Source organism: Bicyclus anynana, chromosome 22 (assembly GCF_947172395.1).
Source record: "Bicyclus anynana chromosome 22, ilBicAnyn1.1, whole genome shotgun sequence".
Lineage (NCBI taxonomy): Eukaryota > Metazoa > Arthropoda > Insecta > Lepidoptera > Nymphalidae > Bicyclus > Bicyclus anynana.
This window is the reverse complement of record NC_069104.1, coordinates 9,390,004-9,667,406: the sequence shown is the minus strand read 5'-3', so window position 1 is coordinate 9,667,406 and position 277,403 is coordinate 9,390,004. Positions and strand designations below refer to the sequence as shown.

The window sequence follows — 277,403 nt, the reverse complement described above, 5'->3', positions numbered from 1 at the left end:
GATATTCTTTTTAGCTCTCTCACTTTTCTTCTCTCTTCTTTTCGTCTTGGCTCAGAGCATATGAACGTACTTTTGTCACTCTTTATAGCTCGAAGATTCAGTTCTAGTCACTAAAGCCAGATCATCCGCAAAACCCACTGATTTTATGATGACAAGATGTTCTAGAGAGTAGGGCTTAAGAGAGAGCCATCTAATCAGTTAGTTAATGAAAAAAATTGCATTTTTTTATATTTTCATTTTAGACAACAGTTGTCTAGATGTTTGTGATAAAAATAATATTATATTTCAAAAACAATCCAAAAGTTTATAACGTTATTAGATAGATTTAATATGGGGTGTAGCCATGTGGCAGGTCGATTCTCTCTCTACAATCGCAAACACTTCGAAAATAAAAACTGTGAAAAGCGCCGCAAAGTGTACCTCGAAAAGTAGTTAGTGTAGTTAGACTGTTTCTTCTACTAATTTCTCATATTACTAGTATACTTCCATAGCTGGGCATTAACTCGTTAATCCGTTAATCGTTAATTAACGAAGTTAACATTTTGATTAACGGATTAACTTTTAAGTTAACTTTTAAAAATGTTAACGGATCCGTTAACTTCCGTTAATATGCAGAAGTCCGTTAATCGTTAATCCAATGCCTACTATTTACCGCGCGACGTGATTAACAGGTTTAGACAAGTTTATTTTTTACCTCACCTTTATTTTTTCAATGGTAAATTTCCAATCTCACACAATGATATAAAAATGCAATATTAACCAGTCATATTAACGGATTAACGATGTATGTAACGCTTTATCGTCTAACGAAGCTAACTTTTTTTGTAGCGGATTAACGATTAACGAAGTTAACTATTTGATTAACGGTGCCCAGCTATGTATACTTCTAATGTATGCATTAAAATAAATGTGGCAACCCTTAGGAGAGGGGAATTATGTAAAAAAATAGAATGGAATAATTGGCAGTGCCATCTATTTAAGAGCCCAAAAAAATAACAGCTCAATGTTTATGAAGATTGACAGAGATGTCGCTGAAACAAGACCGAGATCTTTGACACCTATATTCTATGTATCTAAGACCGAGATAAACCAAACCTACTTTATCTAGATCCCAGAATAATGAGTGATCTAGGTAAAAGCATTTTCAAAAGGGAATATTTTGCATACCCAGGAAATGTTTTGTTTAGTTTGACTAATGAAAGTAGAGACTGAAATCGCCCGCCAAATTTCAAAAAAATCGGAGTCAATTCTCAAAATAATTGTGCAAATATTGGTATAGCTGAGTTTAATACTAATACTTATAAATAATAATGTATTCACAAAGAAAAAAAATAATTTAAACAAATTATACGCATGTTTTTTTAATTTGTTCAAATGATTTTTAAAGGCAAGCGATTTCAGTCTCTACTTTCCTTAGCCATACACTATCAAGTCCGTAGTCCGTACTCCGTCATTAGATTTTCTAAAAAATAAAATGACAATACTTTGATTTGACATGTCATAAACAATTTATGAAATCATCATACTAAATCTATGGAAATTGTTTACTTTATAATACATTTCTTGCATTTTTAACTATCTATTTTTATATTGTTTTAAATTTTTTTACATCCTAAGTATGGCAAACACAAAGTCTGCAAAAAGCCTGCCACGTTCCTTTGTATCCGTGCAATCCATTAGATCGGAGAAAGCGCTGCCAGGCAAATCCCTGCTCTCGGGGAGAGACGACGGACACAACTTCGAGAAGATGCTGACCATGGCATGCGAGAGGTTTCAATGTCCTTTCACAGTAAATGTGGTGAAAGAAACTAAACAAGGTTGGTTTTTTATGGACTAAGCTCTACATTACTGCTCATAAATTAAATTATTATAAAATAAGGCTATAACTCACGTGATATAACGTCGGAGTATGCTCGACTAACTTAATCCATAGCCCTTAATCATGAGCTGGTTCATGCAACGCGGCGTAAGCCAAACGATTCGAAACTGCATTCAACCAAATACGGATTGGCAGACTTTACACACGTAGAAAATTAAGAAAATTCTCATGTATGCAGGTTTCCTCACCATGTTTTTCCTTCGCCGTTCGAGACACGTGATATTTAATTTGTTAAAGGTTGAAAGTAAAAAAAGCAAAATAAAAGTTCGTCAACTTTCAACATTCTTAAAATGAGGTATGTCTAGCTGTGACATGCTCTCGTTGTGTAGTGTGCTGCCACAATAGAATGGGAATAAAAGTGTCTGATTGTGATTTCATGGTATCTGTGTTTTCTCAAGTGCTTATACTTATTTACACATTACTAAACTACAATAAACCTTTTTAATTTTTGTCTGTCTCTCTGTTTGTCCGGGCTAATCTTTGAAAAGGCTGAACCGATTTAAACGAGTCTTTTACTGGTAGATAGAGAAGGTTGTTGAGAAAATATATAAGCAATTTTTTTTCCGGAAAAATCCGTGGTTCTCGAGGGATATAAAAAAAGTAAAAACTGATTATCACGCTAATGAAGTTGCGATCGTCCGCTAGTTTTCCCATAAAATGCTGGTTAAGCTGGCTGGACCAACGATTTTTTTTTTAAATCATGAAATGTAGGAACTTTATTTATTTTATTTATTTTTTTATTTGTAGATTATCTCAAGATTTTCAAACAAGCAATTCTTAAAAGTAAAAGAGTAAGCTTATTACCGGCAGTCAATGTTGAAATAAATGCTAAACAGTCTCCTTCAACAGCTTCATCTTCTTCAGAAACTTCGCTCACTGATCGTGTCCCCACTATTGAAGTAACCACAATATGTGATAATTATAATACTTTAACAGAAATTCTTCTAACAAAGTTGAAAGAAGTACCACGAACGTTGATGAAAATACTCAGTCTTATAGCACCGTACTACCCGAATTTAGCACGGATAACAATTAGTAAATGCGCTATAAATATGTACACTATATATGAGTTGAGCAAAATAATTGAAACCTCCACCATTACAGAGGTATGCCTAGATGGTTCACCAGTTGCCGGAGCCGATTACACACTAATATTAGACACTACAAAGATCAGTTATCTCTCGTTATGCAGATGTAACATTCAAGACGACGCGTGCAAATTGTTAGCTGCAAAGTTACACTACAAAGGTACTGCTCAAAATTTATTGCTTTTAAATCTATCTTCGAACCGCATAACTGATGAAGGAGCGAAACACATAGGTATCGCTTTGAGAAGTAATAGACGGTTGCGGTATTTAAATCTAACCGATAACCACATTACAGACTGTGGTGCCGGTCAAATTTTAGACGCGTTAATAGAATTCCCTTTGACTTGTGAAGAAATAACGAGTTCGCGGCGCGGTCTTTTGGAATATTTGAAACTCAGAAATGATTTGTATGAAAAATATTTACACCAACTCCATAACACATCGTTTGATGACTTTAGTATGGTCAGTCGTAAATCTGCTTCACCCAGAAGGAAGAAAACATCACTGACTAATTTTAGAAACAAAGCTGCTAAAGGACATTCGAAAAGGGTGCTAATATTGCTGATGATTATCTTAAAACAAAAACTGAGATGCTGACTGCAGAAGTTTTGGGTCCGTTTGAAGATCCATTTCATCATGACTCTGTAAAACGTATTAAGGGACACGTTTACAGTATCGGAAATATGTCTCTGGCATATTTAAATTTAACTTACAATAATTTGACGTATATGAGCGTAAAAAAACTAGACAATGTAATTAAATATCAAAGTAATTACAAAACTAAAAGTGGTTTGATAAATATTGTAATTGAAGGCAACAATTTGCCTATTTCCTGCCCAGAGTTTACTACAGTAGATAAGTTACTTGCAATGAAGTCGGTTAAAAAGTAGAGGATATAGTCAACCAATATTTGATGAAAATAAATTGTATAGTAGAATATAAGGTACTAAATTAAAAATAAATAATCGTAGTTGCTGAAAAAGTATGGTATTTATTTTAGCAAAAGCTTTATTTACAAAATCAAATGCTTTGTTTCGTAAACTTAATTTCTAAGTTATCCTTATTGATGAAACTACTTAATTTTATGAACACTTATTTTGGTAACTTTCGTTGTTTTATCGTGATATTTTTCGTTTTTGTTTACGACATATATATAATCAGGATAGATTTTTATGATACAAAAGAAAACAATTTTTATTAATTTACTACTTAAGTCTAAAATAAATTCGAATCCTATACATTAGAATCTAACCAAAAAACAATAATATTAAGCACCAACAATTTCATTTGTCAACATATTTTGCGTTGCTTTAGACGCATGCAGGTACAGCATAGTATGAATAATTATTATAATAGTAGTTCCTGGCAGCTTAAAACTTAAATCTATGTTTTGAATTATTGGAATCTGATCAATTAGGTGGGAGGTATTCTCTGTTAGGCGGTGAGGGATAGCCACTGTCTCCTGACCCTTGAGGACGCGTCGTGCTTGATGGAAAACCAGGTCCGGAAGGTTTTCCAGACGGTGGGTAGCCTGTTCCTGGTTGCGTACCAGGAAATCCTGTAGTACCCTGCGAACTCGGGTAGTTAGAACCAGGACCACTTTGTCCAGAAATACCAGGGTAAGCCTCTGTGGAGCCTTGTGGACCAGGGCTACCTGGGTAGGAATCTGTTGGTGTTTGCTGAGTAGGGCTGCCGGGATATGATGGCGTTGGTCTTTGTTGTGCAGGTCGACCGGGATAAGGTCCACTAGGTCCTGTGCCTTGAGGTCCGGTGCTACCAGGATAACTAGGTTTTGTGCCTTGAGGACCAGCGCCAGGGTAACCAGTTGGTCCTTGGGGACCCGCACCCGGGTAACCAGCTGGACGTTGCGGACCAGTACCAGGATAGCCCGCTGGGCCTTGCGAACCAGTGCCAGGGAAGCCAGTTGGGCCTTGTGGACGAGCACCAGGATAGCCAGCTGGGCCTTGCAGACCAGTGCCAGGGAAACCAGTTGGGCCTTGTGGACGAGCACCAGGATAACCACCAGGGCCTTGTGGACCAGCACCAGGGTATCCAGCAGGGCCTTGTAGACCAGCACCAGGATAACCAGCAGGTCCTTGCGGGCCAACACCAGGGTAGCCAGCAGGGCCTTGTGGACCAGCACCAGGATAACCAGCAGGTCCTTGCGGGCCAGCACCAGGGTAGCCAGCAGGGCCTTGTGGACCAGCACCAGGATAACCAGCAGGTCCTTGCGGACCAGCACCAGGGTAGCCAGCAGGGCCTTGTAGACCAGCACCAGGGTAACCAGCAGGGCCTTGCGGACCAGCACCAGGGAAGCCAGTTGGGCCTTGTGGACCAGCGCCAGGGTAACCAGCAGGGCCTTGTGGACCAAAACCAGGAAAACCTGGACGTTGAGGTCCAGCGCCTGGACCTTGAGGCCCTATACCTGGGAAACCGCCTGGACGTTGAGGGCCAGTAATAGGATAATTAGGTCCTTGTGGGCCTGAACCGGGATAAGATGGTCCCTGTGGACCAGTACCAGGGAATCCTGCACCAGGCAGTTGCGAACCAATGATGGAATAATCATAAAGGTTTGCATTAAGTTCGAAAAAGTTTGGTGCGGAGTTGCAGTCAAACTGGTTCCACCAAACACAAACGAAGAATTCCTGAGAAAATATTGTTCCATTGGGGCATAAGAAATCGTATGTTTTGTTATTGGCACATACATGAAAAGCTTGGCACCGCGTTTCAACGTCAGCATAGTAACCAGGGTAAGGTTGGGCATCACATCTGAATGATGTTTCTGGGACAAAAGATAGTACCGGATAATCTATGTCTGGTTCACCGGGAATTGCCGAGTAGTCGCCACCATCATAGCTACCATCATCAAAACCACCGTTTCCTGGTCCAGAGCCTGGTGAGCCAGGGCCGAATCCTGGTGCACCAGGTCCAAAACCAGGACCGCCTGGAGATTCACCTGGGTAGTTTCCCCCTTGTCCTGGATAGTTTCCACCTTGTCCTGGGTAATTTCCACCATGTCCTGGGTAATTTCCGCCTTGTCCTGGGTAGTTTCCACTTTGTCCTGGGTATTTTCCACCTTGCCCAGGGTAATTTCCTCCTTGACCTGGATAGTTTCCACTTGAACCTGGATAACCTGGACCCGCAGGTCCACTAGGTGTTTGACCTGGGAATCCTGGACCTGCTGGTCCGCTTGGCGTCTGACCTGGGAATCCTGGACCTGCCGGTCCACTTGGCGTCTGGCCGGGATATCCAGTTTGAGGACGATTGAATCCCTGTGTATTTGAAGCTCCAGATGGGTAGCTAGGCGTAGAACTAGGCCCAGTTCCTGGGTATCCCTGTGAGGCTGGCGATGTAGGATAACCACTTGTAGGACTTGGTTGGTAACCGGGCCGGGATGATGGCGTTGTTGGACCGAACGGTTTTCCTGGTTTGTCATACTCGTACCCATTTTGCGCTACTGCTATGGCCAGCAACACTGAAACAGAGAAGGACAATTTTAGTCACTCGGTCTTATTTAGTATCAGTCAAACAGTATGTTTTTGCAGTTCAAAATAGGACGTGTTTGTCATTTGGGAGGTCATTTGTGATAGAAACACAGTGGCTACGAATCATAATGCTCATTATAGTTCTAAGAAATCTTAAAACCTTTAAAACCTAGTAAGGTTTTAAGGTAACGCAAGCAGATTATAATTATCTGCTATTAATAATGACCTAGTTGCTTGGCTAACTTTACTTGCTCTCTGAAGAATGGGCATTAGAGTCCGGGCAGTTAAAGAGAAATTCTCTACGCAAAACCTCCTTTCTAAGAAAGGAGGTTTTGCGTAGATTGTGTGATTCTTCAACTTCAAGTGACAGTGTTTTCTGCCAAATATGGTCAATGCACTTTGAATAGTAATTCTCTAGGCACAGGCAAGCGCACCCCAAATTAGATTATTGCTCTACATCAAGAATGATGTACGCTATATTATATTATTATTTTAGCTCATCTAGGTAGGCAAATGCAAAGTCTAGATTTTTTAGGGTGTTGTGTACTAATCTTTGGAAGTCCTGGGCTGCGTTCCTTAATCCGTAATTACAGCGGGTGAACTCGAAGAGTCCAAAAGGAGTGAGGATTGCTGATTTAGGTATATCCTCTGGAGCCATAGGTATGTTATGATAGGCCTTACGTAAATCGATTTTTGAAAAAATTGTTTTACCTTTTAAAATGTAAGTAAAGTCGAGTAATCTAGGTAAAGGATATCGATCGGGTATAGTTTGTGCATTTAAGCGACGATAATCGCCACATGCTCGTATTTCACCATTTTTTTTGGTAACGCACACAAGTGGGTTAGCCCACGGGCTGTTCGAAGGTCTACAAATGCCTAGTTGAGTCATTCTTTCGAATTCCGCTTTGGCTAATTTGTATTTCTCGGGGTTAAGTGGGCGAACTTTTTCATGCACCGGGGGACCAGTGGTGTGAATGTGATGTTGTACGTTATGCTTTGGGTTTGATGAAAAATTTTCTAATTTAGTAATATCGGGAAATTTTTGTAATATTTGATGGTATTCGTCGTTAATATCTATTGAACGAATACTTGGTTCGGTAGACGTTGAGGTGTTAGTGGGACGAGATAAAAGTGTAATTTTGTCCACTAACCTTTTACCATGTAAATCCACCATTAATTTATTGGCCGCGAGAAAATCGGCACCTATAATTGATTTTTGTACGTCCGCTAAAATAAAATCCCATTTAAAAGGACGACGTAAACCTAAATTGACGGTAATGGTTTTTTGACCGTATGTGTTAATTTTGGAACCATTAGCCGCATATAAAATGTAATCGGACGTGCGTCTGTTTTGCCTTTGTGTGGCCAAAACAGAGATGTCCGCGCCCGTATCTATTAAAAAATGTGTTCCGCTTATGGAGTCTGTTACACATAAGCGGTATGAATTACTTTGATTTCCGACACCGGCTAAGTTGTTTGATATGCAAGCCGGTGTCGGAATTAGTTTTCCGACTGTTTATTACAGTTACGGATGTCACCACATTTATATGCTTTCGGGCCGTAAATAAAATGATAAAAACACTTATATCCTAATTCGCCTGGATTAGCAGTTTGTTTATTAAAAATTTGTCTATTTCTAAAACTTACACTATTGTCACGGCTTTTAGAGCGCGCCCTAGACGGACCCGGGAAATCGCGAAGTTGGGTACGCGACGCGCGGTTGTTGCCGTTATTATTATTAATTTGTGTTGTTAACGCTGCGATTTGTTGTTTTAAAGCGTTAATTTCTAATATTAAATGGTTTGTATCGGCTTTAGAATCAGACCTGGATATTGGCGATAGTTCTGATGCCCTAGTATTTTCTAAAATTCTGTCGGCTATTGTAGCTAAACTATCTAATTTAACCTCCCCTGTGTCGCATGCTGTGAGGACCGCTCTTATTGAGTGTGGGAGACGACCGGTCCAAAGTAGTTTTAGAGTTTCCTCGGGGATACAATTTTTGCCGAGGTCACGCATGCGTCTTAATAATTGCCGACGATATAGAGGTCTCAAGCCCAGGGAACAAAAAAACAGAACCCAATATCTCCATTACGCCGAGCCAGCCGCTAACACTTAAAACCAGATCTGGTCGCACGGTTAAGCGAACCGTGAAATTCGACATATGAGACACACTTGACATTCCAACAGAACTCAAAAGGCCGAGCAAAAAAACTAGAAGCCCATCGATTAGCTACGAGTCCCTTCACTCATCGCACGCTACAGTTACACCCTGCACTTTGTACCTGCAAAAAACAATGAACAAAAAAAAACAATTTACGAAGCAAGTGCCAAGCAACATGAGACAATAGAAACTCTCTCAAGACTCCATCAGTAGAGGCTACCGTCAGCGCATTGTAACGCTGACCAATACATTATCATCTGGCGTTACTACAGACATCGCATCACAGCTGCAAACAACGCGCTACGAGCGGTCTCGTCGCTACGGTGCCCGCATGTGACAATTTAGCTTAGAACAATACAATAACAAAAAATGTGAACAAACAGTGTCGTGCCACCCGAACAATGTACCTAGTTTATAAGTAGTTTTAATTTTAAGTACAGTTTCGGGGTTGATAATTTTATGTTATAGTAGTCTGATCTAAAGGGGGAGGTATATGTAGCGTTATTCATAAAAATATTATTATATTATTATTTTAGCTCATCTACATTAATATTTAGTTAGTAGATTATCCATAAGTTTATAACGTACCAAAATGTATCCCGACATATGGCCTGCACCATACTACTCTATGGCCTGCACAATGCACATGTGGCGTACACATGTGCAGACCACACTAAAATATGTTCCTTGTTACTAACCCAATGTATTTAGATATAATAACTCAGTTGAACAGTAAACGGCGATCGATAAACACGCTTTTCTTTGCCACCTTACCTTCTTTACCACACACGGCAAACCGGTGTCATACATAATGTGCGCAAGATTAAAAGTCGATTATCTTTCTACAAACGCTATCGCTTCGAAAACAAAAAAAAATAGACAGACAGTGACAGATCCGATTGATAACTTGATCACGTGACCTGTCGATAAAAAATGTCATTCCCATACATTTTTTTATTTTCGAAGCGGACGAAGGATATTGTGTTTTTAAGTTTAATAAGGATGTGAACTGCCATTTATTTTGTGCAGTTTTTAATGGGAAAATGATAATGCCTACCAACGACGTCAAGGTCAGAAGCAAGGCACTTGCAAAGCTGTTCAAAAACACTTAAAAAGCAGTTACAAAATCAAATGGCTCGGAATTTATTAGCGTTTTTCATCTCATTTCCTCCCCCTAGTACAATGGGCTGTAGATGACATCGCGTGGGAGCGGCGAGCGGTGCCGTTTGCACAACCACACATAAATGGTGAAATTATTGTAATCGCAGTCTTTCGGCTCAGACCAATTATAGAAGGACCTGTATCGCACTCATAGTCACGAACAAAATTGTCTGTCATTTTCTGAGGAAAACGAGCTTAGATTTGGTATATATCTCATACTGAACTAGAAGTTTTTGCCCGTTTTTTACACAATTCAATTCCACAAAAAGGTATTTTTACGGAGCTCTTTAACCGACGAACACGATTACAACTATCTAACGTCGATTCTATAGACAGTTTTTATAATCGCATTAGATCGTTGATCATATACTTTGACAGAAAAGTAACGTCTAGCGAGGCAGGTCCTATACAATAATTGGTCTGAGGTCTTTCGGAGACCGCCCATAATTCAATGCTTTATCAGTTCTCATAAAGTATTCGAATGAGTTTTGAAAATGTTTTTTTTAGCACTTGACTGCATAGATCGTTAAGTGACGATGCAGTTTCGTTGCTGTTTTCAAATATATCAATCAAATCTGATACTAGCGCTTGGATGCAGTCATGTTTTTTTTTTTATTCTTTACAAGTTAGCCCATGACTACAATCTCACCTGGTGGTAAGTGATGATGCAGTCTAAGATGAAAGCGGGCTAACTTGTTAGGAGGAGGATGAAAATCCACACACCTTTCGATTGATGGTAAGCAATGATGCAGCCTATGCTGGAATGCGCTTGCATAGAAGGTGCGATTCACTTTGGACTTGAAGACACCCATTTATAGGTGGTAGGGAAAACAGAAGGACAGTGCAAATCAAGATCGTAAGCCTAAACGCGTCGTACTTGTCCCAAGGCCTAAAGGGCATCAACTATGAGAGGATGCAGATTACTGCGATGCCTGTTAATTTTATTGTGGAGGAGTGAAAGGAGGAGGAGTGAAGTGAAACTAGGGCATTAGCCAAATGGCACGTAAATTCTTTCTACAAACGTTAACGCTTCGAAAACTAACAAAATGTATGGGGACGACAGATCCGATCGACAACTTGATCACGTGACCTGTCCATAGTGATAGTCATTCACGTACATTTCTTAATTTTCGAAGCGTTGGCGTTTGTAGAAAGATAATCGACGTGCAATTTGGCTACAGATCCTGGATTAAAAAGTTTTGGGCGCACTCTCCGAAATCTTGTAAGAAATCACCAGACAGGCAACATTTCGGCGATGCTCCAACTTTTGAAATTAATTGGCAACACTGTAATTTAAATAGGGAAATGGGTAATCGTTCTCCACTCGGTCGACATTCGTGATGCGAACTCACGATACAGAACAATACACTAGGAAGCAAAGGAATGAATGACCAGCTCGAAGTTCTATATTCGTCTGCTTGAAACAAATTGTACCTCATTGCTGGTCGATAGGGTGGGAATTTGATCAAAACCATTCGGTCAAAACGCATGCCCACGACTTTGCGTTGATTGTGTTTTTTAACCGACTTCAAAGCTAACTGGTAAAGAATACAAAAAATTGTGGATTAAGTAAACTTCAACTTAGGGAACGTGGAAGTTTAATTAAAATCGGTTCAGTAATTTTAGAAGTTTTGCATTAAACTTTATTGCAAAGTTCTTAAGATACCTACTGACATTAATAAAATAATAAAGAAATACAAAGTGATTAAAAAAATAAACGTAAGTGATTAAAAACATACATAGGTACATCCGAACGTAGAACCTCCTCCTTTTTGGAAGTCGGTTAAAAATCTAAAGTAAATATACCAACTGTTTTATAATAGACTTGTACCTAATTCTTTGTCCCCTTGATGTGGTCTCACTAAAGATGTATTTAAGTCTAATACCAGACTAAAACATGATAATTAATGAATGATTAACTACCGTATTGAAGGTCATCGTAAGAAAATTAAGTTATTACATACTTACCTAACATAATAATATTATCTAATATCGATTATATGCAATTTTATAAGTATGTATTATGTTAATTACTTGATGTACTAGATATGTATATTGTCATAATGTATATGATATAGCACAAGGGTGAATATAATAACACAGTAGGCAAGCTTAGGTAAGGACGGCACAAAATTACAGGTAGCCTTAGTAAAAAACTTTTGAAGAACCAATCTGTCTTTTTGTACTCTACAAAACGACTCTACAAAACACGAAGCTGAGTAAGTAATTGTTGCTAATTCATAGAAAGTTTTGGAATGGTTTTGAAATAAAGTTTTCGACCCGTGGGCGACAGCCGACAGGTAGTCAAAAATATTTTTTAGATATTTTTATTTACTGAAAACTTAACGCTTGACAGTTGACACATATATGTATACGAGTTCTGACTATGACCAAGGTACAACATAGGTGGTCCACATTTGAAACTTTTTTTAGTTTATGTCGTCGTCGTCATCAACCCATATTCGGCTCACTGCTGAGCTCGAGTCTCCTCTCAGAATGAGAGGGGTTAGGCCAATAGTCCACCACGCTGGCCCAATGCGGATTGGCAGACTTCACACACGCAGAGAATTAAGATAATTCTCTGGTATGCAGGTTTCCTCACGATGTTTTCCTTCACCGATTGAGACACGTGATATTTAATTTCTTAAAATGCACACAACTGAAAAGTTGGAGGTGCATGCCCCGGACCGGATTCGAACCCACAACCTCCGGAATCGGAGGCAGAGGTCATATCCACTGGGCTATCACGGCTCACTATTTAGTTTATGTAAAACCTGTAAAAATGATGATCTATGCTTTTGTATAACTTATATTATGTACCACATTAGTTCGTCAAACATCTTAAATTTGTTTCATCGCAATAGCTATAACCGATTTTTTTAAAAAAATCGTTAACTGAAAAGTGACCAAGGTTCAACAGGTTCCCTTAAGTGTTTTGTTATCGAGTGTAAAACGTGATTATTCTTTAAAAATATTTACTTCCGAAGAATCAATTCTTTTACCAATATAATGCCACGTTATTTGTGAGCGTCATAGGCTATATTTTATTCCTGTATTCCCACGAGTACGGGAACTACTACCCGGTTGAACTACTACTACGAGCGTAAATACGCGAAACGCGCCAAAGACTTCGTTAAGATGAAAAGGATCAGAGTAATTTAGTAATTTTGACTGCCTCCGTGGCGCAGTGGTATGCGCGGTGGATTTACAAGACGGAGGTCCTGGGTTCGATCCCCGGCTGGGCAGATTGAGATTTTCTTAATTTGTCCAGGTCTGGCTGGTGGGAGGCTTCGGCCGTGGCTAGTTACCACCCTACCGGCAAAGACGTACCGCCAAGCGATTTAGCGTTCCGGTACGATGCTGTGTAGAAACCGAAAGGGGTGTGGATTTTCATCCTCCTCCTAACAAGTTAGCCCGCTTCCATCTAAGACTGCATCATCACTTACCATCAGGTGAGATTGTAGTCAAGGGCTAATTTGTAAATAAAAAAAAAAAAAAAAAAAAAAAAAATTAGTGTCAAAGCAGATTATGCTACTGGTTGTCGGTATTTGTACACAATTAGCTAATGTTCATTCATGTCCTGTGTTCGTTTTCAAAAAGCGTGAATGCCGCCGTTTCACAAAGCGTCTAAGTACCCTCAAAGTGCCGGCATTTGAGCTTAATATTGTACACATTCTTAGCGTTGTTTGCTTTATGTGTAATATACTTTTGTATGCGCCTTCTAAATGAACCAATAGTTCTGTATCAGTATCAGTTATTTTAGCGGCACTCTAAAGGGCTTTCCTGGGTCAGGCCAGGGAAGAGAGATATACCCAGTGGAGTAGCATGCCTTAGATATGCCCCTATGTAAAATTTAATTGGAAGCCTAAATAATTCTAACAAAAGAAATGAAAAGTTGATTATAAGGTTTGAGAAATTGAGCTCGGCTTACAATTTAAATATACTTTTCGATGTGCCGTAATAGGACAGTGGATATGACCTCTGTCTGCGATTCTGGAAGGTGTGCGTTTGAATTCGGTCCAGGGCAGGCACCTCCAACTTTTCAGTTGTGTGCATTTTAAGAAATTAAATATCACATGTCTCAAACGGTGAAGGAAAAACATCGCGAGGAAACCTGCATATCAGAGAATTTTCTTGATTCTTATTACAAAATCGTAGTATTCTATGTATGTTAGTATTTCTAATGCAAAAAAAATAAAAATTTAATTGTATATTTCAGAGCGTCTTTAAATATTATGTAAGTAAGTTAATCTAGACAATTATTACAAAAATAGTAGTTATTTAACTAAGATCGAGAGATTGCCGCTAACAAAAGCTCTAACGAACGTTGTTTTCTCCAAAATGTATAGAGATATTAAATTAGCCAAATTGAAATTCAGTTCAGGGTCGCGAGTTACATCTTTATGTGAGGCAACAACTGACAATGAACACTTAGATGAGGTGATTACCCATTTAGAAGATTTTAATGGCCGTGGACTTACTCGTACTTACTATGTAGTTAAAGGTATTATACCTGTTAGCGAATATTACGTCTTTGGCGTTAAATTACGTACTAATACAGAGTTCTCTGCCATATCTGTCTGTTCGGAATAAAATTTAAAAAATACTGAACGAATTGTCATCATTAGATAGTGATACATGAGGAAGGTTTAAGTATATATATTTTGTGTAAGAGTCAAAGTTTTGTGTAAATCGATTGAATTGTGTCGATAATTCTTGTAAGCGCGCGGTAATTGTCTAATCGCCTCAGAGCTTAGACCATTAATTTGCGGCGTTGCCACGGATCCCTGAAAATAGCCCCATACAAAATGGTACGAACTAATGACGTCGTAGGTACATAATGATCGTTAGATTTGTATGGGCGTTCAAACAAAATTATTACTTATATCTTTGTTATTTGTGCGTTTATGTTTATAGTTCATTTATTAAAAAATGGCACATTGAATGTAAGTTAAGAAAGCTAAAATGGTATGAATTTTCATCTAATTACGCTATAAGATTTTCAATAGATTTTGAAATTTTATCTTATTTATTTTGCAAATATCCAGTCAATCTTTGCTTTTTATGTATAAATTAGTTAACGTTGACTTTATTTACCCGAATGCATCATAAAAATCAATATATTCAAACCTAGTCATCATCCCCATTGGATATTACTGTTATCATAATTATATCTACAGTTTACTTTACCCATTCTATCTAAATTACAAGGCACGCGAAAATGTATTCAAGCGTATTTTTCTCACCACGACGTAAACTCCCAACACGATGTAAATTTTCAACACCTATTTCACACCTTTTATATTGATTTAATTTTCGCGACAAAATAGATTTTTTTTATGGCGATACGAGCATACCCTCAGGACCAACCACTGTAGCCAATTTATTTTTTTAAATAGGAATGACATTTGCTATCGACAGGTCACGTGATCAAGATCTGTCATTCCCATACATTTTTCTAGTTTTCGAAGCTTTAGCGATCGTAGAAAGAGAATCGACGTGCAATTTGGCTACTGGGGCTTGTTTTTCATAATTACCAATCTGAATATTTGTTTTAATACCACGTTCGACTAGTGGTTAATTGTTTTAATGTTAATTTAAAAATAAACTTCACTAATTTATTATTGTATTTGATTAATTAATACTCACTACAAAACGTCGACAAACGTAGCATGGCGTTGGTGCTTTTCATGTGCCTTAAACTAAACCTGTGAATAAAAAAAAATACATATGAATATCACAAATTACAGTATAAATACCTAATTTTAAATTTACCCTTACAAATAAATATGCTGACATACATAATGCCTACTTTGAAGTTTGATTCAATTTAAACAGAAAATTTATGAGAAATAATTATACTTTAATCACATCAACTTATTTATGTGTTCCGCGATCTTTGTGTTACATTTATTTTTTTCTGACGTTCAAGTCTTCAAAGGATTTAGATACAGTTTAATTACTAGATAAAAAGCCTAGTCTAACGGCACTAATCGATTGAATTATAGGGAATCACATATATAGACATTACATACTTAACAATGAATAATAATAATTAAAACTTATGGATGAGTAAGTTTCTTTCACAAGGCTTTTTAACTTTATTGAGCTTAAACAAGAGTTATAATTATTTGATTTTATTTCTTGCTTCAACATTAGACAGTTCAAATTTGGTTAAGTATCCTGAAATTTCCTGGATATTTATTCTTCCTCGTAAAACTAACACCTTAGGTGTATAATAAGTAAGTAGGTTGTGTAATAAATAAGTAGGGTGTGTAATAAGTAACTAAACTAAACAGAGAGGTAGAGAGAGAGAATAATTAAAAGAAAAACCTAATTATAAAGAAAATCTGATTGAATAATGTCGTGAAAATAGATTTACATTGTCACGTTACATTACAGTGTTTCTAAGTAAATTCGTGTCTTTCACAAAGCATAATGAACGGTTTTTGTCGCCCAATACATTATTTGTATGGTACTATTCTTAGTGAGGGAACTTTGCGGGAAAAACGCCTATATAACCATTAATTAACTGGTCACAAATTTACTTTGACTGTTGTTAGAGAAATATGTTTTCAGTATTTTTGGTTAATGAGCAAAACAAATCGAACCTTAAGTATAAAGAGCTTTAATACTTAAGAGTGTGCAATATGTAATTTGGTGGTTAAAAATGGTTCTGGATCTCAGATTCTGGAAAAGTTAGCAGCTTGATATTTGGGTAAATGATATTTCAAAGTGTTAGCTTCATTATGACGATACAAAATACACAATTTGTAAAACTTTTGTCGATAGTTTATTTTTTTGAAAATTACATGTTTTGCTCACATTTTGCTTCCAATCTCAGGAAAAGCAAACTTATTTTCTTAAATTTTTGTTTTGCATAGAAAATTAGGTATATTATTATTTTTTCGTTATGTTGTTTAATTTACTTGCAATTAGGTAAAAATGGTTTTGGCGCTCACGTCATAAAATTTGCGTTGCGCGTCAATCGCTCCGTGCTTTTCACTCACGTGAAAGTCATAATTCGGCGTCTCGTTTGCGCTTCAAATTTTATCCATATCTTACCGACGCGCTGCGCGCTCTTAAGGTTCGATGTTGGTTTTTTTTATCTATATCGGTGTTGATTTTTTTCTATAAAGGCCAAAATCAAGCATTCTTAGATAATTTCTAGATATATTTCAGTGTTTGATATTAACATGTACAAATATGATTAATATCATATTTACCAAATTTGAACATGTTAATATTGTGAGAACCTTTTTAGTCTAGTCTAGTCTTGTTTTTACCAGATATGTCCGAGATTTAATTTCCGAGCTTAGATTTAGAGGTGATGGCTAATTAGCACCACACTTACATAAAGTGTATGTATCTATAAACGGTCCATACTAACAAAAAAACTTAGGACGTTTACAGGCTCGTTTTCACCACGTCATATTATTTATCGATTATTATTAATATTCATCAAAATCTCTTTTTTTTTTTTTTTTTTAGTTTTAGTTTATTTAGGTTTACTAAAATCTTAATCAATATTTTTAGGTATTGAAATTGAGATTATTTTTGTTTGTTACGATAACTCAAAAACTACAAATTAACCGGAACGACAACTAAGCATGTGAAACCACGAGGTGTTTACCTACTAATTCAAAATAAACTAAAAGTTGTAGTATCAGGAAAATGCTATTTTTTTAAAACAATTAATAATTTAATTAAAATTTAGTATATTACATTTTTTTATTTTTATAATAGCTTTTTGTAGTCTATAAAAGTAGGTGAAGTATTAATATTATTTTACAATAAATATGAATCCTAAAAAAAAATTAATTAGCCATGTAAAACATTATAAATTTATATTTTCACTACCACTAGATACCGCTTATGGAAAAAATTGAAGTTAAAATTGGGCGGGCGGATTTTGAACCCCCTCTGAAAATCTTTGACCGCAGCGAAATTAACACATAGTTTAAAAGAATTATTTTAATAAATCCTTAGGTTTCGGAAAACTTCACTTCACGATAACACTTTTCTTATCATAATAAATTAATCACCAAACATTTGATCAGTTCGAATTTTCGAACGTTATTTCTAACTCACCGTTTACGTACGGAGCGCTAGCTAGTTGGCGCAAACTGTAAATGAATCTCTTCGGCGAAGCTATTTATGCTGCCTCCACACCATCCACCACCTCTCGAAGGGATGGATGGCACTCGAAATAACAAATGTAAGCGATTTTGCAAATAACTGGGTCAACCTAACGCTTTGTACGTGGCTCTGAACATAATTATTAACACGTTTGTCGAGATTTTCATTTGCTTTCATCAATGCAATGTTTCTTGGTAGTTTCTGTATTCGTTTTGTACTTTGTGATATACCGGGTGATGTTTATTTGGAGCATATCTTGATATCACAATAATTAAATAAAGCCACGCCAATAAAGAACTGGCTTCTTAATGGACGTAGAATACGATTTTAAAGCCAGAGCTCTGTGCGTCCAAAAAATTTTTTTTGGTTTAATATGCAAATAAAAATCTTTTTATACTACACCAAATTTTTTATTTGAAATAATTTCAATAATTTTTATATTTTACAGGGTGATTTACAAAATTACGAGAGACCTATAAAAATATTTGGAGGGCCGCAGCATTGGTCACGTAAAATTTCAATTAAAGCTGAAAATATAATTTCTATATATATTATTACTATATATATACTATTTATTATATATATAGATTAAGTTAATTTTGTTTCGACTATTATAAAATTTAAGCTCTTGTGTTTTTTTTTCATACTTGCAGTAATAAATTTTTATAGGTTTCAAATGCATTGATAAAATATTAATGTTTTAGTTAATGTATTAAGTATATACCTACCTGAACTAAAAATTAATTTTTATTTTAGGTTAGTTTTAATTTTTTTTATTTATTAATTAATTTTGTAAATGAGGGTTTAAATTGTTCTTTAAATAAACAGGTATTTTATTGGTCGTTGTTTAGGTTATGATAGCACCTAACTAATAATGAATTTATGTAGGAGATTGTGCAGGAAAAGTTTCAAAAATTAATACTTTTAAGAAGTAATTACGATATGCTACGATATTTGTCAATATAGTAAAATATCTATTATTCTAAAATAAAGAGAAATAACTAAAACCATTTGGCCTCATGGACTCCACGGTAGAGAAGCCGAACTTAAAATACAAAGGTCTTGGGATCCCTGACCGCTGTACTAATTCGGTGATGTAACATTCTTTTCGCATAGATGTGGTGGAGCCGTGATAGCCCAGTGGATACGACCTTTGCCTCCGATTCCGGAGGGTGTGGGTTCGAATCTGGTCCGTGGCATGCACCTCCAACTTTTCAGTTGTGTGCATTTTAAGAAATTAAATATCACGTGTCTCGATCGGTGAAGGAAAACATCATGAGGAAACATGCATACCAGAGAATTATCTTAATTCTCTGCGTGTGTGAAGTCTGCCAGTCCGCATTGGGCCAGCGTGGTGGACTATTGGCCTAACCCCTCTCATTGAGAGGAGACTCGAGCTCAGCAGTGAGCCGAATATGGGTTGATGACGACGAGATGTGGTGGTTGTGGTGAAAATATATTAAAGATGTGTTCTAAATAAATGTAACATCCTGTATATCTGTGAGCCGATGACAGATTATTGAGAGAGGATTACTAGTTTGCTTCAATGATAGTCTTTAGCTAGTACGGTTACGGTATTAATGGCCATAAATATCACTTAGAGAAAAGTAAAGGGTTCTACAATTTCACAACTAAACTCCATTACAGACTTCTTATCATTATAAGCCTATTGTAAATGTTAGTATCATCATCATCGAAAGTCGATAGACGTCCACTGCTGGACATGGCCTCTTGCATGAACTTCCAAACACCACGAATTCGTGCCGCCAACATCCAGCGGCTCCCTGCAACCCGCTTGATGACTTGGCTGTAAGGGGATTAAAATTTAAAACCAGAAACCAGAAAACCAGAAAATAGCTGCTTTTCATACGCTTTTCACGAGTGGATAAGTTAAGAGCGAGCTTTAGGAAACCAAAGGCACTTTTTGAGTGATTTGTTTCAATCACCCCTTTAATAAATGTTAATGAATTATCCCTTATTAAAATAATTAGGATACACAGGTATAGTACCCCTTTACAAATAATTATAATAGTAAAAGTTTAAAGAAATTCTTAAGATATAAAAATAAAGTTTTTAAACCTTTCTAATGTCAAGTACTATATATAGCCTAGACTAGTGTGACTTAGTTTGTTTGGGTTTCCATTCTCTATATAAATGTTATTGCACGTTAACCAAGCCTATGCTTGTTAAGCAGGAGCGTAGCTACCGCGCTATCAATGATACGGGGCCCCCGGACTACAGGCCCCTTACGACCAAACCAAAAATAGAAAAATCTACCATGTCACTGAATCTGGTGTTTCCCGAAAAAAAAAACCTATACTTATAAAAAGCTGTGTATAGAATTTAACTTAAGAATTACTAAAAAGCAATATCTTTTTTCCCCGGATATAAAGTGTGCGCCCAAAAGTTGGAAACATTCTATTTAAGTCGCTGTCATATTTATTTTAGACAAGCATTTTTCGTTTTTTTCGTGATAATTTTTTACCCTTTATTTGATACAGGGCTCCTCCAAGGCACGCTACGCCACTGTTGCTAAGCTATATGTTTCTCCAAGCTATGCTTAAGCTGCGTTAGAAGTTCCAGAGATAAGTGTGAACAGACAAACGAATTGTTTCTTTTGTTGTGTGTGCCATCTCCATTTTATTTAAAAATAGATTCTAGCCAAAGCACCGCGGTTTCTTCCGCGTACTTCCCGTTCTCGTGAGAGTACAACGATAAAATATAGCACATGACACTCACAAATAACGTGGCTTTTCAGTGCTAAAAGAATTTAGAAAATCGGTTCAGTAGATCCAGAGATGGTGTTGAAGGGGGTACCTACAACACCACAAACTTTACCTCTTTTTATAATAGTGTATGTAAATTATTGTAGATAATCCATGTTAAGATATGAATATTTATAATTTAATAACTCTAAAAGTTTCCAGAAACTGAAATACTGAAAAATGTATGCAAAAAACTGAGCTAGAGAGAATGAGTACAACAAATTTTCGGGTCCCATTTATCTTTATACTTACCAAAATTCATTAAACTCGGTTTATCTCTCAAAACGCAACAGACAGAAAGACTTACTTTAACATTTTTAACATTAGTGGATAGTAGATATAGAAGATAGAGACATGAAAACCCAAATCCGGGTGAAATGTCGGAAAAATTGTAGGCCAAAGCAGATAACAGCGCAGTTGATCATTCATTATTAATTGTTAACTCACGATTTGTTCAAAAAACCGATGAGTGAATTATCGATTGATTATATAAATCCAATCATGTTTCAGAAACGGTCGTCATTTCCGTTAGGTGCAGTACAATAGATACGTCGCCAATAAGTTTTGGGGTAGCGCAGACTTCAGACTTATTTCTTGCATGTTACATAAAGTTGCTTGCGCTTGAATACAATCTTACTTATTACCTGAAATATTGCAATGATGAGTTCTAATCTTCCTACTGATATTATAAACGCGAAAGTTTGTATGGGTGTTAGTTAATCTTTAATGCCGCAACTACAGAATCGATTTAGCTGAAATTTGGAGTGAAAATAGATTTTACTCTGGATAACCACATCTGCTACTTTTCATCCCAGAAAAATCCATGGTTCCCGAGGGATTTGTCACACTAAATTTCACGCAGACGAAGTCACGGGCGTCCACTTGTAGTCTATAAATTTATAGGCAGACAAGCAAATTAATAGTCTTTAAAGTTGTGTGTATTCAAATTATAGGTGGCAGGAAATAAATTCTCCTTGCTCTTGATTTACGGATAGAAATGAACAGACAAGAACTTTGGAGCGTGTCGCCTGGATATCGACCATGTAGTAGAACGACAGAGCCTGTTACATCCAGACTTCGCCATCTTATAAAAGCTGAAAGTTTGTTCGCTCATGTTCCTACCGTAGGTAAGTATGGTGGGCAAATATGAACCGTGGTAGCTTTGCGTGATAGCAGGAAATGATCTAGACCTTCAAGTATAAAATATAACGCATATTTTTTATATTTTCCTCGGCGTTAGTAGTCATGTCCCATGCGCTTAGATTCAAGGCTTCAAACCGTTTTGAAGATTAAAATTTTCAATGTCTCTAGCGCACGTTATGATGTATGTGTGTTTACATTATTTTACTGTATAGATACCCTAGGACCTCAGGATACTAACAAGTATTTCTTTTTTAATAAATTTAATAACTTAAAATTAGATTATAAACTGACTTTGTCGCACCACCTGTCGCATGTCTACAGTAACCCTAAGATGACTCTAAACAATTTGATCTTGTGCAAACTTAATAATAAGAATTTGATCGCCGCTCGAGATTCGGTAATTAAGATTTTGCAGACGACAACCCGAACTGTGGACCATTTTTGTGTACTTAAAGACTTTCCTTCTTCGTAATTTTAGAAGATCCACAGAGATAAGCGTTTGTAAACTAGATCACCGTTTCAATTTAATTACATTTTAAAAGTTTCCTAGAATTTTGCTTCACCTAAGTACTTCTTTGTTTCGAGTGCATTCATATTGCAAATATCAGCTTAGGTAGTTGTAGATTTGATAGAGTTCGTTAGTCTTGTTAAAGCTAGAAAACGGCTTGGTTGATTTAAAGGTATTTTTTTTTATTTAATTCTTTTTCTTCTTTGAGTGCTTCTCCGATTAGTGAAAATCGGTCAGCTAAGAATTTTTAAGGACGTAAAATAAGAATATTTTGCAAAGCGACAATATTTTGTTTTAATTCAGAAGTTTAGAAACAATAGCATAATATAAATAAACCATATAAAACAATATAAAAGTTTATGGTAGAGTTTCTACACATAATCAAATTGGCGTTCCGAACTCAGAATTTGTTCAATTTAATATAAAGAAAATGCAGTAGATATTTTCCCACGCATTCAAAACAATTTTAAAATTATTCTCTATCTTAGCAAATAAATAATAAATTTGAGGGTTTGATAGTTAATAATAGAAATTCTCAAGTAAATCCAATCCGTTCACAGAAACATAATCAATACAAATTTGATAAATTTTCGATTCAATAATGATGCTGGATGCTTTGGACCAGTCGTCAACTTAACGTCTGCATTCGTTAAGGATTCGTCATTCGCTGTATTGAGAAATAATTTCAATCAACATACCAAAATGTCACGATACACTACCATCTGAAGGTACACAAATTACATGAAACTACACAAAAGGATTCAAGATAGATTTTATTGTGACTCTTTTCTTAAATGGTAAACATCGTAAGTTTATTTTAATGGCTGTAAGATACATATTTATTACAAAACTATGCGAAAAGTAATGTTTGAAAAGCCAAAAGCAAAAGTTTTTCCTTTTTTCCCTTTTTTTATTTCAAGTTTAGGTAGTTAATTTAGTTCAATATTTATTTAGTTTTAGATTAGTTTAGTTTTAGATAATGTAAATAGCTCTATATGATTATTGTAAATTTTAAATAAATAAAAAAAAGCAATAGTTGATTAATTAACGTTTCGCTTTTGCGAGTGATTCTTTTTTACTGTGCGATTTTTTATTTTGTAAAAACGTATTCTTTCACAAAAAATTGTAAGTTGTAGCGCTATCTCGTAAAGTTTTGAAGTATCAGGTAAATGTGAACTTCAAAGGATTTAAAGAGTCGTTTTTTCAATCTTCCCTCTACGATCATTTATACCTTGTAACTGTTCCAAAATATCGTTACATCCTCTAGCCCGAATTAGTCTGTCAAAGCCGTTAATTATTATATTTATAGCTATACGTTATCAAAAATCGTGTATCACAAAACTGCACTTTAATGACATTATTGGATATAACCCTCAAGATACTATAGCTATAAAAAACCAAGATCTGTCGAAGTTCAATATTAAAAGATTATTGATTAGGATTTAGGGCTTAGGTCATGTCCCTTGTACATTATGAGCTCATCGCGAACTAGATAATCTATAACCTATAGTCTACATTTTTTCAAAAGTCAACACTGTTACATTTAATTTAAGGTGTATTTTACTTTGTATTTATGTCCATAGTTATAATGATCGTGGTAAGTAAATAGAGTCATCACGTATCTAAAGTAAATGATTGAGGTTCCGATGACAACATGAATAATTTTGCCACGAAGGCTTATAATCCGTCATATTGCTGATATTCAGACATTCTTGGCAGTTACTACATAGTATGTTGCATTATTAATTTAGTTACCTACCAGTGGCGAAGGTTGGAATATTTCCGAAGGTAACCCAAGTAAAAGGAAATGCTTTCTCATATACCCACTTCACACAATATTCATTACAATAATGAATATGTATGGATTTTAAACGGTACCCCAGTGGGAATCAGTTTGTGTGGACAATTCGCCACTAGTATCTACTAGCTTTAACCTAGGTTTCCTTTTTCAAAGCCACACAAACTTTATCGCAATCAATTATCTAATAAATTATTGCAATAAACTACATTTTTAGCAATTATGAAATCGGACGAGAATATTTTTTAAAGACTCATTTCTTTACATGATTAGCGGATGACTGCAACTTTGTCCATGTGCAATGCCCATTTGTCCACTGGCCTAGCCTATCTTCCATTGAAAGTTCCGTTTAAATCGGTTCAGCCGTTCCGCAGATTAGACCGGACACTCAGTCGGATGGCAATTCTAAAAAGTTCGTTCATGTTTTATAGTCCTGTAAATAACTATATAGATCATTTTAAATCATAGACATACAGTTCAGTTATTTATATGTAGTAGGTATATAATGGTAATTTGTTATTTATCTTTTTTGTCATATACGCAATAATGTTTCTTTAATTTGTTTAAAACGCAAAAGCTTTCAAAAATCTTGGAACGTTGCAAACATTTATAGAGCAGTATACATTTCAAAGAGATTAATAACAAATCTATGTGAAAATTACGTTATTGTTGATTGTTATATACATTACAAGTAGCAGCTCGCGGGTCATACAAACAAGGTATCTAGATTAGGTTACTTAATTAAATGCAGATGGTCATTGACGATTACATCAATGTTGTAAACTAGAACTTCATCTATGCAATACATCTATACTGATATTATAAAGCTGAAGTGTTTGTTTGTTTGAACGCGTTAATCTCAGGAACTACTGGTCCGATTCGAAAAATTCTTTCAGCGTTAGATAGCCTATTTGTCGAGGAAGGCTATAGGCTATATATTATTCCCGTATTCCTACGGGAACGGGAACCACGCGGGTAAAACTTCGCGGCGTCAGCTACTAAGTAGTATACCTAGTATGAATGAATTTATACTAATTATAAAGCTGAAGAGTTTGTTTGTTTGCGTTAAATTCAGTAGCTAATGGTGGGAATTGAAAATCCATTTATCGAGGAAGACTATATAACGCCATGCTATAAGCAATAGAAGCGGAGGATCAATGAAAAATATGGCAAAACGGAAAAAATTTGAGAGCGAAAACGGTTAAAAAGTTAACACAGAAATCACGTATGATGGAATTGTTTCTCTTTTAAAGTTCTTACTGTAGATACGAGTAAGTTATTAATTAATTAGATTGTTCTGAATCTAAGTCGTGAATTTCAAAATCACAGTGCCTTTATTTATTAAGTATCATATGTCGGATGCTCCAAATGAACGTGTATTTATATCTTCACTTTGTTTTACGATAGGGTGACCATACTTGTAACATTCATTACAACGATGAATGGTTCGATTCCCACAACTGGAAAATATTTGTGTGATGAGCATGGGTGTTTTCCAGTGCCTGTGTGTTTTTATACATTATATAAGTATTTATATGTAGTATATAATTGTATATTAATATTATAATGTCAACTATCTTAGCACCCATAACACAAGCTACTCTGTATGCTTACTTTGGGGCTAGATAGTGATGTGTATTGTTTAAGTAAATTTATTTATTTATTATTTATTCATTATTTTATTTAGTCATTTTTGTTATACAAACAAAGTTAACTGCCAGCGTCTTTATATGGAAAGACGGATCGATTTTGCCTTGCAAGACGCGAATCCACAAGCCAAATATGGACATCACTTAGCTCATATGGGTATGGTTTGACCTACGCAAGGAATCAATGCGCTTTTCTGCGCTTTCTACTGCCCTTATCTTTCTCTGGTAATTAGAGATTTTTTACAATCGTCTAAAACTAACGATTCACAGATATGTATAAGCTGCTGCACAAGAAAGTCGAAACTTAATGCATGAAGAATTTACTACCGGTTTAACCTTTTGTGATTATTCAGATTTGTGATCATAGAGATTTAAGAAATGCGAAAGGAGAGAGTAGTTTATTTTTTTATTTTTTTTTTGTTTATTTTCAAGCTTCTGAACGTGGACTTCACTACGTTAACATCGATGCTTGACGTTACGGATACAGTAAGATGACTTAAACGGACCAAATCATTTGATTTAGTGTTAAGTAACTAGTGATAGTGTAGTGTTAAGTGCTACATTGAAGATCGCGTAAACAAAGTAAGTTAAATTAATAGATAGTTAAAAACTCACAATTATTTATTGGACGTTATCTTAGTTTAATACTCGTAATACACGCATGTTTCATCGCCGTGGCTCGAATATTTTAATTTTGTATATCTCGTTAGTTATCTGGCAAGGTAAGCAAAATTACATACATTTTCAAAAACTTTAATAAACGCGAATCTTTTTCTTTACACTTAAAAATATAAAAACAATTCACGTAAACCTGTTGAAATTCACCCTGTAGTGTTAGGTGCTACATTGAAGATCACGTAAACAAAGTGACTTAAATTAATAGATAGTTAAAGACTCAGATTAATTTATTGGACGTTATCTATACATTATAAGTTTAGGTTAAAGATAAATTACTAATTAGTCAGATAGGTTTTTGGCTGGTGGGAGGCATCGGCCGTGGTTAGTTACCACCCTACCGGTAAAGACGTACCGCCATGCGATTTAGCGTTCCGGTACGATGCCGTGTAGAAACCAAAAGGGGTGTGGATTTTCATCCTCGTCCTAACAAGTTAGCCCGCTTCCATCTTAGAATGCATCATCACTTACCATCAGGTGAGAGTATAGTCAAGGGCTAACTTGTAAAGAATTAAAAAAAAAAAGGTAGGCTAGATCGTAATTTTATGAAGTACCAAACTAGAAACTGATAACAGGGAAAAAATATTCAGGACTATCCCACAAACAGTAATAAGATGGTCGCAGTACTTTCAGCTCACGTCGCGAATGTACGAATGTAGCTCGAGTGGGCATCACGTCGGTAACAAGGTTCGGATCACTTATTTACGGCGACGGTAACGAGTCGGGACCGACGCTTTGCAACACTCAACTTTGGCCTCACTCGTACTCGTAGGTACCGTGTCATCGTTGTAACGATTGCTAAATACCTAATCTAATTTGTTTTGTATATAAACTTTTAATTAAGAAATTTGCAACATATAGCTTTTTTAAAGGCGTGATAGCCCAGTGGATATGACCTCTGCCTCCGATTCCGGGGGGGTGTGGGTCCTAATCCGGTCCGGGGCATGCACCTCCAACTTTTCAGTTGTGTGCATTTTAAGAAATTAAATATCACGTGTCTCAAACGGTGAAGGAAAACATCGTGCGGAAACCAGCACACCAGAGAATTTCTTAATTCTCTGCGTGTGTGAAGTCTGCCAATGCGCATTGGGCCAGCGTGGTGGACTATTGGCCTAACACCTCTCATTCTGAGAGGAGACTCGAGCTCAGCAGTGAGCCGTATATGGGTTGATAACGACGAGTAGCTTTTAGAACAGCAGCACACAGGCCCTTCGTTGCGGCTGACAACTCTATATATTATAGCTTGTCCTAAAGCCCAGGAATTCTACGACTAAATGCTGTCACAACACGCAATGCGAGAGGTCTTGAGTTCAATTTCCATCCGTTAGATTTACTGCCGTGCACAAACCTGAGGTTTACTTTTCATTATAATCATCATATCAGCCCATGGACGACCACTGTAGGTCATAAGCCTTTTGTAGGGACTTCCAAATATCACGATCCTGAGCCTTGCCAGTACCTTAGGACTATTACTGTTACTTTACGCTTAGTAGGAATTCAGGAAATTTAAAAAAAGGTGTTTTAATTTTCATTGTATATACATAACGAAATTTATACATCAATGACCTTCTTATATAAGTTAATTCTTAGCCGGGGTTAAATGTACGAGGTGCGAACTCACGCCGGGCGCACAGTGTGAAGAAGATCTATGTAAACCGAGCAGATAATATCGCATGAGAAGCGGACTAATTAAACAATGAACCATCTCAACACCCACACACAGTGAAAGCTATAATAAAAAAATCTAGTTTTTTTTGTATTATTATTAGCGGACACCCGCTTGATATATTTGATTAAGCACCTAGTGCTAACATCTTATCATTAACAACCCATATTCGGCTCACTGTTGAGCACGAGTCTCCTCTCAGAATATGAGGGGTTAGGCCAACAGTCCGCCACGCTGGCCCAATGCGTATAAGCAGACTTCACACACATAGAGAATTAAGAAAATCCTTAGGTATGCAGGTTTCTATGATAATTAATTTCTTAAAATGCACACAACTGAAAAGTAGGGAGTGCATGCCTCGGACTGGATTCGAACGTTCGCCCTCCGAATCGAATGCAGATGTCATATCCACTAGGCTATCACGTCCTTACATCTACCTTTTTATAATGTTTTCTAAAAATCTAATTCAAGCTTACTACTTACTTTATCTAATAGACGAACATCAGTTTTTCATAAATATTGCGAGTATCATGATTTTTTTTGAGATTAAAGTACCAAGGGTAACTATGTGTTAATCGACTAGTGTCTCCATTTCGAGAAACTAAATTAGTTTAATAGCTGGGGCGTAAAAAAACAACAGACATACCCATTTATAGATTCATACATATGCAAAATTTCGAATTTATAATATTAGTGTATATTTTCAAAAGCATTATTAAAATTTTATTATTAAGTATTAATAAATAAACGAAAGAAATATCTGACTACATATATTATTGAATCTAAACTCTGCTTGGTATTAAATTGGGTATTGTAGGCTATAGCAGTATATTATAGCAAGCTGTATGCTCAGGGCTTAACTATATTACGATTTGACTGAGGTTGGTTAGAGGTCACGAAGTCGTGTCAAATGCATGTGAACGTTATCGACTAGTGTCGCTACAGGCTGTTGAATGGTCATTAGTTAGCGAACTTAGTTTTACAGTGATGCTAACATGCGACCAAAGACATCTCGTGAAGAGAACTAGACAAAATTTCTACCAATGGCTGTGTATTAGTCCATCTCTTTCCTCCCGACCTCACGAAAACATAGCGATATTTTCGGTAGCGCCGTAATTGATTGACTTTTATCTATTTCTCTACACGATTTTTTAATTTTCAACTTTACTTCTTTAAAAAGAAGCATATTTTTTTAAGTTTGATATCACGAAGCATGCGATCTTTTTGTTTGTAAGGGCGCTTTATTTCCGTAAAACTTGCATTAGAATTATTGTTTGTTAATTATTATTATAGAGAAGAAAATTACTGTTCTTTTAGCTGGCACATTTAACTACATCAGTAATTTCCGCTTTGCATTGATTTTTCAGTCAGATATTCTTTTATGATTAATATAATGATTTATTTAAGAAATACTTTCCTAATTTGTTCTGTCGGATATTGAACCCAGAACCTACTGCATAATAACACAATCGCTGTATTAGAAAGGTCGTCTGTCGTATGACATACATACATACATATAAAAATAAAAAATACAATATAAATTCCACAATATACGTTAACCTTGTCAAAGAAATGTGTCTCATTTATAATGCTGAATAGTATTATTTCATTGCAATATTTTCATAGTAGATATGCAAAATTCAAATTTGAAGTTTTTTTGGTTCAAGTAGCTTACAAGCTTGTTTGTTTGTTCGTTTGTTTGTAGTGATTCTACTACCGGTTCAAAGGCAAAATGGCAAAGCTTGTGCTTGACTACCATGCCATACGTAAGTAGACCATGAGGTCTAGCATTTTATTTACCCATCAGTCCCAGTCAACTTGACTTATTATAATGATGGTTACAGAATCAAACGCTATCCCTATAAACACATCAATATATTGGTGAGCCGTCAATTATTATTAAAATAGTAGTGTGCCCACAAATCTGTCCTGGAAAAGTACGAAATTTCAAAATATAGGAGAGATGTCTGTGTCCTACAATCAGGAGGCTAATAATGATAATTATTTTTATCTAAACCAGTGGATCTCACCCAGGAGATTAGGCTATATACACATATACATAGGCCATATTTAGGCATGTAAGAAATGTAATAAAAGCGACGGTATAGTCGTAGATGTCGTAGATTCAATGGAAACATGAGTTAACATACAAAAGACATCAACGAGCGCGCGGATGCAAATTCTCGCGATTAACTTCCAAGATTTACTTCCAAGTATTATATTATAGGTATTATATTATAGGTAGGTTCTATTTACTTAGTGTACAATTTGTTTTTGTGTATAATAATTCCTAACGAAGTGAAAATTTAAATGTTTGTCTCTCGTTGGACCCGAAGATTAGTCCCTAACCTTGTAGCCTCCTTAAACTCTACAATGTCATTGACGGACAGGCAAGATGTGACCTTGTTAGGCCTTTCTGTATTTATTCCTTTCAGATACCAAATCTAGATGTTCACCATAGTATCGTCGTCATCAACCCATATTCGGCTCACTGCTGAGCTCGAGTCTCCTCTCAGAATGAGAGGGGTTAGGCCAATAGTCCACCACGCTGGCCCAATGCGGATTGGCAGACTTCACACACGCAGAGAATGAAGATAATTCTCTGGTATGCAGGTTTCCTCACGATGTTTTTCCTTCACCGATTGAGACACGTGATATTTAATTTTTTAAAATGCACACATCTGAAAAGTTGGAGGTGCATGCCCCGGACAGGATTCGAACCCACACCCTCCGGAATCGGAGGCAGAGGTCATATCCACTGGGCTATCACTGCTCTTAGTATAGATTTTAATAAATAAATTTTATGCGAATAGTTTCAGTCGTATCTGTCTGATATACTTGGACATTCTAATATACAAACCTACGATTATCCTTCTAATTTATTATTTCCTATTAGGTATAATAGTATGTATGTACGCCAAAGTTTGTATGAAATGTGTTTGGATGTTTGTTAATCTTTAACGCCGCAACTGCTAATCCAATTTGGCTGAAATTTAAAACGAATGTAGATAATAACCTAGATTAAGACAAAGGTTACTTTTATCCCGAAAAAATACATGGTTTTTGCGAGATTGCGAAAACTGAATTCCACGCGAACGAAGTCGCGGGTGTCAGTTATAATGTTGGTAAAATTCAGATAGATAGATATATTCTTTATTGCACATAAAAAAATATATAAAACAATATTCATCAAGTAACAAAATTAGTAGGTAGAAATATGCACAAAGGCGGTCTTATCGCTAATAGCGATCTCCTCCAGACAACCCGCAATGTAAGAATCAAGTAATAGAAAACGGATAGTGCTATAATAAATAATAAATAAACTACATACTAATAATTCAGTTTGAAATTCAAGAAATATTTATTAAAGAAAGAAATTAAAGATAGGTATTCTAATGCAGTAGGAATGCGATAATATTTGATTACACACAAACATAATACATCCTCCGTAACTGTATATGCGTTATATTTTTCAAATCCACGCTATCTAATTACCGGCCTACATTACCAAGTGCAGGGAATATTTCGACACTGCGCTGTTCCACGTTTGTCTAAAATTGATACCCACATTGCCGAGTAATGAAAACAATTGAACAATAGCTCGATATCTGCCTCAATATCGACTTTTTTACTCGATTTCCGCTCGCACGGTTCACAATCGATTTGGCTGCCAATGGCATACAGTTTGTGCTTTTACAATGTTAGAACTTACTTTTATATGGTGTTATATAAACGTTTTATTGCTTTGACACTTCATGGGTGGGAAAATTAATAACGTTTTGTGCATCAATGTACTTTATTGTTTGTGTTTTTTAAAGCCTTTTAACTTTATTACCGTTTTATGACTTATTCATAAAAAACAAGTAGATACTTTAATAAGAATTTACGTTAATAAAGTTACATTTTCTTGATAGAAATCGTTTGGAATATCATTGCTTATCTTAAAACAAGCTTTGCTGTGTTACAGTCTTAAAGATATACCTAATGATCTTACAGGTCTTTGCTGGTAGGGTGGTAACTAGCCTCGGCCGAAGCCTCTCACCAGCCAGACCTGGACCAATTCGAAAACCTCAACCAACCCAGCCGGGAATCGGACCCAGGACCTCCGCCTTGTAAATCTATCATGCGCCACAGAGGCCGTCAAAAATGGTTAACAAACAGCTTTCAAAAAAAGTCAAATTCAAAGATCAATTATTTCAATTAGGCTTAGTTAACAAGCACTTTTGAAACGTCAGTTAATATTATTAGATAATGGTGATAATAATTAGTCGAAAATTAAAGTTACGAGGGTTTTCAACGGGCCTGGCTGAATTTGTTTAGCCAGGCCTTTAACTTTAATTTTCGATCTTCTCAGATAATCAGAAGAGCCCAAACAAATTCAGCCAGGGCTTTTATTTTTTAGTTTAGCACCATTTAATAAAATATATTTTTAAGTAGCCAGCCATAAAGTGCATTTCTTAAAACCTCTTAAGACTGGCTATCAGAGATCATCTATCTATCTCATTTATCTATATAATACAAAACATAAGTAAAATACATATCTTCAAATGATTTATGTTTTTAACAATGTTTCTAAAATACATAGTCTACTTAATAATTATTGTCCATTATTTTATATTTAGTGTTATAACTTATTTCATAGTTATCCATGCTTAGGTAAGGTATTTGTTGAAATGTTTTTTATTTATGTTTGAGTAATGTTGACAATTTTTTAATTCGTATTTCTTATTACTCGCATATAGCATAATCTATTTAATGGCATATCGTAGAATATTTTACGTTGTAATGACCGTTGAATTTTCGTAATTTGTACTTATGTCCGCAAATATAGTATATGTATATGCAGGGGCGTTGAAGGCAAATACTTTGTTTATTCTTTCACCGCTTTAGAAGGCCGATAATGTATATGTCACGCATGCATAGATTGTGATTTGTCATATTATAGGACTCAAAAGTGATTACAAATATAAGAAAAGTAATGTCGAACAAAGGTTATGATTCACAACACTTGTCAGGACAACCCAATTAACAAATCAAACTGTTACCAAAATAAAACCCTAGAATGGTAGATAATGACCTTGAGTGGAGTCACGCACTTGTGAATGATGTGTGTAGGGTTAAAGGATCCCTTGGCTGATAGATATCAAACACTCCCCTTCTCCACCCAAGTCACTCTCCCCGCCTATCCCAAGCAACCCATAAAGAATTACACAACAAGAGATGTGGACGGCTCGAACGCCACGAGCACATTGAAGCCAACACGAGATCAAGCGACGCCATATCCGTCACAGACTGCTATTTCCTACACTATTTATTAAAAACGCCAGCGCGGCGATAACAGTCATATAAGGGCCACCTGAGGAAGGTGCTGGAGTGGCGATCCCGCACCGGAATGCGCAGTGTTGGTCGACACGCACTAGGTGGACCGAGGACATCAAGCGCTGGATGCTGGCGGCTCGAGACCGTTGTGTTTGGAAGTCCATGCAAGAGGCTTATGTCCAGCAGTGGGCGTCCGTCAGCTGTTAATGGTGATAATGATTTTAATTTATTATTTAAAAGTAAGCCCTTGACTACAATCTTATCTGATGGTAAGTGATGATGCAATCTAAGATGGAAGCGGGGTAGGAGGAGGATGAAATTCACACCCCTTTCGGTTTCTACACGACGATGTCGTAACGCTAAATCACTTGACGGTACGTCTTTGCAGGTAGGGTGGTAACTAGCCACGGCCGAAGCCTCCCTTCAGCCAGTTTTAGACCAAATAAGAAAACCTCAATCAGCCCAGTCGGGGATCGAACCCATCACCTCCGTCTTGTAAATCCACCGCGCATACCACTGCGCCACGGAGGCCGTCAAAAATGATGATGAACTTATAGTTATGTATTCTAAGAAACAAATCTCCAAGCTGAAAGATCTTTAAAAATGATTATCGTGGCCCAATTGACTTTGAACATTGGCGTCGGTAGATTTTACAAAATTCCGTGATTAAAAAAAATCAAGCACACGCATTATTTTCAGTTTGGTTAACGTCACACAAACATACGAAATTATGTATTTATAATATTAGTAAGATTACACAGTGAACGCACAAATGATACTTTAATACGAGATTTCCTAGCAGCAGCGAGTCATAGGTGAGTCGCCTCGTGACGTGACTGCAGTTTTGAAACTCAGTTCCAGGTCACAGTCAGTCAGTCACTGATGAAATTTTTAGGTCTATAGATAGCTGGCATCCATGTGTAAGGAAGCTTATCAGATATCGCTTGCTTGTTTACGTTTAGTGAATGAGATAAACAGGTTATCACCAGTGATGTGCACAGGGTATTCAACTATGGTATGCACTTTAAATACAACTTGTACAAATTGAAAATTCCTTCTCCAATGCAGGTTCGTAATGACTCTCCGGGCTAGGCAGTGCATTTTTGCATTTATGAAGTGCACGCCTTTGGTTATCACATGACATTAATATATTAAGTATGTAAGTGTGTGTGATTGAAGTGGCGATGATTCGAAATAGGCAAGGCAAGTGGAGTCAGTGCCGGAACAAGGATCCTTGATACCGTAAGGCCTAAGCAATCTTCCTTATCTATAAGCGAACTGCAAAAATGTTAGATAATATATATAGAATTATATCAATCAAGGTCAACTTAAAATGCACGGATTTTTGACTTTTGTGTGCTTTGGTCATCTCTGGTGCCCCCTAGACGAGATGCTTTGCCATTGTTTAAATAGATTATAGGTTTATCCAGGACTGAGTGGAGTTTAACTGTTTCTGACTGGGTACACTTGAGATGGAAAACACAGCAAAGGACGGCAGCCGACAAGATGGGTAGATATAAAACTAATCAGGAAATCACTGGAGGAGGGTAGCAAGGGAGTGAACTAATTGGAAAGGACTGAAAAATGGTTGCTCTCCGATACAAATTATACAAATCAAAACCTTGAATAATACGCTAAACCTGTTATCGCCGTTTAGTGCTGGAAATAGTAGTCTGAGACGGATATGACGTCGCTCGATCTCGTGTTGGCTTCAGTGTGCTCGTGGCATTCGAGCCACATCTTTAGTTGTGTAATTCTTTATGGGTTACTTGGGATAGGCGGGGAGAGTGACTTGAGTGGAAAAGGGGAGTGTTTGTTAACAGTCAAAGGTACCTTTAACCCTACACACATCGTTCACAAGTACGTGACTTCACTCAAGGTCATTCTCTGCCATTCTAGGGTCTTATTTTGGTTACAGTTTGATTTGTTAATAAAATTGTACTGACAAGTGTTGTGAATCATAACCTTTGTTCGACATTAGTTTTCTTATATTTGTAATCATTTTTGAGTCCTATAATAAACCTATAAATAATGCTCAGGCCAATTACCATAGTACCTGCCTAGCTAGACGTTACTTCTCTGTCAAAGTTAATAATCATGATCTAACATATTTAAACAAACTGCGTTTATCAAATCGATGTTTCATTGTGTTAAAATTACACGTGTGTGCATTGGTTGTGTGTAGTATAAGGATACAGGAAATATTTATTGGTGTTAAATGTCGATGTAAGAATTTACCTTGTCCCTCTCAAAAACGACAGACAATTTTGTTGGTGAATTTAAGTGCGATACAGGTCCAAAGGTAATTGGTCTGAGAATTAATGCCATAGTTATAAATTGTACGTACCTGCCGCCTTATTATTGTTTCTATAGATTGGAAAATACATACGTACGCGAAATATGACTGGCAAATGGTGATTACAAAATAATACATCGTCCGCAAACATTCGCTGGAGGATTGATGGGAATTTCAAATTGTAATAACATAATACCTACCTACTAGGTATTAAAGATATACCTATATGCCTTTGTGTCTCGTAAATGCCTCATTGGGGCGGTGGATTTAGAAAACGGAGGTCCTGGGTTCGATACCCGGCTGGGCCTGAGGTTTCCTAATTGGTTCAGGTCTGGCTGATGGGAGTCTTCGGGCGTGGCAAGTTACCACCCTACTGACAAAGACGTACCAACAAGCGATTTAGCGTATCGGTACGATGTCGTGTAGAAACCGAAAGAGGTGTGGATTTTCATCCTCCTCCTAACAAGTTATTCCGCTTCCATCTTATTTTTTTTTGCTGTTGTTATAGATTTGATGTTAATTACTTATATAGTATTATTAGGTAGGTAACATACGTCAAAGTTAGTGAGTTAGCCGACTGGCCTTGTTAAAATCATTATCAAATGATGATGCCTTTGTAAGCAAATTATCATGATACTCAATCCAATGTAACATGTAGTACCTAATTATAATATCGCTCACTATAATGGCGTTTCCATCATATCGAATACCACACTTCTGTGAGTATTTCGTCAGAATGTATGTCTCCTAGGTCTCAGTTGGATTACCATAAACGCCTCGTAAATCATCATCGTGGATATCACAATTGTGACATGTCATGTTCTTAATGACAATTTTTACCTTGCAAAGGCCAAGAAATTAAAGGAAAGTTAAAATGTAAATCTATCTATAGGTCATCAACATCATCTTTAATAACCCATGTATGGCTCACTGTTGAGCACCCTTTGAGGGTGATAGGGGTTGGGCCAGTTAGGCTAAAAGTCCACCACGCTGCGCTGACTCAATGCAAATTGGCAGACTTCACATGCGAAGAAAATTGAGAAAATTCTGAGGCATGCAGGTTTCCTCACGATGTTTTTCCTTCACCGTTTAAAGCACGTGATATTTAATTTCTTAAAATGCATATAACTGAAATTTAGAGGTGCGTGCTCCGAACCGGATTCGAGCCTAGAGGTCATACCCACTGGGCTATCACGGCTTCTATATTATTATAAAATTAAACAAATTCGGCTTAGTTACACAATTTGAAATTCTAACAGGAACTGGAGGAAATTTGGCGTTAACCCTTCCCTTGCGTACACGCCTTCTTCAGGATTTTTACTTAACCACATAAAAGTTAGTATTTTTTTACTCCCCGTGGTTTTAACCAAGTAGTTGACGTAAGTTTAGGAATATGCCAATAAAATATAGCCTATGTGATGTGTGTGATTGACTGTAATAAGGTATAACTTAATGTTCATTAAAAAAATCAAAATGGCATCTTTCGAAATCCCACTTCTGACACCAATTGTTACGAACTAGGGTTGGAAGATTTGGAATGATACACCTGGTGACTTTATTCATTTATTTATTGACTGTATATCAAGAAGCACTTCCAAACGTAGACAATTCGTTTCCAATTGCAATTACAAATTCAAATTGTCCAAATCGTAGCCGAGTTCACTATTGTTCACTTGTATCGCTGGAATCACTTGATGTTATTTCGCTTCACTCCGAAAATTAATTAAGAATTCCCTCCATTTCAGAAGATTTCAAATTAACAGGCAAAGCGTGACATGTAACAAGTATGTTCCCAGTCAACACGATGTTAGTAAATCCGGCTTTAGTTATCGCATGATTAAAGTAACTCATCTTCGATTACCAACCACGTCTTCTAATCACGACACTCGTGAGATTTTATACTCATTATTGCTGGAATATATTTCGAATACTCTAGTGAAGAGGTGTGACCACATACGCGTTTGTATTTATCTCATCTACTGGAAAGTATTCAAAACGCCACAAAAATCGCTATAGTGAGACTTTTTAGAAATTTAAGGAGTCTCCACACATATTGCATTAAGTTAGGTTATCCATAAGGAAGTAGTACTCTAATATTGTCGGGGTAGAACAACTTTAAGCTAGCTTCCTTTTTATTAACCTTACTTACTTTAAACTTACCTATATAACCTTACCCTATTCTCAATAACGGCCTCCGTGGCGCAGTGTTGTGCGCGGTGGAATTACAAGACGGAGGTCCTGGGTTCGATATCTGGCTGGGCCGATTGAAGTTTTCTTAATTGATCTAGGCTGGTAGGTGGCTAGTTACCACCATACCAGCAAAGACTTACGGTGCGATGTCGTGTAGCAACCGAAATGGGTGTGGAATTTCATCCTACGCCTAACAAGTTAGCCCGCTTCCGTTTCCATCTTATATTACATCATAACCTGGTGAGATTGCAGTCAATGGCTAACTTGTAACGCATGAAATATATATATATATATAGTAAATATTATTGTCTGTGTGGAGGCAGCCTTATGTGATTCGTTAAATTGGAAAGAATTGAGAACAAGTAACAAACAACAGCTGGATGCTGCTCAAGATCGTTGATGTCGATCGACTGGTAGTGCTGATGATGTTTACTAAACAGGATTACCAAAATCAAATTGAATTAAAAGGTTTTTCTACATAACTTCAGAAAAATCCCAACGTAAAACCGTGTCAAACTAACAAAGTTACTAAAATCGCCTCTCCTTTATTTTGCTAGGTATATAGTTGAATAGAGTGAATCCAACAGTGCAGATGGCAATATGTTCACCGTATACGGCAGACGAGATGTTATCCAGTGGATATAGTCTCTGAATATTCTATTATGTTGTTGACGGATGGCTGTGGCAGCTAGGCTTATATTACACATACAAAACACTTACGTTAACAACACATAGTAATAGTAAGGGAGCCCGAGATGCTAAATTTGCAGTTACTGAAGCGTCATGGGGACCGATTGCATTTGGTAGATTAAATGATTGGATTAAAAAATGGATATATACTTTTTTCGATTTTAGCGGTGGAAAAAAAAAGCTACAGACTTTAAAAACAATTTTTATTACTTTGGCTTAATGAAATCGTCAGAAAACATAAGCGATTATTCAGGAGATTATTTCACTCATAATAAGTAAAAAATTAACCGCGCTCGTGGTTCGATAACAGAAATATAAGGGTTTTATTTTGTAACTTTGGAACCCTCCCATTCCATTACGTTACGCTCAAATCGTCAGGTTTTTGAAATGCACACCTTTTAGCTATCAACTCACCTACCTTATCTTAATCTGACGTGCTGGTTGAGTATTTCCGAAGTTAGTATTTTTTTGGTTGCCCTAAATGTACCCACCAATATTATGGGCTCATACTTGGTGGAGGTACTCAACAACGTGCAAGGTATAGTCCCTTATGTTTATCTGCCGCACTCGAGTAACTGCAAAAATCCCCTCTTCGGCTCCCCTACTATAAGTACATACTGAAGTAGGTTCCGTAAAAGTAAAGCTTTTTTATTTTATTTTAACTAGGAACCTAGATAGGCCTACAGTATACAGTAGATAGGATACAGTAGAGAGCCGTGATAGCCAAGTGGATATGACCTCTGCCTCCGATTTCGGAGGGTGTGGGTTCGAATCCGGTCCGGGGCATGCACCTCCAACTTTTCAGTTGTGTGCATTTTAATAAATTAAATATCACGTGTCTCTATCGGTGAAGGAAAACATCGTGAGGAAACCTGCATACCAGAGAATTTCTTAATTCTCTGAGTGTGTGAAGTCTGCCAATCCGCATTGGTCAGCGTGGTGGACTATTGGCCTAACCCCTCTCATTCTGAGAGGAGACTCGAGCTCAGCAGTGAGCCGTATATGGGTTGATAACGACGACGACCTAGATAGGGAGCAACCAAAAATATGTACATATAGTACCGGTGGAGTTGCCAATCGTACTACAATATACAGAAGGTACTATCGAACGCCTGCGACTTCGTGTGCCCTTAGGCTTAAGTTTATGTGTAAGTACCTATGTGTTTGTGTGGATACGGGAACCATGTATTTTTCATCTCAGGAAAATACATAGTTCCCGCGGGATTCGTGAAAAACTGAATTCCACACGGACGAAGTCACGGGCGTCCGCTAGTACATATAATATACTTTAATATTAAATTTAAAGTACGCGATAATACTAAATTTTCAACACTGAAATCTTACAAACAATATTTTAATTTTTAAACACTATGAACATTAGTTTTTTTTTATTCTCTGCAAGTTCGCCCTTGACTACAATCTCACCTGATGGTAGGTGCAATACGACGTAGTCTAAGATGGAAGCGGGCTAAGTTAAGAGGAGCATGAAAATCTACACCCCTTTCGGTTTCTACACGACATCGTACCGGAACGCTAAGGTGGTAACTAGCCATAGCCGAAGCCTCCCACCAGCCGCACCTGGACCAATCAAGAAAACCTCAGTCAGCCCAGCTGGGGATCGAACCCAGGACCACCGTCTTGTATACCCACTGCTTACACCACTGCGCACTGAGGTCATCATAAAACGTTTTCAACAGATACAATAGCGTCTAGCGTATCCGAACTTGTCTATATTATTGGGTTCCGAACTTTAAAAGACTATTTTGATTTTTAACTTCAAACAAAGAAGGTTTCTCAATTCGACCGTATAATTTTTTTTTTTAAAGTCTACCACTGGTTCGGAAGGTAGGTTCTTCTTTACAATAATATAATTGCATCATCATCATCATCATCATCATATCAGCCGATGGACGTCCACTGCAGGACATAGGCCTTTTGTAGGGACTTCCAAACATCACGATACTGAGCCATCTGCATCCAGCGAATCCCTGCGACTCGCTTGATGTCGTCAGTCCACCTGGTGGGGGGTCGGCCAACACTGCGCTTACTAGTGCGGGGTCTCCATTCCAGCACTTTGCATCAGTACATATAAATATCGATTGCGAAAGCTTTTTAGACCCCTTGTGTTCAACATATGAGGTAGGTACATTCGTTCATATGGTAGCTGCTAAGCGATTTTGACAGATTCGTTTTGTAACAGTGAATTCTTGTTTATATTTCGTCTGTGTCTTTATTGACCTGATTGTTCTGGAATCAATCCGCACTAATCACTCCATGTTAATTACTATAATCTTGTTGTTATATGGCTATCTATCTATTAGCTACCTACTATGATTAAACTGTAATGCGGCAAACAGTGTCTGTCTGTCTGGATATTATGAACGCGGAACTTACGATTAGAATAGCTTTTATGCAAACGTTATTTTTATTCGATAATGTTAAAAGTTACGGGTGGTGTATTCTACTAGATTGAAAAAAAGTATCATATTTTTCTGAGTCGTGATTTTTTGACATAATTTTAATTTTTAAATATTTATTTGACAAAACGAGCCTGTCGCCTGTCGAGAATCTACATTTCAACTGTTTCATGACGTCACAAATCCTATACAAACGTTTGACAAAAATATTAGGTAACTTTTAGTGCATCAAGTAACATTGTGACGTCACAAAATGTGTTTGACGTTTGGAAAATTGTAAAAAATACATGATTTTCAAAGTGAATTAAGTATAAGAAATCCTTTTTGCTTTCAATCTCAGGAAAAGCAAACGTATTTTCTTAAATTTTTGTTTTGTATAGAAAATTAGGTATATATCTTGAACATGACCGTTCTTGGTTCGTTATATTGTTTAATTTACTTGCAATTAGTTAAAATTTAGGTTTTGGCGCTCACGTTATAAAATTTGCGTCGCGCGTCAATCGCTCCGTGCTTTTCACTCACGTAAAAGTCATAATTCGGCGTCTCGTTTGCGCTTCGAATTTTATCCATATCGTACCGACGCGCTGCGCGCTCTTAAGTGAAACTTGGCACGATTAGAGATCGAAGAAGATTCTTTTTGACGCGATAATTAAATCACAAGGGGGTAAAATAGTACTTCAAAGTTTACATCAATTTCCACGCGGACGAAGTCGCAAGCGTTGGCTAGTCAGTAATAACAGAACAACGTAGTGTCCGCGTCGTTGGGCTTGCATAAAGCGAGTATGAGCGTCGTGTACGATTATCTCACACGTCCGCGCGCCGTTCGCACTCCACTGGCTGTCAGTGGCGCAACTGCCGACTATAGGTACGAGTACTACGCAATGGTGTTGACTTATCTGAATCATCATCATCCTATATTAACGACCCACTGCAGGGCTAGGAGATCCTTATAGGAGAGGTGATATGGAGCCAACCACCAGCTGCTATGGGCGTTGGCGAGCTTAGCTAATAATAGCTATTATTAGCTTTGTATGTGTATTCTGAATAAACTTTTATTTCTTTCTTGTTACTTTACAACAAAATAAAATATATAATCTATACCTACTTATAGTAAAATTTGTAGAGAGGTCAATTCTGTAGATGAAATATATTTCCAAAATAATCGATACTGATGCCAAAAATGCAAGTAATAAAATTTTTGTCTGTCTGTATGTTCTTTATAGAAATAAAAACTACTCGACAGATTTTAACGAAATTTGGTACAATTATTCTTCATACTCTTGGGCATAACCTGCCCAGTATAATTTTCATCACGCTACATCGGCATCTGCATACACTAGTTAAAAACCTTGTGCACGTCACTGCTACTTTATTTAAACACATAGACTGATATAAACCGCGGACGTACAGACGGATAGATGGACATCAAGAAAATATAATGTGCTCTACAATGCACCCAACCCAACGCTCGTTAACCGTAATTAATTCCTCATATCATTGCGAAAGCCAATTAGGGTTAAAGGTCGTATAACTGAGATATTCATAACTCCTTTCAGTTAGCGCTTTCCGTCTTACAGTGGAATTCATAAACGTTCCAGGGGCACCCACAGGGCACCATTCACCCGCTGAGTTTCGAATTTTCAAACGCATAGAGTTCAAATTCGAAACTCAGCGGATGAACTATACCCTGGGGGCGCCCCCACAACGTCTATGAATTCCACTGTTAACTTAATGGACAGGCTATCGTCTTTCCATCAAGGTTTTGGTCTAAAAATAATAAGGCAAGGTCAGACTAAAATGGAAAGATTGGCGGAGTTTTGGGAACTACAAAATTTGTAAAGTAAAGCGAGAAATTCATAATTATGCAGTTTATGAATATACTAGCGGACGCCCACAGCTTCGTCCGCGCATAATTCGATGTAAGCTTTCAATTTCACCCCCTTCTTTTTGTATTTTCGCATGATAAATATGTCTTATAGAGTCGTGCTCGTGACTTAAAGAGTCGTGATAGCCCAGCGGATATGACCTCTCCTCCGATTCTCCTCCTCCTCCTCTCATGCACCTCCAACTTTTCAGTTGTGTAAGTGTTAAGAAATTAAATATCACATGTCTCAAACGGTGAAGGAAAACATCGTGAGGAAACCTGCATACCTGAGAATTTTCATAATTCTCTGCGAGTGTGAAGTCTGCCAATCCGCATTGGGCCAGCGTGGTGGACTATTGGCCTAATCCCTCTCATTCTTAGAGGAAACTCGAGCTCAGCAGTGAGCCGAATATGGGTTGATAATGATGATAGCATTATCAGCATTACTCTATATGTTAATTATTATTAGTAGTTTTATTTTCTTTTTCATTCTTTACAAGTTAGCCCTTGACTATAATATCACGTGAAGGTAAGTGATGATGCATACTAAGATGGAAGCGGAAGCTTTTGTATATTCTGGGAGTCAGTTTAAATAAAACAAGTACGTTTTTATATATAAAATTTAATAATCGAGTCAAGGTAAAACCAGCGTATCACTAGTAACAATAAAATATACATACAGTGTCGTCCGCTTACGTACTTATATCTACGTATAACATAGGTATATGACTAAGCCGGTAAGGCCGAACTTATAAAATTAAAAGTAACATTACATTTTGCTTTTTTTCTCTATCAAAAAAAACAATAATAATGCAATAATCGATCACTTCAATTCCATTCTTATTAATCTACGGAAGCCAATTACAAAATATATTTTTAGTCTGTGCTTAAAACTCCGTCTAGAAACAATAAAATGTTCAAAGGTTAACTTAAAGGGTAATAAACATTAAATATATGAACATTATGGAACCTAAATTATTTATTAGTACTACATTACGGTAAGACAATTTTTTTAAGTCATTGAAACAATTGTTAGTATCATTTATTAGCATAAAATAATGACTCCATGTTGCTATTACGTTTGCACATTTTCTAAACTATCCATAAATGTCAACTCATTGCTGGCATCCTTTTCTACAATGAGGCTGATAAAAAGGATAGCATACCTTTTAAACTGAGAGATACATTTAGAAATTGTACAAGAAATTATCAGAGTTATTATGTAACTCGGTGTACCATTCTAGTAATCAGTCACTATAGATCGGTTTTCAATGATTTTCGTTTTTGCAATCATCTAAGTTCTAACTTTGTGTTTTCAACGAAATTACACAATTATCATAATTTTACGTAAAGTAACATTAGTATAGTAGTATATTTTAGCAGCAGTTAGTAAAGTTATTTTAACAAAAAACTGGTATATACGTAATTTCGGTGAAATAATTTCGTTAGATGATCGTAGAAACATTACCACTTAATGTAAAATTATGTAGTTAAGATTATTTCGTTGAAAACACAATGTTAAATGATTGCAAAAACGAAAATACGATGAAAAACGATGTAGTGACTGATTTCTTGAATGGTACACCAAATTACATAATAACCCTGCAGGAGTTTATCGATATGCATGATTCCTACATTATTTTTCAATAGTTATTACAATCTAGCACCACATACTTGCATTAATATAATGATCCTATTAAAATAAGGTGGGTGTTTTGAGAATATCAATCAAAAAATCCTTGGTTATTTTCTTCTATTAATAATAATATTCCGCGTCAATTTTTTTGACCGTTACACACTTCATTGTTGTGTAAAGTTATGAGCATCCAACGGCCATAGAATTTGACGGTAATAGGTATACGTAGGATTTACCTAATCGTAATGAAACATAGGTATAGTAAATTTAAGAAAATATAATTTTAATCTTGTAGTAACCTCAATACTACTAAGATGTAGGCGACGGAACCAACCAACCTATAACCAAAAAAACTTCTTCACTGGTATAAACTGGGAACAATGATAAATATTTATCTTTTTATAAACAATGCAATTACACCAAAATTGTAATCAAGAACGAGTCTCTGCATAAATTGTTTTTTTTTTTTTGTGATTCGTATTCTTTTGTCACAGTAATCAGGAAATTATAGCCTTTTTAGGTTTGTATCAATGCATTTAGTATTTTTCTTAGGTACTTTGGAGTAATTACGAAAAAGGATATATCCGTAAAATTTCTTTTTTTTATTCCATTTATATAACACATTATATTTTTGCCTTTACCTACGTACATTAGGTACACGTCTGTTAAAAAGAAAAATAAAATGCGATATAATCGCGACAACAAAAAATATTGGCTGGTTTAGCAGATATAATTTTTGGAATATTCATTTAATTCGTTATTACCCCCAAGCACAAGATGGATCCCTAATTAATTTTACATTTTTCGTTAATTTCATTAAATCATATTTGATAAATTCACAGGAATGTATTTTTTGACAATCAAAAATGGTCGACTTTCACTGCAACGGTGTTGAGTGTTGTAGTAGCGGGCAAGTGTATTTGATCCCAGTCAGTGCTAAGGTGTGCCTCGGTGTCCGTCGCCTTTATGGTCAGGCCTAGGGATGGGACGGCGTTGGCACAGTGCGGCAACCGAAGGGTGACCGGTTTGAGGAACACCAGACCCTGAGGACCGCACATCACTAGTGGGGACAGCATCGCTTCACCTGTTATTTGAAATTAATGTTATACCTTTTGTTGATAAAGCTAAAATAATCTTGTGCTCATTGAAAATTTTAACTACGTGTATTGCTTATAAATATACAAAAAAGTTTGGAAATATTGGTTAATCCATAACTTTTTCGTTTTTTTTTTATTTTTTTGAGATAGCTGACATGAGATGTGATGTTGAATGAATGGGTATTGAATAAATATTATAAAAAGTGATCTAAAAATAATACAGTAAGACATAAAGCACAATAGTTAACTTAAGGAAGTGAAAAATCAAAAAAATAGAGAGCAGTGAAAATAAAATCCAAATATAGTAAAGTGTAGAGAATTAATTAATAATGAAACAATAAAAAGGGAACAGAACACACAAACACAAATCGCAACACGTCAATGCACAATGTTAGGCAAGCAAAGCAACATGAAACAGACACCAAGCACCATAAAAATAACGTTTCTAACCTTTGAAATAGAACAAATTATGCAAAATGAAAAAAAAAATCATTAAAACCCCACAAAATTAGGAGAAATGTAAACAGTAAACACACTTTCAATCGACGCCAATTTTGCACAAAATATACAGTGCACAAACATTTGCAAATATTTGTTCAAACCTAAGATCACATTGTTGGATGGAGGTGGCACTGTCTTCTTCTCCTCTCTTCGACCTTTAAGTACGAGTGTATTGTTTGGTAGAAACTGCGCAAAAATAACCACAAGTTTTACCCAATGTTAGTTATGAATCAAATGGACGTTAAATAAATCAATTAAAAAATATATACAGCACGAATTTGCTTAAATGATTAGTGAGAAGTAACATATGAATCAGTGCATCGATTAATTGAGCAAAATGAAGTTAATATTAAAATATGTAGATGATTACTTATTGTGAGTTAATGGCTAGGTTAATCTCATAAAAGGACCGGACTAGTCTACGCGTAATATAATTATTTCATGCTAGTTACATGCATCATTATATCCATTTATAATATCCATATCTAAAAAACGTACAGTGTTTCACAAAAACATCTATAACATTTCCAATTTTATACCCGTTGATTCCCGAATTTTTAAAGAATTCCATTCCAGTCGCAAACGTTAATTGCCAATTAGTAAGTGCAGTCTACGATACTACATTCATCGCGTGCTTCATTACAAAAGCATTACCGTTATCCATATCGATGGGTGGTCCCCCCACTCGCTGGCTCAGTCGTGGATCGGACACGGTAAAATAGATTTTTTGCTTGATCCCCGGAGCTATAGCTTTTGGGGGAATGATAAGTGATACGCCCCAATGCCTGTCCTCTAACACGCCACCTTCACTGTCGAATATGCCCCAAGTTGTTTGAGGGCCATCTGGTTCAACTTCTGCCGTACTATTGGCGGTATTAATCACATCTGACGTCTCAGCATTGACAACAGTTTTGTCGTTACTTAATACAGTAGTTTCGTTCCTACTAGATGAAATGTTATCTGAATTTTCCTGACTATCTGGATTCTCTGGAATTTGTTCACAAAAAGTTACTGTACGATTAGTCTTAGAAGCACGTTCAAGTAAGTCTTGTGATGTGTATGGAGTACTTTGTGGTTTGTTCTCAAAATTCATACTACATTCTGAGGCATAATGAGTCTCCATAGATGTTGTAGATTCGTAAGGCACAGGTGATGAAGTAACTTTTAGTGCATTAGAAATATGTCCAATAGCTTTACCGTGTAATCTTGGAGCATATTGAGGTTCTCCTTTTAAAATTTTATTTTCTGTGTTTAATGATTTTTCTTTCTCCGCGTCAGTTTTAGATTCTGTCAACCTTAATTTGGAGAAATCTATCTCTTGGAAAGCATCAATTTCACCGTTTTGCGCCTCCACTTTTGTTTGATAGATTGGATCGCGTCGCACTAAATGATTAGCGTCACTTAACTCATACGGGCTATTTCTTGCACTGCTTTCATGGCTTACAGGTAATGGTACGTTTTTTGCCTCCTGGTGAGACTCATATATGACACTGTCTTTCAATTCTCTCTTAGAGACATACAAGGGTTCTCTACTTTTCATGGAATCGCTTTCATTTGCTTCAAGTCTAGTCTGATAAATCTTTTCTTTTTTAGCTTGATTTCTTTGTTTAATTAATTCTAATTTATCTTCCAATTTAGTTCCATAAATTAACTCTTTATTTGCCAATAATGCAGCTTTTTGCGATAAAATTTCTTGTTTTGAAACATATGTACATTCTGCTGAAGCAGGTCTTATATGTTGTGGAAAGTCAAATAAATCATTTCTAGTGCTATAATTATTGTCAGAACAGCTGGATTTCACTTCAGCTCGAGTAGAGTATGGTGATTCTGTTTGGTTTATTCTTCCAATCATTTCTAATCGAGTAGCATAGGGTGGTTCACTCATGCTTTTTGTCATAGGTGATATTCTCCCTGGATAATTCACTGGTGTCTGTAGCCTTCGATCTGGTCGAACTGCATAAGGATTTTCAGACCAAGACGTACTCGGTGGTGGTTCATAAGTTCGTTTACCGTAAATTGGTTCTTTGCAAGTAAATGTACCATCCATTCTTTGTTTAAGCATTTCTTCCTTTGTGTTATAAGGAGACTCTGAAAATCTTTGACGCAACATATCTTCTTTTGTTGCATAAGGACTTTCAGAAGTCATTCTTTGTCTTAACATTTGTTCTTTACTAGCGTAGGGTAGTTCACTATACAGAGGTTCGTTTTTTCTCGTTACGTCATGTTTCATAGTGTAAGGATTTTCCATTAATTCATTTTTTGTCGCATACGGGTCGTCCATTATGCATTCAGCTCTTGTTGCATATGGCGGATCTAATAATGGCATTGGTAACGTTTCTCGATTTCCGTATGGACTTTCAAAGCTCTGATTTGACATTTCTGATCTACTAGCATAAGGGTTCTCACTGGAGGTATCATAAAGAGAAGTGTAAGTTCTTCTCGGCTTAGGAATAGGATCATATACAATATGTTCTTTGCTTTGGTACATCGGTTCTGGAGGTAGTGGTTGAGTAGGATAAAAAGGTTCATGTTTTATTTGTTGCTGTCTTTGGTAGATGGGATCTATTTTGGTAATCATATTAAAGCTGGAGTTCTGGCCGTAAACTCCTCTCCTATTATATTCTATTAGAGAGTTCTGCCTACGGAGCAACGGGGTAACTTTAGGTTCTGTTTCTATTTCGCACATAGAGTTTTGTCTTCTTAAGTTTTTCATAACTGGCTTGGCGTCGTAATCTCTTATCGTACATATAGAGCCGTTCCTGTCGTCACAGAACGAACTCTGTCGTTTAAGGATAGGTTTCAAGACTGGTTTTTCGCATGAGGATGAGTTGCTGCGTTGCAACATTTGATTTCTTATTTGCGTATTCCTCATGTGCACGGTCAGATCCCCGAGGTCTGACTTCTCTCGTCTCAGCATCGGCGCTTGCTGATGGTATCTCTGTTGCAAGTCACTCTCGCACAGTGACTTCTGCCGAGATACTTTTTGTGAATTTTTCGATTTCGAACGGAACAAATCGAGGACGGCGTTTTTAATGAACGATGGTTTTTTGGATAGTTTCTTTTTAGTTTTTGGTGAGAACGTTTCGTCCGGCTCCACACTGGAGTTCATGGCATCGGAGGAGCTGCGGAAACCCACAACCAAAAACCCACTTAGTTACTCAATGATACTGGTATAATATGGACACCTCAGAGTATTCAATAGAAAAAATCTTAATATCAACTACAAAATATGACCATCTTCACAGATATTGAAACTGTATTGAAAAGTCTGAAATGTCCCGACGAATAATGATAAAATTTATATAAGTGATGAATATATGATTTTGCTAAAAGCATATTGAAATAAATGTCTTAGAAGAAATTAAAATAATCGAAAAATAAATACATCAATAAATATAAAAAAATAATCTATAAAAGAAAACATGGTGAAATAAATCTTAGCGATAAAATTTTTATAAGAGGTTGAGGAAAAAGAGAAAAGAGTTATGTTGTGAATTTGATTGCACACAATTTCTAAATAGATTGTGGTTGTGGGTAAGATCTATGATATAGTGCTTACTTATTTGAAAATGTTCCTTGTTCACAGAGATGGTTAGACAGATATACTGTTTATAATCTTATCAAGTTAATTTTCTAGGATGTATAGAATTAGTAAATAAAATAAGAGTAAGAATTTAGAGACAAGTTAGTTCAATATGCTTTAAAATAAATCAACAATTGCACTAAAATGCAGACACGCACTGCCAATAATTTTCATAAATGCAGACACTACTCGCAATTACATACGTTATTATATACGCCCCGACATAGAATATATGTTACAAATATATATTATTTATAGTTTTATAACCACATACGATACCATACTAATACTGTGGCCCGACAAGACATTGTTAGTCGTTGTGAAGCGATCGGTGTTTGCATGTTAGAGCAAATTGTACAGGGGCTTGAAGAGGAAGAGTAAGTTTTCCTTTGGATATATTCGGAAACATGCACTAAAAAATTGATTTAAACACGAAAAATAAAACATAGACAGTCCGGTCGTTGAAAAAATGCGTTCCTTGCAGATTGTAGTCAAATGTGGTGTAACTTTGAAAAGACGTTGTTGTGAAAATATTTTAAAATGTGTGACGCAGTGTACCTACACTATACACCTGCAAGTTAAGCACAGACTGCGCCACAACAGAAAATTTTAAATGCAGCTGTTGACGCAGAGTACGTCGGATGGCTAGATCACACTATTGCAATACTACAATAAGGATCAATAACACTATTAGTTAGCAGTGTGGTGACTTCAAGATTCGTCCTTCCCATTGAGTTACAAATACTATTATTGTATATTTGCCTTGACGATTTATTATAATTTAAGCTACCTATATACTAGCCTTATAAATACCTCTAATTCATGAATATAATAATTAATAGATAACTATAATTCAACCAACACTTTAAGAAGCTTTCGCTTAACTGTTGGATCAAAAGTCGGATACAGAAGGCAGTGATTCTTGAGACGGCGCGTATTGTGAGGAGGTTCCTAGCCCTATGTCAACTGATTAATGTGCTTTTGCATGATCAACTAATGACTGACTTAAGGAACGCATTTTCAACGGCCGCACTGTTTGATATTTTCGTGTTTTTGGGGACTAGACCTACAGAATTACGTGCCTATAATGTGTAAGGAATATTTTTGGTTACCTTAAGTTGTGCATGTGTTGTGGTTTTCTGTAAAGCTCGAATGCGGATCCTCGTTGTTCCCGGCTTCCTGCTAAATCTGTAATTTATTTTAATATTTTTTATTACACTGTATTGGTAAGGAGAAATAAATAAAATTGAGGAGAAAAAAGTTAGCTTGGTATTGACATGTATTGCGGTTGGATGAAAGTCATATTACTAGAAGAATTTTGAATTTGCAAGTGGGAGGAATTTGCCGATGGACGTTGGGGTCCCAAAGTGCTGGAATGGCGACCCCGCACTAGTAAGCGCAGTGTTGGCCGACCCCCCACCAGGTGGACTGACGACATCAAGCGAGTCGCAGGGATTCGCTGGATGAAGGCGGCTCAGTATCGTGATGTTTGGAAGTCCCTACAAAAGGCATATGTCTTGCAGTGGACGTCCATCGGCTGATATAATGAAGTGGAAGGACATAAGAGGAGAGGAAGGCCAAAGAAGAGATGGTTGGAGTATAATATGAAAAAGGACATGTGTGTAAAGGAAGATGAGATAACGAGTAATAGGAACGAATGGAGATGATTGACATATTTTACGACTCCACTTAGATTATCCCTTATTATTATAAGTTGATCGACCCCCCACTAGGTGGACCGAGGACATTAAGCGGGTTGCAGGGAGCCGCTGGATGCTCACGGCTCGAGACCGTTTTGTTTGGAAGTCCATGCAAGAGGCCTATGTCCTGCAGTGGACGTCCATCGGCTGTTAATGATGATGATGATGACTTAGATTATGAGATAAGGAAAAGGCTCAGAATATAGAATACACCAGAATTCTTACTCATCATCATCATCATCATCATCATCATCATCATCATATCAGCCGATGGACGTCCACTGCAGGACATAGACCTTTTGTAAGGACTTCCAAACATCACGATACTGAGCCACCTGCATCCAGCGAATCCCTGCGACTCGCTTGATGTCGTCAGTCCACCTGGTGGGGGGTCGGCCAACACTGCGCTTACTAGTGCGGGGTCGCCATTCCCCTTATATGGACAGAACAAACACAATTCTTACTCAAACTCTACAAACTCTAGTTACCGATAAGATGCGGGTTGTGCGGCAGGTTGATGGCGCGGTGCGAGGGCGGGCCGGCGTACGGAGGCGACTGCGTCACCATCTGAGCGCCCGCCGCGCCGTACATGCTTTGCTGAAAACAAATATGCGTGTTTATTATACTAGTCTAAGAGCCCGCGAACCCAGACCTTCGTCATTTTATAAAAGCTGAAAGTTGTAAGCTCATGCTTCTACCATAAGTAGGTATGGTAGCCAATTATGGAGTTTGGACTGTGGTAGCTTTTTGAGGTCGTAGATTTTAAGGTTCCAGCCCCTTAACCGCCTAAGTATAAAATTTTTTTATGTTTTTTTTTACATAATATGAGAAATTATATTCTCAGCCGCCAGTCGAAAAACACTATTTAATTTGAAACTTCAAGAGTCTCTAGCGAAGGGTTGCCATGAAGCCAAGTGTTTAGCGAATGGGCGATAGTAGGAGCATGAGCTTATGAACTTTCAGCATTTATAAAATGACGAAGGTTTGGCTGTCGCTGGCTCTCCGTCTATACGAGTTATTCAATTTTATATAAATAGTCTTCTATCATGAAGAAATGTCTTTAAAGATTCTTCGTGTCTAGGAAACTCATTGAATTTTTTCAGATATGTATTCTCCCTTTTCCACATCTGGGTAATCGGCTACACAGATTCCTGTTCTTTAACCTGATAGTAACCCTATTACAGTCGCAACTTTTCAGAAGCCACTTCAGCATTGCTGTTTGTTCAGTAGGAAGCCTCGCTGTGAGTGTACCTGATGGTAGACATGCGCGTGCGGCGGCGGGCGGTGCGGCTGCGAGTGCGAGTGCGCGTGCGAGTAGTGCACGCCCCCCGCGCCCGGCCCCACCCCGCCGGCGCCCGCGCCCGCCACTGCCTCCATGCTCTGTGGAAAACATGATCGTTCACAATTTTGAATTTAGAACGGTGACTTGGTCCGCCACATTGATTTTAGAACGATGTCATTGTCAGCCATAGCGAATTAGAACAACATTGTCTGTTACAGTTACCTACTTTAGAACGTCGACATTTAACGCCATATTAAATTTTAAACGTCGACATTGTCATTGTGAGCCATTCAAATAGGCTAGATGGCACTTTTTTCAAATTTTCTTTATTCTTTCTTTTTTTAAATGTTCATTATCTTTCTACAAGATTAAAAAAAATATATTTTTTCAAGACGTGATTATATGAAAATTTTAGTTTCTAAATATGTTTTTGACTATACTCCATGATCGGATGTATCGGCCATGACAGTATATATTTCAACTGTATTGTGACGTCACTAATCAAATCCCTTACAAACAGAGCGTTTGACAAAACTAGCATGTAAATAAATAATTTGTATTTTTTTTTTCAATTTTATATAACTAGCTAGACTATCCAATAAAAGAATTTTAAATTATATTAGTTAAAATAACTTCTTAGATTGGTTAATAAACTTATTATAAAGCTGGAGAGTTTGTTTGATTGAACGCGCTAGTCTTAGGAACTACTGGTCCAATTTGAAAAATTCTTTCAGTGTTAGATAGCCCATTTATCGAGGAAGGCTATAATAGGCTATATATTATTACCGTATTCCTACGGGAACGGGAACCACGCGGCGTCAGCTAGATGATAAATAAATGACAAAGTTTGAAGTAACAAACATAAGAATAAACCTCCTTAATTTGAAGTCGGTTAAAACAAGGCAAGTATCTACACATTACAAAAGGCAAGCGTGTACAGACCCCGTTCCTCGGATGCTGCTGGTGCGGGTGCTGCGGATGCTGCGGGTGTAGTGGCTGCGGCGGCGGTTGGTCGGGCGGCCGGTAGTGCTTAGGCTTGGGCGGCGGCACCGGCTTGTAGGGCGGCGCGCGCCCGCTGTAGTCCGCCTGCGACGCCGAGTTCGTTCGCGCACTGCACATCATCAATCATTATAGAACGAATTAAGTGTGCTGTAGACGGCGTTGCCAGACGTCCCGATTTTGGCAAGACGTCCCGATTTTTGGTGAGACGTTGTGATTTTGGTGAGACGTCCCGATTTCGGTGAGACGTCCTGATTTTGGTGAGACGTCCCTATTTTGGTAAGACAACCCGATGTTGGTGAGACGTCCCGATTTTGGCTAGCCGTCCCTATTTTTTGCTAGCCGTCCCGATTTTGGCAAGACGTCCCGACTTTGGCAAGCCGTCCCGATTTTGGCGAGACGTCCGGTTTTGGAGAGACGTCCCGATTATGGCGAGACGTCATGATTTTAGAAAGACGTCCCGATTTTTAAATCGAAATTATTTGTCCCACTTTTCGGAAATACCACGCCCGTGCGTGCTGAGAAAGCGCGAGCGGATGGTACACTCACTTGACAGACTATTGATGAAACGTTTATTTTTCTAATAAATAAGACTTTTTTATTTTTTTTTTATTCAGAAGACTAATAATATTCAACATTATAAAGATAGGGCAACAAATCTGATTTAGAATATCACATTTTTAATATAATACATTTTCTATGGATATTTTTACTATCTGCCAATTATCACGTAAACGTAATGCGAACTTAAATAAAAAAAAAATATGCAAAAACTTTTGATTAATATACGATGTTCCGCTTTCAACGATAGAATCCCGCTTTTTTATTTAAAAAGTTCCTAAATCACGATATTACAAAAAAAAAATCAGTACACACAATTGTTACCGTGAGGAGAAAGTTCCGAATTTTTTTAAGATTCTTTAAAAAAATATTCTTAACCTCGTCCTTTTCTTTAAGTTAAAAACAAAGCGTCCTCTGCATGAGCCTCAAGCATAACAACATCGCAACAGGTTCTTGAATAAAATGGAATTGTTTCAAAGTTATCTAAGAACGCCATCTACGGGTACTTTAAAACAACTAACACAGTATCACTACGCCTGAGTAGATGGCAGCACGCATCGTAGGATTAAGTTTTTGAACCAATTTCAGCTTCTGCTTTGTTCGTGGTCCAATCTTAGATTATTCTTTGTTTTTTACAAAGAACTACAGAAACTTACCTGTATTTAGCGTGGTCGTTAGTTGGAACGTTGGGTAACGAAGGACCTCTCGCGTGCATGGGCGTTGTGGGCACGTTGTGAGCGTTGTGAGCGTTGTGGGCGTTGTGAGCGTTGTGGGTGTTGAGCGCATTGTGGGCGTTATGGGCATTCTGCGCATGCGGACTATTACCGTTCATGGGCGGTGGCCGGGTTTGCGGAGTGCGGTAATTGTCTGTTGGTCTGGGGATTGAAAATACATAGTTAGATACATGATAGCACAGTAGATATGACCTCTACTTTCGATTCGGGCGTAGGTTCGAATCCGGTTCGGGGCATGTACCTCTATTTTTTCAGTTATGTGCATTTTAATGTGTCTCAAACGGTGCTAGGAAAACATCGTGAGTAAACCTGCATACCTGAGATTTTTTTTAATTTCAAGGTGTGTCAAGTCTGCCAATCTGTATTTTGCTAGAGGGGTGGACTATCAGCCTAAGCTTCTTATTCTGAGTGGAGACTCGAGCTCAACAGAGAGCCAAAAGATCGTGGTTCAATTCCTACCCGCTGGACTAATAATTGTCGTACCCACTTCTAATACTGTCTATTTGGACTAGTTTGAAGGTAATGGGAATATTGGTCATAAGTAAAAATAAAATATGGCAAATAATAAAAAAAAAATTATGTTTGCAGAAAAATTGGGTTCGATTTTTAACCATCCATTATTTGCACTTTATTCTCAGTTAATTTTTCTCAAGTATCTCTGTAACTAAAAAACCATGAACTATGATACTATCTATTATCATCAGAGATCAATCCCTTTCACTTACTTCTATTATTAGGCAACTCCACATGTAACGATACTATCGGATTGGGTTGAAACTGATATAATAAAAAACCACAATAATCATTGACTTTTTCTAAATTATGAGTACCTGTAATTATTCTCAGGGGTTCTGTTATAGTCGAGAGAGTTGTGTTCGTGAGAATTGGAGTTCCGCTGCGGACTCTGGCCAGGCATCGCTGCGGGGTTGGCAGGCGGGGGGAGATCCAACTTACTGCAACAAAGGGGTCATTGTCAGAATGAGGTACACAAATGACGAAACTTTAAAGTATTGCAAGTATATTTGTCACAGACAGCTTGAATTGGCCAGCGAAAAGAACGCCTAGGCCGTTCATTAAACCCCAGCATACAATTAAGATGATACGTGATACCCCAGTGGATATGACCTCTGTCTCCGATTCCGGAGGGTGGTGGGTTCGAATCCGGTCCGGGGCATGCACCTCCAACTTTTCAGTTGTGAGCATTAAGAAATTAAATATCACGTGTCTCAAACGGTGAATGAAAACATTGTAAGGAAACCTGCATATCAGAGAAATTTCTTAGTTTTTTGCGTGTGTGAAGTCTGCCAATCCGCATTGGGCCAGCGTGGTGGACTATTGGCCTAACCCCTTTCATTCTGAGAAGAGACTCGAGGCGAATATGGGTTGATAACGACGATACAATTAAGTGTTTAGGGAGTGTGAGTTTAATTAGAATTACTGAACGTTTAACAACTTGCGTTATCTAAAGTATGTTATGGGTAAATTTAGGACGTCAAATACTTTAATGTCGCTACGCCAGTCAGTGACTCGCTCTGCCCTTAATTCAGCTTTCCCTTGGCTTGCTTTATTCAGGAACTAATTCGCGAGCTTCTGGCTTTACATTTTACAAAATACTCTAGACGAAGGGCAGGCGTGATTACGTGGAGCCCAGATATAGAATTCCATTGATCTTAAATCCTATAATTGTGTCATAATTTGAAAACTCATGGCAAATCTTACCAAAGATGAAAATTCTTTGGGTGGATATAATATAGTGAAATTTAAAAAATTAGGCTTCCTATAACTAGTCTTAGACTTACATGGTGGGCGGAGCAACTTTGAGGTCGTCGGGTGCGTTGGGCGGCAGTCGGCACGAGCCCATGGAGTTGCTATTTGACGTGTTGCCGGTGTAATCGTAATTGGGCGCGCCGTCGTACGAGTTTTGCTGCAGACAACATTACAAAATTTAATAGAATATATAACAATTTATTTATTTTGCTATTATCCACAAAAAGCCGACGAACCCATGCGACAACGTCACCCAGGTCCGACAAAATACTCTCTACGTACGTTTCACCCGAAACCGGAGCATCCTCAGGAGATGTTGACTCTACGTGCAATTGTACTGTTTACGAATATTTTTTGGATGTCTATCGGTTGATGTACCTAGATGAATAAGATGATATCGACTCAACTGGACAAGTGCTGTGAAACTAAGTATCAAAACTTATTAAATCAGAGTTCGATTCCAGCTCAACGTAAACACATTTTTCAGTAATGAGGAATGTCCCATTCGATCTGTTGTTGCTTCATTTAAGACGCGGAGGGTTGCGCTGGGGTTTAGTGGGTATTCTGGTCCTGATCCCGCCGAGTCCCACATACCTTTGAGGGTGTCGCGGAAAAGTCTCTTTCGCGACATCTTCGGGAGGGATGCGTAAAATTATTTCCCAGCGAGAAAAAAAAACAAGTGATTATGATGACTTACCGGGTTGTTAGGATGTCGATGCCTGTCGAGCGAGTCCTGTCCTTGCACCGGGCGTGCGCTGTACGTCGCCGTCTCATCGCTGCCCTCCTTGGGCGGCCCGAACAGACGCTCCTGGGCACTTGGACGATTCTGTATAATGATTATTTCTTAATATTTTTTTTTTTATTGATCTCATCTAAAACTAGTAGAACCTGACGGTTTCAACCGCTTAGTTCCCTTTCCCGTTGGAATATGAAGATGAAATGTATTTTGATAATGGTTTTCTTTTGGTGCAAGCATTTTTTTATTTAAGGTTATTTGTTGCCAATGTGTTCCTAATTATTTGTAACATCTTGTAACTGCTTATCTATTCAGGGCTGTAGCCATGGGGTATTGGCCCGAAGAGTCAATTCATAACGATATACTGGAGAGTGGAGACGGAACGGTACAATTGGTCATATTTAAAAAATAAAGAAAATATTTATTTAAAGAAAAAGGGTGAGCTGTGATAGCCCACTGGATATGACCCCTACCTCCAATTCCGGAACATGCAATTCCAACTTTTCAGTTGTGTGCATTTTAAGAAATTAAATATCACGTATCTCAAACAGTGAAGGAAAAACATCGTGAGGAAACCTGCATACCAGAGAATTTTCTTAATTCTTTGCGAGTGTGAAGTCTGCCAATCCGCATTGGGCCAGCGTGGTGGACTATTGGCCTAACCCTTCTCATTCTGAGACGAGACTCGAGCTCAGCAGTGTGAATATGATTGAAGGTGATACACTTACCGAAGGGTTATGTCGGAGGCCGTGGTGCGGTCTAGCGGGCGGGGGCGCGGGGAGCAGCACCCCTCCCGCGGGGCGCGTCACCGCCGCCTGACTGCGCGGGGGCAGCTCTGGTACTGAGGGACGATGGCGTCTATTCATTGTATGTCATACCACTCCTTCACTCCTTCTTCCTCTATCTCTATCTCCTTTCTATCTTTCTCTATTTCGTTTTATTACTAAGCAACGATTTCAAACGGTAAAGACAACATTACAAAATGACTTGTACATTTACATAACACTCCTAATCTCTCCTTTCCTGTATATATCTGTTAGTTTTTTTTTTTATTCTTTACAAGTTAGCCCTTGACTACAATCTTACCTGATGGTAAGTGATGATGCAGTCTAAAATGGAAGCGGGCATCGTACCGGAACGCTAAATCGCTTGGCGGTACGTCTTTGTCGGTAGGGTGGTAACTAGCCACGGCCGAAGCCTCCCACCAGCCGAGTGAAGATCTGCTACTAATATAATTACTTATATTACTAAGCAGCGATCTCAAACGGTAAAGACACAATCACGAAACGTCAGCACTTCTTAGACATAAAGTCTATTCATTGTTGTTTCACTGCTAAATTATTAATTCCTCTTTCTCTATCTCGAAACTTCCTATCTTTCTCTGTTAATAGCAGAGAGCGATCTGCTACTAACGTAATTATTACTAATCAACGTACTCGAACGATAAACTACTACTATCACAAAACTATTTAACCTCGATACATCTACGATCACCTACATCCAGTTAGTATCACTGCATGTTTTTGTATCATTATATTATAAAAAGATTGTACAACAAATTCGTATTACACTGGTACACTTATGTAATTACGTTGAGGAACTAAGGACCTTCACTTGGAAAACTTGAAAGAGAAATGATTTCGGAGTTTACAGATTATTTTCAGAGTGGGGATAATCTTTACCTGGGATATGAAATCTTTTGTTTCTAGCATTTTATTGTTCCAGTTTAGTTAACTAGTCGTTGTTATTGTTTATCCTTTAGACACAGGTTTAGCTGCGTTTACCTCTTAGAAAGGATTAGGCTCTTAAGTTCTTTTCTAGGAATGTTGTGCATAATTGTTAACTGCGGGTTAGAAACAACTCGGGCGTAGAGATAAGAAGAGCGTTCTTTTGTTTACAATGTTCATTATTCGTTTGGCAGAATTTGAGTGAATACCTACTAATATTTTATCATTTCTAATCATTTCTAATGATTTAAAATTTAATATAAATTATAAATTTCAGATGTGAGAGAATGTGTAATTTAATTTGTAATTTCGCTTGGTTTAGTTTGATGCTAGATTAAGTCGTCGATTTTAGCCTATACCTTATGCTACTCTATCGTAATAAATATACCGCCAAATGGTTTAGCATTTTGGTACGATACATAAACTAGATACGCTTTTCAATTCAGCGTATTACCATCTTTATATACCTACTTAATACCGATCATACCTAAAATCAGAGATACTTATACGATTAAAAAAATGATACACTGGTGATATTGTGACATAGTATTAAATGTACCTGTACCCTCAGACCAATTATTGTATAGGACCTCGCTAGACGTTACTTTTCTGTCAAAGTTTATGATCAACGATCTAATGCGATTATGGAAACTGTCTCTATAGTATCGATGTTAAATAGTTGTAATCGTGTTCGTAGGTTAAAGAGCTTCGTATAAATACCTTTTTGTGTAATTGAATCGTGTAAAAAACGGGCAAAAACTTCTAGTTTAGTATAAGTACCAAATCTAAGCTCGTTTTCTTTAGAAAATGACAATTTTGTTCGTGGCTATGAGTGCGATACAGGTCCTTCTATAATTGATCTGAGACCTGTACCCAATGTATCAGTACCTGTTCCATATAGTGGTGAATTTGGGGGTGAATGCGTCATGGGGTTGCATTGGTACGGCGGTGCCTCGTTGCTGGCAATATTCTGGTTGTGGCTGGGACCATTGCTCTGCGTGCTGTTGCCATTCGCGAAGCCATATTTACTGTCGTAACCACCTTGCTGTTGTAGACAAAACCCAAGTTAACACCAATAATATTGTGTTGCCGACTGATGAGTATTAGTAGAACGAAAAGAAAAAAAAAAGAAAATTCTATCTTTAGTTTAGTAGATAGCTGAATGATATTTCAAAGACATCACTATGGTATCTTTAAAAACCAACCGTTGTAAGAGTAAATAGTAAGTAAATGACTAGATAAAATGAATTTCTTGGTGTTAATTAAAACTGAATTTTACTAAGAGTTGGATTTTGATTACAAATAAAAAGTTTTCGGCTACATACGAAAATGGGGATATTGGTAAATTTAGAAATATTTACTAAAGGAGCCAACATTTTTACTCTAGCAACTTTATTGTTTTGATACTTTTTATTAGTTTCTTGAATTATGCTAAGCGAAAAATATTTCGTCTTACCAAAAGTTAGATAGTTACATTTATTTTGATGGGTATTTTAATGTTGACGTCATTATATTTGCGCCTTGCATATTGTTGCCAGAACTAAAAATATTGGCTGAATTAGTAAATATTTACAAGTTACCCCCTTTTCTTGGATTACCCCGTTAGAAATACCCCCATTTTTTGAATGGAAATAGCTAGCTATAAGGGGCTATATTACCGAATACGGCGGAGGCACCGCGTCGGCCAAATGATTCATATCATCGTCGCGGTCCATGTTGTCTTGAGTGGTCGCTATCGAAGGATCTGACGACGACTTGACGAGGCGCGGCGCTGGCGGCGGACTCACTTCCAAGTCACTTTCAGGACTCGACGCGTAAGACAGTCTATTCTCCGAGGTCGATGACAGCGAGAATAAAAAGTCGTCTGACAGCGGCTCAGGCCTCTGTTACGCCGCCATTTTGTTTTCCAGCGTTCCGTTTCAGCGGCGTCGAGGGTGGGTTATGGAATGGGGTGATAAGACAAGACAAATGAATGATCGCTCAAAAAACTTTACAGAAACTAAAAACACGTTTAGCGTCTGTGAATGATTAATGCAAGGTTTCAAACGGAAACAACATTCAAAATAATTTAAGTAGATACTATATTAGAAAAGTTAAGAAAATTAATTATATTTTATAAATTGGAATTTGAAATTTTATATTTGAATGTTGTTTCGGTATTATTCAAACGTGGTTTGTGGATATTTTTATATAACACTTTGTACAAAATTATACACACATTTTAAAATTAGATACCTAATTTATTAAACTGTTTTAGAGGGTAAATTTGAACACGGGTATAAAAAATAACAGAAAAACATTAAGCAACAATTTTTTTTTTTGCAAATTAAGCGGAAATATATAATAAATACAAGCAAAAGCTGAAGCGGCATGCAATAGTCGTTAGGTTAAAAATAACTAATGATAGGTAAACGTCTTTGGCAAAATATATTTAATTTGTTTATGCAACTAAATATAACCTAAATGTTGTTCAGATATTGGTTTATTAGTTGAAGAAGCATCTCTCACGGCCTCGAGTTCTTCTTCTTTACCGATTTTGTCTAATTCCTCCAATTTGAGGGTCGGTAATGAGAGATTCTTTGACTTACTAAGAGATCTTGTAGACACAGTTGGCAAAGTTCGAGATTCGCTAAGCCTAGAACGGTTATTGACTGGTTTCTCGTTACATTTACAATTCGGAATTCGACAAATCTGTCGTAATGGTTTATCTAAAATAGGTTTAGGTATTTCCTTTTGGAGACGAGCTTTCCATTCAGGCACTTCGTTTGATTTTTCTTTGTCATCTTTGAAAAACACAGACGCCGGTCTGAACTGGTCTGATATGGGGACGACGGAAATTGGCCTTTGTAAATTTGGCATTGGAGACTTTGTGGATGTTTCTAGAACGCTGTAAGGTCTGAACGATGATGGCCCATTGCTTTTATTGAATATTTGAGAGAGCTCGGGACTGATGCTAGAATTCTGTAACCTGGGATTACCTTTTGATCTCTGGAGGAAATTTTGCCTTTCGTCGTAAGGATTAGTGAATCCATGTTTTCTATATGGGTTAGGCACGCTGTACATATTGTTAGGCATGCACGGTGTTAAGGTTTCCGAATAGTAGTATGGGATAACATGATTCCTGTTAGCGTCAAACAGTTGGTCGTGGCGTTTAGTAAGGTTAGTGTTAGTGTTTGATGGTGACATGTTTGGCGTGCGAGGCTTCTGCGGGGACTGCGGGTAGAAGTTCATGGGATAAGAGATGGGACTGAAGGCGGGGTATGGGGAGGGAGGAATGGGAAAGTATATGTCCGACACCATTTCAACGTGCTACACCGCCGCAAGACAGAACAGAAAGAAATTGGTTAATATGCTTTACGTATAAATAAATACATATAAAAATATGGTGGCGATCTCACAAAATACTCGATAAAATTACATAATATGAATTTGCAGCATTAAATCTTTTAGCAAAAGCGTATAGTCAGTCTATTTAGGGAAATCCATACGGCTTTATAAATATTGTAGTCGTAAGATATCAGATCTCAGGACATGTAGCTATGCGGAACGTCGATTCTCTTTCTACAAACGCTTTGAAAACTAAAAAAACGTATGGGAATGACAAGTCCGAACGATAATTTTGATCACGTGACCTGTCGATATCAAATGTCATTCCCATGCATGTTTAATTTGCGAAGCGTTTTCTATTGTAGAAAGAGAATCGACCTGCCACATGGCTGCTGTATCACTGTACACGCATGACAATGACATGACATGCCATGAAAGCTTCGTTTCATTCGCTGAGAAACGGCTTTAACCATTACCCATAATTTTTTTATGGGTTTTCAAATGTTAAAAACTGACAATTCCATAAAATTGGGCGTACCACTAATTGCATAGAGGTCTGTCATTTAAGTTTACAGTTTTATGAGAACCACAGAACAAAGAGCATGATGAGATCGCACCATATTATCAATGGGGTTACATTTAATTCCAATGACAATGTTTCCCGAATGCATCCCCAACCCAGCATCCCATCAAGCGTTATGATATTACCCATATATAGAAGTAAAGATTAAATGATGACTGATTTACTATTACTATATTGAACTACAAGTGAGTACATGGCTATGAATGGTAGTTGTAGAAAGATATTTTGTAGAAAATGTGTGGTTTTACAAGTAGCCAGACAAATAATAGATAATAGAAGAATGTATTAATCTACAAATATTCTTGCATTCAATAAGTAACAAATAAAAATCAAAATGGTACATTAAGTATAAGTTTTGTGAGCCATAACAGACCCATATCCGGGGGGAGACTCAATCCTTACCTAATGGACTATAGCTTAACCAAAAAGCAGGTAAGACCAATATTCTTTCTAATATTTGTAAGTTTCTTGTGCCAGATTAAAAAAAATCTATGTCTGTGTACGTAGGTACATTAAATTTAAATAACAGTAGAGTCCCGATTAATCAGAATAATATTGATAATTTGACTAATATTAGTAATTGAATGTATGAAATAAAAAGGCTTTTATTTTAATCATTTCATTACGGTTTCCTAGTTGGAATACTTACGGACGAGATTGTAAAGAGTTACTGGATTGACAGTTGACAATCCGAAAATTCGCGAATCCGTATAACTGGAGTCCTAGTAATCGAGTTTTTACTGTATATAATATGTATAAGACAGCGTAAAATTATAAATACCGTTAGTTTATAATTTATTTTGCGAGATTCTGAACTGTCGATAGAATAAAAAAATACCTACTCGTAATTTTTTTTTTTCTTTACAAGATGGTAAGTGATGACGCTGTCTAAGATGGAAGCGGGCTAACTTGTTAGGAGGAGGATGAAAATCCACACCCCTTTCGGTTTCTACACGACATCATGCAGGAACGCTAAATCGCTTGGCGGTACGTCTTTGCCGGTAGGGTGGTAACTAGCCACGGCCGAAGCCTCCCACCAGCCAGACCAAGAAAATCTCAATTGGCCCAGCCGGGGATCGAACCCAGGACCTCCGTTTGGTAAATCCAACGCGCATACCACTACGCCACGGAGGCCGTCAAATTTAACCTAGCCATTGGTTTCTAAGCCACTCAAATTCCGTTTCTTAAGAGTTTAAAATCTACGGACTCATCTATCAGTTCAGTGTCGCGAGATAGATTTTAAACTAACGGTATTTATATATATACGGTGACGTAAACGTATAATACAGATACGTAAGCATGTGTCACCTTAGTCTCGGACACCCACAGCTGCTGCTGCTGCGTGCGCTGGATGAGGTCGCCCAGTTTGCTGAACCACGTGCTCTGGTTGGCCTCGCTCAGGGTGATGGTGTGCGTGAACACGTGTCCCCACACGCGCTCCATGTGTTGGCACTGCTCTAGTAGCTTTTTGGACGATTTGTGGGCTGACCTTGGGAACAAGAAAAAATTGCTAACTGTACTTCTTAAACCAGACTTCTTGCGAGATTGTAGGTACCTTTTGTTTAAAAATCATTGTACAAAAGTCAAAGGTCAAGTACTTTTAGTCTGGCTAACCTCTGAAAGTTTAGCCAGACTTGGAAACAACAATTGATTATTATTAAAATGGAGAGAAAGAAATCAATGGAGATCAGGGATCTTTTCTTAGATTATGAACCCAAAGAATATACTTTAATTTATCATAATAACTTGTCCTTTAACATTTAACACAGTGCCAAAAATTTCACCACGGCTAGTTGCCTCGACTGGTGACAAAAGCTGGCTCATTTTTTACAAAGGATTTGCGTCGCTGTCCGAAATTAAGGTGCCGCCAGCATTCCTGCCAGTATAAGTTAGCTCAAGTTCCTTATTTAATCCTTACTCACGAGACATACAGTTTTATGTCAGTAACTGTAAGTAACAATAATAACGCTGCCTTACTTTGGTAAACCGCTTCTAAGTTGTTTGATGATGTGCTTATTATCCGCCTTCAGGAAGATGACGATGGGGTAGAACTGCGCGTAGTTGAGCCTGTCCACCGCGTTGGGCGTGATGTCCAGCAGCGCGTGCTTGCCGCGCTCCATGATGCTGCGGATGCTGGACAAGCGGATGATGCCGGTGGACTTGGACTTGCTGTCTTCGAGAGTGCTGTCCATTTCTGGGAACAATGGAACCAATGAGATATCGATTCTTTGGGAGAAGGTATTGTCAATTCTAGAAAATACAAGACCGATTAATTCTATGTGTCATTGAGGGTGCTGTCCATTTTTGGAAACGGTGGAATCAATCTCGTGTCAAAATATCATATAGACAAATTCAAGGACTCTTCCAGAGAGATCTGGAAAATATGGATGGAAATACAGAACAGATTAACTCTATGTGAAATTGAGGAAACCAGGAACCAGGGAACCTAAGTATCTTCGAAAGTGCTGTACTTTTTAAAGCTACAAAATACAGACCCAAATTATTAATTATATGAGTTTTGCAGGGTAGCGTCACAATCTAGAAAAAAATAAACCATTGCATTCTCGTGTCTTTAATAAAATTGTTTGGGGACATGATTGTTTTATTTTCCCAAAAAAGTATAAAAAACACGCTTTATGCTTAAAAATGTTAAAAACGACACTTACTGGGTGAGGAGAATTTGTCCGGACTCTCAGACAGAAGCCTCTCTCGCGCTATGTCGGCCACGGCGCCCAGCACGATGACGGGGCGGACGAACCCGGGCTGCTTCAGCACCACTCGCTCGTACGCCGGGAACTTGCTTATGCTGTCCGATAGCACGACTTCGTCCCAGTGTTCCTGGGAAGTCAAGAGAAATTAGATGAAAATTCGATTATGCACCATTGCAAAGCCGCTCTCAATGTTGCGCACCGTGAAAGAGATAGAGGAGCGTCAGAAATTGAGGAATGGCGACCATAAATCTTCCCACCACTTATAAAGTGACCACAACCACTCTGTCAAGTATAGGGATGAAAATGTAGTATACGAGCACTATTAGTACCTAAGTAAGTAGTCAGAAACTTTAAATTAAAGTTGTGAGGGTTTCAAACGTGCCTTTGTCCGATAAGAGTCCGCAACACACCACGCATGGCATGCAAGCAACACGTCGCTATAAAAGCCGCGCATAGAAGTTTCATGTACCTGCCATAACTTCGGTAACCAAGTCCTTCAGAGCGCAATACATAAATGCTGCTTGAAAGTGATAATAAGCATGGCGATAATACAGCAAGAAAGGAGAAAGAAAGAAAAGACCTTTATTTATCAGTTTTGCCACACATCACAATATTCTAAATGATATCTAACAGTTCCACAACCACTCGAGCAGTAGAAGCACCAGGTTATGATTACTCTAACACCCTGCAATGTTTGGCATAATCAAGAATGAGTTATAAGGTTATATTTTTCTAGGTTATAAGGAGGTTTTTCTAGGTTTCGAGGGAGGTGGTAGGGTTGTTCTAAATTTTATAAGGACTATGTAGACAGGCACTCCTTATAAAACAGTAGTAGGTACTTCCACAGCTCTAAAACAAATAAACAAGGGCTACCTTTCCAAGACTTTTGCTCCGTCGATGCGTAGACCGCCGCCGCCTGAAGAAGTTGTGCTTCACGTCGTTCCCTGACATCTCTTTTTTGGTAGCGTTGAACTGAGCCGTGGCGAGCTCCTCGGCCCGGGCTTTGTTTGGTATCGTGCCTTTTTGTACTTCCTGGTTGTTCCGACCTATAGATAATAAAGATTTTTTAGGCTCTGGAATCTAGTCGTCTAAGCCCAGAAACAATAAAGTTGTATCTTTTTACAATGTTTTAATATTCAAGGATTGTATCTTTAGATACAATCTGAAGTTGTATTTTCTTTTTGTTTTATAACCCCGTTGAGAAATACTTTTATACTTTGCACAGCCCTACACCTCGTGTTCAGAGCTGACTAGAAGTTTGACACATACCTACTATTATAGACTTGAAGTTTGAGATTCGCGTTTTGAGACGGAGTATCCTAAAATCTTGATTTTTGATGTGCAACTAAAGTTCATACTAATTGCTTTGTTTTGAAGTCGATAATTCTGAGATGAGGGACTCAAGATAATTCTGAAATAAGGGACTCTTAATGATGATGAGACTATAAATTGCTAACCTTATTTTTACAATTCCTGTAAATATATTTTGTAGGTCTGAAAATGCATAGTATTTTTCACACACACACCAATCGCGATTTTAGAAATTTATATGGCAGAGCATTCGCCGGATCAACTAGTACACATGCGAGTATAACATTTTGAGTTCTATACTCAATGATGGCTTTACCTATCCGGTAGACGTGCCAGGCGCCGACGGTACCGTTGTGCAGTGTGTCCATCACGTGGAACACGTCGCCGCAGCGGAACGACATCTCGCCCTCCGTCGGCTCCGTGTAGTGGAAGTGCGTCTTGATGTGGAACGAGTCTCCCGCTGGGGACAGACGGTATTGGTTCAAACAACTCTCCAAAGGTGCACCAATAGAGAGAAATATAGACAAAATTTCGTCCAATGGCGTCGGCGTCCCAGTCCTATCTCTTTCGTCCTATCAGCCAAAGTTACGGCACGGCACGGTATGTACGGCAACAACATCTCGTGATGAGAAAAAGGCATATTGTCGACCAATATCGGCGAGTCAAAAAAATATCGCTATCGCACAAAACCAATAGAAGAGGGAGCGATATTTTCGATGCCGCAGCTACTGTTATCTGTCTTTCTCTCGTCTCGAGCTCCAGGTATATTATGATGCATCTCTTCCTACAGGTCCACATCAGGTCTACATCCCACTATAATAAAAAGTTAGTGTTCTTTAGACCCCATGACTCAAGAGAAACTTCTTTAGCTTAACGTCTAAACGCGTTACGCGTACGTAATTTACCAGTTTACCCCCAAATCAAGCGTGCCTAAAGAAGTTTTACTTCAAAAAATAGTATTCATTTGATGTAAATTACGATGTTAATAAGGTACTAGAATATCAAGCCAGTCTCAGGGATTCGCTGGATGCAGGCGGCTCAGGAGCATGATGTTTGGAAGTCTCCACAAAAGGCCTATGTCCTGGACATCGGCTGATATAATGATGATTACATTAGGTAGTCATAGTCAAAGTACGCACGCATCTGTCCGCTGGCGACGGCGTTGTACTCGTCGGGCGAGTGCTGCACGATGAGGTCTATCCGCTCCTGCAGGCTCAGCAGGAACAGCACCGCCTCCTCGCGCGTCACGCCCTTCATCTCCATGTCGTTCACCTGGAATGGAGGATTTATGAACTATATAGGTAAAACACTTTTGGACAACCACAACTTCATGCATGTGTGATTTGGATTAGTTCTATTTTATCTCTTTTTACTTTGCCATTAAAACAGATCCTAAAGCCTGGTAAAAGCTGAGCTTACTCTTGTAAACTGCATAAAAATAGAATCAACAAAATATAGCCAAACAATTTTAGCGTCTGTATTATATTGGTAGGGTTTTCTATACACATTTTTCCAGAGAGGACATTTGACAACGTCAGACTGGTGATCAATCCTAAATAGGGACTATTCCTAACTTAATTCCCCATGACACAGGTTCATTGGTGTACCTATACCGTTCATCCCTAATACCTTCCTTTAGCCTTCGTGGACCTAACAATATATTCCATGGTCAGGTTCGTCAAGTCCAATTATATTTTCTGTATCCTTATCATAGTAACTCACATCCCCACCAGCGCGTACATGGAACAGTCGACAACTTTAGAGTGACATAGTCTCCTCCTCGCCACAACTTGACATGATGGATCTACTTTGATTTTCATAATATTGAGGTATCTATTGTTGTCATGCCTGCTACCAGTACTACATTGGTTCTGCTATGTAACATTTCTTTCGTTTTGTCGAATAACTTCAGAAACATTTTCAATTGCCTGCATTTTGTCGAGCTATTCCGTCATATATTATAGGTAAAAGGTATACTTCTGACTTACTTTAAGTATCTTGTCAGCAGGCTGCAGGCCCTGCAGCGCGGCGGGGCTGGTGGGCTGCACCCCGGACACGAACACCCCCGAGCGGTTGCCTCCACACAACCGCAGCCCTACCGAGCCTTCCTTTTGAAAACTTATTAACCGTGGTTCGCTCCTGAGGACATAGCAGATAAAATATTATTATTGTATCGTTTTATATTATTTTCAGGTTTTGAAAAGGAGTATTATGAGGAAAAGCTTGTTTGCCAATTAACAAAATGAGGAATGGCGGCAAGATTGTTGCCATGCCGCATGCCATGTCAGCCAGGTTGATCTTTTGCACAAAAAATTTGCTAGTTTTTCTGTCACCAATCGAGGCAACTAGTCACGGTGGCGACAGTATTCTCGAAATATGTTCCTTTTACAATTGTGTTGGGGATCTTGAAGTAAGATTGAAAAATACTTATCTCAGGACACTCTCTGTAACTACCATAGAGAATTACTAATTAATAATTTATGGAGATAATACCTCGAACGAAGCAAGGACAATTATCGCAAAAATAAAACTAAAAATTTTAATAAAAAAAATACAACCGACTTCAAAACCTAAAAACGTACCCACTAAACTAAAAAGTGAAAAATAACATCATAATATGTTCTACCTGCTGATCAGTATGAAGGCGGTGCTAAGCCATGTGAGAATATCTTATTGTTTAGATTTTGCAGACAGTGTTGTTTCATGTGGTCCTGTCAGAAATGGCTTAAATTAAGACAACACCGGCTAAGCACCGCCTTCATACTGATCAGCAGGTAGAACATATTATGATGTTATTTTTCACTTTTTAGTTTAGTGGGTACGTTTTTAGGTTTTGAAGTCGGTTGTATTTTTTTTGTTAAAATTTTTATTATTTTTCCATTTTTAGTGTAAAATTGCATCTCAAACGAATACATCAGACCCCTAATGACAGTCACAACCCATCTTGGTATAAAATTCTCAGCAATACAAATTAATTAAGCCCAAGCACAAGGTAGCTACCGTAAACCGTTAAAGGGTTCCTTTAATTGACCTTGGTCTTCGTCATCAGACCCCGAGTAACAGACACAACTCATCTAGGTAGAAAGTTCTCAGCAATACGAATTAATCAAGGCCAAACACAGGTAGTTACTGTAAACTGTTAAGGAGTTCCCTTAATTGTCCTTGGTCTTCATCACCAAACCCCTAAATGACAGTCACGACCTATCTATGTGGAAAGTTCTCAGCAATACTAATTAATCAAGGCCAAACACAGGTAGTTACTATAAAGAGTTCCCTTAATTGTCCTTGGTCTTCATCACCAAACCCCTAAATGACAGTCACGACCTATCTATGTGGAAAGTTCTCAGCAATACTAATTAATCAAGGCCAAACACAGGTAGTTACTATAAACTGTTAAGGAGTTCCCTTAATTGTCCTTGGTCTTCAACACCAAACCCCTAAATGACAGTCACAACCTATCTATATGGAAAGTTCTCATTAATACAAATTAATCAAGCCCAAACACAAGATAACTGCTGTAAATCGCCGAGGAGTTCCCTCGTCTGTTTTATGGCTCCATCATCAGATCGATTTTAAACCTTCATGAAATTGTAGTGCTTAAAAGTACTAAATGGAAAAGTTTACGAACACACTAGACACTCATATAATTTTCGAAAGTTCCCCTCAATTTCTCCAGGATTCCATCATCAGATCTTGACATGATGGCAATGGGACCAAATGGGGACTATACCGTTTCAAACAAAAAAAGAATTTTTGAAATCGGTCCAGGCGTCTTTGAGTAATCGGTGTACATACATAAAAAAAAAAATACCGACCGAATTGAGAACCTCCTCCTTTTTGAAGTCGGTTAAAAAGAAACATACAATTTTCATGGTTTCCATTTCTGAACAATTTCAATTACTTCCCAAATAGTAAAACATAATATCCGTGCTTATCTTTGTAGTTAAACCCATTGAAGTAAGATTTATGACGTTGTGGAAGCACTAATTAATACACTAATGTTATAACTATCAAGTCATCAAACCCAAAATAATAGTTAAAATTTAGAAAAGCATAAAGCGAGATCGGCATTAGCTGATAAATTTACTTACGGAGGCTTATTTCTTTGATTTGTCATTCCATCTTCTTCATATAGTTGCCTTCGACTGCTGTAGTAGTCTGCAAAATGAGATTCCATTGTCTTAATAATTTTCAGAGAGGCAAAGTTCCCAAAACCAATCATCTCTGGTATCTTTCTTCTAGTGAATAAATTTAAAAATAAAACTACGTTAAATCGATAGTCAAAATCAAAGGTTTGCTAATAATAATTTAGTTTAGTTTTGTGTATAATGTTACAAGTCGCTTCTCGCTGTATTGCCATAAAAACATTTAAAAATAAAAATTTATAATAGGTCTCGAAAATATATAATAAAGTTTTTTTTTTAATCTAGTTCAATGTTGAACAATTAAAGACCAATTAAAAAATATAAGGGTTCTGTTGTTGTACTACGTACGTTCGGAATCTTGAAAATTGTCATCATCATCCTCATCATCATCATATCAGCCGATAGACATCCACTGCAGGACATAGGCCTTTTGTAGGGACTTTCAAACATCACGAAACTGAGCCACCAGCATCCAGCGAATCCCTGCGACTCGCTTGATGTCGTCAGTCCACCTGGTGGGGGGTCAACCAACACTGCGCTTACTAGTCTTAGCGCTTAGTTGTCAACTAGTCTATTATCAGCACATACCATCATTCCTAGGCGGAGGGGGTCGGGGAGGGTGTTCTTCGTGTGAGGGAGGGCCTCGTCTGTTGTCAGCGCCTCTGACTGGTGCGGCGACGTAGAGGTTCTGTCCGCTGCTGGAGTAGGGGCTGGACATGGCTTCTCCGGTGTTGGGAAACGTTGTGTGAGGGGTTGCTTCTGTAAAGAGAAGGAAGTTCAATCAATTTTGTCAATAGTTGTTGTCAGAAGAAGGAGATTGCTCACCAGCCGGCCTATTCACTAATTTGGTCTTTAACAATCAATTAAAATAAACATCAAATCAACTGAGAAATGTCATATGCCTACTTTATGATATCCACGAAGGGTTGTCAGTAGGCACGTTGGTGCTGATCTTATTTTCACTACAAGGCGTCAGGCGTTCTCATAGGAGAGCGGATATGGACCGTAGACACAAAACTGTGGATCGGCGGGCTAGGGTATAAGGTTATAAATTCTTTAACGACCACTATCTTTTAGTTGTTAATGATATTGACTAAGACTGAGGGCTTTACGTGCTCTCTGATGCACGGGGGTATTACGCCTCTTATTTTAAATAGCCACAGCCAGTCAGCAGTGTCGAATTAAGGTAACTTGATGTCCTATCTTTATGTGAATTACCTATATACTACACAGAATATGTGTCAAACACGCGGATTTTGAAATTTTTCTCTTTCTTCTCCGGTGCCCCCTAGACTGGGTGCCAAAATTGCTTTAATAGCTTATATGCTAATCCAGGACTGGCCACAGCACGTAAATTGTTCAAAAAAAGCGGTCTAAATGGTACGCATTATTCATTCACATAATCAAACTCAAACAATGCACAGGTATATTTCCGCTTTTCAATGAAACGTAGAAAATCGATAACGCAGATAAAGTAATGGTAGGTAGGTTTTTTTTTTTATTCTTTACAAGTTAGCCCTTGACTACAATCTCACCTCATGGTAAGTGATGATGCAGTCTAAGATGGAAGCGGGCTAACTTGTTAGGAGGAGGAAGAAAATCCACACCCCTTTCGGTTTCTACACGGCATCGTACCGGAACTCTAAATCGCTTGGCGGTACATCTTTGCCGGTAGGGTGGTAACTAGCCACGGCCGAAGCCTCCCACCAGCCAGAGCTGGACAAATTAAGAAAATCTCAATCTGCCCAGCCGGGGTTCGAACCCAGGACCTCCGTCTTGTAAATCCACCGCTCATACCACTGCGCCACGGAGGCGTATTTCAAACTAATCTAAATTGACCGTCACCAAAAAAAAAGAGCAAAAAGTTAAATAACTTACCTAAACTACTATAATTATTCTGGTAATTTCCATTGGTGACAGTCTCCTCCCTGATCAGTTCCCTCGTTATCACCAAGTTGAGGCGATCCTTGCAGGACTCCACCAGCTTCCTCGCCTCCTTCAAGGTCATCGCGTCAGTGACCGCCGTGTTGTTTATCCTGGTGATGACGTCACCCTCGCAGAGACCCTGTCCCGCCTGGTTAAACTGTTCTCTCGCCCTCATTGTTAACTCTTTGACGTAGATTTTACAGCCTAGTACTATACCAAAGTCTGAAACAAGAAGTGTAATAATCTTATCAATATATATTTTAACTGGAGCTACCAATTAGATTTATTTACAAACTTAGCCTATTTCTACATACACAGAGCTTATGAAATAACAACTAATGAGATTCTTACAAATGAACTAATAATCACAAAGCCTAGATTATCAATTGTACAACTCAGAGGAATAAACATTTGAATAGACATTCTATAAAATTAATGTGAGTTTGGTTTGAGATTTTAGTGCTAGTTATTTAAGACCAGTTTTATTATAAGTAGGTATATATGTAATACTAAGACACAACAAAACTTTTTTTTAAATTTTGAATCTGTTAGTCCGGGGTAATTTTTGGAACTGCTGAATCGATGTTAATGAGAAAATTTATAGCTACTAGAAAATGGAAGAGGTTATGAACATATACTAGTAGGTAAATCCAAAAACTTAAATTCACGCGGAGGAAGCAGCTAGCTGGTTCGCTGGTATTTATTAAATAATCGTATGCATTGCTCGTTCCTCAGCCAATGCAGCTTTGGATCATGAGTTCCACTTTCTGTTGTTTATTAGACAGTTAAACTTAGGGCTATTCAGCACAAAAAAACTTCGAGTGGCTAACTGCTTAAAATAAAACGCCCTAAGGACGGCTATATTCTCGTATAAATGCAAACATTTTAAAGTATAGACTTACATTCCATTGCAAGAAGTTTTATAATGCAGAAAGGAATGCGCTTGCCTAGATGTTTATCAAGTTAGGCATCAAAATACTAGGTGTCCGGAAAGACTCAAGGTAAACCACTTCTTTGGCAGTAAAGGATTTCCTATATTCATTAACGCAACAATACTAAACCGGACCTTCTAATTGGATGAGATGGTAAATGAAATTATTAACATTATTTAGACCCAAATTTAACCATTCAAATTATGTAGAAATCACTAAGAGTTACTTTGTAGAAATAACTCTAATCTCTGCGTGATAGAATCAGAAATGAGGATATCCGAAGAAGAACTAAATTCACCGACATAGCTCACCGAGTCGCGATGTTGAAGTGGCTATTGGCAGGGAACATAGTTCGAAGAGCCGATGGACAAGGGGTCCTAAGGTGGGGTTCAGACCGACATATCGACACTGTTTGGCAGCAGAAATGGTAGGTTCTTCAAAAGAAAATATTGAGAACAACTATGCTTAAATTAAAAGCAGTTTCCAAATTATCATCGCCATCATATCAGCCCATTATACTCAACTCCTAGACATAAGCATTTTGTATTAACATCTAAACATCACGGTCCTTATGAGCCGCCTGCATCCAGCGGTTCTCAAAACGACTAATGTCGTCAATCCACATAAAGAGGGATAGTTCTTCATGAGCGCAAGTTTTAGAAGAACAGCTGGTTGTAATCCTAAATGTCAACCGTAACAAAATGGCACAGACATCACCTTCCTTCTTCCCGTTCTCCGTAAGCGAGTAAGATATGAAAGCTAGCGACAAACTAATGTCAACCGTATCACAATGTCATAGAGCTCACCTTCCTTCTTCCCGTTCCTCGTGAGCGCGAGTTTGATGGCCGTGGGCGCGGTGGGCGGCGGCGCTGGTGCTCGGCGTCGCACCACGAGCGAGACCGTGGCACCCGACTCGCGCAACACTTGCACGGCGCGCGCGTACTCCACATTCTCTAGCGGCACGCCGTTCACTGATACTATCCTGTCGTTCACTCTGAAAATAAACAGTCTTCTATGAATAGAAGCAGTAGTATAGCAAGATCGTGGAGTTCCTGCACTCTCCATAGTTTCCGACAGACAAGCAACATTGCGCCGATGCTGCACAGTTGCGAGTCATCTGCGTCATCGGTTCATTTAGCTTCTTTTAGCGCGGGCGATCTATCTACTCTAATGTCTAATGAAACAGCGCGTTCACCCCTATTCCTGCTACCAAGCAAACCAGTCTCACAGTCCCTGGATGAAGGCGACTCAGGATTGTTGTCTTTAGAAGATAAAAGGTCTGCGCCTTGCAATGGCTGTACATTGTACAACGTCTGATGTCATCATCTTCATCAGCTTCGCGACTCGCTGAGCTATGCCAGTGACTTTGGTTCGTCTGCGGATCTCCTCATTTCTGATACAATTACGCAGAGAAACTCCAAGCATAGCTCGCTCCTTCGCCCGCTGAGTGGCTTTGAGCTTTCTAATGAGGCTCTTACATAGTTAGCGACCATAGGTCCTCACTGACAACACGCACTGTTCGAAGACTTTCGCCTTCAGGCATTTGGGAATTTTGGACGTAAAGATGTCGCGGAGCTTCCCAAACACTGTCCAGCAAAGCTGATGTAAGGATGAGGAATTTCCAATGCCTAGGAAGTCAGGTGCTTCGCGCCGTTTTTGCATTAGTACGAATGCTGTCACGATTTTTGTCTGGACATAATCTTTAGAATACTCGTATTATAAAGGGGAAAGACTTGATTGTTTCTTTGCATTGAACTCTGGGAACTGGGCTCTGAACTACTGGACCGATTTCAAAAATTCTTTCACCCATGGAAAGCCACATTATCAGGGAATATCATAGGCTATATTTTATCCCATTATTCCCATAGGAACGGAAACTACGTGATAAATAAACATACTGCAGTTTATCCTCGGCGGGTCCTCCGCGCAGCACGTCCGACACGGCGATGGAGGGGTCCCCGCTGGCGAAGTGCGGGTTGTCCCTTCCACCCGACACGGCAATACCGAACCCGTAGCCCGGCACGCGGTTCAGCCGCACCCTGTGAGTCTCCCAGCCGGAGTTACGTTCTGTTGTCTGTAATAGAAGATATTAGATATATAAATATTGAGGAACTAGTAGACGCCGCGCGGTTTCATCCGCCTGGTTACCGTTGCCGTAGGAATACAGGGCTAAAATATATAATATATCCTTCTTCGATAAATGGGCTATCTAACACTGAAAGAATTTATCAAATCGGATCAGTAGTTCCTGAGATTAGCGAGTTCAAGCAAACAAACAAACTCTTCAGTTTTATAATATTAGTATAGATTAGTATAGATAATACAATTACGTTTACTTTTTTTTATTCTTTACACGTTAGCCCTTGACTTTAATCTCATCTGATGGGAAGTGATGATGCAATCGAAGATGGTAGCGGACTAACTTGGTAGGAGGAGGATTAAAACACCCCTTTTGGTTTATACACGACATCGTATCGGAACACTAAATTGTTTGTCGGTACGCCTTTGCCGGTAGGGTGGCAACTAGCCACGCCCGAAGCCTCCCACCAGTCCAGCCGGGGATCGTTAAACATACCACGTTATATGATACCTTGCAATTCTAAATAGAAAGAGAATATGCAACTATCCAGTTTTGTCATTTTATACAGAACAATTATCATGATAAAGAGAAAGCGCGCACACGCGCCAAAGGCTTTCTGGGACACGCCTAATATAAAAGGGCATTGTAATGAGATCTTCATTAAGGATAATTTCCACAATGCGGGTTTCGGTTACAAAGCGATGTCGTTATACCTGTTTTAGTTTTAATTCAAATCTAGGAAGCATTATGAACAGGAAGCATTGTCATATTAACACTGAATAATTTAGGTAATATATTTTGCTATCATATTGTAAGAGCCATAATAGCCCAGTGAATATGACCTCTGCCTCCAATTTTGGAGGGTGTGGGTGCGAATCTAGTCCAGGGCATGCACCTCCAACTTTTCAGTTGTGTGCATTTTAATAAATTAAATATCATTTGTCTCAAACGGTGAAGGAAAAACTTCGTGAGGAAACCTGCATACCAGAGATTTTTCTTAATTTTCTGAATGTTAGAACCCTCCCTCTCATTTTGAGAGGATACTCGAGCTCAGCAGTGAGCCGAATATCGAATGGTAATGATAAATTATGAAAATTTTGCTATCACCGAGGGTTTGGTTGACCGCAGAGCTCTGCCAGAATCAAGCCCTAAGGGTAGGGGTCGTTACTAAAAGCCTATCGAAGGGCGTCTACTGTTAAAGTCGGACCTCGGCATAGAAGTACGATGTTCAGCGAAGTCTTGACACCTCACCACCTTGGAATCCATGTGCGTGAATTAAAAAATCAGGGACTTTAGGGCACATTTATTATCTTTCTACAAACGCTAACGCTTCGAACAATAAAAATAATGTATGCGAAATGACAGATCCGATCGATAACTTTGGAAGCATTTGCGATTGTAGAAAGAGAACCGACATTCCACATGGATACAGGCCGTCTTAGCCGGCAAAGACGCTTTATCTCACTAATTAGGTATATCTATATTCATATTATAAAACAAAGTCCTCCACTTCTGTCTGCCTGTTTATATACGTCCACTAGTAATATCTATATATTTTTAAATTTTAATCTTTATAGAATGACTAAAAAGACAAACATTCAGTATTTAATCGGTCTGCAATGTTGTTCAACTGCTGACCTCGATATATTCGCACAAGATAAAGGCACGCGTTGCATAAAAAACCCTTTGTTAGCCATACCAGTACGATACCTTGCGACACGTCTTCTAATCTGGTTAGAGATCCTATTACATCGTCAACGATAATAGCTGGTTGTTCGTTGCTAATATATTGTCAATTCTATCTTCAATTTTCTTAAAAACTGCAAAAACTATGAAGATTATTTTGTCGTCAGAAAAGACTCTCTGAGATATTGATAGGGATTGTAAAATGTATGATTTGATTTAATTATTTTTCGACTCTGACTAGTCACAAACAGCTCTGTTAAGCTATATTAATACTACTAAGCTTTACTAAGTATACTTAAGATAAGATACGACTTAAGATACCCACATTGTAGATAGGAAAACGAAGCTTCATGTATTTTCACGGTAGAAACAATCGCGTCCGAAGAATCTCTACGATACCTCGCAGTCTTAGGTATGATATGAAGGTGAAGGAGATCAGTTCCTGAGCACACTCTAAAATAAATCTTGTAGAAATTGCACCTAGACATAACTGGTATCATCATCATTATCAACCAATATTCGGCTCACTGCTGAGCTCGAGTATACTCTCAGAACGAGAGGAGTTAGGCCAACAGTCCACCACGCTGGCCCAATGCAAATTCGCAGACTTCACACACGCAGAGAATTAAGAAAATTCACTGGTATGCAGGTTTCCTCACGATGTTTTTCGTTCGCCGTTTGAGACATTTATATTTAATTTCTTAAAAAGCACACAACTGAAAAGTCGAAGGTGCATGCCCCGGAGGGGATTCAAACCCACACCCTTCAGAATCGGAGGCAGAGGCCATATCCACTGGGCTATCACGACATTACTGGTACAAGTACACACAGTAATCCTAATAACATCATCATCATCATCATATCAGCCGATGGACGTCCACTGCAGGACATAGGCCTTTTGTAGGGACTTCCAAACATCACGATACTGAGCCAACTGCATCCAGCGAATCCCTGCGACTCGCTTGATGTCGTCAGTCCACCTGGTGGGGGGTCGGCCAACACTGCGCTTACTAGTGCGGGGTCGCCATTCCAGCACTTTGGGATCCCAACGTCCATCGGCTCTTCGCACTATGTGCCCCGCCCATTGCCACTTCAGCTTCGCAACTCGTTGAGCTATGTCGGTGACTTTGGTTCTTCTGCGGATCTCCTCATTTCTGATTCGATCACGAAGAGATACTCCTAACATAGCTCGTTCCATCGCCCGCTGTGTGACTCTGAGCCTTCCTATGAGGCCCATAGTCCTAATCCTAATAACCAAAGATCTTAATTAGCTAGAGCCGCCCTAATACTTTGAATAGCGAAAGGTTGCTTGAGTCATGGTTCTAGTAACACCGATAAGGAATCCATCAAAATTCCTAGCATCAATGAACCATTGTCGATGCGTGTGTAGTGAATATATGTTACTCACATTAACATACCGTTGCACATTAGTCTGATATTTAATACTTAATTTTAAATACCTTTTGGCTATTTCAATAGTATAGTATCTGCCGTGTCAATTTTACGGCGCCCCGGGACTACAGGGGGCCTTTAAGTGTGAAAGCAAAGATAAGTAAGATGTATTCCATAACTTCCCAAGCAAAAAAATCAAATAAACTGCGGGGTTTTTACTTAAGAAATAACAAAAGTAAAAAATACCAGTTTTCTTCCCCGATTAAGCGTGCGCCTAAAAGTTGGAAACATTCTATATATAGGCTACAAGCCCTTGAAACGAAATATACCTGTGAAATGAACCAACGTGAATGACGCTTAAAAGGCTGTTACTATATCAGAAAACAACTCTGAGCACTATGCCGTCACTTCTGAGCGGTACAGGTGAGTACGCGATTGAATGAAATTTCTCAGGTGCAAATGATGAATTACGACTAATTATTATTAAGAGTGTGCACTATTATGTAATTTGGTGGTTACAAATGGTTCTGGATCTCAGATTCTGGAAAAGTTAGGAGCCTGATTTGGGTAAATGATATTTCAAAGTGTTAGCTTCGTTATGACTATACAAAATACACGATATGTAAAACTTTTCTCGATAGTTTATTTTTTTGATAAATACATGTTTTGCTCACATTTTGCTTTCAATCTCAGGAAAAGCAAACTTAAATTTTTGTTTTGTATAGAAAATTAGGTATATATCTTTGCATCGCGCGTCAATCGCTCCGTGCTTTTCACTCCCGTGAAAGTCATAATTCGGCGTCTCGCTTGCGCTTCGAATTTTATCCATATCGTACCGACGTGCTGCGCGCTCTTAAGAGGAGGATGAAAATCCACACTCCTTTCGGTTTCTGCCCGACATCGTACCGGAACGCTAAATCGCTTGGCGGTACGTCTTCGTCGGTAGGGTAACTAACCACGGCCAAAGCCCAGCGATTTCCCCCTACAACGTTACCTCGTCGTAAAAACAGAATAGTGCGACTAACTCAGTCTGTTACGTTTGTACGTGAAAATTGTAACTTGGCTTAGTTAACACGGTGCACGTAACTCTGTTAGCTAATCGAATTTTCTCCGGGTTATCGCTCAGCTTGTGTTGTGTCCTTTCTCATACTAATCTGTGTAATCTGTGGAGCTCTGGGGCTTCTGTGACACATAACTCTTACAATCTAGGCCAGGTGTTCCCCGTTGTTGTTGTTTTTGTTGTTGTTGAGAGACCTAGGTCAAAAAATAACTTGAAATTATTTCTTGGGAGGGTATACTGCTTCGTAACGTAACGAGTTACGAAGTATTATTATTATTAGCATAATATAAAATTATTATTAGTATAATATTCTATCTACTAGGCTAGTGATTAAGTTGTGTTTGGAATCTAGCGACTTTTATTGGCATGTTTATTATTTAATTGGAGAATACTTTTATACTATAAAATCGTATTTAACCTAAGAATAATAAAACACTACTCAATGATTTCGTCTAAAAAATGAAATTAGTGAAATTAAAAGTAATTTTATTGAAATAACTTTTCGTCTCAGAAAGAAGTCATTCATTATGTCAGCCACTGACGATCAAGTAATCTCACCATGTCACGTTTATCGGACGTCAAACCGTTAGCGCTGCAAGCATGTGAGATTACTTGATCGTCAGTGTCTGACATTATGTAAGTTAAAAGCGAAAGTTTTTTATGGAAAAACTTCATTACATAAGAGGTATCATAATTAAATCACTCGAAGCAATCGGGTCAACAAATTATGTGTTCCCATAAATGCACTCCTACGCACTGATGAAAACATCTCATTTGCACAACCAGGCAAACCATGTTTGGATTTCATTTGGAATATATAAATACAAATTGAATAAGACATAGTAATACCATCGTTTATGTATACTTCTACTTCTATCTATACTAATAGTATAAAGAGGAAAGATTGGATTGTTTGTTTGTATGTTTTGATGGGCTCTAGACTACTGACCCGATTGAAAAATTCTATCACTGTTGAGAAGCTAGACTATCCCCGAGTGCTACAGGATTTTTTATATGTAGAAGAAGATGAGTGAGTAACAGTGGAATTCATAGACGTTGTAGGGCAATCCCCAGGGGATCATTCAGCCGCTGAGTGTCGATTTTAACCTTTAATTGTTTAAGGATTTGACACTCAGCGGGATCCCTCACTGTAAATGACATATATAAAACTAAATGAAATGAGGCCCATACATATCGACCAAGTCTTTTGGATATAACCTCTTGAAGGAAGTTTCTTGAATTGTAAATTACAATAACCACTTAAAACAAGGAATATAAATTAAAAAAAAGAAAAATAGATTATGTAATCTGTAGTAAGTAGAGCTAGACCAACGCGTGGGAAAACTCACTCGCCCATAACTCAGCGGAGAAGGTTTTTGTAACAAATGAACATCTATTATAATAAAGAATTAATTATGTGAAATAATTATTATTTCTTTTGAACAACCACTTGTTATTTATTAATGCGTTATTACCTTAATCGTGCGTAACTTAGTTGTTTTCTTTATAACGCAGTAACTAGGGATCTATTTAAAGTTTTATGTTTTCTTAAGGTCTGTATGGAAGCTTTATATCTGTAACTTAGCGATATATCCCCCCTCTCTCCTCCCTTCCACAGGGGGTGGGAGGGATGAGGGAGGGGGGATATGTCATGTAAGGTAAAATTTCCAAAATATTTGCTTAAAGCGCTGTTTCATTAGATATGTCACAGGAAGCTGTCCTTCCAACTTCCTTCGAATAGCTTTAGAAATTCAACTGAGCCAGTCAATTAATCAGTCAGTTAATTAACTCATTTTATAGATAAGTGGATAATTTCATCATTTAATCACCAATGTGTGCAATAGTGTGTGTAGGTAAGCCAAGACTTGAGAGCGAAGGTTCGCATATTATAATTATAAATCCTACACCTTCGCCTTATTGGAAAGGGCGCCAGGTCAATGTTTAGTTACAATAACTATAGATGAATGATAAAATACATACAGCAATTACAGCCAAATGATAATGCTTAACTCTTTAACAATCATCACTATGATTTTCTTTTCTAATAATAAAGAGGTAAAGTTTATGAAGTTGTAGTTGGAGGGGATCTACTAAACCGATTTTGAAAATTCTTTTACCACTAGAAAGCCACGTTATTTGTGAGTGATATAGGATATACTTTATCCCCGTATTCTCACTAGAACGGGAACTACACGGGTGAAACCGCGTGAAAATTGGGCCAGCGTGGTGGACTAAGGCCTAACCCCTCTCATTCTGAGAGGAGACTCGAGCTCAGCAGTGAGCCAAATATGGGTTGATAACGAACGAACGATGGATCTATGATACAAAAGTTTAGGTAGGTATTGAAGTCATCGAACGTCGAACAAGAGGTCAAAGGCAATGACTCATCGAGAAAAATGCATGTAATCTGGTTATGCGGCAACCGTGGCTTTGGATACTTTGTTACTTGAGGCTTTATGTGCAATCTAATTTTGTTAAGAACGTATTTAGTTATTTTCACTTAAGCCTAATAAAGCTTTCTGAAACCATTGTAAGTATTTGTTTTTATATTATGCATTTTTTATAATAAGTCTTGATAGCGTCTAAATCCAAAAGTCGTTTTCTAAAATTAACTATTCAAATAAGTAGACCGATAGTATACTGTAACTTTTGTGCTCTTTACCCGACTAGTTACGAGTACCCAAAATAAAGAGATGAAATTTCACCCTAAGCAATTCACCCGATTTTCATGAATTCTTTTGATTCGTTATTGGGGACCGGCTAACATTAGTCAACAATTAGAGGAGTTGATTATACCTTGTGAACCCTGATTTTAAAAGGCTTACTGATTTTTTTAAGATTTCATTATTGTTTACACTTTTAGGTATAATATAGTAGTATGAATAAAATAAGCTCTAAAAAATATAATAAAAGCAGCTCTAAAGCTCGACAGATAATTCGGAAGCAATGGTTTCTTACAATGTGTGACATTTAATATATTCTATTCTATTTATCCCTAGAAATCGAACCCGGGACCTTGCAATAAAACGACCATAGTGCACAACAAATGGCTAATTACAAATCTACGAGTACATGAAACCAGTCCAGATAGAAGTTTACTATTCAAGGTAAGTATAAGAACTCAAGTTACAGCTAAGCCATTTAAATACCTAGTGTACCTACCTAGTTATAGTTAGTACTAACAGAAGCTGTTTGCCTTCTTACAAAACACATTAACTTTTAGTATTTAACTTAACAACCTACCTTTGATTATAATTATTTTGTTTTGCCAGTGTTTTCGAAATATTTAAAATAAAAAAATCTGTTTTTAACAAAAAAAATTAACCGTCTTCAAAATCACACAAATAAACTAAACAGCAAAAAATAACATCGTATGTGCTACCTTCTGATCATTTTGATGGCGGTGCCAAGCCAGTGACGTATTAATTAAAGCCGTTTCTGAAATAACCACGTGAAAGAACCACGGTCTGTAGATCCTGAAAGTTTATGAATTAATCGGCTTTAGTTAATCACTGTACCGATTGCATGGAACCGATTTGCATGAAAATTAAATGGAATCTGGAAGTTTGAAACACGTGATATTTAATTACTTAAAATGCACACAACTGAAAAGTTGGAGGTGCATGCCCCGGACTGGATTCAAACCCACAACCTCCGGAATCGGAGGCAGAGGTCATATCCACTGGGCTATCACGGCTTCGTACTTCACTGTTAACTTTACTTTATTTTAATATTTGGACACTGTTTATGTATAGGTACTAATATTATAAAGAGGTAAAGTTTATAAGGTCGTAGGGGTATTATCCCTGGGTCGTAGGTCGTAGGGGTATTATTAGGATCTGCTGAACCTAATTTGAAAATTCCTTTACCAATAGAATGCCAGATTATTTTTTTTATTCTTTACAAGTTAGCCCTTGACTACAATCTCACCTGACGGTAAGTGATGATGCAATATAAGATGGAAGCGGCCTAACTTGTTAGGAGGAGGATGAAAATCCACACCCCTTTTCGGTTTCTACATGGCATCGGAACGCTAAATCACTTGACGATACGTCTTTGCCGGTAGAGGTAACTAGCCTCCCACAGCCAGACCGGGGCCAATTTAGAAAATCTCAAACGACCCAACCGAGGATCGAACGCAGGACCTCCGTCTTGTAAATCCACCGCGCATCCCACTGCGCCACGGAGGCCGTCACAATTTGTGGGTGTCATATCTCTTTAAAGCTATATTTTATATAGTGTAGTATAAAAGTTAAATGCTAGTAAGTATAAAATAATATTATGAGAAAAAGTATTGAAACCTGTAATTTTTCAAATCCAAAATTATCCAACTTCATCTCTGTACGCGGTTCATTCATAGAAACGTCAGTATCACATCTAAAACACTCGAATTCACAACACTATAGGTAGGTACATAGACAGTATTTACTTTAAACAAACACTCACTAATACCATAAAGGCATAAACAAATAACAAAAGAGTATCTAGTTGTTAACACCCACAAAAATCTCACTTAAAGCGTGCAAAAAGGTTTTAACGCGACGAAATACTGTTTAGGTTTTTTTTTTAATTTAATATTCCAATGGCACGCCGAAGGCTCTATTGTAGGCGTCCACCGATGACGCTACGTCGCGCCATATGAGATTACCGTACTGCCTTGTTTAAAGTTCGAAGGTATTATAACACCGAGTTCAAACAACTATGGGTGGCGTTAATTTCTCAAACAAGATCACGTTTTCCCAACTCGGTCGTATCATACCTATATGTCTTGTTTTTTTTAAGTCTACGAAATGCTATGCACCGTTTTGTTTGCACCGAAATTAGCGACGTAAAAATGTGCTACATTCTTAACTAATAATGTTATAAACTAGCGAGCGCCCGCGACTTTGTCCGCGTGAACCCGCACCCTACACCTACCCTAATATACCCCTACTCACTACACTATACCTACTAACTAGTAAAGAATAAAAAAAAACAAAAAATCTCAAACCTACTCCTACCCTACCCCTACGTATCCAATGTCCGTCTCCTGGTTCTACCTGAAAAATTAATGGAGAGGTAAGCTCCGCCAATTTTCAGCCAAATCGGTCCGGACATTTTTTAATTTTTTTGTTTTAGCTGGTGGGAGGCTTCGGCCGTGACTAGTTACCTACCGACAAAGACGTACCGCCAAGCGATTTAGCGTTCGAGTATGATGTCGTGTAGAAACCGAAAGGAGTGATTTCATCCTACTCGTAACAAGTTAGCCCGCTTCCATCTTAGATTGCATCATCACTTACCATCAGGTGAGATTGTAGTCAAGGGCTAATTTGTAGAGAATAATAAGAAAAGTTATAAATAGTGCAACTAACATGACTTTCTTTTTTATAGGTATGTGGAAGAAGATGGGTGAGTAAGTTTGTCTATCTGTTACCCTTTTATGGCTAAACGAATAGTGAAACTACAATGGTACAGTGATAAATACATGCTAAGTAGGTACTTTAATAGATGATCCTGCGGTATTTGTAAGAATAATTTCATAGAAACACAGATTGTCTCTCTCTCTCTCTCTGTCAAATTAAACACAATTTGAATAAAAACTAACAAAATTTATTATTATGCCTACCCTGTCCAAAAACACTGTGCACGCCACAGCTAGAAAATAAAGGTATCTATCTATAAAACAAAATCGCTTCCCGCGTTTGTATGCTTAGATTTTTTTACCACGCAATGGATTTTAATGTGGTTTTCCACAGTAGGTAAATTAGAGCGATTTGAAAATAAGCTTTTAGACGTGTATGAAATGTTATGGTTCAAGGTTTTCACACGAGCAAAATTGCAGGAATCCGCTAATCTATACTGATTTTAGAAAAAGTATGGTAAAGTTTATGAGTTTGTGAAGTTGTGTGGGTAATCTCTGGATCTACTGAACCGATTTTGATAATTCTTTTACCAATAGAAAGCCATGTTATTTGTGAACATCATATTATGTATTTTATCCCCATACTCCTACAGCAACGGGAACCACGCGAGTGAATCTGCAACGCGTCTGCTAGTGTAAGGTAATATAAACACGCGCCTATGTAATTAACTAATTACTTCATACTCCGCCGTCTTACCCGCGTAGTTCTAGTTCCCTTTCACTAATAACTTGACTTTATAAGTATATATTGATAAGTAAAAGAATTTTCAAAATTGGTCCAGAGATTACCCCTACAACACTACAAAACCGCTTTAAAATATTAGTATAGGTACCTAGAAGTATAGATTACCTAGTCAAAGACAAAGCTCTTACACAGTGTACAGCTATTTATTTACCTAAATCCCCACCTGTCGTTGTCACCCAATACCGCGAAAGCCTCAAACAAATCGAATTCCAACTATTTCACAAAGCTATCGCGTACGCAGTAAACATTATACGGCATCGCTATTCAACCTGCAATCCTATACGTATACACAATTTGCATACCCGGTTAGTTATTTAGGCCCTATTATAAGCAGATAAGGTGCTAATTGGCATGTAAGCCCAACCCACGCCCGCAAAACCATTTGTGGGTTACATTTAGGGTTGTCACCTGTCCTTGAAGTATCATGTACCTATTATTTAATTTTTTTTGGGGCGCACTTCTGTTTCATTATCTTCAGTTTTCATATTAAGCTACCACCAGTTGTTAATTATTTCAATCGCATTTGTTTCAACTTTATTCCACACTGTCAAACCTATAACCAAAAAAATCTAAGCTCTTACAGACAAACAGATAGGCAAAAATGTATTTTTTTACGTCATTTTATTTTTCTTATGTCTTAGAATCGCATTTTTTATAAATAGTACAAAGGAACGTCAAATGCCAATAGAAGACCAAAATAAACATACGATTCAAATAGATAAGTAATTAGGTAAGTAGGTACCTACATGAATTATCATGGAGATTATTCTTTTTAACGTACAAAGGGTTTGTGTCATAAAAAAACGCTACCTTTATCACACGTCAATCGAAAGAAGATAAGTATTTCACTGGCACTCATACCCTTCCGATCGGAATACAGCAATAATGATCGGCGGCAGAAATAAAATTAATGTTTATTTGTTTAATTTAATTAATTTAAATTAAATAATTAAGTTCCTTTACTGTTTGAGACAAGTGATATTTAAATTCTTATACTGAAAAGTTGGAGCTGTACGCCTCTGACCGGATTCTAACCCACACCCTCCGAATCGAAGACATAGATAATATCCACTGGGCTATAACGGCAATGAAAGAAATGAGCATACAACTACTAAAATTTTATTTTCAAAGATTTTAAAAGATGCTAATGCGGCAGCCCTAGCTACTTTACATACAATGGACATTCTATACCCAGTGATACTATTAAGTCAATTGTAAACCACAGCCATTTGTTCCTAATTCCATACGGGATAAGGCGAAAAATCCCATGCAGAGTGATTTAATATCCTAAAATTATGATGCGACACACCATGCTTGATGCTACAAGTCAAACATTGAATAAATAGCTTTTTGCTACAAAACTCCAGTATGCATATTAGGAACCGTGAATAAATACGTGATTAATTAGAATGGTAAGTAGAGACACACACTCACACATAACATTACCTCTTATATGTGAAAGTGTTTGTTTGTCTTTATTCACACAGCTATTGAGAAAATGGTTTATCTTATTAGTGACAGTACATCATTTCAATTCTTCAATTTGAATTATAGGATTTAAAACTTTGTAGGCTCTTCTCAGATAACAGCATTTTGGAAACCTCATAACTTTGATTTTAAGTTTTCAACTTTAATTATCACCATTAAATCATGACATAACTTGATGTTTCAAAAGCATTATCATCAACAACCCATATTCGGGTCACTGTTGAGCTCTCTCAGTCTCCTCTCATAATGAAACTAAGCCTAATTGAAATAAATGAATTTTTATTTGATTTGAACTATACTTGGTACAACCTCTCTGGCAAATACCACAATAGCAGATTGTGGTGAGGGGTAGGGTGCACTTCATAAATACAAAAACACCTGCTATTTACCCTGAGGACTCATTACAAACCTGTATTAAGAAAAAAATTCCATTATTTAGACATATCTTACCCTAGTCATAAGCCTTATCCACGCCATTGACGATGAGGTCTTAATTACATTTAAATATAATATCTATCACACTTATATAATAAAGAAGAAAGATTGTGTTAAGTGTGTATAATTCTGAACCAATTTCATGAAAAGTATGTATAATATTAAAATTCTATACCTTGAATTAACAATATTATTATATTAGTTGGTTTAGTCAAAAATTTGTCGATTTTTTTGCATTATAATTTAATTTATTATAAATTACTATCCCTTCCTTTAGCAGCAAATAAAATATATGGTATCAATAAAAGACTGTTGTTATTTTATATAATCAATATTGATTTATTATGAAAATATTAATAATACCTTCATGCACATACTCATAGTTATATGTTTACAACAAAATGTATATATTTTAAAATTATAGTAATCTTGTTAAGTCAAAAATAATGAGAATGAGTTCTTCTGAGATAAAATTTCATTTTTTCTTAAATAAAATGTTACCATTTCAATATCTATATTACTTCATAGATGCAAAAAATCACTGCCTACCCTAAGAACTCAATACAAACCTATGTTGGACCACAGAATACATAGTTGGTCAAGGAATTTTCCAATTTTTACTTACAGTGCATACCCTAGTTAAACACCTTATACACACCACTGAGTATATGTACTATTATATAAACTATGATAAGTGTTTAAGGCTTACCAATCAGTAAGGTGCATCTCCAGTGGGTTGTAGACAGTTGGCAATGGTGGTGTTATTGTTCAATAATACATTTAATTCCTTTTTGTTCAAATGCCAATTTCTTAAAACGAAAGATTTGATTGTTTGTATTGAATAGTATTTATAACTACTGGACCAATTTCAAAAATTCTTTCACCATAACCCTACATTAAACTGATAACACGGGCTATATATTCATGCAGGAATGGGAAGTGAGCGTGTGAAACCAACCAAAGTATCTGTACTAATATTATAGAGGAAAAGTTTGTGGTGTTGTGGAAAGCCACATTTTTTGTGAGTGTCATAAGCTATATTTTATCTATCTAGCTATCAATATCTCGCATCACCTAACAGTGCATCTATAAAGTATTCAACAATGTTCAAAATAACAATTCTATTTACACAAACTGTGAAAAGGAGATTTTCTTTAAACTAACCTGCAATTATAATTTATGCGCTCACAATATATTTGGCAATTTTATTTTATAAATAAATATTTCTTGAATATTGTGTTAATGTCTCAGAATACATATTATAAGGCAAGAAAATAACTTATTGACGAAAAAAATTACAACAAGGTTGGGAAACTCTTATTTATACTACAGCCTTTCTTAATGAGTACTGTTTACCAACAAAGAAATTAAGAATGAGGGTATAAATCGTCATTTCACACCTAATAATAATTATAATTAACTTGTACTTCAATTTATAAAAATAAATTTGATTAATAAGCTTAGAACGATTACATATGGTTAATATATTTTATATATCATTTTTACAAACAATGCATACATAATTTAAAACAAATAAGTTATGAAATGACATGCATTTTCTACCTCCATTTCTAATTTCTTTGTTGTTAAACAGTACTCCTCAAGAACGGCTGTAGTATAGATGAAAGTCCCTCACACAACAAAGAATCTTTTGCAGATTTCTTCACACTTTTCTAGAACTCTGAATAACATTTAGTCCATTTTAACAACCAATATATTTGTCATGCCGGTTTGATGGGATATCCAGGTATAGATGAAAAGTTAGTGCCTTTAAAATCTATTATTTCATCAGGGTTCACTTTTAATTTCTCTACTAAACTTTGTTTATCATACTTCATCATATTCGAGTTCTCCCATCTTAAATATTTCATTTTATTTATCACGTCCCGCCTCTGAGAAGCTGGTAATTTGTCTTTTAACATGTTTTCTAACTCTTGTATAGTATCAGGTAATTGCACAATCTCTGTTTCAGTCTCAATATTGGCAGGCTTTACAGGTAAACGATTTTTGTAGGTTGGTAACCTTTCTGCACATATATGGTGATTATTCCCTACAGCTTGGATTACTTCTCCGTCATCTGTATACACAACTTTTCTGTTTAGGGCACACCTACATACATTCTGAGAGTCAATTTCGTGTTCATCTTTTCGAAAAATAAACTCCTCTTCGTCCAAGTCCAGTAAATGACCATATTTGGATTCTATTTTCAACAATACAGATTTACATTTCTTGTATACCGACTTCAGTTCTTCTATATCACTTCTGGATATTTCATTTGAATCTCTGCTGGCCAATAAATCCTCGTCGGAGCTGGATTTTTCTTTCTTACGTTTTTTACCTTTACGCGAAGACTCTGTAACCTTCGGAGTCTGTCCTTGGTCATCGCTGTGGTTGGACTCTACCTCTGATATTTCCCGTACATGGTTCTTCACAACAAGATACTTTTTTGATTCCATAACTTGGTTAGATTCGGAATTCTCCGCACAACACGAAGCGTGCTCGTGTATAATCATTACAGAAGATATACAAAGCACTCAATATAGAAACTATCTTAAGGTATTTTAGATCACCATTTATTATTCACTTTTTATTAATTCGTATTTACTAAAATCCACGTGTGTAAAAATAATTAATTATGACAGTGACACTTGATGTCAAAATTCTTCAAAATAGTGAAGTCCATATATTTGTGGTTTAAGTTGTCGATACATGTTACGTGAAAATTATTCTTGCAAGTTTAGTTAGGAATTAAATTGATGGTTAAAAGTGTTTAATTTATTACAATTCCAATACATAATCAAAGTCAAAGAAGCTAATATGACAATATATTGCAAAAAAATATTAGATATCACGTCTTTTCAGTATTCAGTTTATCGAACACGCGGTGTCGTAAATGCTCACAGCCTCACAGCACGGGTCTATTTCTGTACACAACATGGCCGCCGGCCGTCAACGTCATTCGATGACGCAAACGTTCGGATACACGCTACCTCACAAGATTAAATATATTCTATAACATGTCGTGTGAATATTTTAAAATACAATATTTATTAGAATAGTTGAAAGTAACCATTAATAAATTCATACAGTCTATTGCTTTGTAATCTACGTGGTTTAAATAAAATATTACTTAAATAAATATTAAGTGTGTTTTAATGTGTTAATCTCAGTAACTACATTCATAGTATTAAATATTTTTGGCAAGGGTACTATAAAAGAAAAACAGTTTGACACAATTGGCAAACTGAGTACAAATAATAAGGTAGTTTTTCAGACAATAAATAAAAATACAAAAGATAAATATATGTTATCTAACTTTATTATCATAAATCTTTATTCTTTCTTTTCTTTTTTTTGCTTGGAAAGATATCTTCGATAGATATACCCTCATCATCATCTTCAACATGATTTATATTCTTCTTCAATTTTCTAGTTTCTCCACATGGCTCAATTTTATTTTCTACATATTCCTTTTGCTTTTTCTTTTTAGATTTTTTTACTTTAGTTTGTTCTATGTCTGTAACAATCTCTTGGAGTAATTCTTGTGAACCTTCAGTAGAATTACTCTTTTGTACCTTATCTAATGGGTGAATATCATCAATAACATAACCATTTTTCTTTTTAGATTTTTTTACTTTAGTTCTCTCTATGTCTGTAGCAATCTCTTGAGGTAATTCTTGTGTACTCTCTTCTACCTTACCTAATGGCTGAATATCATCAGTAACATTTTGACGATTTTTCTTTTTAGACTTTTTCAATTTGTTTTCTGTTACCTCGGTGCCTTCTGGTATAACATCCTGTTTCAATACAATATCACTGGAAATATCCTTTTGCTTAGATTTTTTCTTCTTTTTATTTTTACTTTCAATATCGGGATAACTCAGTTCAACATTTTGGCTTAAATTCTCATTCTGTGAACTATAAAAAGAAAATAAGTTACACCCATTTTGATTACTTTCAGATTCTTGGTTATCAGAGTTTGAAAATCCTTGAAATGCATAATCTGACTCTTCATTTTCTGTTGTGTTGTTACATAAGTTTGATTTTGATTTAAAAGCAGCCATTTTAGATTTAAAGTAATCATCCATATTTCCTTTCTCTGTGAAAATCTGCTCTGTAGTTTTGACTGTATCTTCTTTAATACACTCATCAGTTACTGATTCTTTGAAACTCTTTTTACCAAATATGTTAGCTAAGTCCTTCTCACTGTAACGGGATAGATCCTTGCCTCTTGTGAACTTATGGTAGTGTATGCGGGCCTTGCTTTTTTTTGACTTCTTTTCCAATGAGATCCCGCTATGTAAAGTTTCATTATTAGTATTTCCTGAAAACAAATTATAAATATATTATTGAGTCATATAAGGTCATGCTACCATAGGCTAAAAGAAATTAGGACAGCCGACATGCATTTGCATGTGGTGTATTATAATTAAACAAGACATGCATTTGCATGTGGTGTATTATAATAAAACACATCCATCAAATACTTCATTATTCGGCCTGTTTGAATGAAACTTTGGGCAAAGCTTAATACATATTTCATCACCCGACCCAGTACCTTATGGTCCAAACACACAGACTAACCAGTGGATCAATAAGAAGTTTATATAATTCAGCTAATTGCAGTTATATATTCAAATAATTACATATACACAAATAATCTACCAAACAAAATAAATTTATAAAACCTATAGGTTTAAAATGCTTAGGTTAATTTACTTGACAGCCCTTGAAAAAATGATAAGCAATCTTGATTACTGTATGTCTAACGAGTGTTTCATATCACGATAGAGTGCACAGTCTTTAAAACTTGCTTTGTGGATAGATAATAACTAAATAGCTATACTAGTATTTAATTTTATTTAGGTTATGCTTACCATTAGAAAGGTTAGCCAGCAATGTATTAAAGTCGTCCTCGTTTTTCGTCCACTGGTCGTTCCTGTCCTCAAACCCCAATCCTTTCTCATCGTTTTTGTATCTAGCCACTACGTGCTCCACAATTCCGTTTTCTTTTGCGCCCAATCCCTTGCCCGAACTCCAGCCCATTTTTTCCAGCATTCTTTGTCCGAACTTGTTGCTGTCGTTGCTCCACGCATTGTTCTTAGCACGTAAATTTATCACTTTTTGTTTGCGACGAGGTTCAGCTAACATAGACATTTTAAAATCGTTAAATACTTGAAAAATCTTTAATATTTTATTCACCACAACGTGTTCGCCGTGTTCATTTTGACATAATAAGAAATTGACAAGTGTCAACGTCAGTCGTCAAGTACAAAATGGCCGACGCGCGGCGCACAGATAAATAACCTCGAATCATGCCACACTGCCACAGTCAACAACCGCGCGCAAGTTGTTCCTCTGAGCTCGTTGTATGGCCGTTGTATAAATGGACAATGGGCACATATTTTGTGTACGGCTTATGCTTTCGATTTCATTTACAAGATTAGATACGGCAACTGCCTTGCATTTATTGTCTCTCGGTGTAGACGAATTGAACAAAATATTTAGTTTCAACCACATGATGTTCGATATTAGAGTTTGACTTATGAAAGTAGAGACTGAAATCGACCGGCAAATTTAAAACAAAATGGAGGGCGTTCCCAAAACAATAGTAAAATAAATATTTAATTATGTCAAGTTTGATAATAATTGCAATTTTTTAAATATGTACTTAATGTTCTCACACTTATACGTTTTTTTAAAAAAGATTATTAGATATTTTTTTTAATTTGCCGGGCGATTTCAGTCTCTACTTTCATTATCCAAAGTCTATTATCGAACATTGAAATAAAAAAGGTATTAAGACTCCTAATTAATAATTTCCTATAATATAACAATAATAATTAAACAAAAAAATATATTAACTCAATGTCTTTGAGGTTTAATGATTTCCGTTCGATGTAAATATCAGCTACATCATCAATGTCAAGGTAAGGAAGGACTCGGTGCCTGGTACGATAAAAGCACTTATCTATTACCTATTCTACCCTGCTAAAACCATGATTCTAAAGCTATTAACTCATATCAAGGTCAAATTTACGAAGTGGTACTGATTTAACTCGTGTAATTTGGTGGATAATACCTACATATTTCTACCTAAATAGGTGCTTCTTTTATTGAACGCGTACATAAAGATTTCGTTGTAGACCATAGATAGCTGTTCAGTTTACTATGTAAATGGTAATAAGAATATGCTAATCTATTAAAATTATTCTAATAACACCGATATGTGATACGTTTAATATCTGTTTGATAAAAAATGTCAAATGAACTAAACTGGTTCCGCCCACTAAAGTATACAATAACATCGATGATATAACATGAACTTTATATTTATAGGTACACCTATTAATAAGCTAAAGCTTATTTGGTTTTAAACTGGAACCTTACCTTTATCAATTCGAATTAAAAACAATAGAATGTAATTTAAAAAAAAAACAAGTGAGAACCAATTGCTTATTAAACATTTTATATCTATATCACAGAATAAAGTATCTCCAGAATGAGTCTTTACAAGTAGCGTGGTGAAGCTAGTGAAACCCATGAAAAAAAAGACGTCACGCGTCTCCTTGACATCCGCATAAACAAACTTTTTTCCTAATTTGTATTTCAAAATTTAACACTAACAACAATTACGTAAAAAATATAATAATCAATAATTACCAATAAAATACTCTTTTTTAGTTTTGTAAACAGTTTTTAAAATATTTAAAGATTTACCATTTTTCTTGAATAATATTGAAAATTACTGATGCGACGCTTCGTGTCGTACTGACTCGAGATGTTTTGGGTTAAAAAGGGGATGAGTTTTTTTTTTATATAAATCGTTCATGTTTTGAGTTATATTTTTGTAAAATTATTAGTGGAATATTTATGGTACTATATTAAACAGGCGAATATAGGCAATTATAGGGGTGAAATAGGGGTTGACAGTTTACATCGATTTTCATGATTTCGATTTACGAACGAAGTCGCTGGTGACCGTTACTAATATGTAAAAAGTAAGAGGAGAGAAAAATATTATGGAAAACATTATTACATAATAATTATACATGCCCATGGTGTTTTTAGAAATGAAATTCTCGGTAAACTTGCTAGGCTGACCGGTTCCCGAAAAGTAAAAGTGCGATTTAATTTTCTGTGTAACACACATTATGCAAAGATTGCAAAGCTTTCCACTGGCAACTTACGAGTTTATGGGCATCTCTATCGACGTGTTTATGGTTTTACAGCGGGAAACATTATATAGTTACAGAACTCATAGAACATTTGATTACTTATTATCATTTTCATGTAGACTATTACCTTCTACAAAATAATGTCGCATTTCATCGTAAAACTAAAATTAAGTTTGCTAGTAATTTTCAGAAATGTCCTAATTTAGTTTATGTGCAATAAAGAACTACACGAAGCGCATTAGTAATTTTCAAGAGTTTTCAATATTATTCAAGAAAAATTACGTGTTATGTTTTGAAATATTTTAAAAACTGTTCACAAAAACTAAAGAAGTAAGATGGATTTTTTTTTATTGGTAATTATTGATTATTATATTAATTTACGTAAATGTTGTTAGTGTTTTTGAAATACAAATTATGAAAAATGTTTGTATATCAAGTCAAGGAGACGCGTGACTTCTGTTTTTTTTATGGGTTTCACCGGCGTCATCACGCAGTTTGTGAAGACTCACTCTGGTTACTCTGTGTGAAGAGTATGATTAACATGGGAATAATTTGAATCTAATACTCATCGATCTAATCGAGAATCTATAGGTCTACATATAAATCCTCTGAGGTTCTAAGCATTATAGAAATTTCTTTTTTTCTTCATTCTTTCCTATGGGAAAAGGCAAAGGTATTACACCGTACAGCCATGTCTTCAGTTTATAGCATCATCTCTATCTTATTATCATATCTCAACAAGTAAAGTTGGTGACGTTGCCCCTTGTTTTGAAAAGAACCTTAGCCTCTCATCCTAATCCCGCCAACCTACATTAGGCTAATCTGAAAAACAATAATAATTCATCAACACCCTATCATTATGTGCGTGTAGATGACTGTCTCTAGTTTAAATAAATAGACTAGAGTCTGGCTAATAAAAGTAGACTGAAATCGCCCGCCAAATTAAAAAAAATATTTAAACAAATTAAAAAAATGCGTTTTCATAATTCGTTTAAATTATTTTTTTGTTTGTGTATACTCACTCAGTTATTCCAATATTTGCACTATAATTTTCAGAATTTACTCCGATTTTTTAACCGACTTCCAAAAAGGAGGAGTTCTACATTCGGCTGTATATATGTTTTTTTTTATTTCGCGCGCGATTAGTCTCTACTTTCATGAGCCAAACTCTAATAGGTATTTTAAAGAGACAAAATTTTTGGTATTATATGGTATTGTAGAAGGTAATCTCCGGATCTACTAAACCGATTTTGAAAATTCTTTTACCAATAGAAAGCCACGTCATTTGTGAGTATCATGGGTTATATTTTATCCCCATATTCCTACGAGAACGGGAACTAAACGCGGGTGAAACCGCGGGATGTCTGTTAGTTATTAATGAAACACGTGAATTGCATGTCGTTAGACCCATACAAGGCGTTACAGTCCATTAAGTACTCGTACATGTACTGAGTATATGCGAACGGACCGGTCGTCGAAGAAAGCCGTCGAGTTCCAGAGAAAACGCAAGCTCCTACCTGGTAAAGAGATTGTAGAATAATACCACAGAACAATGAAGTTTAATCATTTAAAATTCATTCAAAGTACTTATTCCCAGCTTGGAGACGTATTTAGAGTACTATCAGGGGTATCGCTATATGAGCTGTTTCAATGATACGGGGCTCGTAAAAAATCATATAAACACTGCCTATAGATTCCCTTGATTCCCGGTTTAAGCGTGCAGCCTAAAAATTTAAATATTCTTTATAGGTTGTCACTGTCGCATTTATTTTATGCTACGTTTAAGGTTTCTTTACTCTGCCCCCCCCCCCCCTGCCAATTTTCAAAATTGGCTCAGTAGGCTTAAGATGCACACCACGACATATTTCGAAAAATACCAATAGTACCAGTAGTAATACTTGTACATAATTATATTTTCTGTGCCAATAGCAATGCAATTAAAAATATCGCTCGTCTATCGTTGTGTTGGGACGAGAGTGACGGCGGTAGCATGAGCGATTGATCGACAATTTGACTTATTCTTTCACGATATAATATATATAAATGACATATTTTTTTAAATTACCAATTTTTCCTTTTTACTTAGAGGGTAAGTAAAAAGCCCATGCCAGAAATTGATGATACGACAATGGTCCACCCGGGTATCGAATCTTGTACTTTTGATACAAAGTCATCAAAACTTCATTCACCACATCACATTGAGAACACAAACACGTTGACACTATCGCTGTGATCTCTACTGCGAGTAGTCATACTGAATAGCTTGTAACAAATGCAGCTTTCTTTGAAAGTTTGCAAACAATCATACCAGTATTTAATATATTATGTATACAATATACACAGACCATGAGCCGTGATAGCCCAGTGGATATGAGCACTGCCTCCGATACTCGAGGGTGTGGAAACCTGCATACCAGAGAACTTTCTGAATTCTCTGCGTGTGTTGAAGTCTTCCAATCCGCATTGGGCTAGCGTGGTGGACTATTGGCCTAACTCCTCTCATTGTGGGAGGAGACTCAAGTTTAGCAGTGAGCCGAATATGGGTTGATGATGATGATGATACACAGACAGACTATCTATTTCTATAAAAATATAGCATATCCGGATGCATAGATAATTCGGAAGGGATCCGAATATGCGACGCGCTCGTCAGTCTACCTTGTGGGGCCGACCAACAATGCGCTTTCTTGTGCAGGGTCGTCATTCCAGCACCTTGGGACCCCAACGTCCATCGGCTCTTTGAACTATGTTGCCCATTGCCACCCATAGAGTAAATCCACCATTGGCTAGGCTAACCTTCGGACCAAAGAGGCAGAATTCTAGACGGAACAAAATATACACTTAGTACCAATATGTAACATCTAAGAACGGGCGCATATACTCGTTTTCTGTAATCGTTTTCCGAATCCGTTTTCCGTGTTCGGAAAATCAAATGCATGAAATCAAAATAAAATACTTTAAATGACGTAATATTTTTTCCGAATGGAACAAATTCCGCGCGTTCATATCGAATGCCTTTGAATCGAATCATCATCATCATCATCATTATCAACCCATATTCGGCTTACGGCTGAGCTCGAGTCTCCTCTCAGAATGAGAGGGGTTAGACCAATAATAGTCCACCAAGATGCCCCAATGCGGATTGGCAGCCTTCAGACACGTAGATAATTAAGAAAATTCTCTGGTATGCAAGTTTCCTCACGATGTTTTTCCTTTACCGTTTAAGACAAGTGATATTTAATATATTAAAATGCACACAACTGAAAAGATGGAGGTGCATGCTTCGGACCGGATTCGAACCCACACCCTCGGAATCGAAGGTAGACAATATTCCGACAATATACATTCCGACTGAAGAAAAACGTAAAGACTGCAGTAGCCTTACAGAATTCTAAATCGAAATTACACATTAGGAAAACGAATACGAAAAACGATGTATGCAGCCGGCCTAAATAGTGCATGTACTATATATAATATATATATCTATGCTAATATTATAAAGATGTAGAGTTTGTTTGTTTGCTTGATTGAACGCGCTAATCTCAGGAACTACTGGTCCGATTCGAAAAATTCTTTTAGTGTTAGATAGCCTATTTATTGAGGAAGGCTATAGGCTATATATTATCCCCACTTTCCTACGGAAACGGGAACTACGCGGGTGAAACCGCGCGGCGTCAGCTAGTACTATATAATACTGAATGAGTGGCAACTAGCAAGTGTGCGATCAAAGTTATTTTTGCAATATGCAACTGCAAGGAAGTGTAGGTAACGCGCCGTTGGCCTACATTAGCAATTTACGCTGAACTAGCCAACGCCCCGGCTTTACACGGGTCAAATGTAAATTACTGACAGTAAATTAATTATTTAATATTTTCAACTATTTTTATAGAAAGCCAGACTAATAAATAAAATATTTATTTAATATAAAATTAAACAAATAAAAAAACTCGACTGCATAATGTATAAAAAAACTGAAAAGAAAAAAAACAAGCTCAGTCCTGAAGTGTAGAAAGCAATTAGAAATTGAGAAAAACTAACGATATCCTAATTACGTAAATCCGTCAGTGGTTTGGAAGATATGAGGTAATAAAGAATATTACATACATACATACATACATACAAGATACGCGCGAAAACATAACCCTTCTTGCAGTCAAGTAAAAAGAAAGAAAATAGTTTTTAGTGACTTTACAAATAAGAATAGAGGCACTATTTATATGATACTAACAAATGCCACGCGGTTACACCCGCGTAGTTCCCGTTTCCGTAGGAAAACAGGGATAAAATATAGCCTATAGCACTCGGGGATAGTGTAGCTTCCTAGCGGTGAAAGAATTTTTCAAATCGGTTTAATAGTTTCGGAGCCTATTCATTACAAACAAACAAACAAATTTTTTCTCTTTAAAATATTAGTATAGATAATATACTATGAACGAGTACCGAAATTCATTTTCAAACTCAATCTCAACTCAATCTCAACTCAATCTCAACTCAATCGATTACTAACGGAAAAGACAAAAGTTTAGTGATTTCTCAAAGGTTTCAACTAGCTACTTATATAAGCGTTCTAAAACTATTCAAGACATCGACCTTTCTTGACTTTCTGTAAACATAATAACACGCGAGTTATTTGTAGACAAACTAAGTATCTCGAAGAAATTTCCTTAATTACAATAAAAAAAATTCTCTTACACTATAACATTTTAGCGAAAGTGAACAGACAAACGGAGATATCTCTGTACCTTTATTGTTTTATACTGTTTAGAGATTATAGGGAAGATATTCTAAAATAGATTTGTCTCCAGTCACTGGTATGAACTTCTACGAACACGATGTCTATGTTTTTTTACTAAATCTGTTTAGCCTAATAATATTTCTCGTATTTGTGTACTTTCTTGAAGATAACGTGTCCAGTTTTTCAAATTTGATGGAGACGACTGGCGTGCTCTGGTTTTGTGACTAGGGCAAGACCACGATCTGCATTGTCAATGTCGTTGATATCTGCATTCCTGTCTGGAACCATGTCTGCATGTATGAAGGTTGTTTAATAATAAAGAAATACAATAAATTCAATTTATCGCTAGACTAGTATACCCTTTAGAATAAAAAGGTCAGACGAAACAAATGTGTTTGCCAAATCGATATAAAATAAAACATAGTAACTTTATTGGCTCGTTTACCAAATCCAATTTATTCAAATTAATGAGCGAATCGGAAGGTTTTTTAACGTGGGAAGACAGATGACTCACTCGCTATGTCGGACAGGTATGCAATTTTGCACCATGACAAGAAAAGAACCTGCAGAATACATACTTCTTTGTCTTTGTCCTGTTTTTTTTTAAAGTCAAGCAATCAAGCCTATTCGATTTAAATCACATTCTTTGTTTTTCAACAGCTTTTTAAAATGGATTAGAACCAATGCTGTAAAACAAGGTGAAAAGAAAATTTAATACTTTAGTAGTTATTTTTTAAGACCAAGAAATAGTCAACATGTAACATTGACATAACGATACCGCGAAATTAATTCTTTTTCTACAAAGTATCCACCTAAGTACCTAAGGGCTAAGCACGACGCCTGAGGGCCTTCACGGCGCAGTGGCACGCGCGATGGATTTACAAGACGAAGGTCCTGGGTTCGATTGAGGTTTTCTTAATTGCTCTAGGTCTGGCTGGTGGAAGGCTACGGCCGTTGCTATTTACCACCCTACCGGCAAAGACATACCGCCAAGCGATGTAGCGTTCCGGTAGGATGTCGCGTAGAAAACAAAGGAGTGAGGATATTCATCGTCCTCTTCCATCTTAAATTGCATCATCACTTACCATCAGGTGAGATTGTAGTCAAGGGTGAACTTTTAAAAAATATAAATAAGCAAAGATCGGTGTCCATACAGCCTGTTTAGTCATATATTTTTTCTTCTTATTATACCTAAATAAGTAGTGGGATGGGACCTCTTTCATCTATACTGCAGCATAAATATACAGAGTAAGTAACAATAAAAGACTTCAGTGTATTTTGTGGTTTGAAAATCTCGTAAATGTTAAGAAAAAACAAGAGTCCATAATTAGAGAAGTTAACGGTGTATCTCGGAGGCTGTACGCCCGAGGTCGGTGCCGAGGAAAATAAAGAAAAAAAAACAAGGGTAAATTATTGGCGACCCAACCGCTTTGCCGTCGACAGCTGCGAATTGGCGCGAAACTGGTTTAGCCTGGAGCGGTGACGTCACGACATGTGCCTCCTCCGAATTTGAACGTTCTCCGCGCAAAAAATAAATCTTTTTCTCCTCGCGATGATCCATTCGATTTTACGGCTCTTTGTTGTTACACACGGCTTTGTCTGTACGTATTGTTGTTACACTGTCAGGTGCTATTGGGATATTTCTTTAGAATAAGTTTAAGAGTTCCTTAGATCGAATTGTATGAACGGATTGATGAGAATGGATAAAGCAACGGAGATTTTCTTGACGACCTCCGTGGCGCAGTGGTATGCGCGGTGGATTTACAAGACGAAGGTCCTGGGTTCGATGCCCGGCTGGGCCGATTGAGATTTTCTTAATTGGTTGGCTGGTGAAAGGCTTCGGTCGTGGCTAGTTACCACCCTACCGACAAAGACATACCGCCAAGCGATTTAGCGTTCCGGTACGATGTCGTGTAGAAACCAAAAAGGGGTGTGGATTTTCATCCTCCTCCTAACAAGTTAGCCCGCTTCCATCTTAGACAGCATCATCATTTACCATCAGGTGAGATTGTAGTTAAGGGCTAACTTTTAAAAAAGAAAAAAAAGAAAAGATGTGCAAAGGACCTGCAGGCCAATTCACTAACATTGACGTATGTCAGTGGCAACTAGTTAATGTTAGTAATTCTCAAGTCACGTGATTTCGTATTCAATATTTATTTAATGTTAACTGATCAAAATTTAAATTATAGGTAAAAAAACGTCATTCGGTGACTAAAACAACCCTTTGTGGATATCATAGAGGAGGTAGACGACATTGTCCAGTTGACATTGTGATTTTTGTTAAAAATGGGCTTTACGGAATACGAAAATTGCATTTGTTATTGATTTAATGTTAATTGTATTAGGTAGCCAATATTATGTCAACGTTAGTGAATAGGCCGGCTGATCTCTGGTAACGGTAATGAGGCGTGATGATACGTATGTTTGCAATATTAACTTCCACTCAAGACTAAGTGAAATAGACCAAGAGCTTGCGTGGTCAGACATTCTTCATTTTATAAAATCTGAAAGCCATCATACTCCTACCATAGGTAAGCAGAGCTCTATGGTAGCCGGTAGCCAACTGTAGACTTTGGCTTTGGCTGCTAGCAGAAAAAATTATCCATGAATTAAACGTATTTTTTTCGTTTTCCACTAGATATCATGAGAATTCATATCCCAAGTCCCCAGATTCTCAGCTTCGTGGCATCATTGATTGATTATCAAGTCCTATCACAGTCCGATACGCAGAACCCTTAACCCCCGTAATCCTTAAATTTCATTTCATTTTCAATTCATAGAATAAACGGGTTTACAACCATTTTCTATGTTACGTCCAACTACGTAATTTTATTAAGTTTAAATAAAATTAATCAAACGAAAAAAAGATCATTTAATTTTAGTAGATTACTAATAAAATATATTTCATTATAAAGAAAGATTATCTTTAACAGCATCTCCGGTTATTTGTAGTCGTCTTTCTACAAATAGGTACAAATACATCAAAGACATTTATTTTCAATTGAATCGAACGAACTAATAAACGTTAGTCGTAAACCCTTTCTAATGAAAAAACTCCATGAAAAAGCTCAGACTTTACTTAGTCACTGTCAATAAACTGTCTATCTATCGCTAGATAACTTTTCAGCAAAAGAAATGTTATAGAAAATAGATAGATAAAAATATTATGTCGGATTGGATCGAGAGAATGGGCTGGCCAGGCCTTCGCTAAAACTCAAAGTTTGCCAGCCTATGCTCCTACCAAAGATAAGTAGATAACTATGGAATTTGGATCATGGTGGCTCTACACTTTTAATACGTCTAGACTTGATTAAGTTTCTCAAAGTGGGGTTCGCACTTCGCCATTTGACGGTAGGTATGCGACAAGCGCAGTGTTGGTAGACCCCCCCCCCCTCCCTCCTCCCAGGTGGACTGACGACATCAAGCGAGTCGCAGGGATTCGCTGGATGCAGATGGCTCAGTATCGTGATGTTTGGAAGTCCCTACAAAAGGCCTATGTCCTGCAGTGGACGTCCATCGGCTGATATGATGATGATGATGATGATGGGACAAAATTTACTTAATGGTGGCTGAATAACTAGTCAAATGTCCGTTGATGAAACTCTTCAAGCTGACTGTAAAAGGATGTATTGATTATGTAAGAAATGTGTATGATTGATTATTTAAGAAATTACTTAAATCTCCCAAATGGTGTAGGGAAAAACATCGTAAGGAAACCTGCATGCCTGAGTACTTTCTTAATTCTCTTCGTGTGTGAAGTCTGCCAATCTACATTATGCTAGCGTGGTGGACTATTAGCTTAAATCATCTCATTCTGAGAGGAGACTCGTGCTCAACAGTCGTCGAATACGGGTTGTTAATGTTGATGATGAATAGTCATCATGCAAAGCGAAGAATTTTCTTTTACCTTATGTTACAACATACATATTAGAATGAGATTCACACTAAGTCATGGTTATAACGAAATAATATTAAAGGGATTTCAACTCGATGCGTCGAACGAACGAACTTACCCCTATATAAAAACATTTAAAATTTTGTCTACATACAAATTTACTCTTATTTTATCACGGGGGTTAGGTTGTTAAAGGTTCCCTATTAAACCTAAAAACTTTAGTGGGGGTAAGTGAAGTTTGAGAAACCCTGGTTTAGACCACATGAATCAGTGATCAAATCTCCGTTCACCAGAATCATGACAACCCTTTTAAAAACACCTTAAAAGACATTTTAAATTAGAGCAGTAAAATGCAGCGAATACATTGTCTCAAAGCTTTGATGTCTTATCACAGAGTGTAATAACAGTTATCAGCGTACATAGTTATGCATTGTAATCTTAGGAGCTATTGTGTAATGGTGGGAACTACTTGAATCATAAATCATGACATTTCACAGCATATCAAAATATCTGCCTTAGTAACACAAGTATAGAGCCTCGAGTGTAAATGTCATCATCATCATAAACAGCCGATGAACGTCCACTGCTGGACATAGGCCTTTTGTATGGACTTCCAAACAACACGGTTCTTAAGCCGCCAGCATCCAGCGGCTCAAGACCAGACCAGAAGAAATGGCAGCGGTGTAAATGTATTAAGGTGAAAACTTTAACATATTCAGTAGAGCTTTGTACAAATAAAGCTTTTTGATTGAAGAAAATCTTCTGATCTGCTACTGATCGGATTTTGAAAACTCGTATATCAATAGATACTAGTTAGGTATATTATGATCATCACCATCATCTTCACTATGACCATCATCATCATAATATCAGCCGATGGACGTCCACAGCTGGACATAGACCTGTTGTATGGACTTCCAAACATCACGATCCTGAGCCGCTTGCACCCAGCGAATAAAAATAATAAAGCTCAAATAGAATAATATTTTGTAACATCTAGAATAATAGTAAAGTTCAAATATTATGACAAATAAACCGTTAAACGATAAACAGGAATATTTGGGGAGTCATTGCACTTATTCGTAGAAAATAGGTTCAAAATCAATCAAAATTAAGCTCAAAATGATGTTAGATCTCATAAAGTTGATTAGGTTAATTCCGAAGTCAGTTGAAAAGTTCGCAAAACATTTACAATAATAGTAAAGTTAAAGTATTATGACAAATCAACCGTATTCGTAGGAAATAGCATGACAAATCAATTTAAATTAAGATAAAAATGATGTTAGATCTTATAAATTTGATTAGGTTAATGAAAAGTTTGCAATCTAAATAATAAAGCTCAAATAGAACAATGTTCTAAAACATCTAGAATAATAGCAAAGTTAAAATATTATGACAAATAACAGATAAACGGGAATAATTGGGGAGTCATTGCACTTATTCATAGGCAGGTATGCAACGGCAAACGTGTTTTGCCTCATCGATACCTACGACTTACCTGAGACTCACTCCGGACATGGTTCAAATTGTTCGCGGCCAGCCCGCTGTCTCCTATCGGATCCATCGTGTAATCATCATCCAATCACTGACCGATCTTTGTCACTGCACATTTAAAACTAATCTCCAGGATAAGTGAAACTACTAAACACAAATGTATCGTTATTCGTAACACAACACAGAACTACACTAAAAGTTGAGTTGATACACCCGTATTTATTGACACAAAACTATTGTTTTAATGAGTTGAAAAATTTAAAGTTTACCATGGCACGTCCGTCCGATCCTAACTAAGGACGCCAGGCGGCGAAAACTTAACCGTGCGTGATTTCTCGGGACTTTCAAAACCGAATGGTCATATACGCTATCAATCTTTGCATACCAGAGTCGTGCGGTGAAACGGAGTTCACCAAGGGTCTGGTGAGCGCACGAGAGCGAAAGGGACAACACAAAAGCAGGTACACCGCCCCGAAGTAGGCGAACAGTGTCTACAGGTTTTGCTCCCACTACAAGCCACGGACTCGGAGAGGCTCGGAGCTTGAAAGTTAAGTTGTAGTTGAAAAACATATAGCTCTGCGCAGCCGTCACTAGACAAGCAAGTTTTTACAACGGATACTATTTTAAAACCATCACGCTTTTCTCGTCGCATCCGACTTCAACATCCTTTACTTCTATATTAGTTGAATATCATTTATGACTTCAACTCCTAGATAAGATGATACTATAACCGAATTAGGGATGGTCGTTCATAAACACATTTGGTCAAATATAAACGATTGACCCAATCCATCAATCGAACCGGTCCAATGCAATGGTGAAGGCCGCATCGGAATGATCCTTCACGGAGACTAATGTCCCATCGAAAATTAAAAACGTTGCAATTCCAACTTTACTCCAAAGAAATAGAGTCCAAAGTTATAAAGTTAAGGGAATTTCACGGGACGAACCTTGTCCAATTTTAAAAGCTGCTCTACTAGTGAAACGCACACAAACAAAAACAACAAAGTATGCTAGGGATTCTACCTGGACTCTGCTTCTACTTAATTTTATTTTTTACTAGCCAATGCATGCGATTCCATCAAACCATCTCTATTCGTAATTGGACCCTTTGGATGACAAATATACGGTTCAATATTAAACGTCCACGTGTAATTAAAGTTCTAAAATTTTCAGCAAAATCTCATAGGTACAGAACTTCAAAAAATTTTCAAGAACTCATTAGACAATGGAATTTTCATTCAAATAAAGACCATATACTCAATTGTATCTCATTTTAATATTGCAAATTGTTCCTCCTTTTCTGTTAATCGTGAATCACTAGATATAAACAAAAACGTAGCGAATAAGATCGAGAAAAGTTTCGTAGATGGTTTGGGCACGTAAAGAGGATAAATAAAAGTAGAATTAAAATAAAATCAAAAACCTTTCTTTTTTTTCTTTTTTTTTTATTCTTTACAAGTTAGCCCTTGACTACAATCTCACCTGATGGTAAGTGATGATGCAGTCTAAGATGTAAGCGGGCTAATTTGTTAGGAGGAAAATCCACACCCCTTTCGGTTTCTACACGGCATCGTACCGGAACGCTAAATCGCTTTGGCGGTACGTCTTTGTAAAATTAATATCAAGAACCTCTCTTGAATGGTTTGGGCACGTAAAGAGGAGGTAATGGAAATGTTGGGAGGGGAATTATTCCTGAACCATATTCTCATTAAATACGAAATAGAAAGTACCTTAAAACCGACGAACAATGGAAGCAAGGAAGATAAGCAAGTAGCAAGTTTAAGTTGTCTCTGCCTACCCCTATTATCATCACCATCATCGTTATCAACCCATATTCGGCTCACTGCTGAGCTCGAGTCTCCTCTCAGAATTAGAGGGATTAGGCCAATAGTCCACCACGCTGGCCCAATGCGTATTGGCAGACTTTACACACGCAGAGAATTAAGAAAATTCTCTGGTATGCAGATTTCCTCATAATGTTTTCCCTTCACCGTTTGAGACACGTGATATTTAATTTCCTAAAATGCACGTAACTGAAAAGTTATAGGTGCCCGGACCTGATTCGAACCCACAATCCGGAATCGGAGGCAGAGGTCATATCCACTGGGCTATCACGGCTCAAATATATAATAGCAATTATTATTTGTAAAAGTTACATAATCAGCCGGTAGTTATGTTGATTAAATTGTTATTTTCTAAGAGTCATTATAATTACAGTCCCATAGCTAAAACGTATGCAGTCTACAAACCAGAATGTCGGAAATGCAAGTGAAAGTCGTTGCGCAACTCGTCTCTTATGCTTTCGGTGATAACTCCGTGATGTGATAATGATTCGACCTTCCTGGACTGTGGTTTTTAGACTTGCGGTCCCGGGTTTGGTGAATCTGGGTTTAGTTTCGTTTGGGTTATGTTTTTCCTTTGCTAAATATTACTTTTTATTTTTCCCACAGATGAAAGAATAATAGGCAGACAGAGCGCACTGAATACGACGGTGTCGTAGTCGTTCCAAATACAAAATTCAAAAGCTAATACATTCTCGAGTCAGTACGACTCAAAACGTCACATCAGTAATTTTCAATATTATTAAAGAAAAATAGCGTCTATGAATATTTGAAAAACTTTTCACAAAAACTAATAAAATAAGATAGAGTATTTTTTATTGGTTATTAGTTATTATTCATTGATTGATTATTATTTACTTATGTTATTAATTATTGATTAATATATTAATTTACGTAATTGCTGTTAGTGTTATATTTTGAAATATAAATTATGTAAAAGTTTCTGTATGCGGCTGTCAAGGAGACGCGTGAAGTTTTTTTTTTATACATTTCACCAGCTTCACCACGATGCTTGTAAAAACTCATTCTGGATCATTCTTTATTCTGTGATACTTTTTTAATGTAGAAAAAAGTTTGATTGTGAATAATTTAAAACACGTTTATGTTTATTGTCAAATAGCTGTCAAGATGTCAAGAAATTGGACAACAATGTTGACAGTAAAAAGGTAATGAGCCGACAAGAGCTGGTCTTCCTCATCACAGCATCCACAATAATTTCCTGCATTGCCACAGTTGTAGAAAAAACCAGCAGAGGCGATAGTCGACGTTGGCCATAATGGTAAATAAATCCTACTTTCTAGCATCACAATATTAGTAAGTAAAACGGTTGACCCTACAGGCCATATAACTTTCCGCTAATAATGAAAAGCATTCGAAATGTCACAAAGCGATATTTTTGGCTTCCAAAATAATAAAATAAAAGTTAAAATTTTTATGTAATTTATGAAACGTATTTCGGTTATTTTGATTTTAATACAAAATTACTAAACCAATTGAAAATTTTCATGAAAATGCTCAAAAAAAGAATTTTCAAAATTGGTTTATTAATGACGAAGTTATGAGGTAGCAAACATTAAAAAAAAATTATACGCGTCGCATTGAGAACCGCCTTTTTTCGAAGTCGGTTAAATAAATTTATGTAAAGGTATGCTTCACCATTGCAGGTTTCACAACACCAGGACATCCAAACCAAATCACAATCATGGCAATGATATCATAACCTACTAACTAATAACCTAAAATATCCTTTATCATTCAAAATTACAAACGTGTTACAAAATGCTGGATAAATTCAGAAGCATCAAACCAACTCACCTGTGGCATCTTACCAGTTTGAAAGCCTTTAGAGCGGCCATCAAAGATCGATACGAGGTCCGAAAGAACATGGATACATGGTTCTACAAGCCCGGGCAAAGTTTAGCATTTGCAGGTATGCGATAAACAAAATAGCTTTATTGTAGCCATAATACCTACGCGCGGTTTCACCCGCGTGGTGCCCGTTCCCGTAGGAATATGGGGATAAAGTATAATATACTTTCTAGCACTATACAGGGTGCTGGGGAGTACTTCCCATTACTCTAATTTCTTAATTAGACCAGGTCTGGCTGGTAAGAGGCTTCGGCCTGTGGCTAGTTACCACCCTACCGACAAAGACGTACCGCCAAGCGATTTAGAGTTCCGATACGATGTCGTGTAGAAACCGAAAGGGGTGTGGATTTTGATCCTACTCCTAACAAATTAGCCCGCTTCCATCTTAGATTACATCATCACTTACCATCAGGTGAGATTGTAGTCAATGGCTAACTTGTAAAGAATAAAAAAAAACTCTGGGGTTATATTCTTTACCGAAAATTAATTAAAATTGTTCAAGGAACATGTGTTCTAAAATTAATATGTTCGGGGTAAATAATGTTTCTTTTGTAAATAGATCTTAAAATGTGTCCCATAAACACATCCTCATAATTATGACTGAGGCAAGTTTTACGTATTTTAAAATGCAAGAATAGATAAAGGCGTATGTTAAATGAATAGCCGGAATTATTTGAATTACTTTGTATGAAATCATAAAAGTTTTATTTTTTGGTTAAAGAAATATTAGCTATGCAGTTCGGCTCCTTTAAGTGGACTCGTCAACACCTTTAAGTTATGGGAGTTACTACCGAGCACCCTGTATTGGTGCTTAGTCCTTGTGGACTACGGAATGTTACCCTAACATGCTCTTCCGCTTTCCTATATCAATACAGTAAAAGCTCTTTATTATTAGCGGAAAGTTATACTTTCCGCTAATAATGAAAAGCATTCGAAATGTCACAAAGCGATATTTTTGGCTTCCAAAATAATAAAATAAAAGTTAAAATTTTTATGTAATTTATGAAACGTATTTCGGTTATTTTGATTTTAATACAAAATTACTAAACCAATTGAAAATTTTCATGAAAATGCTCAAAAAAAGAATTTTCAAAATTGGTTTATTAATGACGAAGTTATGAGGTAGCAAACATTAAAAAAAAATTATACGCGTCGCATTGAGAACCGCCTTTTTTCGAAGTCGGTTAAATAAATTTATGTAAAGGTATGCTTCACCATTGCAGGTTTCACAACACCAGGACATCCAAACCAAATCACAATCATGGCAATGATATCATAACCTACTAACTAATAACCTAAAATATCCTTTATCATTCAAAATTACAAACGTGTTACAAAATGCTGGATAAATTCAGAAGCATCAAACCAACTCACCTGTGGCATCTTACCAGTTTGAAAGCCTTTAGAGCGGCCATCAAAGATCGATACGAGGTCCGAAAGAACATGGATACATGGTTCTACAAGCCCGGGCAAAGTTTAGCATTTGCAGGTATGCGATAAACAAAATAGCTTTATTGTAGCCATAATACCTACGCGCGGTTTCACCCGCGTGGTGCCCGTTCCCGTAGGAATATGGGGATAAAGTATAATATACTTTCTAGCACTATACAGGGTGCTGGGGAGTACTTCCCATTACTCTAATTTCTCAATTAGACCAGGTCTGGCTGGTAAGAGGCTTCGGCCTGTGGCTAGTTACCACCCTACCGACAAAGACGTACCGCCAAGCGATTTAGAGTTCCGATACGATGTCGTGTAGAAACCGAAAGGGGTGTGGATTTTGATCCTACTCCTAACAAATTAGCCCGCTTCCATCTTAGATTACATCATCACTTACCATCAGGTGAGATTGTAGTCAATGGCTAACTTGTAAAGAATAAAAAAAAACTCTGGGGTTATATTCTTTACCGAAAATTAATTAAAATTGTTCAAGGAACATGTGTTCTAAAATTAATATGTTCGGGGTAAATAATGTTTCTTTTGTAAATAGATCTTAAAATGTGTCCCATAAACACATCCTCATAATTATGACTGAGGCAAGTTTTACGTATTTTAAAATGCAAGAATAGATAAAGGCGTATGTTAAATGAATAGCCGGAATTATTTGAATTACTTTGTATGAAATCATAAAAGTTTTATTTTTTGGTTAAAGAAATATTAGCTATGCAGTTCGGCTCCTTTAAGTGGACTCGTCAACACCTTTAAGTTATGGGAGTTACTACCGAGCACCCTGTATTGGTGCTTAGTCCTTGTGGACTACGGAATGTTACCCTAACATGCTCTTCCGCTTTCCTATATCAATACAGTAAAAGCTCTTTATTCACGCTTCCTTTATTCACGTTTTCACTATTCGCGGCTAAATATTACGTTATTCGCGGATCTGACTGACGAAACTGACGTAAAATCTGCAAATTTAAACTTTAACTTGCAAATAGCTGTTGCCGAAATTACGAATGGATGGATAAAAGCTTTTAAAAAATGTCAAGCAAGAAAAAATTTCAAAATTCTTTCTCTCTTAAATTTGATTTTATTTTGTCACCCAAGAACGTATCCCTTATAATCCCATATAAAATAGAAGAAAGATCTTTATTTTTAAGTAATGCCACATTTCACATTAAATCTAAATTATATTAAGGCTTAACTGTCCACTCAAACAATGGAGCACTAAAGAATTCCCTGTAATATGTGGCATAACAAAATACAGATACAGAAAAAGGCCCTAGAACTAGAAAACCTAAAAAAATACCATTCCATATTCACGGTTTCATTTAGAGAACGTATCCCCCACGAACAATGAGCTTTTACTGTATTCATTCCTAGATACTTAAGTGAATTTATGAATGTTTTCAGGTTTCATCTGGCTTTCTACGCTAGCATTCTTTTACTCTATAGCAGCCATCAAGCCAGGAGAAACATTTAAACATTATCTACCATACGATTGTCAATCACCATCGGGACCTAATATGGATGATTGCAAGAAACAGCCTAAAACACCCCCATGTCCGCCAACTAAGAAAAAAGAATGCTAATATCAGAATATATTGATCTTAAGACTGAATACAAAGTTAAAATAAATAAATTAATTTGAAATTCATTAAATCTACTCGGTCAATACAATATACACTTTAACCGATTTTTTATTGTGTTTAATTGTTGTTTTGTTAATTTAATTAATAATAATATGTATTTAAGAAAATAAGACACTATTTTAGAGGCGAAAGTTTGTGTGTAAGTGTGTAGGTTACTGCGGCTACTGAAGCTACTGAAGCGATTTGACTAAAATGCGCTGCGGCTACTGAAGCGATTTGACTAAAATGTGGAATGGAAATAGACTTTACTCTGGATTAACACATAGGCTAATTTTCATCCCGAAAAATCTATGGTTTCCGCGGGATTTGTGTAAAAATTGAATTCCACGCAGACGCCGTCGCAGGCGTCCACTAGTCAGCAATATTGCTGATTACCGCGCTTTACGGAGTAGAGTCGCCATTCCCGCGTTTGGACCCCAACGTCTATCGGCTCTTCGAACTTTATGCACTGCCCATTGCCACTTCAGCTTCGCGACTCGTTGAGCTATGTCAGTGACTGGTTCGTCTGCGGATCTCCTCGTTTCTGATTCGATCACGCAGAGAAACTCTAAGCATAGCTCGTTCCATCGTCCGCTGAGTGAATTTGATAAATTTCTAATGTAATTTGAACGTTTCTAAAAGCGTGGCCTATTAGATTAAAATTTTCGAGCTTCCACGTGTCTGCAATTATAGAAGTATTTTATTCTGAAATGGAGCACATTATAAAATCTCTAATTATAACCGTAAGCGTTGTCGCCGCGTATCACTATTTTACAACTGCAAATAAGTAGTTAAAGTTTTGTTAAAGATATATTTTATTTTTCTTTTTTTTATTCCGCATACCAAATTTGAAACAGTATCAAAAGGTGAGCATTTATTTAATTTAATTAATTTATTTATACATGTAAACAAACAACATATGTAATGCAAAACATAGATATAAATTAAATTACGGTTAATTGAGTAATACGTTATAACATTACTTTTATAGTTAGTGCAATTAATAATAATTTATTAATTATGATAATTAATTGTAATAAGTTGCTTAGAACAATTTATTGGTATTACATTTAGTTTCTTGCATCGATATAGAAGTCTCTTCCAATTTGTTACTATAACAGATTTATTTTTTCTTTAAAAAAATCACTTTCTGTAATTATCATATTATGGTAATTATCATAGAATTGCACCGAATCGTAAATCTATGGTAATTATCGTATTTATCACTTGTACCGACTCGTAAACAATGATAATTTTATACAATAGATCGGTTACGTCCCTACAAAATCACCGCAAACAGTGATCCGAATATACAATACTGAACGTACACAAGCACAATTTTGTCTTTAATTCCATTATATATTTATGTATATCTCGTTTTTACACTTCCTGAACAGACAACTCGACATTGTAGACGATATTTAGGTATTATTTACAACAACAACACAACTGCCGTTTCAACCTATTCTGTATAAAAATGTTTTTTGCTCAATAAATCATTTATTCATTTATTCATTTTTTTTTTATTTGTTTAAATAACGTCCGTAGCAGATTACTATTAACATTGAGATGTGAACTTTTTCCTTTTTTGGACGCCTCATTTTTCCTGACCTAGTAACAAATCTAACAGTATTTAACATCATTGCTCGTAAATCTATGATTTATCATCTTTGTAAGTATTTATTATTATTTATTTCCTCTGAGGCTTTTATTAATCAAGTCATTACATTCGTCAGTAACTGCCATTTGGTTTGATTGTCATGTGAAAAGTCGAAAGAAGAAATCTCGTGTACCAAATTGTATCTCCTTTTAATTGGTGCAATTATATCTTGAATGAAATGGACCGCAAGGAGCAACTGAAGTTTTTCTGTATGGTACTATCCATGGCCACAATTATTGAGTACTCCTTCGGTATGTTCACATTCTGGGATTCTGACCCAGAGAAGAAACGAAAGTCTATAAATAAACTACAGAACTCAACAGACGTTGAGACTAAGGGGTCTGATATAACCGAACTTAACAAGGAGGATGTAAAGACTCTGGGACTAGAGACTAAAATGGCAGGTTCGGAAGTCAAAATGGCGGATAATAATCCGGAAGCAAAAACTACGGTGTTTTGTGCAGAATCAAAAATGGCAGAACATAGCCCGGGGGTATATAAGGAGGGACAATCGGTACAAGACTTGTTGAAACTAAAAAAAGGACTCAATGCTTCACAAGTTTTTGATCTTTTCAGCCAGTAATCCTATGCTTCCGCAATTCGGTTTGAAATTTTTGTTTGATTATAATAAAATGTTTTGAGTAGATTGCTTGCTAATTTGAATTATACCTAGGTACCTATCTACGTCTGTTACCACCGTTAAATATCATTATATATTATACACTAGCGGACGCCTGCGACTACGTCCACCCTTAGATCTCTTTAATCCAGCCAGTGGCGTAGCTTGCCTTGGAGGAGCCCCTCTATCAAAGTGAGTTGGGAGGCCCAATAGACGAGCGGCAAATCCCGAAAATCTTTTATGTTTTTCTTATCTCCGGGAAGCACCAAGTGAGTTTGTGGTTTAAATTTTACTGAATTTTTCTTTCACACTTAAGGGGCCCCTGTAGCCCTGGAGCTCTGTATCATTGATACGGCTTAAACGCGGTAGCTACGCCCCTGAATCCAGTCCATAAAGTAGTATCGCTGTAAAAATGGAGTAACTTCTCCCGTTTTCTCAACATTTCCCTTCACTGCTCTGCTCCTATTGATCGTAGCGTGATGAAAAGTATACTATAACCTGCCCAGGAGTATGAAGAACAATTGTACCAAGTTTCGTTATAATCCGTCGAGTACTTTTTGTTTCCGTATCGAACATATAAAGACAGACAAAAATTTTACTGATTGCATTTTTGGCCCCTGATAGTTATTTTGGAAATATATTTTATGCACAGAATTGACCTCTCTACAGATTTATTATAAGTATAGATAATAATATATTTTTTTTATTGTTTTACATGTTAGCCCTTGACTACAATCTCACCTGATGGTAAGTGATGATTAGTCTTAGATGGAAGCGGGCTAACTTGTAAGCAAGAGGATGAAAATCCACACCCCTTTCGGTTTCTATACGGCATCGTACCGGAACGCTAAATCGCTTGGCGGTACGTCAAATATACTGAAAACCTAATTTTAATTTCAAGCTCAGGCTTATTTGACTTGGCTGCCATATTTAAAGGCAATTGGGTGCTTGTATATTGATTTATATGTCTTATAATAATGTATATATCATTGTCGTACCTAAACATTACAACAAATGGCCCCGACAACCTGTAATATAAAATTCTAGGTCGCTCTATATTGTGATCTGCAAACTTTTGTGGGCGTATTTTTATAGGTTACTCATATGCTGCCTAGCTTACATATCATATAAATAAAATTGAACAAATCAAATCAAAATTCATTTATTTCAAGTAGGCTCAGTTTACAAGCACTTTTGACACGTCAGTTGACTATTTGTAAAGATTCTACCACCGGTTCGGAAGGCAGGTTCTGCTGAGAAGATACCGGCAAGAAACTCAACAGTTGCTCTTTTACTGAACTAAATATATGTCTGTGAATACCAACTGTTATTTTTTCAAGTGCTAAATACTTATACAGTAATTTACCCGTTACTAAAACACGAACTTCTTAAGATCTTTGTTTGTCCCGTCTACCAGTTAATAGTATCTCTGAAACGGTGGAACCGATTTTGATGGGACTTTTACTGGAAGATAGAGGTTTATTGTTCAAAATATAGTCTACCTTTTATGCTTCTTCACGTGGACGAAATCACGGACGGCCGTTAGTATAATGTAAAAAAAACCACTGAAATAAGTGATTTATACACCGAAGAAAATATTCAAAAATACGTTTTATATTTGAATGGTTGAGGGTTTGAAATCAGCTGGCCTATTTAATAATTTGGTCTCTATTGACAACCTATTAAAATAAACATCAAATCAACTGAGAAAAAATCTACCTACTGTATGATATCCAGGGTTACCAGTAACCACCGGATGACATTTGTTACATTAAATCTCAATTTCGTATATATGTTAGTGAATTGGCCAGCTGGACCTTTGAATCCTGTTACTTTCCAAAGCCACCACAAGCATTAAGTTGACATACTCACCTACCTACATAAAATTAAGTTTTACCTTCATAAAATGAGGTATGTGTGGCTATTGCAGGCTCTAGTTGTAGTACCGCATCGTGGTTCGTGATCGTGTTTAACAAACTAATGTCGTTATTCATTGAGAGATATCGAGTGAAACGCATAGACAGCGGGAAATATATTCATGAATATTCAATTAGTTATTTTTTTAGCGACTAGAGAGAGAACGTTTCCTATGCACACTGAAATTAAGAAAATAGCTAAATAGAACCTTGTTACTATTCGTCTAGTAGGTATCTAAATGAAGATGTTACTAAATTGAGTTATTGATTTAGTACATATTAGGGTACCTACCTCCATTCAAAGTTCAATTTAAATTTCTTCACCCTGAGACATGGGCGTATCTAGGATTATTTCCTAGGGTGGGCCTGGCTCCCGACATCAAGTCTACTATAGTATCATAATAGAATTCCATATCGGTAGCCCACAATCCTAGGGTGGGTACGACCCCCCCCCCCCCTCCCTATACGCCTATGCTATGAGAGTTAGTTAGTCTGTGTTCAACAATATAAAAATTATAATCAATGTAAAGGGCAGATGTTTCAGAATAAAGTAAATATGGAAAGCACAGTAGGTACGTCAGTAAGCATGGAATCAAAAACAAACGTAGCTACTGTAATTAAGTTTTCTATACATATTGAGACATTATTGTATCTATAATGTGCCTACAACTTAACACAAGTCAAAATAAACTTACCCTTTTACGCCTCTTTCTTCCAGGAAAAGTGTTTAATGACTGGGGCGGAGGCGGTACGTGGTAAAAGTATGGCGGAGTGAAAATAACATCCTCAACGCCGGCCGTTATGGTAGTACTTCTTGGCACCATGGACCTGACAGTTCCATATATATTCCTGTTACGCCGTATGCTTCCATACGTGTTCATCATCACACCAACACCAAGAGTTCAAAGCACAAAGCGAAATTAAAAAAAAAGTGTCACTAGAAAAATTCGCGCGTGTTTTTTACACAGATTACAATTACTTTTAAAAAAGAAATCGCGGTAAGTTGTAAGTAGAACTTATTTTTACACAATTAAAAAATAAGCTACTGATAAATTATGTTTAATTTTACGAGGTTTCTAAACGATAAATATGTTTCGGATAATATTTGAATCTATAGCACCCCGTTTTGTCTATGGCAATTTTGTTGTTTTTGGATGCGTGCGCGCGTCTAGTGTACCGAATATGGAATGCGTGGATGCAGATTTTTGTACACATTACATGTAATTATCATAGTTTATCTGTTTTTCCAATAGGGTACGTCGAGCGAGACGTATCTGAAATGGGAGAGAAACATGTGCACGCATTGGCGCGAGCCGATACACATGAATGGCTTTGAAAAGTTTGTCATCATCGCCTACTGAGCGTTTTGTGAAATACTGGGCGTACATGGCGTTAGATACAATAAAACATTTTTCGTTACAAACGAACAAACATTAGGTACAATATAATTCATATTTCTAAATATTATTTCTAACTTATTATGACGGATTAGACCCAACGGAATTAACGGATTAGACTGGAGCGGACTTGGCATCAACATCAATGGCGAGTACATCACTCAACTGCGGTTCGCGGATGATGTAGTCATCATGGCACAGACTCTGGATGACCTTAGTACCATGCTCAATGACCTCAGCAGCGTTTCTCAACAGGTGGGCCTGAAAATGAACATGGGCAAAACAAAAATAATGTGTAATGCTCATGTATCGCTCCACCCAGTTATAGTTGAGAACGCTGCACTCGAAATTGTAGACGAATACATATACCTAGGACATATGATCCAGTTAGGTAGGTCCAATTTCGAGAAAGAGGTGAACCGTCGAATCCAACTCGGCTGGGCTGCATTCGGGAAGCTTCGCGACATCTTTTCGTCCGAAATTCCTCAGTGCCTGAAGACAAAAGTCTTCGAACAGTGCGTGTTGCCAGTGATGACCTATGGTTCCGAGACTTGGTCGCTAACTATGGGCCTCATAAGAAGGCTTAGAGTCACACAGCGGGCGATGGAACGAGCTATGTTAGGAGTATCTCTGCGTGATCGAATCAGAAATGAGGAGATCCGCAGAAGAACCAAAGTCACCGACATAGCTCAACGAGTTGCGAAGCTGAAGTGGCAATGGGCGGGGCACATAGTTCGAAGAGCCGATGGACGTTGGGGTCCCAAAGTGCTGGAATGGCGACCCCGCACTAGTAAGCGCAGTGTTGGCCGACCCCCCACCAGGTGGACTGACGACATCAAGCGAGTCGCAGGGATTCGCTGGATGCAGGCGGCTCAGTATCGTGATGTTTGGAAGTCCCTACAAAAGGCCTATGTCCTGCAGTGGACGTCCATCGGCTGATATGATGATGATGATGATGACGGATTATAAAATAAAAAAAACATACATACAGCCCAACGTAGAACCTCCTCCTTTTTGGAAGTCGGATAAAAATAAATTGATTAGGAGTAATAAATACATCTGAGAGGCGTTAAAGTGGCTTTAAACTTTCAAAACGCATTAACATTATCAGCAAGCATTTATGTCAATTTAAAAATCTTCGTTATTCGAGTTGTGTATATAATATACCTACTCAGAGGCACATTTATCCGCCCACATATACTCGCGTCATATTAAAGTGGACTTATTGTGCCTCTGAGTATATACATAGTTTTATTTTATAATATTTAACTCAACACCAAACACTATGAGTGGTTCCTAATTTTAAATAAATTGCGGATCATCTAGATAAACGTATCAGATAATCACTTACCATCAGATATAATAAAAGTCTACAGTTGGCATAGTTTGAATTAGGAGAACTAAACCGTTTCTGTTACAACGCCATCTGTTGTGTTGTCATTAAACTACACGCTATTTGTAGTGCAGCAGGTACGAAGTGAATGGGTTACTCGCACCACACTTCTGTAACCAGTTTCCACAAGATAAATCCACCGTCCATGTATAGATGGCGCTGAACGCAACTTATAGACAACCGTTTTACATTCAAAAGTACTTAATAATTTACATTGACGTAATACATCAAAAAGGATAAAAATAAACAATACATTAAAAAGCAACAAAAATCTCTCTGGTCAACGTTCTGTCAAAATGGTCGCAGCGGAGAAAATATTACCTCGATAAAATGTTAAAAGCAGTACATCCACCCTGTTTCCAAATAACTAAATCACACCAACTATCATGGCCGCGGGGAATATAACCAAAGGATTTTTAGCTTTGATATTCACCAAGGTCTACTGTGGTCCCCTTACTGGCAAGGACAATGGGTTTGGAAACAAATATGTATGGGCCGGGTCTCTTGACTCTGGTCTGCAGATAGCGGGACACCATAATAAACCAGTAATGGTTATAATTCACAAGTCTTGGTGTTCTGCATGCAAGAAACTCAAACCAAAGTTCGCTGAATCGACCGAAATCCAAACATTGAGTCGACATTTCGTAATGGTTAACATTTTGGATGAAGATGAACCTAAGAGCAATAAATTTGCGCCCGATGGGACTTATATTCCAAGGTAAGTTAATGAACAACAAGTTACAAAAACGGAGGTCCTGGGTTCGATCCCCGGCTGAGACAATTGAGATTTTCTTAATTGGTCCAGGTCTGGCTGGTGGGAGGCTTTGGTCGTGGGTGTACCACCCTACCGACAAAGACGTACCCCCAAGCGATTTAGCGTTCCGGTACGATGACGTGTAGAAACCAAAAAGGGGTGTGGATTTTCATCTTCCTCCTAACAATTTAGCCCGCTGCCATCTTAGACTGCATCATCACTTACCATTAGGTGAGATTGTAGTCAAGGGCTAACTTGTAAATAATAAGAAAAAGTAAATAATAAAACAGCAACAAGCTGAAATGGCAATGGGCACGGCACATAGCTCGAAGAGCCGATGGACGTTGGGGTCCCAAAGTGCTGGATTGGCGACCCCGCACCGGAATGCGCAGAGTTGGTCGACCCCCCACTAGGTGGACCGATGACATCAAATGGGTTGCAGGAAGCCGCTGGATGCTGGCGACTCGCTAAGGTATTGTTTGGAAGTCCATGCAAGAGGCCTATGTCTAGCAGAGGACGTCCATTAGTTAATGATGATGATGATGAATAAAACGAATGCAACGAACCGAACGAACCAATACCGTAACACATATGAAACTTATAACTTTAAAACAGAAGGGAATAGGCATCTTTACCATCAAATGAGATGGACATGAAGAATCTTCTTCTTATCAATCTATATGCTTCCTTCCGTAAAGAAAGCAGCTAAGGTAAATAATTTATAATTATAAAAAAAAACAAGACACACCAACAAGTGATACAACAAGCGTTCTGGTACGTAAATGCTGGAGAAAATAACTTTCCAGGCAGTAGACGGTAAAATACTTACCAGCCTTCGATGAAAAACTATGAACTGTAAAACGAGCTCGGTGGCTTTAATTTACTCAAAACGACCAAATTAGCGAATACAGGTGCAGAATGTCGATGAGGGCGCTACTATATTATGGTTCTAGTTACGTATAAAGCCGTGATAGCCCAGTGGATATGATCTCTGCCTCCGATTCCGGAGGACGGGTCCAGGCATGCACCTCCAACTTTTCAGTTGTGTGCATTTTAAGAAATTTAATATCACGTGTCTCAAAAAACGGTGAAGGAAAACATCGTAAGGAAACCGGCATACCAGAGAATTTTCTTAATTCTCTGCGTGTGTGACGTCTGCCAATCTGCATTGGGCCAGCGTGATGGACTATTGGCCTAGCCCCCTCTCATTCTGAGAGGAGACTCAGGCTGAGCAGTGAGCCGAATATGGGTTGATAATGATGATGCATAAATGTCATCATCACTAAACATCGCAAAAAAACACGGAATTAAAAAGTTACGGTCTAGCACTGTGTGCACGATTATGTAATAAACGAAATGTTTTCCAACATTCCAGAATACTCTTCATGTCCCCAAAAGGTACGGTCGACATTGACATTTACAACGAGGAGGGGAGTAGCCAACACAAATACTTCTACAGCAGACCGGAACAAATCGCCAAAGCGATGAAGAAAGTGCTCGAGAAATACGAGGACCAAAAATACGATGTATGACGATATATTTCTTGTAAGTTTACACCCATATTATCACGGGAACGAGAACTATGCGATTTAATGCCATGCGTACATAATACCGACGTCATAACGAAATTGGGAGTATGTATTCTGATAATATCCTTTTTTTTTTTCAGAAATAATGTGCCTAGTTGCCGATTAACGTCTTAACATTCAGAACAAGAAGATAGTTGTTACAAGTTTTTCTTTATACTATATACGAGTACTAATAAAATCTGTCAAAAATAATTTACCCATTCATCAAGACCCTAAAGAATCTAGGCATCGTAAGATTGTTAAAGATTGGACTCTTTAAACTGCTCACTTTATTCTCATGATTACGTACTTAGTCTATAATACCAAAGACTCAATAGCTTCGTAAAATAAATCGTTCAATTAAAAATCCATATTTATTCATTAACAACCATATTCGGACTATTGTCACGACTCACGAGTCTTACTCAGGATGAGAGGGGCTAACCCCTCTCATTCTGAGAGGAGACTCTTGCTCAGCAGTAAGCCGAATATGGGTTGATAATGATGATCCGTACGTATGTTCATCATTATCACCGCCGATTTCGCGGAGAAACCGTCAGAGCAATTGGTAGAATAAACGTATGCCTCCACCAAGCTCGTCTGCTTGATCACTTACCCGTGACTGTGACATCGCAGTCAAGGGGTAAATTGCCATAAAATTAAAAAAAAAACTCACGTTTTCGACGACGGGCTCGACGTACATCTCCATGGTGTTGTTGAGCGGCGGCAGCGGCATGGGGGAGGCGGCCGCCGACGAGCGACGGGATATGCTGTTGCAGGAGCATTGCGACACGGAACGACGAGAGCGGGGAGATTCTCTGAAACCAAAAAGAGAATATCTTAGCGTGAGTCCATCGTGTGGACGAAACAGTTAAGGAGTTAAGAGTAAAGGCTGGAGCTCCTTGATGACACTTCCCTTCTGTTCGTGTTGTTTGCCTAAACGTAGTTGGTAAGATCTATAGCAGCGTAGAGATATTAGAACAGCTTTGGATACCCGTTCTAACATAGGACTTGTAATTCTAGTAAGCCTTTTGGCACGTCGATTCAAAAACATATGGGAATGACATTCACTATCGTCAGAGCATGTGATCAAGTTGTCGATTGGATCTGTCATTTCGATACATTTTGTTAGTTTTAGAAGCGTTAGCTTTTGTAGATAGAGAATCGACGTGCCATATGGCTAAGTTCCCAAGTCTTTCTAGTATCTGATCTGGAATATATTACTTTTACGGCATATACACTAATCATATAGCCATTTCTAGTTAGTTACAATCATACTTCAAATTAGGCTGGTTGACTTGGATTGCAAAAATCCAGTAGTACCTACAAAAGGTTCGTAAAAATGGCCTATGTTGATAGGCAATGTTGGACGTTGTATCATGACTGATGATGATCAGATTGTCTAAGCGCTTCCACGCTAGATCTGTACCGCTGTACTGTATTCGCTTTCTAGACATCGTTATAATCATAAATTAAGAAATGGGTCATTTTGATGAAGTCCAGCAATTGATTAAGGATATCTTAATCAATGGTTGGTTATCATGTTTTGTGTGTAGCAACCGACAGACAAGGTTTATATCGTCAATACATAATGCTGAGGTAGCAAAATTATACGTATATAAAATGCTTATCTTTATCAACTAATAACAATTTTTGGGTTATCAACGCACAATCGCAACAACAAGAAAGCTTGGCTTTGGCTTCAAAAATTTGGGTTCCTTTTGAAAATCCTAAACACCTTGTATCGCATGGACTGTTACATTCAATGTAAGTAAAGGCATCAGAACCAGTCAAGTTAATTGTGAATCATAATATAATCACTGGACTCAACGAATATTTGTGTAAGGAATTATTAAACAACGGTAAGGATTTAGGGGACACTCGTCGCATTTACACTACACAGGTAACTAGTAGTTTATGTACTGTAAATTTGTGAATTATTTCACATCTAAAACACTTTGGTTATTAAGATGAATCTAGCAATATCTTAAATACGTAAATCCGTACAGCGGTTTGGAAGATATGAGGTAATAAATAATATTACATAGTTACATATGAGATACGCACGAAAAATATTCTTGGAAATCGGGTAAAAACAGGAGAAAGTTTAAAAAGACAGGTAATAGAGTCTAGCACGAACACAGTGTCCAGACTTGTACAAAAATTTATATGGATAAAGCCCGAGTGTATGATAGAATCATAAATAGGCACAATAGCGAAAGAAAAGACACAAATGTCCTTTCCTTTCTCCTTGTTACCCAGTGGCGGATTTACTAGCCACAGTAGGCACTGGCCTATTGGCTTAGGGCAGCTAGATGTTAGATGTGATGTCAATGAATAGATAATAATAACCAAAATGTTCTAATGTTATCATTATTTTCACTTTCTTTTTTCTTAAAACCATTGTGAATGTTATATTTTAATGAGCCAACCCCTCGAATTTTGATTTTAAATAGTCTATGTAAAGATGGGTGCTAAAACAGGGGCTGCTGGTACTTTTCGGCCTAGGGCGGTCAAGACTACAAATCCACTGTTGTTACCCACTGGATGTCATGTTAGAAGACTTGTATACCCACCTTCTGCTTCTCCGACACACGTGTCGCGAGTTCCGATCGCATTTACACCTGACTGGCACGAAGTATCCCAACGTCAGCTGCGGCAACGGAGCGGGATCCGACGAGTCGCTGGAATCGCTCCACTCCGGTTGGCTGAACGGCTCGATGTCCAACGCCGATGGCATTGTTTCCAGTGGCCAGTGGCCAGTGACCAGCAGGTTTTCAAATAGCGTAGGCACTATACAAAATGGAAACTTCCTCCTCCAATGCAGGTTTGTAAATGAGTCCTCAGTTCAATTATACCTCAATACAATTTTAACTATTGTTCTTCATTTGTTGCCTATAGCATTTTAGTCGCGATCTTTCAAGCTGTTTTTTTATTGTTTTCCTATTGTTCTATGGCATTTATTTTTGCATAACTTCACACAGTTTTTGTGTCCATTTTATAGGTTTTTATCCATCACTTGAGTTTTTGTGTAAAGTCATTTTCAATTTGATTTGGTGTACACGTGTTTGTTTTGGTTTTGTTAAACTATTCTTTTGCTTTTGATCTTAAATGTTAAAATAAGGTAATTTTAAATATAAATGTTCTCTACATTATGTGGATACGAATTAAAAGAGTCTACAATCTTTGAACTGAGCATCTTGGTTTAAGTTGTACTTTATTATTTGAACTAATTATTCTCTTTGATAAAGCACAGGTCTTACGTATGTTGATTTATTTGTAAATACGAAATCACTATTGTTTGCCAAACTTTGTTTGCCTTAATCAATATTTAATCCTTCACATCAATCGTAAAGCACATTTTCAATTTCAACATCACGATTTCAACAAAAAACTCGATCTACGTTATTTAATGACCAATTTTTAACTGCGAATGTTTGCAGTCTCAAAACCATTAACCTATATGAAATATGATAGCGTGTAAACAAAGATATGGAATTAGATTTCGGGTGCGTACCAGCAATTAGATATAACTTCTTTGATAAGATATGAAGTTTATGAGTTGTAGAGTATTTTGGCACCGACTACCTTAGTATATTACCTACATTGAATTAGATATCATTATTTTTAGGGTTCCGTTTTCGTTTTTATCTCTTATTGGATTACTTTGTTGTCCGTCTTTTAGCGCTTTCAAGCAAAAAAACTCTTCAGCTTTATAATTTTAGTATAGGTTTGGACATTGTATTGGCCCAGCAATATACCTATGTAAAATAATCGGAATATATCGCATTTCTAATAGTTTTTCATAAAAGTTGTATCAAAATAAAGATGTGCGTCCAAACATAAAACCTAGGCCCTTTTTGGTTTGGTTGGGTTTACAAGTTAGCCCTTGACTACAATCTCACCTGATGGTAAGTGATGATGCAGTCTTAGATGGAAGCGGGCTAACTTGTTAGGAGGAGGATGCAAATCCACACCCCTTTTCGGTTTCTACACGACATCGTAGGGTGATAACTAGCCACGGCCAAAGCCTCCCACCAGCCAGACCTGGACCAATTAAGAAAATCTCAATCGGCCAATTAAGAAAATCAGGATCTCCGTCTTCTAAATCCACCGCGCATACCACTGCGCCACGGAGGTCGTCAAAAGGCACTGAATTTTGAACGCAAATCCCTAAAAAATTAAATCGAAAAGGGGCATAAAATGCCACGCCTGGCCACGACTGCCGGGACGTGAAAGCACGCGCATTCTTGAAGGATCCGTGACTCACCGTGCTATTGATACGGTTAGGGAGGTGGTTTTTAAAGGTAATCTAATACTCATTTAGCTCTTACCTGCTCTCTTTTCTTAACAAAAAAAGTCTAATTATAAAACGATTAAAGTTAGATTTAGAGTTTTAGAGAGTAGCTTTTTTGAGGTAATTGTCTTTATACAGGATGCCCCGTAAATATTAGGGCATACTTTACAAGATGGTAGCTGACATCAAGGCCTACTAAAATAACGCAATATACCTATGTTAGCCGAAACTTTACGGTTTTCAAGATTTTTGTAGGCACGCAGGTACTCGTATTACCCAGCTAATTATTAGAAGCATATAGCATTGAGCTTAATGGAAAGCTATGATGAGGTCTCATATAATGCGCGCTGGCCTTGCCTTTATGTCTATTCGCTCTTGCCTTGAAGGTGCTTAAATTGTACGTGTCAAGAAACACAGACGCCGGAAGGGCATTCCACATCTTAGCAGTTAGCAGTTCTTATTAGAAGCGTTTCGTGCGGGTCGACTGGACGTCGACAACAAAAGGATGCCATTTTTCACGGCGTCCCGCTGTTCTTTGGTAGAATGGGGATGGAAGAACTCGATTGTAAAGTTCCTGTGCACACACTCAGAAGTATATCCGGTAAAAGAGCGTTTGACAGGCGCCGTTGCGTCGGTGTTGTTAACATTACGATATACTAAAACCCTCAGAATACAGAAAACCACTGTATTCTGAGCTAAAACCCTTAGATACATAGATAATGTCAAAGCTAAAACCATGTAAATATATGTTTTTTTTTCTACTAAAAATAGTAGCATTAAAATACAAAACCAGGATAATTAATTATGTTTAGTTAGGTACCTACTTATTTAATTTATTAAATTAAAATTTAATAAAAAAGAAATTTAAAAAATTGTTATTTTAAAAAAATCAGTAATGCAGATCCAGAGAAAACCTCCTTCCTTATAACAACATAATCTCTCTGTACAGATAAGCTGAAAAGTTATGATGATGATGATGATGATGATGATGATGCCTCATAATATTCGACATACTGAAACTAAAGGAACGCAAACGCAAAACGCAAACTAAAGGAAACTATTGTCATGATTTTTATAAAAAAGTAGTCTTTGCTCTCTATATTTTTATTCTGTGGATAAAATCTGTAGTCTGTGAAATGAAAATGACAGGTCCGATGTGATTGGATGTTACAAAAGGCGCCATTTATTGTAAGACCAATAGGAACGTTTGGCGGCAAAACGAGAGATTGGAGAGGTTGGTGGCGTGAGCAGTGTAAGAAGGGAGAAAAAAGATGGATCATTCGGGGAGTGTGGTGTTGAGAGGTGGTTTTGGTGAAACAGTGGAACAGTATAGATATTATTATTTAATTTGTAAATTTGTAATTGTAAAAGGTGGAATAAAGTGTTGTAAGAAACTAGCGGAGTATAATTTTCATCACAATTCAGAAGTGACACGTAATCCACGCAGGCCCACAATTGAAGGTACGTAATCTATTTCTTGATCATTTTAGTTACTTGATGTGCATAGAGGTGTGATTATAAAGGATTTTAATCTTAATAGCGATAAAAAACTAAAAGCTTCGGGCTATGTATTATGGACAAACGGCTTAAAGTGTGAAAATGCCTAGCTTTGGCAATGAAACAGTTATAACGGCATTAAATTAATTTTTTTTTATTAGTTCTAGCCAAATTAGGCTAATCTATGATAACGTACAGCCAGTTTAGTTTTGTTAATTATATATGTGAATAATATTAATTGCTACCCTCAAATTATCAATATAGACATTGTTGCCAACAATTGTTTCGACGAAGTTATCGCTTTTATTAATTACTAGCGGACGCCCGCGACTTCGTCCGCGTAAATTTCGATGTCAACTTTACTACTATCCCTACCCTACCCCTACCCTACCCCTACCCTACCCCTACCCTACCCCTACCCTACCCTACTCCACACCTACCCCTACCCTACCCCTACCTTACCTACACCCTACCTCCATTCTACCCCTACCCTCCCCGAACCCTATCCCTTTCCTACCCCTATCCCACCCGTACCCCTATTTCACGCCTATCCTACCCCTACCCTCCCCGAACCCTATCCCTTTCCTACCCCTATCCCACCCGTACCCCTATTTCACGCCTATCCTACCCCTACCCTACCACTTCCCTATCCTACCCGTACCTCTACCCTACCACTACCCTACCTCTACCCCTACCCTACCACTACCCTAAACCCGGCCCTAAACCTACCCTACCCCTACACTACCCCTACGCTTCCCTACCCGTACCCTACCCTATCCTGTAACTTCTCTATCTTACCGAGTGGTAGTATGACCAAAAGAAATAGAGACTTCTATGCTAATAATATAAAGAGGTAAAGTTCGTGTGGTTGTAGGAGGTAATCTCTGGATCTACTGGACTGAATTGGAAAATTGTTTTACCAATAGAAAGCTACTTTATTTGCGAGAGTCATAGGCTATGTTTGATCCCCATATTCACACGGGAACGGGAACTACGTAAATGAAAGCGCCGGGCGTCATATAGCGGAATTTCTGCGTATTTTAGAAATTTTGTATTATCTCCGAATCTATTTAAGTAATTAACATACTGTAAAGAGCAAATCTTATCTCCATAATATCCTTGTGATTATTAAATAATTTATTTTAATAAGGATTAAAGTTTAGTTGTATAAATCATGAAGTAAACCTAAGTATATAAAATTAATAATTTTTTAAACACAAAAGGTACTATATCTGCTAATATATAGAAAATAGATATATGGTGTCGCGGACTTTTTTGTAGAACTTTTAAAGATACATAAAGTCTTCATACATTAATTTAAATTTTACACAATAGTTAAGGCAGCGCATGCGAATAAGTCTATTTAAGAGGATTTTCAGTCCGACCTGTATGACAAAAACTGTGATAACTCGGCTAATATATATGATACCAATATAAAATATAGCCTATAGCACTCCCCGATAATGTAGCATTCTACTGGTGAAAGAATTTTTAAAATCGGACCAGTAGTTCCGAAGATTACCCCATTTAAAAAATGTGACAAACTTACAAACTTACAAACTTTACCTCTTTATAATATTAGTATAGATCAAGATTTTGATTCACGTTTATTTGTACGATTTTATTAGTTATTAACTCGAGGTTGATACCGTACCTACCCTCAATTAACCAATATTATAGAAAAATTTCATTTGGTCAACTACTTTCCAGTAAATTAATTTAATATTTTTTTATTAAGAACCGTAATCATTGATAGTTGTAAATGGTTGAGTTGACGTTTGCTGTTAGTAATCTTTAGAGACTGTGTAAAAATATAATCAAGTTTCCATTTTAAAGAAGTCTATACCTAGTCACTCATATTATTAAGATTTAGTTTCAATGGCTATGTAAGCCACGTTTAATAATGCAGTTGTGTGTGGCGTATAAGTTTTGGTTAGGTGAACCACGGTTAATAATGCAGTTATGTGTGCTGCGGATAAGTTTTGATTTAGTGAATCACGTTTAAAAATGCAGTTATGTGTGCTGCGGATAAGTTTTGATTTAGTGAATCACGTTTAAAAATGCAGTTATGTGTGCTGCGGATAAGTGAGCAACGTTTAATAATGCAGTTATGTGTGCTGCGGATAAGCTTTTATTAGGTGAATCACGTTTAAAAATGCAGTTATGTGTGCTGCGGATAAGTGAGCAACGTTTAATAATGCAGTTATGTGTGCTGCGGATAAGTTTTGATTAGGTGAATCACGTTTAAAAATGCAGTTATGTGTGCTGCGGATAAGTGAGCAACGTTTAATAATGCAGTTATGTGTGCTGCGGATAAGTTTTGATTAGGTGAATCACGTTTAAAAATGCAGTTATGTGTGCTGCGGATAAGTGAGCAACGTTTAATAATGCAGTTATGTGTGCTGCGTATAAGTTTGGGTTAGGTGAAGCCACGTTTAATAACGCAGTTATGTGTGCTGCGGATAAGCTTTGGTTAGGTGAAGCCATGTTTAATTACGCAGTTATGAGTGCTGCGGATAAGCATTGGTTAGGTGAACCCTGTTTAATAACGCAGTTATGTGTGCTGCGGATAAGCTTTGGTTAGGTGATGCCATGTTTAATTACGCAGTTGTGTGCTGCGGATAAGCATTGGTTAGGTGAAGCCACGTTTAATAACGCAGTTATGTGTGCTGCGGATAAGCTTTGGTTAGGTGAAGCCACGTTTAATTACGCAGTTATGTGTGCTGCGGATAAGCATTGGTTAGGTGAAGCCACGTTTAATTACGCAGTTATGTGTGCTGCGGATAAGCTTTGGTTAGGTGAAGCCATGTTTAATTACGCAGTTATGAGTGCTGCGTATAAGCATTGGTTAGGTGAACCCTGTTTAATAACGCAGTTATGTGTGCTGCGGATAAGCTTTGGTTAGGTGATGCCATGTTTAATTACGCAGTTGTGTGCTGCGGATAAGCATTGGTTAGGTGAAGCCACGTTTAATAACGCAGTTATGTGTGCTGCGGATAAGCTTTGGTTAGGTGATGCCATGTTTAATTACGCAGTTGTGTGCTGCGGATAAGCATTGGTTAGGTGAAGCCACGTTTAATTACGCAGTTATGTGTGCTGCAGATGAGCTATTTTTAGGTGACGCCACGTTTGTGCAATAAAGGTGACAAAAACTGTGGTCATGTGTACCATAATTATTAATGCAGTGTTGTGTTTTGTGGTTATGTGAACCATGATTAGTTATTTTATTATACATTAAATGCGTGCAGTATCAAATCGGTACACTAATGAATCTGACAGGACTTTTAAGTATTGGTTACAATGAAATTATGTATCTGTATAATTAGTAAATTTTAAATCAAAAAAAAAAGAAAAGAAAAGACTTTACTGCGATTAGTTACGCTGATTCGTTTAGATAACTTGAATACAAACATATATGTATAACAACAAGTAACTGTCAATTATAGATACTTCATTGTCTCCGCGCCACACATTAAAAATTGTGCGGTCTATTAACATTGGTTTTTGTTTTTTGTTTTTATCGAGAACATTGAAGGCACCGGTCATGCGATAGTACGGCGCAGGACCAAACGCAAAGTAAAGCGTGCTTGCAAAGCGCGTAAAGAATTCCCGCAGGCGTAATGGGAAATCATCATCGATGAGGTGGAGCCTAGCCAGTCAGGGATCCCATTCAAGGTATCCGGGCCTGTAGAGTCACCGAGCTCATCGGCAATGCAGCCGGAGCAGCGCCCAACATCGGCATCCCACTTTACGACAGACGAGGTACTCAAATTTATTATGACCATGCAGAACAGCTCCAATAAGAACAGAATTTTACAGAACAAACACGTTAATGTAATTCGAGATTTCGACCTATGTAGTAGATTGCAAAGTGTAGGTAGATGGATAAAAAAAGGCCAACAAATGTTCTTATATTTATGATTGGAACCAAAAGCAAACCGTACATTTTGCACTCCAAAAGCTGGTAGGTCTTGCAAAAAAATGGTTTGAAGCTTTGCCTTCTGTCAATTATAGTTGGGATGAATGGCAAGAAAAGCTTCGCAAAGCTTTTCCAGTTTTTACAAAATTACGGTCGGCTTTTAGAGGAAATGAAATAAAAGATATTAAAAATAATTTCATTTTCAAGGACAATAAATTGTTTCAAAAGGTAAATGAATTTTGGTTATGTCTTGTGGTTCCATGTGATGCCCAGTTTCAAATATATAAGATTAACCATGATGACATAGGACATTTAGGAGAGACAAATACCATTGAAAAATTCAAAATTTGTATTGATTTCCTAAATTACGCAAATAAAAATTTATTTTATTCAGTGTTTGAGGTAGGTGTTTTAATTAAGATAACTAGAAATAACTACTATAACAAGGGCAATAGCAAAAAAAAAATAAGTTCATAGGTCCTTATAGAATTGATCAAGTCGTGGGTAACAATAAATATAAAATTAGCAATATTCTATAATAAAATAGAAGCTAACCGTTTCAGGCTATTGTTGCAGTAGATGTGATAAGGTTATGTTGGCATTTCAGAATCTTGAATAAACAATACTAGATGATAGCACACTAGCTTTATTGCAACATTAATCTCAAACGGTTATTAATTAGTTAAAACTAAAATTTTACCGATTACCAAAATGTCATTATTTTTTTTTCAAGTCAAAGTATTATTTATTTATTTTATTGAGTGTATAATAATAATATAATATCGTAGGATTTTTTTGCAAGATTATTACCTGTAGATAATATGTTCTGTGATTTACTCTTCTGTTACGTAATTAATTGTTTAAGGCAGGAATTATTTTATAACAAATTTAAGTAGATAAGTAGGATTTAAATGTAAAAAAAAAATGTATTCTATTTTATCTTACGAATGTCATGATTTATCAAGGTTTTAGTTATCTTATAATAGGTATAGATAACATATTCATTGTGCTTTGCGCTGCTGTACCGTTATTAGTTAAGTAAAATTACATAAGTAGAATTTCAAGTAGTAGCAATTAGCTTAAAATATATTCTATGATTCGCAATTTCTTAGTTATTACATTTCACAGATTAATAATATAGTTTCTACCTATTTTGTGCACCGGGAGGTTGCACAAAGGCGGATGGCCGAATGTCATGATTTTTATAAAAAAGTAGTCTTTGCTCTCTATATTTTTATTCTGTGGATAAAATCTGTAGTCTGTGAAATGAAAATGACAGGTCCGATGTGATTGGATGTTACAAAAGGCGCCATTTATTGTAAGACCAATAGGAACGTTTGGCGGCAAAACGAGAGATTGGAGGGGTTGGTGGCGTGAGCAGTGTAAGAAGGGAGAAAAAAGATGGATCATTCGGGGCAGGGGGAGGCAACTTTGTATGGAGTCACTGCAGACTTTTCATGGAAACATTTAAAATGAGACAAAGAGATTCTTTGTCTCATTCTTACTGTGACTACAGGCTTCAAAGGGCTAGAACCCAGAGCCGTAAATCCAGTTTTAAAAAAGTTTTTTTGTACTTTATACTTTATCACTGTACGTGGTATTTTTTTTTTACTGGTCACTGGTTTAAAAATAAGAAAGTTTTCTTCCCGAAGTTTTCATATTTTTAGTGGTTTTTCATGTGATTTAGTGATAAAGTGTTTCTATTTTTCTCTCCCTGTTAGCTTGAGGATACTCGCAGCAGTGTGATTGAGACTAATAGCAAATTGAAGACAGTGACTTTTGTTATTTTGAGTTTGTGACTCTTTTCTAGTTTGTTAGATATTTTAACATGTCTGACAAATATAGAAAGTGTGTTAAGTGCGGTGCATCAGCTTTTAAGGACCCAACGCTTACTTTCCATTCTTTTCCAAGAGCCGGAAAGGCATCTAGTTGTTCAAGGTAAATATGATCATGTCTCTCATTTTCGTCTCCCTTTTTTCCCTTAAAAAAATCAAAATATGTGAGCAAAGCTCAAATCTGTGATGAATTTTGGTTTATTTTAAAATATTGTGATTTTTCAGGCTTCGAATTTGGGCAGAATATTGTTTTGCAAATGTAACTGAGAAAGAGTTGAAAGGCTTGCACGGAAGCCACAAGTTATTGTGTAGTAAGCATTTTCATCGCAGTGCATATACAGATGATACAATGAAAAAGTTAAACCGTAATGCTGTACCAAATGTGTCAAGTTCACCAGTCGAAACATCCCAGCAACATTTCGTTTCAGAGGTATGAAATTTATTACTAGAAATTTATACTATCTTTATATTAAACAAAGCCATTACCTGTATGCCTCTTTTTTGGAATTAAATTTAAAAAGCTACTACAGAGCAAAGTTTTGGTATATAATTTTCAAGATTTTGTATAAATTGGTAGAAGTATGGCAATAATTGTTGGAAGAGTCAGTTCTGTTCTGTTTAAAATAAAACAATAACGTGCATGGTAGGTGCAAACTCTTCTATGATTCTACACCAAGTCTGTGATGGCATATATGAGTAGGTATCTTATAGCATCTGCAGATTTTGTACCTCAGAGCCATGTTAAGCCATCAGTACTGGTTATTATCATTAACATCTGATAGTCATTAATGGATTTAACATTATCACCTTATGCCTGTCAACTAGCATCAGAGCAGCATGGTGGGCTTAAGCTCCAAATCAACTCTCCTATAAGGAGGAAAGCTGGGCGTTGTAGTGGGATTTTAAAATAGGCTGATGATGATGAACATGTACATATTGTATTCCCATGGGTATGGAATCTATACAGGTGAAACAGCAGTGTTCTGCTAGTACGTTATTGTAAATAGAAAATAGGAAAAGGGGAATGCCTATCCCCTGCCCAGGCTTATCCTAACCACCCAGCAATTTACTTAAGTATATTAGCAGCTGATAATTTATTAATTACATTGGAATAGAGTAAAGAATAAAGCAATCATAGCTTGTCCCCGTTGTTGATTTTGAATGTTTTTCCTTATTTCAGGAATTGTCAGTGCCTCTACAACCCACTATACCAAATGTACCCATCTTGTCTCAGCCACCAGATACACCACATAAATATTTAAGTCAAGTGGTATGTAATAATATATAAATATGTTGAAATATTTCATGTAATTTTAAAAATAGTATGATTTTATGCTATAATAAAAATTGCCTTATTTCAGAATCCTTCTGTGCCTTCACAGTTATCTGTACTGGATGAGCCTATATTGGTTCTGCCAGATCCATCACCGCAAACTATAATTCTAAAGGTATGTAATGTAAGATGCAAAATATTATTTTCAAATATTAACTTAAGATAGTAATTTCACTGAACTAAATGTTTTAAATAATAATTATGACCTATGTGGCAAAAAAGTCAGAGCTGTGGTCTTATAAATGGAATGTCCTGGGTTTGATTCCTGCTAAGGAAATTCAAAACATTTATAACAAGTGGACGCCTGTGACTTTGTCCATGAAATGCAGTTTTTCACAAATACTGTGTGAATCATAGATTGTTTTGGGATAAAAAGTAGCCTTTATAACTTGCTTTCAGTTGTGTGCATTTTAAGTAATTAAATATAATATTAAATTTAAGTAATTAAATATATATGTTACATGGCCTTTGTGGCGCAGTGGTATGCACGGTGGATTTACAAAATGGAGGTCCTGGGTTCGATCCCCGGCAGGGCCGATTGAGATTTTCTTAATAGATCCACCTTACCGACAAAGACGTACCACCAAGCGATTTAGCATTCCGGTACAATGTCATGTAGAAACTGAAAATTAAGGGGTGTGGATTTTCATCCTCCTTCTAACAAGTTAGCCTGCTTCTATCTTAGACTGCACCATCACTTACCATCAGGTGAGATTGTAGTCAAGGGCTAACTTTTAAAGAATAAAAAAAAAATATATCATGTGTCTCAAACAAGGACATGAGACAGTGCGTGCATGAAGTTTGCCAATCCACATTGGACCAGTGTGGTGGACTGGAATTGGCCTATCCCCTCTCATTCTGAGAGGAGTCTCGAGCTCAGCAGTGAGCCAAACATGGGTTGATAACGACAACATTCAGATACATAGTAACCCAGTTGGTCTGGTGAGAGGCTTTATCTAGTTATTATCCTACTGACAGAATACAATCAATTTAGCAATCTGGTATTATACGGAGTTTTAACTGCCAGGTTAGGTGCTCCCATCTTAGACTGCTATCAAATACCCTCAAGTGATATTACAGTCAGGGGCTAATTTGTATCATTAATAGCATCTTTCTCTATAATTTATATTGATTACTAATAATGCACATTGCACTTTATTATTCCAGAGCCCTTCTGTGTCAAAATCTATACACCCAGAAAACCAACTTGGCAAGCAACAACTTAAAAAATGCAAAAAATATCTGAATAAAATATATAGGCTGAAAATGGCCTTGAAAAAAAAGAAAAATGTTAAAGGAAATAGAAAATGCTTTTTAGAAGCTCTGACAAAAACTGAATACTTAGAAAAATTTAATCAATACTTAAATCCAGCTTTTGGTGTGCTTCTACAGAGTCAAATGACAAATTCACGTAGGAAACTACAGGGCCGACGTTGGACTTTAAATGAAAAAATTTTAGCATTAGCTATTTATAAAAAATCTAGTGCCTGTTACAAATTGCTGCGAAGAATGATGTGCTTGCCAAACCCAGGTACATTAAAATGCCTTTTAAACAGAGTATATTTACCATGTGGAGTGAATAAAAAAGTTATGGCAAGTTTAAAAGAAATTTCACAAGGTGAAGAAAAAAAAGATAACTTATGGGTTTTATTATTTGATGAGATGTCAATACGAAAAAATTTGATTTATAACCCAAAAACGGATGCCATTGAGGGGTACCAAGACCATGGCTCTCAAGGTAGAAACCAGCAAATGGCTTCACATGCCTTAGTTTTCATGTTAGTGGGACTGAGAAAAAGGTGGAAGCAACCCATAGCCCACTTCTTCTCAGGAGACTCAGTGACGGCAGATAGACTTCAAGCCATTATTAAAGAGGTATTAACTTAAGCCATACTCAATGTTCACTGTTACCAATAAACAAATTAAAAGTGTGGGTATAAATCGCTAGTCATTACACACATAATAATAATTATACTTAACTTGTTCCAAAGTTAGTGAAAATAGATTAATAAGCTTAGAACAATTAGACATATTTAGTTATGAAATTATCAAATGACATGCATTCTCTACCTTTATTTCTAATACACTACATACTTAAGCCATACTCTATGTATAAGTAGGTAGATTATATATTTCTGTAATATAATATAATAATAGAGTAGTTGACTCATATCAATTTCAATTACTATATTAATTTTGTGTAGTACATGGAATAAAAGTCCGAAATATACTGATACTGAATAATAAAATTTAAGAATTTCTTGTAAAGCTTAATTCACATCACATTTTTTTTCAAATTTTCCTAATGGTAAAAATGCTGTAGTACAATTTGTAACGTGACAATTTTACTTGATATTGATCCTAATCTTATTATTGTTAACTAATATTTTTGTCAAATGTTCCGATTGGTATAGGATTTGTTAAAGTGACATCATGAAACATAAACCATCATGGCCAACAGTGTTTTGGCTCGTATTGTCAAAACAATATTTACAAATAAAGATTTTCAGGTACTTAATCACATCTTGAGAAAAAAATTTAATCTAGCAGAACAATAATGGACAATTTGAGACTGTTTTAAAAAAAGTGTCAACTAGCCTATTGCTCAATGTGTACTAAGACAACAATTTTTCTGTCTGATTTTTATAAATTGTGTATACTTGTTTTAAAGTTAATTTTTTTTAGGTATTGGCTGAGTGTTTCTCACATAACTTGGTTGTGGTTGCAACTGTTTGTGACATGGATGGAGTAAATATGAGGGCGTTAAATGCGTTAGGATCCACAGTTGATAGACCTTTTTTCATATATAATGAAAATGAAATTGTAACCATAATGGATCCTCCGCACCTATTAAAATGTTTTAGAAATAATTTTCTTAAACACAACATAAAGTGTCCAGATAATTTTGCAACCAATGCAGTATCAGGTACTGATATTTTTTTAGAATTAATAATTGACTTTATACTGGAAAAGATTGAAGTATTTGCAAGTCTGGCTAATTTATTTCTTTATTTACACTTTACAGGAATAGCAAAATGGGAGCACATTAAAGAGTTTTTTAAAAATGACAATAATAATCCGAATTTTGTTTTTGCACCTGCACTCACAGACCAACATATACATCCAAATGGGAAACAAAAAATGAAAGTAAAATTAGCAGCGCAAGTGTTAAGCCACTCAGTTGCAGCTGGGATTTTTGCAAAAGTAGCCAGAAGTAAGTCATCCTCATCAGCCTATTTTAACCCACTACAGGGGCAGGCCTCCCTCCTATAGAGAGGGACCCACCATGCTGCTCCAATGTGGGAGTATGCAGGATAAGAGTGATGTTGTTAATTTAACGGCCACTATCAGATGTTATTGATATTGCTCAAGACCAACAGGTATATCTGAGGTGCTCTCTGAAGTATGAGGCAGAGAGGTATAAACCACCAACTTTTCAACTAAATGATTAGGATTCTTAATGAATTTAGAAGATAGAATAGCTCAGTACTAGGTATGCCATTACCCAACCCAGGAGTCTAACCAAGGATGGACCTTGTGATTCAAAGGCAAATGGGTTTATCAATAACCATTGGATCAACGAGGGGAATAAAGTAATTTAAGTGTTTAAATTCAGTGATAGTAATTATAGTTCATACAAGATTATTCCATAAAATTAATTGCATATATTTTTTTTTTTCAGATGAAATTTCACCTGAAGCAGTTGTTACAGCCACCTTAATTAGTAAAATGGACAACATATTTGACTCACTGAATGCAGATACTCCAGATTTAAAAAGAGGAAAACGATATTTTACAAATATAACGAAAAAAAGTGAACATTTACAGTTGTTTCATGATATGAAAACACTGTTTCAAAATATTTGTTTCATTGGGGTTCGCTGCGCTCCTCCTTCTGTCAATGGTTGGATCCGTACCATTAGGGCTGTGGAAAGGCTTTGGCATAACTTGCAAAAACTCAACATTAATGCGTTAGCTACCCGACGACTAAATCAAGATCCTCTAGAAAATTTATTTGGTTGCATAAGAGGTCACTGCGGGTCTAACCCGAATCCAAATGTACCACAATTTATTGCAGGATTGAAAACAAGTATTGTCAATAATTTAAAATATAAAAGTAGCCTCAAAAATTGTGAAGAAGATGCAAACTCATTGATGACAAATATGACCACTTTCTTAAAAACAAACACATATACATTGTCCACAAATTCAAATACATTGTCAACATCTAATAATATTCCTGACGATAATACCATTATGCCAGACGCAGAGTCTGATGAAATGCAGGCATGCGCATATGTGTGTGGGTTTATTTTTAAAAAACTTAAAAACAATACTTGTAAGTTTTGTAAAAATATAATGATTACTAAAAATGTTGAACCCATACATATATTCACTACTTTTAAAGAATATAATGACAATAAAGAAAGTTTAAATTATATGAATATTGCATTTGTTGAATGTGTAGAAACATCTGCCATAATTATTAACGAATATTTAGTAAATCATTCACATACTTCAGAATTAAAAAAGAATATCAAAATAAAATTAAATGAGGTAATTACATTTAATTGGTTAGATGGATGTCTGAAGCATAAAATAGAGAATATTGATGACATTATTAATTGTGTGTCAGCAATATGCATCAAAAGATTCTGCACATTAAAAAATAGAATGTTTTCTGCAGAAGCATCCAAAAATGCGCTGCATCGGAAAATTAAAATTCTTAAACATGACTGATAAAATCAATTATTAACCTTCTTATCATGTGAGATTCGTGCTTAGTAGTGAGCCGAATATGAGTTGTCAATGTTAATGATGCAAAGATAATAATTAAGATTAACTATAATCTATATAGGTAACTCATTAATAGACCTATGGTGAATTTCTAGAGGATCTAGAATAAATTAACTTTTCACAACCCTCATGATGCATCCACTAATGATTAAATATCTTGAAAGAAGGGACAAGAGACCTTCCATTGGTACAGGGGGCAAGCAAATTCATGGTAGGCCAAAGGCTAATTGGAAGTGGCCCTTAAAAGCGTAGATGTAGGCTGCCAATCTGTCCTGGATTATGCTAAAGAATACAGCCTTTGGCTTAATTTAACCTGTTACTGTGATTTTTTTTATACATGCTGTGATTGCTGTGCTGATCATTATGACTATGTAATAAAACACTTAAAAAAAATAATTTTGTTTGCCTTTTGTCATTCATCTAATATCTTCAGAAAAATATAAGTTAAATGATTTAACTTTGTTAAAATCTTGCATGTTTAGTAACAATAATGCTGTATAATACAGGTTTATTTTGATGCAGCTTTGTTACTGGGCTGCTTTTCAATTGCAATATGATTTTGACTGAGAAATAAACTCTGTTAAAATTATTTTGCGATTGAAAAGCAGCCGTATGAGAAAAAAATTTCAAATTTTGTGGTTCGTAATTTCGCGCCAAAACTTAGTTAGATAATTCGTAATTTCGCGCCAAAATCTTAGATAGTTCGTAATTTCGCGCCAAAAGTATAGTTTAATGGAACCACTACTAGTTAGCGTGACAGCGCACAGTCTGCACCTATTTTATACGTAGTTGTGCTTCTTCTCCGTGAGTATTTGTATTCTATGATTCGGGGAGTGTGGTGTTGAGAGGTGGTTTTGGTGAAACAGTGGAACAGTATAGATATTATTATTTAATTTGTAAATTTGTAATTGTAAAAGGTGGAATAAAGTGTTGTAAGAAACTAGCGGAGTATAATTTTCATCACACTATGTTGCTCGGTTCCCTACCTACAGCATATTAACAAGCTATAGACTATTACTTTGCAACGATATTGAAACCATAAACAAAGCATTAGAAACCACTTCAAATGAACCTAAACGGCAAAGCGTTTTGTATTCTCAACTCATTCGAGTGCTAACTCCGTCAGGCATGTTTTGAATAAGTGACACCACGAGCATCTAAAGTGGATGAGTTTGTTCATTTCTATTACTATTAGTAAATGGTAACTGTCTGTTCATTCGAGCATTTGTTTTGAAACGCAAATACTAACGTAGTTTCAACAAAACGAATAGTTTATATTGATTTAATAACAATAGTTTTGATCTATAAGATCCGTAATCTATACTAATATTATAAAGCTAAAGAGTTTGTTTGTTTGTTTGTTTGATTGATTGAACGCGCTAATCTCAGGAACTACTGGTCCGATTTGAAAAATTCTTTCAGTGTTAGATAGCCCGTTTATCGAGGAAGGCTATAGGCTATTTTATCCCCGTTTTCCTACGGGAAAGGGAACCACGCGGGTGAAACCGCGCGACGTCAGCTAGTTAGTAATATACAACCCTCATCTGTTATTTATTAGTGATAAGAAACAAATGATAGATAATATTCACAGTGACACATTGCAAATAGGTTGCCTAGTGAAATTGCAGCTGGGTAGTATTGTATTAAATATTTTTTTTTTATTTATTTGATCTAGTTCCTTCTTTGTTTACAACGCCAGGCCTCCCTCCTCAGATGAGAGGGTAAATAGAGCTTAGACCTATCACGCTCCAATGCGAGTTTTTTTTTATAAAATTATATTTGCCATATGTCTTTTATATAGTTTTATTTACTAGTTGCAGGGTAATGGGAATTTTGGTGTATATGACCAAAATTCCCATTACCCTCCAACTAGGCGGGAAAGACTGTATTAGAAGTGGGTACGACAATAGACCAACGGGAGGGGATCGAACCACCACCCCTCGGTGATGAGTCCGACCGCTCTTACCGTTGAGCTATTGAGGCTCTAGTTGGCGAGCTTAGGGTACACCAAAGAGGTCGTCTACTATCGTTCGTCGTAAGGTCATCATCAAGCAACTTCATTTATTATGGTAGGAATATCGGATCATCAAACGGATAAAATCATCCGTACGATGCGGATCAGTGGACGCACTTGTATGACTTTCTATACAAACAATACTAAAATCCGTTTGATACGATGCGTCCGATACGTACGAGTACGATGCTGATCTGTGGATGCCTATGTTTATGGGTTGATTACAAACTTTGTGGTGAGGGGAGCATTTTTTTTAGTATAGCTGGAAGTTGGAACGCTATAACAAAAGAATCCTTTTGAACCACCGTAATACATACGTAATAGAGTGTAGTTTATGTTATTTAGAATGAAGAGACGTAGGGCCTACCAGGTGTAAAGCGAGGAGATGAATCAGCGAACATTGACTCCAGACGTAGACGGTTTGGCAATCGATACGCCATTCAGAATGTCGTTAGGCGTTTGATAAATGAGATCACATTTTGGCTAAGGCGTTGCGAGCATTACATTTACACACAGATAGACGGATAGTTTGTATACGTGCGTGTACGCGGCTACAAAACTTCGCCGATTTAGAAAAAAAATAAAATCAAAAATCACTTATTTCAAGTAGGCTCAGTATACAAGCACTTTTGACACGTCAGTTGACTATTTGTAAAGATTCTACCACCGAGTCGGAAGGCAGGTTCTGCTGAGAAGATACCGGCAAGAAACTCAACAGTTGCTCTTTTGAAATGAAAAAGTCATACAGTATTATAATTTACAATTGGTAACAATTACAATTTCTTATAGTTTTACTTCCTGTGTGAAGGTGGAAGCTGATCCAATTGAATAGCACATGTATACGCGGCTACAGAAGTACACTGTTTAAATTGGCACCAATCAAAACACGCACGTCAGTATGCGGCTATAGTAGTTTTAGCAGACTCAGAAGTGATTACAAAAATAAGGAACGAATGTCGGCGTAGGATATTATTCACTACATTTGTCAGGACAGCTTGATTAACAAATCAAACTGTAACCAAAATGAGACCCTAGAATGGCAGAGAATTAGTGAAGTCACGCACTTGTGAACGTTGTGTGTAGTGTTAAAGGATCCATTGACTGTTAACAAACACTCCCCTTTTCCACTCAAGTCACTCTCCCCGCCTATTCCAAGTAACCCATAAAGAATTACACAACAAGAGATGTGGACGGCTCGAACGCCACGAGCACACAGAAGCCGTCCGTACCACAAGTCGTTGCAACGCGGCGATAACAGTAGGTATAATATTCCGATTGACTGGTGGATAGCAAATGTATACGAAGCTACAAAGTTCAACATTTCGGTTGATGGCAGGCTTCCACAATTATCCGCCTCGTACCTGACGCATCGCATCAAACGGATCGTAGTATTCTTTGTATAGATAGTCATACAAGCTTGTACATAATTCTGTGATACAAGCGCATATGATCTGCATCCGGATCGCATGAATCTACAGTAAAATATTATAAAGCTGAAGAGTTTGTTTGTTTGTTTGATTGAACGCGCTAATCTCAGGAACTACTGGTCCGATTTGAAAAATTCTTTCAGTGTTAGATAGCCTATTTATCGAGGAAGGCTATCTAACACTGAAAGAATAATAATTATCTCCGTATTCCTACTGGAACGGGAACCACGCTGCAAAACCGCGCGGCGTCAGCTCGTGTACAGTAAAATTCAAAGTGATGTGGCTGTGTATGTATCTACGATTATAAGTAATTAAATATTTACGTATAGATTAAGAACAATCAATGTAGGAGTCGTGAGTGTAGCAAATATACATAACAATGTAATCTTTAATAGTCTGTCAATACACAGAGCAACAGACCGTGAGAACTTCGTAACATATTTACTGCCAAGAGTAAATAGACCAGTGTTAAGTGAGTTCAAAGCTACTTCAAATTAAACATTATTTATAAGAATACAGTAATTTACAAAAATAAAACAATGCAACCTTAAATATATTACATTATTTAAGACTTATTATATAAACACATTTTTTAGGCTGGCACGCCTTTTAAAAATATTTAAACGATGTATACAAACTAGATAATTATATAAATAATGAATAAGAATAGCTATTTATTCTACCACAAGCACAGAATTCATAATAGTACAGGTACACAAGTAAAATATCTAATAAAGTTCACATAAATGACATGAATTTATACTTCGTGAAACAAATAATCACTTATTGCGGGTAGGTCGCCGTTGGATCGGGCGGACAGAACGTCGCTTCGCCGTCGTCACCTATCGGTAAAGACATAGTGATGGGGAAACTTGTATCGACCATATTTATCGAGTCGTAATTTTTCGTGAGATTTACCTATCGATGAAATTAGTTTATTACGGCTAGTAGGATTTTTGATGACGTAAAACTTATGAGTCAGTTTTAGTACAAAGTCTTTGATCGATGGGAATTTAATTTGATAATGTAATTTTTTTAAGTTTGTTTTAAATGGAGTATTATAGGCAATTTTCAGGGCTTTGTTTTGGATTACTTGTAGATTTTTGTAATTAGTATTACAAGTACTACTCCAAATGGGAGCTGCATAAGTAATGCATGGACGTACGAGCGACGAATAAATTTTTATTTTAGTTGCCGGACTAAGGTTGCTTTTGCGATTTAGGATGGGGCTAAGCGCATTAAGTGCTTTAACTCCCTTTAGCTTAAAGGATTTAGTGTTTTCAGTCCAGTTAATTTTATGGTCCAGATGTAAGCCAAGGTACAAGGTACAAGTACAAGGTACTAAATTAAACATTGCCAGATATGTTAACTTTGCTACCAGGTTAAAAATAACTCGGTACGTTGAAATCTGCACCTTGTATAATCATGATCGTGCGTTTAAAGTTTTGGGTTCTTGTTGAAATCAATCTGCTTAAGTATAATACACTATTTTAGCAGACTCGGAAGTGATTAAAAAATGAGAAAAACAACCAACAAAACAAAGATTATGATTCACAACATTTGTCAGGACAACTTAATTAACAAATCAAAGTGTAACCAAAATAAGACCCTAGAATGGCAGAGAATGACCTTGAGTGAAGTCACGCACTTGTGAACGTTGTGTGTAGGGTTAAATGCGCCTTTGACTGTTAACAAACACTCCCCTTTTCCACTCAAGTCACTCTCTTCGCCTACCCCAAGTAAACCATAAAGAATTACACAACAAGAGATGTGGACGGCTCGAACGCCATGAGCACGCTGAAGCCGTTCGTACCGCAAGTCGTTGCAACGCGGCAATAACAACTAGCAGATCGCGGTTTCACCCATCTAGTCCCCAATCCCTTGAGTATGTTACTCCCTGATAGCGGGCGGGGCACATAGTTGGAAGAGGCGATGGACGTTGTGATGTATGTTTGGATGTTTGTTACTCTTCAACGCCGCCACTACTGAAGCGATTTGGCTAAAATTTGGATTGGAAATGGATTTTACTCTGGATTAACACATGGCTACTTTTTATCACGAAAAAATCCATGTTTTCCCGAGATTTGCGAAAACTGATGATTTTAATGATATGAATGTTTGTTACTCTTTTACGCCTCGACTACTAAACCGAATTAGCTGAAATTTGGTATTGAGATATATTATATCATGGACATAGGCTACTTTTTATCCCGGAAAAATCCATGGTTCCCGAGGGATTTGTGAAATTCCACGCGGACGAAGTCGCAGGCGTCCGCTATCTATACTTATAATAAATCTGTAGAGAGGTCAATTCTGTACATGAAATATATTTCCAAAATAACTATCAAGGGGTGATTAGTGATCGATACTGATGCCAAAAATGCAATCAGTAAAATTTTTGTCTGTCTGTCTGTCTGTCTGTCTGTCTGTATGTTCTTTATAGAAACAAAAACTACTGGACGGATTTTAACGAAACTTGGTACAATTATTCTACATACTCCTGGGCAGGTTATAGTATACTTTTCATTATGCTACGATCAATAGGAGCAGAGCAGTGAAGAGAAATGTTGAGAAAACGGGAGAAGTTACTCAATTTTTTAAGCTTCCTTCGCGTGTACAGCCTTAATGGTTAAAGCTACATAGAAATCATGTATGACGGAAATGTTCTCCTTAAAATTATCTATAAAAACGCAACAGCATATATATGTCTATCTATTATGGTTGACTCACAATAACACGTGTAACTCCCGATAGCTTAGCAGTTCGGAGCTTTCTAATTATATTTGTCTACTTTTATGTTTATAACACTCATCACTCAAGGAAAGTTAACATAAAAAAAGAACCATAAAAATAGAAAATAAAAAAAGAATCATAAAAATCGGTAAAGAAACACCAAAGTTATACAAGAAATACGCTGAGCCATCGCGCGTGAATACTAATTCATGCTAAATGGATTATTTTTGTGTAACGGTTGCCGCGCTCGACGCGACTCGCGGTGGGAGGAATAAATAAGGAAGTGCAGCTTTAATGAGTAGGGTAGGGGTAGGGTAATGGTAGTGTAGGGGTAGGGTTGGGATAGGGTAGGGTAGGGGTAGGGTAGAGGTAGGTTAGGGTAGGGTAGGATAGGGGTAGTTGAAAGTTTACAACGACTTTCACGCGGACGAAGTCGCGGGCGTCCGCTAGTTTTGAATAAATTGGAATTCTACAGAACCAAAGAATATTTAAACCACTGTTTATTCTATGTTGTGTACTGAAAGTCAAACTATTAACACCAAAGTCATTATCGGAGAACGATTTAGTCCACGAAGCGAAACAGTTCAGCTTTATAGCTATTGATTCGTCCCAACCAAAACTTTACTCGTTTTCCTTACTTAGCACGATTAATGTACCAACAATTTACAACTTACTATATCACCATTTGGTGTAGTATTTTCAGAGCAAGGGGCCGAAGCTTCAGTACAAAGACTTTTGGACATAGGAGATTGTGCATGTGTTGGTTGCGTAAATAAATTAGTCTCAGACTAAATAGGACTAGTATCGCACCCAAATTCAAGAACAAAATTTTTTGCCATTTTCTAAGGAAAACGAGCTTAGATTTCATACATATCTTATACTAAACTAGCCGTTTTTGTTCGTTTTTTACACCATTTAACTATACAAAAAGGTATTTTTACGGAGGTTTTTAACCGACGGACACGATTGTAAACTATGAAACATCGATTCTATACAGACAGTGTTCATAATCGCAAAGTATATGATCGTTGATCATATACTTTGACAGAAAAATAATGTCTTGCGAGGCAGGTCTTTATCTAATCAATCTGAGAAGTTAGTAGATATAGAAATTAGACAGTAAGCGTACATCAATTTCAACCAAGTTCTACATAGTCATTTGGTCTAGTAGTGTAACCAATGTATGTTAAAATAACCATGAGTTCGATCCCGGGCAACAATATTTTTATTTTTGTTTTTTTGCCAGAAAAGTAGAAGGTGCGCAACGGAGGAGCAACAGACCGCGGCGTGCGCGCTAGGTCGCACCTGCACGCATGTGCACTCTGTTGGCGGCAGCGCACGGTGAAATGTGCGCAGAATAGGTTGCGCAAGAAAACGTAACGCTGTCGTTCGTTCGTCAAATTTTACTGCCCATATTTTTTTCATACCGGGGGCTATGTATGAAAAATCAATTCATAAGATGTAAACTCCAATAAACTCGAAAAATTAAAAGCAAAAATCTCCATTTAAAATTGTCGCTGTTTTAGTTCTAAAATATTCCGTTTGCGGAAATAGTAGCGCTGCTATGTCCAACGTTTTTGTTTCAAGGATTTATAATGAATGATATACAAGGTCACATACTCATATTTTAAGACTGTATGCGTAGACCAAATATAGAAAATCATTTCTTTAACGTGAACAAATCCACCCCTTAATTGGGCATCTAGATAACGGGGACGCAATAATTAAAATAGATTGATTTATGATCGCATGCGGGCCGACTAATGCCCGACTGTCATGATATGCTTATAAAATTTGGTTCGTAGAGATTTGACGGGACTCAGCTCTCATTCGCACCAGAGTTTTTTTAACGGACCTTAAAAAAGCGTTCAAATATAATAAGAAGTTAATATAAGGTCTATTTCCAACGCTCAAAATTGAAAATGCAACACTGCTCGAAAACGTTGTCGTGTAAATATATACTTGGGAATGCATTTGTTGTATTTGAACGCTTTTTTAACGTCCGTTAAAAAAGCTCTCGTGCGAATGGGGGCTTACTTCGATATACATTGAATACCACTCTGAAGAGATTCAGAATAGTATGGAGGGAAGAGAAGGTAAAAGTATATGGAGATGATAGTATAATGTATGGATAAGGATCTGCTTAAATAGTTTACTTAATATAAGCAAGTTTCTTTTTTTCTGTAACCAACAAGCTTAACAAACAAGTAAACGAACAAACAAACCAATGATATTCGTAAGTCTTAAAAAATATCGTAATACTCCCAGGAATCAAACCCAATATCCTGTGATCCGAAACCACGTATACTAACCATTAGACCAACGAGGCAATTAAATAAGACTAATCAATATCTATATTTTAAAAAATCGCCTAATAATAAGGACTACCCTAAATTATCTTTACCTACTAATATTATAAAGAGGTAAAATTTATGAGTTTGTAGAAATAATTTCTGGATATACTAGACCGATTTTTAAAATTCTTTTATCAATAGAAAGCCACGTTACTTGCGAGTGTCATAGGCTATGTTTTATTCCTGTATCCCTACGGGAACGGGAACAACGCGAGTAAAACCGCGGGGCGTCTGTTAATCAGACTAATATTATAAAGAAGAAAGTTTGTGTGTAACTGTGTTAGTATTTTTGTTCTTCTTTTACGCTGCGGCTACTGAAGCGATTTGGCTGAAATTTGGAATGGAAATAGATTTTACTCTGGATTAACACATAGACTACGTTTCATCCCGGAAAAACCCATGGTTCCCGCGGGATTTGTGAGAAACTGAATTCCACGCGGACGAAGTCGCACGGGTCCGCTAGTAACCAAATACACAGCAAAAACATCCAACAAGGTGGTTTTTAGAAATGACTCGTTAGTTGTTGTCATAGGATATTTCTGGTGACAGCGACATAGAATAGTTTCCCCAAAAATGCTAACGGCCATTTTGAAGGAAACGGTTTGTTTATTATTCATTCGTGTTGAGAGACGAATCGTTTAATCTGTTTTTGAAGACGATGTTCTTGACGAATAGGGGAGAGTTTAAAATTCGAATTCCTTGCGATCAAGTTAATTGACCGTTTCGGAATTTTGATTTCATCGCTTTGTTTTGTTGGAAATAATTAGAATAACTCGATTACAACAACAACGAATTGTGTTTAGACTTTTTATACTGTATCTATCTAGGGGTACAGGTACATACTTCCTTAACTTCGATAGGACGCAAATCTTTAAATAATATAAAACAAAGTCACTTCCACCACAGTAGATATAACAAGCTTCCACCGTTAATACGCTTATTTTTAGTCTATAAAATAATAATAACAATAAGTTTACTGGGATAGAATGTCAGTTTGGTAATCCAATGTACCTATATGCATCGATATTCATTCTTTCAGGCAAATTAAAATATAAAAAAAATATATTTATTTATTTACTTATTTAAATTAGGCTTACTTTATAAGTACTTAAGATATGTCAGGCAATGTTATTAGATAATGGTGACAGTCCATTCAGTATTTTTTTTTGCATGGAAAAGTAACAAACATCCATACAATTTTTCGCGTATATGATACTAAGTAGTAAGTGGGATAACAATTTTAATTTTATTTTCATAAATCATTCATAATAAGTGTTTGCGACAGCCCTATCTAAATTTGACGTCACTTATTCAGCCGTATTGCTATTTACTCTCGGGAGCGCGGAGGTTGATTCCTTACACGCTTCGTGTTTGCATTAACGAATTATCAAACAAACTTTAATCTGCCTAATGGACTTTACTTACAACTTACAAGCTATGAAGCTATCCCTGCACCCAATTTGTTTATGGCGAGTAATAAGCTTTCATATTACTGTCTGGGGTGAGCCTTAAGGTATCTCTATTATCGGTGTTATGGTGCACGAAACAAGCTTTTTAACCGACTTCAAAAAGCAGGAGGTTCTCAAGTTGACGGTATTTACGAGTAGACATGTTCTGACGTTCGAAGTTTTTGACGAGACGTTTGGAGTTCGGAACTTGTGTATCTTTGATGACAGTGTATTAACATGGAGCAATGGAACTGGATAATGGATTCGGACAGTGGGCATCGAAACTTAAACAAAACAGGATATGTCCAGCAGATTTTGGCTATTAGTTTTGACGAACAGTGATATATCTACATGTTAAAGTAAAAATAGTTTCACCGATGTAGCAGCCCTATCTAAATTTGACGTCACTTTGTTAGCCGTCACCGTCGATGACAACGACGACTTTAGATTGACCTCAATTTATAATTATTCAAAATAAGTGCCAACCCTATATAAATTTGACGTCACTTATTCAGTCAATACTATTTGCCCTCGGGAACGCGAAGGTTGATTTCTCACACGCTCCGTGTTTGCATTAACGAATTATCAAACAAACTTTAATCTGCCTAATGGACTTTACTTACAACTTACAAGCTATGAAGCTATCCCTGCACCCAATTTGTTTATGGCGAGTCATAAGCTTTCATATTACTGTCTGGGGTGAGCCGTGAGGCGTCTCTATTATCGGTGTCTTGATGTAAAACGAACTTATTATTCAGAGACCATAGATTTAAGAGTAGATACAGAGATGGCTAAGTCATATAGGCCTAACATGCGTCAACGAAAAAAAATCGCCTCTATGCTTATGCATTATATCTCGAAAATTACTATTTTACAAAAAAATTTGTGCTCAAAATTTATGCGATTTACTAGTTTTTTTTTTTCAAAATAAAGTAAGTGGTAAAAGCTTCATCTTATTATTTTGAAGCTTTGTTTATTGGTCAATCTTTGTATATTGTGATGGCAAATAAGGATTGATTGATTTACATCGATGGATTCATTCCCTTCTCGTGGTTTATTTACATACTTACTTACTTCCTTCGGTTGCAACCCTTTGTGGATCTTGACCTCCTCTACCACTTTTCCCAATTCATTTCTTTTCTTCACGTTTTTTTTCCTTTTCCGTGCAGCAATTTTTTAAATTTTTTGCAAGTCTTCTTTAACACAATCTAGCCATCTTCTTTAGATATTCCTTTTAATCTTTTTAACTGTCGTGGTTTATTTACACACATTTTTATCTGTGCCACAGTTATTATGTTTTTGGTGTTAAATGATAATGCAATAATATCAACGATGCAATAATCAGCAATACATTTTACGAAATACATAAACACTCATCTGGCACGAAGAAAAGTTTAAAATAAAAACCGGGCAAGTGCGAATGGTCGGACTATAAGGAGGGTTCCAAATGAAAATTAGCGAAAACATGTATCTAACAAAATTTCTGGTAAAAACATAGTTGTAATTATTAAGATAACTTTCAAGACATGTAAGTAGTTAAATCTGGCGGAAAAATATTTCAGTATGTACGTTTTTTTTAATACGAGTAAGTAATAACTAACAGTCGTCGGATTGTTGGTTTTACTTTTTTATTTTTATTCATTACAAGTTAGCCCTTGATTACAATCTCACCTGATGGTATGTGATAATGCAATCTAAGACGGAAGCGGGCTAACTTGTACGGGTGACATCGTACCGGAACGCTATACTAAATCGCTTGGCGTAAGTCTTTGCTAGTCTTTTATTTTATGATATTGCTAAATGTCAAATAATGATTCAAGATGAACAAGAATGTCCAAATTCAGAGTTATTCGGCGAAAATCATTGATAGACATACAAACTGATCACAAAAGGGTTCAGTTTTCCTTTTTTTTATAAATAAATATACTTAAACAATACACATCACCATCTAGCCCCAAAGTAAGCATACAGAGCAGCTTGTATTATGGGTACTAAAATAGTTGATATTATAATATTCATATACATTTATATACTACATATAAATACTTATATAATGTATAAATACACACAGACACTGGAAAAAACCCATGTGCATCACACGAATATTTTCCAGTTGTGGGAATCGAACCCACGGCCGTGGATGCAGAAAGCAGGGTCACTACCCACTGCGCCACGCGGCCATCAAACCGTCGCCTTTACAGAACCCTAAAAAGAACCGAAATAAAGGTGTCGCAATCTCCCGTATTCTCGTACTCGTTTGTTGCGTGATAAACTTCGCGCGACAAAAAACACTTGCCCTGAAGTATTAATTTGTAGGGCAGACGATGAGACGAAGCAATCTATATCCGTACGCGGTGACGGGTTCCGTACGTACGTCTGGCAGACACCGGATACGTAGTAGATACACATAGACATAACACGGTTTAGAGTTTAAAATGTATCTTTTAGTTATGGTATGAACATTGGCGTATCTAGGATTTCCTAGGGTGCGCCTGGCGCCCGACATCAAGTCTTTATTAGAATCATAATAGAATTTCATTTCGGTAACCCAGAATCCTAGGGTAGGCACAGGTCCATTCTAGGGTTGGCATTTAGGTATACTAGCTGTCATCAACATATCAGCCTATGGACGTCCACTGCAGGACATAGGCCTTTTGTAGGGATTTCCAAACATCACGATACTGAGCCGCCTGCACCCAGCGAATCCCTGCGACTCGCTTGATGTCGTCAGTCCACCTGGTGGGGGGTCGGCCAACACTGCGCTTACTAGTGCGGGGTCGCCATTCCAGCACTTTGAGACCCCAACGTCTATCGGCTCTTCGAACTATGTGCTCCGCCCATTGCCACTTCAGCTTCACAACTCGTTGAGCTATGTCGGTAACTTTGGTTCTTCTGCGGATCTCCTCATTTCTGATTCGATCACGCAGAGATACTCATAACCCTAAGATTCGCCTACCCTGGTCAAAACCATAATAATGAATGAAGTAAACAAACCATCGAAGTACAGAAGTGAAAGTGATTAGGTCTCTAATTTTCACTCCGCTCCTCCAGGCCAGTAGTTTACTTTTAATTGACAGATTTATTGTAACTGTTCCGTTACACGCTGCGACTTAAATAAATTACAAACTTTGTTTACGATACGCGAGGATAGGCGCCGTAAAACACACTACTCACTGTATGATAATAATATTTATAAATTATGATTATGAGATAAATATTACGTGTTTTTATGATGCCCATTAGTGTTACTATTTTATCTAGGTTATCTACCTATTGTATCTAGGTTTTAAAATATTGCCGAAGCTGGATTGCAAAAAACCATCAGTCTGTTCCAATTTTGATGTGCCCCACTTTAATGGTCGACAATAAACCCTCATTTACACAAGAGTTTTTTTAACGGACGTTAAAAAAGCGTTCAAATAAGTATAGTATGATTATGAAGTTAAAATTAAGGTCTATTTCCAACGCCCAAAATTGAAAATGCAACATTGCTTTAAAAAGAACGTTGTGTTTTAAAAACGCTGTCGTGTGAACGAATACACTAATGAATATACTTGGGAATGCCTTTGTTGTATTTGAACGCAATGTACTCGTATTTGAAGGTGTAACCAACTTTCTTGGACGAAAGAAAAACAAAGAAAAAACGTTAGTATTCGAACCCAAGACCTCATGATGAGAATATGTTTTAACAATCCAACACGGTTATTTTTGAAAAGTCCATTACGTCAAATTGACCTTGAGTTATTCATACCAAATCATAGTTAGAATGCGCGCAAGATAAGTCTGCACGCGGTGACGCTCTTGATGCCAGCTTTACTGCGATCTCTTTCCATCGCTACACGCCCCCCGGCCCCCGCGGACCATCGGGAGTGTTACGAACGAAGTTGCTTAGCTATATTTGATTTTATCCACGCGCAAACTTATCGTGTGTGAACACTAATCCTCCATTTGTTAATCACTCGATACTATCATCAATAAACATCATTATTCAGTATCCATTCATTAAAGAGAGCCGAGACATAAACAATAAACACCTGTTATGTTATTAGTTTCATGATAAATTTATTGTATGGATGTTTGGTTATTGAGATTTTTATAAACAAACTTTTATGAATAGAAAAATAAATAGGTACGTTAGAAAATCATTCCATCATCTTCTACGTACTATTATTAAAAGGTAATGTTTTCTCTGGATCTACTGAACCGCTTTTGAAAAAAATTACCATTAGAAAGCCACGTTATTAGCGAGTGTCATAAGCTATATTTTATCCCCGTATTCACACGGGAACAAGTATTCTAGGTGTATAGATTTCGAGAAATTTGACTGTGACAGACGTTCCGTTTTAAGCTATTGCTTAGTTTTTTCACCGAATCAAGAAATTTCGTAACGAAAATAAACCTAACAACCAAGCCGTGCTCAACTGGATAATTCGTGTAAAACTAAAGGGCGAAACTTACTAAACCAGAGTTCGATTCCAGCTCAACGTAAAGACATCTTTTATTTTTTATTTTTTTCTAAGGGAAAAAGAATACTGCATAAATAAAATAAATAAATAATAATTATAATTGCCTATGTTGATAAAAATGCTACGCAATAGCTTTATCGCGGTAGTGTCCCCGACACCCGAGTGCCCCACGTACATATTTATTTTTACGTACGTACGGAACCCTAAAAAAGAAGATAGATACTCTAAACACTAAGTTGTGACTAATATAAAATAATCAAATTAAAATCTGTGTAATTCTACCGCTTTATAAAAAAAATCGATTGTCTGTAAAGTTGGTTTACTGAAGATAGTTGAACGTGACAACGTCATAAGAAAATACTGATGGAATGGTTGCATATTTCAAAATAAAATGTTCGTTTTTCTGAGAAAAAAAAATTCATAGACCAGAATAAACTTTATTTCTTGTAAAAAAAGTTGGCAACCCTAGAGCGAGGGAACGACGCATGACGTCATCTTTTTTCGAGTGTTTATCGGGCTTAATCGAATTATAAGACGTTGTTTCTGTTGTAAAAACAACCACAACAGAAAAAAGTTTGTCTAATTTCGCAGTCAAGTCAAGGATGTTCAAACGAAAAGATGGCTTGGCCTCTGGCCAAAATGGTAAGTGACATTCGCAATACGTTCAATACGTCCAGAGCAGGCACATTCAGTAAATTAAATTTTGCCATTACTTTTACTGCTTTTAACCAAAAACATCGATAATGGTTGTGTACGGTTTAATACAATTTATTTTAAACTCAAGCGTTTACGTTTTTGAGCTGAAAGGAGATACCCAGTCTCCATACTAACTCGGGCCCAAATGATACAGAGCCATTAAATTGGCCATAAATTAGGTCAACTTAGGAGAACTCATGAGGCCAACTTTCAAAGAAATCTATATTTGCCTAATCAGTTAAATTACTTCCAAGTGTGCAATAATTCATATCCCTTTGGCATAAAATTCATTGTATTATCTGTGTCTAACTGACAGACGACAGTTTTAATCAGGATGACGTCTCAAACATTGATTGACTTTGATAGTGACAGCCCTCGTTTGCAATAAGGTAGGGTAGGGGTAGGGAAGAAGTGCACATAAGTCAAAGCGAAGCTTGACCGGGTCCGGTAGTTTATTATAAACTTTGTATGTCAAATGACTAACACTAAGTAAGCTATTTCTATACCTAGGCGTTGCCCGTAAAACGTTAGGAAAACAGGGCGTGACATAATTATGTGTTACGTATATTTATAATGCCACCGTTCCATTTATTACACCTAATAAATTTAAGCCAAATATATTGTTTTACCTTATTTATTGCAAAGGGTCTAATATTGAAGTTAGTTGTTGCAAGAATAAGCGCTGACTACGATATTGTAAAACAAAGATCCCCTCATCATCATCATTCCATATTCAGCTTACTGTTGAGTTCGAGTCTCCTCTCAGAATGAGAGGGTTAGGCCCATAGTCCACCACGCGGGCCCAATGCAGATTGGCAGACTTCACACACACAGAGAATTAAGAAAATTCTCTGGTATGCAGGTTTCCTCACGATGTTTTTCCTTCACCGTTTTCATAAAATGCATACAACTGAATTTTTTTAAATGCATGCCCCGGATCGAATTCGAACCCACACCCTCTGGAATCGGAGGCAGAGGTCATATCCACTGGGCTATCACTGTTCTTATCAAGGAGACGGCCTTAAATGGTTCGTGTAATGACACCTTTTAATGTTGATTCACAATAACCTTTTTTATGGTTATTAACAAAGTTTTCCACACGGGCGAAGTCGCGTGCTTCCGCTAGTTATACAAATGATATAATACTAAAGAAATCAATTAGCTAATGCATTAGAATCTCTTTTCGTAGATCCCATCGGAACATAAACAAACATTCTGTCAGTTAGTTTACTTCTTAGAAAGTCCATTTATCAATTCGTTACTACATTTATCATGGAATTAATGAAGTAAAGATTTACTTACTGCTTTTAATGAATAACTTAAAGCAGATCAAAGAAAGAAAATAAGACAAGATTTACTATTTACTGCCTTCTTTGAGTATAGAGATCGATGCCTTATCTATACTTCTATACTAATATTATAAAAACTAGCTGACGCCGATGATTTCAACCGCGTGGTTTTCGTTTCCATAGGAATACGGGAATAATATATAGCCTATAGCCTTCCTCGATAAATGGGCTATCTAACACTAAAAGAATTTACGATCACAAACGCTTCGAAAACTAGAAAAATGTATCGGAATGACAGATCTTGATCACGTGACCTGTCGATAGCAAATGTCATTCCCATACATTTGTCTAGTTTTCGAAGCGTTTGCGATCGTAGAAAGAGAATCGACGGGCCATTTTGCTACACGGCTGGCCCTGTAGTGAACCGCTAAAATAGACTGATATTATAAAGAGGAAAACTTTGTTTGTATGTTTGTTTGTTTGTTTGTTTGTTTGATTGTAATGAATAGGCTCAAAAACTACTGGACCTATTATAAAAATTCTTTCACCATTCGAAAGCTACACTATCCACAAGTAACATAGGCTAAATTAAATTTTGGAAAAAAATAGGGTTCCTTAAGATATTTGGGGTTTTCGGACACAAGGTGTAAAAAATCAACCAGAAAAGTTACTTATTTACGTACGTACGCTGTCTAAACTATAAAAGATAGAACCATAAAATGTTCTTATTAATTTTAGATCTTATAAATATCTACAAAAAAGTCCGCGACACACTATACCAATCTATGTCGAGTGAGGCACAACAACCTTTTTTTTATATAAAAATCTTGAATCTTTAGGGTAGGGGAAGGATAAGGGTCGGGGACGAAGTCGCGGGCGTCGGCTAGTAGACTGATAATGATGAAGTTATAAAAACACAGAGTCGTGAAGTCGAATAAAAAAATCTAGATTCGCTAGTCCATCATAATCTCAATAAGTTTCAAACTTTTATGCAGATAAAATACTGCATAGGATGCAGTAACCTTGAATTAGCAGTACACGTGTGCTTTTAAAAATTATATTTATTATACTTTTAACCAGCTTTGCTAACGACAAGCTCTGCTTTTAACGTTTACTGGGTGGACTATTACCTATTTTATTTGAAACTTTATGTATTAGTCGAATCTTAATTTGAAAAAAAAAATAATTATAGACCAAATTAGCTGTGCATAGTGATTACCTATTCAAAATCGCACTTCTACATGACCGAATATGTTTTTTTTTTATTTTTAACTGATTTCAAAAGGAACTTCTATGTTCGGATGTTAACAATTAAAATTTTTAATTTAAAAAACTTTACACATAATATGAATCATGAATCAATTATAATCTATGTTTTTGAGTTACTAATTATAAACTACGAATTACGATATATGAACTTCTAATTTAGAAGTACCTAACTTAATTTATAAGTAAAATAGACCACAGAGTTAATCCGATAGGAACTAACAATTAAACTGTGTGCATTTGTCATTAGCACATGTCTGCGAATTTAATAATTCCGCATCCTTCCCCCAGGTCAATGTATTAACTCTAAATATAGTCGGCACTTATTCCCATTTTGGGTCTACTATACTGACGTATTCTAAGAAAACCAGACATAAATCGTTTCTTAATATTTAATATAACGGTGAATTCATATTTATGGGCGTTAACTAACTTATTTTAATTTCAATTTTTAGTCAAAAATGCTTCAAAGAAGTTTGGTAGTTTCATTCAATTTTCGTTTAACATTTAAAAACATCACTTGGAAACTAATAATGCGGTACAGACATTGTATGGAAATCGTTCACTCATTCACTGTTTACACGTTCGATTTTTAAACGGACCTCGACTACGAATTGTTCGATTATGATAACAATAAAGTCACAACACTAAAAACTTTTTAAAAAACGAAAATAAAGGTTCGATTTTTGAATTTCCATGTCGAATACAGCGTTCGAATGCGTCAGTCGACGCGGGTCGACGCATCACACTGCTCGCGTCGACTGGGCGCCTTTTCGGACGTCTGCCAAAGAATCCATGACTGAAAAGTTATATTTATATAGATATGAGTGCTTACTGAGCTTTCAGAAGGTTAATCCCGAGAATGACTTATTAGCATTACTAATTTGTGTCCGTTAACCTGGTTTTATAGTGGCTCGCGAGTCGGATTGACCTATTAACTTTTTTATTCTTTCATTTGACACAAAAAGCTACAATCGTCTGCTACACTTTTTAGTGTTTACTCTACTTTATTGAAATCTATTTTTTATTAGCTAAATATAAAGGTTGTAAGAAACATCGTAAGTATTTGTCGTAGAAACTGGTGAACTTTAAGCAATTTACAATATAAACCAAATTGTAAAGACGATTATGAATCAAGTCTTTCATTTTAGAATTTAAACTATCGTGAGTGTTATTCATGTTACGGGGCCCTTGTTCATGAGCTGGATCGTTCCGCGATGCAAGAACCAGCTCATGACTAAGGGCCCCGTATGGGTTCGAAACTAGTTGGGCATACTCCGACTTAAAATCACGTGAGTTTTAGCCGTGTTTCATAATCAATTAATAAGTCTTTCATTGTTTGTTAAGTACAAATAAGTTCCGATAATTACCGACTGATGACCTGATAATAAAAAATTCTTTCAATAACGGAAAGCTACATTATCAGCGAGTAAATAGGCTATATTAGGTTTGTTAGGGTAATGATGATTTAGATTTTACCTCTTGATGACTTTGTAAGTCATCAAGTGGTCATATCCGTCATATTTTCCTAATATATACGTGTAATTGCACGTTGTAGAGTCAACATCTCCTGAGGATGCTCCGGTCTCGGGGTGAAACGTACGTAGAGAGTATTTTGTCGGACCTGGGTGACGTTGTCGTATGGGTCCGTCGGATTTTAGCGGATGATAGCAAAATAAATAAATTATTATAATATATTCCTGATGAACTTCCGCAAAGTGCCGCCTGCTTCTATCCAATATTTTTTGACGGCCTCCGTGGCGCAGTGGTATGCGTGGTGGATTTACAAAACGGAGGTCCTGGGTTCGATCCCCGGCTAGGCCGATTAAGATTTTCTTAATTGATCCAGGTCTGGCTGGTGGGAGACTTCGGCCGTGGCTAGTTACCACCCTACCGACAAAGACGTATCGCCAAGCGATTTAGCGTTCCGGTACGATGTCGTGTAGAAACCGTAAAAGGGTGTGGATTTTCATCCTCCTCCTAACAAGTTAGCCCGCTTCCATCTTAGACTCTATCTTACCATCAGGTGAGATTATAGTCAAGAGCTAACTTGTATAAAAAAAAAATATTTTCCTAAAACAAACGTAGACAAATGTGAAGTATGAAACATGGAGAGGTTTGGATTGGTCGACAAAGCGCAAAGCAAATGTATGCATAGCTAGGTCTTTACAAAACTCTAACGTTCTTGTATATTTGATACCCATAGGGATAAGGGGTCTAACCCCTACGTGGTCTGAACAAATAAGTCATACAACCTTTCCGCACATTTTCCGTTTATTTACCTTTTAAGGTTGCATTCAGCCTGTTTCAATAACATTTTGAATGAATTCGTATAAACTTATGTATATTTTTATTCTTTACAAGTTAGCCCTTGATTACAATCTCTCCTGATGGTATATGATGGTCTATCAGACCTGGACCAATTAAGAAAACCTCAATTGGCCCAGCCGGGGATCGAACTTAGGACCTCCGTCTTTTAAATCCAAGGCCTCCGTGGCGCAGTGGTATGCGCGGTGAATTTACAAGTCGGAGGTCATGGGTTCAATCCCCGGCTGGGCCGATTAAGGTTTTCTTAAATGGTCCAGATATGGCTGGTTGTAGGCTTCGGCCGTGGCTAGTTACTACCCACCGATAAAGACGCCAAGCGATTTAGCGTGCTAGTACAACGTCGGGTAGAAACCGAAAGGAGTGTGGATTTCATCCTACTCCTAACAAGTTAGCCCGCTTAAACTGCATCATCACTTACCATCAGGTAAGATTGTAATCAAGGGCTAACTTGTAAAGAATAGAACAAATAATCAAACTATAGGTTGGCAAGTTCGTTCATAACACTCCCGATGGTCCGCGCGGGCCGAGAGGGGGGTAGCGATGCCCCGCGCGCACGATTTCATACCCGCGCAGTCCTTCCCCCTCCCCCCGTCGCCCGCATATCATAGGAGTGTCTTCAACGAACTTGCCAAGGTATAGTCATAGATTAAACTTTGAAATCTACAAAGTGCAAACATCGAAATTCGACAGTTCATAAAACTTTATATACGTGAACAACTCATTGCATTTTCTACCTTAAACAAAGGCAATAAGATTTAAAATCGATTAAGAATTTATAAGTACACTTTTTGGATGCGGTTTCTCACACTTCGATGTAACCGCGGATCGGTTTTCCGATTCGCTGGTTACGAATTTGGGACGACTGTTTGACCTAGATCTCACAGGTTACCTAAATACGTAGCTACTAGCACAACCGAAAAGAGAATACTACTTTTTCCGGTAACTATAGATAACACTAGCGGAAACCCGCGACTTCGTCTGCGTTGAAATCAATGTAAACTTCCAAGCCCTATTTCACCACTTTGAAGTTTGAATTTTAAAATTTTTGCATCTTATTATATTTCGTATTTTTTTATGATTTCTGAACAAATTTTTAAAACTGTAACACTAAAAATGAAGGACTTTCCATACCAACTTTGAACCCCTATTTCACCCTCTTCTTATTTTATTTTCGCAATAAAAAGTATCCTATTACCTTTTCTGTATTATGGTCTTAAACCGTGTCAAGTTTCATTTGAATTCATACAGTAGTTTCAGCGTGATACCCGAATAACAAAAAAATCACGGACAGACAGAAAGGCAGACAAAAAATCGAAAAAAAAAATATTTTTAGCTTCAGTATCGATTATACATATAATGCCCCCAAACAAAAATTTTCAAATTATCTTCAATGTACAGAATGTACAAAATCTACAGAATTCGTATTATAAGTATAGATTCTAGATTATAGATATAAAAACGATGGTCTTTGATATTTTAATGAATGCCTCAATAGCTCAACGGTTAAGAAGCTGGACTGAGTGAGGGGGCATTAGTTCGAGTTTAGTTAGACTATTGTCGATTAGTAGTACGAGCCGTGATAGCTCAAACATAACTTCTGCCTCTGATTCCGGAGGGCGTAGGTTCGAATCCGTACCACGTGTATAATATCACGTGTTTCAAACGGTGAAGGAAAACATCGTGAGGAAATCTGCATACCTGAGAATTTTCTTAATTATCGACGTTTGTGAAGTCTATCAATTGGCCATTGGGCCAGCGTGGTGGACTTTTGGTGTAACCCCTCCCATTCTGAGAGGAGACTCGTGCTCAACAGTGAGCCGAATATGGGACGATAATTATGATGATGACATTGAACATATTATGCAGTATGTACCATAGATTTAGATCAATCAATCGATAATTCGCAATGCATTTTTCTAGATACGTGGCATAAAATAATAAAAAATAATATTATATCCCCGGTTTATATGCATTAAATTAAGTAATCCCATTCAAATTAGATCATTAATTTTTATAAATTAACGTAAAAATATACGAAACATAGAACCTACTTATTCGAAATCGGTTAAAATGGCAACGCAATGTGAACCGTAGAAAATAATGTAAAGGAAAATAAATTACAACATTTTTGAACCTAGGAGTCAGACCTGGAACTTTTAAATCTGCATGTGATCGGCGACTAGTACAACGAAATAGATAAACGTTTCATCATCATCATCATCATGTCAGCCGATGGACGTCCACTGCAGGACATAGGCCTTTTGTAGGGACTTCCAAACATCACGATACTGAGCCATCTGCATCCAGCGAATACCTGCGACTCGCTTGATGTCGTCACTCCACCTGGTGGGGGGTCGACCAACACTGCGCTTTGTAGTGCGGGGTCGCCATTCAAGCACCTTGGGACCCCAACGTCCATCGGCACTTCGAACTATGTGCCCCGCCCATTGCCACTTCAGCTTCGCGACTCGTTGAGCTATGTCGGTGACTTTGGTTCTTCTGCGGATCTCCTCATTTCTGAAAATCGATCACGCAGAGATACTCCGAGCATAGCTCGTTCCATCGCCCACTGTGTGACTCTGATAAACGTTTAGAATGAACAAAATAAACAGATTAAATATTATTACGGGTCAAATAAAGTTTAGTGACCCCCTTAACCTAAGAGCCCTCCTTCCGGCCACCGGATGTATCGCGGTTACATTTATGATTTAATACACTCAACATTTTATGGATCGACAAGCCCTACCCTACTCCTTTCCTACCTTTAACTTACCCCGATCCTACCCTATCCGTAGCTTACCCTTATCCTAAGTATCCTATGCCCGTCTCCTGGTTCTAAGCTACCTCTAATATAAATTTCAGCCTAATCGGTCCATCCGTTATTGAGTTATAAATAGTGTAACTAACACGAATTTCTTCTAGATATATAGATACTTAATGTACCTACTAATATTACTTGTATAAAATCACTAGCGGACGCCTTTGAGTTCTGCGTTTATAAAAAAATATCTCTTGAAGACGTCCACAATCCACGGTCTCTCTTACCTTCAGAACTTGCTAATAAAGGATTCCATGTAACCCACAGAAAAGGTACATGTTTCCAGACACCTTCAACTTTAATGCAAGAGTGAATAGAAATTTTATAGACAAGCGCGCCCCAACTAAGCATCTTTCCATCAGGCATGGTACTGAAGCGCAAGACAATAATATCAAACATAAAGAACAACAAAGTAGCTCTTGCAAATTTCCACAATCTCTTGTACCGTCAGAACTTGCTAATAAAGGATTCCATTTAACCCGTCCACAGAAAAGGTACAAGGCTCCAGACAATAACATTTTCCACGTGTAGGTAATTCATAGCCCTCGTGGCGGGTTGACGACCTTATAAAAGCGGGCGCGCTTAAACGACTGCACGACTATTAGATAAATGATGAATTTACATGCATTTTAAGGCAGCGTAAAGGACTTTTACCGAGTTGCAACAGAAGAGTCTCTTGCTGGACAAAATTATGTTGGATGTTTCCATGAATTTACCGCAATTTATGGCAGCTTAGAAGACTTTTTTCTAAGTTGCAACTGCAGAGTTTTTGGAGCGCAGGTGAGTTTCTTGCTGGACCAAATTATGTTGGAAGTTTCGATGAATTTACATGCACTTTAGGGCAGCTTAGAGGACTTTTTTCTGAGTTGCAACAGAAGAGTTTTTAGACGCAGGTGAAATTCTTTCTGCACAAAATTATGATGAAACTTTTGATGAATTTACATATTCATTTTGGCAGATAAGAGGATATTTTTTCTTAGTTGCATCAGAAGACTTTCTTGAATTTTAGTGAGAGTTTCTTTCTAGACAATTCTTATCCTAGAGCCTAGTGTAAACTATTGCATCACAAGTAAAATAAACCGGTCAACCCCCATTATGCTTTCTCCGAGCTTCGCGCTATTGGCAAAGTAAATGCTGTACAATAAAGAAGACGATAGGTAATTGGTTAAAGTTTCAATGAATTTAAATACCTTTTGAGTCAGCTCAGTACTTTACCAAGTTACAAAAGGAGGTTCTTTTGCTAGACAATTACCTAGGCCTAGTAAATTGTTGGTATTTCTAGTTAATTTACATGCATTTTAAGTCACCTCAGAAGATACTTTTTTTAAATCACAAAAGAAGAATTTCGTGCATAGAAGATTTTTTTGCTAGATAAAAGTTTTATAGGCTAATAATAGTATAGAAAGCAAATGGCATGTATCGATGACTTACATGCATTATTTTAAAGGGAGCTTAATGGATATTTTTTTCATGTTACAAAAAGTTTCTTGAACGCAAGTGAAAGTTTCTTGCTAGATAACAGCTAGCGACTAATATAAACACAAATGCTAGAGTTTCGCCTTTATCGCCCACCTGAATTCTCCTTTTTTATCAGCTTATTTATATGGGCCAGTTTAGAGCTAGACCTCCTTATAGAAATGGCATTTGAGCCTAAACCCATCGCGTTGCTTCAATGTAGGTAGGCGAGCTTTTGGGCTGATAATGTTTGACTGTAACGATCACTTTCAGATTAGTGGCAAAGAATGAGAACTGGTAAGCGTAATTTTCAAAGCATGGGGATGTAACACTACCAACTTGCCAACTATGAATATTTACCAAGAATTTCTTGGAAGAAACCAGATCTCAATATTTCATGGACCGACCCAGGATCTCGCAATCTTAGATTCTTATTTAAAGCTGCTTTAAATCTAAATCAGATCAATCAGAATCTATCCCAAATCAGAGACATCGATGCAAATATCTCAAGAAGGGAAAGGTAGACAAGCTCTAGAAATATAGGTTCCCAACATACCTACTCTTGGTTAAAAAAACATTAGCTTTGTATTAAACATCACTAATAATGCCATACTTGTATTGGGCATCGTCCCTTTAGAAGCAACAAGAATGTGAGATAAAACATAAGGTCAGAAAGTGAACTTTTACGTAGGGGTTCATAACGACCACTTTTTCAATTAGGTCCGTAAACAAAACACACGAGTACTTTCCTCTTAGTTCCTAAACGCAGCAAAAATATTATAAACATAACATACATTCTAAACTCCGCTTGTTAGTGGCTATTATTCTTTCACACCATTGTATACCTTTTGCCCATAACAATAGGAATCAAACTCGCCTGCACCGAAATCCATTACGCTATCTGATTGCATTTATTTTATCAACAAGAGCGCACGTGCGGTTCTGAGATCAGATATTACATAATCAAGCGATGCTTAATCGCTGCAGTTCACAGAATGAATAGACTGTTGTAAAGATGAAGCGCTGCAACGCTTTATTATGCTGAGAACAGCTGCTCCGCAGTGCAGGGTCACTTTCATACGGTACAGAGTATGGAGTGTTTGGAAGGTAATTTAATACTGCAATTTATTCAGAGCTTTTAAGAGCATTTCCTGTATGGTCGTGGTCGGATAGACTATTATGTTGGTACACGCATTGAATAAACCACTAAATAGGATAATCCACAAGGAATAACATATTTTAGAGAGCGTGCTTACCAGCGGCGAAGAGTTCCTGCAAGCCGATACCCAACGGGTTACCTTTAAAATGCATATTCATTGTTGTAGTGTATCTAGTTAAATGACAAACCAGAGTTTGTATCACGTTATATGAATTTCCTTTTTCATTGGGACGGCTTACCTTCATCTAAATTCTATACTTCGCCACTGGTGCTTACTACCTGATCTAGTTACACACCTTTGCCCAGTTAATGTAAGAAATACGAAATTGGGCAAATTAGATAAATGTCTACTTTATCTAGGCACTTTCCTAATTTTTAACCGACTTTAATAACATAAGTTTTGTTTACCCATTAAGTAACTGTATGTAAAAATGTAATGTACAGAATATTATTAAGTAGGTATATTTTTGTTATATCCGCAATTTTCTCCATATCTATTTATACGATAAGTAAACCCGTTAATTATTAAAAAAAATGTTTTTTACTCAACCTTCAACCAAATAGTTGAAGTAGGTTGTTAATATTCAATTCTCAAACAGTTGTCGCTTGCCAAATTTGAAGAATCACAAAAAACAGTCCCTAATGAATCATCGTTAATTTAAGCACATCTTTTGTTCGCAGCGTACATTCGTCACATTGATTTACTCGTACCACTAACCCATTCCCGCCTCGACGCTAGTGGATTGAGAGCCTGCAAGAGTTAGACTTACCTCATTTTATGAAAGCTGAAAATTTGTCAGCCTATGCTCCTACTATAGTGAGCTGCTATAAGTATAGTATAGTATGGTAACTAGCCAATTATATATACACTAGCTGATGTCCGCGACATGGTCCGCGTAAAATTATGTTTTCCATAAATCGTGTCCATTCCAAATTTCAGCCAAATCCATTCAGTAGTTTTTGCGTGAAACAGTCACAAATATGCATACTATCTTTTCAAAAATCTCGCGGGAATCATTGATTTTTGCGGAATAAAAAAAGCCTTTGTGTAAATCCAGGCTATAATCTATCTCAATTCTACACTCTGTTCAGTACTGTTGACGTGAAAGAGTAACAAACATTTATACCATCATAACCACATGTTTTTCAGAAATCTCGCAAAATGCCATGAAATTTTTGGGATAAAAAGCCTTTATCTTCGTGTAAAATTTCAGCGAAATCGGTTCAGTATTTGCGGCGTAATAAGAAGAGAAGAAAGAAATAAACATCTAAAAATCAATACAAACCTTTGCTTTTATAATATTAGTAGGATTAAGTAACGGTTTATCTTCCATCCAGATACTTTACAAGACATAATTTTTTGATATTTTATACAGGATCTATAAGAATCATGCCTTACAAAGCCATAACGGTCCAAATTCCATATTAGCTTGGCAAGGTCGTTGATGACACTCCCACGATATGCGGGCGACAGGAGGGGAAGGAATTCGCGGGTGTGAAGTCGAACGCGCGGACCATCGGGAGTGTTACGAACGAATTTGACAACCTATAGCTACCGTACTCACCTATATAGCAGCATCTAACAAACATTCAACCTTCATAAAATGAGGAATGTCTGAACATCGCAGACTTTCGTTCTATAGTGATTCAATCGTATAGTTTTATTTCGTTTTATATCACTGACGCCCTCTGTCGCGCTGGCGCTAAGTTTAGTTGTTTGTGTTGCTTTCTTTGAAGTTAAACGCAAATATGTTTGGAAACGGCCACTAAATGACGATTTATTTTAAACTGGATGTTTAAATTAAATTGTCATTTATTTAAATCGTCACTTTAACAAGTTTTTTTTCTTCTCTGGAGGAGAAAATCCTTACGTTTGCGAAGGATAGTGCCGCATAATTCTCTTTGAAGCTTCTAAAATTTGTGTATCTTTTCCTTCATTCCTTTTTGAAAATTCCTTCTCCAATAGGTACAGGTTGATTTTTGTTTGTTTGAGCCCTCAGGTTAAACAGTTTCATTAATATAACGTGACATCTTAAATTAATTTGTACAGGATCATTAATCATTAAGACAAAAGACATCATAAATGTCAACATTTTCCATTCATGTCAACGAAATTCAATGAACTATTCAGTTTGACAAATAGATGTTACGCCCATGTACTGGTACTAAGGGCCATGACTTCGATTTTAGACTTCGTAATCATAAACATTATGAAGACGCATAGTGCAGTTCAGTTAGCCGAAGTATAAAAACTATCTTTAAAATCTGTACTTTGTTTTCCCCACTGCTGAATGTGAAAAAAGCAGATACATATAACCATTTATTCTTCCTATAAGCTGATAGAAATGTTTCTAATTTACCTATTTTTTAGTAGATATAATCTATAATCTATAAAATCTATTCATGAATAGAGATTTAATCGAAAATAAGAATTCATTTATTTCAATTAGGCTGCATTTTTTACAATTATTTACACTAACTAAATACAATAATATTTAAATTACCAATAACTAACCTAACCTAACCTAAACTTATTATAAAAATAAAATAAAAGGAAAAAAATATAAAATAAAAAAAAAATCATGAGTACTGCTCGTGTTAACTCTATGGGTTCAATTGACGTTTAATCGAATGAAAAGGGATTCGATTTTTGGCGGGAATCGAGAAGCGCGCTTTTAAAATTGAAAATTTTAATTTAAAAGTTTTTTAGTAATATACGTGTGAAATAAAGTGTTTATATGTAAATTAAATCCAGCAAAATGCCGTCAGACAGTGATGGCGATGCCCACGAAAGGCTGGACAGAAAAAAACGTAAAGTTCAAAAGTCTGCTGAGGACGATAGTGTAAAATACAAACCCTATATAAAGGCAGGTTATAGCAGAGCCTACACGGATAATAGCACTAACGCGGAATTCCCAGTGTTTGTGGAAAGCAGTGAGGCGGAAATTAAATTGGGGAACAAAAACCCATTAGTTGTGTCCAAATACTTTAAACAAGTAAAAGGTATCTATGAGAGCAGGCGCATTAATGCTAACAAAATAATGTTAGTATTCAAACAAGCGACAGCAGCCAATGATTTTCTCAAACATGAATGCCTAACAGTTTACAATCTTCGTGCCTTCATCCCGGCATCTTCTGTGGAGAGGGTGGGGGTTGTCAGGTTTATTCCTAAAGAGTCCAGTAACCATGAACTATTTAATAAACTTTCTTCAGAGTGTGAGATTATTGGTGTAAGACGATTCATGAAAAAGGTTGTAGACGATGTTGTTCCTTTGTCAACTATTAGTGTAATTTTTGCAGGAACAACTTTACCACAATATATATATTTAGACAATTGGCGTTATAAGGTCTATACATATATTCCTCCGCTAATGCAATGTTTCAAGTGTATGAGATTTAATCACTATGGGAAAATATGCAAAAATATACAGGTCTGTTCACGCTGTGCTGGTGAACACCACTACAAAGCATGCACGGCTGATACATTGAAGTGCAGTAATTGTGGTGGAGCTCACTTAGCCATATCCAAAACTTGCCCTATAAAGGCAGCAAGATTAGAAAAAAATAAACAATCTTATGCTAAGGTAATTGAAATTAATAGTGTTAATTTTCCTACTCTCCCGAAGCCTCAACAAATACAGCAAAAATTCCACCAATCTAAACTAGACACACAAGAAAATTTAGATATTTCTTATTCAAATATTATTAATAATAAAAAAATATTATCAGCAATAATTAATACATTAGTTACTATAGGAAACTCAAATGACATTAAAAGCACAAGTAAAATTAAAGAAGCATTTTTGAAACATTTGAATAAAGTTTAATGGCTTCAAAGCTCATTATTGTTCAACATAACATACAGAGTATTAATAATAAAAAACCCTTAGTAAAAACATTTTTAACACAGGAAAATATTGATATTTTATTATTAAATGAAACCTGGCTTAAAAACTCTAGTAATCTTGTAAAAATCCCAGGCTATAACTTTGTTGGAAAAAATGCAAAGAATGAACATGGTGGCGTAGGTATTTTATTAAGAAATACATTTAAATATAAACTTTTGGAAACAAAATTTTATGAAGATGTTCAATCCATAGCAATTTCTTTAGAAACCAATGTTGGTGACTTATCAATACTTTGTGTTTATTGTCCACCTAAAAATAAAAATAAATGTAAAATCAATAGACTTAAAAGTATCATCAGTGATATACCAAAGCCCTGTTTAGTAGCAGGAGACTTTAATGCACATCATATTTCTTTTGGTTGCCATAGTACAAATTCAAGGGGTAGAAGCCTATTTGATATTTTTGATGAACAGGATCTGTGCATATTAAATTCTGGTAGGTCTACTACACTTCAGAGACCATATGCAAATAGTTCTGCTATTGACATAACTGGAGTGAGCCCAGTGCTCGCTCCGTTATGTGAATGGACAGTAGGTGTAGACACTTTGGGTAGTTACCACTATCCCACATTCACAAAAATTAACTTAATTCCATCTAAATATTCTGTCAATGATAAAGTAGAGAAATTTTTATATAATAAAGCAGATTGGGATAAATATTTTAAGAAATCCAAGGAGTATTTTGAGTATATCACATTTAATGAACTAGATCCTTTACAGTCATATGACAAATTTTGTGAAATTTTGAACATTTTAAAAAAAGAATGTATTCCGCTTGTTAAATTTGTGGGTCCAAGAACTATTAAAGCTCCCGCTCCTTGGTGGGATGAAAATTGTGCTGAAGCAGTTAAAAATTCCAAAGAGGCTTTACAATTATATAGGCGAGTAGGGTTAATGGTAAATTATATAAATTATAAAAAAATAGATGCACTTAAAAAAATAATCATTAAAAAAGCAAAGAAAGATAGTTGGAATAAACTTTGTTCATCATTTAATAGATACACTCCTATAACTTATATATGGAATTATATGAAAAGATTTAAACGAATAAATACCCAACCAAAACTTAAAAATGATGTATGGATTCCAAATTTCATCTCAAAACTTAAACAGAATAATAATAACACAAACTTAATCAACTCTGTTTTTGAATACAACAATGACAATGAGAATTCCATGTGGCTACTAAATCCATTCACCTATGCAGAATTCAATATAGCACTTCAATCAAGAAAGGAATCTGCACCAGGATTAGATGACATTCCTTATATAATGTTTAAAAAGTTACATAAATCAGGTCAAATAGCTTTACTTAATATTTTTAACAAGTTATGGCTTTCTCAATGTATTCCAGAGAGTTGGAAGATTCAATGCATAATACCAATTTTGAAACAAGATAAACCTGAAGACGATTGCAATTCTTACAGACCTATATCACTGACTTCTTGCATAGGGAAATTGTTTGAAGTAATGCTTAAACTAAGATTGGACTATTTTGTAGAAACTAATAATTTATTACCAGGTTTTCAATATGGTTTCCGTAGAGGTAAAAGCGCAGCAGAGAGTATAACTTCATTTATGTATGATATGAAGAATTGTCAATTGTCTAGATCCACAGCAGTATGTATATTTTTGGATATAGAGGGGGCTTATGATAATGTGGACTTAAACCAGCTCATCAATTGTCTTTATGAAATTGGTATCCCTGGAAAAATGTTAAAATGGCTTTCAAATTTTTTTAATAATAGACAGTTTTATGTTAAGTACAATAATATACTCCATGGGATAAATAAAACTAGTAAAGGTCTTATGCAAGGTTCAGCATTGTCACCAATTTTGTATAATTTATACACCTCACAAATTGAAAATTTTTTATTAGGAGATGTTAAAATTTTACAATTTGCGGATGACTTGTTAATGTATAGTGTAAATAGAAATATAGAAATAGCTAAAAATACTATTAATTCTGCACTGTTCCAGTTGCAGTTTTATTATAAAAATTTGTTAAAATTAAATATCAATACTTCCAAAAGTTCATGTATGATTTTTGGCAGCCCAGTGGGGAATAACATCAAATATAATGGTACAGATATTCCATTTGTAAATCAAAAGAAATTTTTGGGTGTAATTATCGATAATAAATTAAAATTTGACAGACATATTAATTATATTAGCAAAAATGCGTTAAAAGGCATTAATTTATTGAGATGTTTGACTGGAACGTTTTGGGGCTCTGATCCTAAAGTCCTATCTCTATTATATAAAAGCATGGTCAGAAGTCACTTTGATTATAGTTTTCTTGCATATATGCAAGCCAATTCCACATTATTAAAAAAACTTGATGTTATTCAAAACATTGGCTTGCGCATAATAAGTGGGGCTATGCGCTCTACACCTGTTAATTCAATGGACGTAGAGACTTGTATTCCTCCTTTAATTGTAAGACGTATATATTTAGCTGAAAGATTTTGTTTGAAAGCTCTATCATCGAGCTCTTCAATAGTGAACAAACTTTTGCTTCCAAATAGTCTACTAACTGTAACTAAATCTACAACTGAATCTTTACAAGCGACCGCAAATTCACTTTTGGCAGGTAAACAACCTACCATATCTATTATTATGACATATATGCATAATATTGCCACTAACATAAATGTTAGTAACGCCTGGCCCATGTACTCTTGCTCCTTTGAGAGCTTGATTATGACAAATAAAATTCATTTGTTGAATATTACGTCAAACATAGACTTCCTTATGTTTATTGATAAAAATTGTAAATATTATTATAAGTTATATACAGATGGATCTAAAAATCAGCACTTTGTAAGTGCTGCTTTCTATGATCCACAAAAAAAATGTAGTAAAGCGTTTAAGTTAAATTCTCGATGTAGTATTTTTACTGCGGAATCTTTTGCAATTTTAAAAGCAATTTCTTATATAAAAGAGGAAATTTTACATAGTGTAAATAATTGTATTATAGTAACAGATTCAAAAAGTGTTCTTTTAGCTATTAACAATTTCAATTTTAGTTATAAGTCTTCATACATTATTTTTCAAATTAAAAATGTATTACTAGACATAAGAAAAACTGGAATGAACGTAGAATTTGTCTGGGTACCCTCCCACAGAGGTATAGCGGGCAATGAACTGGTTGATTCTGTAGCAAGACAAGGATTGTTTAATGAAGATTGTTCAGACAATATCAAAACTCCATTTACAGACTTTTATCATGAAGTGAAGAAGAGACAGAAGTTGCTTTGGCATGAACTTTGGAAAGAAACTAGTAAAAGTAAAGGATGTTGGTACGCAGAGATACAAAATGAAATACCGGTGCAGCCATGGTATTACAAAATGAGTTGGGATTCAAGAAAATTCATATCAATAATAAACCGACTAAGGTTTGGTCACTGTTTAGTGCCAAGCCATTTATTTATAAAGATAACAAATGCAGGTACTGTAAAAAAGACGACGCAGATATCAATCACATAATTTTCAAGTGTTCAGCTTTTGGTATACAGAGAATAATATTAGCAAGTTCGATAGAGTTAGTAAAGGAAGAAAACGAAATTAAGAGTGATCCCCGCCACATTAAGGAATTGTTGAGGAACCATTTATTTTATAAGCCTGTTTTAGATTTCATTAGTAACACAATAGAAAAATTGTAAAATACAGTAGTAAATTTATATTTAGACGACGACTATGACGATAATTTTAAGTGCTATGTATTATTTTTAAGAAAAATTGTAATATTTAAAGCAGGGCCTATAAGGACTTGTATCCAAGGCCGTAAAATAAATTAAAAAAAAAAAAAAATAATTTAATCGAATATCCCGAAAATTAAAAAAAAAACATATGCGTCGAATTAATTAACAAAATTAATTAACAAAAAACATTTTTTTACTAGTATAATATTTATACGTATGGTTAGTAATTGTGGTCTCAAAAAAATTGTTTTCACTGCATCGGTCCACTCAATTATGGTTCTTACGATTGCTTTGTAAAGAAACTGAAACACTTCCGTACATAAGTATCAGATCCATCAATCAGTTCAGTTTGTCATTGGGACATCACGGTTTCATAGACATTTATGTCAACGCTTCCTCTTCACGGTGAGTGGTTAAAACAATGCCCCTTTGATACCACTATAAAGCTTCTATACAACTAATTGTCAATTAATGTAATGCCCGACATAATCTCGATAAACAGTATGTGGCCTTAACCCATTCCTTGACCCCGTCATATATTTAGGACAACATATTTGTGTAATTTTTTAGAAATTAATATTTAGGGCACCTATTTGTAATTTAATGAGAACTAAATATTTGTCAGTTCAGTTTACATTGGTACATCAAAGAAAGAAGAAGAAAGAAAAAAGCTTTATTAGTGAATTATGCCACACAACACAATTTGTTCTATAACAATATCCTGCGATGTGTGGCACAACCCAGTAAACGGATCCAACTCAGCATAATGCTACATACTCTTTAAATAAAAAGAGCATGCAGCGCTGGTTTTCAGTTGGAACCGTTGACCAGATGCCGCCACAAACACAGCACACAACAACCTTATTAACTAAAATAATCACATTTTTATATACATACTAGCGGGCGCCCGCGACTTCGTTCGGGTCAAAATCCCGCGGGAACCATGGAATTTTCTGGGATGAAAAGTAGCCTATGTGTTAATCCTGAGTAAAATATATTTTCATTCCAAATTTCAGCCAAATCGCCGCAAAGTTGACAAAGTTTCATACTTTCATCCCCTATTTATCCCCTTGGGAGTAGAATTGATCAAAATCCTTTCTTAGCGGATGCTTACATCATAACATTTACCTGTATGCCAAATTTCAGCCTGATCCGTCCATTGGTTTGGGCTGTGTGTTGATAGATCACTATGTCAGTCAGTCACCTTTGAGTTTTTAACCGACTTCAAAAAGGAGGAGGTTCTCAATTCGGTCGGCCTTTTCACAGTGAATGGTTAAAACAATGTCCCTTTCATATCACTATAGAACTTCTATACAACTAAATGACGATTAATGTAACACCCATGACATAATCTCGATCAACAGTATGTGGCCTTAAACCCGATGTGATCATGATCTTTGAATAATAACTAAATAGAGCTATTCATTCTCAGTGCAAAGTATATCCAGTTACGGATATAAATTATTATTATTATCTTTTTACCAGACAGAAAGTTTTCTAAAACCTTTCAATATTCTGCACCATCGTTTATTTTATGTTAGCTTACTTTGAACTTTTCGTCAGGTAAAACGTCAGGTTATGTTATGATAATGTGGTGATATGTAAAGTCAAAACCTTATATATTAATTTATTATTCCATAAAAACCTTCTTTAAAGTACAAGAAAGAATAAAATGGGTTCAGCCGTTTTCAAGTTATGACGTGACCACTAACCAAAGGAAATAAATCTCTCCCTCTAGTCAATCACAACTGTTAAAAACTGTGAAAATTATTACTAATTTTAATATACTGACCTATTTAAATTATGATTAATCACCATGTTTTCTTTGGTATTGCTGTTGTATCCTGTAACAAAAACACAAACTATTATAAATATAGACATTAGACATTTACTATTTGTCATTAAGAGTGTGCAATATGTAATTTGGTGGTTACAAATGGTTCTGGATCCCAGATTCTGGAAAAGTTAGAAGCCTGATATTTGGGTAAATGATATTTCAAAGTGTTAACTTCGTTATGACTATACAAAATACACAATTTGTAAAACTTTTCTCGATAGTTTATTTTTTGAAAAATACTTGTTTTGCTCACATTTTGCTTTCAATCAGGAAAAGCAAACTTATTTTCTCAATTTTTGTTTTGTATAGAAAATTAGGTATATATCTTGAACATTGCCATTTTGATTTTCGTTATTTTGTTTAATTTACTTGCAATTAGGTAAAAATGGTTTTGGCGCTCACGTCATAAAATTTGCGTCACGCGTCAATCGCTCCGTGCTTTTCACTCACGTGAAAGTCATAATTCGGCGTCTCGTTTGCGCTTCGAATTTTATCCATATCGTATCGACGCGCTGCGCGCTCTTAACTTCCGGTTTCAAAATTTTAGTTCATAAGGACTAAGCTTAATTACTTTCCACATTATGATTAATTCGCGGAATCAGAAGAGTTATCTCTATCTCTCTATCCAAACTTCCATTTCCAAAGGCGTCCCATAATGGGACATCTCCCAACACTAAATTGACCCCATTCGCGTTCCGATAGCCCCAAACAGTTCGTACTCGTAGTATTGACATTCGTAAGTCACATTCATTACGATTCATCGGTCATAAATCTTCGGAGTGGAGTTAGTAGCATCTTTTGTGTTTTATTGTCCCTTTAAAAGGACAAAACGGTTAACGTAATTGGAGCCAACGCTGTAACCACCTTATATGGATGGAGGTAATGTTTATTGTTTACTATTAGATACGTTTAACAGTACTGTACCACAACTACTGTGAAAGGAATTGGTACATAGACGCGTCTAAAAATAGTAGGTAAGGTTGACTCTGGACGTCCATGACTAATGCGTTGATTAAGGTTGATTTAATTTAAAGATTCCGAGGAAACTCTTTGATTTCTGATATAAAAGTATCTCATGAATTTGTTAAATAATTTCAAGAACGGTTCAGCGGTTAAGCTGAAAATAATTGAAAAACCAACTCACTTTCGTTTAATTATTACCTCAATATATACATAAGCCGTGATAGCCCAGTGGATATGACTCCTGCTTCCGATTTCGAAGGATGTGGGTTCGAATCCGGTCCGGGGAATACACCTCCAACTTTTCAGTTGTGTGCATACCAGAGAATTTTCTTAATTCTCTGCGTGTGTGAAGTCTGCCAATCCGCATTGGGCCAGCGTGGGGGACTATTGGCCTAACCCCTCTCACTCTGAGAGGAGACTCGAGCTCAGCAGTGAGCTGAATATGGATTGATAACGACGATATACATAAGTGATACATGATAGTACTCGTAATTTATTATTGTTTTATATTATTTTATAAATTAATGTAACAATCATAAAATAACTCTTAAACTTACGAAACTTAAAATTAAAGTTACAAGGGTTGCAAACGCACCTTGTATGGTATATGTTCGATTAATAAAATGTCAAATAAATATTAATCCAAATGCAATGATTCGTGAATCATACTTTAATGCTTTAGTTTTAACGATTAAATTTTAACCGTAAACCTTGTAATACTTCCAGTTTCCAAATAAAATCTGTTAAGAGCGCGCAGCGCGTCGATACGATATGGAAAAAATTCGAAGCGCAAACGAGACGCCGAATTATGACTGACGTGAGTGAAAAGCACGGAGCGATTGACGCGACGCATATTTTATGACGTGAGCGCCAAAACCATTTTACCTAATTGCAAGTAAATTAAACAACATAACGAAAAACAAAATGGCCATGTTCAAGATATATACCTAATTTTCTATACAAAACAAAAATTTAAGAAAATAAGTTTGCTTTTCCTGAGATTGAAAGCAAAATGTGAGCAAAACATGTATTTTTCAAATAATAATAATAATAATAATAATTCATTTATTCATAAGAAAGTACAGAAGGTTTACAGAACAAGCTATAGACATACATACTTTCTACCTTGACAGTTGTATGAATATTAAAAGTAATATTATACTAACTAATCATTCCAATAATTAAATATTGAATCGGTGAACACGGTTTTAGCAAATAAAAAGAATACAAGTACAAGTAGCATAAATTGACATCAAATAAAAATATCTATCATTCTTAACATCACATAAATACTATCTAGTTTCAATTTTGTTTAAATAAGAACATAATTAATATACTAAAAAATAAAAAAATAAACTATCGAGAAAAGTTTTACAAATTGTGTATTTTGTATAGTCATAACGAAGCAAACACTTTGAAATATCATTTACCCAAATATCAGGCTCCTAACTTTTCCAGAATCTGAGATCCAGAACCATTTGTAACCACCAAATTACATATTGCACACTCTTAAGAACAGGTTCATTGTCCTTCTATAACTCTCCGTTGTGCTTGATCGTAATATCATAATGGGTTGTACTTCCAGTTTATTAAGTTTGCCAGCTGTTAAGTTAGTTATTAAATAACACCTAACCAAGCTAATAATACCAATAACGAATTTACAAGTAGGTATAAAGGCAAAATAAAAATTATGGAACGTGTTGTAATACGAGTAGAGTACAATTATTAGACTCAATACCAAGACGTCATGAGTTCGAACCCCCATCCACTGGAATATTGTCGTACCCATTCCTAATAGTCTTTCCTGAACGTTCTATGGAGAGAATTTAAAAAATATTTATTGTATTCAGTGGCCGAAAAGAAAAATAAAAAAAGGTAATTTGGATCTTGTGAAAACAATTATGTTTAGACAACATTATGCTTTCAGTTTGTTCATTATGTATGCTAATAAAAGTGTAATCAATGTAAAAATTATATAAAAATGAATAAACAGAGACATATTAAGAAAATGAAAAATTATTATATTTCTTCACTGTTGGTAACAAAATTAAATGAAACAAAAATACTTTTTCACTACTCTTGCTCAAAAACACTGTCATATTACCACTCCACAGCGGGGCTAAACAAGCATATTAGCCTCTAGGGGCTAAAGTAATTTTGTTTTTTTAATTCTTGTCTGTTACGAGTACTAGCCTACTATAAAACGGAGGAGGTTTTATTCGAAAATTGAATCATTATAGGTAAGGCTCTGATTGTTTTGAAAAATAAATAAAAAACTTTAAATTGGAAATAAATGCAGCGTTCTTTTCTGTGGAATGCGTTCATTTTTTTATTTAATTTTTATTGAAGACATGGGACATCCTTTACGATAATACCTTTGCCTTTTTCTCATGTGAAAAAAATAAAATTAAAAAGCGAGAATTTAAAAAACAAATAATACATACTTGATTTATTTCAGAAAATAATTGTAAATTTGTGACCGTAACTTTCATATATTTCAACATTAATTTTAATTATTATTGGTGTCTTCATCTACTGAGAATGGTGATCCTAATTTGGAGATGGATGAAATTTTCAATCTGTTACCATCAAAGTCCAGACGTATTTACTTAAATACTTACCTACGAAAAATTTAATAAGTGAAGAAAACAACAACAAATGGATTAACTTACGAAAGGAGTTTTTAAAAACTATTATCTCCCACGTTTACCTCATATACTTATATTTCCGACACAGTAGTCGGAAATTATGTTACCGGGTAAAAGCATCTCCCATAATATCCAAAATTGTAGACTATGTACATTTAATTTTCAATTAAATAAATCATTGAATATTGAACTAAACTATTTTATTTTCTCGCAATCGTAGTGAAAAACAAAGTGCAACACGTGAGGCTAAACCCATTATATACTCGGTTTCTATTTAGGCGGCCCTCGACTTACGTCTCAGGCCCTAAAAATACCTCCTATATAATGGGTCTTTTTAGCCCCTTGTATAACAATCTACTATATTAAACCATCTCGCAAAATCATGCAATCAGTAATTTTCTGGAGGAAAAAAAGTAAAACATGCTCCTATAGTTAGGAAGTAGGTTAAAAATAAATAAACAACTCATGTCTTCATTTTGTACTTCTCATATGACAATAACTAAAGACATAATACCATATGGCGAGCTAGTACGATTTATGACATCTCGACATAAACAAAGGACAATGGTCTGGTGTTTGTTGATAGAATTCATAAGCGTCTACTAATGTAAACTATTACAGTTTGTAGAAAATAATTTATTTAATTTTATCATCATCATCATCATATCAGCCGATGGACGTCCACTGCAGGACATAGGCCTTTTGTAGGGACTTCCAAACATCACGATACTGAGCCATCTGCATCCAGCGAATCCCTGCGACTCGCTTGATGTCGTCAGTCCACCTGGTGGGGGGTCGGCCAACACTGCGCTTACTAGTGCGGGGTCGCCATTCCAGCACTTTGGGACCCCAACGTCCATCGGCTCTTCGCACTATGTGCCCCGCCCATTGCCACTTCAGCTTCGCAACTCGTTGAGCTATGTCGGTGACTTTGGTTCTTCTGCGGATCTCCTCATTTCTGATTCGATCACGCAGAGATACTCCTAACATAGCTCGTTCCATCGCCCGCTGTGTGACTCTGAGCCTTCTTATGAGGCCCATAGTTAGCGACCAAGTCTCGGAACCATAGGTCATCACTGGCAACACGCACTGTTCGAAGACTTTTGTCTTCAGGCACTGAGGAATTTCGGACGAAAAGATGTCGCGAAGTTTCCCGAATGCAGCCCAGCCGAGTTGGATTCGACGGTTCACCTCTTTCTCGAAATTGGACCTACCTAACTGGATCATATGTCCTAGGTATATGTATTCGTCAACAATTTCGAGTGCAGCGTTCTCAACTATAACTGGGTGGAGCGATACATGAGCATTACACATTATTTTTGTTTTGCCCATGTTCATTTTCAGGCCCACCTGTTGAGAAACGCTGCTGAGGTCATTGAGCATGGTACTAAGGTCATCCAGAGTCTGTGCCATGATGACTACATCGTCCGCGAACCGCAGTTGAGTGATGTACTCGCCATTGATGTTGATGCCAAGTCCGCCCCAGTCCAGAAGCTTAAAGACGTCTTCCAATGCGGCGGTAAATAGCTTCGGAGAGATCACATCTCCCTGACGCACTCCTCGCTGCAACTGGATTGGCCTCGTAGTCTGATCCTGAATACGGACTGACATAGTGGCGTTTTCGTACAAGCACTTCAACGCTTGGATATACCTGTAATCAATTCGGCATCTCTGCAATGACCTTAGCACAGCCCAGGTTTCCACCGAATCGAAGGCTTTCTCATAGTCCACAAACGCTAAGCAAAGTGGCTGGTTATACTCGTGAGTCTTCTGTATAACCTGCCGCAGCGTATGGATGTGGTCTATGGTACTAAAACCTTTTCGGAAACCGGCTTGTTCGGGAGGCTGGAAGTCGTCAAACCTATTAGCGAGACGATTCGTAATGACTCTCGAGAACAATTTGTAAACATGGCTTAGCAGCGAGATGGGTCTGTAATTCTTCAGCAAGGTGTTGTCACCTTTTTTGAAGAACAGAACCACCACGCTCCTATGCCACGCCTCAGGCATCGTGCCCTCGTGAATGACGGAATTGAACAATCGCTGAAGGACTTTAAGTATCGGTTTTCCACCCGCTTTCAGGAGTTCTGCTGTGATTCCGTCCTCACCTGGCGCCTTATTGTTCTTCAGGTGTTTGAGAGCCACACTAATCTCGTATAGGCTGACGTCCGGGATATCTTCGGTATAGTGTCGGGTCAACTTGGCTCTGGGGTCTTTAGCCAAGTTGTCAACAGGCTGCTGAGTAGTCGTGTATAGCTGTCCATAGAACTTCTCGACCTCACTTAATAACTCGGGCTTGGAAGAAATCAGATTACCGTGCTCGGTCTTCAAACGCGTCAGCTGCCTCTGTCCAATAGACAGATCTCTGGTGAAAACTTTCGAGCCGCGATTGTTTTCAATCGCATTTTTAATACGCTCGGTATTGAAGTTTCGCAAGTCGCTGGTTTGCGACTTGGAGATCTGTCTACTGATTTGTCGGTATTTTGACGCATCTGCTGAAGACTGCAATCTCATTTCTTGCCTCTCTTCCATGAGTTTAAGTGTATGGTCTGAGAACTTTTTGGTTCTTTTCGTACGGTGGGTCTTATAGAACTTAGACCCAACGGAATGGACAGTTTCCACGAACCTGTTGTTCAGATCGTCCACAGTTTCGCAATTTGCAAGGCAATCAAAGCGATTCTGCAGTTCTAGTTGAAAGGACTCGGGGTTTTGGATATGGGCACGAGTAGGTCGGAGCGTAGACTTCACCAGTCGATACCGTTCCAGCTGAATGTTGATATTCAACGTGCCTCTAACCATTCGGTGATCGCTACCGGTTTTCACCCTATGGATCACAGAAACATCGTTGAATATGTGCCGTTTGGTAGACAAGATGAAGTCAATCTCATTTTTTGTGGAACCATCGGGGCTCATCCAGGTCCATTTCCTGTGTGGTGGCTTCTTGAAGAAGGAGTTCATCATAAAGAGGCCCTCCTTCTCCATGAAGTCAGCCAACATTTGGCCCCTATCGTTCCGTTGCCCATACCCAAATCGTCCCACTTTCAACTCTGAACCGCTACGTTCGCCCAGCTTTGCGTTAAAATCCCCCATCACAACATTGTAATAAGAGTTTGAGGCATGTATGGCTTTAGAAATATCCTCATACAATACCTCTACCTCCTCGTCGGGATGTGTCGAGGTCGGTGCGTAAACCTGTATAACCTTCAACGAATACCGTTTGGTAATTCGGAGGACCAGGAACGCTACCCTGCTCGACACACTCTCGACTTTTACAACATTGTTCACGAGGGACTTGTGAACGATAAATCCGACACCACCCTGGGACTGTTGGTCGCCCTCCCGGTAGTAGAGCATGTTGCCGGATTCAAGGATTATCGAGCCCTCCCCCTCTCTTCGGACTTCAGACAATCCTATGACATCCCAGTGCAACTTGCTCATAACTTCTTCCAGCTCGATGACCTTTTCGTCGGACCTCAAAGTGCGTGCGTTGTATGTTGCCAGGTCTAGTCGTCGGGGTTGGCAGCGGAATCTCTGCCGGAGATTCTTAACACCCCTTGCCCCGCCGTTACCGTAACCGCTGCCAGAGCCAGGAATAGCGGGGCTGCCGGGGACTAGGGGCTGTGTTGTGTTTGTTCTGTCCATATAAAGTATTGCCCGATACTGACCACGCTGGGCATGCGGGTTGGTCAGCGCAGTGCTAGATTACTCGCGCCGATGTCGCTGCTGCCCGACACCGGCCTGAGGCATTTCATAATCTAGCCTTTGGGAACGGATATACCGCCATTCGTCGGTCGTCAGAGCCTCGTCGGTCCATCTGCAGGGTGCACCACGAGCAGGTGAGGTTGACAATTGGGGAGACAGACTGGTACTAGCCTCCCCCTTACACCCCTTATTTAATTTTATGAAACAGAGCAAAAGGTCTAATTAAGCCCAAAAACTAAAATATATTCACATCAATTACATTTAAATAATTGAGTATGGCAACCATACTATTTATACGAATATTGCATATATCAGACAACTAGGGACGCGCACGATACCGAAAAGCCAGTATCGAATCACACACACAGGTACACCTATTTAATTTAAATTACTTATTTCTAATCATGACAAAATACTGCTAAAGTTCACTCTTACTTGGCGGCATTTTACATTTAAGTAATAAAATAACCAAAATGTAATAGTCAAACATGTTAATAACAATTATTAACAACAGTAAGCCATATGATATATTTTAATAATCAAAGGAAAGGAACAAGTGTTTACAAACGTATTTATTGTTTAAGTATGTTCGACATGATTTTAAATAAAAGTAAAAATAGTAAGTAATTTCCTGAAGATTACTTATTGATTACAAAAATAACAGTATCGAAAGGAGATCGATAATCATTAATCGATACTATAAAGTATCGATACTTTTACCTGTTCTTATGACAAGTCATGCACTATCAATTCAACTGTGAACTGTAAGTCAGTTGTCACATCGCGTCGTAATTTCGTTGTTTGCGTACTTAAGCGTCTTGTAAATCTTGTTGCATTTTTCCGATACTTATCAAATGATTTTCTGTACCTACATTCTTTTTTAACGACCGCTTATGTTTATGGACACCGATTCTCCCGCTAAACTACTGACTTAAAACACTATTGTATTAAATTCCACGTTGATTTTTAGATTTAATTATATTCATTTTTATAAAGTATGTATATTATCCATGTCTAAGAGAAAAATGGGGATCAAACCTACTTTTTATGTTCTTCGATCGAACCCAAATACCCGGCTTCATAATCGTGGAATAATTAAGACTTCAATTTAAAAAGTAGGTCTTTATTCGTTGTTGACAAAACATAACCTCTAAAACTTCAAACATAAATATCTCGAATTCCAGACTTCACATAATATTAAACCATAAGAATAAATTGTTAAGAAAATAATTATCTATCATTTTATATTTTTTTCATTCATAGACGCTTAAAAAAAATGTCGGCAAAAATTTGTTTGGAAATAGACCATTGTCCTTTGTTTACTCTTTTACACAATGCATCGTAAACGTGTAATACGTATACATATATGTATACAAGTCTCGAGAGTCGGAGACTAACAAAAGAATGGCACTTTGGTTGAAAGTTTTATAAACAGGATCAATAATAAGACATAAATGTGACATAACCACTAACTATATTTGGTTTCTTTAAAGTCAATCATAGAAAATCTTCTTTTACTGACAGTCTAGAGTCTAGACTAGTCAGACTAGTAGACAGTCTTTGTGGTAGCCCTTCCAAAGTTTGGCACGAAAATCAAATTAAAAAAAAGTGTGTCAGCTCCGTCGCACGAATGGAGTTTACTCTTTTCAATAGCAACGCCTGAAAAGTGAAAGGTGCGCAACCGAGGTGCAGCGCTGCGTGCGCGCCCGCCAACAGCGTGCACGTGCGTGCGGACGCGCTAGGCATGTGCACGCTATGGCGGCTACGTACGGTGAAAGGTGCGCAGAATAGGTTGCGCACAAAAAACGTACCGAGGGGTATAAATGAAAAATCGATTGTTAAGGAGTAAACTCCAATAAGTTATGAAATGACATGCGTTACGTTTTTTGTGCGCAACCTATTCTGCGCACCTTTCGCCATGCGCTGTGCCGCCAACAACTTGCACGCCGCGGCCTGCTGCACCTCGGTTGCGCACCTTTCACTTATAAGGCGCGAGTATTGAGACGTGCTTCGAGCTAACTTTTTGTTTTTTTTAACATACACACTTTTTTTTGTTGGTAAACAGTGCACATTGAGTAGGGCTTTAGTAATACTTATGTTAAAGAAGACTAAATGTATAGAATTGTAAAATAACTAATAGACTTTATAATATACTTCACATTATATATTTTACTCTTACAATGATATAATCATTAAACAAACAAGCCCAATAACATATAGTATATAGGTATAGTCGCCTATACAGCATACCCTATGTACGTCTCAATACACTCACAGCTAAATTAGAAAGTTGCGCACTAAAGGTGCGCACCAAAAACGTGACACTTTTTCGTTAGTTCAGTTGGTTTTACCCCTCGGATTTTTCTCATACCGGGCGCCTTATATATAAAAAATAGATTCTTAAGGAGTAAACTCCAAAAAGTTGGCAACCCTAGAGCGAGGGAACGACGCATGACGTCATATTTTTTCGAGTGTGCAGTCTCCATTGAATTATAAAACGTTGTCACGTCAAAAACAAATTCATTTATTTCAAGTAAGCTGGTTACAAGCACTTTTGAAACGTCAAGTTTGAGTATTTGTAAAGATGCTACCCGGTCCGGTTCAATACGTCGGATAAAGGTTTTGTGTCTAGCCTAGCCGTGATACACCCGAATATTGCGAAATAGTGCCGTTTAAACATCTTACAAAACCCTTACTTAAGGCAGTGGAAAGTCTAGGTTATCTAGCCTGATTGCAAACGATATCAGATTCAAGGTTTGTTAAGCAATTTAGAATAATATAATACGTATCTTTAATTTTTAAGCTTATTAGGAGCTAGTGAATTCCCAACATTTTGTTTATTTTCTGAGGTAATTTTTTCGCGTGTTATTGTTACATTTTTTAAATATACGAGTATAATCGGTTATATCGCTGCAGGCATGTCAGTTTACTTGATCGTCAGTGGCTTACACAAAGAAGGAACGTGTGTTCCTTCTTTGTGTACACACTTTCACACTTACTAACTTTCACACTTACACACAAACGTTCGCCTTTATAATATTAGTGTGTTATATATAGGTGTGAGTCGTGATAGCCCAGTGGATATGACCTCTGCCTCCGATTCCGGAGGGTTCGAATCCGGTCCGGAGCATGTTTTTTGGAAAGTTGGAGGTAACTTTTCAGTTGTGTGCATTTTAAGAAACTGAATATCGCGTGTCTCAAACGGTGAAGGACCCAACATATTCTTTTAAGGACCTGGATCCAACAACAACACTATGAAATAAACGAGTATTAAACTAGTCCACACTTTACAAGTAGGAGAGGTGGTAACTTGCATGCATGGTACATCATTATCAACCCATATTCCGCTCACTGCTGAGCACGAGTCTCCTCACAGAATGAGAGGGATTAGGTCAGTAGTCCACCACGCTGGCTCAATGCGGATTGGCAGACTTCAAACACGTTGAAAATTAAGAAAATTCTCAGGTATGCAGGTTTCCTCACGATATTTTTCCTTGACCGTTTGAGACACGTGATATTTAATTTCTATAAACGCCCATAAATGAAAAGCTGGAGGTGCATGATCCGGACCGGATTTGAACCCACACCCTCTCGAATCGGAGGCAGAAGTCATATCCACGGAGCTATCACGGCATGATACATGCTCATGCTAAATTACAGCTTTGTAGTACTAAGCTAAGCCGTGCCCAGACGGACTGACAGACGGACATGGCGATACAATAAGGGTTCCTTGTGGACTACGGAACCCTAAAAAGCTACTGCCTGTTTGTTTACACAAAGCAGTTTATTAACACGTACAAAGTTTGCTGACCTCTCTGCGTTTTACCATTTACCACCTTCTGCGAGTGCACTTTAACTAACTTCTATGTTTTTAAAAGCTTGTGACTAGTAATAATGCAATACCTTATGTATATTTATAGATAAATATACTTCAAAAACGAATCTCCTGCGTATTTGGCTAGTCTAGAATAACTAGGAATACCTACTCTACGTGATAAGTCCCCAAGTAGGTCAAACAACAAATAATATAATACATATTTATCATTTTTGCTGTATAATGCAATTTAAATTTTATCTAGGAAAAATACCTAATATTTATATCGATAACAGTGCAAGAGTAGACAGAGCATAAATGTCACACGAAAATATTAATATTAATATCTAATTTAGAATGTTTATTTCAAAAGAACGGAAATCATTAATTTTAAATTCAATCACTCGCGTCATTCAATCACGTTGTTTGCATCTTATTTCTATTAGAAACACGTTCATATCCTCTAGAACAGGAGTTTCTGGCCACTTTTCCTTTTTGCTGTGAAATTACACAAAATCATATAACTTAACAATAAAATAAAAGAAAGTGAATATGAATAACACTCACGATAGTTTAAATTCCAAAAAACCAATAAAGAAATAATAATTAGAATTAGAAATTGATAGAAATAAAGAAATAATAATTAGGATTAGAAACTAGTAAGCGCAGTGTTGGCTGACCCCCCACCAGGTGCACTGACGACATCAAGCGAGTCGCAGGGATTCGCTGGATGCAGGTGGTTCAGTATCGTGATGTTTGGAAGTCCCTACAAAAGGCCTATGTCCTGCAGTGGACGTCCATCGGCTGATATCATGATGATGATGATGATGAGAAATTGGTTTAATAAAAGACGTACCGCTAAGCAATTTAACGTTCCGGTACGATATCGTGTAGAAACTGAAATGAGTGTGGATTTTCATCCTATGCCTAACAAGCACGCAGATTGCATCATCACTTACCATCAGGTGAGGTCAAGGGCTAACTTGTAAATAATAAAAAAAAAAAAATAGCGATTATAACTTATTTAACTTATGTTACTATTTGCTGCATAGTTTTATTCCTGTTAGCTGCCATCTCTCCCCCACTCACTCAATATCCTGTAGCGATATTATAATAATTTTGTATTTCCTCCAGTAACAATCAAAGCAATAACCAGAACGAACGTGACCTCAAAATGAAGTCAATAATCTATATTTATTTTATCTCCTTCATTTTGTACGCTAACTGTGGTTTAATAGACAGTTTACTGGGCGACAAACTTGATTTATCCAACGGGAAAGCTGTAAATAACGTCTTACATACGTACGATTTAGTTGAAGATCTAGACGATTTGCTTCGCCCCGGTAAAAATGGTGATTCAAATAAGAACAAAGAAAACAAAGGGAATGAAAAATTTGATAACAAATCCGAAGATATGACAACTCCAGAAACTGGTAATATTTCTACAGCTCCAGTTATTAAAGACGATACTGAACAACTAATAACTCCTCGAGGAAAGCCAACAAATGACGTACAACCTGCTTCTACGACTGCGGTAACTAAATTAGAGAATACAGCAGAACCTTCTATGAATATGCTGCATTCTACAGGTGAAACGAAAACAGAACAAAGTGTCGGCACTTCACCTAAAGAACAGGCTGTTACTGAGAAAAATTAAAATTAAATTAGTACTATCAAAACGAATATGCTCAAAAATACGGTATTTTAATGTATAATTAATCCCATTGTATGTTTTCATTAAATATATATGTAATTAATATATTATAACCTTCTGAAGTTAGTAAATTTTTTGAACCATGGCTGCAAAGACGTTCTTTTTGTGAAAATCGAATGTCCTATAATAAGGAAATAGTGATCTGTTTTTTATAAATAAATGTAGGTTATAAATATAATTCTCGGACGCAGCAGATAACGTGATAGTAAGTTCTGACGGGCGGCCTCCGTGGCGCAGTGGTATGTCCAGTGGATTTACAAGACCGAGGTGTTGGGTTCGATCCCCAGCTGGGCCGTTTGAGGTTTTCTTAATTGGTCTAGGTCTGGCTGGGAGGCTTCGACCGTGGATAACACCCTACCGGTAAAGAAGTACCATGTACCTCAATCTTAACGTGCATCGGCTCTTCGAACTATATGGCGTACCCATTGCCACTTCAGTTTCGCAACTCGCTGAGCTATATCACTTACTTTGGTTCTTCTGCGGATCTCCTCATTTCTGATTAGATAACACAGAGGAACTCCAAGCATAACTCGCTCCATCGCCCGCTAAGTCTGTGATCCGTAGGAACTGGCAACACGCACTGTTCGAAGACATTCGTCTTCAGGCACTGACGAATTGTGAACGTAGCTGACGGACTAACATAAAATAACCTACATCGCTGCTATCAGTTATCTCGTCTCGTATCAGACAGAGTTTCCATGTACTTATTAAATGTTTATTTGTGATATTTATCATATTAATAGTCAGCCAATAAATATTAATATTGTAATAAGCCCCATATCAATACAGGTCACCCTAGATATCCAGAGGTCATGATTATGAGAGAGTTTACTTTCCTGGTCAGTAAGGCACAAAGCGAAAAATAGAACGCACGTTGCTTTGTGAAAGTAAGAAAATGAAGTTAGCTATAATCCTTTGTTTAAAATACTTGCTTTTGTGTGCAGAGTGTGGTCTAATTAAGGATATATTTGGCACCGTAACCGATGAAGTACACAAACTGACAGATGGAAATGTAGTTGTAAATACAGTGACGGGTATAGTTCAAGTAAAAAAAGGAATAATCAGTGATTTCAGCAACTTGATTAATCCAAATAACTATATTAATCAAAAGAAGCACGAAAATACGATCAGCGGACAACATCAACCACAAAGAAATGAAAATAATGATAATTTAGTACCTGTTCTAAAACCTACTGTAAATTTAAATAATATAATACAGCCAATCAGTACTAAGCCTATACCTATACCCGACAACAGACCTTTACAAAGTTCTACAATGAATACAAATAAAGAAAACAATCAACTCATACAAACAATAGGACTGAACAAGCCAATAATCTATAATAACGCTGTCAGTGAACCTTACATAACAGAATTCGGAATAGAACCGAGAATTGCTCGCCAAATAACTCCAGAAAACTCCGAGGATAATACAGATAAAAAACAAAACACTTTTGTAGAAGAAACAAACTTAAATAAAACTAATTTCAATGACAAAGCATATAATGTTGTTATAAATAATGAAAATGTAATGATTATGAACAATTTTGATGTCCCGCTAAACTTTAGTGGTATAGCAGAAACGGTAGAGGTAGAAGGATGTCCAGAAGGCTTTAAATTGGCTCCAGATGGCGCATGCGAGTTCTTCTTTGACACAAGCAATGGGAATGAAACAAGAAGCAAAGGAAAGAATCGCGCCAACTTCTCCGGAGGCTGTCTCATTGGGTACGCACATGGGGACGACGGCACGTGCCAGGAAGTGATTTATGATTAGTTATTCTGAGAATATTATAAAGCTGTTTATTTTTGTAAAATGTGTCTGTATTTTTTGTAGATAAAACATAGTAATTAATAATCATGCGCATGTCTACGGTCTTGAATGCCGTAAAAGATCTGTGTCTGGTTTCTCTAAAGCAAGAGTGAATAGACATTGTATTGATGTTTTATCTTCAACCAAATTTTTATTTATTTGATACTAGCAGACGCCACGCGGTTTTACCGGCGTAGTTACCGTTTCCGTAGGAATACAGGCATAAAGCTTTGGTATTTTTTTTTCTTGGGTTATTGGGGTTAGTGTAGCTTCCCAACAGTGAAATGATTTTTAAAATCGGTTCAGTAGCTTTGGAGCCTATTCAATGCAAACAAACAATCAAAGCTTTCCTCATTACAATATTGGTATAGAAGTATAGATAAAAAATAATAACTTCTTTTATAATAATGTAAAAAGTAGAATAACAAAATGACGTTAAAAATTAATAATAAAAATTAAGTGTCGATTTTTTACTTTGACTTCATCTACCACGCGGACGAAGTCTAGGTCGTCTTTTGTCCTATCGTACTAATATTATAAATCCTACTAATATTACAAACGCGAAAGTTTGTATGGATGTTTGGATGTTTGTTACTCTTTAACGCCGCTACTACCGAAGCGATTTGGCTGAAATTTCGAATGGAAATAGATTTTACTCTGGATGAACACACAGTCACGCATAGTCAGCCACATAGCTAGTTTTTATCCCGAAAAAATATCATGGTTTCCCGAGATTTGCGAAAACTTATGATTTTGATGATATTAATGATTGTTGCTATTTCACGCCTCGACTACTGAACCAAATTAGCTGAAAAGTATTGAGATATATTGTAGCCTGGGTTAATACATAGGCTAGTTTTTATCCCGGAAAAATCCATGATTCCCGAGGGTTTTGTGAAAAACTAAATTACACGAGGACGAAGTCGCGGGCGTCCGCTAGTATTAGTATATAGTACCTACCTAATAATAATTATTATTATTATTATATATTTACAATGTACAATTGTACATGTACACATAAGCGTGCATAAACAATATGTTATTTCCCTGTCGTAAGTAAATAAGATGTAACCATACTTAGAGGAAAGATCTTGATAATGTTACTCATATCTTGTCAGTGTGGGTGTATGTTTCTTATTATTATGTTTGACTACCTCTGTACTGAGCATAATGATCAGTGATTAATGATGAATAACGTCTGCCTCGAGTCATTTTGAAGTGCTTTTGTAAAGGACGTTGATGTCATTCCTTATGCTAGCCACTGACCATCCAATAAGTCCATGTGCCTGTAGCGCTAACGGCTTGACATCCGATAAAACTGATCGTGTGTTGGTCGCGATCTACATGATGTCATACACCTGTTATGTATTCTTTAGGGGTAGGGGTAGGCTTGAGTAGCTTGGCTTAAATTTTCAAATCGGAAGTAGTGGTACCCGCAGAGATCAGGGCAAATAGGTAAAAAATTGATCAATTACATAATTTACACAATTTTTTCTTTCAACCGTCTGTCACTAAGCGCTATGATAGAAATTTCTGTTCAAAATTCCTCTTTGACAGTGAATGATCTGGGGCACTATTTTTTACCTATGCAGAACAGGACATCACTATGACAATAAATATGGTATCATTATTTTACAAAGTGACATTAGCATCTGTCAGAAAATTCGCACGATTATTGATTATACTATAGTTTATATCTCATTGTACAGGTGTGCGAAACATTTTTCTATTACCTAGGTAGGTATGTAAATAAAGTAATAAAAATCATATTATAATAAAACAATATTTGTATGGCTGTACTAGACTTTATTTTTGGCAGTAGATTTTTTATGGTGCTTATAGTATTTTTTATTACTAAGTACGTTCATCTTCAGTCTTGAGACATTTAATAGATAATACAAATCTTTATAAACCTAGTTACCTATCAGTATCGTAACAATAACGTAGACGTTCATTCATTGAAAGAGCTCATTGAAACATATTCCCAGCAATTAGGCCAATCAAGGCCTAATCAAATCTGCGAATCACAAGACTGAATTCCTTGTAGTAGTAGTTATTTCTAAATAGGTTAAATAGGTATACCTACAATTGAAAAGTAATAAGTTTATAAATAAGAAGTAAATTAGTGAAAATATAAACTAATTTATTTAATTTGAAAATTTGTATGGATAAATGTTTCATACTCAATCACGACTTTACGGCTAAACAACGTTTGTGGATGAAAGTCAGTACACAATATATATATATGGATTACCGACGCCCCGCAGTTTCACCCGCGTAGTTCCAAATGACACTCCCAATTAACGTAGCTTTCTAGTGGTAAAATAATTTCAAAAATCGGTTTATTAGAGATTACTCCAACTATATCTCTTTATAATATTCCTATACATTAAGATTTATGGTTTGGAACAGCAAACAAACGAATTTTTATCCCGATATCTCATGGCATTAATTTTATCGTCACTCATACAAAAATTAAAGAAACAGAGAAATAAAACACGTCAATCATTCAGCAAAACAGAAATCTAATAAAGTAGAGCCAAAAGGAAGGCCATCTGGAAACAGGGGTCTATAATCGAGACGAATGAAAGAATTCTTTATTTGATTTATATTCAACCCTTGGTGGGGTCAAAACTTAATTATTGATGTCAATCGTTTGACATTTCTATTCGTCTTTTATGCGAGGTTGAAACGAAACTCTTGTTTGAGTTAACCATACAACTTTCTACATAATATTAAAAGATAAAGTGTGTCTATTTGTTCACCAATTATCCTAAAATTAGGAAAAACACTTTGAAAATCTATATCCGAGGAATTAATAGACATCTTCTACAAGCAAGCAAAGCCTCAGACAAAGAGTATTATTAATTCACTAGAGGATACCCGCAACTCCGTTCACATGAAATTCTGTTTTTCACGAATATCGCGGAAACCATAGATTTTTTTGAAATAAAAATGAGGCTATCTGTTAATACATGGTAAAATTCCTCTCCATTTCAAATTTCAGTAGTTCCCGCGTGAAGGAGGAACAAACATGTAAACACATAAAAAATGTCGCCTTTTTAATAAAAGCATCGATCTAATCTTTTAAGAATAGCTACACAAAAACTATTTCTTGCTAACTTTTCTATAGAATACCCTCATGACTTACGCATAGAAAGCATTCGGTACAGCTTTTATAGTAGTTTCCGTGAGTTGTTAGCAACTCACATTGTGAGTAGGATTTATTTAGTGATAAATTGTAAGCAAATAATAAATCAGAGCAACTTATCGCCGATACGCGGCAAGTTCCCAGTTCTCACAGACAGTAGCGACGATGATAAGTCGTCCGGTTATCATGTCGGCGAGACTAGAGAAACGTGGTTTAACTACTAATAACCGTATTTCAACCCAAAAAAAATCAAATAAAAATTGCTAAGTTACTCTATAAACACTAATGCCTTATATTTAAAATCACACTTCCCATTTTTAAAATGTTTCAAACCCCTGGAATACACATTGATTTGAATAATAGGTTGATTAAGATTATGTATAAAATTATGAGTAGGTATATTATGTTAAGATAGGTAAAGATTTTATCTCTTTATTACTGACACTATTTTACTTTTTCTGTGGCTGTGGCGTAAATACTTACAGGTAGGTACTTTGAAAAAAAAATAGACGCGTGCAATACATAGCATCAAAATATTGTATTACTAGCGGACGCCCGCGACTTCGTCCGCGTAAAAATTTATGTAAACTTCTCTACCTCTACCTTACCCTACTCGTAAACCTACCCAACCCTACCCTACCCTACCCTACCCCTATCTTACTCCTACCCTACCGCTAACACTAACCCTTCCCTCCCCCCACCTTATCCCTACCCTAACCCTACCCTACCCGTACCCTACCCCTACCCTACCCTACCCCTATCTTACTCCTCCCCTACCCTAGACGTTCCATATCCTTCCCCTACCTCTACCTTGCCCCTACCCTACACTACCCCTACCTTATCCGTACCCTACCCTACACTTTCCCTAAATTACCCCTACCCTACCTCTATCCTACCCCTTCCCTACCTCTATCCTATCCCTACCCTCAGCAAAATTGGTCCAGCATTTTGTGCGTGGTGCAATGACCAAAAGAACTATAATTTCCCAAGCGACTTCTATGCTAATACTATAAAGAGGTAAAGTTTGTGTGGTTGTCGGGGGTAATCTCTGGATCTACTGGACCGATTTGGAAAATTCTTTTACCAATAGAAAGCTACATTATTTGCGAGTGTCATAGGCTATGTTTGGTCCTCATATTCATACGGGAACGGGAACCACGTAATTGAAACCGCGGGGCGTCATATAGCGGCATTTCTGCGACTTTCAGAAATTTTGTATTATCTCCGAAACTATATAACTAATTAACATACTGTAAAGGGCAAATCTTATCTCTATAATATCCTTGTGATTATTAAATAATTTATTTTGATAAGGATTTAAGGTTAGTTGTGTAAATAATGACGTAAATCTTAGTTTAAAATTTAAATAATTTATTAAAGTACTAAAGGTACTATATCTGCTAAAATATAAAAGATAGATATATGGTGTCGCGGACTTTTTTGTAGAACTTTTAAAGGTTCAAAAAGCCTCCATACATTTATTTCAGTTATACGCAATGGTTGAGGCAGCGCATGCGAAAAAGTAAGTTTTTCGGTCTGACCTGTAAGAGAAAACCCGCGATATCTCAGTAGTTATATATGATAGAAATATAAAATATAGCCTATAGCACTCCCCGATAACGTAGAATTCTACTGGTGAAAGAATTTTTAAAATCGGTCCAGTAGTTCCGAAGATTACCCCATTTCAAAAAATTGTTACAAACTTACAAACTTACAAACTTACAAACTTTACCTCTTTATAATATTAGTATAGATAACATTTCTTGAAGAATATTTTAATAAGACCCAATCCAAAACGGATCAGCTGGCTAATTCACTATCTTTGACGAAATTGAGATTCTATCGAAAAATGTCATCCGATGCTTACTGGTGGATATCACACAATACGTAAATGACATATTGTCAATTGATTTGATGTATATTTTAATTAATACGTTGATAATAAACACCAAAATAGTGAATAGGCCAGCTGTAGTTTTTAAGAAAATGGCGGACATGACGTCATATTAAAAAATCTGAACGTCATGTTATACTTACCTACTGAAGTCGGTTAAATAGGACGTTATTTATAACTTGGTTCGTACGCTTGTTACAGTAACAAGTACATTAAAGTAGCAAGAAGAGTTAAGCTCAAGTAAACAATGGCGTGCAATTAAAATTGACGAAGAAAAGCTCAGACTAATTACATAAGGACTAGTATCGCGCACAAATTGACAAACAAAATTGCCTGTAATTTTTCGAGGCAAACGAGCTTAGATTAGGTATAATCTTTTTTTTTTTATTCTTAACAAGTTAGCCCTTGACTACAATCTCACCTGATGCTAAGTGATGATGCAGTCTAAGATAGAAGTGGGTTAACTTGTTAAGAGGATGATGAAAATACACACTCTTTTAGCTTTCTACACGGCATCGTACCGGAACCACCCGGAACGCTAAATCACTTGGCGTCTTTGCCGGTAAGGTGGTAACTAGCAACAGCCGAAACCTCCCACCAGCCAAAATCGTATACTAACCTAGAAGTTATTGACCATTTTCTACACCATTCAACTCCACAAAAAGATGTTTTTACGGAGCTCTTTAACCGATACAATTACAATTAAGAAACATCGATACTATAGAGACAGTTTTTATAATCGCATTAGATCGTTGATCATGTATTCTGACAGAAAAGTAATGTCTACCGAGGCAGGTCCTTATGTTATTAGTCTAAGAAGAAAAGCTTCGGAGATGAATCATTGAACCCGGTCAATAGCTGCCGTAACCAAACAAATTGAACACGCTTTACCACGGTTTACTCCTCTTTAAAACAATTTTTATGGTTCTTCATGGGATGGTGATGACCTCTATGGCGCAGTTGATAACCTCTGGTACGAGAACAGAGGTAGGTACTCGGTTTGATACCAGGCTAGGGTCATTTTAGATCATCTATAATAATAATATTTGAGAGCCGTATATGTGAGAGACGTGATAGCCCAGTGGATACGACCTCTGCCTCCGATTCCGGTAGGTGTGTCTTCGAATCCGGGCCGGGGCATGCACCTCCAGCTTTTCAGTTGTGTGCATTTTAAGAAGTTTAATATTACGGTGAAGGAAAATATCGTGGCAATTCTCTGAGTGTGTGAAATCTGCCAATTCGCATTGGGCCAGCGTGGTCGACGTGGTCTAACCTCTTTCATTCTGAGAGGAGATTCGAGCTCAGCAGTAAGCCGAATATGGGTTGATAATGATGATACTAATATTAAAAGAGGAATAATTTGATTGTTTGTTTGCATTGAATAGACTCTAAAATTGCTGAACCGATTTGCAAAATTCTTTCACTGTTGTGTGTCAGCCATTGACGATCAAGTAATCTCACATGCCTGCAGCGCTAACGGCTTGACAGCCGATAAAACTGATACTGTGTTGGTTGCGATCGGCATGAGGACATGCACATGCATATCGCGCTGAAGGCATGTGAGATTACTTGCCATTTAAACAAATTAATTAAAACATGGCTTTCATTCTTGTTAACCGACTTCCAAAAAGGAGGAGGTTCTACGTTCGGCTGTATGTATGTTTTTTGTTTTTTTTTTATGTATGTCCAGCGATAATTCCGTCATTTGTGGACCGATTTTGTTTTGAAGGGTTTGATTCCAGGGTGGTCCCATTTTTTTCATGTCAGGATCTGATGATGGCATCTTGGAGAAATCGAGGGGAACTTTCGAAAATCGTAGAGACGGCTAGTGCGATTGTTAGTGTATCCATAAGGTATTTTAAATCAATACAATTTTATGAAGGTTTGGAGTTGGTCTGATGATGGAGCCGAAACACAGACGATGGAACTCGTCAACGATTTACAGCAGGTACCTTTTGTTTGGGCTTGATTTATTTGTATTGATGAGAACTTTCCACATAGATGGGTTGTGACTGTGTTAAGGGTCTGATGATGAAGACGAAGGACAGTTAAGAGAACTCCTCAACGGTTCACAGTAGCTACCTTGTGTGTGGACTTGATAATTTTGTATTGATGAGAACTTTCCACCTGGATAGGTTGTGACTGTATTAGGGGTCTGGTGATGAAGATGAAGGAGAGTTAAGGGAACTCCTCGACGGTTCACAGTAGCTGCCTTGTGTTTGGACTTGATAAATTTTATATTGATGAGAACTTTCCACCCCTATGGATAGTGACTGCACAGGGGGTCTGGTGATGAAGACGGAGGACAGTCACCTTTCACGTTTTTCTGAATATTCATATTACGTGTGGATAAAGGGGGAGTGAAATTTTGTATATGAGTTAAGGTAGTATTTTTAAAATTGGGATTGTAGGACTTAGATACTTATCATAAGAAAATAACGTTTCAACTAATTGCTTATTAATTTTTGTTCACACTCAGTAGGTGTGCTAAAAATAAAAATTTTAATAAAAAAAATTCAACCACATAGGTAAGATGTTATTTTTTGCTTTTTAGTTTAGGTTAATTTTTGAGTTGGAAGTCGGTTGTATTTTTTTTATTAAAATTTTTATTTTATTAATAAAAATTACGTTAGGTAGGCAAAGTACTTACTGGTTCCTGTTTCAGAAACAAAAACTATTATTATAAATCATAATACATATTTATAAAAAAAACAACTATGCCAGTTGTATTTATAATTATGAGAGAATTACAACTCAATACGTTTAAAAGGTTTGTATGAATAATAAAAAATAATGCATAGAAATAATAACATTTATGTATGTATAATGAAATAACGTACTGTCTCGCTGGTTCAGTGGTTAGCCTTGTGATATCAGATCACGAGGTCGCGGGTTGAAACAAAAACATCATCGGGTATAGTCCTTTTCATGAAAGAAATCCCCCAGACGCGACGCTAATGTCGTGTAGAAACCGAGTGTTGTGTGGATTTTCAACCTCCTCCTAATAAGTTAGCCCGCTTCCATCTTAGATTGCATCATCTTACCATCACGTGAGATTGTAGGGCTAACTTGTAAAAAATAGAAAAAAATGTTAACCCTCATCGAAGGAGGGTGATGATTCTAAGCTAGAAATAACCTCCTAAATCATAAAAGGGCTAACCTTGAAGTGAGCTATACAAATAGCTGATAATTCTGCGTTTTTCCGCACCGACATTAATGTATGGAAAAATGTAGACCGTATTATACATATTGTATTTAAGTGTGTCTTTTATTGCGTTACACAGTTAGGTTATAATTCCACTTAATTAATTGTCTCAATTAGAAGCAGTCCTTGAATTTGTGAATTTGGATTCATTAAATCCAAGACACGATTTAAACTACTGAATCATCCAGGTTGGAGAATCATCTATCATCCATATACATACTAATTAATACAAATAAGAAGAACTGTCGGTTTCACCAAAGATTTTATAATAGAGACATGACACTAACCTGTCAAATCTGAGGCGAACAAAAGCGGCTAATTGTCTTGATTTCATTGAGTCGCATAGTAAACAAAGAAAGTTATTTATTTATTTTTTATACGTATTGTATTTATTTATTTATTTAAATAAATAATAGCTAAATATTGTTTAAAATATTGAGTTGTGTGTTCAAGAACTGTAAAAACTGTATATATACATAAATATAAAATGTAAGTAAACAGATAATTGAGCATGTGTTTGGATGTCAATGGAGCCGCTAAATTCGGATCACTTTTGCGGTGATTTTATAGACAGGTTGTCTATAATATAAAATGTCGTTGCCTTTCACGGCCAAACCAATAATTGATGAATTTTGACAGGTATAAAGATAAATTGCACCCATACACACAACGGCTAAGTGCAGAAATGGCCCAGAAGATGAAATTGCACCCAGAAGCAGAATATACAAGTTAATTTTAATTTCGAAGAAAATCATGGTTATTTGTGGAAAATCCTAGCGGGACATCAACTAGAAGATACAGGAGGTTATTGAATAACATAAAAAGTTACTTTTTTATCCCGGAAAATTCTCGGAGTCTTGCCATAAAAAAAACTGAAATTCACTCAAAGTCACGGTATTACACCTATTCGTTTACTACTGTTTCCCATGTGAATTTTAATATAAAACATTTCCAATCTTGAACATTGCAGAATTTAATATCACCCACAATCGTCAAGTACAAAGAACTATCAGCTATCAAAGACGAAACACGCGATACCAACATTCCGCACAACAAAAAAAGTCTCACAAATCGGTTCGAACTTCGAATAGATTCCCATGTCGCATTCTCACGGATCGTCACACCCTGTGCGCTCCGTGGTAATACTCGGGTAATAGTCTCAAACGAGCCGGGTTGACCGGCCTTTGACCCCGTACTTAGTACAACAAGGGCTGTCATTTCGTGTAATAGCATCATGATCTAGTTAAGTATCTTTAGACAGCACGATGAAGATACGGACGGTTTACATTTTGACGGTTTGCGCAGTCACAGGACAGTGGTTTGCGCGGTGGATTTACATAACATAGGTCCTAAGGTTCCTGGGCTGGGCAGATTGAGATTTTCTTAATTGGTCCAGGTCTGACTGGTGGGAGGCTTCGGCCGTGGCTAGTTACCACCTTACAAGACGCGATTTAGCGTTCGTGTAGAAACCGAAAGGAGTGTGGATTAACAAGTTAGCCGGCTTCCATTTTAGACTGAAAGAAAGAAGAAAGAAAGAAAAGATCTTTATTTTTAAGTAATGCCACATATCACATAAAATCTAAATTATAACATATTATGGCTTAACTGTCCACTCAAACAGTGGAGCACTAAAGAATGCCCTGTAATATGTGGCACAACCTAGAAAAAGGCCCCAACTCAGCATTTTGCCGCATACTTTCAATAAAAAAAGTATGCAGCACTGATTTTCAGTTAGGACCCAGTTCAGGTGCCGCCACGCACACAGTTCAACACTTAACGTAAACTATTAAATACAATTATTAAGAACTAATTAAAACTAACTAGGTAGACACATTGATTTAGAGAAAAAAAAAACAGAAAACTTAAACATAACGATGAAAAACAAAATTAATGATACAAATAAAAATTACCTGCAATATAATAATGTATACTTTTTTTTTTTTTTTTGTTAAGAACTCTTATTACTAATTTATAGATAACTAAATACTTGTTATTAAATATATATGATAACAACATATTAAACATATAAATTCGTAATTAATTGAAAATTAAATATATAAAAAATAATACATAAACTATTTAATCATATCTATATTATATAAATATATGTATATAAGCTATTAAAATGGTAGGTATCATAAAGCACTCAAGCTGCGCCGTCCTACATATTATATTATATAAAAAAATAAATAAGAATTACAAAAATGAAAACTCCGCCACATGATCTTGGAATTCGAACTGTCTGTCAATAAGAAATCGTTTCAGCAGTTTTTTAAAAGTATATATGCTTTTGACTTTTTTTATTGGAGGGGGGATATTATTCCAACATTTAGTGGCGGAGTAGGTAAACGATCCTCTGAACGCGGCAGTACGATGAGGTGGAACACGAAACTGATTGCGACAGCTTCGATGACCCGTGCCACTCTCACCCACCCAATTTAATTTATTCAGAAGATATAATGGTTTACCTTGTTTTAACAAACCGAAAAGTAAACCAGCCAGATGTAATTTTCTTCTAGATCTCATTTTTAATAGTCTAGAATTATTCAGATATGGTGTAATGCGATTTCTTGGAGGAATATTAAAACAGAAGCGTGCACAAGAGTTTTGCACACGCTGTATGAGGCGCTTAGTTCTACAAAGAAGTCGGGGGCCAAAAACAATATCTGCATAATTAAGCTTCGAAAGGACTAATGCCTCAACTAGCTGAATACGCAGCTCCTGCGAGAGGTACATGCGGACCTTATAAATTACTTTTAGTCTATAAAAACAATTGCGTACCACCTCAGCCACATGCTGTTCAAATCTAAGCCCAGAGTCCATTAGCAAACCCAAATTACGCGCCTGAAGAACTCTTTCTAATCGGTTGCCTCTAATACATATGTTTAAAAGCTCAGGTTCAACATTACTTAATTGTTTATTCGAACCAAACAAAATGTACTTGGACTTAGAAGGATTGAGTACTAAAGAATTACTATCAGACCAATGTGAAATTCGGTCAAGGTCTTCATTAATTAATGCTACAGCGTCTTGAACCTTTTCGGGCCTACAAGAACTGCATCATCATTAGGTGAGATTGTAGTCAAGGGCAACTTGTAAAGAATAAAAGAAAAAAAAAACATTTTTATATATTTGTTTCATCACATATAGTGCTGCGATCAACGCAATTTTATATTAATAGACATGTTACGTGCTTACAAAATCAACGCAAAAAGTGATCCGTACTTACCTATATAATACTTACTACTAACTTTTCTCTTAATTTAATCTACTTCCTATTGATGAAACAGCAATAAATTGGGTTGCGTAGTCTAAAAGATAGACAGAGGAAACCGGATAGCTATATATTTGTTTTAATAAAAAATAATTAAAAAATGTCCAATTATTTACATTAAATAAAACAATAATATGTATTAACTAAATTAACTACTAAAACCTATTTATTATAAAGGTTAAATTAAAAGAAATATAAAATTATATCTACAGACTTACATATTCTACATAACGTAGAATTCATACGAATCGCTATTCATTGGTAAAGTGCCCAGAAGGCTGGCAGTATTGTCACGTTTGTTTTAACTAAATAATGTTGGTATACCTAAGATTAGAATACACAGTAACATATACATAATTAGAATACACTTTTTGATAATTTCCAAGTTGCGGTTTTCCCAATGAATCTGTTTATTAAAAGAAAGTAGAGAAAAGCTGTACGAAAATAAAATTAATTTGATGCAAACGAATTCACAGGCGTTCACCATTAAAGTTAAAACAATACCAGTAGTTTAAATTAACTCTAAAGTTTACGTTAACTTAAACGCTTTGTTTGAGTGAAATTACATAAAGATCCAAAGGCAGCTGCGCAAAATAGCGCCGATAAAGTTACGGGCAGATGTTTCAAAGCACATGCTGTTAACCAAAATAGCTTTTTTGTGCAAACCCGTCCAGTTTACAACTAACTGTTTCTCTTAGAGGCGCCACAGACTTTCAGTTTTTAACCTCCGAGGCAAAAAGTGGGGTGTTATAAGTTTGACGTGTCTGTCTGTCTATCAGTCCACCATCCCGGACGAATGAAGCGATTTCAATTTAGTTTGTTTTGTATGAAATGTGACTCATGTGCGAGTGTTCTTAGACATGTTTAATGAAAATCGATTGAGCCGTTTAAAAGTTTTGGGTGTGAAAGTAGGGAAGAATAACCGAATGTTGCAATTATCGTCTTGGGACGCTTGACAGAAGTGCTAACTTAAACCCGCTGCCGTATGCGTGAGTAAAAGGGAAGTCAGAACGAGTGGCGCCGTAATGCGTTACGTTACGTAGCGGTTCCAATACGAAATTATCACTTCAAAAACTGTTTATCTTAGAGGCGCTAAAGACTTTCAGTTATAACTGCGCTGTTTCAACTGTACTATTTTACCTTTTGATTGATATAAGTAATCGGAATTACTTATATCAATCAAAAAAAAAGATTCAGACGAATTGATAACCTTCCCCATTTTTTGAAGTCGGTTAAAAATATAAGTATAATTAAAACTGACGACTTTTCAGTTAAAACTGGACGTCTGTAGCACGGTTTACGTGCCTTTCAACTTAATGTCGAATTAATTTTACAGATGAATGATGACAGAGAATCCGTTAATTTGGCCATTTTATTTATATCTTCGATTGATTTTCCCATAGAAATAGTAATCAAGGTTTCTCATGGATTTTTTTAGATATTTACTTAGATACCGGAAGCATCTATTTCATCATCATCATCATCATTATCATCCCATATTCGGCTCACTGCAAAGCTCGAGTCTCCTCTCAGAATTAGAGGAGTTAGGCCAATAGTCCACCACGCTGGCCCAATGCTGATTGGTAGACTTCACACACGCAGAGAATTAAGAAAATTCTCTGGTATGCAGGTTTCCTCACAATGTTTTCCTTCACCGTTAGAGACACGTGATATTTAATTTCTTAAAATGCACACAACTGCAAAGTTGGAGGTGCATGTCCCGGACCGGATTCGAACCCACACCTTCCGGAATTGAAGGCAGAGGTCATATCCACTGGGCTATTGCGTCTCTCAGAAATTCAGATGCGTAAATATATCCCATTTATAGTACTTCATTTCTTATATTATCTCTTTGCATATAATGTCATCTTTATGTTTATAATGTGAATTTGAAAAGGTGTTGTCTGTACAGGTGATTATTCTTGAAAGACATATTACGCTAGTTTTTCGAATATCAGACGAGTTTTTTTTTTTTTTAAATGCAACTGCAGTCAAAAGTATCATCATTATCATTATCAACCCATATTTGACTCACTGTTGAGCACGAGTCTCCTCTCAGGATGAGAACGGTTAGGCTCTAGTCCACCACGCTGACCCAATGCGGGTTGACAGACTTCACACACCTAGAGAATTAAGAAAATTCTCAGATATGTAAGTTTCCTCTCGATGTTTTCCTTCACCTCTTTTTATAATGCACACAACTGACCCAGACCGGATTCGAACCTACGCTCTTCCAATCGAAGGCAGAGGTCACATCCACTGGGCTATCACGTCTCTCAGAATTTCAGATGCGTAAACAAATATATTCCCATTTATAGTACTTCATTTCTTATTTTATCTCTTTGCATAAAATGTCATCGCTATGTTTATAATGGTATGAATTTGAAAAGGCGTCTGTCTGTACAGGTGATTATTTTTTGAAAGACATATTATGGTAGTTTTTCGAACATCAGACGAGTTTTTAAAAACGCAGCTGCAGTCAAAAGTATGCTTGTTAAGAACATATTTTGTGAATTGTAACTTTGTCATTACATCAAGAATGAAGTAACGGTTACATATCTTGTTTTTTTTTAACTAGCCGACGCTCCGCGGTTTCGCTCGCGTAGTTCCCGTTCCCGTAAGAATACGGGGATTAAATATAGCCTATGACATTTATAAATAACATGGCTTTTCAGTGCCAAAAGAATTTTATATAAATCGTTCCCGATATTACCTCTTACAATACCACAAACTTTACTTATTTACAGTATTAGTATACGAGTAGAACAAGCTGTTTTTTTTACTGTTGCTTAATTAATAGTTATACAACTTAACAACCACAATGTCCTACAAATTGAGTGGTACATTATCTCGTTCCGACGCTCAGAAATTTATTTCCTGGTAACTCAGTTAGCTACCAGAATCAAGAATTTTCGTAAATAAAAAAGTTGATCGTCTCATCGAGGTGAAGCTACTCACATAAAATTTACTTGATAGTACCTACCTAATCAGTTGTAAAAAATGTTCTACGGATCCCGGACTATCTATTCCTTGCTACGATGTTTTATAAAAAAAACTTGCTTGCTCTTTTTGCCATATATTTTAAATATGAACAAAATTCCTGTTCCCCTCCAATTAGTCGGAAAAGACTGTGTTAGGAGTGGTTACGACAATAGACCAACGAGCAAATCAAATCAAAATTTCATTTATTTCAATTAGGTTTAGTTTACAAGCACTTTCGAAACGTCAGGTCATCATTATTAGATAATGGTGATAATTATTAGTCTAAAACTTAAAATTTAAGTTACGAGGATTCCAAACGCGCCTTGGTCCGAGAAGAGCCCACAACGAACGGGATCGAACCACGACTTCTTAGTGAGTCTGATCCCTTTACCTTTTAAATTATATCATGTCATATTATTGTTTTTATTTACATTAACTTGACACTTGGCTACCAAACACAATACAAACATGATTCGAGCCAGGTGTCAACTTAATCCGCACGGGCTTGTATGGATGCATGTGACTTGTAAACAAATCTACTTTGCGCACACAAAATCTACTTAGTTTCAAGTTGTTTCAAGTCTCTATCAAAGGGAACTAAAAGTATCTCTTCCGCATCTAACTAGTATCTCAATAGGTACTCCATGTTCCTTGCTGAGATAAAATGGGGTTTACAAACTAGGGCGTAAAGTGCCTCCTTTTAGTATCGATTCTAAGAGTGGAGTTAGCTATGGGAACTTTCAACTTTTATAATGTAACTCGCTGCTTTTAAAAACCCTTTGATTATAATAAAACCTTACATAATTGTTTTTAAAAATAAATTCATATTTGTTTATTTAAATTAGGCTTAGTTGGTTGCTAAAAGCGTTAGCATTTTCTGTTCTGTTTTTGTTTTGTTTTTGTATTCTTTAGTGATGATGCAATCTAAGACGGAAGCGGGCTAAATTGTTAGGGGGATGATGAAAATCCACACCCCTATCGTTTTCTACACGACTTCATACTGGAATGCTAAATTGCTTGGCGGTACGTATCTGTGATTTAGAACCACTTATTAAACTTCAACGTCTTTACTACCTGTTCAAATTTTAATATTAAATAAGATTTTCAGATTTTCCTCTTTCTGCGTCATGAAGGCATTCGCCTACTCTAGTTTTAAGCTCTGTGCACGACAGTTGCAATGCAAAATTTGTCGTAGACTCCGCGCCACGAAAGAAGTCCCGCAGCTAATACCTGAACTAAAATTGACAGCGTCTTACACAAATGACAATAAGACCGCCATTATAGTGCGCGCAAGATAAGTCTGCTCGCGACGCAGTTATGTTGCCAACGTTAGTGATCTCTTTTACCCGTCAATAGATAGATAGAGATAAAACAAGATGGCAGCACTTTTGATTAGTTCCGATTTTGGGCACCAGTAAGACATTAGCGCCGCGTCTACGGGACTTGGGCGCAGCTATGTTGCCAGCGATAGTGATCTCTTTCACCCGCCAATAGATAGATAGAGATAAACGACAAGGTGGCAGCACTTTTGATTAGTTCCGATTTTGGGCACCATTAAGACATTAGCGCCGCGTCTACGGGACTTGTTTCGTGGCGCGGAGTATACATGTTGAGTTGTCAATCAATGTTGGAGTTGAGTGGACTTTGTGCTAAGCTATTGTGGCCGTGAAATTGCAATATTCTATGTGATACCCGTAAACGATACAGAGGTAATGTGCAAAAACTTAGTGTGACAAATAGAAGCACGAACATAATCATAATGCTGTTTTTGTTTGAAAATTTAAAAGTCACACAAAGAATAAGAAATATTTATTTGGAAAAATTACTTGACACTTATATCCATCTCTATCTTCCAATTGAAGTCCCCATTTTAAGCAGATTTAGCCTTTCTAGAAATTAGTGCCGTGCCCACCCTAGGATTCTGGGCTACCAATATGGAATTTTATTATGATACTAATAGACTTGATATCAGGGGCCAGGCCCACCCTAGGAAATAATCCTAGATACGCCCATGGATGATACAGATACGGAGAGAAAAACATCGAGAGGAATCCTGCGTACTAGAGAATTTTCTTAATTCTCTGCGTGTGTGAAGTCTGCCAATCCGCATTGGGCCAGCGTGGTGGACTAAGGCGTAAAGCCTAACCTCTCTCATTCTGAGAGGAGACTTGAGCTCAGCAGTGAGCCGAATATGGGTTGATAACGAACGCCAATGGATATAGGCAAGCTATAATACCTGTGAAATTACAGTATTCCATGTAGATATCAAATACAGACGTAATGTGCAAAAACTTAACTGTGACAAATGGGAGCACGAACACAATCATAACGCGAATCCATATTTTCAAGCACAAATACAAAGCTGTATTGAGTTTTTTATATGAAAATTGACTTGCTCTCTGGGTTATAACGCCACCACCAATTTCCTAAAGGCTTGAGAAGTTTTATTGAAAATTTCTTGGAAAAGATGAGACATCACCACGGATATTAAGTTACAAATGTAAGCAATTAGTCACCGTGTAATTCTATAGATGTATTTAGAATGTGATACCTAGGTGCTTAAGTTAGACTTAATGTGCAAAAACATGACACGCCTGTGATAGTTACACTAGCATGCTAATTTGAATCATTATGTATAAGTATCTAATAGGAATATGTATTTAAATGAGCAATTCAGGTATATTATCTACTAGCTGACGTCGCGCGGTTTCACCCGCGTGGTTGCTGTTCCCGAAGGAATACGGGAATAATGTATAGCCTATAGCCTTCCTCGGTAAATGGGCTATCTAACAATGAAAGAATTTTTCAAATCGGACCAGTAGTTCCTGAGATTAGGGCGTTCAATCAAACAAACAAACAAACAAACAAACTCTTTATAATATAATATAAGCTTTATAATATTAGTATAAATATTTATATCCTACTATTATTATAAACGCGAAAGTTTGTATGGATGTTTGGATGTTTGTTACTCTTTACCGCCGATACTACTGAAGCGATTTGACTGAAATTTGGAATGGAAATATATACTAAGTACTTACTACGTTTTTATCTCGAAAAATCCATGATTTCCCGAGATTTGCGAAAACTGATGATTTTGATGATATGAATGTTTGTTACTCTTTCACGGCTCGACAACTGAACCGAATTAGCTGAAATTTTGTAGTGAGATATATTATAGCATGGATTAACACATAGGCTACTTTTTATCCCGGAAAAATCCATGGTTCCCGAGGGATTTGTGAAAAACTAAATTACACGAGGACGAAGTCGCGGGCGACCACTAGTAATATAATATTAAAAAAAATGCAGCATGCAAGCTGCAGTTACTCGTGACTAAGTATACGAAGTATTTGTTTTACATTAAGCCGTTACGTAATACTATTGCCTCTTGCTAGCTGCGTGCAATTTTAATGCATGTGTTGATCTGTTGACTGAGCAATTATAAGCGATGTGTTTATTTGTGTCGTATCTTATGGAGTTACATAATCTTATTATCCCCGCTATCCACTACTGATATTAACAGACAGACAGACAAAAGTTAAACAACTGGATTTTATACTCAAGTCAAATCACACATCAATTATAGTGTCGTACATTGTTTTAAAAAGACCTTTTCTTGTTTTTCTCGCGGTTTCGAAAAAAATATCCATTTTAACCGACTTCACACCCTACCCTACCCCTACCCCTACCCCCACCCATGCATACCTGAGAATTTTCTTAATTCTCCATACGTGTTTGAAGTCTGCCAAATCGGATTTGGCCAGCGTGGTGGACTTAGGTCTAACCCCTGTTATACTGAGAGGACACTTGTCAGCCAGCCGAATATGACAGATAGACAAGACAAGCGTTTGACAGTTGACAGTGCGTTAGTTTTAACTGAAGTTAGTGTTTTTGACGAACTCCGTGGCGCAGTGGTATGCGCGGTGGATATACAAGACGGAGGTCCTGGGTTCGATCCCCGGCTGGGCCGATTGAGATTTTCTTAATTTGTCCAGGTCTGGCTGGTGGGAGGCTTCGGCCGTGGCTAGTTACCACCCTACCGGCAAAGACGTACCGTCAAGCGATTTAGCGTTCCGGTACGATGCCGTGTAGAAACCGAAAGGGGTGTGAATTTTCATCCTCCTCCTAACAAGTTAGCCCGCTTCCATCTTAGACTGCATCATCACTTAGCATCAGGTGAGATTCTACTCAAGGGCTAACTTGTAAAGAATAAAAAAAAAAGTACATTCTTAAAATGAACTTTTGTTCACACAAGCACGCTAATCTATTTCCTTACAGCTTCAACATAAAGCCAAACCGTCTTGCCCGGAATAGATTGACTATTCTCGCATGGTCTCTATCGTGAGTCTTAAACTAATTGCAAAGAAACTTCACCCAAACACGAGTTTGATTGAAAAATTGCATGTCGATTGTCCAAAAGAAGGGGAAAGTCCGAGATAAAATAAACATGCTCCACTTAAATAGACTTTAATATAAAAAGATTTAGGTTTAGATTTAAACAAACAATTGTTTGCAACGACCGCAAAATCGCATGTTTATTATTATTGTCAATGCGATGCGGGCGCGTTCGGAAATTGACCTCGCCTTAAATACAATCGCCTATTGTGTGGCTCTAACAATAATTTATTTTATCGAACTAGAAATTAATTGCTGGGCTAAAAGTAAGCTACTTTATATAATGATTTATTTATTTTGCTATCATCCGCGAAAATTCGGCGAACCCATGCGACAACGTCACCCAGGTCCGACAAAATACTCTCTACGTACGTTTCACCCCGAAACCGGAGCATCCTCAGCCGGGCTAGCATGGGCAAGGGATAAAATTTTTATCCACCCATTATATCCACTGACTAAGGATATAAATCCACCCGTCATAGCATGGCCGCAAGGGAAAGACAAATTAATCCCCGATTGACATTACGCGTGGAGATCTTTTCCTCGACTATGGCATATGGAGTGGATAAAATGATATACTTTGGGACTTTTGACATTTAAACGCGATAAATTTATCCCTGTGAAGTTGATGTGGGGATAAAACTTTACTTAAAAAAACAATTATGTCTCGCATGTTTTGGTCTTTAAGAATTGCTTCGCAATATGGGGTAGGGTAGGGGTAGAGGTAAAGAAGGGTAGAGTAGGGATAGAGAATAAGTGCACTTATGTCACAACGAAGCTTGACCGGGTCCGCTAGTATGATAGATACTATAGATACCTACTACAAACCACCGCAAAAAACAATCACCAAACAAAACAATGCCAACAGAAAACAGATAAATAATATGCACAAAATAACCAAATATTATCAAATTTACGTTTATTTCGGACTATTAATATACCTAATGCCAATTTATAAGATATATACAAATGGGTTGACAAGTCTTTCCCTCCGTTTATCCACCGGGGATATTATATCCACCGGCGTGCCCATGCGCGGTGAGTGGATAAAACGAGTGTGGGGGATAAACGTTTTATCCTCTCCCCGTGGATAAATTTCTCCCTTGCCCGTGCTAGCCCTGCAGGAGATATTGACTCTACAACGTGCAATTGCACGTTGTAGAGTCAACAAAGAGAGTATTTTGTCGGACCTGGGTGACGTTGTCGCATGGGTTCGCCGAATTTTCGCGGATGGTAGCAAAATAAATAAATCATTATATAATCATGATGAACTTCCGCAAAGTAACGCCTGCTTCTATCCAATATTTAGGCTACTTTAAGTAAGTTAGACTTCTAGATTTTATAGTAAGAGCATAGGCGTATATAGCGGGTGCGCCGGGTGGGCCAGGCCCATCCTAGAATAGTCCAGTGCCCACGTTAGGATACTGAGCTACCGATTTGAAATTCTATGATGGACGCCGAAATACTAATAATTTTACACAAAATATCAAATAACAACAACTAAAATTTATAATAAAGAAAAACCTTTAAGCAATAAAGATTTTAAAAAATATATTATGACCTTTTCTGATACCTACCATTTATAAAAAAAAAAAATAAGTAAGCCGAAGTTTGCGTCCACAAATATTGTTTTCGAATTCGGTCGACTCTGTTCAGTGATATGTAGGCTCACCCCAGGCCTACCTCAGAAAATAATTCTAAATACGCCAATGAATAAGTGCAATGAGTTGATGGCTCCTACTAAAAAGCCTGATGGTTTACCACCAAGATGTACACAACGAAAATTCGCATTTCTGTACACAGACGTAAATAATATTGTCAATGCGGGCGCGTTCGGAAATTGACCTCGCCTTAAATACAATTGCCTATTATGTGGCTCTAATAATAATTTATTTTATCGAACTAGTAATTAATTGCTGGACCAAGCGTGAGTTACTTTAAGTTACCTAGCTCTCTAGTTTTGTTTTTAGTACGAACCTGCCCCACTAGGCAAGTGGCACGGCGATCTCTTTGTACGATCGCTAACGTTTCGAAAACAAGGTATAAAATGTATGGAAATGACAGATCTTGATCACGTGACCTGTCGATAGCAAATGTCATTCCCATATATCGAAGCGTTTTCGAAGCGAAGGCTGGAGTTGCTATGAGGATAACTAAAATGTTCATGATTTCGAGTAGTAGACAACCAAAGATCGAATGTTTTTTTTTATATTAGTGTCAATACGATGCGGGCGCATTTGGACATTGACCTCGCCTTTAGACCCAATCGCCTATAATTGTTTCTAACAATATTTTATTTTATAGCACTAGACATTAATTTGGCCTAAGATAAGGCTAATTAAGTCTTTCTTTTCACAAATTTTACAAAGAAAGAAAGAAGAAAATGTGTTTCTTTGTAGCTATAGAGCTTAGAACCACCACCCTGCGTCAATGCGTGTTTGTACTCGATCTACCAAAGACGTACCTTTTTGAATTGATTAAAAACTATGCATTGTCTTGCATATGCGTCAAATTGAGAACCCCATAATTTTTGAAGCCGTGATAGCCCAGTGGATATGACCTCTGCCTCCGATTCCGGAGGGTGTGGGTTCGAATCCAGTTCGGAGATGCACCTCCAATTTTTCAGTTATGCACATTTTAAGAAATTAAATATCACGTGTTTCAAACGGTGAAGGAAAACATCGTGAGGAAACCTGCATACCAGAGAATTTTGTGAAGTCTGCCAATCCGCATTGGGCCAGCGTGGTAGACTATTGGCCTAACCCCTCTGATTCTGAGAGGAGACTCGAGCTCAGCAGTGAGCCGAATATGGGTTGATACTTAATGATGATGATAATTTTCAACAAAAAAAATCATCAAAAGTTTGTTTACCTATCTGCGTAGGTACAAGGTCAAAAATCTTTTAGTTTGTACTTATCACTGTACGATAGCAATTTGGGGGACCCTATGTTGACAGTCTTTTGTGTCGAGTTGCCGCCACAAAAAGTGCGGTGAACCCGCTATAGTCGCGCCACGAGCATTGTCTTGTCCCCTTCCTAGAACTCTAATCATAACAGAACTGCGCTTCTTGGAAACCCTAGTACTAGTACATAGATAGGTAGGTAGGTATACATATATACAATATACGTAAAGGTTGATCTAAATAATAATAGGTACCTATAGAATATACCTATAGAATAGTAAGAATGTAATTCTTAATGCTAGCCACAAACGGTCAATTATTCTCACGTTTCTTTAGCACCCACGACTATAATTGATCGTGTGTTGGTCACTGCGTACATGACTTCTATAGTAAACCGCGTGGTTACTGCCGTTTGCTTTTCAGAAACGTGAGAATTATTGACCGTCAATGGCGACCCTAAGACTACATTCTAATGCTTAACATAGGTACGAGTAAGTACCTACTATAGGTATTCTACGAGTAATTATTCACCAATTGAAATATTTTTTTTTAGTGATTTTTAAGATAGGTACTTACTTATAAACAACTACCTATATGCCTATGATAAAGTTAGTGTTAGGTAAGGGCAAAACTCCCATGCTCTGATAGGTAATTTTTTTATAGTGCAGTAAACAGCCTTGGCCTTACTTTAAATTAAATAGTCTTTATTGGTACCTGGTAATCCGTATTAACGTCATAGGGTACCTTTAATACGTAATTACTAGTTAGTTACCTACTACCAATGTTCTATGTAATTAGTCGGTAGTGAAATACCTAAATCTAATAAGAGAAGGTAGGTAGGCAGGTCGCGTTTTTAATGACTGAACAGGTTTTGATGATGTTTAGTACTTACACATAAGATGCGATTTAAGATTTAGGAAAAGAGACTTGTATTGACTTGTAATGTTTTGTATTAATATATAAGTTATTTAAACTGTAAATTGTAATGTACTATTTTCTAAAGGTGGGTAGCTAAATAAACTTTTAAACAATGTGTTTATATTTTTACGAATATAAAGTAGCCTTTGACATAATATAAAAACATCGAACCCAAGTCCCAAATCGGTAATTGCTTAATAGCAATAAGGCCGCCTTTGCAAGCTAAGTTCAATAAAATCGTTTTTAATGTAATTTTTTTGTGTGCAATTAAGTATTTCTCCTTCTTCTTCGGTCGGACCGAAGCCGAAATGTTTCAGTTAACATTAAAACAAACACACTAATAGTCAGTACCAAACCACAAACCTACTGTCTACTTCAAATAATGAATAAAATCTTACCATTTATAACGTATCGTCTATCGTTCATAAGTTCCTTAGCCAATTTCGGGCATTCGTCATAAAGTACCGCGCACAGATCTTTCAGCTTCCCCGCGTTTTGTTTACCAACAACTTCTATGAAGTAATTGCACTTATCACTGTCCAACGCACTGGTTATCACTTCTAGGTCGTGCACGTTGAATATACCTTTCTTGACCAACACATCCAACACGTTGGTATCGCATAGTTCGCGGAGTAACACAGCCTTGTGTTGTGCGAGCCCGGCACATACGTCCATCGCGGACGGCGACGTTCGACTGACGTTGGTAAACGGTTGTCGGTTGCGGGTTGACGGTAAGTTTGTAAAAGGAAAAAAATGGTTGCCATTGAATACGTCCATTCAGTAAGAACAGATGCAAGTGCTAGGGTTGTCACTTAACTATAACTAAGTACTTAATCTATTTACACGTTAACAAAGAATATGAAAAGTCCAAAATGTCCAAGTCTGTTCGCGATTAATTTTTACATTATCTAATGGATTTTCGTGCGGGTTTCATCAGAGTGATTTCTTAATAAGGTTTGTCGAGGTTTTGTTTAATTATGAATACCTACTATGACGTTAATTATTTTGAGAAATGTCGGAAAAGTGGGAGCTTTCATCGAAAATGCTGCTACATTCCTTCGAGACATAATAAAACAATGCATGTTAAATATTTATCTGTTTTATAGACTTGTATAAAAGTCCGCGAAGGCATATTATAGGTATTGTATCTTTTAAGGATAGCCTATGTATTATGTAACATGTATGTGTATGTAACTAAAGTTAGTCTGTTCAATTTTGTTACAAGTTAACCCTTGACTGCAATCTCACCAGATGGTAAGTGAAGATGCAATATAAGATGGAAGCGGGCTAACTTATTAGGCGTAGGATGAAATCCACAAAAAAATCAGTTTCTACACGACATCGTACCAGAACGCTGAATCGCTTGGCTGTACGTTTTTACTGGTAGGGTACTCAGGACCTCCGTCTTGTAAATTCACCACGCATACCACTGCGCCATGGAGGCCGTCAAAATAAAAAAAAAATAATATTAAAAATACTTAAAAAAACCTTTTTTAAATTTGTGTTTGTTTGACTATATTTTATTTGTACAAACGTGACAGATTTTCATAGAGTTTTAGCAGATAAATTAGCTTGGGGCCTGGCTTTGGGCTTTTTGTCATTGTACCTACTATAATTATAATTAATTTTACTATCCGAAAAAATAACAATTTCTTTTAGTTCAAAATCTAATATTTGAGATAGATTTCATAAACTTGTATTGTATATTTCATAACGTTATCATGCTCGCAATTTTTTAAAAAAGACTTCACAATACATCTATAATATCACATTTTAAAATAATAATTGTATTGCATCTATTTGATCAAGAACGACAACCCTACGAATAGCAATTGTAATTTAATTTCCATTGTTTTGGGAGTTTGAACCTTAACAACATACTAGTACGTTTTAAATTAGATCGCAATTTCACCACCACTTGAAAGTAACCCGTGATTTTGTTTCGTCGCCGTCAGGTCAAAATGTAACTTTGTAACACGATCTATATATTTATTGAATAACGGAAGCAAACTTGGTTTGTCAGTCTATTATAAAATTATAAAACACCTAAAAATTTAAAAATCTGTAATCAGACTACGGAAAAATACTGAATTGGAAAAATGAAATAATGAAAGCGGTTTAGTTTGGTTAAAATCAAGGTTATAAGTACAATCGACTCTTCCAGTCCTCCTATAGTTGAAGTCGGAAAATCGGAAAATGTAGCCTCGCCTCTGTTACCCGGACCTTAATAACGAACCTCTAGCGAACCGATTGATTTTTATTCACCAAAATCGATCGAAAAGTTTCGGCGCTACGGGTGAACATACCTACGTAGGTAAATACAAAGATACTTTACATAACTTCTAAAATCACCACCGAAGAATTGACAACTTTTTCAGAAAAAAGAAAAATTCGGCCAAACTCAGTCTAATAGTAGATTGTTATACAAGGGGCTAAAAAGACCCATTATATACGAGGTATTTTTAGGGCCAGAGACGTAAGGCGAGGGCCGCCTAAATAGAAACTGAGTTTATAATGGGTTTAGCCCCACGTGTTTGCTTTTCACTACGATTGCGAGAAAATAAAATAGTTTAGTACAATATTCAATGATTTATTTTAATTGAAAATTAAATGTACAAAGTCTACAATTTTGGATATTAAGGGAGATGCTTTTACCCGGTAACATAATTTCCGACTACTGTGAAGATAAATAATAATTACGTGAGGTAAACGTGGGAGATAATAGTAAAAAACTCCTTTCGTAAGTGAATCCATTCGTTGTTGTTTTCTTCACTTATTAAATTTTTCGTAGGTATTCGTAGGTAAGTATTTAAGGTAATGCGTCTCGACTTTGATGGTAACAGATTGAAAATTTCATCCATCTCCAAATTAGGATCACCACTCTCACTAGATGAAGACAACAATAACAATTATTGTTGAAAAATATGTAAGTTACGGTCACAAATTTACAATGAATTTCTGAAAAAAATCAAGTGTGTATTATTCACGCCAATTGCTTTTTTAAATTCTCGCTTTTTAATTTTATTTTTTTCACATGAGAAAGAGGCAAAGGTATTACACCGTAAAGGATGTCTCATGTTTTCAAATCTCGCTCTATTCGCAACTCAATAAAAATTAAATAAATAAATAAACGCATTCCACAGACAAGAACGCTGCATTTCATTCCAATTTAAAGTTTTTTATTTATTTTTCAAAATAATCAGTGCCTTACCTATAATGATTCTATTTTCGAATAAAACCTACTCCGTTTCCTCCGTTTTATAGTAGGCTAGTACTTGGCTAGTACTCGTAACAGATAAGAATTAAAAAAACAAAATTACTTTAGCCCCTAGAGGCTAATATGCTTGTTTAGCCCCGCTGTGGAGTGATAATATGACAGTGTTTTTGAGCAAGAGTAGTGAAAATTCATTTATTGTAAGTAAGCATAGGTAGTTTAGAAAAAACAACTTTTGAAATTTATGGCATGGTATAATACGGTAGAATGAAAGTCCAAAACTTAAAATTAAAGTTACGGGGGTTCCAAACGGGGGTTATATTATATAGCCCGACCCAGGATTTGAACCCAAGACCTCGTTATCCCTAACCACATAAGCTAACCACTGGACCAACGAGGTAGTTAACTGCGTGTGTCCTTGTAGGGGCCCTATTACGTATCTCGGTGTAGCATTCAAATAATAAGTCACTTCATCGGTTTTCGTCGTATTTTCATTTTTGTGATCATCTCACATAGTTATTTCAACGAAATTACCAAGACAACGCCATGTTACATGAAGTGGCAGTGATTTTTTGGTTTAACGATCATTTGTTTATTTTAAAGAAATTACGTAAATATTCATTAAAATAACATTACTACTTGCTACTCTACCACTAATAAACTAATGCACTTTACATAAGATTACCATAATTATGTTATTTCGTTGAACACTCAATATTAAAATATTGCAAAATTTGAATGGTATTATTCCATTATTTGAATGGTACACCGAGATACATAATAACCCTGCAGACCTTTTAGCAATAGGGTACCTTTTAGCAATAAGGCCGCCTTTGCATGCTAATTTTTAGTTTTGATTATTCCTTTATAATTTTCAATTTGTTTTTTTTATTGTGTGCAAAAAAGTATTTCTTCTTCTTCTTCTTCTTCTTCTTCAGACAAATTATATAAAGACTTGCCTCGCTATCTGTTAGCCCTCGATCAAAAATTAAGAACCAACGATCTAACGCGAGACTTGGTCGCTAACTAACAGTGGCCCTCATAAGAAGGCTCAAAGTCACTCAGCGGGCATGCTTGGAGTTTCTCTGCGAGATCGAATCAGAAATGAGGGGATCCGCAGAATAACCTAATTCACTGATATAGTTCAGCGAGTCGCGAAACTGAAGTGTTACATAATTCGAAGAGCCTATGGACGTTGGGGTCCCAAGGTGTAGGAATGGCGACCCCGTAACGGATGTATCACCTCATTGTTGTAATAGTTTGTCGTTTAAAGAGCTCCCTAAAATGCCGGTTTGTGTAGTTAAGTTAAATGACATAAAAACGGTCAACAACTTTTAATTTACTAAATGATGGAGTTACGTTTCATTTGTAAGTATTTGTTATTTAGTAATAAAACAATATCTAAAAAGAATCGATCGAATCGAAACCGGAACAACAAAACATCGATCAAGTACTAATCGAATATTCTGTAAGCGATATGTTAAATGTTTGTTTTGTTAGTGTTAATAGGTAGTTGGTGAATTTTCTTGCGACACGATTTTTTAATTTGATATTTTTTAATCATCTACACTAATATTATAAAGCTGAAGAGTTTGTTTCTTTGCTTGAAAGCGGAAATCTCAAGAACTCTTGATTCGATTTGAATAACATTGTAGATAACATTTAGAGAGCTTAGCAGGAAGTAGGGCTCAAAAAACTAGAACCGAGAGCCATGCCGTGTCATATAAAAAAAGAGAGATAGACAGAGATTGTAATTTGTAGTTCGATGTAATTTAATCTGTGGTTGTAGCCAGTGATCTGTGGTTGCAGCTTATATTTTGATAACCTAAAAAATATTTAACTATTATTTACACAAATAAAGCGACTTGTACCTTTTAATACATGTTTTGTGTAATTTATTAAGAATTAATACAACGAGTAAACTGCTAGTTTACTCTTAAAATGGCACCAAAAACTGTGAATGCTTCGGATGGTGAGTTTACGTTTTGTTTTCCTTTTTTTTTGTTTTATTAATGTTTCCTTGCTTTAAATTGTAATTTACTTCTAATTTATACAATTTATAAAGTATTGTTCATTGATTATTTATTACTTACAAGCTTATGAATTATTTACATAGAATTTGTTGCTTAATTATAAGCCTGAAATGGCTGTGTTAAGGGTATAGAAACATACAAAAATAAAGAACATATTATCAAAAACAACTAGCAGGTCATGCCAATGATCAACCATTGTATCTGGATATGATCTTCTTAATTCGTTTTAAGTCTAATAACCCTACAAAGTCTACAAAATCTGGCCAAGGTAGAAAACCAAAAATTAGCATAATAAGAGATCTGGTCTATTCATACTCCGAGTATAGTCAAATATAGTTTGTCAGATGGCCAAGTTACAGTTTTAATTTGATAAGCTTCATTTTCACATATTTCATTTTTAATCATTATTTAATGTGACTTTTTATTGAGTGTGTTTAAAACGTAGGCGTCCACTGATCCGCATCGTACGTATCGCATCGCCTCAAACGGATTTTAGTATTCTTTTTTTTATAAAAATGTGTGTGAAGTAGATGCACATACAAGTGCATCTACTTAACACACATCTACATCATACGGATTACATCAAATGGATTTTATCTACCATAAAATTAATGATGCGTCTGATACATACAATGTGGATATGTGGACGCCTACCACAATTTACCATTTATTCAGTTTCTCCTTATTTAATCCCTATTTAATAAATTGCATAATCATTTTACTCTTGTTTGAGCCTCAAATGTTCTGTCCATTATCTTTTTTGTAGTTTTGTTTGTTTTATTTGTTATGTAGAGTCCAATGTCAATGTCACACTATGTCTCGCTATGTGCCAATGTCCATTTAGCATCTGTTGGTTAAGTAATCCTGCGAATGTCTTATATTTTTTACTTTTTAATTTTTGTAAGCCCTGAGGGGCCCAACATGTCTTAAAACAAGATAAAGACAAATGTCAAGCAATAGAGGCAGAATTGAAAGTTCTGCTATTGTAATTAAAATTTTCAATTCTCTTTGTTCCATTAGGTTGAAAGAGAGCAGTATTTTACCTTGTCGCTATTGGTTTATAGAACTCGCACTACAGTCTTTTTTTCTCAACATATTGTTGAAAATAAAAGATATTCTGTTGTTAAAAAAGATAACTTGTTGACTTGTTGACACATGCGATATTTTATTTTCATTTTGCGTATTTAGTGCAAAAAAACTGCAGAATTCACATGAAATGTATAAAATTCCAGATACAGATTCAGGTTCCGACTCTGACAGTGGTTCTAGTGGCAGCCGCAGCAAAAGTGCCAGCCCTGCACCGTCTGGGAAAGAGGGCAGTCAGTCTAGGTAAAATCTTTGATTCTCCAGAAGTGTGAGTGAAGTTACAAGTGGGTAGACAAAACAAAACAAAATGGCCTTAACAGCTTTTCAGAAAAAGCAAGTGGCTTAATATGAAATGAAAAAATGAACACTGTAAATATGCTTTGATTCCAGGTCTGTCTCACGAAGCCCACAAAAATCAGGAAGTGAATCTCCTAAATCACACAAGTCTGGGAAATCTGGACGATCAGGACGCTCCAGGAAATCTTCCAATGCTTCAAATGCTTCCCGAAGCAAGTCTAACTCCCCAGCTAAATCTCAAAGATCTGGTTCTGCACAGAGTAATAAATCTGGATCATCCAGTGCAAAGTCCAATGCATCAAAATCACCCAGGGCTTCAAAATCTCGATCAAGATCAAGAAGCGGGTCTGGCAGTGCTAGATCACGTTCTGGTAGTCCAAAATCTGGGCAACAAAGTCCAAAATCACGTTCCCAATCTCCCAAATCAAGGTCCCAAAGCCCCAAATCTCGCTCACAGAGTCCTAAATCTCGATCACAAAGCCCTAAGTCCAGATCACAAAGTCCCAAATCTAGGTCTCAGTCTCGTTCACCCAGCCCAAAGTCTCAAGGAGCGAAAAGTCGATCACGTAGTGGTAGTGCTAAAAGTAGGAAGACCAGGTCAAGATCAGGGAGTGCATCATCAAGGTCCAAGAGTCCTGCAAGGTCCAAAAGTCCTGCAAGACAAGATGCTGCTGACAGTAGGTCTAATTCACCAAATCTTATGATTGATGATGGAGATGCTAAGGAAAAATCAAGATCAAGGTACATCTATCCTTTTTTTTTTGACAAAATGAATAATATCAAACCAATTGATAGTGATTTACCCTTATGTTTAATGTCTTTTTACTGACTGAAATGACTTTTTCAAAATTTTTTCGTGATTTGTTAACCATGGCTGAAGGCGTCAACCAGAGCCAAGTCAAACATGTTTTACATTAGTCATAGTCTTAAAGTCAAATCCAAATAAAATTTGGCTTTTATTAATCACTAATTATTTCTTCGCCAAAAGTGGCGGAGCATTGCACAGAAGGCGTCGCTCATCGCTGCAACCACGACCACTCTGCCAAGAGTGCACGATTAAGAAGAGAAGAAGAAGAATTATTTCTTCCATAATTTATCTCTCTACTCTAATTTTTTTTATATTGTAAAATTATTTTTTTCAGATCTGGTTCCAGACACTCAAAGTCTAGATCTAGGAGTAAATCAAAGTCCAAAAGTAGGTCAAGATCACGCTCAAAAAGTTCTAATGCTTCTGAAGGAGGTGAAGGTAACTATTACTTATGAATAAAGGAAATAATCTGAATATAAAATATAATTACTGCCATTTAGTGCAATGTAGCTTGGTCATTGGTGCGGGTGATAATTGCTGTATGATGTTCATAATACGTACTATTATCGTAAATTGCTGCAAACTTTCAAGAGTAAAATGAACTGTCACCTTCCTACAGAGCACGAGCTATAAATAGGCTATAGAATAGCCTGATTTTCATAAAAAACTAGCAAATGTGTATTGGCAATATAGGTAAAAGAAATGGAAAATTTCACTAAAATCTGTCTAGCCATTTTACATGAGATTTGAATTATTGCAGGAGAAAAGAAAAAAAGGGCCGTTCTGTCTGATTCAGACAGTGGTGGCGAGGGCTCAAAGAGTGGTAAACGTAAGAAGGGCTCAGACAGTGGTTCCGATACCAGCAGCAAGCCAAGTAAGAAGAAATCTAAACAAATTGTTGACTCAGATGATGAAAATCAAGAAAAGGCTGATACTGGTAAGAATATGTTAAATATTCCTGGATTCATATTAATACTGATAAGGGAATTTTAATATTGGTTGATTTACAATGATACAAGTGAAGAGTTTTGAATATGGGTTGATTCTCAATGATACTGGTAATAAGTTTTGAATATTATATAGATTCACATTTATACTGGTGATAAGTTTAAATATTTATTAATTCACATTTATATTAGTGAGGAGTTTTGAGTATTTGTTGATTCACATTTATCATCATCATCATCATTGTCAACCCATATTCGGCTCACTGCTGAGCTCGAGTCTCCTCTCAGAATGAGAGGGGTTAGGCCAATAGTCCACCACGCTGGCCCAATGCGGATTGGCAGACTTCACAGAGAATTAAGAAAATTCTCTGGTATGCAGGTTTCCTTCACCATTTGAGACACGTGATATTTAATTCTTAAAATGCACACAACTGAAAAATTGGAGATGCATGCCCCGGACCGGATTCGAACCCACGCCCTCCGGAAACGGAGGCAGGGGTCATATCCACTGGGCTATCACGGCTCACTTACGATTCACATTTATACTGGTGAGAAATTTTGAATGTATTTGTTGGTTCACAACAATGCTAGTGAGAAGTCTTGAATATTTGTCGATTCACATTGATACTGCCAAGGAGTTTTGAATGTTTGTGTATTTGTTACAGTAACGGCAGACGCATTGTTTGGTGACGCGTCCGACATAAGCACAGACAACGAAGCGGAGAAGGACAAAGGGTCAGAGAGATCGCGCTCTCGATCCAGATCGCGGTCGAGGTCCAGGAGTCGCAGCCGCGGGAGATCTGATGATGAGAGACGATCTGGTGATGAAGCGAAACGTAGCGGGGATGAGGTAAGTGGAGACATGTTTTTGCAGTAATAATTGACGAAACAACCAGGGGTCGTGTAGTGTGAAATTCGCCTATAATACAGCAACATTGAACATGTTTTGTATGGAACTTTACATCCTGTTCTGTATAAGTTAAGTGATGTTATACAGCGACCTTGAGTTGATTAATTAAAGTCTGGCCGCTCAGAGATTGCGTTTCTGACACCTGTCAATGTCAATGTAGGTAAATGAGATTAAAATATCTTTTAAAAACTTTAATAACGAGTAATAACATTAAAAATTTAATGATTATGCCAATTTACTATAAACATTTGGGCTAAAATTATGAACAATTAATTAACAAATATAAAAAAGTGACATTGACAGGTGTCAGAAACGCAATTTCTGAGCGGCCGGACTTTAAGTATAATATTATTAGTAAACCTTGCAGCAGGAGGCGAAAAAACCTGAAGAAGAGGAAGAAGTGGAAATCCCCGAGACCCGTATAGACGTGGACATGCCCAAGATATGGACAGAACTCGGCAAGGAGTTGCACTTTGTGAAGTTGCCCAATTTCTTGTCAGTGGAGACGAGGCCTTATGATCCCAACACATATGAGGACGAGATTGATGAAGAGGAAACTTTGGACGAAGAGGGTAGAGCTAGGTGAGGAGTCTTTGTTTGTTTATTATTTGCTTTGGACGGGATCGATGGGGTACCTATTATAGTCATCAAAAACCCATTTTCGACTCACTGTTGAGCACGAGTCTCCTCTTAAAATGAGGGGTTAGGCCAATAGTCCACCACGCTGACCAAATGCGGATTGGCAGATTTCACACACGTAGAGAACTAAGAAAAATCTCAGGTTTCCTCAGAATGCTTTTCCTTCACCGTTTGAGATACGTGATATTTAGTTTCTTAAAATGCACATAACTGGAAATTTGGAGGTGCCTGCCTTGGACTGGATAGTTTAGTGTATATGAGATCTGCCTTCGATTCAGAGGGCGTAGGTTTGAATCCGGTCCAGGCATGCCGGCAAAGGCGTACCTACCGCAAAGCGATTTAGCTTTCCGGTACGATGTCGTGTAGAAACTGAGAGCTGGGCAACTTCGTTCGTAACACTCCCGCGGGCCGGGGGGCGTGTAGCGCTGAATGAAAAACCGACGACTGACGCACTTCACTTCCCTGCACGCACGTTTTCACACCCGCGTAGTCTTGCCCCTCGTCGCCCGCATATCATGGAAGCGTCATCAACGAACATGCCAAACTATAGGCAAGGTTTAACTTGTAAATAAAAAAAAAACTATGCCCTGCCCATTGCCTCTTCAGCTTTACGGTTGAGCTATGTCGGTGACTTTGGCACTTGAAAGATTTTTTTTTTTAATTTTAAATATTTAATTACAGGTTGAAATTAAAAGTGGAGAACACAATCCGCTGGCGCACGGCGTTCGACAAGGAGGGCAACGCCATCAAGGAGTCCAACGCGCGCATGGTCAAGTGGTCCGACGGCAGCATGTCCCTGCACCTCGGCTCCGAGATATTCGACGTTTACAAACAGCCGTTGCTTGTGAGTTCATTTTATTAGCTGCGGTACGAGGTCAATTGACCTCGTAAGTCTAGCGTCTTCAAAGGTTACGAGGTCAATTGACCTCGTAAGTCTAGCGTCTTCAAAAGTTACGAGGTCGATTGACCTCGTATAAAGTTTTAGTATCAGGTCAAAAAACCTCGTAACGCACCAGAAGAAAGTACAGAAAAATCAGTGCCGCAGAGAACGTGTTAATATTAGGAGCCAAAAATGAGACGAAAGTAGACAACGCCACGTGTTCTTAGCGCGTGTCACAAAACCAGTTGACATCAGAAGTGGATTTAAAGAGCCAAACACAATTATTGAATACTAGCTGACGCCGCGCGGTTTTACCCGCGTGGTTCCCGTTCCCGCAGGAATATGGGGATAATATATAGCCTATAGCCTTCCTGGATAAATGCTGTGTGTGGCTATCTGACACTGAAAGAATTTTTCAAATCGGACCAGTAGTTCCTGAGATTAGCGCGTTCAATCAAACAAACAAACTCTTCAGTTTTATAATATTAGTATAGATTCCCAAAATAAACCCTCGAATGGCAGAGTATACGTTTGAGTGAAGTCCCGGACTTGTGACCGTTGTATGGAGGATTAAAGATGTCTTTTGAAATTATTTAACACTCCCCTTTTCTACTTGTAGCCGCAGCGTAAAAGAGGAACAAACATACTTACACACTTACACACTTACTTTCGCTTTTATAATATTAATGTGATGTGATTCGCATGCCTAAGTCAAAGATACGCAAATACTCTTGTTGTTTGATGTTTCAATGCCTACTTCGAAATAAATGAATTCTATTTAAGAGCGCGCAGCACGTCGGTACGATATGGATAAAATCGATCGAAGCGCAAGCGAGACGCCGAATTATGACTTTCACGTGAGTGAAAAGCACGGAGCGAATGACACGTGACGCAAATTTTATGACATGAGCGCCAAAACCATTTTTACCTAATTGCAAGTAAATTAAACAACATAACGAAAATCAAAATGGCCATGTTCAAGATATTTATCTAATTTTCTATACAAAACAAAAATTTAAGAAAATAAGTTTGCTTTTCCTGAGATTGAAAGCAAAATGGGAGCAAAACATGTATTTTTCAAAAAAATAAACTATCGAGAAAAGTTTTACAAATTGTGTATTTTGTATAGTCATAACGAAGCTAAAACTTTGAAATATCATTTACAAAAATATCAGGTTCGTAACTTTTCCAGAATCTGAGATCCAGAACCATTTGTAACCACCAAATTACATATTGCACACTCTTAATTTCCAGGGCGACCACAACCACCTGTTCGTCCGCCAAGGCACAGGTCTGCAAGGCCAGGCCGTGTTCCGCACAAAGCTCTCCTTCAGGCCACACTCCACAGACTCCTTCACTCACAGGAAGATGACATTGTCTGTGGCCGACCGCTCCACCAAGACGTCTGCCATCAAGATACTGTCGCAGGTCGGCAGCGACCCGGACGCTGACAGGAAGTACCAGTTGAAGGCGAGTGATCATCAACATTATTTATTGATTTCTTAATTTGACCTTTATTTGGTCATCATTAACAACTTTCGGCTCACTGTTGAGCACGAATCTCCTCTCAGAATATTAGGCCAATAGTCCACCACGCTGGCCCAATGCGGATTGGCAGACTTCACACACACAGAGATGCAAGTAACAAGGTTTACTCACGATGTTTATCCTTCACCGTTTGAGTATCATGGGGATGGATTTCAAACAGCCAGTGCGCCATCTTGGGGAGGCCGCCATATTGGTAATGACGTTTCTTAGCTAGTCATGTATTGTCATCAGAACTCAGAGCGTGTGCAAAATTTCATCCTAATCGAAAACCGGGAAGTGCGTCAAATTCAGATTCCAAGATTTTGTGATTTAGTTACAAGTGAAGCTAGTATAAAACGTGTAAAAATATTTTTTTTTTTAGTTAATATCTTACATACCATACCTGAAGTCTGCCAATCCGCATTTGGCCAGAGTTGTGACCTAAAGCCTGACTCTGAGATTCTGACTGATTCTGAGAGGAGACTCGTGCTCAATAGTGAGCCGAATATAGGTTTTTTAATGATGAATGTGTAATTTATCTCAATGGTGCAATAGAAAGAGGAGATGGAGCTCAGGGCTTCCATGCGGTCGCGCGCGTCGACGCGACCCAAGCGGCGCGCCGGGGCCGCCAGCGGAGGCCGGGGCGCCGCCAGACACGACGACTCGGAGGACGAGGGCGGAGTCTCCCTCGCCGCTATCAAGAACAAGTATAAGGCCGGACAGAAGGGTCAGTGTAAATTATTATTATTTTTTTTCTTCAATAATATAAATTTATTTATAAACCACAATACTATTTTAAAAATCTTTAAAACTTAATATTTTACAAAAATTTACCATAGTATTTTTTTAAAAGACGAGTAAAAAAAAATCATTATTTCTTCCTTAAATAGTAGTCAATTGGTGCTAAAAAATGAGGTTACCTGGAAATTTTTTGGAAAGCGTCTAAAAACATCTTTTTCTCTAATAGACTCATCCTTGCCCATAAAACATGTGGTCAGTTTAATTTATTTTTGTATCTATTTTTATCGTAAAATGAGTCGTAAAGAAGATATTGTCAAAAAACAGATTTTTGACAATATCGCCTTTCCGACTTCTGTATTTCGAAGAGTCCTCATGAAACGTGATAGCCCAGCGGATATGACATCTGTCTTCGATCCGGAGGGCGTAGGTTCGAAAAACATCGCGAGGAAACCTGTATACCTGAGAATTTTCTTAATAGGGTAGTTGACTCGTATCAAATTTAATATAAACAATATAAATTTAGTGTTGTACATAGAATAAGGGCCCGAATTATATCGATATCAATTAATAAATGTTAAGGATTTTTTAAAAAACTCAATTTAAACACCACGTGTAATTATTAAAATTTTCCAAATGTCAAAGACGCTGTCGTCCATTTTGTGACATCACTAACACCCTTGATGTACTAAACGCGAACTGATTTGTTTAAATATTACTATTTTTGTCAAACTCTCCATTTGTATGAGATTTATCGTAGTGACGTCATGAGACAGTTGAAATATATGTCATGGCCGACAGGCGTTTTGGCTCGTATTGTCAAAAACATAATAGCACTAATATTTTCATGTAATCACGTGTCGAAAAAATATGAATTTTTTTTTTAGTCTAGTGTAGATAATGAACTAAGGCCATTTAAAAAAAAGTGTCAACTAACCCTCATTCCGAGAGGAGACTCGTGCTCATCAGTGAGCCGAATATTTGTTGATAATGACGATGTTCCCACCAGCGAGCGCCGGCGCCGCCATCTACTCGTCGGAGTCGGAGGGCTCGGACGTGGAGACGCACCGCGCGCGCCGCCTCGACCGCGCCAAGGCGCTCAAGGACTCCGACGACGACGGCAGCGACGCCGGCGAGACCACGCCGCGCAAGAGCCAGAGCGACTCCGCCTCCGCCAGCGGCAGTGAGTAGGGCAGGTAGGGCTCCTGTAGGTCTGTGCGACATATGACGACCAATAGCGGCTGAGTTGGAGATATTTGTTTCGCCGTTCGAAAAGTGACGGAATTTTACACGTTAACAAGTTTTTTTTTAAAATTCTTTACAAGTTAGCCCTTGATTACAATCTCACCTGATGGTATTGAGCAGTCTCAAGAGCCAGAGCGATTCCTCCGATAGTGGCAGTGAATAGGGCAGGTAGGGCTCCTGTAGGTCTGTTCGATATATTGACGACCAATAGCGGCTGAGTTAGAGATATAACTCTTGTTCGCTGTTCGAAAAGAGACTTAATTTTACACGTTAACTGTAGGTCTATGCGATATATTGACGACCAATAGCGGTTGAGTTGGAGATATTTGTTTCGTCGTTCGAAAAGTGACGTAATTTTACACGTTAACAAGTTTTTTTTTAAATTCTTTACAAGTTAGCTCTTGACTACAATCTCACCTGATGGTATTAGAAGAGCAGTCTTAAGAGCCAGGGAGACTCCAACAAATATTTGGATATGTCATCCGCCATACATTTTTATTAGTTTTCGAAGTATTAGCGTTGCTAGAATGAGAACTGTAGCACGTTGATTCTTTTTCTACAAACGCTTCGAAAATTAAAAAAATATATCAGAATGACATTTGTTATCGACACGTCACGTGGTCAAGTTTTCGATCGGATCTGTCGTTCCCAATCATTTCGTAAGATTTCGAAGCGTGAGCGTTTGTAGAAAGAGTTAAGAGTTTTCGAAGCGTTACCACAATATGGCTAACGCCTCTGATGTGTAACTTGGTTACAGACCAGTATATGATGTTCAATAGCATATTATCGCGTGAAGAGAAACAGGCGTATTGTCGACCAATAGCACGGCATATAGCTCTCTTTTTTTCCCCCAACGCAACGAAAGAGAGCGATATTTGAGATCCATCGCTTATTGGTCGAAGTCTGTCGATCGTCTTTAAATATATCTTAATCATACAGCTCGATTTAATTTTCGAGAATGTCTATTTCAACTGTACCATCATTTAAGTTTGTCAATAACAGAATTTAATTATAAAATACCGAGGGTAGTTTTGTTTAAGTGTATAAAATTGACGTCGTTTAGCAAAATGAAAGAAATTATCATTTGAAGCAAGTTGTTTTAACATGTTAAAATTACGAATATTATATAAGACCAATGTAAATATTATTATAGCTAGTTATTAAATAAATAATTTAAATACCTATGTATTGAATTTCTTTCACCTCCCAGTCTGATAAAGTTATGAATGGTGAAGGGGCCAAGCCATTTTCAAGCATTATGTAGGAATTTAAGTTACAAGTAGATAAGAGACATAAATAAGCTTGAGTTCAGTTATTTGGTAGGCAGCGTAAACACCGTCACGCTGCCAGTCGCGTCAGTGATTTCGTGCAATAAAGTTTTGTGTTGTAATTATTGTTCATCATAAATTGTTTTTTGTTGTTTTTTGTTGTTGTTGTTGGCATTGAGAACATTTCGAGCAGTGAAGGTAAGTGTTGATTCTAAAGGGATCCCTTAAACCTACTCCCAAGTTACCGAGTCCTGGGATCAGCTCGAGGTGTTTCCTCTGCAGCAAAAAAAAAATGGTACATTCACTGTCGCTGCTACCCGTCATGTCACATTTATTAAAATGACTCAATTTTACCGAAAGTCTCATCAAAATCAATATAGAAAGAAATGAAATAAAGAATACATTGTATGAAATAGTTGTCTGAGATGTATATGACCTTACTCGATTTCGTGTTGGCTCGTGCCGACGCTAGGTGGCACGATTTGTCCGTAAAGGGAGATAGAGAGGGGTAGTGATCGGTTGGCGGGACGACTTGCGATATAATACGCTCGTGGTCCGGTCGACTTCAGTATTCTCATGGCGTTCGAGCCGTCCACATTCTTGTTGTGTAATTGTTTATGGATTACTTGGGATAGGCGGGGTGACTTGAGTGGAAAACGGAAGTGTTAGTCGACTATCAACCTCCTTCCTTTAACCCTACACACAACGTTCACACTGAACGTGACTCCACTCAAGGTTATTCGCTGCTATTCTAAAGCTTTATTTTGGTTACAGGTTGATTTGTTTATTAAGTTGTCCAGACAAATATCATAATAACTTTTGTACATCACTGGTTTTCTTATTATTTTAAATCCACTTTTGTAGCCTTCTGCTAAAATATTAAGTCAACTACCCTATTACGTATTATTTAATAATATGTAGATCTGGACCCTTGAAACTTGCTACCCTCCATAATGGAATCAGGTATTAAAATAAGATGCCCTCCAGTCAGATAGTCCGACGACATCACGAAGGTAGTAGGAAGTGGCTGGATGAGGAAGACGAAGGATCAGATATGGAGGCGCGCTCTCGGAAAGGCCTATGTCCAGCAGTGGACGGATACAGGCTGATGATTGAAATAAGAAAACAACAAATTGCATCATAAATCTTTATCATCTATGTTCAAATAAACATTCCCCGTGTAAACTATCTTACCAACGCCTAATATATTCCAATGTCCTTGATCGTTTTTGGTCACATTTGGTATCCTGAACCCGCAGGAATCCATGTGTAGAGTGTCTCTATCGTAAAACCTGTCAAATGTTGTCCGAGGGGCGTTTATTTCGCAACTTTCTAGATAATTTATCGGGTAAAGGAAACGTGGTTTGAATGTTTGGCCGGGTATTAGTTTTACCTTTGCTGTGTATGTTGCCAGTGGTTCTGAAATAAATATGGTAAATTAAAATTAACCTATAAACAGTAAGTAACTTAAAGAAACTATACCAAACCCGCACCACTCTCGACACCAAAGTACGATCGAAAAGCCTAGCCACATAACGCGACATCGTCAATAATCGGTAAGAGCGGACGAACTAATCACCCAGGGGAGGTTGTGCGATTGGTCGTCCCGTTGGTCTATTGTCGTACCCACTCCTAATACAGTCTTTCCCGACTAGTTGGAGGGGAATAGAAATATTGGTCATATTTAAAAAAATAATGATAATAATAAAAATAGTAACTGCAATTATTACCAGTCACTACTTACTATCAGCAAAGCCTACAACTTACTAATGGAATGTCATTTATAAAATATAAAAAAATATAAAAAAAAAAAAAAAAAAAAAAAAAAATATAAAATATGTTTATTTCAGGCCTTGACCCATAGTTGTTAGTGTACAAAAAAAAAGACAATAGCTTAAAATATATGTTAGTAAAATAAATACAGACCAAAAAAATAAAAAATAAAAAAAGAGAAATAATAACACTACATATTTAGGTATAATACTTACTTAAGATATCTGCCCCTACATACTGACACACCGGGCACACAGGTATGTGTGTGTATCCAGTGCCTCAGTATGGGACAGTCATACTTTTCGCTAATCACCCTCAGGAAGGTGTTAGTGCTCCCCCTCAACCTGCTCATCAGCGTTGCCGTTCGTTTCCGTATGACTGTAGAGAAGCTGTCAGTCCTTCCGTACGCAAACATTGCTGATGCACTACAGTACCGTGGGAGCCCCAACATCACCCTGAAGGCATTGTTGTATTGCACTCGGAGTGCATTGTATGTCTTCTGCGTATAGTTGACCCACAGGCTGCACGTGTATAGCGTCTGACAGAACGCCTTAAACAGTGTTACTTTTACGTCTACAGTAGACCGCGCGAACCTGCGAGCCAACATATTGCATCTGACAGCAATAGCTCTCCTTTCCCTTTCCATGTCCATGTCGTCGCACAAACCCTCAGTGACAATATGACCGAGGTATTTGAACTCCGACACCCTCTGAAGCTCGATTCCTCCCAATGTTACTGGTGGTACATTTTCTAATTTTCGCGAGCCCACCCGAAACACCAGAAGTTCGCTCTTCTTAACATTATACAGAAGGCCATGCTTCTGCGCATATCTCTCACAAATTGTCAGCAGCTTCCGGAGCGCCCTTACTGATGGACTCAACAACACCATGTCGTCAGCATAACTAATATTGTTAACACACTGCCCATCTATTGAGCAGCCGACGCCAGCGTTGCCGAGCTCTATAATTAGTTGGTTCATGTAGAGGTTGAAGAGTGTTGGAGACGATAATCCCCCCTGTCTCACTCCACACTCCAACCTGAACTCATCAGAAAGATCAAAGATCAAAGAGAATTTATGATCAATGAAAGATCAAAGATCAAAGAGAATTTATGATCAATAAAATTACATTACATTACATTACAATCAAGCTAATGTTAGTGTTAAGTATCACACCTCTCAGTACTGAGGAACCGGTGCAAGGAGGACCTATAAACAGGGTTGCTGCGTTGGTTTTCGCCGCTCAGGGCTGTCTGGATTCGTTCCTCTCTATGTTAAGTATTACTTTATCTAAAGTTAAAATATTTTATTCAACGAATCTAATTAACATCGCAGGTACTTACAACTTATTGAAAATCAAGGAGCATACATCTATAAGAAATTGCCAACTGAACGAGCCCAACATTTAGGGTACTGAAGGCTTTGAAAAGGCATATTTTTGTGCTACATTTTAGAGTTAATCGATCACGAATTTTAACAGTTAGGTACTTAGATTAGATTAGGGCGTTTCCGAATACGACATACAGATAGATATGGGGTTTTTGCTGTGACGTTTCTCTAGTTAACACATTAATATCCAAAACCAAAGTCGTCTGAAAGTAGAACAACTATGTAAACTATGTATGACTTACCCACTATTTCAATAGTTATGACTTGAAACAATTCATTCCAATCTCCATCATCGTTTTCATAATACGCGCTTAGCACCCAGTTGCCATGATCGTCTTCACCAAGCGGTCCGATAGAGAAATCATTATGTTTATAATAATCGTAAGAATCGTGACATTGATTTTCGTAATTAAAATTAATTATCTTTCGTTTTATTGTCGTGGCCATTATTGTTCTCATAACGCCATCGTAATATACTGTCATATTATTGCATAGATAGGCGTAATTTCGTGACTGTCCCATATAATGATCGATTATAACTCTGCTAATGTTGATGTTCAGTTTTGTGCTATCGCCGTTCGGATTGCTGAGGTAGTAATAAATGTCAGTGTTGTTAACAATCGGGGCAGATATAAAGATAATGTCTCCCAGTCCTGCTGATATGAGAAGTGGTCGCAGTTCTGTTTTGTTTGTATCTGTAAAGATCATAGATATTTTAATGACGAGGAAATCATCATCATCATCATCAATGGCAACCCATTTTGGGCTCACCACGCTGGCCCAATGCGCATTGCCAGATGCCAGACTTCGCACTCGTAGAGATTAAGAAAATTCCCAGATATGCAGGTTTTCTCACGATGTTTTTCCTTCACCGTTTGAGACACGTGATATTTAATTTCTTAAAACGCACATAACTTAAAAGTTGGAGGTGCATGCCCGGACCGGATCGATCCTCGGCTGGGCCGCTTGAAGTTTTCTTAATTGGTCCAGGTCTGGCTGGTGGGAAGCGTCGGCCGTGACTAGTTACCACCCTACGGGCAAAGACGTACTGCCAAGCGATTTAGCGTTCCGGTACGATGTTGTGTAGCTACCGAAATGGGTGTGGATTTTCATCCTACACCTAACAAGTTAGCCCGATTCCATCTTAGATTGCATCATCACTTATCATCAGGTGATAATGCAGTCAAAGACTACTCGTAATTAGTAAAGAATAAAAAAAAATCCGGTCAAGTGCGTGTCGAGCCATGCGCAGTGTAGGGTTCCGTAGATTAATTTAAATCCCTTCTGTAATGCACAAAAATACCGATAACGATACCCCACACTATGGGATAGATGGAGGGAGGGTGAAAAATTCATCCTCACTTTGCACATATGAGTTGTGGTCAAAAATGAACGTTATTTAAACAAATAATACCTAAATATCGTCTACAATGTCGAGTTGTGTGTTCAGGAAGTGTAAAAACTATATATTATAAAAACTATATATCGCGTCGAATGAAGCTGCTCACATAATTATCATCGAACTTCACTTTGGTAAGTTCGTTTGATTTTTAATAAATATATAATGGAATTAAAGACAAAATTGTGCATGTGTGTGCTCAGTGGTCTAGCCTATTATTCGTTATTCGGGTCACATTTTGCGGTGATTTTTTAGGGACGTAACCGATCTATAGTATAAAATTATCATTGTGTCCAATGATGAGGTACGAGTAAGTCATATCGTGCTGAAATTTTAGAAGAAGAAGAAGAAATACTTTATTGCACACAAAAATATAATTATAAATTGAAACATTAAAAACATAAATTAAACTTAGCATGCAAAGGCGGCCTTATTACTATATGTAATCTCTACCAGGCAGGCAACCCCTGACGAGAGAACTTGCGAAGAAAGAGCGGGAAGGTGCAATACATTATATGTAATTATATATATAAATAATTAATAAATATTTATATTATAATTTTAAATCAACGGTTAATAATCAGTTTGCTGTGATTATTTGAAATGAAAAGTTTGTATTTAAAAAAACATGTTATCTGTTAGGAGTGGGTGTGTACATAAGTCTCACGGGGAAAATAATTGGCATAAAAATTAAAATTGGCGTGAAATTAATATTGATGAAATCTTGTACGGATTGATAAATTTTGATCTGGCTTCGTTAGTGTTTTATTAAAGAAGGTAAAATGTTCTACGAGCACAAACATCGTGAAATATCGTAACAACTTATTAAACACATTTTTTTTGCGCAACATGACAAGAACTTTATCCAGTCAGTTCAGGTCATCATCATCATTCATCATCATCATCATCATCATCATCATCATCATACCAGCCGATGGACGTCCACTGCAGGACATAGGCCTTTTGTAGGGACTTCAAACATCGCGATCCTGAGTCGTCTGTTCCTATATCCAGCGAATCTCTACGACTCGCTTGATGTAGCTCAGGTCAGGATATAAATATTTTTTCGAATTTTTTTCGTATTTACCCCATTTTCGTAACAACTATATTTTTTTTTCATCTTGATGAAACGTCTTTTTTTTTAAATTTAATTTTCTACAGGTTAACCCTTGACTACAATCTCACCTGATGGTAAGTGATAATGCAATCTAAGATGGAAGCGGGCTAACTTGTTAGGAGTAGGATGACATTGTCGGTAGGGTGGTAACTAGCCTCGGCCGAAGCCTCCCACCAGCCAAACCTGGACCAATTAAAAGAACCTCAATTGGCCCAGCCGGGAATCGAACCCAGGACCTCCGTCTTATATATCCACTGCGCTACGGAGGCCGTCTTTGTCAGTAGGGTGGTAACTAGCCACGACCGAAGACTCCCACCAGCCAAATACTCAGCTTACGTAACGAAGGTACTTTAGTGAGTTTTATTCTTACCTTAGGTAATAACTAATATCCACTGGGTATGGAGGTAGGTGGGTATGTAAGTATCCTCTGCCTCCGATTCCAGAATGAGTGGGTTCGAATCCGGTCCGTGGCATGCACCTCCAACTTTTCAGTTGTGTGCATTTTAAGAAATTAAATATCACGTATCCAACGGTGAAGGAAAAACATCGTGAGAAAATCTGCATACCTACCAGAGAATTTTCTTAATAGGGATGATGACAGTTTTTTAAATTGTATATAAATTAAGAGTATGCTAATAGTAAAGCAATTTTATAAAAGGAACAGGGTATCTGCGATCATTACTTTCGGAGCTACAGGGATATATAGGGTCAGGTTTGCGGCGCTGCCGCGGATCCCTGAAAAACGCTCCATACAAAATGACACGAGTTAGTGACGTCGTTGGCTCGCTGATCATTAGATTTGTATGGGCGTTCAAACAAAATTACTAATGTCTTTGTTATTTGTGCGTTTATGTTTATAGTTCATATATTAAAAAATGTCACATTTAATGTAAGGAAGCTAAAACTGTATGAATTTTTATCTAAATACGATAAAAGATTTTTATTAGATGTTGGAATTTTATAATCTTATTTATTTTACAAATATCCAGTCAATCTTTGCTTTTTATGTATAAATTAGTTTACATTGGCCTTATTTATCCGAATTTATTATAAAAATCAATATATTCCAACGTAGTCATCATCCCCATTCTCTGCGTGTGTGAAGTCTGCCAATCCGCATTGGGCCAGCGTGGTGGAGACTCGAGCTCAGCAGTGGACCGAATATCGGTTGATATTGATGATGCTTCCCTTACCTGTCATATCCGGTATTTTATTGGCCACTATCGCACACACTAGTATGACGGTATTTAAACAGGTGATATATCTATAACACGGCTTCATATCTTCAGCGTCAAACACCGACTGAAATTAACAAAAGAACATCACTATCAGTAACTGGTTTTATTATCTGTTGTCATGCATTTGGGTGATATTCAGCGAATAGGTAACTAACTATGTTATTTAGTCCGCGACATCGTACATACACGTGAAATTACCTTTATCCCAAATCTAGCGGGAACCATAATTTTTTTAGGGATAAAATTAGGTTATATATTGCTCCATAACCCCTCTATCTTTCAGTAAAAGTCCCTTTATAATCGGCTCAGCCGTTTCAGAGATTTGCCAGGACTAACAGACAGATAGACACAAAAAAGGGAATGCCCATCTCCGGCCCATAACCACCCGGCAATTTACTTCTAATCTTGATAATTCTACTTTATTAAGGAAATCTGTTTTAATAATTAGTCTGAGTAGGCAAAAAAAAGTATAGTATCTACTTCATTATCATCATTAATCTATATTCGGCTCATTACTGAGCACAAGTCTTCTCTCAGAATAAGAGGGGTTAGGCTTAGTCCACCACGCTGGCCAATGCTGCTTTTCCTTCAACGTTTGATACACGTGATATTTAATTTCTTAAAATGCACACAACTGAAAAGTTGGAGGTGAATGCTTCGAACTGGATTCGAACCTACGCCCTCCGATTAGTAGGCAGAGGTCATATCCACTGGGCTATCATGTCACTGGTATCTACTTCAGTAAGATAAAATACATAAAGAATACACCATTTGCTTCAGTCATTTCATCAGCCACTCTAAGTGAAGTAGGTACTCTAGGTACAATCAAATTACTTAGAAACAATGTTGTAAACGTATATAAAATCTTTCAGTGGATCCAATAACAAATATTACCAAAAAAATATTTCAAAATACATGTAAAAGTCCTGTCAAATTGATTGTCATGAACATAATGCGTCAAATCGGATATGACTATAAAGCTCAGAGGTACTTATAGTCTCAATAGCTTTTTTTATTCTTTTAGCCATTGACTACAATTTCACAAGCTGTCCTATTCACTATTTTGATCTTCATTATTAACCTATTGAAATAAACATCAATTGAGAAATGTCATCTACCTACTCTACTGTCATCTACTGTATGATATCCACCAGTAGGCACCGGGTGACCTTTGTTACATAGAATCTCAATTTCCAAGCATACGTCAAAGATAGTGAATTAGTCTGCTCATGGTAAATGATGATGAAATCTAAGATGGAAGCGGGCTAACTTATTAGGAGAAGGATGAAAATCCACAGCCATTTCGGTTTCAGCACATCGTACTGGAACGCTAAATCACTTGGCGGTACGTATTTGTAGATATTTTGTAATATTTTTTAATTTTTAGAATTAAGATATATATTGTAGTTAGATAACATGAACTATGTATTATATTTTTTAAATATTGTAAGCGTTGTGAAGATCTGTAATAAGTTGAACATTCACCATTGGGCACAACGTATGTAATCAATATGTATAGACAATACAATGTTCTGCGGTTGGTCTCCCTAAATAAATAAATAAATAGGGTGGAATCTAGCCACGGCTGAAGCCTCCCACCAGCCAAAAAACTAAACGGTAAAAGGGGAACCTATCGCCGAGAGGTCGTGGTTCGATCCTTGCCCGATGGACTATTGTCGTACCAACTCCTAACACAGCCTTTTCCGACTAGTCATCATCATCAACAGCCGATGGACGTCCACTGCTGGATATAGGCCTCTTGGATGGACTTCCAAACACAGCGGTCTCGAGCCGCCAGCATCCAGCGGCTCCCTGCAACCCACTTGATGTCTTCGGTCCACCTAGTGCAACCAACACTGCGATTTCCGGTGCGAGATCGCCATTCCAGCACCTTCAGAGAATGGATATATTTATCAAATTCAAGACATTTACCTATTACAAGTTTTCTTTTTTTTAAAGAAGAATGAAATGGTAGAATTCTTCATACTCGTAGCTTTAAAGGGAATAATAACACAAAACATAGATCCATTAAACGAGGAAATACGTAGAGAATTAATCACCAATTTAGGTACGTATTGGAATTCAGAAGTTTCTACTTTGCGGACTGCGGAAATCACCTATGTTTTACATTAATTTTAGAGGTGGGAATCGAATCCAGGACTTCTCTATTGAAAAGATAAATGCACTTACCTCTCAGACTTAATCACAATAGATCACAAATGAAGGCTTGTAATATATGGAAAACATAATAATTATCTACGTATTTCATTTATGCACTCATTCTGCGGAATACGTTTTTAATTTTCATTGCTTAGTTTTTAGCGTATCAATTCTGCATTTACTAAATAATAGTCTTATTAGTTGTTATTAGGACTGAACGTATAGTTTAGTTTTTCATTAGATCAGTTTTAGTTCAATTTATTTCGGTAATGCGGCAATGGCGAGATAGACCGAATCGTATTTTAGACGATGCCGATAGCTTATCGAATGTTGGCCGATAATACAATCTAATATAAATACATCAGTCGGTGTGAGGTGTAACCCGTATACGTTATATATTAATTGCATACCTACACACAAACCGACAGTGTAAAAATCAGGAAATATACTATTTTAATGGCGAGCGCTTAAAAGAGGGAAAAAGAGTGGAATTTTGTTTTCACAAATCCCTCGGTAACCATGGATTTTTCCGGGATGAAGTAGCCTATGTGTTAATCCAGAGTAAAATCTATTTCCATTCCAAATTACATCCAAATCGGTTCAGTAGTTGCGGCGTTAAAGACTAACAAACGCCCAAACAAACATCCATACAAACTTTCGCGTTTATAATATTAGTAGGATTAGTAGGATTTTTAAAACTGTTACTCTAACAAAATTGAGCGAATGATATTTATTTTAAGGGTTCCGTTTTTGTACTACGTACGTTCGGAACCCTAAAAATTAAGGACTTTTGAAGCTGTTACTCTATAAATGAAGGATTTCATCCAGGAAAAATCCATGGTTCCCGAGGGATTTGTGAAAAAAATTTCAGGCGCGCGTCCGCTAGTTCGTTCATAAATCATATTTACATTGATTTACACGCGGACGAAATCGCGGGCGTCGGCTAGTATTAAAATAAAACGAAGCATTATTATTAATCTTTTATTTTAAGACATGGCATCCACCCTACTCTTCAATCTTTAGTATATTAATTGTATCTGCAGTAGCAGTTGCTTCTATCCAGCGAGAGTAACTGGAGACCCTCGTGTTGAGGTCGGGGAACAGGGGGTCCGCGCAACTCCGTGACCACGAGTGGACCCCCACCACCACGCCGTTATGCAGAAGAGGCCCGCCGTTGTCGCCCTAGGGACATTTTATATATTACAATTTGGATCGAGGAAGTAGTTGTAGCTTGTCCAGAAGAATGAACTGAATGAAATGAATGAACTTTATAAAATTAAATCTACAATCTCACTTAATCCCCGAAAAAAATACAAAAAATATTTTTAACAAAAAAAATTAACCGACTTCGAATGAAATCACAAAAATAAACTAAACGAAATTATGCGGTAACAAATATAACAAAAAAAAACATACGCGTCGCGCCGGCGAAGTCGGTTAAAAAGCTGCTGAGTTTTCAAAACAACAATCTATTTTTTTCTCTGGTTAAGCGTGCGCCTAAAAGTTGGAAACATTCTACGTAGGTTAAATTACTGTCATATTTATTTCAAGCAAACATTTTTGTTTCTTTTGAAATTTTTAACTTTCATTTGCCCAACTAATGTTGATACCCCTCCAAGGCACGCTACTGACTTTTGTTTACACCTGACATTCTTAGATCTACCCAGCAAGTGCAAAACATAGCAGTGCCAACCAGGTCAACACCCTTAGTGAACCCTACCAGACGAAATAGAACCCTCTTTCATACAACTTCTCGGTTATACGTGACTTTTCTAATTGTCAGGGTTATAGGGGTCGACCTGACCTATCTTAGAATCCTTTGTCACGTAGAAAGGCGTGAGTGAAATAGGAAGTTATGTAATGGCGGTGGTTGAGTGGTTAATAAAATCAATATTTTATATTCAATCACGGATACTCACTAAACACTGTCCCCGAATGCCAACGTCAAGGAATCCGGCGCACAACATGGAGTCCGCCACTGTTACGTTTAACGCGTCGTACCGCTCGACGCACGTCTGCTGGTCGTTCACCCACACCTGCACGTGGCGAAGGTCTGGAGAGGATGGACCTGACGCCTGAAATGTATCTTTATCAACCCACATTCGGCTCACTGCTCAACTCGAGTCTCCTCTCAGAATCAGAGGGGTTAGGGCAATAATCCACCACGGTGGCCCAATGTCGATTGGCCAATTGGGATAAAATATAGCCTATGTGTTAATCCAGAGTAAAATCTATTTCCATTCCAAATTTCAGCCAAATCGCTTCAGTAGCCGCAGCGTAAAAAAGGAACAAACACACTTTCACACTTACACAAACTTTCGCCTTTATAATATTAGTGTGACTCAGGGAAAGTGTAGATTCCCAACAGTGTAAGAATTTTTCAAACCGGTTCAGTATTTTGAGAGCCTATTCAATACAAAGATAATGTTTATCAAGATTTTTTCAAAACCTAGGGGTTAAAAAATGGTTGAAATTTTTTTTTAATAATTCGTTCACATTTTAAGGTGTCTTTTTGTAAAATTATGAGTGGACTATTTATTATATATAAAACATGCAAAAATATTATCAAATAGGGGTTGAGAGATAACATTAAGTTTAACGGACGAAGTCGCGGGCGTCCGCTAGTATTAATTAGATATGTACTAAAAACAGTAGCACCCCAGCCAATCGCCACGACTTGATCATTGAAGCTCAGTCTATAACCGCCGCCAGGCTGCACGCTTTCAGAAGGCTATATTGACGACAGTGCGCAGGATCGCTACGTCATTGACCCTCGTGGTGGTAGAGTACCTTATACCTACTCCATTCTCCATTCTAGCTAGGGCTCGCCTTGTAGCTCGGCACCGACCACCGTGCTCTTCCAAACAATCATAAAACACTGCAGCGACTCTAAAGAATTATAGAACGAGTATAAAAATTGTACTAACAACAGTAGGACCCCAGCAAATCGCCACGAGATCATTAAGGCTTAGTCTATAGGCGTGGTAGATTACCTACCTTATACCTACTCCATTCTCTATTCAGAGGAAGTTATCCTTCCATTTATAAAGCCCTAGGGTTCGCCTTGTAGCTCGGCACCGACCACCGTGCTCTTCCAAACAATCATAAAACACTGCAGCGTCTATAGAATTATAGAACGAGTATAAAAATTGTACTAACAACAGTAGCACCCCAGCCAATCGCCACGACTTGATCATTAAGGCTCAGTCTATACGCGCCGCCAGCGATGTATGCAGGTTGTACGCTTGCACTGAAGGCTATATTGACGGCAGTGCGCAGGATCGCTACGTCATTGACCCTCGTGGTGGTACTCTACCTTATACCTACTCCATTCTCCATTCAGAGGAAGTTATATTTCCATTTACAGAGCCCTAGGGCTCGCCATGTAGCACTGACCAACGTGCTTTTCCAAACAATCATAAAACACTGCAGCGGCTCTAAAGAATTATAGAACGAGTATAAAAATTGTACTAACAACAGTAGGACCCCAGCAAATCGCCACGAGATCATTAAGGCTTAGTCTATAGGCGTGGTAGATTACCTACCTTATACCTACTCCATTCTCTATTCAGAGGAAGTTATCCTTCCATTTATAAAGCCCTAGGGTTCGCCTTGTAGCTCGGCACCGACCACCGTGCTCTTCCAAACAATCATAAAACACTGCAGCGTCTATAGAATTATAGAACGAGTATAAAAATTGTACTAACAACAGTAGCACCCCAGCCAATCGCCATGACTTGATCATTGAGGCTTAGTCTATACGCGCCGCCAGCGATGTACGCAGGCTGCACGCTTGCACTGAAGGCTATATTGACAGCAGTGCGCAGGATCGCTACATCGTTAACCCTCGTGGTGGTAGAGTACTCATCGTGAGTGGTGATGGCAGAGATGATGTGCTGCAAACCTCCGGTTATAGAGGACGTCGAGCCCACTCTCGCTCGCCATGTCGATGGTGGGGTAATCCTGAAAATTAGAAGTTAGAACAGTTGAATATATATTTATTCATTCATACGTTCATTCATTCATTCATCCTTAATCCTTATAAAACATTGTTTCTGGAAAAGTAAAAAGATTAGACTTAACTCTTAGTTAATGGGGTAATCCTGTAATGTACGGTCATGGTTTTTGGAAATCCTTATAAAGCATTGTCTCTGGCAAACTAAAAAGTTTAGACTTAACTTAACTCTCAGTAAAGAAAGGCAGATGGGGTAATCCTGGAAATTATAATAGATGAGCCTCTCTCATGGTCATGGTTTTTGGAAATCTTTTTAAAAGACATTTATTTTTCTAGGCGTGGACTTTCGACTCTTTACAAGTATATTCAACTCATACTTCGCAGGAACGCTAAATCACTTGTAGTGTAATTAGTAATTAAGTTACTATAGTCACTTAGCCAATATAGAAAAGAAAACGTATCTAATTTAGTATTCGTCCGATTTTCGTTCTTTTTCAGGGTCTTATTATATCACAGGATACAAAAGGTTTTTCATTGTATGCACATGCTTATTATCTAGTATTTACAAGATTGGTATGTTTTAAAATCGATTTTCATTCCGTGAAATGAGTTGTGAGAAAGGCATGTTAAAAGTTAGATGCTAAATTTTCTTTGGGTATTAATATAGCTTTAATATTATAAAACGCAGAAGTGTTTAGTGTTTGGTTAAATGCGTTTTAATATTCTTTCATTTTATTTTATCGGTTCGAATTAAAAAAATATTTTCGTGTAGGATAGTTCGTTTATGGAGGAAGGATATAGACTAATTCGTGCAGAACAAACGGAGATATAAAAATATTCCTTTTGTAAACTAAAAGTAGTAAAAGCGTGGTTACACGAACAAAGTCGTGGCCGTCCGCTAGTGTATTTATAAAGTACTAGCGGACGCCCGCGACTTCGTCCGCGTGGAATTCAGTTTTTCCCAAATCCCGCCGAAACCATGGATTTTTCCGGGATGAAAAGTAGCCTATGTGTTAATCAGAGTAAAATCTATTTCCATTCCAAATTTCAGCAAAATCGCTTCAGTAGCCGCAGCGTAAAGGGGGAACAAACACTTACACACTTTCACACTTACATACAAACTTTCGCCTTTATAATATTAGTGTGATAGTTTGATGTGATGTCAGTACTCACTGGTTATTGATGAAAAAACAAGATGCTGCAGACAGGATCGCTGAATTGGTGAGTATGGTACCGCCGCAGACCTGCTCGAAGTTCGTCGCAGTCGCTTCTTGGTTATAGAGGAGAGATGTCGCGAAGGGGTATTGTGTTATATCTGCTATTTGACCGCCGGCTATTCTTGATTGTGCTATACAATATAATTAATAGCATATAAATAAAACCGTTCTATCGCCCGCTGTGTGACTCTGAGCCTTCTTATGAGGCCCATAGTTAGCGACCAAGTCTCAGCGATGGAACGAGCTATGCTAAAATCTGCGTGATTGATTCAGAAATGAGTAGATCCGCAGAAAAACCAGCTATGCTAGGAGTATCGTGATGTTTGGAAGTACTTACAAAAGGCTTATGTCCTGCAGTGGACGTCCATCGGCTGATATTACGATGTTGATGATGATGTAATGGATTCGTGCACGAAGATATATAAACAGCAAAGAAAACTCGTTTGGTTTATGGGAGCCCCCTTAAATATGTATCTTATTATGTTTTCTAGTATTTGTTGTTACAGCGGCAACAGAAATACATTATATGTGATTATTTCAACTATCACGGTGATAGCCTGACAGACGAACGGATGGACAGCAGAATCTTAATAAATAGGGTCACGTTTTAATACCCTTGGGGTGCGGAACCCTAATAAAATTTTAAGTGCCTATCTGTGATTTTAAATGAATTATCTTATCAAGTGCTTATTTGGGGGCACGGCAGAGCTCTCGTAAGTCGAGCAAAAAAAAGCGGCACGACCGTATTACTTACTTTTCTCGAAGCAATTGAAGTCATTTTGTACATAATTGTGCAATTTTCGCCCCCTATATCTTTGTTGAGGATGAAACAACTTATTTATGAAGAACAACATCGACAGACAGATCTTGATCACGTGACCAGCTATCGATAGCAAATGTCATTCCCATACATTTTTCTAGTTTTCGAAGCGTTTGCGATCGTAGAAAGAGAATCGACTTGCCACTTGGCTACAGAGGCAGGTTCGAGTCGAGATTATTTATTTAATGAAAGATTTTTGTAAAAATGTTCCTCTCAAAGTTGGGAAATTGGTGGTGTTACACCCGAGTGCTTCGAGGGAGTAACACCACCAATTTGCCCGTCAATCCGCTTTGAAACATCGTGGTGGGTATTAACTATATCATCGTGGTGGGTATTAACTATACCATCGTCCTTCTACAAGGAAGAAGGCTGCCTTGTTATTCTATTGAAATAGGAATTAACAATTATGTTGATAACAAAATAAAATATTATGTAACACTTAATAATACATACCATTAATGTTTTTAATAACACAAATAATAATTGCAAAGACAATTAACATTTTCGTTGTCATGATTGAAATAGGGTCAAGTCGGTACTAATTAATAAAGAAATCTATATCTTTGAAATCGTTTTTATCTGGTAATTAGAAGTTTATCGTTATACTGGTTCGTCCCCTGTTTCTACCTCCATGTAAATATTAAATAGTTACTATTGAAAAACCCCGACTTCGTTCACGTGAATCTATACTAAAATTATAAATCTGAAGAGTTTGTTTGTTTATGTGTTTGATTGAATGTGCTAATCTCAGGAACTACTGGTCCGATTTGAAAAATTCTTTCAGTGTTAGATAGCCGATTTATCGAGGAAGGCGATAGGCTATACATTATCCCCGTATTCCTACGGGAACGGGAATAACGCGGGTAAAACCGCGCAGCGTCAGCTAGTACACTATACTTCTCTTGCGCAGCTAGAAAGACTTTAAAATAAAGAGGTCGTGGATTCCATTCCCATTTATGTTCAATTTAGAATTTTCATTATTAATAACTCATATTCGGCATGTGATGATGTAATCTATGGTGAAAGCGGGGTAACATGTTAGGAGTGGGATGAAATCCACACCCCTTTCGGTTTCTACGCAATTTTCACGGAAACGGGAACTACGCGGGTTAAACGGGGTCTCTACATTTATCTAATTATATTTTCAACTTATAGAAACAGTTTATATTGTTTTAATAATTATAATTATGTATCTACCTATCTACTTATAGATCTCTATCATAACGATTCAATGACAATTATTTACCAGAAAGCCGCTATACCTACTTATAAAGATTGTGGCCCAAACGTCTAATTATCTAATATTTGATCAGAATTTCAGATAATTAATAATTATTCGAAGATATTAGATACACAACTGTGAAATTGTATAGTTCAGTGGTTCCAAAAGTGGATTTGCTCCGACCCACCAAACAAACAACACCACCAAACAAATAACAAAAACGGACTAAGTCGGGATCCGCATCTTCAGCGTCTCAAAAAGGGGTACAAAGTAACGGTCAGATTATTTGGTCTTTGTCGATGGGGAAAAAAAATCGGCGACAAACTTATTTTTTATATTATATTCTTAAAATTAGATATCACTATATGGCGTAAATTTTTGTCTGTGTTTATTCACTATTATATTATTTTTTATTGAATAAAAAATATCATTGTCTTAACACAGACAATATTATATATATATATATAAGATATTTTTTATTCTAAAATGGACTCTCTACTTTTAACGTTAGAACAGGTTTTACCACGATTTGGGCGAGCGGTGACAGCATCTCATAACTGTACTTTGACATTTGGCGCGTGAGCTGCCAATTCGTTATAATGTCGTCATCACTGACAACAATAAATAATTATTGTAATTAAATAATTTTAGTTATAGTTAGTCTATGGTTGTCCGGCTCTTACTTCAATCGATCGATTAATCTTATGTGTCCGGTACTCAAGACCCATCCTTGGGTCGCGACCCACACTTTGGGAACTCCTGATGTAGTTTATAGTTATAGCAAGTGGATCTCTCAACAATTCTCAAGTTATTTTAACCCAGGAAGTCGGTAAATCGGCAGAGATACTGCGAGCATAGCTCGTTCCATCGCGCTCTGAGAGACTGAGCCATTTTTCAGATATGCCCGACCACCGATAGACAAATTTTCAATCATTACTTCATTGTAATCGGCTTAGCGCGAAAAGTTAATAGACAGACGACATACAGTCTATATTTGCATTTATAATATTAGCATGGATTTGATTTCAATTTACTTATTGAAAGTTAAAATAATAGGCAACAAGTAGGTAGGTAAATGAAAATTAAAACTTTCTTTTAACAACAGTTTTATTATGAAAAAATAAAAATAATAAACAGCATACAAATAAAAAAAAAAACAATGTAGTCTGATGAAGACTTTATATTACAAATATATTTATTTAGGAAATTTAAAGAATATAAATAGATATGAAAAACTTAGTTAACAATTTATTAAGTTTATTAAGTACATAAAATTAACATTGTCTAACACCCAGATTATATTCCAAAATTTAATACTGGCAAAATGCACCTATAAAACAATGCTCAAAGTACTCTGTGAATATAACTTTAAGATTAGAACTCATTAGAGCCATCCAGCACCAACGTCATCTCGTTATTCAATAGTTGCGAGCGAAGCGATTCATTGACGCTTTAAGGTCTGTTTATATACAGACATTTAGCGTGCCAGACACGTGCCGTGGCAGACAAAAAAATATTCTTCTATACAGTGTTTATTAACGTATTTATATCTATCGTAACGCAGCCGGTCAGTATTCACGAAAAGAATATTTTGCCTGTGCGGTTCACGTCTGTAGAGTCCTTTTTTTTTTTTGAAAATGAAAATGAAAACGGACCTTTAGAGTTGATTGCGATTGTAGTGAGCGTATGTCCATAGAAGTCTACACGAGTATAAAGAAAAATAAAATAAAGTTGATGGCTCTAATGACTTAAAAATGTTATTAAACTATGCTTGCTTCTTTAAATCGTGACATTTGCCGGAAATAAATTTTCGAATAATACCAAAAGAAACAGTAACTAAGCAGCTACAGCAGTGTTCTTGCTTGGATCGTTAGCATTCTCTTCAACCTTCTTCTTCGTAAAGCTATTCCTGATAGCACTGGCTCGTGCATACGTCCACTCTCTGTTCTTCTTGGGTCCGATAAAACTAGCCAGCAGGATCATACACATACCGATGGACATCACGATTATCCATGCTCCTGGCACGCGGAATTCTGGAAAAGAGAAATAACAAACTTGGAGCAAGAGGGTCCAATCAAGATGACGTTCATTAACCGTTGGAGAGTGTAACAGGACTTTCACTGCCCATCCTTCAACCCTTCACACGCGCTCTGCAAACCGCGGCACGCGCCGCTGCATTGCATATTTGATTGTGCTGCGTTGTAAGTACCAGCTCATGAACAAGGGCCCCGTATGGGTTCGAAACTAATCGGGCATACTCCGATGTTGTAGACGTGAGTTTTAGCCGTGTTCCATTATAGATCAATAAGAGAAATACAATTGAAATTTTAGAAGTAGTAGAACTATTGTAGAGCAAACAACCTAAGATGGAAGTGGGCTAACTTGTTATTAAATCACCCTTCTCGGTTTCTACACGACATCATACCGTAACGCTAAATCGCTTGGCGGTACGTCTTTGTCAATAGAATGGTAACTAGCCACGGCTGAAGCCTCCCATCAGCAAGACCTGGACCAATTAAGAAAACTTCAATCAGCCTACCCGAGGATCGAATCCAGGACCTCTGTCTTGTAAATCCATTGCGCCACGGAGGCCGGCCGTCAAAATTGGCCCCTTAAATAATAAGTGTATGGTTTTACGTTTCCGTAAATCGGATCACAGGGAGTCACTAATTATATAGGGGACTCAAAACTCCTACTTTGGGCGATTGAGATGATGATGTTGAGGATAGTGATGATGATGTAAATAAAAAAACTCATATGGATAAAGATTCTACTTACGTACGCCACCTCCCCCACCTCCACCTCCTGGAGGATTGGGAATAGTGAAAGCGATATCTGTTACTCGAGACACTTCACCCTCTTGACCCTTAACCTTCGCCACTATGACCCACGGATGCTGCTCCACATTCGTTGGGCTTATAATAGATATAGAGCAGTAACCAATCGAGAGATCTGATCTATCGAGGATCCCTGGCGGAACGTTTTCGTGGGTGAAGCCTGGAAACAAAAGCGGTTTAATTATCACTGTGCCCGTTATTTAAACGCATATATAATATTATACTATTATATCTGTTGACGTTATTCCTGTTGTTGTATTTTTATAATAAGTTGATGCAGGTGGGCTCAGTATGGTGAATGGTGATGTTTGGAAGTCCCTACAAAAGGCTTATGTCCTGCAGTGGACGTCCAACGGCTGACATGATGATGATAATGTCCCATGAATTACTTACCATATCGTACTTAGGTAAGTACGATATGGTATTCAATCTATAGTGACCGTATTGCCTTGCAAGTTCATTTAAAGAATACCAATCGCACAGGGCAAGGATTTGCATGTCGGGTGCTGATTAGCTTTAATGAGATATGATCCTTAAAGTAAGTATTCTTTAGTTTAGAATTGTCATAAAAAAAACAAATCGTTCGTTGTTGTGAAGATTTTTACAGTTTATGATGGTAGAAAATGTTTTTTTTAAATTTGAAATTCAGGATTAAAATAAAATGATACGTTACCGAAGCCGTCGATGCGGACAAATCTGCAATACTCCAGAGGTCTTGAATTGTGGACGTTTGCTTCTAGCTCCAGTCTGTTCTCACGCCTGTCCAGAAACTGGTTGACTGCCATAGCATCTGCATTAGTTATTAATTAGTTATCATAAGCCAATTTAATTTAGGTACTACAAGACTAATGACCGATAGCGTATTCTCTCTTTCTTCTTCCATCGCATCGAAAAGAAAGCTATATTCATTGCGATAGAATGAAAAGGGGACAGGTACATGGAAACAAAATTATCTCGTTATCTTTTAGCTTATATCTTAGGTATACAGACCTCTCTTAAGAGTGGAGGGGAGAGCAACACGTCTAAGATGCCATATAAAAGTGTCGACCAATAGCGGCCGAATCGAAAATATCACTTTCGCTTTTTTATTATACAATTCAATACAATGATGCATTTCGAATCTTGATGGGTCTGCCTAGATATTGCAGTGCCTCTGGCATGTTTGCCGAGTCGAGAGTGCCTGACTTTTATGCTGTTATGAGAACACGCGTGGCCTCCTTCTGGGAGAGACTCAGAACAGCGCGTAACAGCATCCTCGGGACAGTTTGCGACGGGATGCCCAGCCCTTTGTTTACATATTGGCTATCTGTGCATCAAGACAATAATAAGAAATAGTTTATACTCCGGACTAGAATGACGCCTGGGAAGTCTTTTAACCTTCCCAGTTAGTATGTTTTAATACCTATTTGTATTATTAATTATTATTATTTTATATCAATATGTAATATGTATTTTTTTTTTTACTCTTTACAAGTTAGCCCTTGACTACAATCTCACCTGATGGTAAGTGATGATGTAATCTAAGATGGAAGCGGGCTAACTTGTTAGGAGGAGGATGAAAATCCACACTCCTTTCGGTTTCTACACGACATCGTTCCGGAACGCTAAATCGCTTGGCGGTACCCCCCACCAGCTAGACCTGGACCAATTAAGAAAACCTCAATCGGCCCAGCTGGGGATCGAACCCAGGACCTCCGTCATACTGGATGCTTTTACCTTTAATAAAAAATAATAATTATTATTATTATTTATTGCATTGGGTCGATAGAGAGAGTGAAGAGAGATTTCAAATCCGTCGCTATTGGTCAATGATAAGAGTAGATATGTATTTTTCTCTGCAAGAGATATTGTTATTGACGCATGCTTATACTACTGGCGTATAATGTTCGACTTTACGACGATCACTATCAGTGACGTATACGTAGAGTAGAGAGAACCAAGTGCCCTGGTGCAAAAAAATGGGGCTCCACTACTATCTAAACTGGTTAGGTTTTATCGAGTAAAAATATTAACTTTGACTTTTTGACTTCCCCAGAGTCATCCTAATTCCTAAAACGAATCATCACGCTCGTAAAGGTTTGTTGATTTATTAGATAGTTAGGTAAGTATAGGTAATGTTTTTAAAGGCCCTATTTTTTCGCCTATTAGCCAGACATACCATTACACGAAGGCTGAAAAGTGAAAACCTGCTACCTTCCATAGCCACGTTGTCACTATAGTAGGAGCATAACTATCGTTCAGCCTTCATAAAATGAAACCTGGCTTCGCTGTCTCTCAATCTATAGCCAAACTTACATGTCTATTGTCAAAACACTTTTTAGCATATGAAACTTCTCTATAAAATTTTTCTAGCATAATTCTCTATAACTGTGTTGGTGTGGTTGTGTGTTAATTTGATTTGAGTAATTTTTCTCGCAAAAGTGAAATCACAGGAACTGGTAAGTGGCACCAGTATGCTTCTCAGTCTGAGAGTTACATATTTGTACCTTTTGCCGTAGAGACCATTTGGGCCATGGAGTGGCAGTGCCAAAAACTTTTACCAAACCATTTCACCGCGGCTAGTTGCCTTGATTGGTGACAGAAGGAATGGCTAATTTTTTGCGCAAAGTATCAGCCTGACTGTCCAGCACGGAAATGCAGCCAGTATTCTTGCCAAAATTCTACGTGGCCATGATATGTATAGTTATCAGAATAAGTTAGTTTAAGTTCCTTATTGTATTCTTTCTCAAAAAAAAAATTACAGAAATATTATAACAATGTTTGTTTATGATTGTGTGTATGTTTTTTAATCTGTTGTAAACACCACAACTGATGAACTAATTCGGAAAACCCCACAGTTCATGCGGGATTTGTGACAAAAAAGGAATTTCATGCCCAATATTTCATAGCTGAATTCAGGACTAAACAGAAACTCACCACAGCACCGGAGAGTTTCAGGCAGGATAACAGAGTTAATCGGATAACTGTTTGGTGCAGTGGTGGTTGGATTTAGTGGGTAGTGACCCTACTTTCAGTATGCCAATGCCATGGATTCAATTAATTCCCCCAAGTGGAAAATGTTTCTGTGTCAAATACTGGTATATTATTGTACCTGTATATTATTAAATATATATTGTATATGTATTTGCTATTACATGTCCGTTGCCTTTCCTTATATGTAGGTGAGGGGATTTGAATAGTCACTACCGGTCCCTTACCTCTCCTTATATGTAGGTGATGGGATTTGAATAATCACTATAGATCCATGGCCTCTCCTTATATGTAGGTGAGGGGATTTGAATAATGACTATAGATCCATGGCCTATCCTTATATCTAGGTGAGGAGATTTGAATAATCACTATAGATCCATGGCTTCATAGCTGAATTCAGGACTAAACAGAAACTCACCACAGCACCGGAGAGTTTCAGGCAGGATAACAGAGTTAATCGGATAACTGTTTGGTGCAGTGGTGGTTGGATTTAGTGGGTAGTGACCCTACTTTCAGTATGCCAATGCCATGGATTCAATTAATTCCCCCAAGTGGAAAATGTTTCTGTGTCAATTACTGGTATATTATTGTACCTGTATATTATTAAATATATATTGTATATGTATTTGCTATTACATGTCCGTTGCCTTTCCTTATATGTAGGTGAGGGGATTTGAATAGTCACTACCGGTCCCTTACCTCTCCTTATATGTAGGTGATGGGATTTGAATAATCACTATAGATCCATGGCCTCTCCTTATATGTAGGTGAGGGGATTTGAATAATGACTATAGATCCATGGCCTATCCTTATATCTAGGTGAGGAGATTTGAATAATCACTATAGATCCATGGCCTCTCTTTATATGTAGGTGAGGGGATTTGAATAATCACTATAGATCCCTGGCCTCTTCATATAATATGTAGGTGAGGGGATTGGAATAGTCACTAATACTACTACTACTTTTATACTAATATAAAAATAAAGATTATGTTAATACAGTGATGATTGTTAAAATAAAAAAATTAAATTCTATATAATTTTATTTGGTTTTAAAACTTAGGACCCCAAACATATAAACATATATAAATATATAAAAATATTCAATCGTTAGGAACCTGTATTAGGGGAGTGAATTTCCCTTTAAATACAATTTATGTAGTGCCTAGTTATGAACCTTGTGCAAGCCACCGTCACCGTCTACTAACCAAAGATGGTGACATCTAATCGCGCGCGCTGCTCCGGCGCCGCTAGGTCCAGAAGGCCGACGTGACAGCTCCAGTAGCCGGAGTCGGACGTGGCCAGGCTGAGGAACCTGATGCCGCATTCACCAGCATCGAACCCGGCACCCACGTATGTGGCGACATCGTGGGTGTTTGCTGCAGAAAATAAAGAAGAACATTTTTATTACACAAAAAATCTTAATACTATCGTAAAGTATCTCAAAGTTTTAGCTCTACGAATTTTTGCCGCTGTTAAGGTTTTCAGATTACAGTAAACCGTTAACATAAGTTTTTAATTTCAATTAACAAATACAGTACCAAAAGAAATAATTCAAACATTCAAAATTCATTTATTTCAAGTAGGCTCAGTTAACAAGCACTTTTGATACGTCAGTTGTAAAGATTCTTGTCAGTTGTAAAGATTCGATTACTATTTATAAAGATTCTGCCACTGGTTCGGAAGGCAGGTTCAGCTGAGTTCAGGCAAGAAACTCAACAGTTGCTATTAAAAATAAATCTGTCAGTCATCATCTATTACGTAAGTCAAATGGCGAACCCCTTCGGGTTAATGTACCCCACTTTAAGAAAACCTGACATAATGTTAGCGCGTCATCAACACAATGTCGATATCACAGAACATAACCACCCAGTAGCGGAAGTAACAGTAACGGATAGGAGCCCGTGACGAGCACGTTATGTCACACTGTCGCCCTCCATAGATATCGCTCACCCATTCGCTCGGTGCCACATTGAACACGTCCCGTTCCTGGCGCGGAAGTAGCAGTAGCGGTTAGGTGCCCGTATCGAGCACGTCATCGTCACACTGTCGCCCTCCATACATATCGCTCACCCATGATACTCACTCGGTGCCACATTGAACACGGCTCCTTTCCTGGCGCGGAAGTAGCAGTAGCGGATAGGCGCCCGTGTCGAGCACGTCATCGTCATACTGTCACTCTCCATATTACTGCTCACCCATGATACTCACTCGGTGCCACATTGAACACGGTCCCGTTCCTGGCGCGGAAGTAGCAGTAGCGGATAGGCGCCCGTATCGAGCACGTCATCGTCACGCTGTCGCCCTCCATACATACCGCTCACCCATGATACTCACTCGGTGCCACATTAAACACGGTTCCGTTCCTGGCGCGGAAGTAGCAGTAGCGGATAGGCGCCCGTATCGAGCACGTCATCGTCACGCTGTCGCCCTCCATACCGCTCACTGCGAATCTGTCAGCTACCAGGAAAGGCTCTGAAATTAAGTCATTTCTAAAATGTAAATATATTTTTGATTCACATAATGGAAAGTTACTACAATACATGACCATCTCCCCAATTTACTATGTATGTGTAGTTGTTTATACCTATATATCATAAACAAGTTTTCAATTTAGCATTTTTTTTATCATGATAATTATCGTTATCAGTCGATGGAATGGACGATCACTTCTGGGCCTGTAACCAATTGGCACATCGATTCTCTTTCTACAAACGCTAACGCTTCAAAACTAAGAAATGTTTAATAGATCCGATAGATAGGTAACTTGATCACGTAACCTGTCGAATGTAATTCCCATCGATTTTTTAATTTCGAAGCGTTTGCGATTGTAAAAAGAGATATGTGCCACACTTGACTTGTAAATGGTTAAATAATTGTAACTTGTTCATAATACAGAAGCTCATTATAAAAACTTTTTTCTTTTGGTTTGCGAGTCGAATATATACGGTCTTGGATGGAGGATGCAGGGTCATTATCCACTGCGCCATAAACTTATCATTGTACCGGAGATTATTTTGATATTAAGATACACTCGGTACTCTCGACCGTGGAGATGATGCAAGGATCATCTTATCTAAATTTACAAGCGCTTTATCTATGTTATGTGGAATTTACAGTACATTCTATTGAGTACGGATTTATATTTAGGTTTACGCTGTCTATTCAACGTTATGGAATCCAAGTGTGTCTATTTTTGCATCAGACGATGATGTCAGGACAGTTAGTGATACCCGATAAACAAATAATTTCAACTACATGATCGATATTTTAAAACAATCAATGTTAACATTAACTCAACACTAAATTACATTGTAATCTGAAATAGGAGCGCTGCAAATAGGCGCTTGCCATTAATTTCGACTATGGTGAATCCATCAACCTGATGCGAAGCTTTTAGGCCTGAGGTGATGTAATATGGTAGTTGACTCATATCAAATTTATTATAAACGATATTAATTTCGCATAGTACATGGAATAAGGGTCCGAAATATATCGATATTACTTAATAAAAGTTAAGGATTTAAAACTTAATTTAAAAATTAAAAACATAATATTTTCACGTAATCACGTCTCAAAAAAATATGAAAATCAAATTTCAATCTACTATAGCATAACTATAATGATCAATTTAAGACCATTAAAAAAAGTGTCAAGTAGCCTATTACCTACACCGGCAACAATGCCCTACAGACCATAATACACAATGCGGTTTGCCAGCAGAAATATGCATGGCAAAGGGGAAATATCTGTCCAACGGGGAAATGCAGCCAGTATTCTTGCCACCATTCCACGTGGGCATGATTTGTATAGTTATGTAAGTTAGCTTGAGTTTCATGCTTATTTATGCAATAAATATGAAGGGTGAACAATTAGATGGTCTATATTTCTTGTCAATATTTTCTTTCAGTGTTGGTCGACCCCCCACCAAGCGGACTGACGACACAACTTGACTTTGACTTTGAAAGACCCATGTCCTGCAGTGGACGTCCATCGGCTTTTTTTTTTTATTCTTTACAAGTTAGCCCTTGACTACAATCTCACCTGATGGTAAGTGTTGATGCAGTCTAAGATGGAAGCGGGCTAACTTGTTAAGAGGATGGAAATCCATACCCCTTTTCGGTTTCTACACGACATCGTACCGGAACGCTAAATCGTTTGGCGGTACGTCTTTGTCGGTAGCGTGGTAACTAGCCACGCTCGAAGCCTCCCACCAGCCAGACCTGGACCAATTAAGAAAATATCAATCTGCCCAGCCGGGGATCGAACCCAGGACCTCCGTTTTGTAAATCCACCGCGCATACCACTGCGCCACGGAGGCCGTCAAAAATATGATAGGCTGATATGATGATGATGACAATTTTCTTTTAAACAATAAAATTAATATTTTTTAAAGTTTTAATTTAATTAGTTATTTATACATAATTTTAGTTAAACTTTAATTATGTATTTAATTGTATCTAATGAATCTGCAATGACCTACTTGTGGGGTACATAGCAGCGATTTCAGGGTCTCTGATCCAGGGGCCTTTGACGGTGAGGAACCCGAAGTAGGTGTCGCCATCGGTGTCCATAGCGCAGCGCCAGATGCCCACGTCACTGTTTGTGGCGTTCACTATCCGGATACCGCAGTCGTGTTGGTGGAGACCGGAGGTGTAACTGGAAGTGTACAAATAATAGCCATTGTAGCGTGTAGACTAGGATTAATTAAACGTGTAAGTTAGCTGTTAGTGAATGTAATAAAATGACGTAGCCTTATGTAAACAATATGGTACAGACACGCATTTCGCTGTCGAGTGTCGATCCATGTAAAATAAATAGTCGATCAGTAAACGCCCTAACGTGAACACGCCTTTTATTTAAATGCCATCTAACCGTAACAACATATTATAACCGGCAAACCATTTTTTCAAGTTCCGTAGTCCACAAGAAACTCATATTGTCTCGCCATATCCGTCTGTCTATCCGTTCTTTTGTCCGCGGTTTACTGCAGAGACTATTATCAATAGAAAGCTATAATTTAACATGAGTAAAAGAGCAACTATTGAGTTTCTTGCCGGTTTCTTCTCAGCAGAACCTGCCTTCCGAACCGGTGGTAGAATCTTTACAAATAGTCAACTGACGTGTCAAAAGTGCTTGTAAACTGAGCCTACTTGAAATAAATGATTTTTGATTTATGATTTTTGATTTTTTGAGTACAGAGTATAACCGTGGTGTGATAGCCTAGTGGATATGACCTCTGCCTTCCATTCCAGAGGGTGTGGGTTCGAATCCGGTCCGCGGCATGCACCTCCAACTTTTTAGTTATGTGCAGTTGTGTGCGTGTGTGAAGTCTGCCAATCCGCATTGGGCCAGCGTGGACTATTGGCCTAACCCCTCTCATTCTGAGAGGAGACTCGAGCTCAGCAGTGCGCCGAATATGGGTTGATAACGACAGAGTATGTACATTAAAAATGTGAACAAAGTCGTAAAATTAAATCTTGATCCCCTTCTACCAACTAAACCAGATACGGCGAAAAAAATACCGATAACAATACCCTACACCATGGGATAGACAATAAATAATAATTCATCCTTATTTTGCATGATATTATTCAAGCGAAAGTTTGTGTGTAAGTGTGAAAGTGTGTAAGTGTGTAAGTATGTTTGTTCCTCTTTTACGCTGCGGTACTGAAGCGATTTGGCTGAAATTTGGAATGGAAATAGATTTTACTCTAGATTAACACATAGGCTACTTTTCATCCCGGAAAATTTATGGTTCCCGCGGGATTTGTGAAAAACTGAATTCCTCGCGGACGAAGACGCAGGCGTCCGCTAGTTTTGCATAAAGAGAAGGAACCCAGTCTTTTCTTTTTGAGATACTGAAAGAAGTAGTAAAACTTACTTGACTCCAGTACCGTGCCAGCTGTATCGGCTTTCCCCGACACCTTCAGTAGCGATCAGAATACGGCCCTTGGGGTCCCGGAACTTGCACGTCTGGACCGGGGACGGGCTGGCCAGACCACAGGACAACGTGATTATGTGTTTGTCATTCGGGTCCACAGTCACGCTTGTATTGACTGGCGGTTTGTTGGCTGAAAGATAAAATTCTAAATTCAAAATTCATTTATTTCAATTAGGCTTAGTTTGCAAGCACTATGTATGATGTCCACTGCTGGACGTAGGCCTCTGACCGTAGACTGATTTCCTCAGTCCACCTCCATTCTTGAGGAGTAGTGTTTACTGACAAACAAATTAACAATGAGGGTAGAAAACTCAAGTCATTTCATAACTTTTTTATTTATAAAATATTATTCAAAATATATTAACTATACCTAAGCGTATTAATCAAATTTATTTCCATTAATTTAAAAACAAGTTAATAATAATTAATATTAGGTGTGAAATGACTAGTGATTTATACCCTCATTTTTAATTTGTCTGTTGGTAAACAGTACTCTTTGAGTATGGCTTTAGTATAGTGGGGGGTCGACCAAGACTGCGCTTTTTTTTATTCCTTACAAGTTAGCCCTTGACTACAATCTCACCTGATGGTTAAGTGATGAAGCAGTCTAAGATGGAAGCGGGCTAACTTGTTAGGAGTTTAGGATGAATTCCACATCCCTTTCGGTTTCTACTCGACATCGTACCGTCTTTGTCGGTAGGGTGGTAACTAGCCACAGCCGAAGCCTCCCACCAGCTAAACGACGATACCAAACAAAAAAGAACTTACGAGCATCTCGAACGATAACATTGACAACGTACTCTTGAGTGAGCACTTGTCCAGGCATCCCAACGTCCAACCTCCAGAGTCCTTGATGCTCCGACCTGGAGACTCTACCCACGTTCATGACGCACCTTCCAAAACCGTTATAGACCTCAAAACCTTGTGGGTTCCGTACTCGACAGTACACTGCGTCCGCAGGCCCAATTGTAACGGATGTTGGTCTGTCAATAACCCATGCGAGATCTATAGTGTTTGGATTTTGGACAGCTGAAAATTAAACGCATATATTACTCGCCGATGCTGGTTCGCGTGAAATTCTGGTTGTTATTGTTTGCATTAAATAGACTCTATAAACCAAAAAAAATTTTTTTTTAATTCTTTACAAGTTAGCCCTTGACTACAATCTCACCTGATGTTAAGTGATGATGCAATCTAAGATGGCAGCGGGCTAACTTAGGAGGAGGATAAAAATCCACACCCCTTTCGGTTTCTACACGACATCGTATCGGAACGCTAAATCGCTTGGCGGTACGTCATTGTCGGTAGGCTGGTAACTAGCCACGGCCGAAGCCTCCCATCAGCCAGACTTGGACCAATTAAGAAAACCTCAATCAGCCCAGCCGGGGATCGAACCCAGGACCTCGTTCTGGTAAATTTACTGCGCATACCAATGTACCACAGAGATTGCTTGTTGCCATTGAATAGGCCACTACTGTACCAATTTGAAAACTACTTTCGCCTATGGAAAGCTACATTATTAGGGAGTAACAAAGCTATATTTTATCCCCTTATTACCATAGATACAGGAACTATGCGGATGAAACAGCGGGGGGATGAATCACTAATCTATAATAATATTATAAAGCTGAAGAGTTTGTTTGTTTGTTTGATTTAACGCGCTAATCTCAGGAACTACTGGTCCGATTTGAAAAGTTCTTTCCGTGTCAGATAGCCCACTTACCGAGGAAGGCTATAGGCTATATATTATCCCCGTATTCCTTCGGGAACGAGAACCCCGAGGGTGAAACCGAGTGGCGTCAGCTAGTTAGGTATTCATGGGCAATTTTGAAAATTGTTTCACTAATCTGAAGCTACATTATTAGCAAGTAACATACGCTATACCTTTTCTCCGTATCCTCATGAAAAAGTGAATTATGCGAGACTTGCGGACGCCCGCAACGTCATCCACGTGGAATTCAGTTTTTCACAAATCCCGCGGGAATCATGAATTTTTCCGGGATGAAAAGTGGCCTATGTGTTAATCTTGAGTAAAATCTATTTCCATTCCAAATTTCAGCCAAATCGCTTCAGTAGCCGCAGCGTAAAAGAGGAACAAACATACTTACACACTTACACACAAACTTTTGCTTTTATAATAATAGTGCGAGAAGTGCGAGATTACTTTAGGAATCGCCACCAATTTTCGCCAAATTAACTCGTAGTGTAATCATAATATATTAATCGTCAGTTAGCAAGCAACATTATGTATTTTTTATTACCATGAACGTTAACCCGGACGATGGCTCTGTACTTTATGACGTCACCATAACTGATCTCCCAATCTCCACTATGCTCAGTCGTTACATTTAGGACTTTATAACCGCACGTCTCCTGGAAGATGCGACTGTAGTGTGATGGAGCAAAGCCGTTTGGTGCCAGAAGCTTGCAAGTGTTTCTATACTGCTCCGGGACAGAGTTCCTCAAAGTTATGTACATGTTCATCCCTTCCCTTACATCTAATACTTCTGCGGCAGGTTGCACAGTTTCTGAAAATATTCAAAATATTCGCTATTATCACTGAAAATATGATACTATATAACATTATGTATCATCATCATCATCATCATATCAGCCGATGGACGTCCACTGCAGGACATAGGCCTTTTGTAGGGACTTCCAAACATCACGATACTGAGCCACCTGCATCCAGCGAATCCCTGCGACTCGCTTGATGTCGTCAGTCCACCTGGTGGGGGGTCGACCAACACTGCGCTTTGTAGTGCGGGGTCGCCATTCCAGCACTTTGGGACCCCAACGTCCATCGGCTCTTCGATGGACGTTGGGGTTACATTATGTATACTTATAATAAATCTGTAGAGAGGTCAATTCTGTACATGAAATATATTTCCAAAATAACTATTATGCGGTTATTAGTGATCGATACTGATGCCAAAAATGCAATTTGCATTGCAAAATGCAACAGACAGACAGACGAAAAATTTTCGTCTGTCTGTCTGTTCGTTATAGAAACAAAAAGTACTCGACAGATTTGAACGAAACTTTGTACAATTATTATTCTTCATACTCCTAGGCAGGATTTATGCTGCACTACTCCGAAGCGAATCAACCGATTTGAATGATCCTTTTTTTGTATATTTGGTAGGTACGGCAAATATTTTCACCCCTAATTTTATTACGGTGTTATTAGTATTTTTGAATGAAAGGAATTTATAATATGCCGTCTAGCAAGTAGTGCTTAGTCAGTATAATAATAGATAGGCACACTATTACGAAAAAAGATAAAAAAAAAACAAAGTCAGGTTTTCATTATTAATAACCTACATTTGGCGCACTGTTGACCACGAGTCTCCTCTCAGAATGGAAAGGGTTAGGCTAATAGTTCATAGTTAGGGTTGATTACACCATTTAAACCCACAAAACGTATGAAGTCTGAACAGAGGTGGATGAAATTTGGAAGTTAAAATTATTATTAAAGGCTTCCTTTTGTTCCCACTGCAAAGAGATCTAAGTGGGTGACGTCACAGCTAATTAGTAACAAAGTATTCTGACTTTACGTTAATAATAATAATTTAAAATGAATAATGGCAATAATCCTATTTTCAAATTATTACGCACACATTTTTAATTACAAGTACAATCTCATTATGATTAGATTTAATCATTAGGACGTGACCTGATACTGATACGTTTATTCACAAAGTCCTGTAAAAATTGGTTGTCTACAAAGTCGTATACATTATCATCATTATCAACCACTATTCGGCTCACTGCTGAGCTCGAGTCTCCTCTTACAATGAGAGGGGTAAGGCCAATACCACCACGCTGGCCCAATGCAGATTGGCAGACTTCACACACGCATATAAGAAAATTCTCTGGTATGCAGTATTCCTCACGATGTTTTTCCTTCACCGTTTGAGACACGTGATATTTAATTTCTTAAAATGAACACAACTGAAAAGCCCCCAGGGGATCGTTCACCCGTTAAGTGTCGAATTTAAGCTCTATGCGTTTGAGAATTCGACACTCAGCGGATGATTTGTCCCCTGGGGGTCCCCATGCAACGTCTATGAACTCTACTGTTCCAGTTTATAGAACAGTATTAAAAATACCAGTTATGCCAGTTATACCAATTATGCCAGTGATGACCTACGGATCCGAGACTTGGTCGCTAACTATGGGCCTTATTAGAAGGCTCAAGTCACTCAGCGGGCGATGGAGCGAGCTATGCATGGAGTTTCTCTGCGTGATCGAATCAGAAATGAAGAGATCCGCAGACGAACCAAAGTCACTGACATAGCTCAGCGAGTCGCGAAGCTGAAGTGGCAATGGGCAGGCCACATAGTTCGAAGAGCCGATGGACGTTGGGGTCCCAAGGTGCTGGAATGGCGACCCCGCACCGGAAAACGCAGTGTTGGTCAACCCCCCACTAGGTGGATAGAAGACATCAAGCGGATTGCAGGGAGCCACTGGATGCTAGCGGCTCGAGATCGTTTTGTTTGGAAGTCCATGCAAGAGACCTATGTCCAGCAGTGGACGTCCATCGGGTAATAATGATGACGATTATAAATACGTCTGATGACCCGTTTTGCTCGTCTGCCCGCAATTTATATTTTAAAAAATGTATCGTTTTGTAATACCTTAGCAAAAATTCAAAATGGCCTTGAATATTCCTATTCTTAGCACAGCGCAGTTGTTACAAGCAACGCACTTTACTATAAATTAGTTACACTAATACTATCTACACGTATTGTTTGTTGATAGCGAATATACACGGAAAATATTGTATCGATTGTAAAAATTCTTTCACTCGTTTTGTAAAAGAATTTTTACAATACGAAATTACGAATACTGGATTACTAATTAGGAATACGAATACGGGAATAAAAAGCCCGTGTTATGTAGCTTTCACGGGCTAACACGGGCTTTTTATTCCCGTATCCGTATTCATACGGTAACGAAAACCACGTGGATGTCCCGTCCAATTTAGTAATCAGAAGACCTACATAAACGTAAATTAATTAACTTATTATTTTGTTTTAAGTCTTTATCTATGAAATTTGATGTACTCGTATAACCAGCAATTTCATATTTAACTAGCAGACGCCCGCGACTTCGTCCGCGTGAAACCCGATGTAAACTTTCAACTACCCCTACCCCTCCATCTTTTTATTTTTTTCTGTCATAAGAACCTTCTCCTGACAATAACAAACACATCAAAAAAGTTACTGAAATCGGTCCAGCCGTTTACGCGTGATGGCGTGTCTAAGGGATATATAAATTCATTTAAAGGTAGATTGGCAATTCTAAATGCAAATAAATAGTATTTTAAAGCCGTGTTATCCTAATTTGTTTTCTTGTTGTGAAATTGAGTATTTGGATGGATAACTGAAAATTCGTACAAATTTATCAGTTCAGATCCTACCTATTAATAGTTTAGATCGGAACCACTTCAACCGAGGTCGACGAGCTTTGCATATCTAGTATGATAAGACTTGAGAGTGGAATTAAGAGTGAAATTATCGAAAATTGAGATAGGAGGACGTAGCAACAGAACGATACGTACATTATGGATATAAGTGCGGTATGTTGAAAATTACAGCCGAGGCGATTAAATTGTATTTTTGGCCCTAGATATCGGGGTTAGTATCAAAACATAAACCTACCAAGCTAAAAATTAAAATGATTTTAAAACCCCGCTATTTCTGTTTATATAATACATAATTGTTTGAAAAAAAATTGTAAGGGGATTTTATTACATTTATAGGACTCTTGATTTTTTTTTAATTTCACCGTCCTCACGCGGAACGAGACACTTTTTCAGGCTTGCAGCCGACGTTTACTGATTTATTTAGTCTTTATCACTATTAGAATTTAACAAAATTAGACACCTGGTAAGCCATATTGCAGCGACGAGAGCTATAGTAAGGAAGCAGAGGCTGTAATTATCAAAGCGCACGTATGTCATACGACTTTCTGAAAATGAATTTGCATTTTTGCCTGTTTTCCTTTGACACTTCATTCATTCATTTCCTTTGTTTTCCTTATGATGACATTTTGATACGCTTGTCATTTTTGCACAGATAACAAAGTGCGTTTGTTTTTTAGACAAATGCACCAAAAACAGCTAGTATTACTAATAAAGAAAATTAATATTTTTATGTTACTGATACAGATAAATGGTTGACGTCTATTGTCAAATTATTAAAATTAAAGAATTAAATGTTTTTTTTATTATATTTTATCTCACAAAGTTAATTTTATTCATAAAATGTTGAGCAATTTTCTGACATAAAAATTCTTCGACAAAATTTAAAAAAGTACCGTTCGTTATTAGACGGATAATAAAGGTTTTGTATTACACTACGGCAGATGTGCATTTTACTTTATATTACGGCACATGTGCGTAATGAGATACATTACGATATTGAAATTGGTGAAATAAGCGATACTTTTCGAGCAAATGTGTTATACTTCGTCATCAACCCATATTCGGCTCACTGCTGAGCTCAAGTCTCCTCTCAGAATGAGAGGGGTTAGGCCAATAGTCCACCACGCTGGCCCAATGCGGATTGGCAGACTTTACATACGCAGATAATGAAGAAAATTGTCTGGTATGCAGGTTTCCTCACGATGTTTTTCTTCACCGATTGAGACACGTGATATTTAATTTCTTAAAATGCACACAAGTGAAAAGTTGGAGGAGCATGCCCCGAACCGGATTCGAACCCACACCCTCCGGAATCGGAGGCAGAGGTCATATCCACTTGGCTATCACGGCTCTTAATAGTGTTATAATAGTTATTTGTTATGCAAGGCAGCAACATTTGTATGCTGTAAGTGCGCGTTTTGAATACCGAGCAAGTAAAGGGTCTTCAAACAAATAAAATGAATAGAACTAGCACAGGATCCCAATATATGACGATCTGTTTGCTGGATAATTTTTTTTTATATTAAATTACCAGTATATACCAAATATACCAATTAATTTTAGAATCTATATCTACTAACTAGCTGACGCCGCGCGGTTACACCCGCGTGGTTCCCGTTCCCGTTGAAATTTGGGGATAATATATAGCCTAAAGCCTTCCTCGATAAATGGGCTATTTAACACTGAAAGAATTTTTCAAATCGGACTTGTAGTTCCTGAGATTAGCGCGTTCAATCAAACAAACAAACAAACAAACAAACTCTTCAGCTTTATAATATTAGTATAGATATTATAAAGCTGAAGAGTTTGTTTGTTTGATTGAATGCGCTAATCTTAGGAACTACTGGTCCGATTTGAAAAATTCTTTCAGTGTTAGATAGCCCATTTATCGAGGAAGGCTATAGGCATTATCCCCGCATTTCTACGGGAATGGGAACCACGCGGGTGAAACGGCGCGGCGTCTACTAGTTTAAAATATAATAACTTAACAACAAGAACAACCAAACCAAAGCTCAACGTGTCGTAAAGCTGAAGTGGCAAAGGGCGGGGCACTTATTCGAAGAGCCGATGGACGTTGGGGTCCCAAGGTGCTAGAATGGCGACCCCGCACTAGATAGCGCAGTGTTGGTCGACCCCTCACCAGGTGGACTAACGTTCACACCACACATCCACCTCAACATACGCATTTTGTGCGCATGCATTCTCCTCTATCTATCTACTGTCCGTCTCTTTTACCGCCCAACATTCTGACATTATATATTTTGACGTGGCATTGACAACGTCTTATAATTCAATGAAGCCAGCTGCACGCTCGAAAAAAAGATGACGTCATGCGTCGTTCCCTCGCTCTAGGGTTGCCATCTTTTTTACAATAAATAAAGTATATTCTGATCTATGAAGATTATTAAACAGTATTTTAGAAAAACGAATATTTTCTCTTGAAAAATGCAACCATTCCATCAGTATTTTCTTATGACGTTGTCACGTTCAACTATCGTCAGTAAGCCGACTTTACAGACAGCCGATTTTTTATAATAAAGAAATTAAATAAAAATATAATAAAAATAACGATTTATAAAATAAACTATACGTATGTAATACTTAGAAACAAGTGGCACTTACTTTCTACAACAATCCGGAAGGGTAGTATTCTTTCAATCTCTACTGAAAATCTATCTCCCTTCGATATTAACTTCCATTTACCCACAGCATACGTTGTTACTTTTATAGCAACCGAACAGGCACTAGATAGATCTTTTGCGATGACTTCCGTGTTTTCTAGAGCATCCACATTGTTTCGTATTCCATCGGGACCGACGATTTCACAAGATGTGGTTTCACCGAAGTCTTGGTCCGGTATAGTGATTATATGGTTGGAATCAATTGTTGTGGTTATTAACTTATCATCTAAATAATAAACTGTCCTCTCATTTTTGTCTGATGAATCTAAAATTTATAAACGTTTTTATTAATCGTATTGTTCAACAAGTCTGGAGATGGCTTGGAAAAAAGGGTAATGGTAATTTTTTATGCAAGATAGGCTTGTCACTACAATTTAGTCATATGGAAAACGTTTATGCTTTTTAAGATGCATCGCACTTGCCTAGAAGATGCCTATTAACTCTTGCTTTGAAGGTGTTTAAATTACAAGTGTCAGGAAACACAAAAACCGGAAGGGCATTCCAAAGTTTTGCCGTAAGAATTAGAAATGTGGATGCAAATCGTATGGTACAAGTTGCATGGACATCCACAACGTAAGGATGCTACCATTCGCGGCGTCTTGCTGCATATTAAAAATATATGGGAAATATTCTTTTTGGAGTATATCGGAGTATACTCCTTAAGAATCCATTTTTCATATCAATCCTTATATCTCCCTCAGGATTCTGACTAGGAAGCTCATATTTCTTTATAGGCAAGTATTATACCTCCCTAACTCCTGGTTGACGGCTTGATAGAGTCCTTACCGAACACCTTGTATAATCCCCGGTATGAAAAAGATATGGGCAGTAAAATTCGATGAACCTATTCTGCGCACCTTTCACTTTTTAGGCGTAGTATTGAGCCTATTTAGGCAATCGATCTGAAAGAGGAAACTCCATTCGTGCGTCGGAGCTGACACACACTTTTTTTTAAATCTTACCTGGTATATCGATGGAAACATTGTATCTCTGGACCCTTGATCTCCCATCAATGTCTTCTGACGTAAGAGTCCACATGCCAACATCTCCTATCTCTAAATGGATAGATACGGCACACTGCGACAAATCATTATCTGGTTGCAGTTGAAACTTTTCGGACGACTCATCATTTGGCTTGAACTCAACAGTGGTGCCCTCATTGGTCTGCAAATGGCATTTTACTACCTCGTCGTTAAAAGTAAGCACTTGTGCATGTAACCATTGTCCCGCGGTTACTGACGTGTACTTTGGTGGTGGTTGAATTACTTGACTACTCGCGGTGATACCTGAAAAAGATACAGTTAAAATTATTACAGAGACGTGTTAGTCTAGTGGATATGACCTCTGCCTTCAATTCGGAGGGCGTAGTGTGATTCGACGAGTAGCAGTGACAGTGATTGTACCATTATTTTGTGGTAGAGGAAACACCTCGAGCAGGTCCCTGGATCTGTGACTTGAGAGTGGGTTTAAGGGATTCCTTTCAACTAGCCAACACTCACTTTCCCAGCCCGACATGTTTTCCATGCCCACGTTAAACAATTTATGATAAACAATAATTACAAATGCCAATACAATGTCGTGTTTTATAATTAAAGCCGTTTCTGAAAGAACCACAGAAATTTAAATAACTTCTTCAGAACTTCAAACTGATCAGAAGGTAGCACATAGGCAAGATGCTATTTTTAGCTTTTTAGTTAAGGTTAATTTTTGAGTTGGAAGTCGGTTGAATTTTTTTATTAAAATTTTTTAGTGAACAAAAATTAATAAGCAATTATTTGAAAGGTTATTTTCTTATGATAAGTACCTAACCTACAATCCCAATTTTGAAAATACTACTTTAACTATTATAAAAATTTCAATTTCCCTTTATCCACACGTAATATGAATATCTAAAAACAACGTGAAAGGTATCATAACCAATGAGGAGTTTTCTTAACTGTCCTCCGTCTTCATCTCCAGACCCTTTATGCAGTCACAACCCACTTTCTACCCATATGTGGAAAGTTTTCATCAATACAAAATTAATCAAGCCCAAACACAAGGTAGCTACTATGAACCGTCGAGGAGTGCCCTTAACTGACCTTCTTCTTCATCACCAGACCCCTAATACAGACACAACCCATCTAGGTGAAAAGTCAATAAAAATAAATCAAGCCCAAACCAAAGGTAACTGCTGTAAATCGTTGACGAGTTCCATCGTCTGTGTTTCGGCTCCATCATCAGACCAACTCCAAGCCTTCAATAAATTGTAGTTGTTTAAAATACCTTATGGAAACACTAACAAACGCACTAGCCATCTCTACGATTTTCTAAAGTTTTCCTCAATTTCTCCAGGATGTCATCATCAGAACTTAACATGAAAAAAATGGGACCACCCTGGAAGTAAACCCTTCTAAACAAAAATGAATTTTCAAAATTGGTCCATAAATGACGGAAATATCGCTGGACATACATAAAAAAAAGCATACATAACAGCCGAACGTTGAACCTCCTCCTTTTTGGAAGTCGGTTAAAAATTGGAAAGGAGTAGGATTTTTGCTTAACCGCGGTGGTTGATAAACGATTACGTACTGTACTTATATTTAACTAGCGGACGCCCGCGACTTCGTCCGCGTAAAATCAGTTTTTTAGAAATTCCTCGGAAACCATGGATTTTTCCGGGATAAAAAGTAGCCTCTGTGTTAATCTAGAATAAAATCTATTTCCATTCCAAATTTCATCCAAATCGCTTTAGCAGCCGCAGCGTAAAGGAGGAACAAACATACACACACACACACAAACTTTCGTCTTTAAAATATTAGTGTGATAGCGGTCATGCTTTCGCTTTCGCTTTTACTTATGTACACATCTTCCCTACCCCTACCTTACCCTACTCCCTAACTAAACCTACCCAACCCTACTGTGCCCCTACTTTTCCCTTACCCTACCGCTAACCGTAACCCTACCCTACCCCTGCCTTACCTCTACCCTACCCTTACCCTACCCCTACACTAGCCCTACCCTACCCTAACGTACTCGTACCCTACACCTTCCCTACCTTACCCCTACCCTTCCCCTACCTTTAGCAAAATCGGTCCTGCCCTTTGAGCGTGGTGCGATGACCAAAGGACTATTTCCCAAGAAACTAAAGAGGGGTAATCTCTGGATCTACTGGACCGATTTAGAAAATTCTTTTACCAGTAGTAAGCTACGTTATTTGCGAGTGTCATAGGCTATGTTTGATCCCCATATTCACACGGGAACGGGAACTACGTAATTGAAAGCGCGGGGCGTCATGTAGCGGAATTTCTGCGTCTTTTAGAAATTTTGTATTATCTCCGGAACTATTTAACTAATTAACATACTATGAAGGGCAAATCTTATCTCCATAATATCCTTGTGATTATTAAATAATTTATTTTGATAAGGATTTAAGTTAAGTAGCATAAATAATGACGCAAACCTAAGTATATAAAATTAATAATTTTTAAAACACAGAAGGTACTATATCTGCTAATGTATAGAAGATAGATATATGGCGTCGCGGACTTTTTTGTAGAACTTTTAAAGATACATAAAGCCTCCATACATCAATTTCAATTTTACACAATGGTTAAGGCAGCACATGCGAATAAGTCTGCTTAAAAAGATTTTCGGTCCGACCTGTATGACAAAAACTGTGTTAACTCGGCTAATATATATCATACTAATATAAAATTAGCTAGTAGTATAATATGATATGATATGATAGTATATGATTCCTTTAAAAAAAATTACATCAAAATGATGTAAAACATTTTTAATCCTCGACGCAACAAAAATAGGGATGATAACGTACCTACCCACGAAACTAAAAAGGGACAAATATTAATAATAATTATAAATTGATCACTTTGAAAGCCAAGCCCGTGTGGTGTTGATTTTAGTCGTTACTGAAAAAACCACAGGGAAGAAAAAAAGATTGCCTGAGAATCAAAAATCTTTATATTGAGTATTTCTTGAATTAATAACCTCCTTCCCTTTTTAGTTTCGTGGGTACGTTAATGTTTTGAAGTGGTTTGTATTTTTTTTTAAATAACTATGTATAGAAAATTAATAAATAACGTTTTTTTAATTGTAGTTTTTTTAACAAGGCCCGGATATACCATTATAAAATCCTTGAGGCCTTAAATTTGATATCCCTGTAACAATGTACTACAAAAAAAATATCTTCACCTCTAGTCTATAGCGTTTTACAGTCACCGTGTTTGTTTTTGTTTTAACTTCACCTATCCAAGAACACTTAGGTTTTATTAAAATGAATTACTACACCAGAATGTTTAAATGTTCATATTAAACTATTCTGGTAAATAAATTAATTTGAATAAGAAGTCAACTTTTCGATTCTATAAGAAGTTTACGTAAATATGATTCGTACCTTCAACACGAATCTGAAAGGGCTGTATTCTATCAAGGGCCCTTGAATTGATCCAGTTCATTCCAATAGAAACTAATCTCCAACGTCCAATAGCATCTGCTGATGTTACATTTATACCAACTGAACAACTACTTGATAAATCTCTTGAGATGACTTCCGTGCTTTCTAAAGCGAATACATTGTTTCGTTTTCCATCGGGACCAAAGACTTAACAAGTTCTTGTATTAGCATGATCAAGGTCAGGCAAAGTTATTATATGTCTAGAACCAATTATGGTGTTTATTATCCTTTCATCGTAATAAACAAATGTTGGTAGATTTTCTGGTGAATCTGGATCGCCTAAAATTGATAAGCATTTTTATACGTACTTAGACACCAATAAACTTTAATAAACGCCATAAACGTTGGAAACATCCTACTAGGTTAGGTTTGTTTCTTTTGTGAGAAGTATTTACCCTTTATTTGGGCCCTTCAACTAATTTTAATATAGGGCCCCAGCAAGTCAAGCTATGCCACTGTTATATATGGGAATGGGTATATTGGTCATATTATAAAAAAAGATATGGCAAATATTCTTTTAAAAAAAAATACATAAAAGTTGGAAACATCCTACTAGGTTAGGTTTGTTTCTTTTGTGAGAAATCTTTACCCTTTATTTGGGCCCTTCAGCTAATTTTTAATATAGGGCCCCAGCAAGGCACGCTACGCCACTGTTATAGAAGGGATTGGGTATATTGGTCATATTATAAAAAAAAGACAATTATGGCAAGTATTCTTTTAAAAAAAAAAGTATTTACTTGGCTATTGAAAAATTAAATATTTAAAGACATATCACATATTCTTTTTATATTAAAATAAGATTACCTGATGTACCATCAAAGGAAATCTCAAATTTTATGGACCTTGTCTTCCCATGAATGTCTTCTGAGGAAAGAATCCACAAACCAATATCTCCTTTCTCTATAAAGATGACAATTCTGCACTGCGACCACTGAGTATCTGGTATACGGTAAAATTTTCCTGACGACTCATCAATGGGCTTAAATTTAACAATGAAGCCCCTATTAGTTTGCAATTGGCATTTTACTATGACATCGTCATATGTAAGAACTTCATAAATCATTCGGTATCCCCCAATAGTCCTTTGTTGTGATGGCGAAGGATTTACTGAACTAGCCGCGGTGAAACCTGAATTAATAAAAGTTAGAAATTCATTTTTCGTTTATTTAAAATATGCTTAGTTTATAAGCACTATGAAGATGGCAAATTGTAATGGAAGGCAGGATTTGCTGAATAGAATAAATTATATTAATTCTACTTTTTTTTTTAGATGAAAACTGATCAAATTGGCTCTGAGCATCTTTATCATTAATTTTACTCATATCAATTATTATTATTATACCTACAATAAGATTGGCGTAATAAATGGTTTTTTGCTCTCATATCATGAAACTTCAGTTATGAAATACTACGCTACGCTTTGACTAATGTGCGCTTCTTCCCTACCCTTCCCTACAGTACAATGTTGGAAGGGATCGTGCAATGTTGGAAGGGATCGTGAGAGAAGAGGCGGGACCGGTGTACTATCGGGATCTCGTTAGCTCGGCAGTCAACTTCGGCAAGCTACGGGAGTTCGCGCATCGGTGGCACGCGAGGCGGAGCGCTCTGGTCCGTGGACCACAATAGTCGAAGGTGATGCAGAATCAGGCGTGGACCGCGGTGGGCACAGGGATCTCAACGTCGTGTGTCGTCCAGCCCCAGAAGGGGGAGAGTGAAGAAAAGGGACAAGGAACGAAAAGAGAAATAACTTGTAAGGAGTCAAGAAGGCGTCCCGGGAACACGCACAGAGCAAGTACCGGGTTCGCCCTCCCTCGATTCGGCCCAAATAACCGAGAGGTTGAAAGGGCCATGGGAGGTGGTGGGTTGTCCCTACCCTTCCCTACATCCACCCTACCCTACTGCTATCCTACCTCTACCCTACCCCAACATACAAGTAGCCTATGTCACTCTCCAGTATAAACAGTTACTCTTCGAACTTGGAGATTAACGATCTTAACCTCTTGGTACGAAGGATTAAGGGTCTGGGGACCTTTGAAACATGTTATACCTCCCAAAATCTAAACTGCATAGTCGCCTAGCGTGCTTTCCTATGACAGGGCTTTAACTTTCAATTATTATAAAACGACTAGCTAACGACTAACGACACCGCGTGGATTCCATTCCCGTAGGAATAGGGGGATAATATAAGCCTATAGCCTTCCTTGATAAATGGGCTATCGAACACTCAAAGAATTTTTCAAATCGGAACACTAGTTCCTGAGATTAGCGCGTTCAAACAAACAAACTCTTCAGCTTTATAATATTAGTATAGATGAACTGGTTATCGCTAGTTCTTAGATCATTTTATCAGACCATCATTTTTATCAAATTTTTGGTGCCTAATGACCAAGAGCCCAAAATTTTCAACACAAATGCGAGTAAGTAAATATATTATTTCCCAAGGGAGAAAATAACTACATGCGCCACGCGGACATGATTGCAATCTAGTAATATGTAGTAGGTAATTGATAGAGTTGTTTGGAATTTGATAGAGTTGTTTGGAATTCTTTCTGTCGATAATGCAAGTTTAGCAAGAGGTGACATACGTGCATTGCTAATCGCGGCAATTATTGTTATTATTATCGGTAACGATAATAAATAAATCAATGTTGCGATCTGTGAGAAAATAGGTATAGGTATTCAATAACTGAATGCGTTGTTACCACCATAAATACTAATATTATAAAGCTAAAGAGTTTGTTTGTTTGATTGAACGCGATAATCTCTGGAACTACTTTACCAATTTCAAAAATTCTTTCAGTGTTAGATAGCCCATTTATCGAGGAAAGCTATAGGCTATATATTATCCCTGTATTCTTACGGGAACGGAAACCACGCGGGTGAAACCGCGCGGCGTCAGCTAGTTTAATATAAAGGCTGGATATTGCAATCTATAGATGATCAATCGGAGATAAACATAAAAAGGTCATGAAATTAACCAGAATAACTTTTATGCCAGAAGTTCTTTCCATCATAAGATACAAGTTTAAATGGACTGTGATGGACCTGCCAATACATAGCTTTAAGCAATGTGTTAAAAAACATTTACTTAGTCGAGGATACTACAACATTGATGAGTTCCTTAAAGATAAAAGCGCTTGGAGGCCATTGGATCAGCTTCCACCTTCACACAGGAAATAAAACTATAAGAAATTGTAATTGTTATCAATTGTAAATTATAATACTGTATGACTTTTTCAAAAGAGCAACTGTTGAGTTTCTCAGCAGAACCTGCCTTCCGAACCAGTGGTAGAATCTTTACAAATAGTCAACTGACGTGTCAAAAGTGCTTGTAAACTGAGCCTTCTTGAAATAAATGATATTTGATTTGATTTGATGGTGTTGATATATGTGAGCTGGGTCAAAGAACATTATATCCTAACTGGCTTTCATATACACCCGCATAGAAATCGGTCCATCCAATTGAGAGCTACGATCCCATAGGCAGACATCGACGCAGAGGCGCAGCTACCGCCGTATCAGCCGTATCAATGATACGGGGCCCGGGGCTAGACCCGACCCCTTACGTTTGAAAGCAAAAAATTGTTAAAATGTAATCCACAATCTCACATAATCTGGGTTTTCCGGGGAATAAAGCGTAATAGCTATAAAAGCTTAAGTTATTATTTTAATTATGACCATTTTAAGGTAAATACATCCACTTGAAAATCCTCGAATAATTTGGATTTTTTGACCTCTTAATATTTCCACTAAATTATTTTGATCTAAAATTTTAACATAATTTTGTAGGATTTGCCACTCGTCTATTGGGCCCCCAACCTATTTCGAGGGCCCTTCCGAGGGATTAACAGGGCCCCTCCGAGGCACGCTACGCCACTGCATCGACGTCAAATTTGTAACACCCCTATTTTTGTTGCATTGTGGGTCTAAAATGCCTTACATCATTTTGGAAAAGAGCTGATACCCTTACACTGCAGGACCAATATTAAACAAACATAGCTTAAAATCACCACAAGGCTTTCAAATAAACAAAACTGCATCGAAATCTGTCCATCAGTTTGAGAGTTATGATGCCACAGACATACATCGACATCAAACTTATAAGATCTCTCTTTTTGCAAAGGGCGTTAAAAATAGTCCAGGAACCGGGCAACATTTTTACTATCAAGCAAAATTTTCCGTGAGTAGCTTCATCATGGTTTGGCAAGAATATAACGGCTGAAATATAACGCTATGTTTTCTGTGACGATGGTTGTTTAGGATGCCGCAAACGAACGCGTCAACTGGTCTATAGTGGCATGTGCCAAGTAAACAAATACAGTTAGATAGCATTCCATTGTTCTCTATCTTTTATCTAGATTAACTGACGCCCGCGACTTCATCCGCGTGAAAGTTAGAGTCCCACGGCATAGTACCTCGCTACCAGCGGCTATCCAGCGCACTCCCATCGTAAATGCGCATGTGGTATCTTTAATGAATGAAATTAATGAAATGAAATGAAATAAATTAATAGTTTAATCATTATTTTATTTCGGAAAATATTAATTGAAAGCAAATTGATGCCATGTGCAATTATGTTCAAAATTAAATACTTATTATTTTATTTATTTATTATTCAATAAAAAACACATATCAATTAAGCCTAACCATAGTGCAGCACAAACTTGTGACGAATATTGCACTTCTTAGTGTATTGTATTTAACGGGAACTCTGCGGGTGAAACCGCTAGTAAAGTTTCGAAGTTATATATTTTTTTTAATCCAACATTAAAATCTCGTGTCCCACTCTTTGTAGTGGCAATCCTGCAAAACAGCTCAACTGATTTTAATTATTATTTTATAAATAATATTTAATAAATGGATTTTTTATGGAGTAACTAGGTACTAGATGCGTACCTACTCGTATATGAAAAATGAAAAAAGCAACAAAAACAAAACACTTTCAGGGCAATTAGTTAGATAAAATGTATATTTTTGTCTTCTCAAGATATTTTTGTCAATTTCGATAAATAAAAATATATTTTCCTGCATTATCTTAATCTACCAATTCAAAAAATGACATCTGTAAGGAAACTATCTTGACTATAAAAAGACGTTCAAGAGTTATTTTATCCTTATCGGTTAATGCAATCACATCATTAAAGAAATGCATATTTGATTAGGATTCTTTCAGTTTACCTACAAATAAAAATTCAAAATTTTGAAAATTCCAGTATTAGTCATGAAATATTAAATACACACTAATATTATAAAGGCGAAAGTTTGTGTGTAAGTGTGTAAGTATGTTTGTTCCTCTTTTACGCTGCGGCTACTGAAGCGATTTGGCTGACATTTGGAATGAAAATAGATTTTACTCTGGATTAACACATGGGCTACTTTTCATCCCGGAAAAATCCATGGTTCCCGCGGGATTTGTGAAAAACTGAATTCCACGTGGACGAAGTCGCGGGCATCCGCTAGTATTAAATAACTAGTAATAATAGACACCTTTCACCTGCCATGACTTTCAGACTTTCATGATTTTGATTTTTAATTGAGAATTTTGGTAAAGAAAAAAGTCGAGCGTCTCATCAAAATGAAGCTACTCAAGAATAAGCTTGACATTAATCAATCGTAAAAATGTTCCCCGGATCCTGGACTACAATCACTATAATAATAATAATAATAATAGTCGTTCTTTACGACTATAATAATGATGATAGTCTTTACTAACAATCTTATGTAATATTATTAATTTAATCTTAAGTAAAAAGGCTTACAAGTTTTAATATGTATGTATTATGGGATGTGGATTTTCATCCTCCTCCTAACAAGTTAGCCCGCTTCCATCTTAGACTGCATCATCACTTACCATCAGGTGAGATTGTAGTTAAGGGCTAACTTGTAAAGAATAAAAAAAAAAAATAATAATAATATAATAGCAAAAAAACCTAGTGAAAATTGTAAATTTTCATTGTACGTAACCTTTTTTTAGAAGATAGAATTTGTAGATGAATATTGTATAAGGAAAGCCCTTATAAGGACTTTTTTGAAGATGAGAGTAAAATACACCTCTCCTCTTAAATCATTCTATTTAATGGTGAAAAACATCCGTCTTTCCGGAAAAATCGGTATTTTTTGGGTTTATCGCAGACAAAACTGGACTTGAAAAAAAGACAAATTATGATTCAATTTTTTTTTTCGATAAAATCAAGCTTTTATGGAACTTTCAAAATCAATTTTCCATCAGATTTTGGCTGTGTGCTGATGACTCAGTCGTAGATTAGATAGGTGTGAATTTATCAATTTCGTTGTTTCAGTCGCTGTTATTTTTTTACTAGCGGACTCTCGCGACTTTGTCTTGTTCAGAATTTTAGAAATCCCTAGGGAACCATGCATGTTGAACCATACTCCGCGCCACGAAACAAGTCCCGTAGACGCGGCGCTGATGTCTTAATGGCGTTCATTATCATTTGATAATGGCGGTCTTTTTGTCATTTGTGTAAGGAGCTGCCAATATTAGTTCAGTTTTTAGCCGCGGGACTTCTTTCGTGGTGCCGTGTCTAGATCAACTCGCGCGTACACTCAACTTAATACAGCCTAAGTCCAATTTGAAAATGACATTTCCGGCCCGCACAAAATCTATTTATATAAGTATAATAAATCTGTAGAGAGATCAATTCTGTACATGAAACATATTTCCAAAATAACCATCAGGGGGTGATTAGTGATCGATACTGATGCCAAAAATGCAATCAGTAAAATTTTTGTCTGTCTGTCTGTATATGTAAACTTGATACAATACAAATTTTTAAAAATAAATAAATTATCTTCTTTATCTTTCAGTGGAAGTCCCATTAAAATAGGTTCAGCCATCCCAGAGATTATCCCAAACAGATAAACAGGCAATAGTTTTATAGGTTGTTTGTGTTTTAGTATCCTGTAAATAACTATTTAAGTATCTACTTGACAAAACACATTTATTTTGAAATCACAGACATTCACTTGAATTTTTTTATATGTATTGATTATTTTATCAATTGTGTTGTTTCAGCCGTGGTGTGTCATTATTTTTTATGGAATTAATTAAGTATGCGAGTATATAGGTACTTAGATAGGTACGCAATATAGGTATAGACAAATATTTATTTAACACAGAAAAACGTTATCTTTGTTTATCTGTTTGATTATTTATTTATATATGCAATAGTCCGCGTAGCATAGTTTTAATAGAACGATATATAGATACACCTATACTAATATATAAATGCGAAAGTTTGTCTGTCCTTATGTTTTTTTTCACTGGTAAACTGCACCGATTTTGATGAAACTTGGTACGGATAAATGTGATGATGATTTTCATGATGAGTTGATAACTATTCACGAATTGATATTTTTTCACGAAACACGAAAATCTATACTAAAACCAAACTCAATGTGCTAAAAACTCAAACTCAAACAAACAAATTCAAAATGAGGGTAGGTTTAAAATATAAGTCGCTAGTCATTTCACATCTATCTAATAACAATTTTATTAAACTTGTTTTTTTATTATTTAACTTTAGTGACTTAGTAGATATAGGGTATCTTTTGAATAACATTTAAAAAAAAAAAACAATACATAGATAATTAAAAAACAATTGGGATGAACGTGCGTTGCGTTATCTACCTTCATTTCCAATTTGTTTATTGATAAACATTGCACATTAAGCTTAGCTTTAGTAGGAGACTAGCTGACGCCGCGCGGTTTTACCCGCGTGGTTCTCGTTCCAGTAAAAATACTGGGATAATATATAGCCTATAGCCTTCCTCGATAAATGAGCTATCTAACACTGAAAGAATTTTTCAAATCGGACCAGTAGTTCTTGAGATTAGCGCGTTCAATCAAACAAACTCTTCAGCTTTATATATTAGTATAGATATAGATATAGAGTATAAAAGTATAGATTCTCGCGGACGGAGTCGCGATATATAGACTACAAAACAATACTTGGCTTCATAGTTTATATTTAGTAGTATAGTTAAATAGGTATTGTTCACACCTCAAGGCCGCCAAAGATCCAGCTAATGAGAATAACAAATGACGTTAACCGACCGGTTTTAGTAAGTTTGCGGTAAAAGCGAACCAATGCTTTTACTCGCACGCTGCTCTAATAACTCAAAAACACAGAATTAGGTACGGTAATACAAGGAAATTGTTTCAATGTTACCAATGGAGTTTTCCAGGTCACACAACTGAGGTTATCACCTTGGTTAAACACACATATATTAGTATTATCACCAAAACAAAACACACCTGCGAGTAGCAAGGCACACACTGAGATGCCCACAGTCGTTATCGACGACCGCATCTTATGGTAGCACACACAACACTGCGCTAGCGCAGTTAACAGAATGACCTTTCGAAGTCTATCAACCCTTATATCCTTGTAATTAATCAATACATCGATCAACAGTTATCTGGTCCAAAATTCCTCTATCTAATCAATTGTGTGATGGACGATATCCCTTGATTGCCTTCTGTGGATAATATTCTACTTATTATTTGTTATTACAAAAACGCTGATGGTCAGATAGTATTGATAACGTTGTTGCGTGTTATGCTTGAAAACAGTCACTTTGTTAATTCACTTTTGCACTTATATTACACTTTTTAATAAAAACTGGTTTAACATGTTCAAAAAACAACTTAATTTATACTTCAGCCTTTCTTGATGTTCTGTTTACCAACGAACAAATTAAAAATTAGGGTAAATCACTAGTCATTTCACACCTAATAATAATTATAAGATAAGATAAGATAAATATACTTTATTTGCAAACCACAAAGACAAAAACAAGTGAAATAAAAAACAAATTAGGAAGAGATCAGCATACAAAAGGCGGCCTTATCGCTAAGTAGCGATTTCTTCCAGGCAACCTTCGGTTTAGGAATTATAATTAATATTAATGAAAATAAATTTGTCTAATAAGCTTAGAAGAACTAGATATAGTTAATATATTTTATATAACATGTTATACACAAACCATTCCTACATAATTTAATTTAAAATAAATAAGTAATTTTTTTATTATTTGGATCACAAAACTGGTTACAATAATAAATAACATATAAAAAACGTAATAAATATGATTGCACCTTCTTCGAGACAGCAATATAAAAGCAAAAATCACTAAACTAGTCCTTCATCATCATATCAGCCGATGGAAGTCCACTGCAGGACATAGGCCTTTTGTAGGGACTTCCAAACATCACGATACTGGCTCAGGTGGCTCAACTAATCCTGAATCACTAAGTAAACTTGATGAGTTTTTTGAAAGAGGTCAGAGAACTACAATTAAAATCAGCATTACTACTGTGAGCATTTAAGAGTGAGCATATTCGATAAAAAGTTATGAAATGACATGTGTTTTCTACCTTCATTTCTTATTTTGTTGTTAAACAGTAA

At 37.0% G+C, this 277,403-nt stretch overlaps 10 protein-coding genes, 1 long non-coding RNA gene and 1 pseudogene across 19 annotated transcripts; 4 read left to right on the top strand and 8 right to left on the bottom strand.

The window, feature by feature from the left end:
- Positions 1–1,618: 1,618 nt before the first annotated feature.
- Positions 1,619–3,857, top strand: LOC112054317 (uncharacterized; annotated as a pseudogene).
- Positions 3,858–4,244: 387 nt separating this feature from the next.
- Positions 4,245–17,913, bottom strand: LOC112054312 (collagen alpha-1(I) chain-like). The gene is made up of 3 exons (XM_024094038.2): positions 17,866–17,913; positions 15,424–15,482; positions 4,245–6,442 (listed from the first exon to the last, which is right to left on the bottom strand). Exons 2-3 carry the CDS (start codon positions 15,464–15,466, stop codon positions 4,377–4,379), a joined length of 2,109 nt encoding a protein of 702 aa, XP_023949806.2. The 5' UTR covers positions 15,467–15,482; positions 17,866–17,913; the 3' UTR covers positions 4,245–4,376.
- A 25,586-nt stretch (positions 17,914–43,499) lies between these two features.
- Positions 43,500–212,477, bottom strand: LOC112054313 (tight junction protein ZO-3). Of its 7 annotated transcripts, XR_008251989.1 has the most exons (29): positions 212,175–212,477; positions 174,360–174,411; positions 122,502–122,643; positions 76,050–76,225; positions 74,958–75,145; positions 73,172–73,441; positions 71,882–72,052; positions 71,240–71,306; positions 69,137–69,287; positions 68,288–68,420; positions 67,465–67,608; positions 66,711–66,883; positions 65,793–65,964; positions 65,104–65,320; positions 64,435–64,615; positions 60,875–61,099; positions 60,105–60,261; positions 58,218–58,330; positions 57,451–57,579; positions 56,786–56,910; positions 55,817–55,939; positions 54,909–55,127; positions 53,635–53,803; positions 52,662–52,790; positions 51,899–52,007; positions 50,823–50,898; positions 46,782–49,249; positions 46,229–46,313; positions 45,473–45,613 (listed from the first exon to the last, which is right to left on the bottom strand). XR_008251989.1 is itself a non-coding variant. In XM_052888429.1 (28 exons), exons 1-28 carry the CDS (start codon positions 212,449–212,451, stop codon positions 45,390–45,392), a joined length of 6,780 nt encoding a protein of 2,259 aa, XP_052744389.1. In that variant the 5' UTR covers positions 212,452–212,477; the 3' UTR covers positions 43,500–45,389. The 7 variants fall into 7 exon arrangements, 6 of the variants coding, with proteins under 6 accessions (XP_052744389.1, XP_052744390.1, XP_052744391.1 ...); XM_052888429.1 differs by lacking the exon at positions 46,229–46,313 and having other exon boundaries at positions 43,500–45,613; XM_052888433.1 differs by lacking the exon at positions 46,782–49,249 and having other exon boundaries at positions 212,175–212,475.
- Positions 91,736–93,710, bottom strand: LOC112054314 (PIN2/TERF1-interacting telomerase inhibitor 1). The gene is made up of 2 exons (XM_024094047.2): positions 93,316–93,710; positions 91,736–92,762 (listed from the first exon to the last, which is right to left on the bottom strand). The coding sequence occupies exons 1-2, from the start codon at positions 93,593–93,595 to the stop codon at positions 91,762–91,764; spliced, it is 1,281 nt and encodes a 426-aa protein (XP_023949815.2). The 5' UTR covers positions 93,596–93,710; the 3' UTR covers positions 91,736–91,761.
- On the top strand, positions 110,594–112,548 carry LOC112054315 (uncharacterized). The gene is made up of 2 exons (XM_024094049.2): positions 110,594–110,942; positions 112,301–112,548. Exons 1-2 carry the CDS (start codon positions 110,792–110,794, stop codon positions 112,477–112,479), a joined length of 330 nt encoding a protein of 109 aa, XP_023949817.2. The 5' UTR covers positions 110,594–110,791; the 3' UTR covers positions 112,480–112,548.
- Positions 132,522–139,899, top strand: LOC128199339 (uncharacterized). The gene is made up of 8 exons (XM_052888437.1): positions 132,522–133,476; positions 133,599–133,803; positions 134,554–134,643; positions 134,735–134,821; positions 135,874–136,581; positions 137,392–137,632; positions 137,732–137,920; positions 138,389–139,899. The coding sequence occupies exons 1-8, from the start codon at positions 133,367–133,369 to the stop codon at positions 139,444–139,446; spliced, it is 2,688 nt and encodes an 895-aa protein (XP_052744397.1). The 5' UTR covers positions 132,522–133,366; the 3' UTR covers positions 139,447–139,899.
- On the bottom strand, positions 168,974–171,832 carry LOC128199341 (uncharacterized). The gene is made up of 2 exons (XR_008251990.1): positions 170,383–171,832; positions 168,974–169,113 (listed from the first exon to the last, which is right to left on the bottom strand). It is a non-coding gene; the product is annotated as an uncharacterized LOC128199341 (long non-coding RNA).
- Positions 212,478–216,770: 4,293 nt separating the features above from the next.
- LOC112055459 (another transcription unit protein) lies at positions 216,771–227,284 on the top strand. Its single transcript, XM_024095583.2, has 11 exons — positions 216,771–216,962; positions 218,256–218,352; positions 218,500–219,147; positions 219,549–219,652; positions 219,975–220,151; positions 220,827–221,011; positions 221,439–221,653; positions 222,392–222,554; positions 223,845–224,060; positions 224,673–224,844; positions 225,865–227,284. Exons 1-11 carry the CDS (start codon positions 216,932–216,934, stop codon positions 226,044–226,046), a joined length of 2,190 nt encoding a protein of 729 aa, XP_023951351.2. The 5' UTR covers positions 216,771–216,931; the 3' UTR covers positions 226,047–227,284.
- A 1,222-nt stretch (positions 227,285–228,506) lies between these two features.
- On the bottom strand, positions 228,507–234,366 carry LOC112055460 (uncharacterized). Its single transcript, XM_024095584.2, has 3 exons — positions 234,238–234,366; positions 230,771–231,223; positions 228,507–228,787 (listed from the first exon to the last, which is right to left on the bottom strand). Exons 1-3 carry the CDS (start codon positions 234,323–234,325, stop codon positions 228,507–228,509), a joined length of 822 nt encoding a protein of 273 aa, XP_023951352.2. The 5' UTR covers positions 234,326–234,366.
- Positions 234,367–237,441: 3,075 nt separating this feature from the next.
- On the bottom strand, positions 237,442–239,862 carry LOC112055462 (trypsin, alkaline C-like). Its single transcript, XM_052888286.1, has 4 exons — positions 239,839–239,862; positions 239,602–239,754; positions 238,362–238,517; positions 237,442–237,624 (listed from the first exon to the last, which is right to left on the bottom strand). Exons 1-4 carry the CDS (start codon positions 239,860–239,862, stop codon positions 237,448–237,450), a joined length of 510 nt encoding a protein of 169 aa, XP_052744246.1. The 3' UTR covers positions 237,442–237,447.
- Positions 239,863–239,939: 77 nt separating this feature from the next.
- Positions 239,940–242,979, bottom strand: LOC128199340 (achelase-1-like). Its single transcript, XM_052888441.1, has 3 exons — positions 242,888–242,979; positions 241,571–241,745; positions 239,940–240,405 (listed from the first exon to the last, which is right to left on the bottom strand). Exons 1-3 carry the CDS (start codon positions 242,946–242,948, stop codon positions 240,120–240,122), a joined length of 522 nt encoding a protein of 173 aa, XP_052744401.1. The 5' UTR covers positions 242,949–242,979; the 3' UTR covers positions 239,940–240,119.
- A 1,780-nt stretch (positions 242,980–244,759) lies between these two features.
- Positions 244,760–276,638, bottom strand: LOC112055455 (uncharacterized). 3 transcript variants are annotated; one of them, XM_052888436.1, is made up of 13 exons: positions 276,251–276,638; positions 268,780–269,103; positions 264,482–264,805; positions 263,461–263,784; positions 257,669–257,935; positions 256,176–256,436; positions 255,348–255,537; positions 253,947–254,122; positions 251,801–251,938; positions 250,672–250,842; positions 247,167–247,283; positions 246,435–246,653; positions 244,760–245,689 (listed from the first exon to the last, which is right to left on the bottom strand). In XM_052888436.1, the coding sequence occupies exons 1-13, from the start codon at positions 276,303–276,305 to the stop codon at positions 245,493–245,495; spliced, it is 2,763 nt and encodes a 920-aa protein (XP_052744396.1). In that variant the 5' UTR covers positions 276,306–276,638; the 3' UTR covers positions 244,760–245,492. The 3 variants fall into 3 exon arrangements, with proteins under 3 accessions (XP_052744396.1, XP_023951345.2, XP_023951346.2); XM_024095577.2 differs by lacking the exon at positions 276,251–276,638 and adding an exon at positions 267,916–268,254 and having other exon boundaries at positions 268,780–268,908; XM_024095578.2 differs by lacking the exon at positions 268,780–269,103 and having other exon boundaries at positions 276,251–276,629.
- Between the last annotated feature and the right edge of the window lie 765 nt (positions 276,639–277,403).

What these genes read in the sequence shown, in the direction of transcription:
- LOC128199339 (XM_052888437.1), top strand. Translation starts at nt 133,367, where the DNA reads ATGTCTGACAAATATAGAAAGTGTGTTAAGTGCGGTGCATCAGCTTTT. An exon ending in AGCAACATTTCGTTTCAGAG is followed by an intron (nt 133,804 to 134,553) that starts GTATGAAATTTA and finishes TCCTTATTTCAG; the next exon opens with GAATTGTCAGTGCCTCTACA. An exon ending in TTCAAGCCATTATTAAAGAG is followed by an intron (nt 136,582 to 137,391) that starts GTATTAACTTAA and finishes AATTTTTTTTAG; the next exon opens with GTATTGGCTGAGTGTTTCTC.
- LOC112054312 (XM_024094038.2), bottom strand. Translation starts at nt 15,466, where the DNA reads ATGAAAAGCACCAACGCCATGCTACGTTTGTCGACGTTTTGTA. An exon ending in ACGTTTGTCGACGTTTTGTA is followed by an intron (nt 6,443 to 15,423) that starts GTGAGTATTAAT and finishes TCTCTGTTTCAG; the next exon opens with TGTTGCTGGCCATAGCAGTA.
- LOC112054314 (XM_024094047.2), bottom strand. Translation starts at nt 93,595, where the DNA reads ATGTCTATGTTAGCTGAACCTCGTCGCAAACAAAAAGTGATAAATTTA. An exon ending in GCTGGCTAACCTTTCTAATG is followed by an intron (nt 92,763 to 93,315) that starts GTAAGCATAACC and finishes ATTTGTTTTCAG; the next exon opens with GAAATACTAATAATGAAACT.
- LOC128199340 (XM_052888441.1), bottom strand. Translation starts at nt 242,948, where the DNA reads ATGACAACGAAAATGTTAATTGTCTTTGCAATTATTATTTGTGTTATT. An exon ending in TGTTATTAAAAACATTAATG is followed by an intron (nt 241,746 to 242,887) that starts GTATGTATTATT and finishes TATATTGTATAG; the next exon opens with CACAATCAAGAATAGCCGGC. An exon ending in TGTTTTTTCATCAATAACCA is followed by an intron (nt 240,406 to 241,570) that starts GTGAGTACTGAC and finishes TCTAATTTTCAG; the next exon opens with GATTACCCCACCATCGACAT.
- LOC112055460 (XM_024095584.2), bottom strand. Translation starts at nt 234,325, where the DNA reads ATGAAGCCGTGTTATAGATATATCACCTGTTTAAATACCGTCATACTA. An exon ending in TAAAATACCGGATATGACAG is followed by an intron (nt 231,224 to 234,237) that starts GTAAGGGAAGCA and finishes TGATCTTTACAG; the next exon opens with ATACAAACAAAACAGAACTG. An exon ending in CATAACTATTGAAATAGTGG is followed by an intron (nt 228,788 to 230,770) that starts GTAAGTCATACA and finishes TATTTATTTCAG; the next exon opens with AACCACTGGCAACATACACA.
- LOC112055462 (XM_052888286.1), bottom strand. Translation starts at nt 239,862, where the DNA reads ATGATTGTTTGGAAAAGCACGTTG. An exon ending in TTGGCTGGGGTGCTACTGTT is followed by an intron (nt 238,518 to 239,601) that starts GTTAGTACAATT and finishes GATACATTTCAG; the next exon opens with GCGTCAGGTCCATCCTCTCC. An exon ending in GCATTCGGGGACAGTGTTTA is followed by an intron (nt 237,625 to 238,361) that starts GTGAGTATCCGT and finishes AAATGTCCCTAG; the next exon opens with GGCGACAACGGCGGGCCTCT.
- LOC112054313 (XM_052888429.1), bottom strand. Translation starts at nt 212,451, where the DNA reads ATGGACGTATGTGCCGGGCTCGCACAACACAAGGCTGTGTTACTCCGC. An exon ending in TAGACGATACGTTATAAATG is followed by an intron (nt 174,412 to 212,174) that starts GTAAGATTTTAT and finishes TTTTTGTTACAG; the next exon opens with GATACAACAGCAATACCAAA. An exon ending in CTTAGAAGCGGTTTACCAAA is followed by an intron (nt 64,616 to 65,103) that starts GTAAGGCAGCGT and finishes CTTGTTCCCAAG; the next exon opens with GTCAGCCCACAAATCGTCCA.
- LOC112055455 (XM_052888436.1), bottom strand. Translation starts at nt 276,305, where the DNA reads ATGCGGTCGTCGATAACGACTGTGGGCATCTCAGTGTGTGCCTTGCTA. An exon ending in TTCCTTTGATGGTACATCAG is followed by an intron (nt 264,806 to 268,779) that starts GTAATCTTATTT and finishes TATCTTTTTCAG; the next exon opens with GTATCACCGCGAGTAGTCAA. An exon ending in TGTTATCGTTCGAGATGCTC is followed by an intron (nt 255,538 to 256,175) that starts GTAAGTTCTTTT and finishes TTTATCTTTCAG; the next exon opens with CCAACAAACCGCCAGTCAAT.
- LOC112055459 (XM_024095583.2), top strand. Translation starts at nt 216,932, where the DNA reads ATGGCACCAAAAACTGTGAATGCTTCGGATG. An exon ending in AAAGAGGGCAGTCAGTCTAG is followed by an intron (nt 218,353 to 218,499) that starts GTAAAATCTTTG and finishes CTTTGATTCCAG; the next exon opens with GTCTGTCTCACGAAGCCCAC. An exon ending in CGAAACGTAGCGGGGATGAG is followed by an intron (nt 221,012 to 221,438) that starts GTAAGTGGAGAC and finishes TAAACCTTGCAG; the next exon opens with CAGGAGGCGAAAAAACCTGA.
- LOC112054315 (XM_024094049.2), top strand. Translation starts at nt 110,792, where the DNA reads ATGCTGGATAAATTCAGAAGCATCAAACCAACTCACCTGTGGCATCTT. An exon ending in GCAAAGTTTAGCATTTGCAG is followed by an intron (nt 110,943 to 112,300) that starts GTATGCGATAAA and finishes GAATGTTTTCAG; the next exon opens with GTTTCATCTGGCTTTCTACG.